At 38.5% G+C, this 239,027-nt stretch overlaps 3 long non-coding RNA genes across 6 annotated transcripts; 2 read left to right on the forward strand and 1 right to left on the reverse strand.

Moving 5' to 3' along the window:
* Positions 1 to 52,278: 52,278 nt before the first annotated feature.
* LOC140642123 (uncharacterized) lies at positions 52,279 to 159,414 on the forward strand. 3 transcript variants are annotated; one of them, XR_012038674.1, is made up of 5 exons: positions 52,279 to 52,387; positions 54,470 to 54,564; positions 150,754 to 150,799; positions 153,519 to 153,702; positions 159,126 to 159,414. It is a non-coding gene; the product is annotated as an uncharacterized lncRNA (long non-coding RNA). The 3 variants fall into 3 exon arrangements; XR_012038676.1 differs by lacking the exon at positions 159,126 to 159,414 and adding an exon at positions 153,926 to 154,102; XR_012038675.1 differs by lacking the exons at positions 150,754 to 150,799; positions 153,519 to 153,702; positions 159,126 to 159,414 and adding an exon at positions 56,704 to 56,859.
* Positions 127,544 to 175,622, reverse strand: LOC140642122 (uncharacterized). 2 transcript variants are annotated; one of them, XR_012038673.1, is made up of 6 exons: positions 175,423 to 175,622; positions 171,877 to 171,994; positions 171,416 to 171,536; positions 155,780 to 156,023; positions 153,688 to 153,831; positions 127,544 to 127,717 (listed from the first exon to the last, which is right to left on the reverse strand). It is a non-coding gene; the product is annotated as an uncharacterized lncRNA (long non-coding RNA). The 2 variants fall into 2 exon arrangements; XR_012038672.1 differs by having other exon boundaries at positions 127,544 to 127,756.
* Positions 175,623 to 175,721: 99 nt separating this feature from the next.
* LOC140642439 (uncharacterized) lies at positions 175,722 to 183,904 on the forward strand. Its single transcript, XR_012038861.1, has 2 exons — positions 175,722 to 175,873; positions 183,427 to 183,904. It is a non-coding gene; the product is annotated as an uncharacterized lncRNA (long non-coding RNA).
* The last annotated feature ends 55,123 nt before the right edge of the window (positions 183,905 to 239,027 follow it).

Below are 239,027 nucleotides of genomic sequence, written 5' to 3' on the forward strand. Positions count from 1 at the left end.
AGCTGAATTGTGTTATAACACTAAGCGAGAAGAAAAGAGCCCCAAATAAGTGAAATTCTAGGCAAGAATATCATGATTCTAATGCAAATCTAAATCAGAAATGTGTTCAATAGCGATGCGCTTGGACACTGAGCTGTCCTCCTTAGTCATAGCTGTTGAACATGGTGAATGAAGGGTTTGGTTGCTACAGTTCAGCTTTCTGAGATTTTCCTTCCACATCTTGTGTCATCTTGGTGGGGTCAGGATGTGCTATATCGGTTTGACAGCCGTGTTTTCTGAGGCTTTAGAAATACAGCCACTGGACAAATCATTTTGCAAATCCCTCACTCACTACCATCACAGCTTGGAAGAGGGGTGTCTCATTTAGGGCGCATGTTGGGTTCCACCTGTCATGGAGTCAATGCTGTGAACATATCGATACTCAATAGTAGTCTCTAATCCTTTCACTTGGGGACTTAATTGTCCTTTTATTTATTTATTTTTAAATATTTTATTTATTTATGACAGATACAGAGAGAGAGAGAGAGAGAGAGAGAGAGAGGCAGAGGCAGAGACACAGGCAGAGGGAGAAGCAGGCTCCATGCACCGGGAGCCCGATGTGGGATTCGATCCTGGGTCTCCAGGATCACGCCCTGGGCCAAGGGCAGGCGCCAAACCGCTGCGCCACCCAGGGATCCCTAATTGTCTTTTTAGAAAATTGTTTTAATTGCCTTCAAATCTTTTAGGAGGTTGTGATGGTATGAATTAAAAACAAAGAAGGTATGGCCTCATATGAATTAGGATAAAAGCAAATAATCTCACAGCTAAAAATGCAATTTGAGTTGAGAAAACCTACATCTTTTATTACTCCAGTAGATTCTTTTTAGAAATTCTATGCCCTCATCCCAGTCTTTTCAAAGAAAGGGATGGAGAAGTTCTCCAGAAATCAATTTTGGAGGAATGCTTACTCTGGAGATGATAGTGTTGGACATAGGAAGAAATGTGTTGGGGAGACGTGTAAATTTGGTCCATAAGAAGTTGGTCAAAGTGTCTTGAGTTTTAGGCAATTAAAGGCTGTATGTACTTAGTCAATAGAGTCTAGAACAGCATTGGTTAGATCCTTGGGTTTCAACAAGCTCGCCTTTGAGCTCCATTGTTAGTGGAACCTCTCAGACACTGGAACCACCTCTCGAGGAAATAGAAAAATGTTCTCACTACATACACTGTGATTTCCCCTACCCTTCTCACTTGCAGAACTTCTCAGTCAGTACAATTCCTTCATTCTGCAGTAAGATACAAACTCAGTTGGCATCCCATTGAAGCACATAGTGATTCAACCCAGCCAAATTTCTGGGCCAGTTACCTCTTGAGACCAACTAGTCATTGAATAGTTTTGTAGGACATTACTGATGAGACACATGTGAGATTTAGCAGAAGCAGGAAGGAGAATTATATGTATAGGGGATATCTGGACTCTGAGAAAATTTACCATTAAGCCTATTGAATTATCTATAAAATATCTGAACAAGAGAAAACATACTCAGAAAAAAATAAAATACTCGGTTTCAACAATCTCACTTTATGGGAATCTCTGGCAATGATTTTGTAATACTATCCAGAGGGAGAATAAAAAGGTAATTGGAACATTTGTCCAGCATGTTTAATCAAAATATTTTAAAATTAATATTTAATTAAATTAATTTAAATTAATTGGGATTTATAAGCCATGAAACTTCATTGACAGTCTCACTGTTTGTGGAACTGTCAAAAGTGTGTTTTAAAACTATAGGAATTATAAGAAATTCTATTCCGTGCAATGCCCAAGGGAAAAAGTAAAAAAAAAAATGTTTTTCTAATTGTATTCACTAAATTATATTTCCTAACAGACAAGAACTTCCATTTTGATTAGACATCAATGAGAATCAAACTCTGCTTATAATTTAACCTGTTTTATGGTTGGAGGAATTTTCCACAGATTAGCTTCTGGTTTTGTACATTTTTACCCTTATGTCTTCCTCATTATGCACATATTTCTAGGGGCAGGTATGATAGGACTCATTCATATTAAGGTATGTCCTGTGTTCCAGCACCTTGTATCATGATGCGAGTTCATACAGTAGACAATAGGAATATTTCTGAGATGGTTTGCCATAACGTAATTATATACCTAATTGACTGCAAACCACATCAATGAATCCCTAAACAAACAAACCAACCAACCAACCAACAAACCAACCAACCAACCAACCAACCAACCAACCAACCAACCAACAAACAAACACATAGCATTCTTCCTTTAGTCAGATCCCCAAATGCCCCAGGCCATTTGAATACCACTTGACATGAGGGAAAGTGTGATGGCACTCAAGTCATACTGGAAAGAGAGAATGGTCTTAACCAAAGGTGGTTAAAATATCTTACTTTTGCAAATTTCCCAGAAATGTAGGACTATGTGAACATGTTCTTGGGCTTCTCCTAGGTCCTCAGAAAAGACCTGTGAACAGCCTGAAGTGTAAACCTCATTAGATTTACAGTCAATCTACTTGATGGGAAGCACCCATTTTTATTTTGGACTTGCTGACTTGAAAGTGCCAGTGGAATGTCCATGGGGAGGTGTTTAGCTGGCATTTGGTAATGGGAGAAAAAACAGATGTTGGATAGATATATATACTTAAGGGATTAAGGAGAGAAAGAAGAACTTCAGAAGGAAGTCAAGAAGAATGAGTCGAAGAGGTAGGAAATCAATCAAGATAGTGTAATCTAGAAAAAAGCCCGGAATTTAGCTAATATGTGTATTAATTTCCTATTGCTGCTATAACACATTAAAATAGCACAAGGTTATTATCTTAAAATTTGAGAGATCGGAAGTCTGAAATGGGTCTCACTGGTCTAAAATTAAGGTGTTGGCAAGACTGCGGTCCTTTCTGAGGGTTCCAGAAGGGAGTTCATTTTCTTGCCTTTTTTAAGACTTCTTTCTAGTATGCTTGGATTAAACTCAGAATTTCTTACGGAAGTCTGAAAGATCTCCACATGACCTGATTCCTTAAATTCTTTTTCTTCTCTTTTCATTTCTCTTGCTTTCTCACGCTGCCATCCTAGCTTCCTTTCTGCTCCTCAAGGGTGCGGATCTCTTTCCCACCTTAGGCCCTGGACCCTTAATGTGGCTGCATGGCCTCAGCCTCTCTAGGCCTTTCGGAGAGACCTCACTGACCTCCCTTGCTTGTTATCTTTGGTCCCTGTGTCCTGTGCTCCACCTCTCCTCCATCCGTGAGGCCTGCCATTGCAGCCTTTTGAACAAATCCTCTCCAATCCATGGCTCCTTGGCTACCCTTACCACCGCCAACTGTTAGTTTGACCTATGGCCATTTCTCATCCATACCAAGAATTTCCAGCCTTCTCTAGAAGACTGGCAGAAAGCCAGCTGTCTCTTTTCGTAACACCAAACAGGAAGAATTTCAGGCTGAGATACTAGGTTCACCTTCCTCACCCTGGCTGCCACCTGGTGCTCCTACAGGAGCAGAGCTGCTCTGAACAATCCCCTTCCCAGCAGAGAGGGGATGGGGATGCAGATTGTACGTATTCAAGTTTGTTGGGTTTTCCTATCCTGGGTTGTGCGGGGGAGAGGCTGTTCTGGGGGCTTTCGTATCAAATATACCTGATTTCAAAATCTAGCTTTACCGCATATAAGCTGTGTGTACTACAGTGGTTTCGATTCCAGGTGTCTCAGTGTTCTCATAAAATAAATGGGGACAATCTCTCCTTTGGGGATAGTGTAAGTGCTAAGCAGAGTGCCTGGCCCATTCTGGACACTCCGTGAATGCTAATTCCTTCTTTTTTGTTTTTCTCGGATTAGGCCTAGGAGACAGGGCTGTAAACCTCTGAAAGTGATCCCAGGCGTTTTTGAACCATGACCATAATGGGCACGAGGACTGCTGCAAGCAGTAACTAAATTCAATCCACATGCCCTGTAAAACAGGGATGGGAAAACCGAGTTTGGGAATTTTAAAAAAACTCAAGGACATGACACATGCTGTTTCTTGTTTGCACGGTTGCATTGCGTTTGTTTCTCCATCTCCAAGAATCCTATTCTTTTCGAGCTGTAAGAGCCCATACAGAACATTCTGTGGCATAGTAGAAACAACATCATGTGTGGGGTCAGAAGATAAGGATTCGAGGCCTGGATTTGTAGCACACTAACCGGAGGTCTCTTCGTGCTGGCTCTTCGTGGTGCTGATGAGCCTCAGGTGGGGAGGGGGGGTGATCCAGGGGCTCCCCAAGAGAGTGCCTGAGAGGGAATGTCAATAGGGGATTATGGTTTTTACCAACCATCAGTTATGGTTCTGTTTAATGTTTCTAGACTCACTTAAAAAAAAATAACAATGGGGGGGAGGCTGTTGTCGGTGTCAGAGGTGAGGAGGTGTACCTGGAGGAGCCAAGGGGTCTCCAACAAAGATAGGAGCTATGGAGGCCTTGTGATAGAGCCACCTCCCTCGGTCGTCTCAAGAAAACATCAATGAAACCCCATCACTCTGCAGTAATTTTGGAAATTGATTTTCATACTTCCAGATGTCGTGGTGTAAGCCCTTGGCCACTAGGGCAGTCTCTAGTAAATTCAGGGCTATTCCCATGAAATTCAACATGTGGATAACTTGAATGGTAAATTAAATAATCTTTAGGAAAATGCCTTAGAAATGAATGTGGTAATCGGCTGTTAAGTTGCTTATTCTTTGCTTCAACACTTTGACTTTGGAGGTGAGAAACCTGAAGCTCAGAAAGCTCATGCGATATGGATGTAGGTATTTTAACCAATTTCATAGAGATTTTTGTGAGAACCAAATGGGGCTTAAGGCACTTGGCTTAGGACGTGGCTTAGTAAGAACTCAGTAAAGGGTACGAGTCAGTATTACTGTCGTGATGCTGTTGCTGTTGACGTTGCTGGTGGTGGTCGAAGACCCGCATGGGAGATACTCCAGTCTGGTGTGCTTTTACAATTAAAATGCAGTGTTTGTTTTCTAAGCCATTGTTGATCTTATTGTATCATAAATCCTGAAAAGGTGAATTTGATGGAGTAGATTTTGATAAGACAGATCTGAAGCAAGCTTATGCACTATTTAAAAGGCAAATCAAACAACACTCTTGATCTAACTAAAGCTATTAGCTCAACAAAAGTGAGAATGGTCAACTGGAATTTATATTATAAATGAGATACTTTCTGCAAATACCCATCAAACTCCATTATTCTTAGTGCCCTGACTGTTCCAGGCCCAACAGAGACCTTTAGTCAGGATTTTGGTGAGATGCTGTCCATTCATGTTTGCTCATTTTTCATTCAGGAAATCTTTACCGAGCACCTTTTATGTGATAGGCACATTTCTAGCTAACATTCACTGAGCACTTCTTTTGTCTTGCACTATTTTGTAGGGGAATGTAGAAGGAGAACCTCCTGGAAAAGAAAGCACAGTGCTGTTTACAAAGCATACATATGAAAGGCCATGTAAACAATGACAAAAGATCCTGTCACCAAGGGGAAAAGGAGAGATATTGGAAGGAGGCAGAGTCAAGAAGTGTTCAAGATTGTTAATCCCCAAAGTCTTCCTGAAGGAGGAGGAAGCTATAGGGTGATGCCTTGCAGGTGGTAATGAGCATGAAACGGAGAGGGAAGGAGGGATTTCCAAAACAGGGGTGTTCCAGGGCATAGTGGCTAGCAGCTATGTGACCTTTCTTTTTTCCTTTCTCTTTTCTTTCTTTCTTTCTTTCTTTCTTTCTTTCTTTCTTTCTTTCTTTCTTTCTTTCTTTCTTTCCTTTCTTTCTTCTTTCTTTCTTCTTTCTTTCCTTTCTTTCTTCTTTCTTTCTTTCTTTCTTTCTTTCTTTCTTTCTTTCTTTCTTTCTTTTCTTTCTTCTTCTTTCTTTTTCTTTCTTTCTCTTTCTTTCCTTCACTGCAGGATTTTTTTTCCTTAGAAATGTGGCCTCAGTAACATATCACCCAATTTGCATGCCTCTGCACCTTTTCTCTAATCTCTTATGCTTTCGTGAAGAAACTCTTCCATGCCAAGAGTCTACTAAAGAGAAGCTCCCTGCATTCAGTGTTGGTTATTTCTAACACTATTCATCAACAATCTAGGGCCTTGTGAAAAAATGGCTTCCTAGAATATCAAGTTGCCTTGGAATTGGGCCCCCATCACTGTCCTCTTCAGTTACGTATTCCATGAGTCTTCTGTATTATAAATGCTGGGTTAGTTGGCTGCAGAGGCTGAGAATTTCCACATATTATCTGTATTCAAGTAGGCCATATAAAATGATAAAATAACCACCACTTTCTGACTTTTTCCACCGTAAGTAGTGTTTCCTGTTAATAAACTCTGTATTATTAGAATCACAAATCGTGTGCTTTTTTATGTCTGGCTTTATTGTGCAGTGTAATGGTTTTGAGATTCACCTATGTTGATGTGTATACCAATATTTCTTTCTCTTCATTGTTGTTTAGTATTCCATTATCTGAACATTCAACAATTTATTTGTCCATTCAACTGTTGGTGAACATCTAGGTTGTTTCCAGATTTGTCCTGTTATGAGCTGAGTTGTTATAGGCATTCTTGTTCATGTCTTTTAGTGGACTGGCACACATTTCTCTGAGCATGTAACCAGGAGTAAAATTTTGGGAGTTCTGCTTAATTCAGATCTCTGCAGATACTTGGCATTGTCAGTGTTTCTACTTTTAGCCATTCTTGTGAGTGTGTAGTGATAAGCCAGCTCTTGAGACTGATATTGGGTTTGATTTTAAAGGACAGCCTGAAACAGGGTAGCACAAGGCTCTACCTTCTTATTCCCACTAATTTTAGCCATAGGAAAATTTCTCTTAATCCTAGGCCTGGGTGGGGAGAGAGGGGCTAGTGGTGACAAAGAGCTGAGTCCTTTCTGTCTGGTTCACTACAACCCCTGATTCCAGCTGGAGTCTAGTTTCTGTATTTTATTTTCTGTTTGCAAACTTGGCAATTCACTGGGCTGACACAGAGCTCTATTCTCTTACTTGTAGAGTGAAAAACTTGGCATAGCCACTCCCCAAAGTCCTGTCCAGCCCTGATGATCTCTGCTTTTTCTCACACCCTTCTGTATATATTCCTTGCACATTTTGAAATCTCTGTTGGATTTCAAAATAAGGACCTAAATTCCTTCCCATCTTTCTTCATTCACACTGCTTAGTTCCCTTTCCCAAACTTCTTGTTATCTTCCTTATTTTTGATGCAATTCTCTCTTTTATTAGTTATGTAAATTGGCATCCTTTTTAAAACTTAGTCTTTCCTTCCATATTTTTGGTCCAAATGTCCTACCTTTTCTCAGCTGTGTCAGGCACCTACTCTTCTATGTTACTGAGATATTTTCCTGCTCATCCTTAGTGACCATTTTGGTGACTCCAAAAGTCTATTTTAAGTACTCCTCCTATATGGTATTTCTGCAACATTGATACCATTCCTTCTTAAATTCCCTCTCCTTTGGAGTCCATAAAAGGATTGCCTTCCTTCTTTCCCTTTTTTTCTTCCTACCTTCTTTCCTTCCTTCCTTGCATCTTGTGCCTGATTGTTATCAACTCAGTGTCATCCTGGTCTCCTTCCAAACTCTTCTGCATCTCAGGAGCTAAATTAAATTGCTGAATTCTCCTTCCAAGAGGATTCTGGGTTGGCTTCTGCCAAAAAAGAAGTACTGCATAAAATTTGGAAGACAGAAGAAAGGAAAAGCTGTTTTTCTCTGGTGGCAGCTGCAGGCATGGAGAAGTCAACAGTCATGAGATTTACAGCAGCTTCAGAGAGCTCCTGCAAATTGCCCGCTTTGGTGTTGTAGCCAGGGCTGATTATCAGTAGGAGATTTCCTAGGATTCCTATCCATGCAAATTTCCTAAAGGCCAGCTGTAATTTTCCTTTCACCTTGGTACCTTCAAATAGCTGAGGAAATCCCTAATTACTAGTATTATGCTGCAACTTGAGATAAATTTCTCTGAATTCACTATGCTAGGCTAGGTCTTAGAATAAATATGGATGGCTTGACATAGCAAGTTTATTTTTTAGTCATGTCTATGGAGGCGGTGGTAGTAGAGATTGGATCAGGGCATGAGGGGTTCTGTTTCAAAGAGCCATTTGGGGAGTTAAGTCGATGGAGGGTCTGACATCTTCAGGATGGCTCATGTAGCCTTGGGCATTGGTATCCGGCTGAGAGACAAGGAAATCAGGGGAAGCAAGGTGATTTTATGCATCAGCCTTAGATCCACTTCCTCTCATATTCCATTAGCCAATCACGAGAGCCAACCTAATTGGAAGAGGGGATGGAAAATTTGGAACAACTATCAGTCATAGTTCCTTTTACTTGGTCTAAGCCTTGGATGTTGGTGTTTCTTAGAGTTCTGAAACTAGATCTTTTTTTTTTTTTTTTTTTTTTCCTGTCCACTCACCTGAAAGAGATCTTACCTATTCTCTGTTTCTGGTTTCTCCCTCACCTGGAATGTCCTTTCATTTTTTATTCTTCTGATGGGTGCCCTTCAAGATACACATGGTATCTCCTTTTTGAAACTATCTCTGAGTATCTGCTGGCATCTCTTCAGCTCCTTTTTACACATAAATATAAAACACAAACATAGGTATACAATGCAAACCCGATGACAGTGCATACAGTTGTTGGTTAGACATACTCATTTGTTTACCTGTTTTCTTTTCCTGTCTGTGTAAGTGCTTTGAGGACAAGAAAAAAAGTCATATAGTTTGAGTCCCCTGCACTAACTTTTCAAAATGTAGTAAGTCTTATTAAATAATGTTGAAATAAACGGATACATTTGGCTACGTAAATATGGACAAATTTGAGTAAGTGAACAGTAGTCCTAGTCATGCCCTCAAAGAATATGATACAAATATTCCTAAATATTTAAGTAAATAATATAAATTAAAATAAAAATAAGATAAAATAAAATCTGTATTTTGGTAGTGGCATGCCCACAGTCAGTATTTGCTACATATACATGCAGTAAATTGATTAGAATAATCAATGCTGGGATGCCTGGGTGGCTCAGTGGTTGAGTGTCTGTCTTCCCCTCAGGGAGTGATCCTGGGATCGGGGATTGATCAAGTTCCACATCGGGCTTCTAGCGGGAAGCCTGCTTCTCCCTCTGCCTGTGTCTCTGCCTCTCTCTCGCTCTCTCTCTCTCTCTCTGTCTCTCATGAATAAATAAATAAAATCTTTTTAAAAAAGAATAATTAATGCTTTAATAAGGACTTTATATGCATATGCTAAAATAACTACTCCTTGATTTTTTTTCTACAATTTGCAAGATTTTTGTAGGTACTTTTGTGCAGTTGGCTTTCATTAAAATAGGTCATTGACAAGATACACATTCAATTAGATCTTCCCGGTTCATAGATTTCCTGCCATATCCATCTGCCCTCACGTGGATCCCATCTCCTTACATTCTGTTCTCTTTTCTCCTCCTCCAATCATTCCGCCAGCCATCTCTCCTCCCCTAATTTATCACCATCTTTATTGAGCTTGCAGAGTTGTGACACCAAGAAGAGAGAAAGAAACAGAGGAAATCCATGAAGAGACAGATATTTTTCTATAAATTTTGATTCTTGAGCATTCCTCTCTACCTCAGGCTGTGATTTTTAACAGATTTTTACAAGCATTGGTTTTATTTAGGCAAGACATCGTGAAGAAATATAATTGTGACATAAACAATGTCTATAATTTGTCTAGGGGCCATTATCTTTCTTCTGAATTAGTACTAGATCAATACCCTAGTAAGTTGTCAGGGGCATTGCATTGAACTGATGTCTTTGTAAACAAATAAACTAACATTTTATCTAGTTTCACTAGGTACTCTGCTTGGCAATGGGAGAGGGAGTGTACGAAGAGATAAAAGTAAGTTCTTTGTCCTTAAATAATTTGCCATATATATTTGAGATGTTGATAATTTATGCTTAGGAAAAATTCATAGAATAAAGTTCTGCTTTAGGGCTCAATTTCAGATCAAATACTTTCTTTTTCATCTTCATTACTTCTCTGGCTTTAATTGCATCTCATCATGAGATTTTTTTTATTCCTATACTTCTGTTTGCATATTACTCAATAATTCTACAAATATTTATAGAGCATCTACTACACATGGGTCATTAATAGCTTTTAGGAACATAGCAAAGTCCTGGCTCTCGAAGAACTTGTATTACTCCGAGAGACAGACAATAGACAAACTAGCTTAGTATACTCAGTAAGTGCCATCAGGAAAAAATAAAACAGGTTAAAATGACAGAGGCCTGGGGGATACTTTAGTGAGACTAGTCAATGAGATTATTACTGAAAAGGTGACATTTGAGTAGAGACATGACTGAGGTAGGAATTAACCAGGAAGAGAACCACTAAAGAGCATTCTATAGGTAGAAGGAACAGTAAGGGCAAAGGGCCTGGGGTAGAAATGAGCCTGATACATTTATGGAACAAGCAGAAGGCCCATGTGACCAAAGCTATGATAACAAAACTAACTTATATGTGCATAACTTTTTAGTTCATCTAATCTTGTCGCATTTCACCTTTTTATTTGTACCTCATCATAGTATAGTCATCATTTCCAATTTACAGATGAGGAAACTGAAACTCAAAGCTTAACCAATGACCTGTCCAAAGAGATAGAACTTGGCTTTGAACACTGGTCTTCAGACTCCAAATCAAGTACTCTTTCTATATTTCAGATAATGCTAGCATGAGTGTCTATTTGGCACTGGGGTGCCCTTAGGATACTGGGAATTCTATAACATTATTTCTGAAGTAAAGAGGGCACAGAACAATCAGTAGCCACCATGAAGTGTCATAGTAGAATCATAAAGTGGGATTTGGGGGCAGAGCATAGGCCTTTGTTTCCTATTTCAGAATCTCTTTGGATGGTGGGATAATCTCTGGGACATCATCTTGTCAAAGGAAGAAGCCTCCCATGGGCGAGGACAGATTGCCAAAGCAGATTTAGGGAGTAGGGCTCCAGTACTCATTTATATGGGTACGTGGTGTGCATCTAGCCTGGAAAAGAAGTTCAGCAAAGTCACCTTGATAGACTTTGATGCTCACAGGATGTTCAAAGAACTTTAGAACCGGATGAGTCCTTAGAAATCATTGGATCTGCACCCCATCCCCATTTCTTTGTAATTTAAATAAAGCCAAAATGTAGGTGATAACACACGTAGATGAAGGTGGACCTGGCATATCACTGCATTCATTCCTTCATAAAACATTTGTTGAGCACTTACTGTCACTGTGATGGGTGCTGGAGATGAACAGGACAAAATATAATCCATCCACTTAGAAAGGCTGGGACCTAGAGGAAAACCAAAGATATGAGCATACAATTACCACACAATACAACTGTCTTGGAGGGGACACTTAGAAAACACTTTAGAGCAATGACACTTTAGAAAAATGACAGGGAGGAGCTGTGCCCCCATTCTGTATTGTCTGGTTGAGAAAGAGAATTTCGCATCCCGAGTTCTAGTGGAGAAAGTATTCATTTGATAGAAAATTCCTTTATTGACCTTTCTCAAGTGACTTATCGCAGGAGTTGAATAATTCCTGGGAAATTTTGGGATGGCCATATGTATGTCATGAGAGTAGTGTTCAATCATTAGTGAAAGCAAATTCAAAGAATGGGGGCTTATTGCGATAAGACCACAAAAATTAGCTACCAATGAATACTTTAAGAATTTCCACTTTTTCATTATACTTAGGAATAAAATAGACATGTGTCTGCTTAGAGTGGCTGAGATGCTAAGGGTTGGACAGATGATTTTGAGATTTTTAATTCTAGCTATATGAATTTTATCATTGTCTGTGGTTAACTCTTACCTTCCAAAATATAGGATGTATTTCCTAACGTTATTTTATTAAGCATGATCAAGACTTATGCTTATTAGATAGTATTTGTCTTCAGTTTTACACGATTCTTTCTAAATATCTCCCTCTAGTCTGGGACTCACATACTACACACTTCAGAGGATGGGAATTCCAGTACTCTGTGTTTGTTGTCTCAATGCTGATAGTCACTCTGTAAGCTCCTTAAAGCTTTGCCTCCGGCTGTATATCCTCTCAACTCCTGCCTCATTCTCTCATTTTTTACCTTCTCTGTAGTTTTTCAATTTGACTCCCTGGGTGGTTATCTGAGTAACTCCCTGGACCCTATAATGTCAAGACACGGATTCTGTGTCAGCCTGTCTTGGGACATGGTCCCAACTTCCAACCAGAAGCTGCCTCCACCATGAATATCAGGCAGTCCAGCCAGTCCTGGTCATCCCTATCAGGTTAGACAGTTTCCAATTTTTCCATCACACAAAATTCACTCATGGGGAACCCACAGAACAAAGGAAAACGAGTAAGGTAACTTTTAGTACAACACTATCTAGAGACTCTGGAAATAGAGACACAACCATTATCATAAATCTCACAGCAACTAGGTGGGCTGCCCTCACTGTGTCCTAACAACTGACCACTGTTTTGAAATGAAAAATGTTCTCATTCATTTGGGGAATATAAATAATAGTGAAAGGGAAAATAAGGGAAGGGAGAAGAAATGTGTGGGAAATATCAGAAAGGGAGACAGAACGTAAAGACTGCTAACTCTGGGAAACGAACTAGGGGTGGTAGAAGGGGAGGAGGGCGGGGGGTGGGAGTGAATGTGTGACGGGCACTGGGTATTATTCTGTATGTTAGTAAATTGAACACCAATAAAAAAAAAAAAATGATCTCCAAGCTGAGAGATGTCTCAGATGAATACTTGTATAGTTGATCTTTATTATGGGTGGGCTTCATATTTGTGCATTCAACCTTCTTGCTGAAGTTTATTTGTAACTCCAAAATCAATACTCTGTGCTGCTTTTGTGGTCATTCACATACATGTGCAGAGCAGTGAAGAATTTGAGTTGTTTGATGCATAAATTCCCAGATGATGTCAAACAAGGTATTCCTCTGTCTTCTTGTTTCAACTTTCACATTGTAAACAACTGTCCTTTTTGAGGTCTATTTGGTGCACTCCCCACGTCCCATTTTTGTGCTTATTTTTTTGGTAATTACAGTGTTTAAAATGCTCTCTGAGCTGAAGTGCTGGCTAGTAGTTCTGAAGTGCAGCAAAGCTGTGTTGTGTCCTAACAGAGAAAATATGTGTGTTAGGTAAGCTTCATTCAGGCATAAGTTATAGTCCAGCTGGCCGTGAGTCTGATGATAGTGAATCACCGGTATATATTAAAGTATCTTTAAACAAACACACACATAAGATAGGGGTTTGTATGGCTCAGTTGACGAAATTGTGAGCCGAGTCTTGTAAGAACCTAACCCTGTATTTCCCCCAGAAGCAATGAGTCAATATTCACTGATTCAGTGTTTGTGGCAAATTTATGAATGTAACTACAAGGAATAATGAGAATCAACTGAATATTTTTTTATTAGCACCTAAAAGGAGTCCCTCATTAACCTATCACTATCACATAAAGATAGGAGAAGAAAAATCTGAAATTTGTGCAATCTTCTTTAAAAAATAATAGAAATACAACTCTTCATGAGTTAAAGTAATTTTTTACAGCTAATAGAACCTATTCATCTTATTGAAATTTATTTTCTATAACTCTTTGCAAAGGAATGTTAAATTCCAAGGCAAGGAAACAAAGAAAGGCCGCCTCCTAATCAGCCCCTGCATTTGTGGAGAACAAGGCTATTCCACTTACCACCGAGCTCTGTGAGACATTCATAATTCATAGAAGGGGCCATCTGAAAGCATTTCCTATAATTGTCACAAAATTCCGTCAGTTCCTGCAGTGATGAGAAAAAGTACAGTCTTGTGAATATGATTAAGGTGCACTGGAATCTAAGAAAACCATCAGTAGCCACTCCAGCTCTCTTCACGCTCTTGGAATGTAGTCTCTAGAAGAAAGTCAGTTCTGACAGATGATTTCATGGCATTTTACTCAGGTTGGGATGTATTTTAGAAGCAGTGTATCAAAACCTTGACCTTTGCTTTATTTTTTCTTTATTGTTGATTTAGAAGATTAGAAGCACTCCAAAACCTTTTTCTAAATGTCTTCCCAAATATGCAGCAAAAAGAATTCAGAAAGGATTTGACACACATTGTAGAAGCACAAATCAGTGAAGGGGAGGATACTTGCAAATTGCTTTCTCCTTTATAATTTCGTCTCATTAAGGAAAGAAGGGGCAGGTGGGTGTGCTGGCAGTTACAGAGCAGGAATTGCATTTACTTTCTAGAGCAGTGAAGATCTTGTGGTAAAAGACCTTCTGAGAAAACCATGCAGGTTTTTTATTATGCATAAAAATCCTTCTCTGCTGGATTTTTTTTTCAGTTTACAGAAAATGCATAAACCCAAATTAGAAACTGCTTAGCTTTTAAATTTTATTGACTGCTTAGGCTTGGTGTAAAAAAAAAATGGAGAGATCACACAATAAAATTTTTATTCCCTTGGTGGATTGAGATGAACATGTGAAGTAGATTTATGTAATATAGTCACTTAGTCACTAACAACCAATGTATTTAATAGACCAAGGATGAAGGCATGTGGTCTAGGAGTTCCAAGGACTAATGAGTAATACTTGTGGTAATATTTGCATAATCATATTGCTAATAAACCCTGCTTTCTAAATACAGACCTCTTGTGTTTCAACTCAGAGGTCTTCAGATAATGCAGGGGGTAAGCATAATGATTTCAGGATATGCAATAATTACAATGATAATGAGTATTTGCAGTCATTTTATATGTCATGTTATTTCATCTTTATTACAGCCCTGTGGAGGTATCAGTAAACAAGTATTTATTCAATGCTTCCTTTGAACTCTTAATTAAAAATTTTTATTGTGGTAAAACATGCATAACATAAAACTTACTATGTTAGCCATTTTGAGTGTCTGTCTCAGGAGCTTCAAGCATATTCACAATATTTGCAACCATTACCACTATCCGGTTCCAGAATGTTTTCATTTTTCTGTTGGGGAGGAGGAACTTTCTCTGCCCTTGAAGGTCCTTCTGGCTGGCCTAAGAATCAAATTGACATGGGATAGATTAACAGGGGAAGGTCAAACCTAATTTCATATATACAGGGAATCTACACAGACATGAAATTCCAAACACGGGCAAACTGAGGTATGCCATCTTGAACCAAGGAGAGGGGGCGGGGTCTGTGACTTCAAAGGGAAGGAATGCAATTCACAAGAAGATGAAAAAGAACAAATATTCTGTAAACAAATGTTTGCTGGGCCACTCAGAAGCAATGGGACACGGAGGACTTGGATCAAATAAGCCTTGGTAAGTTGCTCCCTGAGTACAGCCGCTAGTTCATCATATAATGTAGTTATCTACGGTGGTAGCTCTCTTCCTGTAGCGTGTTTTCTATCTGAACTCTTCTAGGCAGTTGAGAGGGGGTTAAAGAGTTTTTCCTGAATCTGCTGGGCTTTGGTTGCTTTAACTTCAAATAATCTTCATGCCAAAGAGACCCATCTTGGGAAGCCCTGCCCCTGGTCCCTGCAATTCCATCTTGGAATGGAACTTGGTACCAATTAACACTAACTTCCCATTTCCTCCTCCCCCAAAGCCCCAGGAAGCTCTATATATCTCCCATCTCTGTGAGTTTGCCCACATTAGGGATTTCATGTAAGTGGAATCATACAATATGTGCCCTTTTGTGATTGGCTTATTTCACTTAGAATAATGTCTTCAGGGTTTATCCATGGTGTAGCATGTAATGGAATTTCATTCCTTTTCAAGGCTGAATAAATAATTAGTTTTTCAAGACCTAGTAATTGGCCAGACACTGTTCTAGACCTGGGGTTCTTACTGGGAAATGCGTGGGTTTGCTTCTCCCCAGTGGTCTCCATACTCCATCAGCTCTCTCATTTTGCCTTAACTCCTGGCTCCAAGATCCATCACAATGCCTTTGGCTGCTTTAAGCCCAAACTGCAAACTTGGAACTCAATGGGAAAGGATTTTTTTAAACTAATCTTGACACTCAATGGGAGGCTTGAACTCACAACTCCAAGATCAAGAGTTGCGTGCTCTACCAACTGAGCCAGCCAGGCACCTCCAAACTTTAAGCTCAAATTACTACTCTTTGGGTAATGTTATAAATATGTGATTATTAGTAATCTATGCTAATCACTAAAAATTAGGCCACTCAACAGTGTTATCAGTATAGTATAATAATGACATTCTTAAACCAGGGCTTCTGAGGGGATGTTTAATGGTATACCAAAGGAAGTGCCATGGTGCTGCACACAGGAGACAGCCGCTTTTAACTTCTAGCCATGTCAGGTGGTGACTTCTGCCTACTAGAATAAATGAAACTTCTCTTTTTTCCTAGAATGAGAGAAAGCACTAAAGCAAACCAAAAATCTTATCCCCATGATTAACAAAGCACGCAACTGACATTTCTAAGAACATATTGGAAGGAGGAATCTCCATGGAATCCAAAGATAAATGAAATATTTGAACAAATTCATAAAAAGACATTAAAAACTGAGGACTAGATACAAGGAAGCAACCATCCTAATACATGTCATGGAAAATATAAGAGTATCAGTATAATTGGGATAATATAAAGACAAAAATATCCCAGTAGCACCAGAAGAGAATTTTCTTCACCTTACTAGCCAATTTTTCAAACAGCTTCCCAGTATATAGGAGCTAGTATTTTATTTCAGAACACAACTATAATATTTGCAGCCTGTCATACTAGGTTGTATTAAGAACATAGTAAATGTATTTTAATTCCATAGTATTGGCTCAGTAATTCTCTACATGTGTTTTGTTGTGTTAAGAAAGCCCCAAATTAATGAGCTCCTCTTGGTCAGCTGGTAGCTCTCTAACTCGAACATATATCAGAATGACCTAGAAGACTTGTCAGAACTAGATTGCTGACCCTGAATGGGGTGAACTGGATTGCTGAGCCTGAAATGGGTGGCCTCAGTTTCTGATTCAGTAGGTCTGGTGTGGTGCCTGAGATTTGAACTTCTGACAAGTTCCCAGGTGATGCTAATGCTCCTTGTCTGGGGACCACATTTTAAGAACTCTAGGTATGTCTATGGATACTGAGGTCAAATGACTTAAAGTTCAGTTGAGATTCTGATATGTATTTTTCAAAACTGCTCATCCTTTTTGTTCTCATTGTTACCATTGAGATTCAAGCCACCAACCGTCTCTGCCCAACTGCAACTGTCTTTAAATTAATCCCACACTTTCTATCTTGCTCCCTTACAATTTTTCCTTTCCAAAGCTGCTATGATCATATATGGTTTTTTAAAACCTAAATCAGATTATCCTACTCTTTTCTTTAAAGCTCATCACTTTTCATAGAGCTGACTCTGTCCCATCCAGTCCCCTTCCCATGGCTATCCAGGGCTTGTGTGAACTGGTCCATACCCAGCTTTCCATTCCTGTCCCTTCATCTGCCCCTCTCCCTCTCATTCACTAGGCTCTAAGCACACTGACATCCTTCCAGCTGCTTCAAACACACCAAAATTTCCTCCCTCTGGACTTTGTAACCCACCCTGCCCTTTGCTGCCATAACCTCTCCCCATCTGCTCTTGATTGGCTGTTTTTTTCAATTCTACCAGGTATCAAAACTTAAATGTCATCTTCTCAGAGACACCTTTTCTCATCATCCACACTTAAAATAGGTCCCTCCATTTATCCTGTGTCTTAGTATATTCTATTATTTTCCTTCTTGACCCTCACCTCAATTTGTCATTGCCTAAGTAGGCAGGCAAATAAATTCTTCATTTACTTGTTTGCCATGATTACATTCTAAGCTGCTTGAGAATGTGACCACATCAGCACAGTGCCTGGGGGATAGCAGGAGATCGTGAGGGGACAGGAGTAGGCAAGCTATTATTGAGTGTGATGTTATTTTCTGGGTTCATCTATAGCTTTTAGAGTAAGGAGTCTGTCATTTGGAGCCTTTGCTACTTCAATTAATGCTACTTGATGCCTTTGCTCTGAGTCACAGCCAATCCACGTTTGATTGCTGAAATTTTAGTGGCCTGTTCTGGCACAGTTAGTGGCTAAAGCAAAAAATTTGGCATCACTGCTCCTCTTATACCCCTGTCCTATTCCAAAGAGTTTCCTGAGAGGGTTGCCCAAGAAGCTGAGGAAATCAAGAGATGTTTTTCTTTCTTCCTTTTTTTTTTTTAAGATTTTATTTATTTATTTATTTTTGAGAGAGAGAGAGAGAGAGAGAGAGAGAGAGAAAGGCAGAGACACAGGCAGAGGGAGAAGCAGACTCCATGCAGGGAGCCCGACATGGGACTCGATCCTGGGACTCCAGGATCACACCCTGGGCCAAAGGCGGGCTCTAAACCACTGAGCCACCCAGGGATCCCCTCAAGAGATGCTTCGATTAAATATTTAACCAGAATGTGCCTAGATTAAGGGAAGAGATGATCTGTTGACACTCCACATACAGTACATCACAGACTACATTTAGAGATTGTATTTAGTTTGGAGTACCACGTTTTTATTTTTTTATTTTTTTAATTTATTTTTTATTGGTGTTCAATTTATTAACATACAGAATAACCCCCAGTGCCCGTCACCCATTCACTCCCACACCCCGCCCTCCTCCCCTTCTACCACCCCTAGTTCGTTTCCCAGAGTTAGCAGTCTTTACTTTCTGTCTCCCTTTCTGATATTTCCCACACATTTCTTTTCCCTTCCCTTATATTCCCTTAAAAGGGGAATGTTGGAGTTGTTCAGTAGAGGGCAGCCAGTAAGTCCAGAATTTGGGAAGCTGGTTGCAGGAAGAGCAATAAATGAACTGGGACGAAATCTACAGAGGGAGAAGTTGCAATTCTGCAAAAGAATGAAACTTGCTCTGATTTGTCCCAGGGGAAATGACAAACTTCAGACAAAAGTTACAGGGGAGCAGATTTTGGTTCAAAATAGGGAGAATTTCCCAAAAATAGAGCTCTTAAAAAATAGAATGAATTTATTATGTTATTAATCTAATAAACGTGAGAGAGTCAGCCCCCTTCTTACTGGAAGTATCTGGGCAGAAATACTGAGGAGGGTGGGAAAAAGGAGGGAATTAACTTTTTCTGTGAACTAGTCACTTTACTTATATAATTAAATATAGGAAACATGTTTTCTTGGCTGCAGATGGCTGTAAACTCTTCTAAACGCCTGCTATCTTTCTGGGTGAGGGGATTTTTTGAGAAGCCTTTGGGTGGTGTTGAGATGCGATCATGCTGGAGAAGCAGTAGATGGTTGTAGTTCAACTGCTTAAACTTTTGCTTTCTTTCTTTCTTTTTTTTTCTGAATTCCATTTATAAACTAAGAAGAGAGCTCAATATTTCAAATAACGGAGAAGGATGGGGGAACTTGTTAGAGCAATTTTTGGAGGGAAGAAAAAATGTGAGGTGAGGTGGCTGTCAGGGAAAAAGCTTTCAGATAATGAAGATGCTTAATAGGGGATCCGATGACATTTATGTTGTGGAGTGCCCTGTACAAAATATTTTTTCTTTATATTCCTACATCATATTTAAAATATACATTTCTTTATTAGTGAGCTGTGGCTTTGTTTATGTCTTTTGCAAACCAATGAGTGCTGAAAGTGGCCCTAAAATTGGTTCAGAGCAAACATGGTGGACCACAGGAAAATAACACATCTGTGTGGCACATCTCAATTAATCTTCATGGCAACAGGATGCAACAGGCATCATTGACTTCATTTACAGAGGAAAATAAGGCAATGAGAAGGTAAGTCATTTTTTCTAGGTCATTAGGTGATTTGTTTGATTTTTTACTATACCAGAGGCAATTTGAAAGGAATTCTTGCTTTCGATGTAATGTTAGACCAGATTACTTCCAATACCCTTTTTATCTTTTAAAATTTCATGAAGCAGGAAGGAGTGTAATGAGGGTCACCTCATCTCTCTGGCAGTGTAAGAACAAAGAGTTGTAGTAGTGATGTAAATAATGGTTATGAGATTGTTGTTTCCTGTGGCTGGGCTAGGTGCTACAGGTAGGGCTGGCTTCATGGGTGTGTGACCAGTGCAGTCACACAGAGTCTTGTCCTCATAAGAAACTCCACACTTTGTTTAAAGCTCTATGGTTGTTGCCATCTCGAAATTATTATTAATTATTAATTTTTAATAATTTTGCAAGAGGATCCCTGCATTTTCATTCGCATTGAGTCTTTCAAATTGTGTAGCTGGTTCTGGCTATAGATGAAGGGGTTTTAAACACCTGGTACCAACATATCATATAAAGAATCTAATAATGTTTTAGAAGCCACAGAATCCTGGTTTTGGAAGAGATCTTAGGAGATCACTCAATTTTGTAGATTCCATTGCTCTTTGTATATCAGAATCACCGGAAGAGCTTTTGAGAAATATGTATATCTGGATCCCAACCCCAGAGACTTCATACTTAATTGGTTTATGGTTGGGGACATTATATTTTTAAAAGAGCTTTCTAGATGATTCTAAGAATGTCTTACCTAATTCATTGGTATCTAGTGTTATACAGTGAAGCTTAACCTGTTTTATTTTATTTATTAATTCAGTAAATATCTACTAGAGTTCTACTACGCACAGAACATTGTAATAAATTTTATAGGAGATAGAAAAATGAATAAACACCAAGGCCATGGTCCTAAAAATTCTAATTAAATATAAGGAATTTTCAAATTGATTTGACCATCTGGTCATCCTCCTGATTCTCTAGGGATGTCTCTGGTCTCCCTTCTCTCTCTTTCCATACTGGGTCTTTAGCATCATTGCACAACTTCCTCCCCCTAGAGGCTCTGAAGGCTTTAAACAGTGTAACATATATATTTTTTTCTCATGAAAATACTCGCCCCAATGTAATCCCAGGGTCCCTGCTTTTTAGGCAGTATTATTTCACTAGAAGAATTGGCATATGCATTTATAAAACCCATTGTTGGAAGAAATTTATTCATTTTTTACAATAAACAGCCACAATGTTTATAGTTATTCTTTAGAGTAAAACCCATACATTCCTGTATTATGGGATCTCATCATCATCCCCACCTGGGTTGTAATTTAAATTTTAGATGTTTTGTACAGTCTTATTTTTCTTGATCTGAAACTAGGAGAGCAGGTGCTCTAATCACGCAAGTGTACCACGGAGGGGCAGCAGAGTCCTTATTTTAATCTCAGAAAGAGGCGTTTATTGTCGATATGTTTTAGAAAATGAGAGATAAAGAATTCATTCTTTTTCTTTTTAAATAAAAATGTAATTAATTTATTTGAGAGTAACGAGGAGAAAGGGCAGAGGCAGAGAGAGAATCTCAAGCAGAATCCACGCCAAGCATAGAGCCTGATGTGTGGCTCAACACAGGGCTTGCTCTCACGACCCTGAGATCATGACCTGAACTGAAATCAAAATTCATTTGTTTAACCAACTGAGCCACCCCCAGGGCCCCAGGAATTCATTCTTAATGTTTCTCTTGCTTTTATATTTTCTTGGCTGCAGGGCCATGAAAGGCTCTCATTGATGCCAAAGCCAATGGCAAATCAGTTTAAGTCTTCCCAACCCCAAGTTTACTGGAGACCCATACAGCAGTTTGGGAGCAGTTACCGTCCCTTCCTGCTCTCCTGCTCTCCTGCTCTCCTGCTTCATCCACAAGTCCTGTGGTAGAAGTTTAGTCTTTTATTCTTGTTTTATTTATATGGAGGATCAGTTAGAGCTGAGTATGAAAGAGACTGTTCCTTTACCCTTGGTCCATCAAAGAGCGTTTACTGTTTATGGCCTTTGAAAGAAGAGTGTGCAGGTGAATGCTCACTTTTCTCAGTCACCACCTCCTATACACTTAGGTATCTTTTTACATGGTCTGTGCTATACCTGATGGTAGGAAAAAATCTCTTTCCCTACATGACCCTCCAGCCACGGCTGTCTACCTTTGCTAACCCGATTTTTAGGCACTTATTTTTGGAAAATGAAGACAAAATTATGAATAGAAAAGTAGACAAGTGAGCAAAGAAGAAAAGAATTCGCAACTAATTATTGAAGCCTTGAAGACACAGCCTGTCTTTAGATCCTTTTAGGCAATTTTCCAGAAATGTTCACATGGAAATGCTTCCCGATGGCAACCTGGCTTTTCCTAACCACCTAGAACACTACATCTCGCAGCCACTCCCTGCGCTTAATGAGGATCTGAGGTTGAAGTTTCCTTCGCTCAAGGGTGAGGCCTTCCAATTCCATCCTGGCCTTCTCATCGGCCACAGCCAAGAGGATGATTCACTTTGGTTTATTTATTTGAGATACGCGCCTCACTGGTGTGAGCATTAGCCTTTGTCAGAGACAATATAGTCGTCACTCATTTGAAGAAAGACTGTTCTTCCTCTTAAAGTAACTCTAATCTTACCACTGCTTAATTGTAAATCCTAGTTTTAGTGCGTGGCCCTGGCTTAAATTACAAGAGGTTGTATTAGCTCTAAGCGACTCTTCCAATGCCACGCAGATGGGAAACGTCAACTTTTGGTTCTAAATTTCCCTCGTAAAAGAGGAATGTTCTAGTTTTTCTTGCCACACGTGTGCCTCTGATTCAGAGAACAAGTGTATGGTGGGAAGAGACCATGTTTACAAAGGTCCTCTGTGTGGCCCATGAACCTTATGGACACGCTGGTAACACACACCAGTGCACGTCCCTGCGTTGCTAGCAACATGGTCTGCATTAAGAATCCCAGGAGTGGCCTCCAGGATTCAAGAGTGGAAGCCCTTGCTGTGTGTGGAATGCAGAGGGCGTTCATCCCGGCCAGGCGAAGCTTGTACACACCTACTGGACGAACGACACACACTGAACTATTTTAAAAGTAGATTTTCTGTTGAACTATGATAAGCCTGGAGCTGATACTGTTTATTTATTTTTTAATATTTATTTATTTATCTATTTATTTATTTATTTTTACCGGATACTCTTTATTTTTATTTTATTTTATTTTATTTTATTTTATTTTATTTTATTTTATTATTTTATTTATTTATTTTTTTACCTGATACTCTTTAAATGAGCATCCAGAACGTATTTCATGCCAAACTTCTCTGGAGCATGCATGAAAGTGAGAAAGGCTGTTAGGTTAGCAAGAGCATCAAACGGACTGAATAATCCCTTCTCTCTCTCTCTCTCTCTCTCTCTGTGGCGGTTCTGTTTTGAGTCTGCTCAAGTCGAATAATTACTCAGTGTTGCTCTGAATTGTGTCTGAGCATGTCTCTTCATGTTAGCTTTGCCCTATCTTCTGTAAGCTTTCCCTAGCTTCTCTGGTTTATTGGGGGAGGGGGAGAATTAGTGCACTACCCAGGGGCTCTAGAAGCAATGGGAAAAGAATAGGGAGGTGGGGATGAATGGAGTCCTGAGGAGGCCCCCAGGAAATCAACCTGAAAAGTGCTATTGGGCCCCAAAGCAGATGCTTCTAGTCTCTAGCAGGCATCTAGTGACATAACCTCTACCCCACCTGCTTTCCTACCACAAGTGCCAAATAATTAGTGTAGCCCCTTGTCTTCTGTAAAGAAGTATTTTGCTTAATATATGTAAATTATAATGCCTCCATATTTTTTGGACACCAATGCAAAATATTGAAAGCAAACAAACAGAGCTTTCTTGAAAGAGAAACATACAAAAATAAAAAACAAAGAAGACAATTTAGACAATCTGAGCCTTCTCGGTAGAGTATTCACCACGGTAGACGATGTTATGTGGAATGAAGATAGGGCTGGATTTTAATAAAAGCTACCATTAAATTCGTGCTCAGCTGGTGGCGCGGAGTCCTGTGTCCTTGTTACAACAGTTCCCTTAGGAAGGTACATTATTCGAGTTATACATCCTCTACTGGGTCGAATGCAGCCCCCTCTTAAAACTCATATCCATCTTGTAGCTGAGAATGTGATTATTTAGAAATTGCTCTTTGTAGATATAATCAAACTAAAATGAGGTCACACTGAATTAGAGTGGCCCTTAATCCAGTGACTTGTGTCCTTAGAAGACGGATACTTGGACACAGAAACAAAGAAGAGAATGTCACGTGAAGACAAGAGGCAGACGTTGGGGGTGATGTGTCTCTAAGCCAAGGAACACCAGAGATGCGGGCAACATCAGAAGCATGACCCTACAAACACCTCGACTTCAGACTTCTGACCTTCAGAACTCTAAGCAAATGCCTTCCTGTTGCTATAAGCCCCCAGTTTGTGGTGTTTTATTTTGGCAGCCTCAGGAAAGTAATGCACAGATGAAGAGACCTGGTTCTGAAGGTCCCATTAAAGCTCCTGGCACCGGGGCCACGGCAAGCTGGCCGCTCACCTGGCCTTTCACCCGGCAAGGGAAGCCACCCGTCGGGCCATGTGGGGTCAGTCATGGGAAAGGACTGGATTCATAATCGCTTGACTCGGTTTTGTCCATCTGAACAGACCCATAGGATTCAGGACAGATCAAGAGTGAAAAGTATAAGGATGGTCATAAACCGCAGCGGCAAAATTTATGTACCTGTTTATTTTTATTCTCACTCTATCCCCCAAAAGATTTAGAGTTCCTTTCAAAGATGCAAACAATAGAGCAAGATAAAGTAAATTCAAAAAATAGAAGGATGAACCAGAGGGAAGGAAAACACGAGTAGGAAGCAGCAGCAATAAACTTAGATGACACTGTGCCCTTCCTCTACTTCCCCAACCCCGACCCGCTGGGAAAACCGACCCTCTCAACACGAACAAGAAACTCCAGGAGGAGATAACGCCAACTTTGATTTTTCTCTAATTTGCGTAAATTCGATGAAAATTTCAGGCTGTTGCTTCACGTAGAAATGAGCTCTAATTATCCTTCTGATTTTCATATCATTTTCAATAAGTCAGTGTCGCTACCGCAGCTGCTGAACCAGAAAGCAGGGAAAGAAATCGCGCATTTTCTGCGCCCTCCGCATCCTTTTCAACATGCTTCTGAAATGGTTTAGAACCACTGTCTTTGGGGCTTTGGTCTGCGTGGAGAAAAGGGAGAGGATGTGGGGTGGGGTAGCACCCCTCTGTCTCTGAGTCCTCAAACCCACATGCAGATTCACTACCGGAGAAGAGACAAGGCCGCTGACCGAGGCCGGGGCGGTTGTTTCATGGACACGCAGCCTTTCCCGCGCGTGTCACCTTTTCTGGTCACCCCTGGCCGCGTAGGAAGAGTTTGTCCTGCTCTGTGCAAGGAAGTAGCAGGATGAACAAACCCTGGCCCTCCCCAGAGCTGGGCTCCAGAATAATCTGGTTGCTCCGCAGGAGGCATCACCTGCGAGCAGCCCCCAGGCCGCCATGGGGGCACCCACACCGCGTGCGTCACCTCGGGGTAAGCTGCCAAGATGCAAACCTCTAAGCATGTTTCCAACACCAAGTATACGAGCGTGTCTTTTTCTTTTTAAAATTCGTTCCAAAGGAAATCCTAAGCACGTGGCTGTACGTGTTCTTGGAAGAAAATGAACTCTTCATTTGGGGAGCAGTTGAGGCAGGAAGGTGGGGACGCTCGCTCCGGCTAAGCCTGCTTGTTGCCTGGCGGCCAGGAAGGAGCCCGCACGGGCCGCCCCAGTTCGTGTTTCTAAAGCGGCTCGTGGAGGTTCGAAACCGCCTTCCCTCCCCGGGTGCCCCCTGGGCTCGGCCCTTCCCCGCCGGTGTTAATTAAACAGCCTGCGCCCCTCCCCCCACGGGGACCGCCCTCCGCGAGGGCTGGAAGGCGCGGGGCGACGCACGCGGGTGGCGGGACCGGCCGCGCAGCTCCTGTAGATGGCAGTGTGGCTCTGCGGCCCGCGCGCATCGGGGCCGCGGGGAGGGCGCATCGGGGCCGCGGGGAGGGCGCACCGGGGCCGCGGGGAGCGCGCATCGGGGCCGCGGGGAGCGCGCATCGGGGCCGCGGGGAGGGCGCATCGGGGCCGCGGGGAGCGCGCATCGGGGCCGCGGGGAGGGCGCATCGGGGCCGCGGGGAGCGCGCATCGGGGCCGCGGGGAGGGCGCATCGGGGCCGCGGGGAGCGCGCATCGGGGCCGCGGGGAGGGCGCATCGGGGCCGCGGGGAGGGCGCACCGGGGCCGCGGGGAGCGCGCATCCGGGCCGCGGGGAGCGCGCATCGGGGCCGCGGGGAGCGCGCACCGGGGCCGCGGGGAGGGCGCACCGGGGCCGCGGGGAGCGCGCATCGGGGCCGCGGGGAGCGCGCACCGGGGCCGCGGGGAGCGCGCACCGGGGCCGCGGGGAGGGCGCACCGGGGCCGCGGGGAGCGCGCATCGGGGCCGCGGGGAGGGCGCATCGGGGCCGCGGGGAGCGCGCATCGGGGCCGCGGGGAGCGCGCATCGGGGCCGCGGGGAGGGCGCACCGGGGCCGCGGGGAGCGCGCATCGGGGCCGCGGGGAGGGCGCACCGGGGCCGCGTGGAGCGCGCACCGGGGCCGCGGGGAGCGCGCACCGGGGCCGCGGGGAGCGCGCGCTCGGCCGCCACTAGCAATTTCACTAAGCTGCTGGCTCGCTGCTCGATTGCACACTCGCGCTTTAAATCAATCTTTTGTGAACTCAGCAAAAGTAGACTGTTCCTTTATACATCCCAAATTGTCCTTTTGGTGAAGTGGGTTTTTATTTTCCGTTTTTTGTTTGTTTGTTTGTTTGTTTTTGACTTTTGGAGTTATTTGGAGGAGGAGACCTGACTTCAACCTTCTTCGTCCTGAGCTGTGAACGCAATTAGTTTAGCTGCTGAGTACTCTTCAGGAGAGAATGGAAATCACCTAAATTGAGATGATCATAAACTGAATTTATCACACAAGTCAGCACAGCACAATCCAAAATAAAGGTCTTTCTGCATAAACCTTATAACCAGATTTCCATAAGTCTTTTTCTCGTGTTCTGTTTGTTTTCCTTCTTTCCTTTTTTCTTAAACCTTTTATTAAAAATTGTCCTCCACTACGCTCAGAAGACCTGGGTGACTAGAATTTGAAAAGCAGTCTGGCAATCACAGATTTAGGGAATTTATGGTGAAATGAAAGTATGATGTCAATTATTTTCCTAATTATTTTGACCTTTAAAGCTGGCTCCGGGTTATATTCTACTGCGGAGTAAAGATATTTCTGAAGGAATGTGTGGGTTGGACTCTCTTTTCAGGCTGACTTTTCCTCCCCCAATGCCCCAAACATTCCTCACTCTTCCAGCAAGTAGCTTGCATTTACAGTGCTACTTTCATATATTTGTAATATATTTGCCACACTAACAAAGCTAGGTTCCAGTGAATTGGAATATCCCTTGTCACTGTGACTAGGGCCTTCTTCCTGTAACTGACCCTATATCCACAAAATGTATATAAATCAAGAAATGGCAGGTTTAACACTGATCTCCCGCCCAGGCCCCTCCATGTTTCTGTGCCTTGTTCGTGTCCCTCAATCGCCCAGAGCTTCTCTAGTCCCCTTCCTACTGTCCTGGGAAGTGGGAGGGATAGGGTCACCTCATTTGCAATGGGACAGGGTGTCCTTCTTATAGGATCCTCACCTCCTGGCAGCCAACAGTCTTCACCATGCATCAGGGTGAGCTGGCCCTGGGACATGGAGAGCGAGTCCCTCACCCCCAACACACACAGTTGGAAGCTAGACCTGCCTCCCTCTTCCCACCTGACAGCAGAGTGTGCAGGACATAGGGGCCCCACTCTCATGGGCGGGACCCCAACCCTCTCCTGCTCCAGCCCCATCCCAGTCCCCAGCCCCTGAACCATGATTTTACCCTCCCTTCTATCCCCAGGCACACTGACAGATTTAGTTTTGAGTAATTGTACGGTTTCGTTTCTTAGTTTTTGTTTTGTTGTTTTGTTGTTCGTTTTGCTGTGGGAGAAGACTTGCTTGTCTGAGTTTCACTGGTTTAATGGTCTGGGCTTATTCTGGAAAGAAACAAAAACAAAGCAAACAAACAGAGAAAAGAAATGGCAAGTTTAGGTATGTATGAATGCTGCATAGGAATTTGTTGTCACAGTTGGTATGGAAGATAGAAGTTTTATACGCAGGATTCTGTGTGCAATAGGCAATCGATTCACTTTGCCGAGTAAATGAAATCCTCAATGGAAGTGAAAATGAGGAATAGACCAGAGGAAGAAGAGACGTTGACTAGCTATTGAAAAGCTTGGGAAAATATCAGAAAGATTTAAGAGAACTGGGACTTCAGAGATCTGGAGACCACAGTACCCAGAAAGGAGGTAACCAGTGGTGCTGGGCTTATGCTCTTAGGTCTGGGGATAGGGCTAAAGAGGAGATTCAAGAACCTGGAAGGTGACGGAAGGGCATGTCAATATGCATTAGAGGAGATTAAGCAAGACCTGATGGTGCCACATTGAGTGGTAAAAGAAAGATGAGGGCATCTGGAGATTATGGAGACCATCAAAGGACACAATTACACAGCTGACAAATGAGGCCGAGAGGGGACATGGTTGAGGGATGTAAGCATGAGGAATAGTCTGTAACTCATCGATTAGGTATCTTAGCTGGTCTGTTTTGGTAAAGTCCGTGCTTTCTTTTCAAGACTTCAGATGAAGGTGTATTTGTGTGAGTAAGAGCCTATAAGAGGGAAGAGTGCATTCTTTACTCCGCAATAAAGAAAAAAGAAAAGAAGAAGCAATCAATCCTCATTTGCTTTGGTCAACTAAGAGAAATGATACCTTCTGTGAGCCAAAGGCCCGATTAAATTGGCACCAGTCTAGAATTATGAATCGAGAAGTTAATTAGAAATTGTCAAGGTCTCTCCCAAATGATGATGAAAGATGGGACAGTCATTGATGGTGAAAGCATGACCCCAGTAGAAAACAAGCGCCCCTCAACCGTAGTGCAAGACAACTGGATGTAGCTAATTTAACACTGCCATTTTGAAAGGGGAACATTTTGGTGTCAGGACAGTTTAATAAACTTGTTTTTTTTTTTTTTTTAATGATGTTCTTTAACATTTAAGTTTTTATTTTACTGTATTTTTTAAGATTTTATTTATTTATTCATGAGAGACAGAGAGGCAGAGGCAGAGGCAGAAGGAGAAGCAGGCTCCAAGCAGGGAGCCCAATGTGGGACTCGATCCCAGGACCCCAAGATCACACCCTGAGCCAAAGGCAGATGCTCAAACACTAAGCCACCCAGGTGCCCCAACATTTAAATTTTTAAATTACTAAGCAATGGGGTCAATTGAGATTCTCACCCTAACTGATCATCTCACTCAACATTTCCCTCAGGCTCAGAGACTAGGTGAGGCTTCAGAATGGAGTAGGGCTCAGGCATTGGGTGAGACTCATTATGGAGTGGGAGGTAGGGCAGGGGGAGGTGAAGGGTAGAGTGGGAGAAAGGAATTAGTTGAGTTTCAGGGATGCGGTAAGTGTAAGAAATATTCTTTGCAATCGGAGATCAAGGGATATCAAAATGGCCGACTCAAAGGCCCTGTGGTTGAATGCCCCGCTCTGATGCTGGCAGATGTTAGATGTTGACCATAATGAGAGAGGTTACGTCGTACCAGGTCGTTCTACACCTAAGTTCTAACTTTCTTGATCAGTAACTTAGGTTTGCATTTCTCTAACATTTTATGTGATAGGAGTTTTTCATCCTTTTCCTCTCCCTCCTCCCTCTTCCTCTTTGCTTTCTTCCTCCTTCTTCCTCCCTCCTTTTTCTCCTTCTTTTCCTTCTTTCCTCCCTCCCTCCATTCTTTCCTACCCTGCTTTTTTTCTTTTCCTTCCTCCCTCCATTTCTTCCTTCACCCTCTCTCTCTTCTTTCCTTCCTTCCTTTGTTCCATCCTATCTTTCCTTCTTTTTCTCTTTTTTCTTCCTTCTTCTCTCCCTCATTCTCTCCTCTTTTTCCTTTCTTTCTACTCTCCATTCAACAATTATCTTTTTAAAAAGATTTTATTTATTTATTCATGACAGACACAGAGAAAGAGAGAGGCAGAGACACAGGCAGAGGGAGAAGCAGGCTCCACGCAGGGAGCCTGATGTGGGACTCGATCCCGGGTCTCCAGGATCTTGCCCCGGGCTGAAGGCGGCGCTAAACCACTGGGCCACCAGGGCTGCCTGTCCATTCAACAATTATTAATCATACACTATGTGCTAGGCCCTTTGCCAAGCACCCAAGAATAATTTATATCCTTGGAGAAGTACCAAATGGTGCAGATTTTTTTTTTTTTAGATGAGCCAAAGAGTTCTTTTCCAACTCCTATACCTTGTTTATTTCACACATTAGGAAAAGTTATTTAAAAGGTGATAATCGTTTAGTATCTCCACAAAGTTTTTCCACTTGTATTAATGGAAAAATGCTATTTATATTTTTGAATTATAATTATACCCGGGGACTTACGTTATTTTCTTACGCTCTCTCATTTGTGTGCTCCCAAGGTTTCAACAGAGGTGAGAAAGGCTAAAATAATAAGAAAGTCTCAGGAGAGATAAGTCATTTTTGAGGAGCCTTGTGCTTTAAACTGGTGCCTTAGTGTAGGATGACAGGCTTTCAGGAGTACACACTTGCTCAAAATTAAGTAAAAACAAGTTCATCCCACTATAGTTCTAGAAGCCTATCTGCTCCACAATCTGAATATCACATAGCTCAAACACTACAGTGAATCCCCAGACATTTTGTGGCTATTACAATGTTTGTAGACGAATATCTGACTGGTTCTCACTTTTTTGTTAGGTGGTCCTTTGATCATTTTTACCAAAATCCGTTGTCTGCTTTATTTTTCAGTGAAGACCTGGAGTGAGATATGCTCTACAAAGGTACTAATTCAACCAAATTGCTTTGAAACCATGTCTTTCTGGCAATGATAATAACCACCACCCATATCGTGGCATATGGAACCCTTTCACATGTATTAATTCCCTTAATACTTAAAGCAGCCCTGTGAGATGGGTATCATTACAGGCATTTTTACAGATTATTTAACTAACCCAACCTAATAGGAAAACAAAGGTGCTGGACCCTGACCATAGATCTACTCTAAGTCAAGGCAGTATTTTCAAATGGAATTTCTGCCCTTTGCCAGCTTGAATTTTGCTGGCTCCAGGATGAATGCTACTGTGTCTATCAGTCCATTGAATGCATTACAGATACAGCCATGGGTTCATGCGGTGTCCTCTTCACTCCTGTCCTAGATCCATCTCCATCCTGCCAGCTCCCTGGGCCAGGGCCCTGGCAGTTACTCTGAGTTCCTGCCTCTAAGCTCCTCCATTGCTTCCCTAGTTGCCCTAAAACTTGAAGACTATTTTAAGACCTGCCATGTCATTATTTTTGTTATTTTATGTATATGATGATGAACACCCATACATCCTAAAGATGATCCACAAGAATGGAAACTCAATAAATTTAACAGAACAGCACTGTATTTGGGAGGCAAGGGTCAAAATTTGATGACTAGATATTAAAATGTTCCTACTTCCTCTCCTCGTGGTTAATTTCAGTATTTCTTAGTAATCACTTTCAGTGGCTCCACAAAACCATATAAGACTTACTCAATTTAATTGCCTGCCATTAAGAGGATTCCATAAATACTGAGATGAGACCTAGGCCAAGGAACTATTTTAGCTACGTTCACAGCACACTAATTAACCATTTTGTCTGGGAAAAGCTCTCCATTCTAAGGCATACTCATAAAATAGCTTTTAAGAAAAATTTAATGAAAACTTTTGTGTCGAGGCTTTGGCACACATGGGTACCCATATCTATTAAAGATCAGTTTAGTCTTAAATATAACAAGTAATGAAGGTTAGAATCAATTTTTCCCTAAACTGACATATTTGACATCTTTAGGTACATCATAAAGTAAATTTTGCCGTGTGATCCCAATCACTTGTTCATTTATTACACATTTATTAGGCACTTAGGAGATCCAGGGTTCTGGGCTATGCCACAGAGATATGAAGATGAACCAGACTATCCCTTCCCTCTAGGAGTTCATAGTCTAATTGGGAAGAGATGGACTACTAGGGAACAAACAAATATGCCATCATCCATTGATACATGAACTAGATAGAACAGACTCTGATGGGGTGCTTCATAGTAACCTTCACCTGGGAGGACTATTCTTCACGGATCTCTCTGCATGTCTTGTTAGCAGAAGTGTGGGCAGCATTTTGGGTTGGATGATCTTTTCAAGGATGTTTGTATAGAGAACAGCCTTAGAGGTTGAGTTCTGTATGAGCAGAGAGCAGATGTGCCTGCTTACCAGTAGACTAATACAAGACTGGGATTCTTTAGCCGTGATGCAAACCTACAGCCTGCGTAATACCCTCCTCGATTGTTCCATATTGCGCTGCCGCCTGGAGCACTGATGGACACAGAAAGCTCAAGCTGCTCGTGGTGCTGTGAGTTATACAAAGTTTCTTGTCTCTGACCCGGGCATCTCATAGCTTCCGCCAGCATCTGCCAAACTGGCTGGCTGAGTTGCTATCTGACAAGCAGGGGAAAATCTGACCTTTTATAATTTTTGGCACTCTACCCCCTGAATTTGGGATGCATTGAAATATGGTAATTTTTCAAGAGTACCTGCTAAGAACTATATCTTCCAACCTTTCATTTATACTTCATTTTTGGTCTGGAATGATTGTGTTTTCATCATTGTTGATAAGAAGTGAAAAGTTTGGGCCACTGAACTTACCCAAATGGCCTCCGTGCCCTTTTCCTGGAGAGCTGGGCTGCAAAACAAACATTTGGAGAGGGAAATTCAATCACGTTATAATGAAATAACTGCAATGTTCTCATTTGCTAATGTTCCCATTCATTTGTAATTTAGTCTACAGTGCCATGAAAAATATCTGCCTTTATTTTACTCTGAGGTAGATAATGACAAATTAAATAAAATGTGAGCTTCCTAAAACAAACAAGGAAACAAAACAACAAACTATTGCTTTCACCCTATTATTACTGCATAATTCAGGAAAATAAAATTGACTTTTAAAAACGAAGAGTAGAGCGTCTGGATTGGTGAACACGTGGAAGTGCCACAGAAGACGTGGAAGCTCTAAACCCCTTTGCACATACACAGAACTTGCATCTCTTCCACTTGACTGTTCCTGAGTTATATCCTTTTATAATAAGCCAGCATTCTAGTAAGAAAAAAAAAAAGCAACAGTAATAGTCTGATATCTGATTCTAGAAATCAGTGCTCAATGACCTCTTAGCTTTAGTTCTCAATTTGAAACCTACAGAGAATATTGGTCCTTTCATTACTAAGTTTTTAGCCAACATCAGAGGTTGTGTAGAGTTTCAGAATGATCTCAGGTAAAACAGGAGAAGATATATAGAATTTTGCACTTTAATGAAAATTAAGGTCTTTAGCTTTCTTTCTTTCTTTTTTTTTTAAGATTTTATTTATTTATTCATGAGAGACACAGAGAGAGAGAGAGAAAGGCAGAGACACAGGCAGAGGGAGAAGCAGGCTCCATGCAGGGAGCCCGACATGGGACTGGATCCCAGGTCTCCAGGATCACACCCTGGGCTGAAGGCGGCGCTAAACCATTGAGCCACCCGGGGCCACCCGGTCTTTAGCTTTCTTAAGGTAAAAAAAATGCGGTTTAAATACATGCTTCGAAATAGCAGGCTGACTACAACAGGCAGATAAGACCAGTCACAACATTTGTTTGATATAGCCATCAAAGCAATACAATGCGTGAGTCCTAGTAAACTCAACAACTTCAGATGAGCAAAGAGCAGAGATAAGAATGTATTAGTGAAAGCAGAGGACCCCAACATTGATTGATAATTTTTGCATGTCCCATGGATAGAATTGGAAATGGCCAAGATCCCAGTCTTGGCATTTTCAAACAGCACTGCTGATTCTGTGATTTTCTGAGGAAGCTTCATAATCAGTTTAGCTGGGGATTTAGCCACACTTCTCTAGTTTCCTGTCATGAAGAACTTGTTTCCAAATGCAGCGAACTGGAAGAGACAAAATGAGAACCTCAGCGATTCCATTTGTGTGTCTATCCCAAAAGCCTTGACCAGAAGAGGAGGCCAAGGATCACTTGATGCCTTTCCCCAGGGCCACCTTCATCTAGGCTGGAGTTTTATCATCTTTTGGGTGGCCTGAAAGATGAATTCAAGAGAAAGAAAGTTCTCATTTCAGCCTACAGAAGAGGAGCCTCAAATCACTCATCCTTTTCCTCCATTCTGTCTTGAACTCTAAAACTTGACGAATTGAAATGGAGGATGCTTTTCTTTCTGGAGAATCTGTATAATTGGCTCTAATCCCGCCAGGCATAAGGGAAGAGATAAAGTAGAGAAAAGCAACACAAAGCAAACCAAAAGGAAAGAGTAAGAATGTAAGCTAGAGTAAGGTAGAGCCAGAGAGGGAGAGAGAGAGAAAGAGAGAGATACATCTCAAAAAAGGTAGAGATTGCTGCTCACTTCACTGAAAACTTCACTAGCACTTGGCACCATAACGCAGTTATTGTTCTTGTCTTATATGAGACAACTGATTGTTTTTTGCATTTGTACTATATATAAATCTTGAGTTCCTCTTAAAAGAAATTATTTAATCCAATGACTTAATCCAACCCCTCCTGAGGCAATCACAGTCTAAGGTGTCTTCCACACATACTTTAAGAAACTACTGCTCTAACCCAACATTGCTTTTGTATATTCATTTAGGTTAAATAAATGAACAGTTCATATTCTCAAAGAACTTCATAAATATCTTTTGCTTGTTTTCTCTAGAAGTCTCCAAAAGTTATCAAGATGCTATCTTAATTAAATTACCCTGGGGCAAAATATCACCTTTATTCTATAACTAATTAACTCCCTCAACTTCCCATACTTGACTATTAAGTTAATCCCTTGTTCTTATGGAGAAATTAAAGCCCCACACCCCACCAAATGAATCTCTTCTTCCTGTTACCCTTAAGAAATTGGTCACTCAAGGTATATACAGAATGACTTTCTCTTCCATTTTCTTTCTTTTTTTATTCTTCTTTTGTGGTAATTTAAAAAATATTTTTTATTTAAATTCAGTTAATTAACATATAATGTATTACTAGTTTCAGAGGTAGAGTTCAAAGATTCATCATCTGTTTATAACATCCAGTGCTCATTACATCACATGCCCTGCTTAATGTCTATCACTCTGTTACCCGAACCCCAAACACCCCTCCCCTCCAGCAACTCTCAGTTTGTTTCCTATGGTTATGAGTCTCTTATGGTTTGTCTCACTCACTGATTACATCTTGTTTTATTTTTTCCCTCTCTTCCCTCTGTTTTGCTTCTTAAATTCCACATATGAATGAGATCATATGATAATTGTCTTTCTCTGATTTATTTCACTTAGCATAATACCCTCTAGTGCCATCCATGTTGTTGCAAATGGCAAGATTTTATTTTTTTGATGGCTGTGTAATATTCCATTGTATATACATACCACATCTTCTTTATCCATTCATCTGTTATTGAACATCTGGGCTCTTTCCATAGTTTGGCTATTGTGGACATTTCTGGGGTGCAGATGCCCCTTCGGATCACTACATTTGTATTTTGGGGGTATATACCTAGTAATGCAGTTGTTGAAGGAAGCCCGACATGGGACTGGATCCCTGGCCTCCAGGATCATGACCTGGACTGAAGGTGGTGCTAAATTGCTGAGCCACCCAGGCTGTCCAAGGGTAGCTCTATTTTTAACTTTTTGAGGAACTTCCATACCGTTTTCCAGAGTGCACCAGCATGCATGCCCACCAATAGTGTAAGAGAGTTACCCTATCTCCACATCCTTGCTAATATTCATTGATTCCTGACTTGATAATTTGAGCCATTCTGACTGGTGTGAGGTGGTATCTCATTGTGGTTTTGATTTGTATTTCCCTGATGCCGAGAGATGCTGAACATGTTTTCATGTGTCTGTTGGCCATGTGTATGTCTTCTTTGGAGACATGTCTGTTCTTGTCTTCTGCCCATTTCTTGACTGGATTATTTATTCCTTGGGTGTTGAGTTTGATAAGTTCTTTATAGATCTTGGATACTCACCTTTTACCTGATGAAACATTTGCAAATATCTTCTCCCATTCTTTTGGTTTTGTCAACTGTTTCCTTTACTGTGCAAAAGCTTTTTATCTTGATTAAGTCCCAATAACTCATTTTTGCCTTTGTTTCTCTTTTTCTTATTCTTTTCAAAATCAGCCACAGGGACTTCATTCAGCAGCCTGGTTAGAATCTAACTCACTTTTGGCAGCTTCTGCCTTGTACATCCATGGGAGTTTCTGTGATTCCTTCTCAATTTCCAAAAGTGGATTAATTTTTTTCTCATTCTTTCCTATGCACAATTTTCCCAAAGTTCCACAAGGGCAACAGGATACATAGGAATGCATCAATGCAAGGTCCTTACCTGGAACATTTGGGAAACATGTGACCATGCAACAGCCTGTAATATTAACATTAATTTCTATATACCATAGCATTTCCCAAGAAAAGTTTGTTTTTCTAAGATTCATTACATGTTGCGTTCTAGACTGTGGTTCTCAACCCTGTTAGTCACACATTAAAATTACCCAAGGATATTTTTTTAAAGATTTGCTACCCAAGCCTCACCCCAAACCAGGTAAATATCTGAGAAGGGGATCCAGATATTGACAGTTTTTGAGAGGACTGAAAAATCACTGGTGGAAACACAATCTAAATCTGCTTCCAGCTGTATATTATGACACGGATTAAACTATCTACAGAAATGGGATAGAATAATCAAGAAAAGGGAGAAGCAGATGGAGGACTCATGATTTCACCTCTCCTAGGGTCTCATAAATCCATGCCAATTACCCAGGATCTGCCACCTGCTACCTCAGAAATGAAAACTTACTTGGAATAAGCTTCCTAAGGAAAGGTTCATTGTACACTAAGCGTTTCAGATCCCAGGAGGGAAAATAGACCTTTAAGAGTCCTGAGTGTCAAAGGTGTTGGGTACAGGGAAGGCCAGATTGGTCTATGCAGTCAGATCCCTGTGTTTGTTCTCTCACAATATTCTCTTTCAGAGAAGGAGAAAATGAGAAGTAAAACCAAATGAGGTGGGATTCAGTATTAAGTGAAATATGTTAATGAGGGATATTTGTTAGGGGAACAAAATATTAAAATTCTTCCTTACTTAAAACAATGGTTTCCATGCTTAATGAAAACTGTCTTAGTGTCCTAACATCAAAATGAAATAAACACAAGCATACAAAGATATTCACCTTGGAACATCATGCCTTCCGCAAGAGTAGTGACATTATTATCAACTATTTTATGTAGGTTTAGAAATAGGATCTTGTAGAGAATGTTAGTGGGATTCATTTCCCTGATGTGCAGGGAAAAGGCAAATGTGAGGACCCTCCTCAGATTGTTTCTGTTTCTCTGTGCCAGACCCATGTTCATCAGAGTTTATGCACGATTCCAAGGGTCTTACTGGGACTTTGTCAACATAATCCTTCCATCAGTTCGAAACTTCTGATGCTTGCAGAGAAGAAGAGGTAAAACAATGATTTCTCACCCTTTACTTTCAAGACAAATGGCTCAGCAGCTGCAAAATTCATTCCTGTGCAACTGTATGCCTGTGATACTCTTGATTGGCTTGGTAGGTTTATCTGCTGACAGACCATAATTGAGAAACCATTGATTAATTGATCTGTTACTAGCTTGTGAGGCTCTATATAGCAATGAAGAATATGTCGTATGCAGATCAGCAATTAGTTATTTTTATTTAAGGGCTGCTCAGATGAAATAAGTGTCTAGGCAGGATCATCACTGATCTGTGGCCAAGAAAGACATGTTCACACTGCATGCTGCAGATTTAGAAATGGTTTAAAATGTTTATTCTAGAAGTTTAGAAAGTATCTTTGCCCAGTAAGGCTGTGACCTGGGTAAGATGCAGATCATAATAACAACTTACATTTGTGCAAATCTTTGCAGTTCACAAATCATTTTCTTATGCATTATCCCGTGTGACCCTCACAACAAATCTGAGAGGCAGGCCAGACAGGTGTTATTATTCCCCAAGGGGATAATACTCTCACCTATGGCTAGGAGAGAGTCTGTACCGCTGCCGCCCCAAGTCATTTGCCTTATGTTAGTTTGTAGCATATGTAGAGCAAAAGAGAGTTTGAAAGTATTTAGTGAATCCTGGCTGGTCAAACATATTTAGGGTATTAATCACCACAACAAGTGATATCATACTTATCAACAATTTCTTAGTATGAAATGTTCTGAAATAGAATCTTCTATTATAATAACATGACGTTATTTGAATGTGCTAAAGGGTCTTATCTCCTGCAACTTAATTATGAAGTATAAGAAAAGCTTAAGATAAAACCCATTATTTAGAGTTACTAAAGCTTTTCCCACTGTATTTACAAAACCCATGGAAAAAAGACATTGCTAATTTTTTTGTTTTATTATTTTATTTTATTTTTGTTTGGACAAAATTAGGACATTGTTAGGACATTGACCTAGAACCAGCACAAAATTAGTGTAGATTCTTGACACTCGGGGAAACAGACGTTGAATATAGAATATTAACACACAACAACACTCATACTATACAATACAATAAAAAAAGAATCAATGAGTATTGTGTCTTAAATTTCATATATCAGTAAAATCATATGACGTTTGTCTTTCTCTGGCTGGCTTATTTTACTTAGCATTATATTGTCGAGGCCTAATCATGCTGTTGCAAATGGCAAGATCTCATTCTTTTCTATGGCTGATGAACAAAGAAAAAAGAGACAAACAAGCAAACAAAAAACCAGATTCTTAAATATAGAGACAAACTGATAGTTATCAGAAGGGTGGGGAGAGGGAATTAAGAGTACAATTATCATGATGAGCCCTGAGTAATGTATAGATTTTCTGAACCATTGTATTGTACACCTGAAGCTAATATTGTGCTGTATGTTAATCACACTTCAATTAAAAAGAAAAAAAAAAAGAATTACTGAGTACTTTTCATGGGCCTAGGAGTATGCTGAGTGCTGTGGGGGATTAAAACAAGTTCCCCACCCACAGAATCTATGATCTAGTTGGATGTAATAATCCATGCAGATCCCATCCCATAGTGAGAAGCGAAGGGGAGGGAGCATGTGGATCAATAATTGCTGCTAATATTAAAAATTATAACAAGCAGAAGACTTTTTTTCGGTCCCATTTTCTGGTCTAATGTGTCAGAGCACCATAGTCTGAACAAAAGCTGTGTCAATAGAAATCTGCACTAAGAAAGCAATATTTTTATCCTTTTTAATGTCAGTCTGCAAGCCAAAGTGACAACTGATAACTGTTCAATGAAAGGTCAGAAAACAAGCATGAAGCTGGATTTGTTTAGGGCTTATCTTATCTTCTTCTTCTTTTTTTTTTTTTTTGGATAAACAAAACTGTTTCCCTAAGTTGCATAACCTGAGGCTCTTCACATCTTACTAAACTGCATAGAGTTGAAGATGATCATAATGATTTTTTTTTCTTCATGCCCTTCCCACTGATATGGCTACATAGTTTTCAAAGACAAGCACAATTTCCAAAGAAGGGTGAATTTCATTTCCATTAGAGAGTAAGTAGTTTTGCTTTTTGCAGAAATTGAAAAACATTAGTAATAGAGGTAGTTCAGAAATAAGAATGATTGCCTTTGAAGGGGAAGAAGACAAAAGAATTCCTGGTAAGAAAGGGAGGCTTGACATGATGGTGATGTCCGGGCTGCCCAGGGAGTCAAGGATAACTAGAAGTGTAATTATAGTTTTGGTTCTCCTGGGAACAATTAAGGGATTAGTAGTCCAAGGAGGACAAAGAGACACTGTCAATAGAGTAATAAAAGTCTTTCTTCAGTTTCCACAGATGTTGATAAAAGGCTCCCCCAAAAGACAAAATTTTGATCTAAACCCTAGGACCTCCTTTCCACCCACCCGTTTACCTTCAGGTATGGCTAAGTTTCCTGCTCTTCTTTCCATCTTTCTTCAGGATGTTTATGGGTGCTTTCCTGATTCTGCTTCTGTCTCCATTTGTCTTGAATGAGGCTTCACAGACAGGAACCAGATGGCCAAAGGTGCACAACAGTTCCATGGTACAATTGGGTGCTTTGGGGTGCAGCTGGGGAGACCTGGTCAGAGGCATGGCAAAAATGCCATGTGAGAACAACAGAGCATGGCTCCTACCTATCTGGTAGAAATTCCCTGGTAGGGCTGATGGAGGCTAGACCTGTGCTGATGGAGCACAGACCTGACATTTAGTATTGAAAACCAGTGGAGAGGTTAGGTCTCCCAGTAATGGCCAAGTAGCTTGCATTAAACTAACTCTCCTGCTGACAACTGTTACAGACTCTCTTTGCATAGAGACTAGATAGATAGATAGATAGATAACCTCCAAAAGTGAGCAAGAACTAGAGGGGTTCAACCCCTGAATAAAGAAAACTACATTGAGTGAGATCCACGTATATAAGGCTCTTCTCCTGAAGGCACTTCTTCCTGTCCTCATGAGGCTTATGCGAAAGTCACAATCTTCTTGACTTAAGGAATTAGAAGGCAAACCTTTGGATGCTGAGGTGGCTGGAAACTGAAATAAAATATCCCTGAAGAGAAGGAGCCAAACAATCTTGAAAAACTACCCTATTAGATTTCAGTACTTTCTATAAAACCACAGCACTTAAGACAGTAGAAGCAGCAGCAGAGAGAGATAGAAATGGAACCGAAGAGTCCAGAGAAAGACACAAACATATATGGTTAATTGATTTTTTTTTCCCAGTAAGTGTGCTGGAAGAACTAGGTAAACATACGGGAAAAAATGAACCTTGATCTCTACATCATACTATGCACAAAAGCAAGTTTGAGATGAATTGTAGATCTAAACATACATTCTAAAACTATAAAACATCTAGAAGAAAACATATCAGAATACCTTTTGACCAAGGAATGGGCAAAGATAGATTATTTACGGTATAGACTCATGGGTATTTATTTTACTCAGTGATTTATAATTTATTATATGAACATTCAGTTTGATGCTCAGTTATTAGATTCGAGGGATCCCCTCGAACCGGATCCTCTATTTTGGTATTTCCCCATTATTCTTTGAGCGCATCTTTATATTCTAAGATGGAAAGATGTTCCAGGCTTATTTGTCCTTTCTTTCTCCAAGCTCTAGAATCAGGTATTTCTCCAGGAGCTCTGGTTCCTTTTAGTGGGTAAGGGTATAGGTCTAGGCCTTTACTTTGCCCAGATGAACAGATTCCATATTTGATTTTATGATAAGAACGACACCAATATCCATTGAAGATACTCACTGGACATGTTCACCATTCTCCTACAGTATCCTTTCTAAGTTCACTCAGAATATGAATCTTGCCCTTGAAGGAGTTTAGTTTCACTAGAGAGACAAAACAAGCATATCTAAAACAAGAGAGAATTATAAAAGAAATATATTTGCATGCTCAATGTACAACCTCTAGTCGCCATGGGATTCTAGGAAAGGGAAACATTGTAGGGTTTCCAGTGGTCAAAGAATGACAACTTTAGGAATGATGGGCATCGAGTAATCGCAGGCTGAAGGAAATGTGGTGCCCTGTGGAGAAAGTGAGGAGAAATTGATGAATGATTGATGCAGAAAGTTGGACAGGGTGATGAGAATAATTTTATTTTAATGGCAAGATGTAAGAATGTCCTGTTAGACAGCCAGCTTACTCTACTCTATCAGCCTGCCCCCCTTCCAGATAGAAGGCTGACCGGAGAGAAGAGTGGTCAGCTGCCCATCCATTTTCAGCAGAACATGTTGTTTAACTAGAACTCAGGCACACTAAAAAGAATATAGAGAAATTCCCACTTGTTATCCTTCCAAGGACAACTCCATGGCTTCCAGTATAGGAACGGAATACCCAGAACCGGGCATTTATTTTCTTGAGGTCAATAATAGATCCCCCAAATCTCTTCAAACATGCTCTACAATCAAGTTAGAAATAATTTGACAATAACTTCTCCTTCAGATCTAGGTCTGGTAATTTTCCTTCATTTCTTTTTGGCTTAGGGTTTTCTAGCTTCCCCAAAGGGAAGGGACACAGATACCACAAAATCTTTCAAAGGCTTAGATTGAAGTCAGGAGACTCAGGCTTGCAGATGAACTACATTTGGAAAAGAGACAGGACAAATAGGAAGGCCCTCTTATAGCACCAGCTTTAGGAAATGCCAAAGGACAGGCTTTCTAGATTCTAGTGATAGCAATGTCACTATTGACATGAAAACCAAAAGTTAATCTGGAATAGGACCCTACAACAACCCACACTTAGTGACTATTGCATGAACTAGGCATTATGCTAATGCTTTGCAGGTAGCTTTTCATCAATCTTCATAGCAACTCTGCAAGTTGTACAAGTACAGAAACCAAGGCTCAAAGCAATTGTCATAGACTGGGTTCCCCTAGGAAGAGAGTCTGTGCTCTGAGTACAGAAGGTGTAGAGAGGAGTGCTGAACAGCACCTGTAAAGGAGTGAGGGGAGCACAGCTGGGCAGAGGAAAACATCGGATTGGCATGATGTGCCTGAAGCCTGAGCAAGTCCCCCCAGGAGCTCTGGCCTGAGGACTACCTTCCAGAGCCCTTCCATTTCTAGATCAGGAGCTGGTCCTTTGAAATCCCGCATGGCCCAGTGACTGGATAGAAGCTACTGCAAGATGAGGCATCTCCTTTTGGCTGACAGCAATTCTGGATCTGTCATCAGGACACAGATCAGAAGGTAAGAGAACTTGTGCCTCAGTGTCGAAGGGGAGATCTAGATGCCACAGCCCTCCACTTACCGTGACCCATCCCTAGGATCTACTTGTTTAATACAGTAAGGTCCTCTCCTTGAGGAACAATTTCAAAATTCTGATTACTCTTGTTTCCTTATGAAACTGAAAAGGAAAATGTTAGGGGCTCTAGCTCAGCTCCTTGCTACTGTAGCTGTCCAGAAATTGCAACAAAAACTCATCTCTTCCTTCCTCTACCACCCATTTTAGGTCTCCCTCATCCTTGGTGAACACTGCTGCCATTTTATGTGGCTTAACTGGCAGATGGACTCAGACTCTCATCCCTGGAGGTTCTGAACCCCTGGTCACCATACTTCCTCAGGTTGTAGCTGCTTTATTTCTCCATTTTCCATCCAAATTGAGTAGGGGAGTACCAAGAGATGCCTAGTGGGTTACCTGGGTGCCAACTGTGTTCTTCCCTGCCCCGTTGTATAAAAGCAGTCCTGCTTTATTGTGATCAAGGTTATTGACTTTGCCAATTTTATGGCATTTTTCCTTGCCTACTGGTATCCTGGCACAAAGGACTCAATAAAACTGGGGTGGGGAGCCATAACTTAAAGGTAAATAGATTCTAACCATGTCCTCTGGTTAGAGATATTCTGTTTTGGGGACCTAGAACTTCTAGAGACCCAGAGCCTACTGATGGAGGGTTAGGAAGCACACATTCCCAGGTAGGTCACTAAGAATGGTGACGAGAAGCCCCTACCACTCCCATCCCTTGTTTCTTTGACCTATGTCTTAGAGAATAATTGCATCCTGGAGGATGCTCACCATCCTTACAAAGCATCATCTCCAAGGCGATGTGTCAGCAGTCTCTTCCAAAGCCTTCCATTGCTCTGTCAGGCCTGAGGCTGCAGTAAAGTGAGTCTTCTCTTCTGTTAGTGATGTTATGTCACATCCTATGTCAGCAAAATAAATATTATATAAGCCCTTTATAATAGTGCTTGGCCAAGTTCTGTGGGCAGAAAAGACAAACCCAGACTCTGATATAGACTCCCAGACTCTGTCTGGGAGCATAGAAGGGGGTCTTACTCCCTCAGTGAAGGCAGTAGGAGTCATGATAAGAGGAAGCATAACGGGGGTGACGGCAAGGCTGAGTTCCTGCAACGGTAGCAGGTCCTGAGGGGAAATCTGAGGTAAATGCAGCATAGGCAAGGGTAGCCCATGAGCTGCCTCACTCGGGCCAGTAGCTGGCAGATAGCAAGGCCACTGCAGCAGGTGAAGGTAAAGGGTTCCACAGAGAACATGGAGTTTGGAGTAATCATGAGAGTTTCCCTATCAGGGAAAAAGGGGGACCCCATCATTCCTCTCCAGTCAGAAACAAGGCTGTTTTTGTTAGTGTTGTTACTGTTTTTATGAGTCACATCACTTGATTGTTCTCTTCTGTTTTCTCTGTCTTTTTCTGTATGGCATAGGCTACACAAGGTCAGGGTCTCCTTCATGTGTAGCCTTGATGGTGCTGGTGGTGGGGCAGGCTAATGGGAGAGCAGGATCCTTGGTGTGGTTTGGATCTGGGGTGTGGATTCAAAGCAACTTTGGCCATTTTACTTGTGCTTCAGTTTCAGAGTTTGAAAAACTCTCACAGAAATCAATCAGATGGTATTTGGTGATGTTGAAAGGTCTGATTCTAACACAAATATTTTCAGAAGGAACATGGGAAATGTCAAAAATTGTCAGCTCAGTGAATATCTTTTGGTGATAATGCTTTTCAGCAGTAAATTTCCACTGCTTCTCTTGCTTATTGTCAGTTGAACAAAGCGCTTGCATGCTTTGCTGGTTTCTAACTAATGAGTTGGTTTTGCTCTTTTTAAAACAGTAATATATAATATAGAGTATCTATTGAGCCAATAAACCTTTAATCAGAACTGTCTTAATGACAAACAGCACAGCATCACATGAAGTAAGGTTAAAGGTTCTTAAATTGAATCATATTTCTGGTTTTGAATTTTTCCACAGGCATACAAGAATGATAAAAAGGATCATGTCATATTTGTTGTGCCTGAGGAAGTACAAAGGTATTTGTTCCACACTTCCTTCTCTTTAGAATTTTAAAGTGAAATGGTCAAAAACATTTAAAAAAAATACACTTAAATGTACAATTTTCAATACTGGCAATGGCAAGTTCCAAATGCAACTCTTTTTAAACTCTCGTCATTAAATTGGTTCTTGACTATTTTTATGGCTTGAAGATAATTTTGGTATTTTTATAACAAGTACACTAGGTGTCTTGTCTAAGAGTTTTACCTAGAACATGTATAGTATTCTATTTTCTCAAATATGTGATATTTGTTAAGCCTAATAGCCTGTCTTCTCCAGTCTGTCTTCATTTTATGGGAAGATTTAATTTCTTGTAGGACTTTAAAAGCTTGTTGGATCTAGTGGTATTCTACTGTCACAAGCCACCCAGAGATTTCATATTTTGCATGTTACTTACCTTAAGTCTCACTATCAAAACTCTATGTTGTCACTCCTGCCCCCTTACTGGCACTCTACTTGGTCCCTTTCAGACAGATGTTCTTCTAATAGTCCTTACATGTCTAAACCAGTTCAATGACACACTTCCTACATATTGGGAAATTTGGGAAAGTCATAATAGCACATCAGTTAAACTGAATAGAGATCTCATGATCACCCCTTCATTCCTTTCTTAGTTCACAAAGTTTCTTCAGATCTCATGATGACCAACTGACTAGTCTCTTCTCCCATCCTTGAGTTCTTGTACTTGCTACTGTAAGAACTAGCTTTCTCCAGCAAAGTTCTAGCCAGAAATCTTTTTTTTTTCTAACCAGAAATCTTTAATGGTGCTGAGAAAAATTTTTAAATATTGTTGTATTTTTAAATGTATTTTCATATTGTTTGCATCATATTTCCTGGTAGAAGGCTAATCAGGACACCAGAAATATGAAGAGGAGATAGCCTGAGCATTTCTTAGCTCAATATATTCTAGTTTTATCTGTTCTTCTAATGAAGTAGAATCCCAGATATTTAAGGGTATGCTCAACAGTTTACAAGCTTTCCAAAGAGAATTTATGCCAATCTTTGATAAGGTAGTTTAAAAAAATCCACAATAGGAGGCCCCATAAGAAACTATATTCAAGTGCTGTCCTAGAGCAGAACAACATGTAAAGAAGTGCACCTTTTTTGAAGAATGGAAACAATTTTTGAATCTCTGTGGTGGACATGCCTCAAGTAAGTAAATAAAGCTAATAAAAGTAAGTGATTTAAGGGCCAAAAGTCAACTTTCCTTGGCTAAGATCAAAGAAATCTCTAGTGGTGATGAAGGAGAAATTGGTAAATTTAGTGTCAGGTAGTCTGCCTGTCCTTGGAGCTAGAGGTGCTTCACTGAGAGGATCAGGGATAGAAGGCCTGAGTGGGCCAAGATCATTTCAGAGCTGAAGTATAGCTTGACATAGGGGCCAAGGGTAAAGTCGGAAGAAAATTGAGGTAAATCCTACCAGAGACAGATCTCCAGAAATGCGACCTTATTTGCAAGTAGAGTCTTTGCAGATGTAATTGATTAAGATGAGATTATGCTAGATTGGAATAGGCCTTAAACCCAATGACAAGTGTTGCTACAGAAAGCCATGTGAACACACAGAGACAGAGACACACAGGGAAGAAGGTCATGTAATGACAGGGGCAGAGGTTGGAGTGATGCATCAACAAGCCAAAGAATGCTAATGGTTGCCAGAGATCACCAAAAGCTAGGAGGAGGGAAAGAAGGACTTTGCCCTAGAGCTTTCAAGAGAGTATGGCCTTGCTGATTTTGGACTTTTGGCCTCTTGAATTGTGAAAGAATAAATCTCTTTTCTGGGTTTAAAAAAATTGTGGTAAAAAACCACATGTAACATTAGATTTACCCTCAACACATTTTTAAATGTACAGTACAATATTGTGAACTGTAAGCACAATGTTGTACATCAGATTTCTAGAACTTCTTCATCTTGCATGACTGAAATGCTGTCCTCGTTGAACAGCAACATCCCAGTCTCCCTCCTTCCAGCTTCTGGCAACTACCTTTTAAATTTCTTTTCTTTCTTTTCTTTCTTTCTTTCTTTCTTTCTTTCTTTGTTTCTTTCTTTCTTTCTTTGTTTCTTTGTTTCTTTCTTCTTTCTTTTCTTCTTTCTTCTTTCTTTCTTTTTCTTTCTTTCTTTTTCCTTCTTTCTCTTTCTTGGTTTTATTTATTTGACAGAGAGAGAAAGTACAAGTAGGCAGAGTGGCGAGCAGAGGGAGAAGGAGAAACAGGCTCCTCATTGAGCAGGGAGCTGGATATGGGACTCGATCCCAGGACCCTGGGATCATGACCTGAGCTGAAGGCAGATGCTTAACTAACTGAGGGACCCAGGTGCCCCACCTTTTCTACTTTCTGTTTCTAGGAGTTTGAATGCTTTAGATCCTATTAGTGGAGTTGTAAAGTAGCTATCTTTCTGTGACTAGCTTATTTTACTTCTCAAGTTCTCAAGTTTCATCTATGATGTAGCATAGGACAGGATTTCCTCTTTTTAAATAGATGAATAAAAAAAATAAATAGATGAATAAAAGTCCATTGTATGTATATACTACATTTTATTTATCCATTAATTCATCAATAGACATTTAGGTTTTTTCCATCTCTTGGCTATTGTGAATAATGATGCAATGAAAATGGAAGTGCAAATATCTCTTTAAGATCCAGATTTCAATTATTTTGGATATATGTCCATGAGTGGGATTGCCAGATCATACGTTAGTTCTACTTGTAATTTTTTTGAGGAACTGTTTTCCATAGTGACTATACCATTTTGCATTCCCACCAACAACGTATGAGGGTTCCAGTTTTCCCCCATTTTATCCAATCCTTATCTCTCTTTTTCTTAAAGTAAGCTCCATACCCAGTGTGGAACCCAACATAGATCTGAAACTCACGACCTTGAGGTCAAGACCTGAGATGAGATCAAAAGTTGGACACTGACCGAGCCACGCTTCTGGTCTTTTTTATAATAGCTGTCTTAACAGATGTGAGATGATATCTCATTGCTGGTTTTTTTAAAAGATTTTTTTTATTTGTTTGTTTGTTTGTTTATTTATTTATTTATTTATTTATTTATTTATTTGACAGAGAGAACGAGAGAGCACAAGCAGGGAGAGCAGCAAGCAGAGGGAGAGGGAGAAGCAGGCTCCCGCTGAGCAGGGAGCCTGATGTGGGACTCGATCCGAGGACCCTGAGATCATGACCTAAACCGAAGGCAGACACTTAGATGACTGAGCCACCCAGATGCCCCTCACTGTGGTTTTGATTTGCATTTCCCTAATGACTAGAGACGGTGAGCATTTTTTCATTAGCTACTTTCATGCCTTCTTTGAAGAAATGTATATTCAAGTTTTTTTGGCCTGTTTTTATATTGGATTGTTTCTTTTGCTACTGAGTTGTAGAAATTCCTTATATTTTGGATATTAGTCCCTTATCAGACGTATGGTTTGCAAATATCTTCTCCCATTCTGCAAGTTGCCTATCTTTGTTATTGTAAGCCCTGCAGTTTGTGGTAATCTGTTGTAGCAGCCTTAGGAAACAAATCAGTATAGAATATAATCCCAATTATGAAAAATGGCTCTGTAGAAAAAAATACATGAAGAAAACACATCAAATTATTAATAGGACTTATCCTTGGGTGTGGAAATAAAGGCAATATGTATTTTCTGCTTTGTAATCTTTTGTATCTTCCAAGTTATACCAAAAGAGAATTCATTACATTTTGGAGAAAATAATATCTGTTTTAAAATTAAAACCTCATAAAAATATTCAGAAGTATTTTATAGGGATCCCTGGGTGGCTCAGTGGTTTAGCGCCACCTTCAGCACAGGGCGTGATCCTGGAGACCCGGGATTGAGTCCCATGTTGGGCTCCCTGTATGGAGCCTGATTCTTCCTCTATCTGTGTCTCTGCCTCTCTCTCTCTCTCTCTCTCTCTCTCTCTCTCTCTTATGAATAAATAAATAAAATCTTTAAAAAAAAGTATTTTGTAAATCTTTTAGTGAATAATTATTAAGTATTTTTTATGTTCTTGGCATAGCTCTAAATGCTGGAGGTAAGACAGAGTTGCTATCCTCATCTTATTTGCATTCATGTATGAGGAAAGAGACAATACACAGGGAATAAATCAATAAAATAATTTCCTGGACACATAGGAAGTAGAAGATAAATGGGAGAATGTAACAGAGAGGGTTTAGGATGGTCAAAGAAGCCCTCTGTGAGTCAGTGGTGAAAGGGGGGGAGCAATGTGAAGTTCTGGAGAAGGGGTGTTTGAAACAGAAGGAACAGCAAGTGCAAAGGCCCTGAGACAGGCAGAATCTGGTATGTTTGAGGGACAGAAAGAGGCCTGTATGGCGGGAGTGGAGTGGTTAACAGGGAGTAGGGAAGGAGACAAGGAAGGGCAGGTGGTGTGGGGATGTAGGCTCTGCAGTCAAGGCCTGGGTGCACAGTCCTGGTGAGGAGTCGGGGCAGTAGCATCGCAGCAACGGGAAGGCTATTTGAGGGTTTTATCACGGGATTGTTTTGGATTGCTATTTACATGGAAATCTCACGCTAGCCATTGTGTGGAGGGTGCACTTTGTGTATGTCTTTTTGTGTAAGGGTTTCAAAAATGAAGGTTAGCCTAGACAGTTTAAACAGAAAAGGAATGTACTCAAGCCCAGGGAGCTCACGGATGCTCTGGGAAGGCCAGAGAATTAGAGAGGGAGGCTGCACAACCAGACCAGTCTGCAGTGACATCGCTGGCCGTCCCAGTAGGGACCCTCCTGGGCCTCAGGGGACTGCAGGTCCCACAGCCTGTACTTGGCTGCTGCCCCTGGGTCTTATGAAAACATATCTAGCTCTGTGCTTTTTTTTTTTTTTTTTAAGATTTATTTATTTATTTATTTATTTATTTATTTATTTATTTATTATAGACAGAGAGAGAGAGAGAGAGAGAGAGAGAGAGGCAGAGACACAGGAGGAGGGAGAAGCAGGCTCCACGCAGGGAGCCGGACGCGGGACTCAATCCCGGGATTCCAGGATCACGCCCTGGGCCAAAGGCAGGCGCTAAACCACTGAGCCACCCGGGGATCCCCCTAGCTCTGAGCTTTAAAATTAATAAAAATGTATATTCAGATCTGAGGCAAACCACTGGCACAGTTTGAGATTTCGTCTGCTAGCTCAGAAACCTAGAGGAGACTTACTGTTAGTTCTTCTTTGAAAAGATTGCTTCGGTTATTCTCTTACACCCTTGCAGATGTCCGCATTTCCCATCAACTTTATTTTTGAAATATGTTATTTTTCAGACTGCCCGCCTTTTACTTAAATGAGTGACATTTAGGGGTGGGGAAAGGGATATTTTTTTTCTTCTGCATTTATTCTCTTTAATAGAAACAGTCATACAAAACATAAACTTTGATTTTAAGAAACCTCTACAAGCAATCTGATATGATCTATTTACGGTAAGTTTGGCCAATCCAGAATCTCAAGGTGGATAAAGTGCTGGGTTTATAAAAGTGCTTAACTGAGGTACCAACTAATACAAATAACTGTACATGTGAAACAAAGGTAGGAAGGTATAGTGTTTGTATATCCTATATAGAAGTGTGCTGACCTTTTTTCTCTCTCTCACACACACACACACTCACGCACGCAAATACATATATGTCACTCATATATGTACGTACATATCACCTAGAATTTCTTGCTTGGTGCAGTGGAAAGACTGTGAATTTTGGAGCCTGGTTCCAATGCTTCCTCTGCCATCTACACCTCGCCTACCATGGCCTTGAACATACCCTTTCACTTCTTAAAACTTTGCTCAATTAACTGTTATTCTTAACCTCAAGAGATCGTCTAAAGGTGAATTGGATCATGAACTTAAAAGTACTTTTGAGTTGAAATTTCTTTCTCTAGCAAACTCTGAGTCCTTGGTAGTCCTATTCTTGGTTTCTACTGACAAGGACAAGAGTCATGCCAGAGCCAGTGTAGTGTTGCTGCCCTTCTGCATAAAATCACCTTTCCTGTGAGTCCTAGAACTTACTGTTGGAGATTTCTTAGTGTGCACTGAGCTTAACATCATTTCCAGGCTCCCTTGTGGCATTTTTCTGTGGGCTCTGTGTATCATGAAACTGGTTTTTGTCTGGGATTATGAAAGGTAACTGACTCTCCACTCCCTTTCCCCCCATTTTCCACACTGATAGACTGATAAGATATTACTCTTTTGCAAGGCTCAATTAGAAGCAATCTATCAGGCCAGGAAGAAGCCTTTACTTATGAATCACAAAAGAGAGAGAAGGGTGCTCAGGGACAAGTGTTGAGAACCTGGAAAGAACAAAGTTAGAGGCCACAGTTATTTTTTGCTATTCACTCTGAAGTTACCCAGATTAGCTGGGTAGGTGAATATTTAATGTCACCACATCATATATGTAATTTGTACTGTCTGCTTTTAATCTTTATACAGTTTTATAATCTTAATAACTTTTTAATTAAAAATAAATGAACTGAATACTCCAACAGAACATATTAAATGCAGACTATCAGGCTGGAAGCCCAAGCTCAGCTGGAGAGAAAAACAAAACTAAAATATTCTAAAAATACATGACTGAGGTATCTGTCCCCTCCTGCTCAGAGATCATAGCATTTCAGTGACTAAGACCTACAAATACTACTGGCAGGTTCCAACTCACAGACAGTATGACATCTCAGCCTTCCTCTGTAACTCAGGGAATGGGAGTGCCTTTAATGTATGGGCAAGGATGCTCCCACCTCTCTTTGACCATTACTCTCCCAGGACTTACTGGCTTGCAGCTCTACTCTGTCCTAACCAATCCTTTAAGGGAGCTGACTCAGATGCACACTTCCCCCCGATAACCAGGAGGTGCTCAAATCCCATGCCCTTTTTTGACCAAATTCATAGTATATAAATGAGTCCATATAAATGAGCAATGCCCTGTACCTCATAGTGAAGTTTACATTCTAAAAATGCTGTTAGTTTCAAATACATGCCTAAGGGAATTTTAAAATAGAATTAGAGAGCAAGTACACAATCAAAACAGTGTGGGTAGAGAGAGTTGGATTCATGACCCAAATGTTCTAGATTTTCTGGGGGCAGCTCTGGTTTCAAATACGTCATACTATTGTTCTTAGAATGTTTTAATAATTTTTAATTTGTTTGAAATACAGGAGCATTTAGCTGCAATACATATATGCTATAGTCTTTAAAGACTACATTTTAAAATTAAACTATTGTAAGTTTTAATTGTATGTAGTTTGGGACCACAGTTTTGGAGAAAACACATAATTTTGCCATCTCATTGACAATGGAGTTTGGATTTTTTTAACAGTCCGCCTTCCATTATATCTCTGGATTCGGATTCTACTAAAATTGTTTAGCACTGAGGAAAAAATGCCCAATAAATTAAGGTTTCAAACAAAGCTAAATTTCTTGCTTCCCTAGTAAGGAGTCTCTCTACTAGTCTGCTACAAGGTCAATGAGTGTCTCCAAGCAGAAATTAAAAGGACACAAAGGGAGGAATCACACCAAATACATCAGGCAAGATTCTGAGTTCCGAGTTCTGATTGCCTCCTGTGGCAGAGACAGCACTTCTTGGCAAGCGGTCACTTTCAGGTTTCACATGGCTGCTGGGAGATGAGATTTCCAACCAGCTGAGGACGAGTTGTGTAAGATTCCAGTGAGTCTAAGGTCACTTGCTTGATATGCTTGTGTGCTCATGTTTGAAGCTTAGCATAAGATTATGCCAAAATGGGGCACCGGGTGGCTCAGTTGGTTGAGCATCTGCCTTCAACTCAAGTCTTAATCCCAGGGTTCTGGGATCGAACCCCGCTTCTTGGGCTCCCCGCTCAGGGAACCTGCTTCTCCCTCTGCCCCTTCTCCTGTGCACTCACTCACTCACTCACTCACTCACTCACAAATAAATAAATAAATAAAGTCTTTAAAAAAAGATTATGCTGAAATAAGATGTCATTATGACAGACAACATTAGGAAAACCAGAGCTTTCAGACTTTGAATTAAACAGTACTAGAGTGATGTACTCATTTATTTAACTTATTCACTATTTTTATATAAGTATTTGTAGAGTCCCTACTATGTGCTTTTCAGTGCTTCTGCTAGGGATAATATATACACTCAATGAAATATAAGCTAAATATCACATGAGATCAAATTTCCCATTCTAAAACCTCTGAAAAATCTAGTGTTTTCTACAGAGTTGGCATTTGCTGGTATCTCAGAACTAACTGAAACTTGTAGCTTAATATCTATATCGATATGACCTTACTATTCAACTCTCTGCATTAACCTGACTTTATCTTTCAAGGAAATTCTCACCCAGTAGGATGTCTGTTTCATGAACTTTCCAAAACTATTTTATTTTATTTTAAAAAATATTTTATTTATTTGTTCATGAAAGAGAGAGGCAGAGACATAGGCAGAGGGAGAAGCAGGCTCCTCACAGGGAGCCCTATGTAGGACTTGATCCCAGGATCTCGGGATCACACCCTGAGCCAAAAGCAGATGCTCAACTGCTGAGCCACCTGGGCATCCCAACCCTTTTATTTTAATAGTAGACTATCAAAGTAGTTTTCATCGGGTACATAGCCTCCTTCTGTGAACAATAGATCATTTACCTGGGTTTATTAAAAGTTCACTCTTTATGGCTCCCTTTGAAACCCTCTCTTCATTGTGTCTGCCAATCCTAAAGTATTATAATCATTAACTCTATCCAGTTCTACTCTCACATTGAAGGACCCACCTTAAACCAGACCCTTATAAATATCTTCTCTTTGTACTCTCTCTTTCAAGACGCTGCTAATACTCTGTAAGGCAATGATCTCCTTTATTACAATGAGCAATAAATGTGGCTTTGCTTGATCCATAAATTTTTTGGTGATCTTTTCAGGAAGTCAGCAACCTACAGAGCTTGCATTCTCAAGGTCGCTGTGGCTTCAATTTCTTGGTCTCATTGAACTTGTATCATCATCTATTTTCTTTTCTTGTTTCTGCTTTTCACTGACCAAGACACAAAACTGAATGCTTTCCTTGTTTTCCAAAATCCCCAACCAACAACTACAACCCAAACAAAACCCATTCTTACAAAGTGTGAATGTGTTGACCACAACTTAAAAAGTTGGTGACGTAAAGGGAGAATATTAATTAGCAATAACAACATAAAACTGAATATTAGACATTCTTGTTCTTCAGTCTCCCACCCTCTAGACAATGCTACTCAAAGTGCGGTCTGTTATTAGTCCACTATGAGGTAAGTACAGAAATTGAGAGTAATCATTTACAAACAACTGATCAATGATGACTGAACATTATAACTCTCTTTTAAAAAAACAAGCAAATAATAAAAAGCTGCTCTTTCACCACAGATATGTTGAGGGCCATTTTCTAGACTCTCAGGTTTTCAGTTTAGTAGGAGTTCCCCCCACCTTTAAAGTCTCCACAAAAACCTAATTCTTCTCATTGCATTATGTTGAGTGACCTATTTTCCATTCCTCTGCTTGGAGTACACATTTGAATATGTGGAGATACACTTAGGGCATCCTACTAAATAGTGAGATGTGTACACTAGTTTCTACTGAGTAACAACACAAAAGCACTGGAAGAGGTCTTGCTATTTCAATCGTATCTTTTCTCCATCCTACAAAAATCAAAAGTCCTTTTTGTCCACTAGAACCATGTCACTTTTCTTAATGAGTAAAGGTTGGAGCTGTCAGCTTTCTCTTTAAATAATATCTTTTGTCTCAGTCCTTCATAATGTGTTTGACATTGTCCTGGACGATAAGGAACCCATCATTTTGTGAAGAAGTAGCCATGTAAAAGTATCACTGCAACACTGCAAGGTAAGTGCAGAGAGTGCCTGAGGGGTGCTAAGGGCGGAAGACTAAGTGTGCCTGGGGATTCAGGGGATCCACTGTTTGATATCACTGAATGAATGTTGAGTAAGTGAACTAGAGTTAATGAAAGTTATAGTGCAGATATGTCATGGATCTATGGTACGATTCATGCTATTTCCCTCTTTAGATAATCATAGTTTACCTTCCAATAGTGTCAGTATGCAATATACAGAGATTGTATTGAGAATGAAGTAATTGAGGAGGTCTGTGGTTATGGAACCTAAATAGCACTTAATTGAATCTCTAACAGATGGAGAATAATTAAATCATTTACTATCTTTTCACCTTGAGTTAACTCATAGGTAAACCTCAAGTGATCAAATGGTTTTATCCAGGCTCCTGGTAAAGATTTAATATTTTCATCTGCTTCAACTCTATTATTTCCTGGCTCAATTTAATGATTAACATGGCATAAAAGTAACAATTTCTTGATTATTAAAATCCTATTTGCTGCAGATTACAAATAGAATCTATTCCGAAGCCATTACTAAATAAATAGTCAGTAATAATAAAGTTACATTGAGCAATCGAAAACTGTAACAAGTTTATCAGAGAATTTTAATTCAAAACATAATAACAGAAATAAGCAAATGCAACCACTAATGTTTTTCTCATTAAAACAAATTTTGATGTTGAATAATACATCAAATAGCTCACTTTACCTGTAACAGTCTGTGGCATTTTTTTCTACATCCCATGAGCAAAGCAAGACACTTGTGAATAGAAGATCCAGGAGATCCGACCATGGTGGTCCTGAAATGGCTTAGTCAGCTCAGTTAAGACTATCAACATCTCCCCAGTGTCTAACTACAGGGCTGACCCTTACCTTGTGTTTCTGACCAGTAACAATGAGAGTTATGCACTTATGAGAGTAAGTGCAAAATATTTAACCATGAATCAGCATCTTCAAGCTATTCCCGTGGAACTGGCCCTTCCCATAGAAGAAACATATGGTGATGATGATATCCAGTGGAATCGTTATTCATTATCTCACATTAAAGTATATCTTTGTTTCTAAAATTATCCATTTTATTGTAGAAAGATTATGAATGCAAAGAGAAAGAAAAAAAGAGAAGGAAAGATGAAAGAAAGAAAAAAAGAAAGAAAGAGAAAGAAAGAAAAGAAAGAAAGAAAAGAAAAAAGAAAGAAAGAGAAAGAAAGGAAGGGAAAGAAGATAAGTAGGAAGGAAGGAAATGAATAAGATGGTCACAGTCAATGCTTTGGTGTTCATACTTTTTTTTTTTTTTAGAAGGATGTATGGTCAAAGCATGCAATAATCAACACTTTTAGGTCAAATAGCCTTACAGTTGTCTGGTAATTCCCAGAAATGAAATTCTTGACTCAAAAAGTATACACATTTTAAAAGCTCTTGGTATATATTGCCAAGTCCATCTCTAGAAAAGTGGTTTTAATTTGTATTCTTACCAGCAGAATTAGTGTTACTTTTCCCTGCACCTTCCTCAACATACTTTTCTATCACCATTTAAATTCCAGATTTGTTAGTTTTGAATGCTTAAGAAGTAAAATTATTATGTAGACAATTATGATATATAGCCTAATACATAGGCCACCAATATCGCCCACCCTCTTTAAAATGGCAAAGAAGTGTTTTGGGTTCGCTAAGAAATGCATTTCTCTACTTCCTTCTAGGACTTGTTTCATATATTTATGGGTCATTTTGTTTTTCTCCTTTGATAAATTTGTTCATATTTGCCCCCAATAAGTTGTTTGTATTTTTCCCACCAATTCATGATTTTTTTATGTGTTAAGTATACTAATTTTTTGTTAATTAAATGCAGGTAGATACTTCCTTCCAGTTTGTTGCTTATCTTTTCCTTTATGTCATCTTTAATGAAAAAGTTCTTGACTTTAATTAGTATATTTACAAACCTTTTCTTTTGTGTTTTATTTATTTCATTGCTGCATGGTTGATAACTGCTTTGAGAATTACACTGAAAATGCTCATATCCACAACAGTAAATCTACTCCTATGGGTATATTCTGGAGAAATTCTTGGATTTCTGTAGCTGTTGAACTAAATGTATATAAATGTTTATAAGTCAAATTTTTTTTTTTATCGGTAAGGAATGACCTGGGGCAATCCAAATGTTTATCAAGAAAGGAATGGATTTTCAAAAATTGTGAGGTTGTTCAGTGGAGTACCAGGCAGCCATGAAGAAAATGAATTGCAATTATTTTCTGGTTCTCTATGGTTGTACAATAAACCATCTCAAAATTTAATGGCTTAAAGCAAAAATGGCCTGTTATTTTTTATAATTCTTTGGGTTGGTCAGACTGTTCATCAGCTAATTTTGTCTGGGCTCACTCATAAGCTGGCAGGCCTCTGGAGACTGCATTCAGATGCCATAGCTGGGACAGATGGACCTTTCTTTCCACATACCTGAATTTCTTCCAGGACAGTGATCTCAAAGAAGTGTTAAGAGGGGGAGAGTAGGAGTGCCAGCTCTAAAAGTTGCATGGCATTAGTTCTGCCTTGTTCTATTGGCTAAAACAGTTACTAGACAATCCCAGATTTGAGGAATGAAGAAATGGGCTTCCTCTCTGGATGGGAGGCATAGCAAATAGAAATGAACAAAAAAGAGCATGATTCATTGGGCGGCCATTATTTTGTTTATAATAATCTTTGAGTATCTTATTATCATGCTGTTCTTATCCTTTCAACTCTGTCCAAATTTTCCATAAGCACTAGATATAGCTATCTCAAAATTCAAGAGATTGTTTATTTTTTTAATATGGATTCTCTGAGTTTTTGGAGGATAGCTCCCAATAATTTCCCAAGTGCTGGCACTCTGGTAAAATTATAACCTGCAATTCATATCTGCCTGGCTTATTTTCTAAGATCTCAATAATCCCTGTGATAGTTAATCTAATGTGTCAACTTGGTGAGGCTATGGGTATCCAGATAGTTTAAACACACCTGCGTAATGAGGTTTTTTTTGATGGTATTAATATTTAAATAAGTAGACTTGAGTAAAGCAGATTACGCTTAATAATGTGGTGGGCCTCATCCAATCACTTGAAGGATTTAAGAAAAAAAAATCTGACCTCCCTGGAAGAAGAGGGAACTCTGCTGGCTGATGGCCTCTAGACTCAACTAACACCTCAACTCTTTCCAGGGTTCTTATTGGTTCTATTTCTCTGGGGAACCTTAACTAACATACGTTCCTTAGAGAAATGGCATTCTTATTCTAGTTAATCTCCTTGTCTTTTTTTTTTTTATTCCTCCTCTGCTCCTGTTCTGACAGTATGAGTGATGCAGATTTTTCCAAAGTTCTAGCTCCCCTTTGTCTCCTTTAGAAATTTTGACTTCTAGAGAAACTTTTCAGACACATACCCATCTAATTTCCTTTTTGAACTTTGAGTCTGCAATAATTGTATGAGTTTCTTTCTTTACAACAACCTCAAAAGGGTGGCCTATTCTCTTTCTAAAGGGGATCTTATTCCATTTTGTTTGTATATTAATAAATTGACCATTTTTCTGTGGGAGAAGATATAATTTGTTTCTTGGATTCTAAATATAGCTAGAAAGAACTTTTCCTGAATTATCTGACAAAACTTCTTGAGAGGTCTGCCTGGAATGTAGGTACTATCATGGAGGTGAAGCAGTCATTATAGGATCAGAAATGGCAGGAAGATAGAATTAACCTGGATTCTTAGCAGCATTGTTGGACTTCGTATCGCCTACCCCATATTTTTTGTTATCTGGCAATAATAAGTGTTTTCCAGCTAAACCACTTTAGTTTGGCTTTTCTCTGGAAGGCAGTCTAATAAAATCCTAGCTAATATAAAAAGTATTTCAGAATGTAGTGAAACAAATAAATGAACAAAGCAAAAACATTTGTTAACCAAACATTTCTGTGGTCTTTTTAACTTTTATATTTTTGAAACCTTTTTAATTATTCACAGGATTTCATGTCTATTGTGTTTTTTGATCTTTATAACAGTCCTGGGAAGAAAAATAGTTTTTATTATTCTCAGTGTATGGATGGGGAGGAGTATAAGGCCCAGGAAAACCATAATTCATGATTTTTAAAAAATCTGGCATGTTATTATGCAGAGATCAGAATCCTGGCTTCTCAACAATTTATTTACTATAGCCTCTGGCACATGCTAGGTGCTCAATAAATAAATGAACTAATGGTGTGTATAAAACATTTAGTTCAGAACCTGGCATATACTATGTGTTGAATAAATGGAATTTAATAACAATAATAATAGCCACATGTTAGCTTCTTGCCTGGGGACTTATTGAAGCCTATGAATTAAATTGTTCTTCAGAACAGACCTAGAGCCAGCTTCTCATGCATAAGTAGCACCTAAAAAGGCATCCTTAATGCCAAGTAATAACAGAAATGAATTTATTCATGATTCCAAAGGGAGGCCTAAACAGCTGTATGAAGCTTAAATAAATTTCAAAGATAGGTCCCTTTGATTTCAGAATATTTATCAATGAAAACTGTTTAATTAATTAATTCCCCTTCCCCATAAATGTTTAAGAAATGATTGTCAGAATATAAAATGGAAGTGACTTTGGCTGGTTGGCCAGTTGATGGGATTTCTGTGCTAAAAGACAAAAACCATGGATCTGATTTCCTTATAGTAATGTCTGTTTTAAAAGAACTATCATTTATCATGTAAGCCACTCTGCACTCATACTACTTCTGCAAGGCAGCTGCTATGCTTTTTGATGGACAAGGTAACTTAGACCCCATGACTACGGTGAACAGTTCCTCCTCTGAACAAGTGACCACCAAGGTGATAAGAAAGAAGACATTGGCTCAGTGAAAAGTCCACCCTTGGTCCTGGAGAAGCAGTTCTTGACTCATGCTCCATTCTGCTTTTGACTCTGTCGAGGTATCTCAGTATAGGAAAGATGAGGCCTTTATGGTATTTGCTGGAGAAAGTGTTGGTCAGAGAGTAGACCAGGTGTAGGCTCCATACACCGAAAGCATTAAGCAGACATTACAACAATCAACTACAGAACGTGCAGCGTAGGTGTTTCAGGCAATTTTTTTTAATCAGTTTTCATTCAAAACTGACTCCTCCCTGACTTTGCCATCAACTTTGACTACCTTTCATTGATAAAGAAGTAGAAAATAATGCAATTACTTAGGAAAACCTAGCCAAGAAATAATCTAGGAAATTACAGCTGCATAGCCTGCCTTCCAGAGTTTTTCTTAATATCAACAACGTCTTACATTGGTAATGTGCTTTACAATAGACCTCTTTTTTGCAAGGAGATGGATATATAATGGGAAAAAAACATGAATGAAATATTGGCCATGATAAAGATCTACATTCAGTATAGCTCTCCCCTTGATTAGCTGAATTATGTCAAGTTAATCAGTTAAGTTCTAAATCCCCTGTATCTATACATTAATATTAATAAAAGTAATAAAACACCTTATTCAGCTGTTAGAATGTCAAAAACAGATGTCATGTGCGTAAGCCATTTGTAAGTTATAAAATATGGCAAATTGTTCATGTTTATCATCTCATTTTATCCTCACAGCACCTCTGTAAGGCAGTTAGGGTAGAAATCATATATAAGCTCACTGGCCCTCAGCCACACAGCTGTGAAAAACTCATTCACTTACCCAAGGAAACAAAGATGTGAAGAATGCCACAGAAATTTCCGTGATACAGAAACTCAGTCATTGTGGCACAGACTCAAACTCATAATCACAGTCCCATGACACGGCCAGTCAGATACAGTAACATGGCGAAGTTTTCTCAAAATTGACACTGTCCCCCTTCTCAATATCACAGACAATATACACATGCACACTTGTCTTGTAAGTGAGGGAATTGAGGTTAGATAATTTACATAATTCACCTAAGGCGATATTAAATGACAGACCTAAGATTTGAAATAAGGACATCTTCTCCAAAGACTTGAGCATTTGCTGCATCACCAGCCTAATATCAGAAAGGGAGTTCCATGTATCCCAATACCAAGCAGTGTTCTCATGTATTAGGAGTCATCATGTCCTTTGTTGACCAGAGTTTATAACGTAAGCTTCTTGCCACAGCTACTCCCAACTCTCTCTAAAATACTTTGGATAGTAAGGAGTCTGATGACAACAGAGTTTCAGAGCTTAAAGATGATCTTTATAACTCCCTCATATTAAAGAAGAATTTAGAGGACCAATGGACTTTCCCAGGTTGCTCAGCTGATCTATGACAGCACTAGACCAGATCTAGGTCTTGGACACACCACCCTGGACTCCTTTCACTCCCTCTCCTCGGCTGTGAACCATCCTTAGAGTCTTGGCTGTTGGGCACAGTGAGGTGGGCCATGTCCATGATGGGCATGACGGGGGAGTCTTCTACAGCACAGTATGCATGTTGAATGACAGGTGGAAACAAAGGGATATTATTTAGACCCTGAAGTCATGGCATAAGTGTCCATTGTGAAGTATTGGTTTGGCTTTTCTGTAATAAGAGAAGGAATAAAAAGAGCCAAGAGGAAAAACCATTTTGTGGCCAAGGTAATAATTCACATCATTCGACATTTAAATGATTAATGCAATATTTAAAAGAGAAATTGTCTTGCATGAGGTGATCTATTGGCTAAATAGGCTCTATGACATTTTGAAGAAACAAAAAGTAGTAATTATCACACAAGGGGTTTTCATGGGAGCCCAGAAGAAACCAGGCTGAGACAGGAAAGCAACATTAGCAACCTTAGAGCTTGTTACCACAGCAGGACAGACCAGGAGATTTTATTTTCTTCTGTGTCCTACGATCCAAACTCATTGGCCTGAGACTCACTGCAGATTTATGGGTGGCCCCCTGAAAGATGTTATGCAGGTCCAGCCCAGCTGAGCCCCTTTAGTACACTTACCTTTATGGGAAGAGTTGAATTTCTGGCTGGTCTCTTTGATTCCAAGTTGCATGCACTGGGCTGTTTTCCCCGGAAAAAGTGGAACTGGCCATTTTTTCTTTCATTACAGAGAAAAGAGAAAGGCCAGGATGTGGTCAAAGGGGGATAACAGCATTTATCCCTGGTTATGGGATTAGGGCTGAAAGGTGACGATGATCATCCTTAAGTCAGATGCTTCTTTGTGAGGAGCAGACAGGAGACCAGGGTGAGCTGAACTTCTGCCCTAGGCTGACTGTGGGTGCACCAAAGGCAATTAGGAAAAATGCAAGGTCATTTTTGTGGATAAAGTGCTATTTATAACATTTGAGAACATTAAACTGAAGTGGAGCACAAATCCTGCATTTCAGGAAATTAAGGCCCAGGGAAGAGAAATAACCCCCAGATTCTGGGTGGTTAGTAAGTAGCAGATTGTGGAGACCCAGGTGTCTCCCTCCCAGCCTAGGGCTTTTCTGTAATTTCACACAGAGATTTGAAGTTTCTTAAGGGAAGAAACCTCGTCTTTCCTTCCTTCTCTCCTCCCATCCCTTCCCCCTTTCCCCTTATCTTCTATTTATCTGATATTTATCCAGAATTTACTGTTCTTAGGCACTGTTTTAAGTCCTGAAGGCATTGGGCTTTATACAAAATTTCTTTCTTTCTCTTTCTTTCTTTTCTTTCTTTCTTTTCTTTCTTTCTTTCTTTCTTTCTTTCTTTCTTTCTTTCTTTCTTTCTTTTTCTTTCTTCTTTCTTTCTTTTTCCTTCTTTTTTATCCTTTCATTTTCATAGCCCTAGTGCCCAGTATGTGGTAACTACCCATAAGTGTTGACTGAAAAAATAAGGTTTATATATAAGAAGAAAAAAGTAAATTATTTCTTTTGAATGAAGCAATGAATTTTTTGGTCCAGCCAAATTAAATTCTATTGGACAATAAACTGAATTAAATTAAATCACTATAGGTAATCTGCATTTAGAATAATAGAGAAAAACTGAATTTATCATTTTGAAAGAATTTGTTCATTGATATTTAGAGGAAATAATTACTTTTCAAAAAGGTTTTGAAGATGTAGTGTCACATCTTTATAAAGTATCAGTGTTTCTAATAGGGCTTCAAGGGGGCATTAGCTTGTTGGACACATTTTAACTAAACTAGTGTTGCAACAAGAAAGGCAGCTGGTGAAAAATTTAGAAATAATTTTTAATCTATAATTACAGTTGATGCTTCCTGAATTTATCATGTAATTCCACAGTATGGAGGAGTTTAAAAGAGAAAGGTTCAGCGTCTGCTTAAAATTTCAGGACAAATGATGCAGGGAGATTAATTCATAATTTGGATTAGGGTGATATTATTTTTGCCAGAATTTGCAGCCAATGTGGATGACTTTGGTGTGGAGCTGTCTCACTTGAAGATGTGAAGTAAACCCAAAGTATTACTGCCAGTACTATTTTCATATTTCAGATTAATGTGATCTTGGCAGTTTCCAAATAATAATGATACTTGTTTCTTTGACTTAACTAATCCCTTGCATTCTCTCTACGTCTTCCCAATGCCATCACACTCGGCTCTTTCATTTTCTGTCTTGAGTTTGCGGAAAGTATTTTCCCTTTTCATCAGAGGCACATTTCTCAGTAGTAATTTTAACTTTGATGAAAAACCATGTGATGGAATGAATAACCAAATAGCCTCCTCACTGAACCAGGCTCAGTTTAAATAATTTAGTTAAAGCAATTTAATTTTGGGGAAAATGATCCAGAAGTAATTGATAAAAAGAATAGGTCAAAGAATAAATAATTGAAGTTGTAAATTGATTTTCTCCCTACCTATTGACAACATTGATTTATTACGGTTGAGGTTTTGTGAACATCGTGTCTTCAAGTGCAATAGTTTGTGCTTTTTACAGTAATTTTGTACATTTTTAGATTTTTAAATTTTTACCTATTTTGTTGCTAATCCATTTCCCAGTGATTATTCCTATTTCTCATTATTTTCTAACAGGTAGAGATGACCTAAATTCACAATAGGAAATTGGTTAAATAAAACTACGTCTAAAGGCATGTCTATATGATGCAATACTATGTGGCCATTAAAAAGAATACTTCAGAAATATGTATCGTGACATTTCATGATCTGTTGCTAGGCCTAAAAATCAGTTTATAAGGTTTTTTACAGTATGATTCTATTGAGAATAGCATATGAATAATATGCTATAACAAATATAATATATACGACACATAACATATAATTTAGCAAAGAATCTATAATAGACTTACCATGATGTTAATAAAATAGCCATTTCTGAGAGTGAAATTATGGACGTAAATGCTTTTCTGCTTGTCTATATTTCTAACTTTTCTATGGTGAACAATGTATTATGATAACCAAATAAACAAATATTTAAAATCTTAAAAGGAATGTAAATTTTTTTCAGTTTGATTTTTGTTCTTTAAAATCTGTATTTTTCTATTATTTATATTCCCCACATGGGGCGGGGGGTGGGGTGGGAGTGATTGGGTGACGGGCACTGGGGGTTATTCTGTATGTTGGTAAATTGAACACCAATAAAAAAAATGAAAAAAATCTGTATTTTTCAAACTATTTTACCGATTTTGATTAATTACGAGTGTTTATAAAAATGTGAAAATTGGTTGAAAACTGTTTTTTCCTCTCATTGGTTTAAATTCTATAATTTCTTTGCTCTGAGAAAATGGCATTAATTGGGGCACGGTACATTGAGTCTGCTTCCAACATTTTTTGTTGTTGTTACAAAGGGTTCAGAAGAGACACAAAAAAGTAAGAATTTTTTAAAAGAAAAAAAGTAAGGGAAACTGGGAAATTGCTTAAGTAACACATAAAAATTTGCCAGAACTTCCCCCACAGTGTACCAGAAGTACCAGAAAAACAGTGACTCAGAAGACTCATTTTTTAACCAAATAGTTGCTTTGGCTAATTTGTCTTTGACTATTCTGGTTTTGTACCCTTCCATCTGAGCATTCAAATTGTCCATTTAGTTTGTTTTCTACTAATAGAATCTTCTAGCAGTTGAGGGGCATCTCATCTACTCATTGCATCACTTATTCCTATGAGAACCAGCTACTTGGAATACTGTAGCAACTTGTTAGTTCTTAGGTCTCCTTTAAACCCAAACACCAATAGAAACACTGATGATATTCATGACTGACACGAATATTTAGAGGTATGTTGGAAAAGTCTGAAACATAGTGCTTGACATATGTCTTAGTTTTATCTAAGAGAGAGATATCTACACATGCTTAGCCATAGAACTATAGTTGTGTAATAGACTTTACACTTACTTGCTTTAGACATGTGATTCAATCTTTCTTATCAGCAACATAATGATAATAACGATAATAAATACAATCATATCATAGGACTGTTATAAGGATTAAGTGAGATAGAATAAGTGTGATGGGTAGAATAATGGCCCCATGAAGATATCTACATCCTAATTGCTGAAACCTGTGAACATGTATAGAGGAATTAACATTGCAGATAGAATTAATCTTGTAAATGAGATAACCGTGAGATAAAGAGATTATCCTGGATTATCTGGATGCACTCACTGTAGTCTTAAAGAACCTTAAACAGGGAAGAGGAGATTAGAAAAGTCACAGTCCAAGTGTTACAATATGAGAAAGACAAAATTGGACACTGCTAGTTTTGACGGTGAAAGAGGGCCATGAACCAAGGGATACAGACAACCTCTAGAAGCTGGAAAAGTCAAGAACATGGATTTTCCCCTAGAACCTCTAGAAAAGAGCATGACTTTGATGACACCTTGATTTTAGTGCAGTGAGACCCATTTCAGGCTTCTTCCTTTACAACAATAGGATAATAAATTTATGTTGTTTTAAGCTACTTTGTGTTAATTTGGTAAAACAACCATTGGAAACCAATATAGACGTTGGTATCTGAAAGTGTGATGCTACTGAAATAAATTACCAAAAATATGGATATGGCTTGGGAATCAAGCAATGGGCAACAACTGTAAGAAGTTTGATAAAAACAGCATGATAAGAAGAGTCTAGATTGCCTTGGATGGACTGAGTAGAAATATGGATGTCAATGACTCTGCTAGTGAAAGGAACCAGGGCCTGATGATTTTGGAAGTTCTCAGCCTATCCTTATTGCAAATGATGCTAAATTAGGGATTTCAATGTCAGAAAAGCAGGCTTTGAAAAGAAGGCCAAGGGTATGGCTGGACAGACAACCTTTTGCTAATGCCGCAGGAGGATCAGAAAGTCAGAATTTCAGTCACACAGAAGGCTCTTTGAAGAAATTAGGTATGTGACTCATGTATTCCTCAGCCACTCAGCAGAAGCCAGAAATAGAGATGGCATTATCCAGGAAAGATCTTTGGAGCAGCCTGTAGTCTAATGGAGTGAATACTCCTGGGGGAGACTCACAGGGTTCTTAAGAAATTTTTCTCTTCTAGCCTTCAGTGAAAAGAAAAGGAAGTATGAAATAAAGGAAGGCTCTTGGACTTCCAACATTCTACAAGCAAGAAATAGGCTGATAAAACTACTCAGCTGAATTAAATCCAACAATAAGAATTATTCACCATGATCAGGTGGGATTTATCACAGATATGAAAGTTTGGTTCAACGTGTGAAGATCAATTACTATAATCCATCACATAGAGAGGCTAAAACAGAAAAATCACATGATTATATCAATGATGCAGAAAAAACTTTGACAAAAGTCATACCCATTTTTTATAAAAACTCTCAGGAAGCTACAAATATGGGAGAATTTCCTCAACTTGTTAAAGGATATCTATTAGCGCCCCCTTCACCAAAACCCAACAGCTACCATCATACTTAGTGGCAAGAAACTTAAAAGTTTTCCCACTAAGATCAGGTATAAGGCAAAGATGTCCCTTCTTTCCACTCCTTTTCAACATCATACTAGAAGTTCTAGCTAATACAATAAGACCAAAAAATTAAATAAGTAAAAGATATACAGATTGGGAAGTAAGAAACAGAACTGTCTTTGTTTGCAGATGACAGGATTGTCTACATATACAATCCAAAAGAATTGATGAAAACAACTCCTGGAACTAATAAGTGATTATAGCAAGGTTGCAGGATACAAGGTTAATATACAAAAGTCATTTGCTTTGCTGTATACCAGCAATGAAAATAAATTTAATTTGAAATTAAAAGCATGATATAATTTGCTTTAGCACCTTCAAAATGCAATATTTAGGTATAAATCTAACAAAATATGTAGGAGATCTACATGAGGAAAACTACAAAATTCTGATGAGTGAAATCAAGGAAGAACTAAATAAATAGAGATAAATTGCATGTGCATGAATAGAAGGTCTCAATATTGTCAAGATGTCAGTTCTTTCCTATCTGATCTATAGATTACTGCAATCCCAATCCAAATTGCAGCAAGTTATTTTGTAGATATCAACAAATTGATCATAAAATTAATACAGAAAGGCAAAAGACTCAGAAGAACCAACTCAATATTAAAGAACAAAGTTGGCCTGACACTACTTGGCTTTAAGACTTAATTAAAAAGCTACAATAATCAGGGTAGTGTGGCACTGGAGAAAGAATAGACAAATAGATCAATGGAACAGAACAGAGAGCCCAGATATAGATCCACATAAATATGATCAACTAATCTTTGACAAAGAAGCAGAGACAATACAATGGAGCAAAAATGGTCTTTTCAACAAGTACTTCTGGAAAACTGGACATTCACACAGATCTTACACACTTCACAAAAATTAACTCAAAATGGATCATAGACCTGAATATAAAATGCAATACTGTAAAACTCCTACAGGATTACAGGAGAAAACCTAGAAAACCCTGGGTATGGCAATGACTTTTTAGAGACAATACCAAATGTACAATCAGTGAAGGAAATACTTGATAAGCTAGACTTCATCAAAATTTAAAAACTTCTCTGGGAAAGACAATGTCAAGAGAATGAGAAGACAAGCCACAGACTGGGAGAAAATATTAGGGGAAGATACACTTAATAAAGGACTATTATTCAGAATATACAAAGAACTCTTAAAATTCAACAATAAGAAAATAAATAAGTCAATTAAAAATGAGCCAAAGACACCTTAACAGATACCTTAATAGACACCTTAACAAAAAAGATAAACAGATGGCAAATAAACATATGAAAAGATGCTCCACATCATATGTTATCAAGGAAGAGCAAATTAAAACAACGAGATGTCACTATATACCTATTAGAATGGGCAAAATCCAGAAAACTGACCACACCTAATAATGGTGAGGATGTGGGTCAACAGGAACCCTCATTCATTGCTAGTAAAAATGCAAAGTGGTACAGCCACTTTGAAAGACCATTCGACGGATTCTTACAAAACTAAGCATATTCTTACCATATGATCAAAATTGTGTTTCTTGTATTTACCCAGAGGAATTGAGAATTTGTGTCCACACATAAATCTGCATATTTTAGATGCTTGTAGCAGCTTATTTATATTTGCCAAAACTTGGAAGCAACCAAGATGTGCTTCAGTAGGTGAATGGATAAATAAACTGTGGTACATCCAGACAATGGGATATTTTCCAGCAGTAAAAAGAAACAATCCGTCAAGCCATGAAACAACATGGAGCAGCCTTAACTGAATACTATTAAGTGCAATAAGCCAATCTTAAAAGGCTCCGTACTCTAGGATTCCAAATGTGTGACAGTTTGAAAAGGCAAAACTTGGAGACAGGAAAAGGTTCAGTAGTTGTCAGGAGCTGGAGGGAGCAGAGAGATGAATAGGCTGAGCACAAAGGATTTTTAGGGCAATGAAAATACTCTATGATATCATGATGATAGACACATGTCATTCTACATTTGTCCAAACCCATAGTATTATGACATCAAGAATGAACTGTAATGTGAAATTACAGACTTTGGGTGAATATAATGTGTTAATATAGGTTCACTAATTGTAACAGATTTCCTGCTCTGGTGGGGGATGTTGATAGCGGGTAGGGGTGGGGAGCATGCATGTTTGGGGGCAGAGAGTATGTGGGAAATCTATGTACCTTCCTGTTGATCTTGCTATGAACTTGAAACTGCTTTAAAAAAAGTCTTAAAAAGAAAAATCTGATTAACTGCCTACATATGCTACCTTTCATGAAAAAAGAAAGATGGCTCCTATGGTTCAGCCTTAATCTTAGGAGGTGGAGTCTCCAGCCACAGAGGATTAGTCCCAGGCCTTGAAACCAAATGGAGTTTGCGTGGATGGCTTTTGGAAGTTCTTGGGACTGGTGACTTCTAAAACCTTCTATTTTCTCTGTACTTTGGGCAAGCAGAGTGATAAACATCCTAATTCCCTTATCATTGAGTTTCATAGTTACCAAAATATAGCTAAAGATCCAGAGTAATACTGACACAGAGTTGAGTGGCTAGAGAATTCCAGAAGATAATTCATATCTATGGTAAAAGAAGCCTGGGCAGCTGGACCAGCCTCCATACCTGTGCAAGACTATGGACTTCTGGGTAGAAATGGATCACCCTGACGCAACAGGAGCAAATGGCCATCTCTTAGGGCAAGCAAAGTCAGCAGATAGGGAAATCAAACTTCTGTCTTTGATGGTAGCAGTGGTGGCAAGTTTTGGAGCACGTAAGATTTGGGTGAATAGCTGTAAATTTTCTGATCTCAAGAAACTGCATCTGGATCAGGCCTTACTGGCAATGCAGAAGTTGCAAAAATGGAGTTTTTGCACACAAGGCAGTACTTCTGATATTGTTGGCTATTGCAGGTGATAGAGATGCCTAGAGAAAGCTGGAGGCCTCCCCGCCACTCTGGATAGAGACCTACTCTGGGTTTGTTATTGTGGAGTGACATTGTTTTTTCTCCAAATGAGTTTGGTTGAACATGACAGCTCCCACATTATCACCTCATCCTTTAATTTTCAACATCATTGTCTTGTGAAAAGAGCAAATTTGCATTATTTTACTGAGACGTTGTTGAGTTGTTGACATTTTAAAGATTTTAAACAGTGAAGACAACAATGTAATATCTTATTAAAATAAGTTGGTCTTTTATTTATATTGCTTCATTAAGTTTCCACGTAATATTTCATATCCCATTTTTAAAGCTATTTCTCTATGGCTTTCCAGAAGGATTGAGGACTCTATTAGAGATCACAGCTTCAGGTCACAGTCACTTCCCCCCTCACGTGATATTGTTGAGAAGCTGTTTTCTGTTTTACACTGAATGACAGAAGGCAATCTATAGCACTAGAGGCTTCTGCAGCTACTTGGTTTTCAATATTACATTCCTTTCTTTTGCATCACAATCATTTATTTCTGGCTGTAATCCAGATTTGTCCAATGACCAAATAATATGCTTTTCTATCTATGTCCTTTTTTCCCAAAGTTTTGTGCCTATTTCTTTTATTGCATTATGATCCTGGGTTAGGACTAATTCCGACTTTATTTCTCAGGCATCTGTGGTGTGTGTTGGTGACTGTATTTGCATAAAGTGCCACAGGAAGAGGCTTTTGTGGGAGATTTTGTGAGCTTTCTATCAGTTCTCCTTTTCTCATCACTGTGCTGTGAAATAGGGTGATAGTGTATTATAGACAATTGCAGAGGGCACCTTGGAGAAATGGGGGAATAAACCCAAGCCACCAGACAGCCAGTAAATATATACCTTGCTTCAGGCAAGAGTTTGTGATAAGAGCTGAGATATTATGACAATAATAATAGTATGATAAAACACCTACCCTAGCATTTATTGAGTGACTTTTTAAAATATTATTTATTTATTTATTTATTTATTTATTTAATTGAGTGACTTCTAAAAACTTTACATGTATTATCTCATTTAATCCTCCGATTAACCTTGTAAATATTATTAGTATAAATCCCTTTTTGAAAATGATGAGACCAAAGTCCAAGGAAGTTATGGGATCTGCCCCAGGTCACTCAGTGAGTAATATTGTAGGCAAGATTCAAATCTAGCCAGGATGATTCACATATGACCTCGTCCTGCTACTAATGATAACTCCTTCTATTCATGAGGCAGCTGCAAGAGTAGAGTCAGTTGGGGCTAAAACAGATAGCTGCCTTTTATCCTCGTAAATTCCAGAGTCTGTAGGCACAAACCAGAATGGAGGTCTTAAGGTCTGCATGGGCACAAGGAAATGGGGACATCATTCTGCAGTAAGCAACCTGAGCCAGACGTGAGGTAGGCTTACCAAGAGTGCTGACAAGTGAATTATTTCTAACACTTGGGGAGAGAGAAGAAACCCTGGGTTTTTCTACTGACTGCTCATGTCTCCTTTATGGGGAGAATGACAAGCAACTTCCAGGATTAAAACAGTGGCTACTTATATTCTGGTGGAAGTAAGAGGATCATAATGAGTGGAAGGTCCCAAACCCTTCAACAATCTGATGAGATTTATGAGACCTTCCTCAGTAACATGGATGCATATGGTCATACCAATTTCACCCCTAAATTTAAGCTATAGAGATTAAAATATAAAAATATGAGTTTGGAGTTGAGCTCATATTAAGTAAAAATAATCTATCTGGGTCTTTGAATCTTCAGTGTTGGGTGGCAATGTGTCTTAAGGAAGAAAGGAAGCATCATTCTTGACATTGGATAGGTAGCACCATGCCATCTGTGGTAGGAAGAATCTGATGGCCTACAAAGATTCTTGGTACCCGATATGCATACATTTTCTTGAAATTATTCAGTCAAATGGTAATCTAGGGACTCCTGTGAAGGGATTTTTGCAAATGTAATTAAGGTCACAAAACAGTTGATTTTAAGGTAGGGAGATTATCTGGGTGGGTCTTACTTAATCACATGAATCCTTTAAAAGAAAGTCTTCAGCTGGTCAGAGAAGAGGAAGTCAGATTCTCAAAGTGTGAGAAGGATTTGAGGTACCGCCTCTGCTTTGACAATGGAGGAGGCCACAGGGCGGCGGGGAATCTGGGTGGTCTCCAGGGGCTGAAAGTAGCCTCTGGGCAATGGTCAGCAAGGAAACAGGGATCTCAGTCCTATAGCTGCAAGGAGATGAGTTCTACCAACAACAATTATCTGGGAAGCAGATTTTTTTGGAGCTTCCATGTTAAGAACTCAGCTCAGCCAACACCGGGTGACACCATCAGCAGAGATCTCATGCTGTGCAACACTTCTGATCTACAGAATTGTGAGCTAATAAATGGATATTGTTTTAAGCTGCTAAACTTGTGGTAATTTGTTACACAAAATAGAAAACTAATATACCATCTCCCCAAGATTTCACGGGAGATCCAGAAAGGACAAAGTTTTCTCACTGCAACAAATGCACAAAGAGAGAAAACTAATATTTTCTTTGCTTTGTGTACATGCATGCTAGATAGGACCTTTGGAATTTTTTTCTTCCCTATGCTGGAAGAACTAGGTTTAAAATAGCTGGCATGAATTCTTAAGATAAGCCTATGGTACTCACAGAATAAACTTTAGCATTGTTAACCAAGTGTAGAGATTTTATAGCCACATCCACAGGCTTGGATGTGAATCGCAGCAAATAGATTATAGTTGTCTCCCTGTTTCGATTTACCATGGCTAAGCCATTGAACTCTCTTGGCTCTATGTACTCATACGGCAAGTGAGGGGTTTGGTTTAATGATTCCATCCCTGGTACTTCATCTAGAGTTAATGTCCTCACATTACAGATTTCCAGAATAAACAGACCTATAGTTTTATTTCTTTTTAAAGATTTATTTATTTATTTAAGGGGTGGGGAGAGGCAGAGGGAGAGAGAGTAGTATCTTAAGCGGACTCTGTTGAGCGTGGAGCCCAAGGCAGGATTCGATCTTATGACCCTGAGATCATGACCAGAGTGGAAACTGAAACCAAGAGTTGGATTCCTAACTGACAGAGCCACCCAGTTGCCCCATGGACCCACAATTTTTAAATAGCCCGTGATGTTCAATGAAAATTTAACTTGTGATTTCTAAGGAGTTAATGGCCATCCTAAACTATGTCACGCCCTTGTAACTTGTGCTTTCATTCTCACTGGCATTTGGGAATGCATCTCTCCCCTCCCCCACTTTCCGTAGGCTCTCCATCAAAGGAAGCAGTAAACTTCCTTCCACCCTAGTAACATTTCACAGACTGTGTCATGGAGACCAATAGCTGGCATGACTACAGCCCGCAAATCCATCTAGAGTGTGTGTGGTACTTTTTATAATAGGTGGAAAAGCTGTTCTCTCCCGAACAAGAGAAGAATTTTATGAGAGACCCTACACTCCATCCCAACCCCTTTCCTTATCAAATTTAATAAAAAATTAGAATCAATACATAAATTAATTAAAGCAAAAAACTTATCAGGTTATCTTGGGATGGTAACACCTTTATTCCTGCAAGGAGCCCGACATGCAAGCAGGTATATTGCACAGAAATGCTAAGCCCTTAATCAATACAACAAAGTATTTCCAGACTCCCCAGACTGATAAAATCGAGCAATCAATTATCCTGTAATATAGGTCTGGTGTAAGCAGGATTAAAAATATTATTGAAAGCAGTCCTACCTCTTGATTAACGGTTGCTGGAAGTTCTCAGATTTAATTCTTCACACTTTACTTTCACTCAAAGTTGGAAACCAAATACCCCAAACTGTTGAATCTACTGATCACATTTCACAAAGGCAAGAGAGTTCCCAAGTATAAAAAGGCAAATGATCCGCCACCTGTAATGAAAAAACAATAAAGCCGCCTTTCTCACTAATTCTATTCCTAACAGTCCAAGCTGCTCAAGTAGAGAATCATGTTGTTCTTGAAGCAATAATGAATTTGAAAACATCTCATGCTCCAGAAATCTGTTTCCAGAATTATTATAAACTTTTGCATTCTCCAAACAAAGCCTCATTAGTTCCTCTATTGGCTTGCTTCTGGTCACACTTTTCTGGAGCTATTTAAAGTGCACAGTGAAGCATTTAAATATTTTATATAAATAAAAGAAGAACGAGTTGTGTCAAAGAGCTTTACTCCTTGGCAGTGCTAAATGCCTACGACAGCTTGGTTAGCCACTGAAAAATCACTCTAATGATATACTCACTAGAAATGTTCCCAGTAGCCTCAGAAAAAAACATCCAGCTGGAAAAAACTCTATGTCCAGCCCCATTACAAAAGCAGGGAGAATTTGCAGCCAAAAGATGCTTGTAAAACTGAGTGAGAAAGTCTACAGGAAGCGCGCAGAGATGAGAGAAGTGTCCTGTGTGCAAAGTAGGATAAACCCAGAGAAACCCAGAGACATTGATCCAAAGGGGGAGCAGATTCTGTGTTCTGATTTATTTCTTCATTCAACAAACACATCAAATGCTTACTATTTATTGGCCATTGCAGTAGGGCAAGGGTTAGAAGTTGAAGAAGACCCAGGCCTTGGGTGACTGTGTGGCGGGCACTGAGGTGGGCACTGACGGGATGAGCACTGGGTGTTATTCTGTACGTTGGCAAATTGAACACCAATAAAAAATAAATTTATAAAAAAAAAAAAAACAAAAAAAAAGACCCAGGCCTTGGAAATTTTGCATTGTAATGTTAGAGAAAACCCCCGGTTTGGGGTGGGGAAGAGGAATAAAAGGATAAAAGGCAAAGAACCGAAACCAGGATTTGGGTCCTGCCAAGGGAACAGCAGTAGGAGTATCATTTTTGCATGCGTCTCACTGTGGGACAAATTTTATTTTATTTTTATTTTTTTATTTTTATTTTTTTTTGTGGGACAAATTTTAAAAGTTGAATAGTACATAGAAAAATGAAACACCGGTTCTGGTATCATTTTTTAATTGGGATCTTTTGGCTTCAGAAGAGTGCACAGTAAGCTGATTGGACAAAGCTCAGCGGTGAGAAAAGGCCAAACTGGGCAGCACATGGTCAGTGAGCGGAGTGAATTAGTATGATTCAATCTCCGTGGAGATAAGAAGTTTGGCCAAGATCTGATCCTTTGGTTTTCATACCTGGGCTCTGACAGTTCATTCATGGAGACCTACTACTTAAACTAAGTCACTTTAAGCAACCATTCAAAATACTTACATAATCAGATTGACTCTGTCTCTAGCGAAGAGAAGGCTGCCAGCTGCACTGACAGCTCTTGAACCCGGAGAGCTCACTTGTGGCAGAGATCTCTAGAAGCTGGCTCTGAGCAACCCTTCACATTTGCCCTTTGATTAACGAAAGGTAAAATGGCAGGTGTCTCCCTACTAGATTGTTTGAGAGCTACTGACTAATTTTGGTTGGATTCTTTAGCAGGAAAGGGAAAGAAAGGGCCTGGAAGCAGAAGAAAGAGAAAAGAAATGCAAAGATGGAGAACAAAGAGAGACCATTTAGTAGCAAATTTATTTCTTGTTTATTTTAATACATGATTGGTAGGCCCTCAAGCTCGAGATTACTTTGATTTGGTTTTATATCATCCCTATTCCATCCTCATGCCAAATAAGAGATTTTATTCAACAGTCGATGAGATTTTTGTTTTGTTTTGTTTTCTTAAAATCTGGCTTCTCTGATAAACTCTGGGCAAATCTCAACAGGCTACCTCATATGTGTAATATTAGATGTGGTTTGGTTTAATAGTATGATTTAAGTGAGTCATGAGACTTTCATCAACTTTTAATACCAATAAAATAATTGGACAGGCTCCTTTACCTGTCTGAGCCTCAGTTTCCTAGGAAGGCTGGCTTTGATGATCACTCACAGTTCTGGAATTGTATCATTTTCATTTCTGGGCAACTGAGCATCACTGATATCCTGTGTCTTTTATATCAATTATGAGTCTTTGTTTTGTTACAGTAATTCTTGCAGGTCCTAACAACATATTTTGTTGCCACAATACAATATCGAAAAAAAAAAACCCACATAATTCTGGGTAGATTAAGAGTATTTATTTATCATAAAGCTAATTTGAAGTTATTATCTGGTTTAGGCCTGTAAGTTTTACTTGGCCCAGGTGAATTTAGAAGGTGGTGGGAAAATATTTTTCCTGCCGTTTGCACAGGTATGCTTTGATATGACCCATCAAATCTCCCCTGAACTGAGGCCTGCTTTGTTCAAAATTTGTACCACTTGTAGTCTGATATCCTAAGCCCCCAAACAAAAGTAAAGATAGAAAGCATGCTCAGGCAAAGGACTTGAGACCTAGTGAGCAGGAATGTGAAAAATAGCATGCCAAGGACAAATTCAAATGTAAGCATTTGGAGGATTAGCATCCCAGGGAAAAGCTTTTTCATATTCTCCATTTTTGACTAATCAAAATAAATCTTTAAAATTATACTGCGGCTGAGAATTCATTTTCTTTTTCTTTAGAGAAAAACAGAAAGAAAAATCAAAAGCATATAGAGGCAGATCTATAGCTACAGTGACAGTTATGAATAAGTAGCACACACGATCCTTCAGGGTGGATTCCAGGAACTCAGTACAGTTCAGGAAGATCTTGAGCTCACAATTAATTATTTAGAAAATGCTCTCCTAGCTGCTAAGTAAACACATAATGTTCTCTGGCAGGGGAATTTGTTTGAATTCTCAGCCTTGAAGCTAAGCAGTCAGGCAGGGCTGCTGCATGCATTTCTAACTGCAAAAGAAAGTGATTCTAAGAGAGGTGTCCTCCCCCTTCCACCCCCACCTCGCAACCCTTCTGCTTTGCAGCATGAACCTGCTCTAAGGATCTTAGCCTAAGGAATAGGAGGATGGTTGGGTCTCTGAGGTTGATGGGAAAAGTAGTGATTAAAAAGCATTGATTAGCAATTTTAAGTGAAATGAAAATGGGAGATGTAAAAATGACACATTAACTGAAATTTCTCACCTTTTCTCAAAGGAAACTCATTATTAAGGTGAACACTGCTAAGCATTTGCAGATGCTCTCCCTGAGATTGTACTAGGTTGCAAAATGGAGTCAGGTGTGCTGACGGGGGATGATGGTGGCGATTTGAGCAATAACCAAAGTCAGTCATAGAGGGTATATGAGGTCAATACAATGAAGAGTGGCAGGGAGGGAGTCATGTAGTCACATAATAAATGTCTGTATGACATGCACACTTACAACAATACTAGAAAATAGTGCAACAGAGCTATGAGAAAGGAGCAGATAAGGTGGTAATGAAGCATAGAAGTGAAAAATGTTATTTTGTGTGGGAGAACCAAGGGAAAGTTTCTGAAGGATGACCTTGAAGGAAGAGGCGAAGGATGTGGTAGGCCAAGGTGGGGACCATGCATTCCAGGTGGAAGGTACAATAGAATAGAAGCAAAGACACCAGAGGAGTAGGTCTGACTAATGGGGAATGATTTGGTGTAGCTAAAACAGAGCATGAAAGGGGAAACGATAGGAAATTGAACGGGAAGGGGTATTTGCGGCCAGATTGTTAAAAGTTTAAATGCTAAGATTTTGAGCTTTATTCCAGAAGCAACAGAAGGAGAGGAACACAATTAGAACTGCCTAAGTGTGGAAGATGGACTGGAGAATGAGAAGAAGCTGAGAACTGCTATAAGGCAATGGTGTGGGTTAGAGTTCATGTCAACCACAAGAGAAGGAGTTAGAAGAAAGAGATGGTATCTAAGAAGCATCATGGAACCAAAGTGCATTGGATCTGGTGGTGCATCCATATGAGAATAAGGGACAGGAATGAGTGGTCATGGGTGTGGCCTTCTTAAGCCTAGGCATGTAGAGAGACAGCAATGCCAGGAGCAGAGCTTGAGAACACAGCAAAAGAAAGAGGATGGTGGGGGATAGAAGGCCTGAGGATAAAGAGTGCTGTTTTGGATGTACTCCGTAGAGAAAACAGAGAAACATGCCTCCCAAAATGTCTTGTTCATATAAATGTAGACCTAGAAGCCACCGTGGAGTATGACCAGGAGAGGAATTAGAGGCATCCCTTACAAAGATGATAATTGGTGTGATGATTCAAATAACAACAGGTTAACTAAGGGAGATGGGAAGAGGAATGAGGGCTACCCTCTCTCGGAGCTGACAGCGTGTAGGGAGTGGGGAGAGACAGGAAGACATACATGCAGAAAGACAAGGTGGGTGACTAGGAGGGGACAAGGAGCCAAAGGTCCAACCTTCTAAAAGCCAAGGGAGGAGAGGGTTTCAAGGAGGACTGATTTGGTCATCAGGGTTCAAAGGCTGCCGAGAAGCCAGGGAGGAAAGGACAGAATTGAGGTCCTAAAGTGGCATTAGTGATCATCAAAAGGATGGTGTCTCTGATGGGACAGGAGGTGGAAGAGTGGGCAGAGAGTTCAGCAGTGGGAACAGCATGAGTAGTGATTAAAACACGTTCCCTACAAGCAGAGAAAATAGATTGGGCATCACAATGCCATGGTGAAGGACAAGAGCTTGAAAAAAGGCAAACGCCTATTTAAAATGTACCTTTTGTATTCTTATTTCAACCCTGGAAATCCACTTAATCTCATATAATCTAAAGTAAACTAAACCAATAAACAAAACATTAGTTTAGTTAAACATATTTGAGTCTCATTCAGCACACATTGTACAACCAAATACACCTACAGAGGTGCAGCAGTCCCACGGCTAATATTTGTTGAATTTCGAGGGTTACCTTTAGAGATTAGAGTAAGAAGTAGAATTAATATTCTACAAATATTACTTGAATCCGTACTACTTCCCGGATTAGAGTGAGACCAAACAGTCCACCTCCGCCTTTGTAGACCTCGCAGTTGCCCCACAGATACGGAGGGAGTGCCAAAACTTTACATATCAGAACCACTCTGTGAACACAATGCTGCAGGGCTGAGATGTGAAGTCTCAAGCTCTGAGTTTAGTGTCTAGCGATACTATTGACCCGCTGCTGACTCTGGGACAGCTATCCAGTCCCCACTATTCCTTTCACTTTCTCTACTAACTGAGTCCTTTAGTCCCTGCCAGGTATCTTATCAAGGACTATACACAGCTTCGCTTAACCCTCCCAACAAACTGGAGAAGAAGGCAAACAAGCCTCGTCTCACAGATGGAAACTGAAGTTAATTGCATCTAACTCCAAATAAGATATGTGGGATGATCTCTCTCTCTGCTTTCCCATCTAAAACCAGACCCCTTTCCCAACACTTCTGGTACATGTTCCCCGCAATTTGTCTAGTCTTGATCAGTGTCTACTTGTCTTGTTGATAGTCTTTCTTCTCCACTACAATGGAAGCTGTCATTGAGAAGCTACTTTTACTGATTTGTACATGCTGTATCCTCAGTCTGTAAATTGAGGATATTTACATTATCAATAGATATTTGGCAAGTATTTGTTTTTTCAAAAGTTGCATTGAACATATGAATTCATTTCATATGGATATAAGACATAAGTGACTATATTTGAATAGATACATAGGTGTGTGGACATGTGTGAGTATGTATAACTGAATACAGGTGTGTGTTGGATACAGCATTCACACAAAATAAGGCTAGGTTCTCAAGTTTGTTGATTTCCTGTGAAGGGTAGAGCTGAAAATTTAAAAGCGGAATCACCAATACCCTGAATATTGTTCCACCAGAACTCCTCCATGGCTAAACTGCTTTGTCAACAAACTGGGTGGTTCCTTTCTTATTATTTTCCTCCTAAGTCCATGGAGGGTTGACATTTGGGAAGCCTGGCTCTTTCTTCCAGCCCAGGTAAGCCCCTGGCTGCCTACCAGCTGTTTTGTGTCTATCATCCTTAATCACTTCAGTGCCTTTTGTCACGAGATCTTTCTATGATCTGAGAAGCCAAAATAATCCCACCTGAGTCATTTGTAGGCCTTAAAAATGACAAACTTTTAAAACTGGATGATATTTGTATTTAGTCCAAGTGAAAGAAGGGAATAGAGAGAAGAGGGCCATCGACATTTTATGGAGGAAGAAACTCAAACCCAAAGGACTGAGTGGTTTGTTCAAGGTCACAGCGTGACCACAGCGTGAGTGGTGGAGCAGAGGCCAGCATCTAATTCTTAGATTTACATTCCTCTGAGTGTGGTATCACTGTCCCTCAGCCTACCGCATTTATTTTGTAGTGAGCCATGATAGAGGCCGTGTACACCAGAGCAGTGAGAGCGGAGCCACACATCTCCTTCCCCAGAAACTATACTCAGCGTCTCAGCATTAAGCCACCACAGCTTTGAACCGTGTCTGTGAGCATCTGTGCTTTATCTAGATTTATTTTGTGCATCTGTTAGCAAGATGTGTGCTAGGGTATCAGAAAAGCCTACAAAAGTTTTTGGAGGGGCCTGGGAATGCTCAAAAAAATTTTCCATATTAAGTATTGGTAATTGCTTTACTTTGTACCTTTTCAGCTTACAAAAGGCTTCATATCAATGCTCTACTACTGGATAGTGGGAAAACCCATATTATGATTTAAATGGTCTGGTGTGGGGTCTGGGTATTGGTAATTTTTAAAATCCACACGGATAATTCTGATATGCATCCAGGATTGAGAACGACTGAAGTACACCCTGTCCTTTCTCAGTATGCTACCTAGATGTAGTCATTTCTAGACCATTAAAATAATATATTCAACTTATTTGTCTCTACTATTTCAAGAAAAAGGCAAGCCCTCAATTTAGCATCTGTGGGTTATAACTATGTTTTCCAAAGTATGATTGGTTCAGGCTGATTATACAGACCAGGATAAACGTCAGATTCATTTTCAATTGAGAGAGTGTTTGGTTGTTATTCTCATGGCAACTGGGTTTTATTTATTTATTTTTCTCTTGGAGAATTCTAGGGGAAAATATGACAACCAAAAAGGTGAGAAAAAAGGAACAAGATGATGATAGCAACTGGGTATTTGTGAGAGGCTTGTATAGAGGGGCAATAATACTCAGAAAAAGAGAAAAAAAACCCATTGGAATATATGGCAAGGGTCCTCACCAACCTTCCTCCTCCGAGATGGATCCCTTTGTAGTGCTACATGAGCATGGTAACTGTGGAACATTAAGGAGAACCTCCCCGCCCCATAGAGGAAGGATCTGAAACCAAAGGTTGTAGGAATGTCGCATAAGCAAGAAGGCTTTGGGCCAGAATCAGGAAGCAGCACCATTACAGGGCTTTTAGAGCAAGATCCGGATTGAGAGAAATGATATTTAAGTACTGAGCTTCCCCAGGAATTCTATGTTTGCCTTTAGTTTATAAGGATTATTTAGTATTTTCCTCAACTAGTGTAGTAAGCACAATTTCTAAATTGGCTGATTTAACATACTGTAGTTCTGGTTTTGTTCCATTGAGTCCATCATTGACCTCTTACCTCATAGGCTGACTTTTGTTTTGTCCTGACCCCATCCCCTCAGCGTATTGAGCCTTTAGCTTTAGTTTCTTTCCTTGTCACATTTTCATCTCTTCTAGGAAAGTAATAGAAAGTTACCTAATTTGCCTCATTATTTGAGACCATGCCCAACCTTCTCACATGCCAAGGTTTTTGAGGAATGCCTTGCAAAGCAGAATGTGGACAGTTGCAGATATCAGCATTTAAAGACAGCACTAAAAAAAAAAAAAAAAAAAGACAGCACTGAGGAGGGACCCACCATAAACTGAACTCAGATCTGATGGTGCAGTATTTTGTGTTAAACTAGAGCATCTTTCCACTGTTCTGCAGTAAGTGAATAGACTCTGGGAAGTTGCTTTCCCACTTTTAGGTCTCTAGAGTGCCAAAGAGTACATGAAGGCAAACATGCTTCTATCAAACGCTCCTTGCCCCCATCAGAGCTATTCATGAGGCTTTCCAAGCTCTCATCTTACTCCCAGGGATCAACCAAATCCTGGGAGGCTCTGGGTCGATGTGTCACTCTGCCAACTTGAGGTAACAAAAGCATCAGTCATCAGAAGGGTATTTTCTGTGAGTCAACATCAGCTCTCCCAGGATACTGAACTTTCAATATTGACATCTGCTCCTAGAACAGACCCTTAGGAAAAGTTATTTTGATGATATCACGGAAATGCTGATAACTGGAAGCCTGAGGTAAAAACGTGCATTTCCTAATCTAGGCTAAAAAGGCCACAAAACAACGTCAATTGCTTGTTGCCTTGAGTCTTGAATATGACCTTCACTTGACCTGTTACCAAACTGGTGTCTCCTCCCTTTGCAGCCAGATTCCCAGAGAATTGACCTGAGTGTGCTTTTCTTTTTCCTTCAGAGCATCGTGTCTTGTCCTCATTTAATTTGACTTTTGGTCCATTATTCGAAAATCCCATTTTAGGAAATAGGAACCACTCTGTGCTGCTTTTAGCCTAGGTCAGTGTTTTGCACATGATAGGAATTTGATGAATGTTTTAATTCAACAAATGTGTTGGTTGATTCATCACATTGCCAGAGGCTGCTCTTGACCTTCTTATCAATACATTCTTTGCTGACTCTCTCAGATGCTATTGGCTTTCCTCATATTCTTGAAACTGTCTTTGCCTCTTTCGGATATGGAGCAAAAAAGATCACCAGATTTTGAAGCCAAATGACTTTAGTTGAATTCTTGATCTAGTCCTTGCAATCTCTGTGACTTCGGTGAATCACCATCTTTCTCATCACACTCCTTTCTTCTACAAATCTGTTTCTTCTTGAGAGAATGGGGTAGGATCAAATGGACCCATGCTAAAGTACTTTGTAAACTAATCAATGCATATGTACATTTTAAATTTAGTTGACCCTTTCTCACTGTACCCACCTCACTGTGATGTGGGGAGGATAAAGTTAATGATACGTACGTATGAAAGTACCTAGCACAGAGGAGGCCTGGATGATGAGAAAGGATGGGTCATGCATCCATAGGGAGAAACACTCCAAGCAGGGGGCACAGCTAATACAATGAAGCTATGGAAGGAAAGAGTTTGCATGTACCAGGAGACTAAAAGGGTTGATACAGCTTAAGTACAGGGAGCAGGGCAGGAGTGATATATGATTATATGGAAAAATAAGCAGAGGAAAGATCACATAGAAATGGTAGAAATTTAGATTTTCTTCTTCTTCTTCTTTTTTTTTTTTTTTTTTAAGAGATTTGTTTATTTGAGAGAGAGAACTGGGTGAGGAGAGACAGAAGAAGAGGGGCTTTGGGAAGGGAGAGGGACAAGCAGACTTGGGCTGAACAGGGCTCCCTGAGGGGGTCCAGGTGGGGCTTGAGGTTGGGCTCAACTCAGGATCCCAAGATCAAACCTGAATGGAAACCAAGAGTAGGATGCTCCACCTAGGTGCCCCTGGATTTTATTAAAAGTGCAATGGTGTCATTTAAAGCTTTTGAGTAAGGGAGTGGAATGTTCTCCTTTACATTTTTAAAAATATTACAATGGCTCCTATGTGGGGAGCAGACATTGGTGAGGTGGGGCCAGCATAGAAGCAGGAAGATGAGTTAGGTAGTGGTGCAGTCACCCAGAGACTAACAGAAGGGAACTTCTCTTAGGGAGGTGATCATGAGAAGACACATGGGGGGAATGTGTTGAGGACGAATAAGCAATCAAAATATAAATGCTTTTACTGACATTGAATGCTCCTTATAATTTTACTACAACGTTCTCTTCTAACTTGAGCTGACACTTCCCTTCTATATGCTCTTTGTGCTATCCAGACTATGTACAGTTATGCCCCTTTGTACATTCTTGCACCCATGCCTTGCTCACATCTCCTCAGTAAAATCTCCTCTTAATATAAGCAACCTTTAGACAGTCTGATTATAAGCATGCCCTCATAATGCATGCTTATTTTATAAATTATATACATAATATGATTAATTCATATTTTTAATATGAAAAGTGAATACACATGAAGATGAATGTTCTAATGATTTCTCTCTCCACTCTGACAAATATCTTGTGAACCTCATTGTCCACTCCTTGAAGGTAAGCACATCATACCTGGTCTTGGCTGTCAATTTCTACTAAGTCTTTAAGGTTTGACTCAAGATGCTTTTTCTATGAGATTTTTCGCAACCACTTGTTCTTTTGCTCTGAAGTGCTACAAACACTTGGATTCTAACACTTTAATTAGGTTCAGCATTTATCATTCACTATTGTCGTGCTTCTGTCATGTTCCATCTTTCTTCACCTGGACCGTAGGCTTCTTGAGGACACCAACTAATGTCTTATACTTGCTTTAAGGCACATTAATATTTGTTGGCTGGAGGAAGAATCTAATGATACAAAGTTTTTCAGTCAGGGGCACCAGGAGTCATTCATTAATTCAAAAAAAATTACCACTGAGTGTCTAATTATAGATCAAGTGTTCAAGTTCCTGGTATTAAGGAGAGACAGGACCAGCAAGTTCTCATCTGTCATAGAACTGACATTCAAGGAGGCTGACAGAAAATAAATTGACAAATAGTTGTCAAAGATCCTTTAAAATGAACAGTGGTTGTTTCTATGGAGAAAACCAGGTAGCAGGGATGTGAGTTCAGGTTAATTTGATGAATGAAGCCCTCTGAGGAAGTATGATTTTCTATATGATGGGAAGACTCAGAAGAGTCCAGCTTCACTGAAGCGAGTTAAAAGATGCTTGTCATTCCAGGCTTATGGTTTACCTGCCATCATCGATTTAGCTCTAGTTCTACCTCCATAGTCATTAAGATTATTTGAAATTCCTTTGCCATAGTGACCAATTCTAATTTTGAAAGTCTAGCCAGTAATTTATAAGTAAGTATTATAAGTCAGTAAGCCTAATGCTAGCTGCTATAACAACCAAATCCCAAATCCTCAGTGGCTAAACACAATAGAATCTGATTTCTTATTTGTGTGATTTCTTATTTCTTATTTCTTATCGGATTTTGTTGTTAACACTTGACCTTTTGAAATCCAGACTCCTTCCATCTTCTGGCTCCATATTCCTCTAGGACCTCAGAGTTCTCCACATTCAACCTGAGGATGGGGACAGAAAGGGAAGAATCACCCACAGGAAGATTTTGTGGTTCTACAATGAAAGTGGTGATATGCACATTTTAGAACAAGGCTATGCCTCAAAGCAAAGGTGGCTGGGAAAGGTAGCCTCAGTGTGGTCCTAGAAGAAGAGGAAATAGGTTTTGTGAAAACTTGTCAGCTTCTGCCCCAGTCAGCTTCTCCAGAGTTCCTTTTTCTAAGATCTGAAAATTCCCAAATTTATTGATCATCATAGAGCCAGAAGAAGTGCATATGATAAAACAAACTTTTGAATTAATCTCCAGTGACTTTACCCTTGATGATGACTTTACCCTTGATGATTATTTTCTCTCACTTACTTTAAAATAAGTGAAATAAGAGAAATAAGCTACTTATTTTATCTTGCTATTTTATCATGCATCCCATTTATCCTCCCAAACTGGCCCATTTTCACAAATCTAAACAATAAATCAAGATTCGATCCTGAATTACACATGCAATACTTCAATGCAAAACTTTTTGCCACAAGTAGAAATTCACAGTTTATGCTTTCCAGCTCATTAAACTCAATGCCTCAAAATGACCTGAAACAGGCACCCTCTTTTTCAGAGAAGGAAACAGTTGGCTCTACTAGCTGCTAGAATGACTAACAATAAAATGTGTAAATTTATTCTATGATAAGCTCCTTGCTGTATGGCGCTACATTAATCTTTGTTGCTCTCTTTACTTGTTACATGTAATTTGAAAAATCAGGTTTAATTATTTTGACTTGACTTCTTTATCATTTCTTTTGGTTTGGGTGCAATGGGACAAATGGCTCATAGTTTGGGAAACTTCAATTCCTTAACTTTTTCTTTATCTGTTTTGCTCATAGTCACAATGGCTTTTGCATACTGGGCACTCTTTATACTTTCTGGAACCTCTGAAAATAAATGATGATGCATTAAGCTCCCCAATTATCCCTGGACTGAGGGAGAGAGGGGATAATTTTACTAATTTTATTAGGATTAAATATGAAACTCAGAAAAGTTAGAGGAAAATATATACAAATGTGTCAGTTCTTATTTAAGCAGCTGGGATGGGTGTAGCTGTGATGCAGCCTGGAAGGACAGTAAAAGGAATCCACCCTGAGGACTGACCTTAGCCAGAGCTGGATGCCACTGAAGTAACTTAACATCAAAGAAGTGGGGTAGGAAACCAAACTGTGGCCAGAGAAATGCAGCAAAGTATGAATTCAGAGAGGAGAAGGGTTGATTAGTAGTGCAGGAGGCGCAAGATAGGAATGGAAGCTCTTATAAACACTGGTTGAGTAAAGCAGTTGAGAATTAATTCTCAACTTCTTCTTCTCATCTTCCCTCCTTCCCAGCCACTCTAGGAACCTTGTTTGAGCTCCCAGAAAATTCTGAGTTCTTTATAAAGCCTCCTTCTCTGCATAGCACAATAGAAGTGCAACAGACAGGGCAAGAGTTTCCTCTCATATCATTCTACAACAAGTCCAAGAGATGACTCTCCTATTACTTATGTATACGTAATGTAATAAAATATTCATTTATAGTCATTCCACCTAATTTATTCAGCTATTCCTGATGTAACCTCTGTTTTATATCTTCTGTGTGTCGGGGCAGGTATATAAAAATGAAGTAATATAGCATCAGGGGCTTATAGACAAACATATAAATGAACAATTAAAATACAATTCAATAACTCTAGTTCGAGATGCCTAAGAAAATCCATTTGCCTTTTCTCTTTCCGTGATCCTACTGAAATGATAGAAAAAATAAATAAAAGGAAGGATAAACCCATAGTGAAATTAGAAACCCAAAAAAGGCAGAGCCACTGCATACCATTGGGCAGTAAAAAAAAAAAAAAAAAAAAACCTCACAAACTTGTTTTTGGCAGTCCTTGGAAAGGGCACCATTAGCAGGCCTGGAATGCTAAAGAATTTCTGGAAGACACATAGCAGATGGACTTGGATTGATAGAGTGTCTGTGGCCCATAAAAATGAAATTGGATGCCATTCAAGAGTGAATTTTCCCAGCTGAATTCAAGAAAAATTCCTAAATCAGAGATTTAAGCTTGTAAGCAGAAATAAGCCAAAGGATGGTCAGGGTGGTGATTATGAAAAGGCCTATGGCCAACTGCTCCCATCTCCATGGGAGAGGCTGAATCAGCATTTGCTGCAGTTGAGTGATGCAGGAACAGTTTTTTAAACAAATGAGGAAATTGATTAATGAGAAAACCCAGCATGGGTATTGATTCCAGGGAAAGAAATGGAACAAAGCAATGGATAAGTAACTCCTAGGATCAGAGGCAAGCTCTATCTTTGCTCACATTTCCTGATCTCCTGCAGTCGAATTTTTTTATGATTAGCAACCTCGTTATTGCTAAGGTACAAAAATGATTGCCTCTTCTGCTGAGATATGGAAGATATGTCTAAGATATCCAACATCTGTCTAATTATAGTAAAAGGAGTAAAGAGAAATGAGCAAGGAAAAGAAATAGAAGAATTTTCTGATATGAACAAAGACTTGACAGAGAAGGTAGAAAATTAAAACAAATGGAAAAAGAGATACACCTAAGAATGAGATTATGAAACTTCTGAACAAAAATTAAAAGAAAATCCTATAAGTAAAGGGAAAGAAAAACTTGCTTATGAAAACAAGAATCAAACTAATAGCAGAATGTTCAGTTGTTACACAGGATGTTAAAAAATAATGAGACAATGTCTGCAAAATTTTGAAGGAAAATTTGTTTTCTTTTTGAGAGAGAGAAAGTACATGCAAGTGGGGAGCAGGGGGTAGGGGCAGAGGGAGAGGGAGATGGAGGGTCTTAAGCAGGCTCTACACCCAGCGTGGAGCCTGATGCTTGATGTGGGGTTGGACCTCACAATCCTGACATGAGCTGAGCGGAAATCAAGAGTCAGACACTCAACCACCTGAAGTGCCCCTGAAGGAAAATGTATTTGGACTGAGGGCCCTCTAGCCACTAACTTATCATTCAAGTATGACGGCAAAAAGTAAACCTTCAAAGCCCATCACTCATGTCTTTGCCCTCCTTCCCTCTCTTCTTGCTGTTCTCTCTCTCCCTCCCTGCTTCTTTCCCACCCATTCATCTAGACTAAAAGAAGATATCAAAATCTGAAGTGTTTTTCTCTGGGGAGAGATATTATAAGATATATTAGATTTTCTTTTGTGTTTCTGCATTTTCTCCCTCCCTCTTTTTTCTAACTATTCACTACTATTGCTGCCACTTCTATTACACAAGCACAACCACCAATTGTTAAATATATTTAGTTGCCAGGTTCTGGTCTATACTGTTTACATATGTCTCAAATGATCCTTACAATGACCCTATAGGGAATATGAAACTCAAGTATATTATCTATAAAGTTGAAATAGTAATAATTTATTATTTAACCCCCTACTCAACCCAAAGATCCTTTCTCCAATACTCTTCTTGCTGCCTTAGTCTCTCAAAGGACAACTTATTCTTTATATCTTTATATCTTCTGTGTGTCGGGGCAGGTATATAAAATGAAGTAATATAGCATCAGGGGCTTATAGACAAACATATAAATGAACAATTAAAATACAATTCAATAACTCTTTGATGGAATTTTTGGGCTACTCTGCTGCAGTTTATTATGTGGTCTGGGTTCTTGTTAACATCTTCCAACAAGATGATAAAGATCATGTTGATGTTGATTTTCAGATTTATGAGAGAACTTGATGAACAGAAGTCAAAAAAAATAATTTTATTTCAGAAAATAAAAATAAATGGATACTTCAGGCACAACAATTTCACACAAAGAGAGGAATAAATGTGGAAGGAGTAATCAGGGAAAGGAATTGGAGAAAAGGATTGCAAATAGGTTTAAGTCCTTAGATTTATTTTCCAAGAGGAGTGTAGGATTAGAGGGAACAGTAAAATTGAGGTCAATTGGGAAGATAGGACCAGCGATAGGATACCTTTTTTCTATTTCATGTTCCAGAAAGCATAGGCCAGGCTAAGCCCCTTAGCAAGCTTTGAAAATGCCCATGTCCAAGGAAGTGATGAGAGAAATTTCTAGGTTTAGGAAAATGTCTGCATTTCTTCAGTTTTAGCCAAAAATGACAAATGGCAAAAGGGCAAAAGCAATGAATAAAGAAAGAGTAAATCATCTTTGTGTTAAAGGAGGTGTTTTGTTTTGTTTTTCATTTTTCCGCTCAGGTAAGTTTGTCAGTAAATTCTTTCTGATAAGTATGCTGTTAATCTACAACAATTTGTACTAGGGAAAAATGCATTTTTGAAAATTTGAAAATTTACACCATGGTTTTAAGGAGATACATAAGAAAGCATACTGGCTTATTTTTTGTGTTCTTCCAAGAAAAATTGGCCCAAACTGCCCTATGTGAAGTCTACTCAGCTCAGTGAAATGCAGCTCAATCCTTCCAGATGCTCAAGTCAAAAATTTCAGGGTCTCCCTGACTTCAACTGATGGGCAAGGTGTATTGGAACTGCTTTTAAAATTAACCCCAAGTCTGGCCTCTGGGCATGACTTCAACCACCATCAGCTTGGCTCAGGCCACCATCCTCCCTCTGTTGCCTGACCTCTCGTGTTTGCCTCTTCTCTGTGTCCACTCTTGTCACCCCGTGCTGTATTCTCAACACAGCAGTCAGAGCGATGCCAGAGCACATCATGCCTCTCCTCAAAGCCCTGCAAGGGCTTCCCCTCTTACCCAGAGTAGAAGCCAGCATGTCCTTCCAAGGCCTGTGGGGTCCCACATAATCTGACCCTCCTTTACTCTTGTTCACTCCACTCTAGCTACTACCTTCCTTGGGGTTCCAGGAACACTTTGGTCCAGTCTGGGGCCTTTCTGCGAGGTGTTTCCTTTGCCTAGAACATTCCTCCTGCAGATAACCACGTGGCTTGTTCTCAGTCTTCCTTCAAGGGACTGCTGAAGCGTCACCTGCCAACCATCCTGTTTAAAAGAGCGATGCCATCCCAGCCTTCTCTGTTCCTTGACCTACTTTATTTTTCCTGACAGTTCTGATCACTTTCTAATATACTGTATACTTTGTTTTATTTATTTATTTTCCATCCCATTTCCATTTTCCATTTTAAAAGTAAAATATACATTTTTGTTGTTGTTGTTGTTGTTGATTGGTTTCCATCTGTTTTGTTTCTATACCTCTGGGATAGCTCCTGGCACATAGTAGGTGTTCAAAAAATCTTTTTGGAATAAATATTATTTTGAAATAACACATGTTTATGAAAAGTACATTTTGCAAAGCCAACAGCATGTTTCTTTGGTCTCCTTTGGTTAAAAAAAAATAGGCGCATTATGAGATAGGATGGTAAGATTTGTCACAGTTCTCAGGATAATAAGCTATGACTAGCTTTTTCATTAATTAGATCCTGGAGGAACATCATTAAACATTAAAAAATAAAGTTTGCTTTTCTCACGGACTTTAAAAAATTTTTTAATTATATATTTCATAAACAATGCCCCCCAATACAAGGAAGTTAACTGAAATGACCTTTTTATAGCCAGGGAAAAAATCACAATGGCATGCAATATTCTTTGGTATAGACTTTTAATTGCATTTTGATTTTCAAATAAGTGTCAGTTTTAAATAGGTATAAAATGGAATATGAGAGCCTAAGGAATCTGGCAAAGAGTGAATTTCAAGGGATGTGAAACCTGAGTTCAAAATCAGAAGTCGCGTGATTCCACTCGAATGTTTTCTGGACTCCTTTGTGGCTGGTCCAAAAGCTGGGATTCCAAGAGTTTTAGGGGTTCTGCTCCAGGGAAGCTCATGGTCAGCAGATGCAGACTTGGGTTTCTCTTCTTAGCAGTGTGGGCCTGAGCAAGCTTGTAGAACATCAGACCTAGTCATTTGGCGAGAATTCCAGAGGGTCTTTTTCCAAAGATGTCTCTGAGATTTTTTTTTTTTTACCTCTAGAAGAATTTCAGTGAGGGCATCTGGGTGTCTGTTGGTTAAGCGTCTGCCTTTGGCTCAGGTCATGATCCCAGGGTCCTGGGATGGTCCCACATCTGGGCTCTCTGCTCAGCGGGGAGCCTGCTTCTCCCTCTCCCTCTACCTGCTTGTGCTCTCTCTCTCTCTCTCTCTGTCAAATAAATAAATAAAATCTTAAAAAAAAGGAAGTTTCCAGTGTTATTTGTAAAATGTAAAAAAAAAGATTGCTTAATTTCTAATTCTTATTTCAAATACATAGGTAGGAAGTGACTCAAGTAGGGGATTCTCCATAAAGTCCATGATTTATCCTTTTTACTGTACCTCATCAGTCAGATGCCTAGTGATTTTCCAGGTCTCACAATAACTTTCTCTTCTTCTGGGGAGCGTTTCCCATTTTCCCCAAGACTGGCTTTGGTGCCTTCCTCAGGGCCTCCACTGTATCCTACTTCCCACATCAGAGCACACCCGTTATAACTGGCTTCTCGTTACCTTTGTTCCCCCTGGAAGACTGTGAGTGGCTCTGAAGGCAGGGAGGGAGTTAGCGTTGCTTCTGGTTGGATCCAGAGTACCTGGCACACTGTCTAGCAGACTAGGTTATTCAAAGCATACAAGTAGAGTATGTTAAAAAGAAATGTCTTTCTAAATGGATTAGCTCATCCAGATAATAGTTGGAAATGGGGAAAAGAGATCCCCAAATAATAGACCACAAACCACTTAAGATTTTAAAAGTGATATTTAAAATTTTAGTTTTTGTTGATCAAGAGGACTAGAGTCTTATGGCAGTTCTTCTTCCATTTCCTTGTCCTTAACACTTGGAATCAATCCCAAAAGGAATTTAATGTAAAAAGAAGATCCTTGGCTTAATATTATTAGACAGAAAATGGAATCAAAGTGATTTGTTTTGGGGTTCCTTGTTTATCGCTACTGCCCATTGCTGATAAGAGACACGTACCAGGTGTCGCTGAGAGTTTGATTTCACCTACATATATCCTTTCCCGAATGCATTTAAGTTGTTCTCATCTTTTCCCCTTTTAGCTTTGTGCTTTTAGTTTCCAGTGACTTAAATGAACTTTTATGCAAAAGCAGAAAAAAAAAGGAGCAAGAATACAAAGAAATGTGTCCCTTGTGTGCGATTGATTCTCAGCAGTTTGTTATTAAATCTTTAAATAATTAAATACAAGAGAAAACATTAAAGTGACATTAAAAAGCCAACCATATGTTGAAAATATAAATGGAGAGGAGGGGAGTGGAGATGGCCATAGAATTAAAACTGCTCTTCATTAACCTTGCTCCATGGTTGCCTGTGCTCATCATTTCTATGCATGGCCTGTGTGCAAGATCCTCTGAGGTGGGGAGTGGGGGTAACTGAGCTTCAGAAAGGGAAACTGTCTGACAGTTTGCCAAGAGGAAAGGTCAGTGAGTAAGGAGATACAAGCAAAGCCATGAGTGTGGGAATGAGGAGTGGGTCATCAAAGGGTCCTTCAGACAAGTTGTTCTGTTTATTTTTTATAATCTGGGATGTTCTCCAAATAGAAAACTTCCTTCTAGAGCACAAGCCTGAATTGTAAGGTGATAAGTCAGCAGTGATAAGGGTACAGAGTTCTGCTGTAGGTGACATGTGGGCATGGGCTTATTAAATACTGGTTAGAAAACTGGACCGTATATATATGGAGTGGAAAGCAGGAGGAAGCCAAGGTTCCGGACACGGAAAGTGAGCAGAATAGCACACAGTTACAACTGTGCTGTGGATTTAATTGGGTTCCCCAATATCTATATGGTGAAGTCCAAAGCCACAATGCCTTGGAAATAAGGTCATTGCAGATGTAATTAGTTAAGATGTAAGGCACTTGCCCAATATCACACTGCTAATAAATGATGGAGCTGTTATCAGGTCTATCAAACCAAACCAAGCTAGGAAAAGCAAACTTTGGTATTATCTTGTTATGGCTGCTGTGGTTATCTGGCTCCAACTTCTCACTTTAATCTTGGCTTCAACAAACCAGTCAGAGATAATTTCATTAGACACTGCACTGCTTATTTTTTTTAAAACAAAAATAGGCACAGATATTTTAAATTGTGAGATTTGTAATTCTCTGTTTAAATATCATTTGCTTAACTCTTCCCACTCCTCCTTTGGGTCTTGCTTACCCAAATGGCTGTGAGTTCCTCTGAGGTCAGAAATTAAGTCACACATACTAGGAGCTTGATAATTAAGTTTTTAGGAAAAAAACAATGTTAAGTTAGATCTCTTTGATTCCTCTCCTCTCCACATCTTTCTCCCAAAAGAAAACCTGCCTTTAACTTGGAATAATTCCTTACTTGTGTTATTCTCTAATACCTCATATCCAATGTATCAACAATCCTTTGGCTCTATCTTAAAAATATATCCACCATGACCTCCCTAGTACAAATTGTCATAAAGTCTTGCCTCATTACTACAAAATGCTTCTAACTGGTCTCTCTGCTTGCATCCCTGCTCTCTTAATGATTGGCCCTTTAAAGAGAGAATTCCCTTTAAAAAGAAAGACAGTGGCTCAGCAGTTGAGTGGTTGAGCGTCTACCTTTGGCTCAGGGCATGATTCCAGAGTCCTGGGATCAAGTCCCACATCAGGCTCCCTGCAGGGAGCCCACTTTCCCCTTTGCCTATGTCTCTGCCTCCTCTCTGTGTCTTTCATAAATAAATAAATAAAATCTTAAAATAAAATACAATTTAAAAAATAAAAAAATAAAAAGAAAGACAGGTCTTGTTTCTCCTCTCTTGGAAGTTCTCCGATACCTTTTCCTCATACCCAAGACATATTGAGTTCATACCTTGAGTGCTTCCTGTCCCTTTACCACTGGACTGTTTCTATGACCACTATGATTCTCAGTCGCTGGGCTCCAGCCACACCAAACCACCATCCTGTTCCTTGAGGACACGGAGAACACTCCCTTCTTAGGACCTTTGCACTGTCCTTTCTGTTTGGAATGCTGCTTCTCCAGATGTTCCCATGGCTTTGTCCCTTGTTTCTTTCAGAGGTCTGGCCAAATGTCACTGTATCAGAGATCCCTTCTCTGCTCACCCTATATACAGTAGTGTACGCTCCCACCAAAATCAGGTTCTACCGTCTACATTGCTTCATTTTGGTTCATATAATTTATCTTAATTCTTATCTGTCTGCACTACCATGTAAACTTCATGAGGACTTTGCTTTGTTTGCTTCTTTATCTCCAACATCTAGAACATTGCCTATCACACAGGTGTTGGAAGATATTTGTTGACTGATTGAGTGAATGAAGGAAGGAAGGAAGGAAGGGAGGACAGAAGGAAGAGTTCAGTAGTTGTAAGATTGTTGCCTTATCTCTGTGAATATCAGAGTGAAGCCATTGTCTTATATGTGGGTAGCATTTCAGAGCATTTACATGTATAGTAACTCAAAAAATTCTCAGAAGGTCTATGAAAAATTTTTTTTTTTGGTCTATGAAAATTTGTAGGACGCATGTTCACTCTGAAATAAGAGGATTATACACAGGTGAAGTGACTTAGCCTGGGTCACTAAGTTAATAATCAACTTGTCAGGTTTGAAAGCAGGACCTGCTCTTCAATCTGAGAGTCTTTTCACTAAGCTACATACCCTGGAAATTCCTGCCAAGTCTGGTAGCTACTTCACTATCTTGATGTACCATGCTCACTTCATATATCTCCTGGCTAGTCGAGGTACGGAGTGCAAGTTGAGGACATAGCCCATTGTGAGGATTTGGCTTGGGCCACCAGAGTTTGCAATCTTGCCAACAACGGGAGTATAATGTAGTTAGGACTATTCTTAAAGAGACACCTGTTCTCAGAAAGGCTTATGTGACTTTGAACGCTTTTGAGTGTGCCGTCTCTGAAGGAATTATCTGAATCTGTTTAGATTGATTTAGAATTCTCCTTGAGTCATGAGATTTTGGGTGGGAAAGAAACAAGAAAAGGAAAAAAATTTATTGTTAGTTATCCTGAAGGATATAGGAGGTTAATAAAGTGGCAAGAGGTGGCCTTCTATGCTTTCAAGAAACTTCCACAGAGCCAGCCAAAAAGATGGGCTCATTATGCAGGAAAAAGATCCAATAGGTGGAAGAAAAAGTCAACTTACTGTGAGAAGACAGGGAAAGGACACTAAGGTGTGCTGATTTTCTGTTTGCCATCAGGCACAGTGCTGGTACCCCAACGGTGACACAGCAGAGATGGGAACCAGTAGAAGAAGCTGGAACAGACAGAAGGGAAGCATGTGTGTCTCAAGGCCCCACTGGAAGTCCAACCCTTATTTTCTCTTGAGCTTGTGGGTTTGCTACACGCATTGACGTTGACATTTCTTCTTGCCTGTTTGTTTCCTTCTCTTAATTAGCCAATAAGCATGCATCAAGCATGTTCAGCAGTGTGTAAGAGCGATGGAGGCTACACAATATATATAAGTTGTATGCCCTGCCCTCGAGACGCTTACAATTACGCTAGTGTAACTAGATACTGCCAGAGAGATTGGAGAAGGAAAGTTGGCAGTGTATGTTGAATTGTGTTTCTCTGGACTTCTTTTGAAGCCTTATCACTTGGATACTCCCATGGATAAGCTCCATAGATTTATTTTTTATTTCTTCATTTATTTTTAAATTGTATTTATTTGGGAGAGAGAATGAGAGAGAGAGAGAGAGAGAGCACAGAAGGAGAGAGAGAAGCAGACTCCCCACTGAGCACAGAGCCTGATGTGGGGCTCAATGTAGGGCTGGATCCTAGGACCCTGAGATCATGCATGACCTGAGCCAAAGGCAAACACTTAACCACCTGAGCCACCCAGGCGCCCCAAGCCCCCTAGGTTGATAAGGTATCCTTTCGGGATCAGATCCAGCCTCTGTACATTCCAGTGATAAGAAACCAGACTTTATTCAACATTCACCTATGAGCGAGCATTTATTGTCTATTATTTGCCCAACACAGTACTGGGCATGGAAGTACCGTGTAGGGAGAAGCTTTTCCTGAACAGGAGAGTTTCCCCAGGTTTTTGCTGCCTCCATTCCTTGGTTGTCACTGGGAATCCTGCCTTTTAGCCTTTTAGTAAACACAGGAGACCAGTCACTGGATACCCACAGAACAACATTTCATTTTCCTCAGGGGTATAACCACTTGACAACCAGCCTGGGAGCCAGGAAACAGACCTGTCCAGCAGCCTGCATGCAGCAGAGAAATTTATTACTATTTCCTATTTCTTCCACAGGAAAAAAAGAGCTATCGCCTGTATTTTGACATTTTAAGAAGACTTACAGGAGTTATGTCACATCGAATGAGCTGACGTTATGACACGCTGACACTAATGTTCGACAAAGCACATTTATTGCAGAATTTAGAGGCTAGTCACATACCTCCAAGGCTTTTTTATTACTATGATTTCTTCTTGGGTCTGCCTATCTTGAGGTTTCAAGAAAGGAAACTCTTCAGCTTTATTCCTGAGAATTAAGCTGACATGGGCACGTTGTGCATAGTCTCTTATCGCAGTTCACCAACGAGGCTGATAAATCATACATGGGCTTGTAATTATTTCAGTACTTTCCTCTGAAGGATAATTCAAAGTATTCCAACTTCTTATTCAGGAATTAAGGATATTTTGGGAAAACACATTTATATTTTGCCTGTTTTGCTCTGCTTTGGTATCCATAAAGCATATTTTCTATTGCAGAGAACAATCTGCGGTAGTTGAAATGCCTAATGTCAATCAATGTTGAGCATCAACTCTGTGCTCATCCCTGTGGAGGAATTCAATTCAGTCCAATAACACTTTGATGAACACCAGCCATGTGTACAGCCCTATGGCAGATGCTGCAGGGCACAATAGATGAATTTACAGTTTCAGAGAGGACACAGGACATGCACACAAATAATATATACAAAGTTGGTGTCATAAGGAAAGCATAAATCAAGTGTGGTTAACAGTTCAAAGGCATAATCAGCTAAAATGTAAGCTCCATAAGGCTCTTTTTCGTGAGGCTTTGTATCCCCAATGCCTTCCTCACCACTAGGCACATGATTGCTTCTCAGTAAGTACTTGACTGAATGAAGATTCCATCTGAGGGTGAAGGTGGAGGAGGAAGGCTAAGAGAAGCTCTGATGTGAAGGTTTGTCGGTAACTGATGGAGGTAGGATGAGAGTATTCCACGTGGAGGGCAAGGTATTTGTTAAATCACGGAGGCCCCAAGATCTGTGGAACATCTTGGCAGGGTTTGGCTGGGGTAAATGGTACATAATGAGGCAGTGATGGAAAGAAAAGTAGGTAATTGTTGGTGATTATAGCATAAATAATATATAATATTATATAATATATAAATTTGATTATCACCAAATTATGGTGATTTTATATGTCAGATTGGGGATTTTGAATTTAATTGATAGGCATCAGTGGAATATTAAAGTATTTTGGGCAGGAGCTTGGCATGATCTGAACCATAAAACTGATGCAGTGGTGACATGGAAAATGTAGCTCCCAAACTTAAATGTGCATTAGGTTTAGCTAGGAAGCTTTTTATTCAGACAGATTTCTATACCCCACACACGCTGAATGAATTGGTAAGTCCATCATCTGTATTTATACCAAGTTCTCAAGGTAATAGATAACCAAGTAGTTCATAGAATTCAAGATTACATGTGTCAGACACTTGGATGGCTCAGCAGTTGAGCATCTGTCTTTGGTTCAGGGCATGATCCCGGAGTCCCAGGATCGAGTCCCACACGGGGCTTCCTGCATGGAGCCTGGTTCTCCCTTCTGATGATGTCTGTGCCCCTCTCTCTCTCTGTGTCTCTCATAAATAAATAAATAAATCTTAAAAAAATCTTTAAAAAAAGATTACATGTGTCTGGGGTCAATGCTTTTGGGAGAGATGGGGGAAAAGATTGCAGGCTCATGTGGGTCAGTCTACAAGAAAAGATCACAGGAATGAGAGTTCTGAGATCAGGAGAGTCCACAGAGCCCTGTAGCAGAAGGATGGGGGCCAACCTTGAGTCAGGCACCAAGGAAATAATTACTGAGAGGAGAATTTGAACCTGAGTATCTGCAGATGTAGGTCTAGTAACATGAGCAGGAGTCAGGACTAGCAAGCAGAGGTGTGACAAATGGCTGTGGAGCTCAGATAACCACTCTTCTTGTCTACGCCTACCAGGAGAGCCCTAGGGAAGATCTTCTCAGCAAGCAATCGAATACATCAATCATTATTTCCCCATATCAGAACTTTCATTTGTATCTGGCACTTGAGTGGAGATTTTGTGTGAAACTCATATGTCCTCAGATAGAGAATCAATAAGAGGTGTTGGTAAGTGTCCTCGAATCCACTGGCTTTTTTTTTTCTAACTTGAGAATACTGCAATAATAACACTGTGAGAAGACTTAGCCTTATTTCAAGGGCCATTCAAGACTGCAGAATTAACAGCAGCACTCTTCTAAAGTCAAAGCATGAATTTCTACCTGTAATAAAAGAAACTTGAAACACAACTAGAAAAATAAAAGGCTTCAAGGATTCATTAACTCTTTGAAATGCCATTCTAAGCAGTATGTTTAAAAGTCCATTGTAGAGAAAGGTGTAAAAATTGGGGTGGAGACTACATATGAAAATTTTTATTTTATTTCATTTTATTTCCTTTAAAAGAACAAAGATTTATTTAGGCACTGATGGCCAAGTAGTTTGGTCTTGAAAAGAAGGACTTGGGTAGCACAAAATAATGGAAAGAACAATGCACAGGGAATAGAAGAACCGAATGATATTATAAATAACAACAATAGTAATAGCAGTGATGCTACACTTAATTTAGTGATCTCTGCTTACCAGGTCCTGGGCTAAGTGCTTTATACACAGCATCTCATGTAATCCTCATAATGACCCTGTGAAGTTGGTATGATTATTATCTTCATTTCACAGAGGAAAATTGTGGTTCAGAGATGGTTAGATAGCTTGCTTATGCTCAAATGACTCTTAAATGGAAAGTGGGAGCACAACCTGAATCTAAATGCATGCCGCTAACCAATGCTTCCCGACTTTACCAGTGATCAGCTCTTGCTCTACCTAAAGGACTTACTGAGTCCTCATAAAAACCCTGGGAGGCAGGTACTATTATTTTTTTATTCCCATTTTATAGGTGGGGTTGCTGAGGCCCAGGAAATTTGAAACTTCCCAAAGTCATGCCACTAGCAAGTAGAGAAGCTGCCATTGGAATCAGATACTCTACTTCAGAGTCTGCCTCCCAGTCTAGTGACACATATATAAAACAAAACAAACAAACAAACAAAAAAAACAAACAAAAAACACGTATTTTTTAAAGTGATGCTGCCAGGCTCTCACTTTATTCTTGTCCTCTTCAATATTTTCACTAATGTTGTGTTAAAGTGTTGATATCATAAATCTGTAGAAATGTAGCAATTGCATTGGATAATCAGTTTGGGATTTAAGTAAAAAAGAAGAAGCAGGACAGACTGAATCTAACACAAGGATGCACAAAAGGGATAAATATCAGATCTTCCTCATGGATCAAGAACCACAGCTACCCGACGTGGTGACATGGTGCAAGGAGAGAGAAGGGGATCTTTCTATAGGTAATGATAGGGAGTTTTAGGTGACAATAAGCACAATGTGAGTCAAAGGTGGTGAATAGCACTTTGCTCCCAACCTCTCAGCAATATGAATCAAACCGAATGCCAACTTAGGGCGGTAATAGTACCCTTTTGCTTGTAGCTGATCAGAAGAAATCTGGAGTGCTGCATTTTGTTCTAGACACCAAAGCTTAGCATGTTAGAAAGACGAAGAGACTTAAAATCATGTTATAGAAGAGTTGTTGAAAAACTGAGACTGTTTAGCCAGGAGGAGAAAAGACACAGGAGGAGAAAAAAAAAATGCTTTCATGTGTTTGCTGGACTTTCAAGGAGGAAAAGTTATCTTTTGTTCTATCTACTTCTCTATTTCTCACACTGTTCTAATCAAAATAAAAATATGAGTAGGAAGTTAAATTCAGCTTACTAAGAGAGGAAGATCTTTCTAGAAGTTGGAGCTTTGGAAAGGTGAAACTGGTTGCTCATGTGAGGTTTTTACATAACTCAGACACCCGTTAGAATCATGTAAAAGTCATTCTAACACTTCAGACACTCAGGCCTCAACTCCAGGGAGGTGTGGGGAGGGAATGTTGTATTTTTAAAAAGTTACTCAGGTGATCCCGATGTTTATCTAGGACTGAGAACCACTCACTTGATAAGGATGATACTGAGTATTTATGGGCGCTAACTATGTACCATGTACATGCTCTACGTGTACAATCTCATTTACAATCTCCTTTCATCTTATAAAAATTTGTAATGTAATGATTATGATCTCATTTTACTGACGGATAAGCTGAACCAAATTTAATGATTTGCCCAAGGTCTTCTAGGCCAGTAGGTATAACAGAGTTGCCAGGGTGATGGAGGTTCTTGGTAGGTAGAGCTCCAGACTCAAACCCAGTAGATGAACAGGCTGGAAAGTTAGTTATCTCCATGCTGCCTTGAGATTGCAACAATAAATTGGAGTAAGGAAAATTTAAGGGGAATTTCAAAATGAAAATTTTGTGAAATTGTTACCAACTGAGACTTCTAACATGCAATAGATCTTTAGGTTAGAGCTTAGGAATATAATGGAGTTTATAAGGATATGTAAACTTCTGGAACCAGAAAAAAAGTAGATTTTATGAAGACGAAGGAGAATCAGATTATAATCAGAATAGATGTATGAAAAGGCAAATATTCCAGACCAATAAAATGATTTCACTATAGAAAGAATTCCACAAAAGGAGAAATAAGACTTGAGAGATACAGTTGAGGGGGAAAGTCCAGAAAAAAATAGAAAAGTCTCTAAAGTTTTCATTACTCGGGTAAAAATGATTTTCTGAAATAGTTCTAAGAAGACCTGTTTCCTGAAGAGAGCAAGAGTGGAGATGATCTTCTTTCTGATGTGGCTGGCTCAAGGAACAAATGATTATAGCTTGTGCTCAGTCTCTCTCTCTTTTCATCTCTGTTGTGGGCTTCAATCTTTGTCAGTTTATTTCAGGATTTGACATGTGACATAAATCCTGATGGTAGCAATATTAGGTTCACATACTCTGGTGTTGTTACTTGAAAAGCTAGAGAGATTTTTCCCTTGTGAGTATCGGTGGAAAAAATCTAGGGAAGACTTTTTATTGGCTGAGCATGAGTCATGTGCTCATCTTTAAGCCAATCAGTGTGTCCAGGGGATGGATGCTATAATTGTCTCAAGGGAGAATACATTTCCAGAAATAGAGTCAGGAGATGGGGCCTATTACCAAAATACTGGGAGGATAGGAGGAGTTACTGGACAAAGACAAGGGCCATTCAAAATAGCAAACACTGTGTTTAACAGTGGGCCGTGGGCAGCCCGGGTTGCTCAGTGGTTTAGTGCGGCCTTCAGTCCGGGGTGTGATCCTGGGGTCCTGGGATAAGTCCCATGTCGGGCTCCCTGAAGGGAGCCTGCTTCTCCCTCTGCCTGTGTCTCTGCCTCTCTCTCCCTCTCTCTGTGTCTCTCATGAATAAATAAATAAAATCTTTAAAAAACAAACAAACAAACAAAACAGTGAGCCATTAGAGGTTGTCCAGTTAGAGTTAAGAAAAAGGCACAGATTTAACAGCACTATTAAACCCTGGCAGCTCACTTCCTGGCAGCACTATTTAACATCATTCTGGAAGTTTTATTCAATTGGCTAAGATAAATAACACAAAAGAGAAATGTGAGAGTAATGTAAATGTAAGTATTGGAACAGGAGAGACAAATACAATTTTTAAAAGATTAATAAAGGGGGATATAAATAAAAAATATCGAATAATGTCAACAAGGCATACTATTTACAACTATTAAATAGTATAAGAATGACTTCTAGAATAGGTTCTTCTGTATGATGAGCGATATTTCAAGTTGGTATAAGATGATGAATTATTCAATAAATGGTTTTGGACCAATTCAGTAAATGGGTTTTCTCCAACTGGAAAGAGAAAAATATATTGTTATTTCATATCTTATGCAAAAATATTTTAAAACTGTGATTTTCATTGAAGAAAATATACATTTGTTAAAAATTTAGGGATGAATAAAAAGGAAAATCACAAACCCCAAAACCATAAAAGAAAAAAAGATTGAAAATTTAAAACTTCTGTACAAGGAGTGATATTAGAGCAAAACATTAAGAAGAAACTGGGATAAAATGTGTATAAATTATACTTCTCCAAATAATATTCTTTTTTCCCCAAACAATATTCTAAACATGTTATAAATCAATTTGAAAAACACAAATGACCAATTTTTTAAAATGCGCAAGAAGTAAGAACAGGAAATTCACAGAGATAATAAAAAAGACAATCATAATGAAAAAATTCAAAGATTAATATAATTTTATAGTGATAAGAGCTGAAGGTGATTCTCTCTTACCATTGGGGGAGGTAGAATTTGGTACAATTCTTTGAGAGATAATTTAGCAATATCTCTCAACATTTAAAATGTGCTTACTCTTTCACCGAGCAATTCCATTTTAGATATCTATACTTGTAAGTGTAAAGGTGCAAAGAAGGTGTTTGGAGTATTTTTTGTTGGAGCAAGCATTTAGAGATAATGTAAATGTCTATTAATAGATAAAGCAAATGTTCATGAATAGGGACTAGATAAAAGCAATTATAGTATCTCCACTTCATGCACTACCATGAATATTTTAAAAGGAATAAAGTTGATCTTATGGACTGATATTAAAAGTGTTGATGATATATTATTCAGTGGTAATGTGATTTGCAAAGTATGTGTAGCATCATCCAATATTTGGTTAGAAATAGAAAACCTATAGATATAGGATATGGATATAGATATATCTATATTCTTGCAAGCACATGCCATGAGGTTTTGTTACAGGCACAGAAATCTTTAGTGGTGTTTTTGCCAGACAATGAGAATGGGATATAGTTTTATTTTCTTTTTTCAATGTACATGAAAGTATTTTTTGAAAAAATGAAAAACTAATACTTTTTCTTAATATAAGAGTTTGAAAAATAAAATTGATTTCAAGTTTTATTTGATTGCTTCCTTTGATGTGCATAACAATAAATGCTTTAAATTAATTGAAAACTTTACATATAATGTAGCATTTTCACATGTGTTAAAACAGTGATACCAGGAGATGTGCTTTGAGGATATAGATGACAGAAAAGATTTGAGGCACAGATCTTTATCAGAATGTTTAAATCTCAGTGAAGCTGGTAGGAATATTTAGCTCCACAGGCAGAAAGGAATTCATAGAACTATTATATTCTAACCTGTTTTATCCACTAGAGACTGTCATGTAAATGTCTGACAGAGCTACGCATATGAGAAGTTACACAACATCAGTATTCATTAAGATGGGTCATTCAGTACAAAGTGAGCTCATTTCACCAATATAAATTTGCAGGGATCGAATGAAGGGAAATCAAAGATGAAGGGAAATCCAAAGTGTGACCTTGAGCCATCGCCTGTGGGTATCGTCTTGTTTCATCAATGTCAAGGAAAGCAGAGATAACTTTTAAGTTATCTTGGAGCATCAGAGCATGCAAACTACCTTAAGGTTCTCTCCCCCGATGAGAAATCAAACTAATACATACCTGCCTATTTCATATAGACGCATAATCTCTCATCTCACACTAATGACAGGAGGACCCAACGTGGGTCACAAAATCTCAAGCTCGGAAAGCATGCGAAAGAAAATGACAAGCAAGAGTCAACCAAAACATGTTACAAGATTGTGCTAATTGACTTGGACAGAATGTCTTCAGAGTATGTTACTAGGGTGTCACTGTTGTATCCAAAGGGAGAATGGTGCATTGAGTGAACAAAGTGCAGTGATTTGCACTTATCTCTGCCCCATCTAAGTACTTGGGCCTCCCTGGATACTGGGGTTAAGAAGGTTAATAACGAAGTTTCCCTAAGTGGCAAGCGAGGCAGGTAAGGAAAGTTAAAATAGGTATCAGATTACATATCTGGCATTTTTCTGGATTCTTCTCATTTTCTGTGACCCTCTATAAGTGCTGCATTTATATCTCATGCATCCTTCTCTTATTACTCTTCTCTTCCTTTTCTTTTTCTTTCTCTTCTCTTTTTTCGTTTCCTCTCCTTTTCTCTGCTTGATTTCTTGATTTCTTTGTTTCTCTTCCTTTCTGTTGTCTGTCTTTTTTTTTATTATTATTATTGAAACATACTCCTTTGTTTCCAATAGCCAACAACTGTCTTTTTCTTGTGGCCTGCCCTCAGATTACCACAATAGTCATGGAAAACTCTATGTGCCCTCAGGTGGCTGTAATTCAATGAGTGCTGGGCTATGAAAGCCCATCTTTCTTGTTTTTGTCATGTCAGAGGCAGACCTCACAGTCCACCATCTGTAGAATCAGTCTGACGCTATCTTTGAGACGGCACCCTTCTTTCTTCTCCTTCATGTTCTTTCCCCCATTCCCTTCCATGGATTTTGGGAACTTCCTTAATCAATTACTTGAGCAAGATTTTTTATCTTGGGACTGTTTCTCTTAGAACACAGCTTCTACTGTTAAAAAGTTAAATTGGCAAGTAATGAAATGTAACTTTAAAAAATATTTTAAAAAACACTTTAAGTACATTTTTCAATCACCAAAAATTCCTTTGCCAGATGATACATCTATATTTTTAGTTGAAAAATATATTGCCACCAGAGCTACAGGTAAAGTTTAAAACAACTATGAAAGATCATATTTTGAATCTAACCAGGATGGAGCTTAATGGTGGAAATACCTTCTCACTCCACTTCCCTCTCCCTTGCCCATCTGTAGTAAATTAGAAGAAATCCAATTCTCCAAATTTTATTTTCTCCTATTCACACAATAGGATTTTATTTGTGATTTCCTCAGGGATTCAACTTCTTTTGTTGAGGTCAGTGACCATTCATCTTAATCTCCTTTATACATTTTTGGTAGTGTCCCGTAGTAACTGAGGTGCAAAAAATATGAACACAAGGTAAGATCTCTGCAGATTACCCAAAGGTTTAGGAACATTTAGTAGACTTCAACCCATAAAAGAAGAAGTAAACTTAAAGTTTCCAACTGGAAGTGGTGAAATAAAGGACTTTCTAGGTAACCATCTACATGGATAATCTAAGCCTTCTGGTAAACCAAGATGTCTTTTCATATGGTATTGCATGCATCTTGCACAACAAGGTTAGTGTCTGGTCCTGAAATCTTTTGTATATGTTTTTCTGGAGGCTCATATTTTATAGTTCTGTGTCCAATAATATTAGATTCCTCAGTTCATCCCTTCCTTGCCTTCCACATAAAGGCATTCTGACTAAACAGGGTGTCTTGCTTAGAGGGGCATTTAATCACTCTGACATTTGGAAGACTAACTTCTAGTCCTCTTGCAGTGTCCTTTCCAGACAGGCACTTATGTGACTATGTTTCTTTTGAAAAGTGAGCAGAGAAAGCCTTGGTGCTTCTATGAAAGTGGCCATTGGGAAGTAATGGATCTGGGCCATGAGATGAAATGCCAATGAAACTGTGTCCACTTTTGAAAACCCCCATCCCATTTTATGACTTTCTAGTCTGTCTTATATGGAATGATCTCTTTACTTGGCAAGCTGTTATGCATCCTGAGAGACCTTGTCCCAGCATCTTTTCCTCTGCAATGCTTTCTTTGATTCCTCTGAACAAAGCTTGTTTTTTTGACCTCTAGCTCTCTTGTCATATCATACATGATACCCTTATTATAAGCAATCATGATAGATACAATTTAACACCTCCAGATTGTCATACAATGACTGATATGTAGAATGTACTTAGGAAGCATTTATTAAAGGATGAATGGATGAATGAGCAGATGAACAGATGTACAAAGGAGCAGATAATTAAGTCATTGATGGTCATAGAGAATAAAAGATAAACAAATGCATGGGCAGAAAATATGTACTCAAAGAGATTAGGTGTCTTTTAAGCTGGGTTGATTAGAGACAATTTTATGGAGGAGGTTGGATTTAAATTGGGCCTCAAAGGATGAGTGAAATTTGGTAGTCTAGTGATCGATAATATTATTCATGAAAGTGCTTTCAGAAGCATAGAAAGTGTCATAAGCTGCAAATATTTCATTAATACTTATTATAGTACATTGAATCTACTGAACTACTTGTAATTGATACTCCAGAGAATATTTATAATGAAAAAGAAGAAAAAGGAAACCTTAAAACACAGCAGAAGTAAATTAAAAATTGCGGTAGATGGTAAATCTACCTAAAGCACCTTTTTAATATTAATACATTTATATACTAATAAACATCTTCAGGAGGAAAAAAACTGTCCTAAATAGTTTTTCTTAATTTTATTTTTTGAGAAGACAATTATTTGAGTTTGCAGTTTTTGGTCTGTAATAATATTTGCATTGTGGCCTACTCAGAGCCAGAAATTAATTGTAAGGGATCTGGTTGGAATCTAAAAAATGTGACACTTTCAAATGCCACGTGGCTCTTCCATCGTTTCTCTGTCTTTATTTGTGAAATAATTTTGTGATGCTTCATTCGTAAAACTCAGGATTAGGCTATAATGTTCTAGAGAGGCGAGAAAGACACATCACTCGCAATAGTGCCCATATGTTCTAATTGGCATTTATAAGCACATATTTAGAAAAAAGATATCAGAAACAGACATCATCAGAGATAAAGGCCTGATTCAGATTAGAGCAGGAGTCTGGTTAATTTTGTATTTATCTGGAAGCTTGACTTCGAAAGCTCAAAGCTGTCAGGCTTAACTAACTGCCATTTTATTACCATTTTCACAAAACATTTATCCGCATATATGATAGAGCTGCCATGTGGTTTTAGAATAAGGTGATGTGATCGGGGGTAGTCATTGTAGTGTAAATGGTGGGCTGAGAGTACTATTGCACACTTCTCAGTTAGTCTTTAAAAGCACGGCCTAAGTTTGCAGAACACTGTTTATGTGGCTTCAGCTGGGTAATCCATCTTCTGGTTTCCATGACCAAAGCAAGGAGTCCTGAGGGATAGCTTCCAACATATTTAAATAATTCTAGTACTGAAAAACATCTTGCAATGAACCTTAGGATGGAAATGACTGAGCAGTCATTAAGTGGGCAGAAACTGGGTTGGCTTATCAAATCGTTAATTTTGGGTTTTATGTTTGAAATGCCATTTAGAAAGGCCACCTTGCATTTTACTATATAGTCTAAAATTTACTAGACATGTCAAGGGGAAAATGAGGGTCATTTGAAAAATCAGAACGTTTACCTTTATATGTACTCTACCGTAGGTGTGGGTCTGTTACTCAAAACAAAGCAGTCAATCATTTTGGCCTTGATATGGTAGAGGGTAACTTGTAAAAGATTGCTTTTGAACACTGCCAATCAGCTACCTGAATGATGTTTTTTTTTTTTTTTTTAAGATACCGATTATTTCTCATTAACTGTGTTCTGAGTGCTATACCAAATGTTTTACATAGATGATCTCATTCAATCCTCTCTATAGATGAGTAAGCTCAGGCTTCCGTAATCTGCCCAACATCATGTGGCTGGTAAGTGGGGATAATGGGATATGAGTGCAGGCAAATTGGTTCTAGAATTTATGCTCACATATACCTTGTATTTATTTACCCTTTAAAAACATTAAAAACTTAACCCCTAATGGTGAAAATTGGTAGATATTTGACTGAGGAGAAAGTTTGCGGGTCAGTCTTTTGGCACTCATAGTGTTGGGACATCTGGTGTTCAAAGATATGTTCCTAACTTTATAGTCTTAGCAACTGGTTCACATCAGCCAAGCTCAAGAGAGCTGAGTTTTTTTCACATCAAAAAACTTTTAAATAGTTTCTTGTGGGTGGTTATTTCTCTCCTATGGCAAGAATAAGCAGCGGTTAATAGTATAGGTATCAGGGATTGGGTTTAAATTAAGGTCCACCACGTACTAGCTGTGTAACCTTACACAATTTTCTAAGCCTTGGTTTCTCCATTTATAAAATGAAGATAATAGCCCCATTTGATCAAATTGTCATGACTTACTTCATAGAAAGTGTTTTTTATGGGGCTAGAGTTATAGTCAATCTTCAAAAGGAATAGTTACTATTAATGAAGATTATGGGAACATGATCTATTTCTGTCTTTCTACTATCTGGAAAATCATATGAGTAATTAGTAGGTAGTTTAATAAATAGCAAATCTGATAAAAGATTTTCTATTTTATGGGATATTCTTTTCTTTTATGGGATATTCTATGGAATATTTTATTTAAGTTTGGAAAAGTATTCTCTTCCATTACTGAGATTACTGTGTTAGGCACCAAAATACTCACATCTGCCAGAATCAGCTTTTATGCTTTAACAGTGCTGGATAAACATCAATGCATTCGTAAGCTTTAACTCTACTTTTACAGAATTGCTGTTGAAGCAAACTTCCTTATGAAAGGAATACTGTCTTTCTTCAGATCTTAGATGTCATCTATAGTAAAATGGCACCATGGATTGAAGAATGGTTTTAGAAGAAAAAAAGAAGTGAGGTAGTAAGTGTACACTATAAAAAAAAAGCTAATGGAAACTAGTTTACACTTACCTATACTATTATATACTACTTTTCCCCTAAATCTCGTAAACTATGAGTTTTGACCTTCACATTCATTCTAAAATTTCCTTTAAAGCGCTTTAGGCCATCAGCAGTTAGGTATAACGTCATGGTAAAACATTGTTTTCTACAACACTTGTTCATGATCTTTACCTCTTTAGCACTTTTGGAATTTACAAATAATTTCAAGCCATATTTAAAACATGCGAGGCTTATGCTACATTTTCTATTGGATTTAATGCATAGTTTGATTTTTTTCTTTATTTGAATTAACTACCTCTAAAAAGTTTTTTTTTTTTTCATTCATGAGAGACAGAGAGAGAGGCAGAGACATAGGCAGAGGGAGAATTAGGCTCCCCATAGGGAGCCCAATTCTTCCTTGATCCCCGACTCCAGGATCATGCTCTGAGTCAAAAGCAGCTGCTCAACCCAGGTGCCCCTAACTACCCCTAAAATTAAATAGCTTTTTTGTTTGTTTGTTTTAAATAGCTTCTTTTAAAACTCAGCCAGAGCTTTCATCTAAAAGGTATTTGATTCTTTGGATTGCATAACTGTCTTACGCAAAACCCTCCTAGATTTGGAAATCCTATGATCCAGTTCAGGGATTAACAAATGATACTTTGTAGGCCAAAACTGACCCCCAAATTGTTTTTGTCAATAAAATTTTATTGAAACACAATCATGCTTTGGGTGTGCAGATAATACTGACTATATCTTTGGTCCTCCACCTTATTCATGTTTGCTCAATGACCTTTCTTGGGGCTCCATGTTCCAGGTTTGGAGATTAACATATAGCTACCTTAGAAATGCCCGCCAAGGTCAGGATAGGGGAAAGCTTGTTTTGGCCTCCCATGAATCTGTTAGAGATGACAAAGTCTTTCCCCTTCCTGCTGCACAGGTGGTGTCACAAAGATCTAATTAAAGGTTAGCTGTCAAGTAGGTGCACGCAAGCCCTACGATCTCATTACCATGCCCTTCTGTGCATCCCCTTGCTCTATAAAATCTGTGGACTAAAGTCTAGACTTTGCAGAGAATAACTTTGTAGCTGAATGTTCGTTTGCCTGATTCCCACTCCGTCTACTTTGCCCCCATCAGTAAATCACCCTGAATAAAACTCTGTGTAAACTGTATAGAGTTGCCTGCTTTGTTTTCTGATATCAAAGTGCCTTCTCTGTTTCGGGGATACATTACTGTCCCTCTCCCACCTTCTGACACATGCCCATTTGTTTATATATAGTCTATGGCTATTTTTATTTTTATTTTTTTATAATAAATTTATTTATTTTTTATTTTTTAAATTTTTGTTTATTTATGATAGTCACACAAAGAGAGAGAGAGATGCAGAGACACAGGCAGAAGGAGAAGCAGGCTCCAGCACTGGGAGCCCGACGTGGGATTCGATCCTGGGTCTCTAGGATCGGGCCCTGGGCCAAAGGCAGGCCCTAAACCACTGCGCCACCCAGGGATCCCCTATAATAAATTTATTTTTTATTGGTGTTCAATTTGCCAACTTACAGAAAACACCCAGTGCTCATCCCGTCAAGTGCCCCCCTCAGTGCCCGTCACCCATTCACCCCCACCCCCTCCCTCCTCCCCTTCCACCACCCCTAGTTCATTTCCCAGAGTTAGGAGTCTTTATGTTCTGTCTCCCTTTCTGATATTTCCCACACATTTCTTCTCCCTTCCCTTCTATTCCCTTTCACTATTATTTATATTCCCCACATGAATGAGAACATATAATTTTGGTCCTTCTCCGACTGACTTACTTCACTCCGCATAATACCCTCCAGTTCCATCCACGTTGAAGCAAATGGTGGGTATTTGTAATTTCTAATGGCTGAGGAATATTCCATTGTATACATAAACCACATCTTTTTTATCCATTCATCTTTCGATGGACACCGAGGCTCCTTCCACAGTTTGGCTATTGTGGACATTGCTCCTATAAACATCGAGGTGCAGGTGTCCCGGCGTTTCATTGCATCTGTATCTTTGGGGTAAATCCCCAACAGTGCAATTGCTGGGTTGTAGGGAAGGTCCAATTTTAACTCTTTGAGGAACCTCCACACAGTTTTCCTGTGCACTGCACCATTTCATATTCCCACCAACAGTGTAAGAGGGTTCCCTTTTCTCCACATCCTCTTAAACATTTGTGGTTTCCTGCCTTGTTAATTTTCCCCATTCTCACTGGTGTGAGGTGGTATCTCATTGTGGTTTGGATTTGTGTTTCCCTGATGGCAAGTGATGCAGAGCATTTTCTCATGTGCGTGTTGGCCATGTCTATGTCTTCCTCTGTGAGATTTCTCTTCGTGTCTTCTGCCCATTTCATGATTGGATTGTTTTTTTCTTTGCTGTTGAGTTTCATATGTTCTTTATAGATCTTGGATACTAGCCCTTTATCTGATAGGTCATTTGCAAATATCTTCTCCCATTCTGTAGGTTGTCTTTTAGTTTTGTTGACTGTATCCTTTGCTGTGCAAAAGCTTCTTATCTTGATGAAGTCCCAATAGTTCATTTTGCTTTTGTTTCTTTTGCCTTCGTGGATGTATCTTGCAAGAAGTTACTGTGGCCGAGTTCAAAAAGGGTGTTGCCTGTGTTCTCCTCTAGGATTTTGATGGAATCTTGTCTCACATTTAGATCTTTCATCCATTTTGAGTTTATCTTTGTGAATGGTGAAAGAGAGTGGTCTAGTTTCATTCTTCTGCATGTGAATGTCCAGTTTTCCCAGCACCATTTATTGAAGAGACTGTCTTTCTTCCAGTGGATAGTCTTTCCTCCTTTATCGAATATTAGTTGACCAAAAAGCTCAGGGTCCACTTCTGGGTTCTCTATTCTGTTCCATTGATCTATGTGTCTGTTTTTGTGCCAGTACCACACTGTCTTGATGACCACAGCTTTGTAGTACAACCTGAAATCTGGCATTGTGATGCCCCCAGATATGGTTTTCTTTTTTAAAATTCCCCTTGCTATTCGGCGTCTTTTCTGATTCCACACAAATCTTAAAATAATTTGTTCTAACTCTCTGAAGAAAGTCCATGGTATTTTGATAGGGATTGCATTAAACGTGTAAATTGCCCTGGGTAACATTGACATTTTCACAATATTAATTCTGCCAATCCATGAGCATGGAATATTTTTCCATCTCTTTGTGTCTTCCTCAATTTCTTTCAGAAGTGTTCTATAGTTTTGAGGGTATAGATCCTTTACCTCTTTGGTTAGGTTTATTCCTAGGTATCTTATGCTTTTGGGTGCAATTGTAAATGAGATTGACTCCTTAATTTCTCTTTCTTCAGTCTCATTGTTAGTGAATAGAAATGCCACTGATTTCTGGGCATTGATTTTGTATCCTGCCACGCTACCAAATTGCTGTATGAGTTCTAGCAATCTTGGTGTGGAGGCTTTTGGGTTTTCTAGGTAGAGTATCATGTCATCGGCGAAGAGGGAGAGTTTGACTTCTTCTTTGCCAATTTGAATGCCTTTAATGTCTTTTTGTTGTCTGATTGCTGAGGCTAGGACTTCCAGTACTATGTTGAATAGCAGTGGTGAGAGTGGACATCCCTGTCTTGTTCTTGATCTTAGGGGAAAGGCTCCCAGTGCTTCCCCATTGAGAATGATATTTGCTGTGGGCTTTTCATAGATGGCTTTTAAGATGTTTAGGAATGTTCCTTCTATCCCTACACTCTGAAGAGTTTTGATCAGGAATGGATGCTGTATTTTGTCAAATGCTTTCTCTGCATCTAATGAGAGGATCATATGGTTCTTGGTTTTTCTCTTGCTGATATGATGAATCACATTGATTGTTTTACTAGTGTTGAATCAGCCTTGTGTCCCGAGGATAAATCCTACTTGGTCATGGTGAATAATTTTCTTAATGTGCTGTTGGATCCTATTGGCTAGTATCTTGTTGAGAATTTTTGCATCCATGTTCATCAGGGATATTGGTCTGTAATTCTCCTTTTTGGTGGGGTCTTTGTCTGGTTTTGGAATTAATAAAAACCGTTCAACACCTCAACATTTAATAGTTAAGCTTGCAAATTCCAAAGATAAAGAGAAGATCCTTAAAGCAGCAAGAGACAAGAAATCCCTGACTTTTATGGGGAGGAGTATTAGGGTAACATCAGACCTCTCCACAGAGACCTGGCAGGCCAGAAAGGGCTGGCAGGATATATTCAGAGTCCTCAATGAGAAGAACATGCAACCAAGAATACTTTTTTTTTTTTAATTTTTATTTATTTGTGATAGTCACAGAGAGAGAGAGAGAATGAGGCAGAGACACAGGCAGAGGGAGAAGCAGGCTCCATGCACCGGGAGCCCGATGTGGGATTCGATCCCGGGTCTCCAGGATCGCGCCCTGGGCCAAAGGCAGGCGCCAAACCGCTGCGCCACCCAGGGATCCCAACCAAGAATACTTTATCCAGCAAGGCTCTCATTCAGAATGGAAGGAGAGATAAAGAGTTTCCAAGACAGGCAGGAACTGAAAGAATATGTGACCTCCAAACCAGCTCTGCAAGAAATTTTAAGGGGGACTCTTAAAATTCCCCTTTAAGAAGAAGTCCAGTGTAACAATCCACAAAAACAAGGACAGAATAGATATCATGATGACACTAAACTCATATCTCTCAATAGTAACTCTGAACGTGAACGAGCTTAATGACCCCATCAAAAGGCGCAGGGTTTCAGACTGGATAAAAAAGCAGGACCCATCTATTTGCTGTCTACAAGAGACTCATTTTAGACAGGACACCTACAACCTGAAAATAAAAGGTTGGAGAACAATTTACCATTCAAATGGTCCTCAAAAGAAAGCAGGGGTAGCCATCCTTATATCAGATAAACTAAAATTTACCCTGAAGACTGTAGTGAGAAATGAAGAGGGACACTATCTCATACTTAAAGGTTCTATCCAACAAGAGGACTTAACAATCCTCAATATATATGCCCTGAATGTGGGAGCTGCCAAATATATAAATCAATTAATAACCAAAGTGAAGAAAGACTTAGATAATAATACACTTATACTTGGTGACTTCAATCTAGCACTTTCTATACTCGATAGGTCTTCTAAACATAACATTTCCAAAGAAACGAGAGCTTTAAATGATACACTGGACCAGATGGATTTCACAGATATCTACAGAACTTTACATCCAAACTCAACTGGATACACATTCTTCTCAAGTGCACATGGAACTTTCTCCAGAATAGACCACATATTGGGTCACAAATCGGGTCTGAACCGATACCAAAAGATTGGGATCGTCCCCTGAATATTCTCAGACCATAATGCCTTGAAATTAGAACTAAATCACAACAAGAAGTTTGGAAGGACTTCAAACACGTGGAGGTTAAGGACCATCCTGCTAAAAGATGAAAGGGTCAACCAGGAAATTAAGGAAGAATTAAAAAGATTCATGGAAACTAATGAGAATGAAGATACAACTGTTCAAAATCTTTGGAATGCAGCAAAAGCAGTCCTAAGGGGGAAATACATCGCAATACAAGCATCCATTCAAAAACTGGAAAGAACTCAAATACAAAAGCTAACCTTACACATAAAGGAGCTAGAGAAAAAACGGCAAATAGATCCTACACCCAGCAGAAGAAGAGAGTTAATAAAGATTTGAGCAGAACTCAACGAAATCGAGACCAGAAGAACTGTGGAACAGATCAACAGAACCAGGAGTTGGTTCTTTGAAAGAATTAATAAGATAGATAAACCATTAGCCAGCCTTATTAAAAAGAAGAGAGAGAAGACTCAAATTAATAAAATCATGAATGAGAAAGGAGAGATCACTACCAACACCAAGGAAATACAAACGATTTAAAAAACATATTATGAACAGCTATACGCCAATAAATTAGGCAATCTAGAAGAAATGGACGCATTCCTGGAAAGCCACAAACTACCAAAACTGGAACAGGAAGAAATAGAAAACCTGAACAGGCCAATAACCAGGGAGGAAATTGAAGCAGTCATCAAAAACCTCCCAAGACACGAGTCCAGGGCCAGATGGCTTCCCAGGGGAATTCTATCAAACGTTTAAAGAAGAAACCATACCTATTCTCCTAAAGCTGTTTGGAAAGATAGAAAGAGATGGAGTACTTCCAAATTCGTTCTATATGGCTATTTTTATACCCCAGTACCAGAGTTGAACAGTTACCACAAAGTCCATACAGCCCGCAAACCCTAAAATATTTACCACCTGGCTCTTTGTAAAAAAAGTTGTGGACCTCAAGAGATTCAGCAATTTCTAATGTCTAACACACATTAATTCTTTCTCATTACCTTCTCCTCCTCATTACCATCATCAACAACATAGCTAAGAGGTATTACTGTGCATCCATCACTATACTGAGCTCCCAACATGAGTCGTTGTACTTAATACTCATGGAACACCCTTCATTTCACAGGTGAGGAAATTGAGGCTAAGGATGTCATTTATCCAAGTACATACAGCTAGTAAGAGGAGACACCAGAATATATAGCTTTATAAACATGATAGGACAGAAGTAAATTAGAAAGGAAATATGCAGTGACTTAACAGATCTGGAACAGTTGGCCAAACAAGGGTATAAGTGGGGGGCCTGAGAGAAGATTAAGCAATGTTTCAAGCAAAGTCGAGCTCATCGGTGCAACAGGAGCACATACATCTCGAGCATCAACTATTTTCCTATGGAAGAATCCTTAGTTTCTTCACAGTTTCTGGTTACATCACACACCTCCATGAAATGTCAGCTCCATGAGAGTGGAGACTTCTGTTTTCCCCCCACGGTTTTATTCTGTGCGCCTAAAGGAGTAGACAGTCAAGAAACAATTGCTGACTAAATGAATGAACAAGTTTTCGACTGTGCAAACTGTGGGAAAAGGGAAGAAAAAGACATTATCTGTGGAACTTCCCTTGACTATCTGAATATTTTGGCAACTGTAAGTTACCAAATAAGTGTCAGGGGAAAGAACTCAAGAAGTAATAAGTTGAGGTTTCCACACGGTCCAGTTTTTTCAAAATCCTCCGTTTAAAAGCAGGTGCTGGGGGTTCATTTTGTTTCTGTTTATATCATTCAAGGACACTTGGTTACAAGTGAAAAGAGAAAAAAAAGTGCAAAGAGCTAGTAACATTTGGACAAGGATGGACATCTCTCACGTCTATTTCTGAAGGATGGTACCATTATCTTCTATCATAGACTGGCCTCTTAGGGGAGGGGACAAAGTGGCCAGGAGTCCCAGATTCATATTCTAGTCCTCCATAACCAGAGGATAAGAGCTTTTCTTGACTCCATAGCAAACACTTAACAAATAAACTTTTCCTTTATGTCACAGACCACAAATATCAGAGTTTTCCATGATCAGACATAACGTGGAAAGACAGATCTTAGGAATTTCATTTTTAAGAAGTTTGAGAAACAATTGGTTAACAGTGTGGTCATGAAAGCCAGACTGTGTAGGTTGAGATCTCACCACTTCCACCTGCACTTGCATGGCCTTGGGCAGGTTACTTAACTCTCTGTGCCTTAATTTCTTCATCTGTTAAAAATTTTGTTAATAAGAGAACCTAGTTTATTGGGTTTATTAGATTGTGTGAGAATTAAACCAGATAGATTGTGTAAAGACTGTGAAATGTTGCCTGGCACATAGTAAGTGCTGAATAAACATGAATTTTTATAATAAATTCGTTTGTTGTTGCCTAATTGAATATTATGCCATGGCAAGAGTCTGTGCTAATGAGACACTATCTTTTATAGACATGTTCAGGTATGAATTTTAAAATCAAATAAGCCAAAAAACAAGCAAACAAGCAAAACCCCCTGCAGAACCACCATCTGAACCTTATGTTTGCTAGAGGTGAAATATATACAGATGTGACAAGAGAAGATGTATTTTGAAATTGGCACAAAAGGAAGTCTATCTGGCTTTTCTAGTTAACAGGTTGATGGTTTCTTATTGGCAAAACGAGTAATTGTGGAATTGTTGCTTTTTAATCACAGTTTTTTTTTTTTTTTTAATCACAGTTTTAAAATTAGTTTAAAATGTATTTTAAACTTTGAATCAAAAGTTTGTGAATTCGCAGAATCCTTAAGTAATTTGGGTATTTTTAAAGATCGTGGTTGAAACCATTGGTCTAGATGGTCACAATCTTTCAATCAATTTCCTTTGTCTAACTGTAGCCTTTCAGTATTGTGTGTATTTAAGTGTGTGTCTCTGTGTGGCCATAATTATTCCTGGGCAACACTCTTTGGCTTATAGTGCTCCTTAGTGAAACCATATTCAAATTGGAAGAGCAGTTATTGAAGAGAAAATATTGTCTTTAATATATTAAAGACAAAAAAGTTTTGAGATTAGTCATTTAATCTATGAGGTCTAGAGACAGTCCTTGTATTTCTGGTGAAAGAACTGGAATTGACAGGCGACATTGAAATGATACCTCTTCACTGCAGATTTATTTATTTGACATGAATCAAAGACATAAGGATCCTCTTAAGAATTTTGATTGGCTGGCCCAGGATTTGAACTGAAAGTCTTGGCACTAAATAATCTTTGCAGGTGGAAAGATAGAACAATCTTTGCCTAAAATCAAAATGGGACTTTCCTCATTAATGAAACTTAATTTATAAAACTCAGTTAAAAATCCTGCTTACCAATTTGTATTATAAAGTCTCCCAACCCTAAAGTGTTTGTCAAGAAAAGTGTAGATATTTGCTTCTGAACGAGTTATTAGGAAATCTATCTAATGCATTGTCAATGAAGAATTACAATTAAAATTTAAAGCCATTTTGTTTTAAATTAATGAATTATTAAACTCAAAGCTTTGTCTTCATTTTGCATTGTCTCATGTGCATTAGAAAACCAACATAACTGCAGGTGGTTAGAACTATAGGTACTTATATTTTCAAAGGAAAAGAAAATAGTTTTTAAAATCAGATATACATGCACATATCCATTATATACCTAAAATGCCTACTGACTACGTGTGAGAAGATGGAGCACTTATTTAATAAATGTGAAAATGCACAATGGGTGATATAAAATGCATATAAAATTAAACCAAACAGGTGCATTAATCACTGCCACCAGGACAAATGGATTCAAGCAGCAAACATTTATTTAAATGACCTACAGCAGGAAGGAGGAGGATGGAAGAAGATAAAAAGCACTGGGAAAAGTTTATAGGTTTTTCACTCAAATACCTCAGGGGCCAAGGGAGAAACAATGGGAAGTAAGCACACTCGTGTGGCCTTCTTTCTGACAGAGATGGAGGGAAGGGGTGAGAAGGGTGGCCATCTTCTTAATGATCTAATTGTAAATCCATTTGTTTTAGATGGCTAATCGGTTTTTATTGTGTCAGTAGAGATGACTTGGATAATTGTTGGCCCTGTGGCTCTGGAGTGATCAGATGGCACATTATAAATTGGAAGGTAGCCAGGTCTTGCCCAATATAGAGTTGGTTAAAACCTTTGATGACATAAGTGTCTGATAAATAAAATATACCTCATCAGTAAAAGCTTAACTTGATAATTAGATAGGAAAGCAGGTTGTTTCATGTTTGAAATCCTACAAGCTCTGAGATCCTCAAGAGTTGAATCAAACTCAGGAACAAATTCTAGTCAGTTTAGGTAAAGTCTGGTTTCTTTGCATTCAAAGAATTACCTCTTAAAGAGGCTTAACAAAGAGGCCTATAGTCTGTCTGATATCTGGGTATTATCTGAAAAATGTGGCTTTGAAAAATTAGGTGAAATGAGTCATAAATGCATCATAAATTGTGGAATTCATTTTCTTTTGAAAGATATACAGATTCTAGAATTGAAGATGAAAAAAAATGTGGTAATCGTCCCTGCCTTTGGGTTTACAGAATAGTTTTATGATAGTCTGTGTCTCCCTCTCAGTCCCTTCCTTCTCATGGGACTTATATACCTAAGAAATGTTGAGGACCCCTAGCAGGACTGTAAAGTGACAGAGACCCTATTTAAACCAACAGTAAAAGAGGAACAACATGATGTCAGCTTTTACCTTCCTTAAAATAGCATATAAGATTCCCATAAATTATTTCCCCTCCCCACCTTAATCTCTTTATGCTGTCCCTGGATGGGGGCAGCTAAAGGGGGGGGACCCTTAAAAGTAAAATACAAATTGTTAGTCTGGATGGTGTCCATCACAGCCAAGAGCATACAGCCTTAGCAACCAATCCTGTCAAAACCCATCAGACTCACTATTTGACATCACAAGACGCTCACGTAGTTGCTCCACAATATATTCAGTGGAGTCTGGGTGAAGTGGGAAGCGGCAATATGTACATTTCTGAAAAGTACTATTTACCCTGCACCTCATTTGTCCCATGCTGATTCCGTACCTGGGACTGTCTGTTCCACCAGGACCATAGGAAGGAGGTGAGTGAATCTGTGACAGGTCCCCACTCTGGCTGCCAGCTGGTCCTCAGCGCTGCATGAGGGTCACGGACTCCCGACCAAAGGCCTCCCCATCACCCTTAGATATCCAAAGGGCCATTTTGCTAATGTCTTAATCCTACTGCCACATTCTTCATTCTCAATAGATCAACTCACTTCCTATTTATGTAATATGCCTTTTTATCATCTCGATTTTTCCTTTCCTGCCTTATCTTCTCCTTTCCCCCATTCTCCTTGCATTATTTGCTCTGCCATTGTTATGCTCCATCTCTCCCTTTTTAGTGACACATATGGCCTATCAACAGGAGGAGCTTTAGGAATATTACTTGAGTCAGAGGCTTTTGGAGAAGAGACTATGGATATCCTCTTATGACTTCTGAAGGTTCCCTTCACATTTTCCATGGCCTTTCACCGACCTGTAAGAGCCAAATGGGCACATATTGCTGCATTATTGGGCCCTCATGGTCTTGGAAGATCTCATGAACCCAAATAAGTCAAACAGTCTCTTCTCTTAGGTACAGGATCTCAGAACTAAAAATCTTCATCTGGCTGTAGAAATATGGACATTCATTCCCCTGTTTCACAGTAACAGAATGAAAGAGAATAATGTCCTGTACACAAGAAGGAGATTTTTCATTGGCAATAAAATAAGGAGCACCTGGCGTGGTTTTGAGGGAAGACATCTTTTGTCTGGTCAAGGATATCCAAGGGAGAATCCCAGAGACACGGGAGGCCAGGTAGGGGGCCTGAAAGCTCACTACCTGGCTGCAACTCACTCACAGGGGCAATGACCGGTGCTTGTAACCTGGTTATGGTTACGCTTCTGCTCATTAAAACAAAACCCTAAGGGAAAAGCTCTAACGTCCCATTTAGACGGTGGTTTCAGTTCAGGTGGACTTTCTGAATCTTGCTATCTATTGTCTGTCAATGGAAAACTCTCATAGAGATAGAGACTTCCTAGAGGGAGTGAACGAAATTGGTGCTCAGGGGTCCTTGACCCCTCTTCTGATCACCTCTACCTCCCATAGGTCAACAGGTCTTTTAAATTCTTTTTCTGTCAGCCCCTCCTGTCCACCCACTACAGAATCCTCCTTCTTGATCCATGTGACTTAGGTCCTTCCACACTGTTGAATGTATACCACCACCAGACTGGCTTTCTTTAACTAGTGGGCAGCGTCGGTCCATTATATGCCAGACATTGGAGTCCTCAGACAATTTTGTCTCATTTTAACATTTTTTACTTGGCTTCCACTTCTTCAATACTCAGACACTCTACTCTGAAAAATGATAATTTTCTACCTTTGCATATCCTTATATAACAGGAGACTGTGGGCTACTTGAGAGAAAGAAATCTATTTTACACAATTTTTTCAGCATTATCTTTACATGTCAAACAGGTTCTTAGCAAATGCATTGTAATTTTTGTTTATGATACATAGAAAACTTCTCTTTATTTGGTGAAGGAATTCGAGCTGTGAGAAATGGACTATCCCACTCCTCCCTAACCAGCATAAACTAGTGAAATAAAGAATCCCTAATACCAGGCACTTCAATAAAGAGAAGAGGGTGGCTGTGATGGGCAAAGAGAAGAAAACGAACACCACAGCTAGTGGGTATCTCTCACCTCTGCAGCCAAACCAGATGCTCTTGATACTAAGGCATTTCCCTTTGAGAAAGAAATGGTGGCCATAAAGAAAGCTAATGACTCCTCTGGATAATGATTGAATACAGTTGGGTCTAATTCATTAGTTATTTGAAGAAGAAAGTCAGAGGGACTGCATCAAGTGTCAGGGCAATTGCTGAACCAATAAGACGTGTATTACAGCAGCTCTACTCCTTGTCTGGGTACTTAGTCTGCTCTTTTTTTGTCCCCTAACTCTGCTTCTCACTGAACCATAGCCCTCACTATTACACTAGAACTATTACACTAGAACAATAATCAAACCCGTTGGCTTAATGATTATTTAATTGACTGTTTTGCCTGCTAACTATGATAGACTATATATATATATTTGGTGCCTCTTCATGCAAAAGGATTATACCTTCCCATTCTGTTAAGCTTGGGCAGCCATGTGACTTGTTTTTTGGCCAAGGAAATGTGAGCAGCAGTGACATGTGTCACTTCCAGAAACTTCCCAAGCCGCCACATTTGTCTGTTGTGTTCCCTTTCCCCTGACTCTCCAATCATGGGAGCCAGGATCAAATGAAGCCTTCATCAGTCCCAATCCCTGACTGACCACCACAAAGGGCTCTTTTGTCAAATACAATGAACATAGAGCATGAACAAAAAGAAACTGTTGTTTTTAAACCACTGAGATTTTCAGATTGTTTGTTACTGCAGATAACTTAGCCAATTCTGCTTGATACACTTATAGGGCAAAGATTAATAATAATAAAAGTCAGCATATTTATTTGTGGTCTGGTCTCAATGATAAGTATAGAATCACATCTGATGAATATGCTCCAAGTAATACATTTGGAATATAAAAATATACCCAATATGATATTTATTTCTCTACTAAGGTAAGATATTCATAAACTATATTCTTAAGGAGATTCACACAAACCAGCCTCCTTCTGCTGGTCTTCCTTCTTTTGATGTAAGATACTTATGAGCAAAACTCTAAGAAAACTCCCATCCTTTTACCAGCTTTTCTAAAGAATGAGTCCATATCCTATTATAGTTCTATTTTTCTAGTGCAGCCCCTGACACATAATAGAAAAGTGGTAAATGTACATTTAGTTAATGGATCTTTGTAGCAATAATACAGCACTTCACCCATAGCAGGTGGTAAATGAATATTTGTTGAGTATAGTTGAACTACTTTGGAATATAATTCTAAATTATTTTGAAATTTTAAGTATTTTGTACTATTATCATCAATCCAACACATAGAGAGCATTCTTTTCTTCTTCATCAAAATTTATAAATGTGTTATTCAATGTTTACATATATATTTGCATTTATTTATTGAAAATGAACTGCAATTCCATAACTATGAAATCCTACCTCATTTCTAGGTAGTGTGGCAAAGATTTTCAAATGTTAGATGACTTATGCCTCACCTGGGTGGGAGGGGGGGGAGGCTTTGTGTAACTGCACCCTCTTGGGTTTGACACTCAGAAAGTATGATTTTGTAGCTCTCAGCTAAAATTGCAATTTTAACCAGTGTCTTCAGGTGATCCAGTCAGGTCATCTGTTGACCGCTTTGAGAAATGTCTTACCTGAACAATGTTGCAAAAATTTTAACATGCATACCGATGACCCAGAGGCCCTGTTAAAAATGCAGATTCTGATTAGTAGTTCTGAGATCAGGCCTGAGAGTCAGCATTTTTTAACAAGCTTCTCATTGATGGTGGTGCTGTTGGATCTCAAGCCACCCTTGGAGTAGCAAGGAATTAAAAAAAAATACACATCATGTTTTCTTAAGTTTGTGGATCAAGATTTGGTCCTGTCATGTAATTATTTTGATTTGCAAAAATTAGTTTGTACACATCAGTTAACTCCTTAACTAGATTTCACACTGCCTGAGGCCAGGAAGTAGGCTAATTATACAATTTCTCTCTCCCCCCTTGACTTCCACCTCAGTGCTGAGCACTTGCTTAGCAGGCACTCAATAAGTATTGTTGATTGATTGATGAAACTGCTATAGAACAGCTGTAGAGCAACAGGATGTACATAATCATGGGCAGTAAAATACCATTTTTACATAATGGTTTTGGATCCATGTCAAAATGGATTTTTAGGGAAAATGAAAATTGACAACAAACATTAAAATCTTTGAAAAACACTTCTTACTCAATTTGGATAGTGTGATCAAACATGCCAATAAATCTGTTTCCACCCTTTATAAATGAAATGGATCACACAGAAACTCAATTTAATATTCTTTTTTTAAGACTTTATTTATTTATGATAGGCATAGAGAGAGAGAGAAAGAGAGAGAGGCAGAGACACAGGCAGAGGGAGAAGCAGGCTCCATGCAGGGAGCCCGATGTGGGACTGGATCCCAGGACTCCAGGATCGCGCCCTGGGCCGAAGACAGGCGCTAAACCGCTGTGCCACCCAGGGATCCCCTCAATTTAATATTCTAATTAAAAGTAAACTAAGACTTGAATGTCACTTGGGGTCGGTAGTTTTGCTATAATAGTGTTGCCTAAAAACTAGAAACTCATTATTATGTTAAAAGTGTATTCTTGCTGAGGAGACACAGTATAAGACAGTGGTCTTAGCTGTAAATTCTAACTTTAGCCATAATTTCATCAAGGTGAAAAATAATCCTGGAGAAATGCAACAGAAGGGGTTTCATATTCTTGTAGTTACGCTTATGTGCTTAACAGTTCTGGGCGAGACTGCTGGACTATACACTCATTCATGCATTCATTCATTCAGCCACCTATGTCTATGGTACACTTGCCATGCTGATGCTGTATCGGTGCTACACGCTGCTGTCTCTGAGCTAACCATCTAGTGCAAAATACAAGAGGACAGGCAATTATACTCCTGGTCAGTAATTGCTAAGATAGGAGAAATTCAACTTGATAGTCACATAAGAATGACCAGAGGCATCAGGAAAGGTTCAGGATGTGTCTCTGAACTGAAATTTGAAGAATTGGGAGAGAGCCAGAAACTAGACGAGTTGGGATGAGTGAGGGTAGGGGGTGGGGGTGGAGGGTTGGAGGGGGCACATGGGAAGAAATGCTTTTCCTGCCAGAAGAGCAGCATGTACGAAGGCCTGGCAGTGCTGGAGAGCTCCATGCATTTGGTGAGCTGGAACCGAATGGTGGAGCTCACCTGACTGCTGGGTGCAAGGTAGAGAAGGTAAAGATGGTGCTAGGTGCTCCCTGAAGCTGGATTATAAGGTTTATTTAAACTGTATTAAAGTTTGTGTTTCATCTTGAATACTGTGTTTTAGGCAGGAATAGCATGAATGGGTTTTTATTTTAGGAAGTTCACTCTTGCAGGCCCTTTAGACCTAGGTGGGGACTCTCCCACAGTCCTTGCATTCTGTCGTCTGCATTTGGGGCCACTTTCCCTACTAGCCTGGGACCTCCTATAAAGCAGGGCCGTGTCTTTTTCAGCTTGCTCTCAATCTTAGAGCAGGGCGCATAGCAGTAACAAATGGAACAGAAAAGTTTGCTTAACAAGTGAGGGTTTTTGGTCGCTTTCATTAAGGCATATTCTGCATGGGGGTACTAAATGAATTCTCACTGCCTGTGAAATGGAGGCTGGTGTCAAATAAAATTTGGGATTAGAAAATAGTAATAGATCTTTCCCATAGTCACAGGATGAAAGAATGTCATTTAATTTAAACCCTTCTTGTCTTCGGGGGAAAAATCACACTTGAAAGTTGCTGTAAACAATCTGGAGTAATCATGGTACAGCCGACTCAAAACACTGTCACACCCACCCTGCAAATCCAATTCAATTCTCCTTTTGTCTGGCCTAGCAGGAAATTAACCAGACAAGCCGTTGGGATTTGTTATAATAATACTTCTTAGCATTTATATGGTTCTTTCTGGTTTCAATGAACTTTACGCACATTAATTACTTAATCACAAAGGCCATTGTGAGGTGGAGAGGCAAATATAGTTATCCCCATTTCTCGGGTAAGGAAATTGAAAATGCAAAGGGGGTAGCAAGCTGTAGATTGGTCTGCCAGTCAGCAGTAAACTCAAGATTAACTCCCAGAAGGCCAGTACACAGTCCATTAGCCCAAATTGTCTCAAGACGAAGACTATTCCTGGAGTCCTGAAAGAGAAAGGGCTCTGCATTACCATAAGGGAAAGCAAATAGAGTAGTCCAAATTGTTCCCTCGTTTCTCCTTGTCCCTCTGAGCACAGAAACAATTTCATGGATCCTTGAGACAATTATTAACCTTGGGGCTGGATCCTGTGCATGAGTAACCTGTTCCCCAAGTATAAATGAATTTCTTTTTGCAGGGACCTTCCTTTGTGGAGGATACAAGGGTATAGACTCTTGCTCCTGAGCAAGAAACGGTGGTACCCTTGGGGCTCAGAAGCTTGGCCACTCATAGGATCTTGCCCCAGAGATTGTTTCTCTAAGCCAGTGGAATGCCTGGGTATTAGAAATTAGAAGTTGCCCGTCCTTCCTGTTCCTGTCCTCTTTTGACTGAGGATGTCCTGCTGCCTGATGTGGTTGGTAGCCTTGATCTCATGGGGGCTTTGGAGGAAAAGTCCATTTGGGGCTCCACCTCCTGGAAAGCTTGGAGCAACTAGTTGGATTAATTCATGTAGGTCACACATACAGCAATTGCTTCCAAGCATCTGGAAGACAAACAGGAGTTAAAAAGGCAGGCCCAAGGGGCGACCTGGAGCAAGATGTGGTAGAGATCCATGGGAGGCAAGATGGGGAGGGACGCTGGCTGCGTATCAGCTGCGCTAAACCCTGGAGCATGGTCTGATGGCAGAGAGAACCCTCCAGTCGGAGCAGACACTTCCCCGGGAGTCCTTGGGCTCTGCTAACTGAATACTTAGCATTTTCTATCCCTTGGGTGATTGGAAGATATTGGGAAATCCCCCCAAATTCATTTGACCTCTTTAGGTATTTGGAGTAGGGAACCATTAAAAGATTTTCTTTTTCTTTCTTTCTTTCTTTCTTTCTTTCTTTCTTTCTTTCTTTCTTTCTTTCTTTCTTTCTTTCTTTCTTTCTTTCTTTCTTTCTTTCTTTCTTTCTTTCTTTCTTTCTTTCTTTCTTTCTTTCTTTCTTTCTTCTTTCTTTCTTTTTCTTCTTCTTCTTCTTCTTCTTCTTCTTCTTCTTCTTCTTCTTCTTCTTCTTCTTCTTCTTCTTCTTCTTTTCATTATTTATTCTGAGATTTCTCTCCATTAGGAACACCTTCTCAGAGTCTCCCCGCCCCAACCCCTTCATGGCTCCACTGCTTCCTTTCTGTAAGCCTCTCCTGCCTCTGCTTTGCACACTTAATTTTCTTAATAAGAAAATGTCAGGCGTGTGATTGAGGGTGAGATGAGCCCAAGTCCCGAAGGAAATAGTGTATGGGACATTTTGGCCAAAGGAGTGAAAATATTCCTGCTTCCTTGGAGGAAATGAAAATATGAAGAACTATCGTTTGCTAAGTATCAGGCATTTTCAGGTCTTCACACACATTACTTCGTTTAATAATTACACCCAACTTTCAAAAAGGATTAGGAGATAAAATCCAGAATTTTTCATGTTTCAAAATAAATTTGTCTTCTAGAAATTGAAAATATGCCACTTCCTTTCTAGAACACATAGAAAAATCTGGTATTAGAAAGGACCTTAAAATCATCTGGTTTACTGCCCCCCTTCATTTCACAGGTAGAGAAATCAAGCCCACTGGTGGTAGAAAACCAAGACCACTTTTCTGACTCCTAGTCTAGGTAGCAGAGTGGGGACAAGAGATGTGGATTTAGAACTTGAGTTCCACCTCTGCCATTTGCTGGCACTCAGGGAATTGTTCAACCTTGCAAGGATGCCCCTGCACACAAAGGAATTCAACTCTATGCTCTCTGAGGGAGGTCACTTGCAACCCTGCAGACTCTCTTGTCATTTCTCTGCTAGATTACACTGCCTCTTATGATAGCAACATTTACATTTAGAAATTGTGCCTAAAACTAGAAATGTAAAGGACTATGCACTTGCCTGCACAAGTTTTTACTTTCTCTACCCACCCTAGTGTTTTCAGATTCTTATTAGAAATGAAAAGACTACGAAAAAAATGCCACGCAAAGCATATTATCCCAGAAGTTAAAACTGCAGGATCTCATAAAATAAAAACTACCTGGTCGTGTACCTTTGATGTACAGCTCATGTAAAATAAAAAGTTTTAGAGTATGGGACACTTCTGATTTTTGGCTTTAAAAATAAATACCAGGAATTCCTGCTGAAACAGGAAACTCTGGTTTTGAAGTATACAGAGACTGAAACTGTAGTCCAAAGCAGTACAATCAGGTCTTTTTTGAGCAGCTCCCAGGGCTGTTTTGGAAAGAGGAAGACCAGCAGGGAGAGCTTGGGCGAGAACCAGCCAGGCTTGCTGGTTGCTGTGCCCAGTTGACCGCACTTGCCTCCATGTGGCTCAGTAGTGGCTTGTGCGGGATTTCACTCCAGTGGTTAGTAGGAGGCCGGTGGATCTGAAGACAGTGGCAAGGCCTGCGCTCCAGCAAAGTGCTTGCCACTGCAGACAACTCTGTCTAGAGAATTTTAGCAAACGTATGGAGGTTGCTTATTTTCATTGCCTCTTAAGATTTTACACAATGGTAAAGTATGCCTCCATCGTCTATTTTGTTGCCAGTATTTTTTTAAAACCCAGTATATATACCTGAAACTACGTTAAATTAATGATTTATACTCAAATGCTGCACTGGATAGACCACATGATTAGTGACTAAAATGCCCTGCCATAAAATTCTTAGAATTCTTTTCGGAAGGTAGATTTGCTTTTAGACAGGAGATAAACACTACTGCATCAGAAAAGATAGTTCATTGGTGAACATATATATGTTTATTATATTGGGAATGTTGTGTTCTTTGATAATTTTCACTATGAAATATTTCAGGCGGTTTTAAGTGGTGGCACTAAAAATAAAGTAGTGGGCACTGAACAGATGGATTGAATTAAGAACGTGTTTAATGCCAAGTTCACTCATGTCTGAATGGTGAAAAGAGGTATTCATTTAAAAGTCTTGTTATTATTTAAAAAAAAAAACAGGGATTTTTTTCTTCTTTCTTTCCCTTTTGACAACAAAAGCCATTTTACTAACTGTGATATACATATTCTAAAGGATTACGAGAAAATGTAAAATAAACTCACTTTATATAGCACATAAGGAGTTGGAAAAAAATTAAATGACGAGTAAGTTTGAACAATGAACAATTTCTATTAAGTTTGAAATCTAATGAAGTGCTGTGAAAACTAATTTTGAGGCGTGCATGATGATTTTCAGAAGTAAATTTATTTAATCTTAACGAACTATGATTTCTACTTTCGGGAAAAACTATTTTGAAGACACAGTGAAGTATCTAAGCATCACGCGACTATTGCAAAATAAAAGACTGAGTTAACTGTAAATGAATCATAAACATATGTTTTAATTTTCCCTTAAAATATATATGCAGCTTTGTAAATTAAAATGTTTTTCATAAGCGTGATTTATATCAAGGCAGGCCCCAAATATTTGAAAAAACGGCTCAAGCTATTTGACAAACTTAGAATCGACTAAAAATTAAATCTATATTTACAGAGAAAAAGATGCACTGGCACGTTTATTTTCACAGAAAGACTTAATGTGGTCTCTGTGTTGCTCTAGTCAGAAGATTTTGGCTGTGATATTGTCTAAGCAAGTCACAGTGTCTCTGGCTGTCATGTTTGTTCCCCTGCACACCTGGTGGATGAGGCGATCTTTGGGTCTCTTTCAGCTGGAAATGTCCCAAATGCTGTAGAGCAAGTAAGATAACAACATATATGGAAGCAATCTGCAAAACATATAGCATGATATTACTGCTTAAAATTATATATTGTGTATTTCTCAGTCATATTTTAACTTTGTAAATTATGGAAATCAGTTCTGTATCTACCAGTACTTAGCATAGTGGAGATTACAAATAGCTAATTAACAAATGATTATTTAACAAATGAATGTATTCCCTTCGAAATCAAAGAATAATTGCACAACTATAACCCATATATAAATATTACATATAAACATCTCTCTATATGTTTATATGTAATTATATGTAATGCAACTGCTTTGCATCTAAAATGACTTCTGAGGGTATTATTTAATTAGGTGGAGAGGTACAAGCCAGTGAGTGAATTGAAGACCACCAGCACCCTAAAAACCCTATGTCTTGCTTTCTTCATTTTCTTGCTTTTGTTAGAATCTGTGTTGCCCTGGAAATAGCCCTATGGCTTGAGCTTGGCTCGTTCATTCCCTGCTTGGGAATAGAAGAGAAGTTACTCTTCTTCAAGTTTCTTTTCATATCATCACACCAGACTGTCACACCCCAGAGGGCATGCCATGCTCTTAAGCCTAGAGAATCTCTGTCAAGACTTTAGGAGACCAGCCAACATGGTTTCTAAGCATAAAATTAGTTTCTTATAAAATTGTCCATCCACAAACTATTAGTGTCAGAAATGTTCTACTTTGTCTCTGCAACTTCATGTCATCAAAAACAGGACCTTTTCCTAACTAACCTATCATTTTGAACTTGGGTCTGTCCACTCTTTGAGAGTATGATATGACTTTGGCAAGAAGAGGAAGACTTCCTTCTTTGGACAAAAATTGCCATTTAATGAGCCACTTTCTTCCTTGCTGGTTTCTTCCCTGACATCAATACCCATGAATGAAATTTCAGCCCCTGTTATCTATCCCTTTATTAGTACTGCCTGACCCATTTTCCCATGCCACACCTGTTAGCCTGAACTCTTTATTGAAGAACCAGTACAAACTCACTCCAGCTTTCTCTTGATCCCAAGTTCATGCGTTGCCTCAGTGTGACCAGCAATGTTCCACATATGCCCTACAACCATTACACTCTGTCAATAGATGCATCGCTGCATATAATACAGCAATATTTAAATCAAGAAACTGGATCATACAGATACAATCCTTTCAAAATTTTGCAAGAATTTAGCATCTTAGAACTCGAAAGATTCTAAAGGAGAGTCTAGTGCAGTGGTTTTTAATCTTCATTTCGCAAAGCCATAAATTTGCAGAAACGGATCACAGATTCTGTAATTGTTTGATTCAAAACAATTTTTAAGCTAAATTTTATGTATTTGTAAATTATTAAAAATAAAGAGCTCCCCAAATATGTCAGATACCTAAGTTTTAAACATATTGGAGACTACCAGTTTTGAAATTTCTCATCAACTGACTTTGTGATTAATGAATATCAAAAGTTTGAATGGGGTGCCTGGGTGGCTCAGTCAGTTGACTGAGTGACTGACTCTTGATTTCGGCTCAGGTCATGATCCTAGAGTTATGAGATCCAGCCCTGCATCAGGCTTCATGCTCAGTGCAGAGTCTGCTTGAGATTCTCTCTCTCTCTCTTTCTCTCTCCCTCCGCCTCTACCTCTTCCCCTGCTCTCATTCACACACACGCTCTCTCTCTAAATAAACAAATAAATCTTAAAAAAATAAGTATCAAAGGTTTATTCAAACCTTTGTGTATTAAATCACATCTATGCTAATAAAACGCCAGTCTTGTTTATAGATGGTTCACATAAATTTGCAAAAAAACTTCCGTTTTGAAAAACAGAAATCTTGAAAAAATTTAATCTAATCCATTTCCAAACCAAAATAAGAATCTTTTTTAAAAGATCCTTAATAGACATCATACCAGCCCCACTTGAAAATCAGAGGTGTGAACTCATCATTCTACAGCTCAGCCTATTTCATTGCTTCAAAGTTTACATGTGGAGTAGATATTTCTCTCCTGTACCTTCTCACCGTTGGTTCTGGTTCTATTTTTAGGGAAACTTAGAACTATTGTAAATCTTCTTTATTGACATATCTTCAAATATTTCCTATCATTTCCATACTTGGATATCAGTAATGTCCCAGATAAAGAAGAAAACTAAATGCTTGGTGAGTAGGTGGATGCATGATTAATTCGTAATGGAAAAAGCAGCAGAAAGAATGCTTGGAATTATAAAAAGTAGAATCAATTTTAAGAGATATGTCCCTTCTTGATGTTCATTACAGCATCACTCAAGGTAGCCAAAAAGTTGGACATAACATAATTTCCAATGGTATAAGGTTGTTTAAGTAAATTACAGTAGGGTCATACTGGAATATCATGTGCACTTAAAAATATACCAGGGGAAGGATAATGTCTTGGGGAAATGATCAAAATATTTTGTTGAGGAAAAATAAAAGCAGATGTATATTTTTATATTTTATACCTCATGTTTGTATATTTTAAATTAATCATATACACACACACATTGAGAAGACACTAGAAGGATTTTAACCAAACTACTGACAGAGTTTATCTGAGATGGTGAGGATGACAGGTGATTTTTATATCCTTCTTTTTGAATTTTTGCATTAAAATTTTTTTAAAAAGATTTATCTATTTATTCGAGAGAGAGGGAGCATGTATGAGACAGATAAAGAGTGAGAGAGAGAGGGCACAAGCAGAGGGAGGGGCAGAGGGAGAAGCAGACTCCCTGCTGAGCAGGGAGCCTGATGTGGGGCTCAATCCCAGGACTCTGGGATTATGACCCCAGCCGAAGGCAGATGCTTGACTGACTGAGCCACCCAGGTGCCCCCATTTAAAACACTTTTTTAAAACAAAAATGCATCTCTTTTATAATATAAACAAGGAATAAAGGAACATTTTCTCTTTCTCTCTCTCTCTCTCTCTCTTTTTTTTTTTTGAAAGGGATAAGAAAGGCTTAATTCCCCTCACAGTCAGAAATTACTGGTTTCCCCAATACTGCCATAGTTATTCAACGGCCAGTCAAATAAAGAAGCATTTGACTCTATAGATAACTCTGAAAGTCTTGAGTTTGGTGCAAACTGCAGATGCAAGTTTCATATTAAGCTGGCTGTGCCTATTAAAGATAAAAATCCCTTCCCCTGACACACATGGGCACCCTCCAATCCTGCCTCAGGTACCTGGCTGCGTTATTCCCACTGAGGATTCCACATGTTTAGCACGCATACTCCATAAACCATTCTTGGCTTCCAAAAGCATTTATTTCTTTTTGTAAACCTTGACACCCTAGGGAGGTCTCCACTGAGATACTCTGTATATCTGCACACTGGTCACTCATGAATTCAACTCGTGTTATTTATTACCACTGTGAGTTCAGACCAAACTGTAAATGTCAAATGTGCTCATTACCTCTGGTGGCCCAATGTACCCAGCGTACCAGCTGGAAGTCCTGCCTTCTGTGCCAGGCTCTCGCTGCAAGAGGGACTACACAAAAGATGGTTGAAACTGTGAAGCCCTGTTACGTGTTTGGCAGGCACATGATCCTCTAGGAGTATCTTACAATCACTCTGATATTGGGCCACAGTGTTGACAGCCCAACTGGGGCTGCATTTGGGTAACATACAAGCTTCTACTGGACTGATACAAACGAGCTCTAAAATGTCATACTATATAATCTCTCCCATTTATTAATAACCTCCCTGCAATTCTCTGCCTTCCAAACCCTGATCTACACAAAGGGCAAATGTTTCCAGCTGATTGTGATATCCAGGTCACTTAGCTGAAAGGAAACACAATGCAGCATCAAAGGGTGAATATAAAATTACTATAAAAGTGCTGAAAGGGAAAAATAATCATGAAAGTTGGTATAACACAGAGTAGTTAAACCAAATAGGCCTGGGCCATAAAAAATGTAAACATGTTAACACTATCCTTAAAAATATGACTTAAATCTTGATAGATCTGGAAAGAGCCAAAGTATATGTGTCTATGCCTTGGTTAAAAATCATGATGTAAAAATCAGGGACCCTACAATCTATAGTTGTTTAACCTTCAAGCCTATTGAATTAACAGTTGTGTGTGTGTGTTTGTTTGTTTGTTTGTTTTAAATCACTCGGTGGCTACCTATCAGAATTCTCAGGCACTTTTGCTCACTGTGAAGTCTTTACACCAATTAATTTTGATCAAGGTGTAAAATTTATTTTGGCTACAAGTGAGTATACACATTGCCATGGTGATGCTGTTGAATGAATGTGGGATTGAAAGGCTTATGTATCCAGCTGTAGAGGAGGGTACACATCAGTGGAATTGTAAGTAGGAGGCTCAGCATGTGGGCCAGCCAGGGCCAAATCTAGAGGACTTGTTTATTGGAATATTCTAGAAGAGAACTCAGCCTGTCCGGTACTTAAGAATGAGGTCAAGACAAGAAACAGTTCTGGTTACATAGGACCTCAGTGCAGTGCTGATGGCCCATCACAAGAGAGTGATGGGATAAATCATGGATATTTTCATAGAATGTGTGAGTCATTATTAATCTATTGTTATCTTGTCTTTGTTGATGAGATTTTGAAGGCTGCTTTTTAATTCGCTTGAGCGGTTTTCAAGAAATTCTAGCTTTGCGAATGTGCTACAAAGTGTATTACAGAGCTGTAGTCAGTAGAAGCTGGGCAGTGAGACTCTCATATCATGGCCCCTGGGCTCATGAATGGGTTGTCATTTGGTCTTGGGTACTGTCATGCTCTACAGAGGCTACTTGAGTGACTGGCACACCGCTGAAGCATAAACCTATTCCCCAGATAAAGATATAAACAAGTACTTCCTGCTATTTGTCACCTCTTCTTCACGAAACCCCTTCTACACACAGTCCAAACTAAAGAATCTCTGTATCTTCTTTTTAAGAAAAGCATTACAGAAAGAACGAGATCTTGTTATTTGCAACAATAGGATGAACTTACAGGGTATTATGCTAAGTGAAATAGACAAAGATAAATACCACATGATTTCACTTATATGTGAAATCTAACAGAACAAAAACATGAAAACTCCACTACTACCACCAACAATAAATGGAAATAGACCAAAATACAGAGAACAAACTGGTGGTTGCCAGAGGGTAGGGGCGTGAGGGGATGGATAAAATAAGTTAAAGGAATTAAGAGGTATAAATTTCTGGTTGTAAAATAAATAAGTCGCAGAGATGAAAATTACAGGATAGGGAATATAGTCAATAATATTGTAATTAATGTTGTATGGTGAGAGATAGTGACCACTCTAATTGTGGTGAGTACTGAGTACTGTATAGAGATGGGGAATCACTATGTGAAACTAATATAATGTTGTATGTAAACTACACTTCAATAACAAAAATTTTTAAAAAGTATTATAGGGATCCCTGGGTGGCGCAGCGGTTTGGCGCCTGCCTTTGGCCCAGGGCGCGATCCCGGAGACCCGGGATCGAATCCCACATCGGGTTCCTGGTGCATGGAGCCTGCTTCTCCCTCTGCCTGTGTCTCTGCCTCTCTCTCTCTCTCTCTGTGACTATCATAAATAAATAAAAATTAAAAAAAAAGTATTATTAAATCCACTTGTAAGGGCTCATTTACTGGACTCCATAAATTACAAAGACAAAAACCTAGTTTTTTTTATTTCTCTCCTTTTCATTTTTAATAGGTTTAAACAGATGTGATAAAACTCTTGAAATTGTACCTGAAAAAATACAGACTTCAATATGTCACTGGTCAACATGGTCCATGAATGTGTCCTCATGGGCTTCTTTACATTATTTAGGGCCAATACCTGTGTTTAGTGTATTCATTCTTCAGTAATGGAATTTAAGGAATGTGTCACAATCCAAAAGTCAATACTTTTCATCCTGTTCTCTTGAAATAGGATAAAAAATAAAGACCTCTCATATGTATCTGAAAGAGTTTGGAATTTTTATTTTATGATATCAAAATTCAAATATCTGCACTTTCACCTTATTTTCATTTCCCAAATCATCATCTCATCTTTTCTCCTTCTTCATACAACTGAACAGCCTTTAATCTTTGTCTCCCCTAGCACCCTGAAGACATCCTTGGATGACTTTTTCCCCCATTTATTGAAGCTATTGCTTTGAAAACATTGACTAAATCTGACATTTAAACTCCTCCAGTATGCTGTCTTATATATATTTTCTCTGCTGAGAGCCTAGAGGCTTATGTTAAAATATAGCTTGAGGTGTAAAAATTATTGCTAAGAAAAGCAAGTCATTTCTTTTTCTTTGCAAGAAACAGTTGGCCTAGATCTAAAAAGACTATGCAAAGTATTTTTTATCCCTAGCCATAATTTTGAACCAGTTTGCTATAAAGGACCCTTGGAGAGGGTGACCAATTAACCTCTCTTCTTAGGACAAAGGCCACGCTTCTGTAGCCTGGACAGTTGGTGATTTTGACTCAGGCCAAATTCTAATTGAATAGATTCCATTTGGGCAAGCTTTAAGTGTCCCTTATTAACAGTTCAGGGTTGTAGAGCACCATGAAAATACTACAGTTATAAGGGACCTTAGAGATTATCTAGTATGCCTGACTTTAGACGTGGGAAGAAGAGTACAGACGAGTTAAAGGGATGGCTTAAGGTCATGAAACACTTTTGGATAGAACCAACATTGAAATCCAGGCAGCTTCACTCCTCTTTTAGAGCTCATTCCATGAGACACCAACAGAAGGCCTCAGTGTCCTCACCCAGCGATTCGATTGTGGACATAGTATGTGGGTAGTTCAAGTAACAGACCCCTGGGTAACAGAGGCATCTTAGTGGAAGGAAGCTGGCAATGTGGGCACAGTAGGGTTCCTGGGAGAATAAAGGCTGATTTCCTTTCCCATGCAGCTTGGCTACAGTATCCACAAGCACCTTTAGTTCCTGGGAGATGATTCCTCTATAAAGGGCTGGAGATGGAAAGCTTAATGTGAGGCCGCGGTTTCTGGTTTTGTATGGAAGGACAGCAGGAGTTCCATCCTGGCAGCAAGCACAGGGACTGCTAGTCCCTGAGATTTCTGTTTTTGTATAACAGAGATGAAGGTGGAGAGTTGCCAAAAATAGCACTAATAGAGCAGAAATGGTAGCAGTAGCCACAGAGGACACAACTGAAGCACATAGGAGTTTAGCGGGTTTGTCAAAGTTATAGGGCAAAAGGAATTTGAACCTTGGCAGTCTAGTCCTGACGTCGGCACCCTTACTCTTAAGCCAACTTTCCAAAATAAAATGTCAGGAGAAGTGGGGAAACGGGAGACAAAAATGGAGGCAAAACTTCCAGAGAGTTAGAAGGGAAGAATGCAAGAGTTTCCCGAATTCCTCTGCAGACTCCAGAGGTCATGGGCTGGAGACTTTTTTTCTGTACATCGCCAGATAGTCAACACTTTCGGCTTTGTGGGCCGTATGGTCTCTGTCACACTACTTTTTTCATGCAAAAGTAGCCATAGGCAGCGCTTGAATGAATGGATATGGTTATTTTCCAAAAACTTTAGAGGAATAGGCACCAAAGAGGAATTTGCCAACCTCAGAAGTAGATCCTTGTGGCTTCAATGGTGAGAAATGGAGAAGACCTCAGGTTGTCTTCACGGCACAGGGCTGTTCTAAGGACTGAATGCGCCCATACGTGGAAAATGATCAAAGCAATCCCAGCATCTAAATGCTCAAGAAAATGGCTGCTCTTAGTTTTGCTGCTATTGTTGGTTCTATTGACATATAGGTTGGGGTGGTGGTGGCTGTATTCACCTAAGCTCCCAGAGGACGTTCCGACATTTTCAGGACAAGGTAGGAAAAAGCAGAAGCTACCAAAGCCCTTATTTCCTCTCTCCTTGGACCTCTTACTAGTACTTTTTCACATTCAAAAATGATCAAACCCAGGAGTGGGGGGAATGGGGAAAATAGGTGGTGGGAGTTAAGGAGGGTACTTGTCATGATGAGCACTGGGAGTTGTATAAAGTGTTGAATCACTATATTGTGCGCCTGAAACTAATAGATCGCTATATGTTAACTAACTGGAATTAAAGTAAAAACTTTTAAAAAATTACCAATAAACTCCATACCCACATCTATTTAATTTTGGTCTCAAGAAAATTTTCCCTGTTAAGCAGAGGTAAAACACAGTTTTTGAGGGGACATAGGAACCTGCCAGTACGCAAATCTCACTGACAACAATTTTGATAATTGGCTGCATTTCTGAAATATCTCCAGAGTTGGCATGTTAGATGTTAGGCCGAAATGGATTTGTTTAGAAAAGTTCATTCTTTTCAACATACAGTTGAAAACATACAGTCAACATACAGTTATTCTCTGTACTATTAAGTCATTCAATATAAGACATAGATCACCTAATGGACTAGCTCTCGTTGGTGTATTTGAAAGTATAACCTGAAAATTCATTAATTCAACAAACACAGTGAATATCATCTATAATGCTTGATGCTGTCCAGATTCTGGGGAGAAAACCATGAACAAAAGTAAAGAAATAAATATCTGACCTCACATAGTTTACATTCTGACCATATCAAAACTAATAATATGCTCCATAAAATACCTTAGTGAATATCTCAACAGAAGTTAAAGATTAATGGAAAGAATAGATAAAGATAAATGAGCCACTCTTGCTTTTTAAATATTTTCTTTTATTTTCCCTTCTTTCCTTTCCCTTTTATTCCTAACTTCCTCCCCTGACTCCTCCCTGTCCCTTCCCTCCTCCCTCCCTCTCCATTTCATTTCCCCCTCCTCTTTTTCCTCTCTTCCCTCTCTTCCTTCTTTCTCCTCTTTTTCATCTTCTTGTCTCCTTTTGTATCTTTTTTCTTTCTTTTTGAACTATTGCCCTTTTCTCAGTCAGCAGTCACAGTAGCTTACACATCTTTGTTTAAATTAACATTTTCCAAATTTCCTAATTTCCTATTAAGGAAACTACTTTTATTTTTATCAGAAGAGTTTCAAAAGTAGCTCCTTTCCTTTGTACTGTTTTAAAGTAGCAAGTTTACTCCAAGAACTTCTATCTTATTTTCTAATAGACTTCTCTTCCCAAAAAAGCTCTTTCTCCTTTCTGAGTGAAGTTGCTTAGATCAAAATTCACTATGTTTCTAGCTCAGTTGAATCCTCTTTTCTGAATGTGTGAACTTACTTAAAATTGTCAGAATCTCAAACTTGAAATTCTATGTATTACAATTTGTGTGTGTGTGTGTGAAGCCTGTAGATTGAAAATGCAAATATAGCAAGAACTATCTAATGTTTCTGGCCACCTTAATGAAGAATGAGTAGTTTCAACTGGTGCTTTAAGGTGAGGTCACTGTGGGATGACATGTTTTCTTAGTGGAATTCATGACATCTCGTTTCCTTAGAGGGCAGTCTACCAAGTCAGACAACCTGGGTTCAAATCTCAGATCTACCTATAACAAATGTGTGACCCTGAGCAATTCATTATAACTTTTGGAATCACAATGTCCTCATCCATAAATAGTCATGACACTTCCTATCCTGTGGTTTTGTGCTGAGATAGTGCCTGGGTGATACTTTGTTCTGTGTAGGGCATAAATGTTCAATAAATGAAAAATTTGTGGTAACAGTAGTATTTATATTTCATTCCACTCACAATGCCTGAAGCAATCCCACGATGTAAGTGACCCATAGTACCAAAGTGGATACGCCCTGATGAAATGGATCAAGAACACCACCATTGTCTTTACATACTTTTCTCCATTATTTCTTTCTTTGCAGCCTTTTTTAAAAATAAATTCTTATTTCAAAATTACTCTTCTATAGGACTAAGGATAAGATGTCACCAAAATGTATGTTTGAAAGAGGCAGAAATTAAAATCCCTTATTAGGTTTATCCTGGAGCCATTATGTGTTTATTTGGATATTTATCCCAGAGACTGATTGCCCCATGGCAAGGCTACATAGTAACCCAAATAATAGTTGTATATTTCACCCAAAACATCACGATATTTGTAAAGTCAAACCCCAAATTGGCTCTTTTGTCCAATTCCATTGTAAAGAACTACAGAATGAATGTCACAAATGAGTTAAATTTAACAGTCTACCATATGGAACCGATGTTTGGGTTGCCTCAAGATTAATATAAACACACCCTAATAAACCTTAGCGACTTTCTTGGTGTTTCCATAGAGGTCTAAGACCTTCATAGCAATGAACTGAATTCAGCTGAAACCCGAGTGACAATCTGGAAGAATTGGAAGACAAAGTAGCTCTATCTTCCTCTTCCTTAAATTTCCAGATGGGTAAGCTTAAAAGTAAAGGCCAGTTTTAAGCAGAACTACAGAAACCACTTATTTTTTTTTTAACAAAAGAAATAATATATTGTGGCCAAAAAGAATCTCCCTCTAGCAGTTTAATTACCATGTCTATATTGGCTGAGAATAAAATGTTTGGGGAACTGGGTCAATATTGCAATGGAAGCTGGTTAACCATGCCTCAGAAAATTTCAACATCTATGAAAATTCATCTGTCATTGCCCACATGAACCTAAACCACATTTCAGTTTGCTCAAAAATCCCTACAACTATTTTACATTTGGGGTAATGAGAGGCAATTTGGAAATATTTTTTATATCTGGCACAGAGCATCATTGATCTGGAAGATAAAATACATACAGGTTCCTGGTCCCAGGCAACCCGCATCGACACGCATGTTGTTTGGCCTAGTGCCCTGAACCAACTCCTCATCTATGGATGGGTCCTGAGGTGCAGAAAGGAAAAGTGACCTGTCAGCGATCATGACTGACAGTAGCACCAGGGTGGGATTCCAAACACTTCTTATTTACTACCATCATTTTTTATTTTTGTAAAAGCTTCTTTTGTAAAAGGAAACAAAACCCTATATTTAGTGTTTTGATATTTCCTTCTTAGATACATTGTTCACCATTTTTAAAATTGTGGTAAAAACACCTTGTGTGAGATCCAGCCTCTTGACAAATGTTTAAGTGTACAACATAGTGTGGTTAACTAAAGGTGTCAGGTTTATGGCAGATCTCAAGAACGTGTTCTCTTGTAAAAAGATGAAACTTCATGCTGAGGGGACACCTTCCTGCTTTCCCCTCCACTCAGCCCCTGATAACCACCATTCTACTTCCTGCTTCTATGACTGTTTTAGAGATCTCATGCAAGTAGTATCACATAGTGTTTGTACGTCTGTGACCGGCTTACTTCACTGAGCATGATGCCCTCCAGGTTCACCCAGGTTGTCACATGGGACAGAATGTCCATCTTTTTTAAGGCTGAATAATATTCCACAGTGTGATGCCATCACATTTTCTCTGTTTATCCATTAACAAGCACTTGGGTTGTTTCCATATCTTGGCTATTGTGAATGGTGCTGCAATGAACATGGGAGGGCAGTTAGCTCTTCAAGATACTGGTTTCATTTCCTTCTATCCATCCAGAAGTGGAGTTGTTGAATCATATAGTAGTTCTAGTTTTAATTTTTGGAGGAACCCTCATATGGCTTTCCGTCATGGCTGCACTGTTTTACATCCCTGTCCACAGTGACAGTGCACAAGGCTGCCTTTCCTCTGTCACCGTCCTCCCCGATCTTGGTGTTTCCATAGATGTCTAGATAGATAGATATCTACATAGCTGCAATGTTTCCATAGGGAAAACCCTAGATAGATGATAGATAGATAGATAGATAATCTAGATAGCTGCAATGAGCATGGGAGAGCAGTTAGCTCTTCAAGATACTGGTTTCATTTCCTTTTATCCATCCAGAAGTGGGGTTGTTGAATCATATAGTAGTTCTAGTTTTAATTTTTGGAGGAACCCTCATATGGCTTTCCGTCGTGGCTGCACTCTTTTACATCCCTGTCCACAGTGACAGTGCACAAGGCTCCCTTTCCTCTGTCACCGTCCACCCCAATATTGGTGTTTCCATGGATGTCTAAGACCTTCATAGCAATGAACTGAATTCAGCTGAAACCCGAGTGATAATCTGGAAGCAAGACAAAACCTGTTATCTTTTGGGTTTTCTTGATAATAGTCATCCTAGCAGGTGTGAGATGATATCTCACTGTAGTTTTGATTTGCGTTTCCCGATGATGAGTGATGCTAAGCGTCCTTCCACATACTCCTCTGCCATCAGATACATTCTTCCATTCCATAGGTTTACCTTTTCATTTTGCCGATTGTTCCTTTTGCTGTGCGAGACTCTTCCACCTAGCCAGTGGAGAATCCAGTGAATAAAAGAAGAAACAGAAAAAAAATCCCAAAATAAAATATTCATCAGGTGGGATATTTCATTTCCTTTCTTCTTTAGTAAACTAGAATCATAATGAGAGAAGTGTAAAAAGCCTGAGGTGCTCAATGCATTCTCTTTCTGGATGGCAAATTCACACAGGAAGATAAGCCACCAAGCAAGAAGTTGCTTGCTAGACATCACTTGAAACAAGGAAAGTAAGCTGGGAGGTCTGGAGGTTGGGGTCAGTAAATAATGATAGCCTGAGGCATCTCTTTGGATGGGCCAGACACTAGCAATTTTTCCTCTGAACAATACAGGAGAAAGCCCTGAGAGTAAGATAACTTGTTTTAACCAAAACAGCAGATACCAAATGCTCACTTTTTTAGAGCTCTTTATTGGATATTGTTACTACTGTTTTCCACCAGTTATGACCAGTGCTGCTACTACAGACTGTTACTAGTGATCAATTATTATAAACAGAGCGAAGAGCAGGCGTTATACATCTATTATTATATTTTATCTGTAGTTATAGTTATAACAACTGCAGGACAGGGTATTGCCTTCCTGGGGTTAAGTAAAATATGCAGCTTGGAGACAAGGTTAGCATAGTCTGGGATTTACCATCAGGGGAGGAGACCAAATTGACTCAGGAATCGGAAACACAAGCAGCTCTAAGTCAAGAGTCAGGCACACAGTTTGAGTGCAAGTATTGAGGGAGGGGGAGAGGATAAAAACAATTACCTTGGAAGTTGGTTTTTAACAGTATCATATTATCATTAGCAGTAAAGGAGCAATTATCACAGTTAATAAAATCACATTAAAACATATGACAGATAAAGAAAGCACAATGGGAGAAATTTAATGGACTACATTTCCTGCCAGATTTTATATTGGGTGTTGGATTATTTATAGGACATATGTTCTAGGAAAACAAATGTTTAAACTGGAAATGAGCAAATCTGAAGACATTTGCTTCTTTGAAGCATTGTGGTTTTACGTTATTCTGGTAATTTATATGCCCTAGAAAATATGCTGTTTCTTTTATTAAAGCATATATGGCTTTCTAAATATATTTTTATATAGCATTATTTTATTTTGTAAATAGAAATTTCCATTTTAATTTAAAAGTAAACCAATTTCATAATATTAGAGGTGTTGCATCGTCCCATAGCACCCTCTCTCTGCCAAGCTCAGCCCCTCCCTTCATGCCCCATCTACTTCCCTCTTGCAACCAGCCCTTCCTCTAGGCTGTGTCTTCTCCCCATGACACTCTGTCATCTGCTCCCTCACATCACTTTGGCTGTTGCCTCTGCTGTTTTGCTGCTGTTATGATTCACCTTTCCCCTACCTTCTGCTCTATATTGTACTGGAGAACCAAGTGATACTATGATTTAAACTATGTTTTGAGGTTGAGCTTGCCCAGAAGAAAGACCCAGGTTAGAAGCCCTGCTTGATTACTTATCAGCTATATGACATTGAGCAGTTAACTTCTCTGGATGGATAGATAGATAGATAGATAGATAGATAGATAGATAGATAGAGAGATGATAGGTAGAGATATAGGTATAGATATAGATCATGAGGCTAATAATGGCTGTCTTGCGGGACCATGGCGAGGATCAAATTAGAGAACATCATAGATTAGGAGAACCTCTCAAATTCAGAGAACATCATGCCCCCTACAGAGCAGGTGCTCCACAAACGGCAGCTGATAGAAACTGCCGAGGGAGAAGCCCTCCTGCCTGGAAGGCCAGAAAGGTCTTGCTTCTCACCTAGGGGCCCTGGGACCCCACATCTATCTACACTGGCAGCTTGCCCTGTGACCTTTTCCAGGTTATTATCATTTGCATCACAAATCTGCGATCCAGTGCTTCTCCGACCCAGTTTCTCCAACTTTGCATATCTCACGTGGGGCCTTCTAAGAAGAGATTTCAATTCCATTGTTTCTGTCATGGGATCCAGAAAGCTGTGTTTTTACAAGTGTTTCCAGTTCCAAGCCAGGATCAGGGACCACTAACTTTAAAAAGCACCACGACTCAGAGTCAGTGACTTCTCTGGTCACATTGTTTCGGGCTTGCTGACCACTGTGACACCACGCTGGTCTTCCTCATTGATCTTAAGGCTAGAAAAAATGTAGTCTTAAGACAGGTTTCTCTCTACTTACTCTTTGTTCTCTTGCTTCTGGACTTAGCACCCTACAAGGTGTTATTTACATTGACATTTTGGTTTAAGATGGGAGGAAAGAGTTTCTGGGTAGACTGCGTCTTGTGGCCTTCTCCCTGGTAATAAAAATTCTCCTTTCTCTACTCTAGGGTTCTCAAAGTGTGGGCCCAACTAGAAGTATTGGCATCACCTGGGAACTTTTTAGAAATGTAGGTACTACCCTAGACTTACTGAAACAAAAACTCTGGTGGTGGAACCCAGAAATCTGCATTTTTTGGTTCAACATCTCACTTGGAAGTAATTATAGTTTCACATGCACTTGTAAGAAACAATACGGAGATCCTCTGTGTCCTTTACTCAGTTTACCCAATGAAAACATCTTGCAAAGCTGTAGTACAATATCACAACCAGGATACTGACATTGATGCAGTGGGATACAGACATTTCTATCCCCACAAGTATCCTTTTATAGCCATATGAACTTCCCCTCGCCTTCACCTCTCCTTAAGTCCTGAAAGCCACTAATCTGTTCTCATTTCTATAATTTGTCATTTCCCAAGTGTTGTTGTATAAATGGAATCATACAGTATGTAATCTTTTGCAATTGTTTTTTTTTAGTCTCACTCAAATTTAATTCCCTGGAGGTTACTACTTCAGTAGTTTATTCCTTTTTATTGCTGAGAAGAGTCATGGTATGGAAGGATCACAGTTTACAATTTATGTGTGGTTACACTCACACATTAAGGACATATGGATCTCCTTTTTAGACTATTGCAAATAAAGCTAACATAAACACTTTCAGGTAGGTTTTAGTTAATGTAAGTCTTCTTTTATCTGAGATAAATACCTAGTAGTACATAACAACTGTACTTAAAGGGGAGTTGCATAATAGATTTTTTTAAAAAAAGATTTTATTTCTTTATTCATAAGAGACACACAGAGAGAGAGAGGAAGAAACATAGGCAGAGGGAGAAGTAGGCTCCCCACAGGCAGCCCGATGTGAGACTCAGTCCTGGGACTAGGATCACGCCCTGAGCCAAAGGCAGACGCTAAACCTCTGAGCCACCCAGGTGTCTCACATAATAGATTTTTAAAGGAATTTCTAAACTATTTTCCAGAGTGACTGTATGATTTTACATAACTTATCAAAGTCTTTGCATCATTTTAACAGTTTAACTAAAGTATAAAAATGTACCTTCCCATGTCCTTTTACCTCCTACTTACTGTCTTAAGTATTTCTTCTATGTGCATTTAGAATCACATCTATAATAATCTAGTGTTATAATTTTTGTTTCAACCATCAAACATAATTTTTAAAATCTGAGATGAAAAGAAAAGCCTACTGTGCTTATCCATAATTTTCTTTACCATGTTCTTTTTCTGTTCCCGATGTTCCAAAGTTCCTTCTTTTACTACTTTTGGTTTATTTAGAGAATTTCCTTTAGCTGTTCTTTGTAGATCTGCTTGAAACAAATTCTCTTTAGTTTTCCCTTGTCTGAGAATATCTTGATTTTCCTCTGAGTATAAGAGTCTGAGTTGATACTCTTTCCCCCAATAGTTGAAAAATATTGTGCTACTTCTGGATTCCATGGTTTCTGATGAGAAATTTGCAGTTATTTGAATTGTCTTACCCTCATAAATAAGATCTCATTTTTCCCTAGCTACTATCAAAATTTTTTCTTTGACCTTGGTTTTCAGAAGTGTAACTCATAGATTTCCTTGGGTTTATCTTGTTTGGAATTCTTGTCAAATTGGAGATGTTTTCAGCTATTATATCTTTGAGTACTTTTTAAGCTCTTTCTTGTTTCTCCTCTCCTTTGGGACTCCAACAATGCAAAAGTTAGATCTCTGTGTAGTTCCTTGGTTCCTGAGGCCTATTTGGTGGGGGAGGTGGGGACAGGAGCAGTGTCTCTTTATTGTTCAGACTGCATAATTTCTATCATCCTATCTTTTGGTTCACTGATTCTTTCACCAATCCTTTCCATTCAACTGCCGATCCCATCATTGAACTTTTAAATTTCAGCTACTGTATTTTCTGTTTCTAAAATTTCCATTTGGCTTTCTTTATATCTTTTATTATTTTGCTGAGTCTTTTTATTTCCTTTTTTTAAAAGATTTTATTTATTTATTCATGAGAGACACAGAGAGAAAGAGAGACAGAGACAAAGGCAGAGGAAGAAGCAGGCTCCATGCAGGGAGCTCAACATGGGACTCTATCCTGGGTCTCCAGGATCAGGCCCTGGGCTAAAGGTGGCACTAAACAGCCAGGCCACCGGGACTGCCCATAGTCTTTCTATTTCTTTACTGAGGCTTTTGATTTTATCATTTGTTATTATCTCAAGAGTATTCTTTATTACTCATTGATGCATTTTTGTGATACCTGCTTTAAAATCTTTGTCCAATAATTTCAACTTGCCCATCATCTTGAGGTTGGCATCCATTGATTATCTTTCTTTACATTTAGTTGAAGATTTTCCTGATTATAGGTATTATGAATAATTTTCAATTGAAATTTGGACTTTTTTTTATTATGTTAGGAGACTCTGGATCTTATATAAAACTTTTGACTTTCTTTGGCACTGCTCTGGCAGGGGAATGTGGGAAAATGTATTACTTTGTTAGTGCCAGATGAAAGTAAAAGTCCAGGTTTCCTCTTGGTCTCCACTGACAGGGGAATGATGGCTCTTAGTTGCAGGTGGAGATGGGAGTTTGAGCTCACATGGTATCCACTGATAACGTAGTGAGGATGGCCTCATTACCACCAAGTTATAGATAAAGGTTTTGACTCTCCATTAGGCCTCCTCTGATACCACCTCAGTGAGGAGAGAGAAGGGTGCCTCACTATTGTTAGGTGGTAACAGAAGTCCAGGGTCCCCACATTTCCAGCTCTCTGCTTAGCCTTCTTTAATGCCACCCCAGCAAGGGACTTGGGGCCTCACCAGGATGGAAGTCTAGGCTCCCCACTCAGCCTTTGCTCAGCCAGGTGAAGATATGGCCACAGTGTTCAGTGTTTTAGAGTAGAGCTTTTATTTTCTAAAAGTTTCTGTCTTGCTGGATGCCCCTTTCTGAGTCCTTCTGTTAAGGTGTTTTGGTTTGTTTGGTTGCTTTTTCTCATTGGTCTGAGACCAGATCAGCCATTTTCTGATTGCTTGTTTCTTTCACTCCAAGTCTGAGATATATGATGCAAAAAAGAAAACTCATGGAACTCATTGCATCCTTCCTTGGGTCTCAAGGTCCTAGTCAGTCTACCTTCTTCCCTCCACCCTGCAGAGCCTTCTTATGTCTGATATATGTATAAACAAACACACACATACACAGACACACACACTCACACTCACACACCTACCCACACAAATTGTCCAATGTTTTTTGTCACAATGAGTGGAAGGAATAGGGGAAAGTGTCTACTCCATCTTCTCAGAAGCAGAGTTCACCCAATCTGCATTTGACAAGCTCTCCAGGTGTTTGTGGTGTATGTTGAAGTGCTTAGGAACCTGTGCTATCTTTCTGTGGAGCAGAGGAATGAGTGTCTGGTGTTAATATGAAAAGTTTTGGGTCACTGTTACTATCTTAGGAGAAAAGCCTTTTCTTTATCCACAAATCCTTTTACAGTTCCCTGTTGTGCATGTGCCTTATATCATTTTAAATTCAAGGCTTTAGGATCATTTCAGAAGCCGTGTGGGCTTCAGGGCCCCAGGTTAGACTGGGAACACAGTCAAGAGTTACCTGTGAATGTGCCCCAGGCTAGCATTTGTGGTTCATATTGAACATGAGAAAACATGCAGAAAGTTTGGTACTGATTTGGATATAATTCAGAAATGTGACTGAGCCTTCTCAAAAAAAGCAGGGGATGTGACTGTCATTCCCACTGTGGGCGTATTTGCCCCGTGCTTCTTTCCTTCCCAGTGAGGGAAGATTGGGGAATTAGCAGCAGCTGGGAGTTCCACGGGGACGGCCGTCTAGTTGGAACAACATTACTGAAGATAAAAATGATATCTTTAAATTGGCCTTAATCATCCAGTCATTTAGAAGTTATTTTCTGATATTACTGGATCAATAAGATTGCCCTAAGGCAACATATTTTGTTTTTAAGATTATAACGTAATCATTATTATTGGAATTTTCTGAAGCAATACTATATATGAATATAGTCACATCATTGGATTTTTTTAGAGGTCAAAATTAATCATCACGACATTCCTTTGCTGTTGACATACTGTCATCATACCCCCTGAACAGATGAAGAAACTAAGGAAGTGAGTTAAAGAGATTTAGTTCTCAACAGTTGTTTGTTAAAGTTTACTGAAAACTATAGGCAGCATCTATTAAGCACTTATTGTGCATGGAGTGATGTTCGTAGGACTTTATATACATGTGCACATTGTTGGGTCTTTTAATTCTTAAGGCAATCTACTGTTACCATTATCATGATTCTTCAATATTGTCTCGTTTGTACCCATGGAATTTTGATTTATGTAGGTGACTGAGCAATAACACAGAGAGGTCAATGCCATTGAAAGAAGAGGTTATTACTTACATTTCCCAAGGGAAGGAGGCATGCCATGCCACACAGGGCTATGGGAGAAGCATCATAGTTGGTCAGGAAGCAGAAGCAGGAAGAAAGGAAAACCTGGGACAGACCCTTTACTGGGGTTTCCAGGGGCAAGGCAAGGCTGGGCAGAATTGGTAATTTGAGTAATTTCAGTAGGCTTTGGTTTATAGGGGTGAGCTCTCTCTAGTTGTCCGGTACATGGCCCTGGGGTGATTTAGGGCAGGGTAAATATTGACTTGGTGTGTGTTTGGGTAAAGAGGGAGGTTGGGGATATAGACTCAGTATTGGTTGGTTTGCTTATGAAAGGCATGCTCCAGAGCAGTGGTTTATTATCTTTAGGAATTAAGTAGCCCTGCGAAAGCGAGTCCCTCCTCAGGTCTATAAGGCCTCCAAAATGTCAAAACATCATTAGATACAGAAAAATTTAAAAACATGATTAACAACAGGGTGGACACTGAGGCATGGGAAGTTCAAAGGACTGGCCCATATCACACAGCTGGGGAGTGGCAGGCCTGAAGACGAATGAGCTCCAGCTGCCTCCGAAGATCCTGCGTAGATACAGCTTCAGGACTGTTTCCTGGTTCTTGTCATTATGCCACAAGCCTTTAATGATCTCAGGCACAGATGGCTGATGGGACGTGAAAGCAGAAGTGATTTTAAAGAATGCAAAGAGCAAAACACTTGAAACTTGACATTGGGAGACAAAGATAATGGAACTGGGATCGTTTAGCCAGGTGAAGAGAAAGGTGAGTGGCCATGTTGGTTTGTGAAGGATTGTGACACACTGGACTGTGAAGAGCTGGAATTTATCTCCATCACCATGAAGGACTCAGGACAGCAATGAAGAGTTTCCTGGGAACATTGATTATAAAACAGTGGTGGATTGCTGCTGCTTAAGTACATGAATCTCCTTCCCAGGATACAATCTCATCTCCCACTAGCCCTCTCATCTGTGCTTATCCACTATTCTTATTTCTCATAATTATTATAATAATTACCGTGTGGAGTGAAATAGAATCATATCTTCAAAACTCTTTATTTTATAATATTCTACCTTAAATAATTGTCTTCTCACATAATTATCTGTGAAGGGTTTGAATTTTAATCTACTATACTCCAGTGCAAGAAATATCGCACTATCATTTTAACCAGATCCCAAATCTCTAATTATCAAGATGGTGAGAAATTCATTACCAATCATAAGGGTATAGGACAGGGCCTGGTGGGGAAGGTGTCCTGGCCTATACTTCCAAGGTCATACACGAGAATAGGGGTTAAGATAGTTTCTGAAAAGTGGAAGGAGTTTCTTGTCTTCCATATGATGATTACAGATAAGTGTGTTACTCAAGTTTTCATAATCATTAAAAAGAGAGGACTGGGGGATCCCTGGGTGGCTCAGCAGTTTAGCGCTGGCCTTTGGCCCAGGGCGCAATCCTGGAGTCCCGGGATCGAGTCCCACCTTGGGCTCCTGGCATGGGGCCTGCTTCTCCCTCCTCCTGTGTCTCTGCCTCTCTCTGTCTATCAAAAATAAGTAAATAAATCTTAAAAAAAAAACTACCCCCTCTCAAAAATATTTAAAAAAAGAGAGAGGACTGTGCATCTCTATGCTTCCTTTAAATTTGAGTAGCTCTGTTATATCTGTGCCAAACTTGGGCACAGAAGTGATAGTGTTGGTGCCTGCTGCACAGCCTCCAAGGTGTACCATGTGGCTTGTAGAGGAGTCAGGGTCGATTCTGCTACTCCATCAAGTACTGACATCCTAATCCCAAGCTTGCAGAATCTTCCCTAACAAATGTATGGAAACTCTCTTCCAGTTTTCCAATCCTAAAGACTTTCTTTCCTCTTTATCCTCTCATTCATTTCCATAATTCAGGTTTTCAAGAACAAGTGAATAAGAGGGGTTGTCTTTGAATAAACTCATCTATGGTAAACCCAAAGGCCTTCACCATTTTAATGAGGGAAGGAAAAATACAGTGAGAACAAAATGTAAATTAGTATCTCAATAAACAACCCTGCCATCGTTCACATAGATTCAGAGAAAGGTTGGTTATGTCACATCGACAAGGTACGGCAAATGTATTCTTACTGAGACTTAAGCCTGACACTGCCATCTGCCATCATCTGCTGCCTCCAGTAAAGGGCTTTGTAACTGCTAGTGACCAGCTGGTCACTTCTCTCATTATTCAATGCAAATATGTTATACAAAGAAAGTATGACATGAAATAACATTTCAAAATATAATGCCACATTAGAAAAAAAATCCTAAATACCAACAGAATGCATTTTTTGGCCAGGGGACTAAAAACAGCTTGTTGGAACTCATTTTGTTTGTTATAACTAAGCCACTCTGGAATGATTTTTTCTTTTCCAATGTGTAATGGTTCATTTCATGCATGGAACAACTGTAATGAAAACAGCTCTTTACTAAGTCTTTGCCTTTTGGCTTTAAATTGCAATTAAAATAACATTACTCAGATCTTGATTGTTCTCCGTCTTTACCTCTGGTGCTTAGGTTGTGGCATTTATCTAAAATTCTTTGTCTCATATAGAAATGCGTGAGAAGCTGAGAAAATCAATTTTAATGAAAGCATGGATGGGAGAAACAGATAGTACTCCAAAAACTCAGAGATTGCAAGAAGCTTTTAAACAGAAGCAACAACCATCATGAATTGCATCAATAAAAGAATTAAAGACTTGGAAGGCAGCCAAGATATATAGTTGCAGGCAAGCGATGAAAGGGTGTTAATACATTTACATCCCATTATGGGGGACAGTCAAGGTTAGACATTATGGCCAAACAGAGATGTTCAGAAATAAAATAGATGGCTTCCACCCTGTTGGAAGTGGGGGTAGTGGGCAGTTGTGTTTTGTGGACTCTGGGACCACACAAGGATATGCAGGAGGAGGCAGCAGCTCACTCTTGACTCTCCAAAGCCATCTCCATCTGTGATTTTTCTTCCCCTTCACAAAAGACAAGCCACTGAAGCTACGACTTTTCAAACTATCCAGAAATCCATGTTCACAGCAGCAGAGCATGGGGGAGCGCCGGTTCTCTGACACCACTGTGATCCATCCAGATCCCCAAATCTGTTCTTTCCCGTTCTCCTCTTCACCCACTACTACTGCCCTTTACTTAGGTCCCCATCCTCTCTGGGTTTTCTATACTGTAACAGCTCTCAATCTCCTCTCCCTTTACGTCAGCTCATTCCCACTGCTGCAAGAATCGTACAACTTGGAGCGTCAGTCCCTTTTATGATTCCTGGTTGTCTACACAATGAAATCCAAGTTCTCCAGAATTTGTTTTTGTGTTATTCTCACTTTTTTCATCTTCTTTCTTTTGTATCTACATCTGATCCCATTTTATTCTGGGAACCCCACCAGTGTGTGCTGCTGGTAGGAAACAACATATTGCTTCTGTCCAATGGTTTTCAAAAAATTTTTTTTCTTTTTATGTGATCCTGGGTCTATTTTTGTTGCTTGCCAGCATGACTCTGATCTGCATACATAATTCCCTTCACGGTCCTTTACTTGCCTTTTTTCTTCAGCTTTATTTCTTGGCATTCCTAATTCTTGGGTTGAATCCCATTCTCCCAATCTACTTGGAGCCCACTGAGTGTCTTATGCTCTCTCTTTTCCAGGTATTTTACATGCTATCTCATCCTCCCTGAACATCCTTTTTCTCGTGCCTTCTTATACACTCTTCAGTTTAGATGTCAGCTCTTTCAGGGAGGTATTCAAACAATGGGCTCTCTCCTCTTGTAGGGTTGTACCTCTGTTGGCACCAAATTACCTGCTCACCTTTCCTTTGACTGTAAATTCTAAGAGGGTGTGGACTTTTCCCTTTAAAAAAAAAGATTTTATTTATTTATTCATGAGAGAGCCATAGAGAGAGGTAGAAACTAGACAGAGGGAGAAGCAGGCTTCCCGCAGGGATCCCAATGTGGGACTCGATCCCAGAACTCCAGGATCATGACCAGAGCCAAAGGCAGACACTCAACCACTGAGCCACCAAAGCATCCCAACTTTTCAGTTTTTAACAAGATTTTTATTTTATTTATTTGTAATTAATTAATATTTTCACGATTATTTCTCTTATACTTAGCTCTCCAAGATGGAACATGGGAAAATGGTCATTATTCCCTCGACAAGTAAGTTGTCAAGTTAATTTAGTTGTAGGTGACTTAGGAACATGTATATTTTCCCTTTTTTTCATATAAATATTACCAAATATTATTACATGGCAGGATGAAATTTTTTACACTTCAATTATTTATATATCATCTTTATAACTTGTCAGCTCTAAGTAATGCCTGTGCATTACTTTTATTTTATTTCATAATTTTTTATTGATGGCATTTATCCCATGGTTTAACATGTTAATTGTACTGTAATAAACATGGCTTTAATATTAAACTTTTCCTTATTATCCAAAGTCACCACAGTCCATTTCAGTAAATATAAAAATATATACTTAATACTTTGTACAATACTGGTTTTTGCTCCAAACAAAACTGGATCAGAAAAGCCAATAAATTCACTTTAAGAATCCCCAATTTTTTTTTTTAAAGATTTACAAATGGATTTAGGCAACTTTGAATAATGGGATTTACATAATAAAATCTGAGACAAGACTAAACAAAGAACAAATAAATTTTCTAACACAAAATTAAAATTTTAAGTTCACAGATTTATGTTATGCCAAAAAAGTACAGAAACAAAATTATATTTACACAAGATTCATAATAAAATAATGAAAAAGGCAAGACAGGTGATAGGAGAATGAAAATATAGAAATAGCATATAATTATTAAATAGAGAACGCACTAGATCTAATAAGTCCTTAGCATGGACCATTCTTTAATCAGGCTTCCTCTATCAGAAAATTTTAGTGCACAATACACCCAACTCACTCACATCACACATACACCAGCACAAACTCAGCATAGAGTTTATCTGCTTAAGAGTTCTCTTTAAATACATTCATTTTTATTAAACTATATTTATTTTAAAAACAACTTTATACCACTACTGTAAGTAAAAATCCCATTTTTTGCCACAAATAGAAGATTCAGATCAATAAAAATGTAAAGCAATATACAAACATTAAAGTTTTACATGAGAATATCAATATTTAGCAATGTACACATACTTTGAAATGTGTCTTGTGTTCAATCGCTGGTGTATGAGCCATACATTCAAGCCAATATTTTCTATTATAAAAACCATCTATAGTCTTGTTTTAAGCTGGTCTTTGCCCAGCATACCTCACAGGGTTGTTATGATAAACATGTGAGATCATACAAACTTAAGCTCTATACAAGGGTAAATAGTTATTAGTTTTATCCTATTTCTATTCGATAAGCAGGTGAAGGAATAAGACCACAAGGAAATCAGGATGGGGAGAAGGGATCATTTCATTTATAGAGTTGCCCATGAAGATGTAACTTGGTTTTACTTAGACTTCCAGAGAAGGCCAGAATTCAAGGCTATTAAGGGAAATTGTTTTTCATGTCACTTACTCATTATCAAAGTGAGTTTTTAGATTGTGAAGTTGAAAATATTTTATTTTAAGTTAATTAAAATTTCAGTCTCAGGGAGTGTGTTAGTTGGCAACAAAGGTTATTAGTACATTAACTCTACCACTAATATAAATTTTTATTTAAAAGCAAATATTCACACAAAGTAAAAGCACATAAAAATACACACCATACTTTTATAAAACAAATCCTAAATGATACTATTATAAAGAAGTTTCATTCTTAGTTTTCTTCCTCATGTGTTTAGTTTTGAATGCCCTTATTAAAAACATGAGGAGCAAAACACAAACACAAACAAAACCAAAAAGCATGAGGAACAACCACAAATTCACAAATCCAGACTAAGACCTGCAACGTTAGCAATGACTTACAACTGCCTGTGTGCTTCCCCTCATCTCATTCTCTCCCCCCTCCCTAGGGCTGGTTGCCATCTTGAATTTTGTGCTTATTATTCTCTTTACCAGCAGCTTTCTTCCTCATGGTTTTATGATACATCTTTGTCTAACAATGCATTACTTAGCTTTATTTCATTTGGAAAATTATGTGAAGGGCACCGAGCTGTACTTAGTCTTCTGAGAATTGCTTTTTGCACTCAATACTGTATTACATCACTAAGATTGCATATTGTTACATATAGTCACAGTTAATTATTTTTTATTACACACATGCACACATAAGTGTGTAATATAAGTAAATTACTTTATCCATTCTTCTGACTTGGGCATCTAAATTGTGTCCAATTTTATTGCCACTATAACTATGCTACTGTTGTTTGAGCAAACACAGGTGAATAATCTGAGAGCATACCCAACAGACTTTCCTAAACAGCATCAGAGAAACTTGTGATGAGAGCGGTAGTAATCTAAAAACCCACAGGGTTATCCTTTGGTGTTGTCACTACCTGTAATCATTAATATGAAGCAAGTAGTGACTTGTTACAAAATGTAGATCCTATATTAAGGAGATTAAAATAGTGAATCCTTAGTTACCCTCAAGAAGAAGGAAAATGGATATGCCATTATTTTCACAGTCTGCATTATAAAGGTTAATTATTCAAAATAAATAATAAATACCATATTCATTTGATTTTGGAAATAGTTTATAGAAAGCCTGGAGAATGCTATCAATTGGTAGCTCTTAAACTTTATTGCATATTAGAAATCACAAGGAGGAGGTTTCTAAAATTCTGATGCCTAGGCCATTCTGTAAACCAAATCAATCAGACGCTCTGGGAGATAAAGTTGCCTGGGAATTCCGATATATGACCAAGATTGGGAACCCCTGCCCTAAGCCATAGGATCTAATCTGTGTGTTAATCACTCATCCTTAGACTGGACATGTGCGGGCTGACTACTTTGAACCTGGGAGAAGGAAAGAGCACTCAGAAAACAATAGGAAAGAAACATAAGAAAAGAGAAGCAAAAATTTCAAATCCACAACCATTTAAACAGGAGTTCACAAACAAGATGGTTCACTGGAAACTGAGAAACCCCAATCACCTTGATTCTTAAGAGGTAGAAGGAGCTGCTCTACTTGAAATTTTGTTGAGTTTCTGTGTCTCTCTGTCTCTCTCCAAAGTATGTCTTCAAGTCTTCTTCCTCACTCCACCCTTCCCAGCCTTGGCAGGCAAGCCCTGGAAAGAACTGGTAAATGAATGACATCTTAAACTAAGGTTTTTGCATTGAAGTCTGTTTCTTTCTCAATCACTTTTCTGTTGTTTTTCTGTGTCCTTTCCAGGAAACATCACTCACTCTGATCACATAAAGAACTCTGTTAACGGGATCCCTGGGTGGCGCAGTGGTTTGGTGCCTGCCTTTGGCCCAGGGCGCGATCCTGGAGACCCGGGATCGAATCCCACGTCGGGCTCCCGGTGCGTAGAGCCTGCTTCTCCCTCTGCCTGTGTCTCTGCCTCTCTCTCTCTCTCTCTCTGTGTGTGACTATCATAAATAAATAAAAAAAATTAAAAAAAAAAAAAAGAACTCTGTTAGGAAACTAAGGCAGGATGTTTTCCCTTCCCTCGAGGGAGTTTAATCTGTCATTTTACCATTCAGTGTCTATTGAGTAAGCATTTGTTGAGCGACTGCTATGTACTGTGCACTCAGCGAGGTCGGGAGGCTGTGGAAATGAACAAGGCATAGTCCATGGTGGGGAAGACAGATTTCCAAACAAATAACATCTTAACAAAAATTAAATTCAAAATTAATTAACAAATATAATCTTTGAAATAATCATATATTTAGATGTTTTAAAACCTACAAAATGTCAAAGTAAAAAGTTTCCCTTATGCCATTGTCCAGTTCACAAACACCTTCCAGTGTAAGCAGTATTATTTGTTTCTTGTGTGTATTTACAGAGATTTTAGCACATATGCAGCTATAAATATAAACATATATTTATCACGGCTCCCTTTTTTTCATACACCGCAATCTTGCCATAGAAATACACGAAGACCTTCTTCATTATTTTATAGAGGTACATAGTTTTCATTGTATTAATATTTCATAATTAATTTTACCAACCTCATAGAGAGAAATATTCAAATTTTTCTCCAATATTTTTCTGTAACAAATAATGCTGCAATGAAGAGCTTTGTATGTATGCCATTTCATCATCTCATACATGTAAAATCTGATAAATTCCTAGCAATGGGATTGCTTAGTCGATGAACTTGACTTTTTAAAAAATTTATAATTATCCTGTGATGAAATATTTTAAGTATTTATTTATTTAATCTTTACACCCAACATGGGGTTTGAACACATGACCCCTAGATCAAGAGTCATGTTCTCTTTTGTCTGAGCTGGCCAGGTGTCCCTGAACTTTTACTTTTGATAGATATCACCAGCAGTATGCGGAGGTGCCTATGTCCTCACTTCATTGCCAACACAGTGTTAACTGAAATTTGACTTTTTGCTGATATAATGGGTGGTGATTTTTACTGATATGGTTTGATGTTAATTTACAACCCTTTTTATGAGGAAAATTGAATACCTCTTTATAGCACCAGTGTTCTTTAAGTGGGGGTAAAAGAAGCACTTAAGTTAAGTAGAACAGAAACAATAATTTATCATCTCTGCCCCTGGGATGCGGTAGCTCAATGTTACCAAGATCCTCAGCAGTTTGTATTGGATTCTTTTTCAAAATTCCTTGCCAAGTCATGGTGAAAGCATGGCAAGTACGTGGCTTTTTTGGTTTTTGTTTTTTCTTTTATATCTAATTCATTTTATTTGATCATTTAAAATACACCAAGGCCTCAGCTTCTGGATTGCTACCAATGTTTTCTATGAGTTTGATTTTCATTCAGCTTATTTGAATTCATGCTTGTCACCATTCAGATGTTTGGTGACATTTTTGCTACTTCCTTTTTTCATGTGGTTTTCTAAAGTTCAACCATGTTATTAAATGCTTAATTCTTAAACACACAACTACAAGAAAATTCTACCTTGTGAAGCATTTAGGGTTTGCAAAGTGACCTCAGGTCGATTATCTCATTTAAGGCACTCTACAGCTGTCATTTACTCTCAAGAAATTGCCTCTATTTTAACACAGAGAAATGAAATTATGCGCTGTCAGCCTCGCAGTTAGCCTCACCTGGGTCATGTTGGAATCCATATGCAAGAACTGGAACTCCAAATCCAGTACATCTTCTAACTAGACTTGAGAGAGTTGACTGTGACAAAATAATCTTTGGTTCTCCTTTGCCTCTGGGTCTGCCTCCTACATCCACAGAGAGGTCGTTAGCAGTCCGGTGAGCAAAAGCACTATCATATCAGGCTCTCGTTCCTCCAATTTCCCTCCCCAGACTTCACTTGCATTGACTTTTCTCTGGGTCCAGCTGTGAGAACACACGTTCTAGTCAGAATGACTTAAGAGACTTACTTCATAAGCAAGTCGGTGCACAATTGATTAGGAATATGTCTTAAAGCTTCCTCCTGACTCGGTCTTGCTATAAGATTTGTCACTACAATCAGGAGGACTGATTCACCTATCTTGTCAATTGGGATATTTGTTCTTTGGTCTAAACTAAATTAACACAGGCCAGAAAGAAACCTCTTATCCCATTGGTATCCATCATCACCATTCTTTGAAGTGCTTTTGAAAGAAGCAGTTGAATCAGAACATTTTATGAAATTGTCATCCGATTCCTTGGAGGGCCAGACCTAAACAGCACTTGCGAAAAGAGCTGGGACACATTTTTTTCCTCCACTTCAGAGTCTTTCATCTTCGGCACAGACAGCTGTGTGTGGTTTCCTTCTTTGTACAAGGGCACTCTATTTTATTTTGGTCTGAGCCTCCATGGCATCAACTGACAATTTCATAAAAGATTTTGATTCAACTGAATTAAATAGTGAACTACATCAGGGGCAGAGGGTGTGACCTGACCCCCATTAAGATTATTATTAGGCTTCATTACCATCTTATCTGGTAATATTAGTGATTTGCAGCAAGTCTCTTGGCCATATCCCTGTAGACATTTGAGAAGCAAATGCAGCTAAGGAGTGAGTTGAGTCTTGCTTTGTAATAAGTGAGCTGCCTTGTGTAAAGCCAAGAAAACACTTTGGGGATATAAGGTCACCTTCAAGTCAATGGCATAGGAGGTGATAAAGACACAGGAATGATTTTGGAGAAAGCATAGAAAGTGCAGTTATGGATAATTAGCTGGATAATGCTATAAATTCGATGCTTCCCAAGGAATTAACGCTCTGTTGCTATCAAATTCCATTCTTCCCAGGTTCAATTGCAGTTTCTGTTTTTCACCTTTTCCTCCACAACATTTATTTATTTACTCTGCCCCCACCTCTGTCTCCTTTCACTTCTGTAGCTCCAGAACTGAGCGAATATTCAATAAACATTTATCGAGTTAATCACTGAATGATACACCTTGACCTGGCTCTGGTTCCTCCCCTACCTCTTCCATGTGAGTGTCTTCTCTGTCCTATACTTTCTACCTTTTTGTTTCTGCTACTTTGGTTCTTCCCTTTCAACATTTAAAATTATTCGTGTGTCTCTCACTTTGGAAAAAAAAGTGGGAAATGGTTTTGTTAATCCAATACCCCCTGCAACTATCATCCTATCATTCTACTCCCTTTCCAGTCAAACTTCGTGAAATGCTTACCTTTACTCAGTGCCTTGCTTTCCTTTCTTTTTCTGCATTTTCCAGTTTCTGCACCTTACATTGCCCCCCGGGGACTGTAGGCCCCTTCCCAGTGCTTGCTCAATTTGTTCCTTTAGTAGCATTAACATCGTCAGCCGATCCTTCCTTGAAACACCCCTCTACATTCGCATCCCGACCCAGTGCTTTCCTACTTGTTCTGTTTCCTTTGCAAGCTTCTCTCTTTTGCCTGTTTCTTAAACACTGGTGTCCTCAAATATTGGTGTCCTTCAGAGGCACTCTATGTCTTCTCCCCATGCAGTTTCTCTGACTCTCCTGGCTTCCATGAGTGCCCCCTCAGAACTCTCCCCAGACCTACTTACAGAGCTGAATTGAAGTGCCACAAGGATCCACACCCAGATGCATCTCAGCACTTCACCCTCAAAATGCTCAGACTTTTATCATCTCTTCCAGAATTTTACTTCTCTTCCTATTTCCCAGTTTCAGGGAACAGTGCCCTCATCCTTCCGGTGATTCAGTGCTGACCAGAAAAACAGGCATCACCCATACCCTCCCCTTTGTCCTCACACCTCTAAGGAATCACAAGGTGCTTCTACTGAAACATTTAAAATGTTTCTTCTTCCAGTCCCCACTGGCCCTGCCAGGGTACAGGCCACCACCCTCTTCGCATCTGTTGCTAGGACTTTCTCCCAAGTGGACTGTCCAACCTCTACTCTTGCGGGCCTGCCGTCTGTTTCCATACGTGGCCAGATTGATCTTTCCAGAAGGCAGATTTGGCAACATCTCTCTTTACTTAGAGTCCTACATTTTCCTTTTTATTACATCAAAATACGTGAGCACGTCAGACTGGATCCTCCAGAAGTCTCACATACTGCGGCTCACTTCTGGTACTCTGCTTCACACCCTCATCTTCAGTTTCTGGGTTAGTTGTTTCTTCCTCTGAAGTCTTTCCTGACCAGCAGAGGCTGAATTTGTGTTTTTTCCACAGCATACTAATATCACATTTTTTAGTGAATTGTAATTAGTTTTTTACTTATAAATCCTCTCAAGTAATAATTTCCTTGAAGGCACAAGTTGCTTTTATCGTTCTTATCATTATGTCCCAAGGATATTTCTTGGCATAGGCTAGATACTCATTTAATATTTATAAGACAAAAAAGATGAGTCTGCCTAAATTACTTGACATAGATCCTACTGTTTAATAAAAGGTTGGAATAGAATACTATATATAAAATGATCAAGGTGGTCTTTCAATAAACTTTATTTCTTTTCCCTTTCTTATTTGGTTCCTAAGAAATATTTACTTAGAGCTGTGGACTGGGTTAATTTAGTCTTACAGTGATTTCAGTTTTTATACTAAAACCTATTGCCATTTAGAGCCAATAGAAGTATAGAACTTTATGGCTGCAATTGTCTTATCTATAGTTCAATGCTCCGTGAAAGTACTGCAATCATATTTCTAGAATAAATTGAAGTCTATTGAGAATGAACAGAATGTACTAGCCACAAGGTAGCTGTTCCATAGAGTGACACTTGGATTGGTTCTTGAATTTCCCAATTGGAAATTCAATCAATTATCAGATGACTTCACAAAAGAAAATAATAAGGATTGTTATTAGCCATGATAAAAATATCTCATGGATGGATGAGTCTATGCTATTTACTAAACACATGAACGCACATGTAGATTCCATTCAATTAGTACTTACGGAGAAGCAAGAGCCAGGGTCAGATAATGCAGCTATCAAAACCATAGCAAAGCATATAGAAAAATGCTGATGAGATAATACTTTTGTTCTTTTTTTCCTTCTTTAATATTTTCAGATTGATGATAAAAATGATGCATGCCTCACAAAAAAGGATAACATTTGGACAAGCCTTGATCATCGTGTTTGACCCTCACAACAATTTTCAAAGGACTGAACAGATATTATTTTTACTTTCAATATGAGGACCCTGAGGCAAAGTCTATTTATTTGTCTGTTTACTTATCTGTCATCTATTGAACATGTCCTAGATACCTTGACAGACACTGAGATGTGAAAACAAAAATGATTACCGCTTGTTCAATCACTTCTACTTTTAAGATTATCTCCTTCCCCGACCCTCATGTACCCCTGTCCCCATCCCCAGTTGTTTAGTTTATGCTATAGAGCTCTGGGTACCTGAGGTGGGCTGGAGGATGGAGGGAAAGGAAGAGAGAGGGGTGGGGAGAGCAAGAGGGAGGGAAGAGTAGAAGAGAAAGAATGGGGATGAAAATGCACAGCTCTCATAAAACAATGAGTAGCCTTGGGTCACTCACTGATTTTTCCCTTTCCAGTTCTCATCTGGACACATCCAGCCACATCTTCATTTCTTGTTGGTAAATGCCACAAAGTTCTGTATAGCCTTATAAACCACCCTCCCTCCATGCTTTCTGGGCTGGATATGGTTAATTAAGCAGAGCACATAAGAAGCTGTTCTGCTTCTATTTTTACCTCCTTGGATATGTCTTGTTGAATTGCAGAGTCTGTAAAGCCAAATTCTACATTTGTAGATTATTTTGCAGATAGTTCTGGATACCAACTAGATATTCTTATGCAAGATTAGGAGTCTGGTAGTGAGGTGGATGCTATCACCCTTCTGCTGTATCTGTTGGAAAAGAAGGTCTAGGGACATGAGTGTTGAGAAGCAATATGGTGTGGATTTTTGATCCCTGCATCAAATTACAGCTTTAATTTTTGTACTCTATGGTTCCACTGGCAGTCTCCTCATGTCAGCCCCTCTAACATTTCTCATGATTTTAGTGGCATTTAAATTCTGTATTAAATTCCTTTCTGTTTAAAATACCTAGAGAGGTTCCTATTTTCTCCACAGAACTGTGAAAAAATACAGAAACTTTTGCTTAAATTAATTTGAAGAATCTCTGTTCTTCTAACCAAATTTGTCCAGGCCAAGACAGGGAGGATATCAAGAAAATACCATGGAAGCAGAGAAAGTCTTAAAGAACATACATTTTAGTGACTTGCTTTGTTTCGTGCAACTTATAATGAGGAAGCCTGGGTTTAAATCCAGATCCTTTGACTCTGGATTCAGAGTCTTTTACTTATATTACCTATCACTTTTCCAAAGCAGTTAGAATATTAGTTCAGTACCTGGCAAAAAGTAGAAAATCAGCATATGTTTTTCCATTTGAATTGAAGTTACAACATCTCACAGGATATATTTTAAACATAAGCATAGGGATCACTATGTGAAAACCATTTCATTCTTTTTGGAAACAAGAAAATCCTCTATATTTAGAAAAGCAGAGTGGAAGTGGGAAAAGAGTAAGGAGGTAAGACTTTAAACATTAGAAAGCAGGTAATTTTTCCTAGTACAGTAAAAAATATGTTTTGATTAAAAAATAAAACAATTCTACTTCCAAAAATTTAAAATTCATGGACATGTCATTTATGAAAATTACTTTTGACTTTTAGTTTTTATTTAAATTTTTTCTCATACCATAGTCAATTGAATTATTCAGCAAAACTTCCATTATTTCAGAGCAATATAGCTTAACAGCTAGCATGGACCTAGTAAATGTTGTCTAAGGTCACTGGAATGATTACTGACTTGATAGAATTATGGAGAATTGCTTTATGTATCTATTTAACTTATAGAATTGCAATTACATCTGGTTGCTATTTTATGTAATCTGAAAGCCCTAAATATAAGACCTATGATAAATTTATACAACACTTGTAAACTACAAATTATGGATAGTTTAAGTAAGCTACTTTCAAAAATAATGTGACATGACATAGGTATGAACAAATAACTAGATAAAAAAAAGACTTATTTTACTCACAAGGGATAAACAAAGCATCTGTTTCAGGTTTCAAAAATAAGAGTTACCAGACCTGGGGAGTGGGAGCAAGTAGCATTCTAGTTATGCAGAACAGCACTGAGTAACAGAAAACCACTGTATACCAACAAAGTGTGACAGATAAGAAGAAGGTTATGTTTGTGTCACTATAGAGTGTGGATTATCAGGTGTAAAACAGAATGAGGCCAGGTCAAGTGGGTATAGAGAATGTGCTTGTGCCGTCTGGGTGGTGGGTGGTCACTGAGATATTAACAGGGGACTGTCACATGCAGATTTACAGTCACAGGGAAATCTGGTGGCAGTGTTAAAGATACATAAGGAGCTTAAAAAGGAGGTCTGTGTAATGAATCTGGTTACTGATAACGACAATAATGGTCCTGGAAGGGAAGGGCTGAATCTGAGAGAAATTTTAAAACAAAACAGGTCAGCTGTTATGAATAATTGTGGGGGTGTGAGTATGTAGTGTGTGTTAGGATGTCTGAATGAGAATTATTGTGTCCTAGGTTTCTGGCTTGGAAGACTGAAGGATGGTGACACCATAGATCTGAGAAGGAATGTGGGAGATGAACCTTAGTTTCTGGAAATGATGACAGATTCATTTTGAACATGTTGGATTTGAAATGACTTGGATGCCGGTTTACAGATTGTGGCTGAAGCTAGAAATTTGTTTTTAATCAATGGAAAAATACTGAAGAAGTTGATGGGCTCACCAGGTTAAAGTAATTTCATTCAGACCACAAAGATATTTTATAACAGGGGAACTGATATGGGTAAAGATCATAATGATTATTATACTTCTCCACCATTATTTTCTATCCTATTGCATTATACAAGAAAGAAATAGAGAAAATCTTAAATTAAGTAAGAGTTTTGTTTTTGTCCTTCCATCTATAAGATGTATATAGGTGTGTGTGTGTGTTTGTGTGTATTCAATGCTATACTGCTATTATATTGATCTTGATATCATTAGCATCAATCTGAAAACATACTTTAAAATATCTAAATCCACCAAATATTGTTCACCCATTATAGAGTTGAATATTTTTTGAATTCATTGTTTGATTAGAGCTTCATAATATAATAAAGCACGTGCCACAAATCCTTTAAACTCTATAGCTTTGTGATATGTGCCATAACTTTGTGATATTTGCCATCACTTAATCATGTTTGCAAGTTTAGTTCAGAAAAGAAATGGTTATTCTTTCCTGGGTATGTTATAACTGCAATTTGAATAAGATGATTACTAGTAAGTGAGTGATATGTCTACCTTTGACTGAACTGGATACACTGTGATTAATAATCTAAACTGGTATAATGAAAGAATATAGCAAACCATCTGTATGGGTGAGATGCTGGATTGACAATGGGATAAAATGAAAGTTAGCATATTAAGCAGTGTGATCAGCTCCACTATGTTCCTTACCAGAATGATGGCAAACAGGTTCCCATCTCTACTCCCAAGCCTTGGCAAGAGATATGAATACCCATCTCTGAGAAACAACTATCAGCTTTCCTAAAATACTGCACATTCTCACATCTAGGGTCCTCTAGTAAAAAAATTCAGTCATTAGGGGCACCTGGGTGGCTCAATAGTTAAGCTTCTGCCTTCAGTTCAGGTCATGGTCCCCAGTCCTGGGATTGAGCCTTGAGCAGGCTCCCTGCTTTTCTCTCTCTCTTTGTCCTTCTCCCCTGCTCATGCTCTCTAGCTCTCTCAAACAAATAAATAAAATCCTTAAAAAATTCAGTCATTATTCAATCTGCCTAGAGTGAAACCTACCAGTTAGTAAGCTGTATTCATACATATTTCTTTTTTTTCCATATTTCTTAATTAGCTTTTCAGAATGTCATCACTAAGAATGAATAGGCAGCCAAAGATCACCTAATATTTAAGGAAAGACTTTGACAATAAAAATGATACACTAAAAAAGTAAAGGTGTACTTAGAAAAAACAATTAAAAATATACGGAACATAAAATGTCAAAGAAACTAAAAATCAATATATTCAGAGAGATGGGAGAAGATATTGTAATAATTACACAAAAATATTGAATTATAAATTTCCAGATACCTGGTCATAAAGATCCTAAACTTTTTTTCAAAGAAAATAAATCATATACAAAGGATTAAGAATAAGAATAACATGAGACTTCTCACATACATCAGAAGCTATAAAACAATAGAGTCAATTATGAGTGAAAATTATTGGCAATATAGAGTTTTATACCAAGTCAAACTATCAAGCTAGTATAATGATAGAATAAAGATACTTTCAGAAAAACACCATCTCAAAAAACTGTCTCTTATGTACTTTTCTGAGAAGACTTCTGAAGGATGTGCTTTACCAAAACAAGAGAGCAAAGAGAAAGAGATGTATAGGATGCAAAAGAAGAGAAAGGCAAAGGAAATTTTCAGGACGAAAGTTGTTAATTGTACCTGGTGAGCAAGGAGTAAATATTAAAACAAAAATGATGGAGTTCCAGTATGGAATCTTCCTGGAAAAGAAATAAGAACCAATAAACCGTCTAATGGGTTTGACTGTCTGGAAATATTGTGTGCAAACACATGTATGAAGCTATTACATGGTATGGAAAAACAGCTATAAACTGTTTTTTATAAAGAAAATGCAAAAATACAGCAATATTAACTCTAGGAAGAGCAAAATGTTCAAGTAAGAAAATAAAATCAAAATACTCTACTTGGCACAAGACTCCACAAAATTCATATAGTCAGAATAAGAAAAGTACAGAATAGGAATTTTTAAAGCTCCATTACAAAAATGTCAAACAGATGCAGAATTAGAAAGAATGGTATAATAAATCTCCATGTACATTTTACCCAACTTCAACATTATCAATCCTTTGAAAATGATCACCTCTTTATTTTTTTTAAAAATATGTTATTTATTTTTATTCAAGAAAGACAGAGAGAGAGAGAGAGGCAGAGGAAGAAGCAGGCTCCATGCAAGGAGCCTGATGTAGGACTCGATCCCGGGGCTCCAGAATCACACCCTAGGCCGAAGGCAGGCACTAGACCACTGAACCACCCAGGGATTTCCCTATCACCTCTTTAAAAAATAATCACATTCCCATCATTCTATTCCCTCAAGTAAGCAATAATTTCTGAATGTCATTTGCTACCCACTCAACATAAACATTTCTCTAATTTTCCTATAGAACTTTTTATTTTTTAATATTTTTGTTTAGGTCAGGATCCAAATGATCATTCTTTGAACTTAGATTTCCTCTCCATGTCCTCTTTTTTTCTTTTAGCTTTTCTTTCCTTGCAATTTTTAAAAAATAGAAAACAGATTATTTTTTCCTGTAGAGTTATTCACAGTTTAAATGTTGCTAGTTGCATCTCATAGTATTCTTGAAGATACTTGAAATACATATAATATGTTTAAATCTGTGCATTCATAATGATCCCCTCATGGAGGTACATTACCTGTGAGATAATAACACTATAAAAAAGTCCAACTTGAATCTTATTAAGCCTAAAAAATCTACTTATAAATATGTAAAATAATACATGAGATATGTAAGGGAAAAAGGACTAGAATTTTAATTTAACCAAATGTTATGATGAAACCATATATGGAGAGTAGATAGGAACCATGGGAAAGGACTAAAAATCCTCTGTGGCTTGATTAAAAGCAAAAGATAACATCAAGCCATGCAAAGTAGGATACATATATTATTTAGAGGTATGGAGATAAACATTTACCATTAAAAGAGTTTCAAGGTGTTGCCCCTGGTGATTAGGTAAAGCAGGGAGAGGTCAGAGGTCAGAGAGAGTATCATGGTTTTTTGTTTGTTTGTTTTGTAGCATTATTTGATTTTTTAAACCACATACTACTTTGATGGAATAAGTTTAAAGTGAAAGAAATAAGGGACCAAAAAAAAAAAAATGGTAGAAACCTCTAAATTGAGTGTATTCCAAAATAGTGTGTCTCCTCTCAACACAGTTGACAGATATTACTCATCATTTATCCTGTATTCATTTAATGTATGTTGCTATTGTTGTTTAGTAGAAATTTTCTTTTTATTTCTAATGTTTCCATCTTTTGCGAGCAAGAAGGTTAGCCTCATGAGGTCACTCCATGACCCTGAACCCCTTCTTTCTCAAGATTGTCTGGGCTTGGATAATGAATTTCAGATTCATGCTATAAGCTATAAACAAACTTTTTTGTTTTCCTCCCCGGACTTGTTCCAAACCACTTCAGCCCCTTAGATACTCCAGAATAGAAGTGGAAATAAGCTCTTAACTCTCAGTACTGGGGGAGATTTTATTGAGAGAAGGTAGGTCCTTTGTATTCTTAACTCAGTACTTCACCTAGAACTGATTAGCTTGGGGATAGAGGGAGTGGGTGGAGAGTTCTCTAAACAAAGATCATATTTCATATTTGATCTCCTGGGCTAGCAGAAAAGCAAAATGGTCACAAAGGCACAAACTTTATTTTTAATATCATTTCCAATTATATCCTCATGAGAGTTTCTTTCCAGAATTAGCAGAGATCCTTGGAAATTAAGTTATTACTTTACGTTGATTCCTTTTCAATTAATTTGTGAGGCCCAGAATCACAGAGAGTACTCATCTGCATAAAGCCAAAATGACCACACAGTTTAATATCAGAGCAATTCCTAACCCTTTCAATTTTCGTATAGAGAGTCCCTCTTACTCTTTCTGAGCTATTTAAGCAGACAGAACAGTCCGTTTTATTTACATTAAACATGTATAAACAATCTGAAACTTGGGAAGTTGTAAAGAAATATAAGTTATTTTTTTTTTTATTTCTTCTCCAACACATATAATAGACACAGAAAGGAAAGATTGCACTTGGCTGTGTACTTTCCCCTACCCACGCAAAAGGTTCATAGAAACTTTAAGGCCATCCGTGTATTGGGAAAGGTGTTAAAGAGTAGATAATATTTTGATCATTTGCTGTTACTAATTTCATATTATCATATTACTTATATCAATTTTGTATGTCTTCCATCTTAAAAATATTGGTAGAAAAAGAAGTCTATTGCCCAAAATGGGGAAAAAGAAAATATGCAAGTCAGTTGTAGAAGATGTCATAAATTAATGAGTTAAATCAGTGGAAGTTTGATACAGAGCAGGATTTTTAGCAGACTGACTGTAAGAAAATTATTATGTTCACATAGCCAACAAAAAATGGTAATGGATGGAATGTTTTCAGTTGAAAATCTCCCTCTCTCTCCCTGTGGTCATCAGGTACGGTTCAAGTTTATTTTTATATATGTGGTTCCTGTTTACCAGTCATTTATGAACTTGAGCTATAATTGTCTTACAAACCAAATGTGAATTTTATTTTTGTAAATTTTATTGTGTTGGCAATCTGACTTTTTTTAAAGTTCAAAAAATGTTCTTGTTTTATTTGAAAGGCATTTACAGAACGTCTATGCTTCTCTGAAAATGTAACCCTGTTCCTGTCACTTGGCTTAATGTTCCACACATGTTTTCTTACTTAAACTTTGCCTCATTTGGCTGTGGGTTTTTTCTCTTTCTTTCTTTCTTTCTTTCTTTCTTTCTTTCTTTCTTTCTTTCTTTCATTCTTTTACGTAGGCTTTGAAACCATCTCTAATGGAAAAATGCAGCTGTGAGCAAGATTTCCTAAAATGTACATGGAATTAATTTTCTAGGCTTTTCATGCAAGGGCCCTGATGTATCAAAAAGGAGAGATTTTGCCAAAAGGAGTTTTAATGTATCTAAATGAAAGAGGGAAACAGCCAGAAAAGAGGTTAAAGAGGCAAGCAAAGCCCTAATGCAGCTAGGAAAGGAGAAAAAGCATGGAGAAACTAAGAGGAGGAACAGGAAAAAAAGGGGAATGGTGGACTGAGGAAAGAAAGAAAGTTAACAGCCTCTATGGGAGGAGGGAAGACAAAAGGGGAGGGAGCCCTGAAGACCGCAGGGGGCCTGGGGGTGACCTTGCCACAGGAGAGAAACCTTATCTCCAGGTTTCCATTAAGGCATTTGCTTTAACTAATCAGTGTCTCCACTCTGTCACCAAAAGCATTATTTTCCATCTGATCAGTGATTTTACTGTCTATAATTTAAGCAAATTAATTTCAGCTAAAAGGCACATTATTAAAAAATAACAATATTTTAAGCATCACCGCTGAGAATTTTTTTTCTTCATAAACGACCCTCCTGGCCACATATTGTGTTTTTATTGACACTAGAAGGTTAAAACCTGAAACTACAATGTTCGAGTTTACTAATGCACAGCTGGTGAGCTTTTCATGCCCAGGGGATTGTAAAAATATAAAGTCATGTGGCTGACTTCAGACCGTAAACATAAAGACTTTATTTTGTCGATTCTTTCTATCTCAGTTTTTTGCCTCTTATTTACTCTAAGCTCTCAAGATAAATAACAAAAATCCGAAAGTCACAGAAGAAACAAAATGTATTTTTAATATGCATGTGAGGGTTCAGTGATGTATTTTCCAGCATTGCTCCCGCGGAGAACATAAACTTTAAATGTACGTGTAGCACATTTTCCATAGTATAAAATATTTAACGTATTAATATAATACAAATAAATTAATAATTTGTAACTATGTGGGACTACAGGGTTCATTTATACAAGTTTATGATCACTTTACATATATTCTGCTGGTAGAGATGGTTTTACAAATGACCAAATTAGCCCAATTCCTTGGATGCCGTCTGAGCAAAGAAATTGCCTTATGTGAATGAATACTACATAATGGCTCCATGAGGCATTATTTCAATATTGAAGGATTGTTCATATGGAACAGAGAATAAAATGAGCAGTGTGACATGACCTGTTTAACGTTAGGCAAGCACAAAATATTAGATGTCCCAAATACTCCAAGTTATTTTTTTAAGCACCATAAAAACCTGAAGAGAAAAAGATGAGAAAAGTTTAAAATTTAACTGAAATACAGCAGTATATTAATGTCAAATGTAAGACCATGATTCTATTATCTATGCACTACAGTTGAAATATATCTTTAATAATCCTAATATAATTAAATTACCATAAGAAGTAATAATCTGCCACCATACACACTTCGAAAAAATGTAGAGATTCTGAAATTAGTTTAATGACTTTATATAAAATGATCAAGCTGGAAACAGAACATTGCCTCTTCATGTCTATACCACATTCTTCATGAAACTTGACTCTGCAGTTATTTTTTTGTGGGGTCAGGGTGTGTGTGTGTGTGTGTGTGTGTGTGTGTGTGTTTGACTAGTGTTTGGTTCAGTTGTTCAGTTTTTCTATGACAAACTAATTTATGTAGTCTTATCAAAATGTGCCACATTTGTGGCATGACTAAACCTCCTAAAGAATGTATCTGGGGGATCCCAAGTGGCTCAGCAATTTAGGCCTGCCTTCGGCCCAGGGCCAGATCCTGGGGACCCGAGATCGAGTCCTGCGTCGGGCTCCCGGCATGGAGCCTGCTTCTCCCTCCTGTGTCTCTGCTAATCTCTCTCTCTATATGTCTATCATGAATAAATAAATAAATAAATCTTTTAAAAAATTATAGTTATTATTTATCATTATTTATTTATATTATTTTTATTATAAATTACATTATGTTATTTATATTATTCATATTATGCATAAATGCTGACTTTTATCAAAAGTTTTTTAACAGTTATTAACAATATCATAGTCCTAATAGGATCACAATAAGTGATAGTAGGCAGCCTGGGTGGCTCAGTGGTTTAGCGCCGCCTTCAGCCCGGGGTGTGATCCTGGAGGCCTGGGATCGAGTCCCACATCAGGTTCCCAGCATGGAGCCTGCTTCTCCCTCTGCCTGTGTCTCTGCCTCTCTGTCTCTCTCTGTGTCTCTCATGAATAAATTAATAATTTTTTTTAAAAGAATGTATCTGGGGGGATGCCTGGGTGGTTCAGTCGGTTAAGTGTCTGACCCTTGGTTTGGCTCAGGTCATCATGATCTCAGGGTCATGGGAGTCTATGCTTAGCTGGGAGTCTGCTTGAGGATTCTCTCTCCCCTCTCCATCTGCCCCTTCCCCCCCACTCTCTCTCTCCCTCTCCTTAAAATAAATAAATTTTAAAAAGAGAGAGAATGATATCTGATATTATAGGAAGAATTTGTACTACAACCTTAGAAAACATCGATGCACTAAACACTATGCAGCGTCCTTTCAAATTTTTTTTTTACTTGGTAGAGATAGTGAGTATAAGGGCTATCACTTTGGGTCACTATGGTGTTTATGGCCCTCGGAATCATAGAACTGACTTGTTAGGCCCTCTGGATATCTTGAGATAATGTGAGCTAATGGAAAGAATTCTTGATTGAAAGAACACAGGCTTTTATTCTATCTCTGCAGTGTTGGTTAATTCGTTTTCTTAGGAAAAGCAAGAATAGGAATCTTTTTCTCCTTAAAAATAGTGGACCAATTAAGGAAAAAGAAAATAGGAAGAGCACAGTTTTTATTAGAACTGTTTTTAATTTTCACTAGCTCATGGCAAGATTGATGATAGCAAAATGCATCTTCTAATTGCGAAAGAAGGTATCTCCTATTAAATCAATATTTGAAGGCCTCCAACAATGGGATCCCCTCTGAGCACCTCTGAATTTCTTAGTTCTTATAATGTGACATCGTAACAACTTCATCCATTAGCTCATCCAATCATTCTTTTTCTAATTTGACTTGAAGTCCTTACAGCGGCCTACAAGATGGAACATCATCTGTCCCCTCCTGCCTCTCTGACCTCCTCTCCCCTCTGCTCACTCTGATCCTGGCCCATGAGGGTACTCACTGTTACTCTAGAGTGTGCTTAGCACTGACTTGATACCTTTGCCCTACCTCTCCTTTCTTCCTGGGATTTTCCCCCAAGTATCTACTAGACTCACTTTCTCACCTTCTCCAAGTCCTTGCTCAGATAGCACACTCTCAAGGGGGCCTATCCAGGCATCTGGAAACAGTTGACTGTTCTACCTCATTGTTTTTATTGTTTATTGCTTATTGTCTCCTCTTCCCTCTTCCTGCATGCAAACTGCATGAAAATGGGGATTTTTGTCTAGAACAATGTCTGGCCCATAGAAAGCACTTAAATATTTGTGGGATGATTGAAGTTAACTAATGAGTATCATATGTCTACTCTGTCTCAGGATTTGTGCTTAGCACTGGGAATAAAATGAGGAACATGACACAATCTCTAACCCACAAGAAATGGTATAATTCCCAGGACACTCACCACAGATTCTGATTCAGTAGCTTTGGGGGCAGCCTAGACATTTGCAATTTTGCCAGATATACCAGCAGTTTCAGATGTACCCTGTTCTCACTGGCAGGCAATGAAGTTGTCTTGTCATTGGATCTTGGACACCTAATACAATGGCTGAAACATGATGGGTGTTGAATAACTCTCCCTCAGTGATGAAAGGAACATTATGATAAATAAGATGTACTTTCTGCCTTCCAGAAACTCATAACATTGATGAAATTTTTACCTGGCAGTTGCTTTTTTTTTTCTTTCCCCCAAATCACTTCTAACATGATGAGAAATGAATGCTCTACGCACAGAACGGTTAAATGATAAAACAAGCAAGTGTGTGAATACGGAAATTCAGCAGAGAGAACACAGCGCAGAAATATTCCACTAAGAATTCCACTGCTCTGATCTGAAAGCCATAGTTTAAAATTAATATCAATGCTATATTTAGATATTATTTAAGAAGTCAATAAATGCAGTGCTTCCTGCATTGTGGAAAAAATGACTTTTTTGAAAACATTTCAGGTCCATGAGGGGGCTGGAGCAGCACTAGCTACACCGCAGATACAAGTGGTCAATGGACAGGCTATTATTACCGGATTCACAGTATATATAGATGTCAGTACTAGATTCACATCTCTCTGACATAAATGTGCAGGCGAGACAAATGCTTGGATTTTCACCAAATGGGAACTCCAATTTACCTTTTTATCACTTGACACCTGGGCCAGGAATTGTGTGGATTTGCTCTAAATGCACTTGAACTATAGTTTAGGTGGGGAATGTTTTTGTGTACCACCATGAAATTTTACTATAACACAACTTGTCATAGCAGAGCCTTCAGAACAAAGCCCGTGTTTATTATTGGCAGTAGGAGAAAAGCCTTATTACATAGCACAGATTCATTTATCATATGGTTGATGAACATCATATGCTGCCCAAATACCAAGGTCACACAAGAATTGCCTCATACGCTAGATCCTGAGACACATAGCCATTCTCAGACAAAAAGTTAAGATAGGTAGTACTCACTTTTGATGGACTCAGTTCTCTTCTTTTATGCATATCCTCCTTCTATTTTTCTATTCTTTTCTTCAGACATCAGTACTCTCATCACTCGCTCTTGCTCTCTCTTTTAATAGACCCCTATTTTCTGGAAAGAGACATATCAATAAGTTATACCCCCGTGTGAATTTGTCAGTAGGTTGCTATCCCAAGGATAACTTATCCTAAGTGAATTTGCCTCATAGGGTGTCTCCCCAGTTGTGAAGTTGGAGTAGTTTTCCCCAAGTTAAATGAATTTCAGTATCTGGGATTGGGAATGATACAGGTTTTAAAAAGTATGGAAGGGTGAATTATTGAACATCTATTGTGTGCCAGGGCCCATTTGGTATTTGTTATTCAATTTAGTCATCCTGAAGAATCCTGTCAGGTAATATTATGCCCGTTTTACAGATGGGAAAACTGAGACTTAATGAGGTTAATTTATTTACCCAAGTTTATGGGACTCAACCCAGTTCTTTCTGACTTCAGAAACTCATACGCTCCTGCCTTTCCATGTCCCACACAGGCCCAGGACATACAGATGTGGGTGGCATATTCTGATGAGAACTGGGAAAGAAAGCAAGAAGAAAGAAGAAAAGGGAAATAGTGAAATGCAGTACCTGACTGTGTGCATCCATTACTAAAGTTATAAGATCAAAGTTATTAGGTCATTTGGGAATACATTTCTTGATGAAGTTATCAAAGAGCATTTGGAATTTAAGGTGGAAAAATGAAAATTCACCATGTATTAATTTACTACTCCAAGTCTGGCCCTTTTGGTACACATCTCTAATCCCAATAATACAAGCTGCATCATTATCTTCATTTTGTCTTTTAAACTCACTGATTCCTTCTTTAGCCTTATCCACCTTACTCTTATTCCATGTATTGGAGATTTTATTTTAACTATTATATTTGGGAAAACTAATATTTCCCACTTATTCCTTTTTGTAGTCTCTTTTTTCACATTGCCTAATACCTCCTTTGTCTCCTTCGATACATTTATTGTGGTTATTTTAAAGTTTTGGTTGGTCTGTTCTAATACTTATGCTTCAGATGGTATATACTGTTAAGCTGTTGGATATCTTTTAGGTAATTATATCTTTTAAGTGTTGTGTTATTTCGGCCCATGAGTGCATGTACTTGAGGCTGTCAGCTACTCTAGTAGGTCAGATATATTTGGAAAAGCCAACAGACAGGGCCAAGAGTAAGTTCCAGGGTGAGAGTGTCAATCCGTAACTCTTACTTACTAAATAGTCTTTTAAGAAAAATGTTTGATTAAGGTAAAGCCTACCACTACACAAATATTAGAATGTCCAAAATTAAAAAAATTAAAACATGGCAATATCAATGCTGATGAAGATGCAGAGACTTGAACTTTTCACGTATTCCTTGAGGGAAAACCAATGGTAGAGCCACTTTGGAAGGTGGTTTGGCAGTTTCTTATCAAGTTAAAAATACACTTAACACTTGACCCAGCAATTCCCCTTTTAGTAGTTTACCCAAGAGAATTGAAAACTTATTTCAAATACGGCAGCCTGGGTGGCTCAGTGGTTTAGCGCTGCCTTCAGCCCAGGGCATGATCCTGGAGACCCAGGGTTGAGTCCCACATCGGGCTCCCTGCAGGGAACCTGTGCCTCTGCCCCTCTCTCTGTGTCTCTGCCTCTCTCTCTCTCTCTCATGAATAAATAAAACCTTAAAAAAATTTCAAATAAATGCATACATGCAAATATTTATAACAGCTTTGTTCATAATTATACCAAACTGGAAAAAACCAGATGTTCTCCAACCAGGGGATGGATAAACAGCCTGTGGTATATGAACAGAGTGGAATGCTACTCAGCAATACAAAGGAATATACTGATGATATAATACCATGAATTTCAAATGAATTATGCTGTGTGGAAGAAGCTGGACCCCAAAGACTACATACTGCATAATTACATGTCCATTTCATTCTTTTAAAAAAATGGTGGTTGCTGGGGGATTGAGGGTGGGAGAGGGGTAGACTACATAACGGTGGTATGAAGAAACTTTCAGATTAATGTCAAATCTCACTGAAATGTACACCAAAAAGTGAATTTTATTGCATGTAAGTCAAAAATAAATACATGTTTTTGGGCAGCCTGGGTGGCTCAGCAGTTGAGCCCCTCTGCCTTTGGCCCAGGGTGTGATCCTGGGGTCCCCGGGATCAAGTCCCACGTCCGGCTCCCTGCATGGAGCCGGCTTCTCCCTCTGCCTGTGTCTCTGCTTCTCTCTCTCTATGTCTCTCATGAATAAATAAATAAAACCTTTAAAAATAAGTAAATAAATAAATATATACATACATACATTAAAAAAAAAGCCAAATCTACTTTACTTGGATAATTACCATACTCACTTTCCAGATAATAAGAATGGAATTAAAAAATTCTTTGAAATATTTTGTTTTAAATTTAAGAAACATCTCTTGATTTTGCCACAAAGTCACACCTGAACTCTTTTCGTTGGATTTATTTTAAATGTTTAATAAGCACTAAAGTCTGAAATTTTTTTCAGTTTTATTATTTTTTATGTTGTGCCAAATCTGGTTTGTGTGTGTGTGTGTGTGTGTGTGTGTATTTTAAGATCACTTTGTTTTCTTAACAAGTTCCTTTTGAAGAGAAAGCTTTCAGTTCCATTAATAGATTCTTCCTTTTTCCCTCAGCTTATTAAACTTGATGGAGATGAATGAGTTCAAGTGCAGGTGGCCATAAAAAAAGGTCAATTCCCACCCACCTGGGGTTGGCTGGCCCTTTATTCAAAATTACGGGCAGAAAATGTTAAGGTGATCTCATGCTCATAAAGGTGGGCCAGCATTCTCTAACACAGGTGTTAAGAAAGAATTCAGACAATCAGAGAATTGTTGAAACCACATCTGTCCCCTTAAGTGTGCACAGCTGTCTGAACATATATTGAAACTCTCGGGCCTTTTTTTTGCAGTAACTTGCTTGAAATGATGGATAACAAACCACATTCTGAGTTTCTAGTTCTAATAAACACACTGAAGTGGCCATTCAAGTCCAGAACAGATCCTTCCCTCACCTCAATACCCAGGGCCTCACATAGCCCTTGGTAATTACTGGGTATCTAGTAAATAAATGAAGGGTGAATAAAATAAAACTTTCTAGGTCTTCTAAATATGTGACTTTTCCCAGATTCATCAGTTTTTATGTTTCTTCTGTAGTATGAAAATAATACCTGACATCACAGAACATGGAGAATAAAAAATAAGTTCATTACTAATATAAAAGTGTGCTGAAATAATACAGAAGTTTTAAAATATAAAATTGAATCTATGGTGGGAATTCTAACATTGTAACTGACTGAATCCTAGATTGTCGCATTCTCGGAGTCCTTCAGTTTATTGAAATATATTTTAATAAATTTTCAAAAAGGCATCTTTGCTTGGGATGTCAATGCACCCAACAGGTGATTCTTACAGGATCTGTTTACAGAACCATAACAGGTTTCAAATAAAATGAAATAGGCACCATCAATTCTTGCGCTCTTTCTTTCACAATACTCAAACTTCACTGGGTAATAGAATCCTTGTTTCAACTTGGGTGGGAGGTAGAGAAAGGGAGAAGAAAGAGGCAGACAAAGAACAATAAGTTAATTATTTATAAATGTCTAAGTCTAAGCATTTCTTCGTATGGTGACTATTTCTCAACATTCTGATCCACCCACTGTCTGTGCAGTAGTTGATTTTTTCCTTTTGAGGGTAAGTTAGCTGATTGCTTGAAATATCCCCAATTTCCCAGGCTTAAAAATAAAAAAAAATAAAAAATAACAAGTACAGTACATCTTGGGCTGAATCCACTTAAGAGCACGATGGCTGCCACGGCTATGAGACACTGTGTTATTCTCTTTGTCTTGGGCTAGTGTAGCTTGGAGGAGGAGGGAGCTGCATATTATTTACAATCTTCAAGCCATTGGTAAATGCTATCGCTTCTCTTTTGCTTGCATAATCTTACCTGGAAAATTAGAAAATCGAGAATTTAAATTTGTAGATTCAGCTGGGAATAACTGGGACTGGCAGTTAGAACACTGTCCTTCATGCGGAAGGGGGTGATAGTGATGATGATAGTGATAGAAATAAAAATCCTCATAGGAGCTCTCTTTCCTCAAGTCCTTTCTATCAGTCAGGTGTTCACTAACATAATACGTGCATTGTACAACTCATAACCAAAAGTTGCAAGAGTAGGGTATTTGAAGGAGCCCCCTCCCCTAAGCCCCGTGATGCTAGCTTTATGACCAGATGGCCATCGTTATCACCATAGCAACTCCAGGCAGTCTTCTCTCCTGCCCCACTATATTCAGCCAACCCATCTAAGCCTGATGTGCCAAGGGACCTATAACCCCCAAAGTTGAAGCAAAGTGGCACAGGAGCCTTCCTTGGGGAATGCTTCATGCTGTGGTGACCCTGTAAGTATGTGGGTAATACTTAGACTCTATAGTTACCCCAAATAGTCAGAACACCTTGTCAGGTAATTCATCTGAACTCGCTTACTCTTCAATCCTACTGATTCCCCACCCCTACCCCCTGCTCCCTCCCTACAGGTGGGGAAGCTCTCACAAGGAACCTAGCTGAGCACCACAGGTTGGTCATTAGATACAGACATTGTGCCCCCCTTCCTCTATCTCATCACTAGGGACACAGCCACAGTGGGGATCACTCAGTACAAGGGAGGCGCTGGCCCTAATGTCAAATCTCTCTGGCCCTACACCAAGTTTTCTTTCCAGTCCTTATTTGCAGCGTAAGCCCTGAAGAGACTGAAAGAAGACTGGAAAAGAGGAGAGTAGGAAGTCTAGGAAAGAAAAACTGTGGTAATTTAATATATTCTTTTAAAACTGTGTCTAAATGAGAAACTCATACTATTTTTTACGTGTGGTGCCCAATGAGCAGTAGGGCCCCCAGCACATGTTTGTTGAATGAATTATGCCGGTTCTAAATTACGCAGTAACCAGTCTTGAAGACTGGGCTTTCTGGATAGTTGCTTCTCTTGGTTGCCAATTTATAGACATTACTCTACCACTTAGTGTCTTTATTGGGTCTAAAAGAAACAGAAGCTGAATATCAGTTCAATTGTTAAACTAATGAAAAATACAGTCTTCTTGCACTATTTGTCACTTTGACTACTTTTGGGAGGGGGTGACACACAGATAATCAGAATTTTTGCTTCAAATTTTAATTTTCAGAATTGTACCTTACATTTGGTTTAAAAAGCATTTTTGAAAAAAAAAATAAAAAGCATTTTTGAGCCAGTGCTTCATATTATGATCTGGTACACAGAGATGAATAAGCTGTGTCCCCCCTTCTAGTGTGGGGAATAATCTGATATTTGGTGGACACAAGGGTTTGATGGCCATTTTGCCTAACTTCCATATTTATGAATTTCCTTTCTAAGTTCCTATTCTTTTAATTAGATCCAGATTGGATTTTTTTTAAAGACTTATTTATTTATTTGAGAGAGAGAAAGAGAGAGAGAGAGAGGGATGGGGAAAGGCAGAGAGAGGGGAAGAGAGAGAGTCCCAAGCTGACTCTGTTCTGAGTACAGAGCTGGTCATGGGACCCTGAGATCATGACCTGAACTAAAACCAAGAGTCGGATGCTCAACCCACTGAGCCACCCAGGCATCCCCCAAATTGGGATTAGTAATTGGACTTTCCATCTTTAATTTTGAGGGTAGAGTGATGTTTTAAGTGAAAATATGATTGCATTCCTTTTTAGTTAAGAACTTTCCAAGCCTAACCCTCCTTCAAACCCTCAAAGCTTCAGAGCAAACTCTCAAATAGATAACCTTCTCCTCTCCTAAAGAGCCTCTGTGTTGGCACCTGAGAAAATATATTGGTTACTTGTCAGCCTTTTCATTCAGACATTACCTTTTTTTTAAAGATTTTATTCATTTATTCATGAGAGACACATACAGAGAGGCAGAGACACAGGCAGAGGGAAAAGCAGGCTCCATGCAGGGAGCCCGATGCGGGACTCAATTCCAGGATCTCAGGGTCACGACCTGAGCCCAGGCAGATGCTCAACTGCTGAGCCACCCAGGGGTCCCCAGATATTAAAGAAGGAATCATATCTTTTATCTTGCATTCTCAGGACCTTACTGGCATATAGAAGATATTTAAAAAATGTTTGTTGAAAGAAAAGCAGAATGAATAAAGAAAATATAACACACTGTGGACTATGAAAAGTCAGCCAAAGCCAAATATGGTTTATGTGAGCAAGTAATGTTGGTACTTGCAAGTGGTAATCGATGAGGCAGGAGTATTGTGATTTTGGCAAGCTTTTTGGAAAATTACTTGCTAGGGGTGTAGGGCACTTTGAGAAGGCTGCTTTACATACTGAGTTGAAATAATAGTCATCAGGGAATAAATGAATAGTCTGCGGTTAGGCTGAGTATATTCACAGCCCATTAGAAAGGCATTGTAAGGCACATGTTGTGTTTATTTTCCTGTTAAATAAATCCAGTTATTTTGATGGCAAGAGTATTACTGGTAATTTTTAATAGGCTATGTCAAATATTTAGAGGTATTAGACAATAGCATAGCTACATTTACTTTGTTATAAGAACATACATACAACAAAATATGTACCATTATAGAGACCTTTCAACCATTTTTGTGCAGCTTTAGTTCATATATGAAACATTTTATCCATATGAAGTTTATCTTTAAAATATAATGTATTTAAAAATTTTTGTTTTAAAACTAAAGATCAAAAAATAGAATGTTACATAAATGGCATGACTTAGTTGCTTAGATTGTAACATTTTCAAATACTATTAAAACTCACTTATCTGTTACTGGATGATTATTTTCACAATTATTCTATCAGTGTAATTAAAAGATCAAAGTATAAATTTTTAGAAGGATACAAAAAAACAGCATAGAATAAAAACATTTGTACTTTTTTTTCTTTTGTCCTGCAGAAGCTTGGAGAAAACCTGTTGTTTGCAAGATAGTTGTAAAACCAGCAACTGGTTCTTAGTTATTCTGATTTTTTTTAAAAAATAAGCTCTATGCTCAGTGTGGGGCTGGAACTCATGACCCTGAGATCAAGAGTCACATTCTCTACTGACTGAGCTGGCCAGGCGCCCCATTCTGAAATTTTTTAGAGATTTTATTTATTTATTCATGAGAGACACAGAAAGAGAGGTAGAGACATAGGCAGAGGGAGAAGCAGCTTCCTGCCGGGAGCCTGATGCAGGACTCAATCCCTCAATCCCAGGACCCCAGGATCACGATCTGAGCCGAAGGCAGACGCTCAACTGCTGAGCCACCCAGGTGACCCCCATTTTGAATTTTTAGAAGAGATTCAGAGTGGAGTAGTTTGACCAACAAGAAACATCAATGCACTGAGGATCACAAAACAAAACAAAACAAAACAAAACCCCCAAAAAAGTAAATGAAAAGGGTAATATTTGAATGCCTCAATTAAAAGATCACCAAGAACCAGACACTTATTCTAAAGTAATGGCTCAAATAATGCCAAAATTTGCTATGTCTCAGCCATTTTCTTTAACTTTTTCCAAAAGAAAAATTCCAGAATATTTTATCAAATGTAACAGAAATTTATGATGAGTTTTCAGACTTCCTCCTCCCGGTAAAGATATTTAGTGGAAGTTTTTCAGTCCTGGAGACATTTGAGAAAGCTGCTGAAAGAAACAAAGACATACTATTGAAATTTCTAGATTTATAGTAAATTAGGATTTTTATGAAGCTCTGCCAAACTTATAATTATTTCCCATCCGTCACTATCTATTGTTCCAAAATCTCTCTTGTTAGTTCAGCAGTAGTCTTTTCAGGAATGAGAAAAAAGCCCAAGAAAAGTTCCTTTATTTTAACTTTATCATCTTCAGTATGGACGTATCCTTTCACTCGGAACATTTGTTCACTGTATGAAACATCATGAGTGTTGTTGGGACGAAGGAATTACAGGAGCTGGGCTCAGTTCCATTCCCTCTCTGAATAGGAGAGAAGCATCATCTACAAGAAGAAAAGATTAGTCTGTGCTCCTTGTCAACTGGGCCTCCAGGTAAATAAACTAATGATATTTTCCAAGAGGAGGAAGTCTGATCAGCAGGATGTCTCTGGCTAAAGGATTATTTATGATAAATGAACCCATAACCCACGAGGCATGACTCCCTAGAGAATTTCACCTAAGCTATATACCACATTCTGAAGTAGAACATGGAAATATAACTGTAATGTTCTTTGCAGTGTGAGGAACCCCACAAAGCCTCATGGGGACCTTGTCTATTGTTCTTATGTCCAATGAGGTAAAAAAGATGGACCCATGGAGACACGTGAGAGGCTCCAGACCTCTTTACTCCTTCTGAGTCTCGTCTCTTTCCTTAAAAGCTGTTAGTAAAGGTTGATACTGGGTAAAAAATCTCTCACTCTTTGAGAGTGGGACTGACAATCTATCTTTTGCATTAATTCAGCCATCACAAATAATTCCAACATATATATACATATATATATATATATATATATATATATATATATTTTTTTTTTTTTTTTTTTAAATAGCCACTGCTGTTTTTGCATTGATGTGATTTTCCAGAAGATGACTTTTGGAGACAAGAGATTATTTTCCCTTCAGAAGGAATAATATGTTTAATTTTAACTAGACATTCCTTTAAAATTGAGTTGTAATTTGAGAGTAACTCTATCAACTCCAAAAATTTCCTTTGTAGATGACATCCTCTCTGTGGCCACATTAAGGGAAGGTTTTGAATAGCTGAAAACAGAATTATGTCAAAAAGATGATGGAAGATGTCTCCCCATTTTTTGTCTCTTTATTCATTTCCACATGATGGGTTTTAACAATGACTTTTTACAAGTATTGTTGTCTCCCATTTTCCTAAATGACAGAAGTGTTCATATGTCTCAAGTTCAGAGATTTGAGAATTTAACTTCCAGTATGTTTTAAAGCTAATTATAACACTAGATGTTCCAGCTTTGTCTCAATATATGCAGGCTGCAATAAAAACAAAACAAATTTTTAATTTTGAATAAGCCAAGTCCTTAAATTTTTGCCATTTTGATAAAGATCTATAAAACCATGTTGTGTGTTGACCATATCTTCTGCTATTTTTTTTTCCTTCTGGTTGAACTGGAAATGTTCATCTTTAATCAAAAGAGGTTCACTTCCTCTCTTAAGCAAATTAATCCTTAAATCATCTGGAACCAGTACTGGCCAAGTAGCAATATTAGAATAAATTAAAATATCATTAACTGTCTCCTCTGCATCAAATTGTGGTCTTTAGGGGCACCTGGGTCGTTCAGTCGACCCAGCTCCAGTCATGATCTCAGGGTCCTGGGATTGAGCCCCATATAGGCCCCCGCCTCAGCGGCGAGTTTGCTTGTCCCTCTCCCTCTGCCCCTCACCCCTCCTCATGCCCTCTGTCTCTCAAATTAAAAAATAAAATCTTTTTTAAAAATGTGGTCTTTCCTAGTCTCTCTGTCTCTGTCTCTTTCTGTCTCTACATCAACTATATGTATATAGTTGATATATATACTATCATAACTAAATACAATTGACTGTCATTCTTTCCAACATTTTCTTTCTCTTCCTTGTTGTCAGTGCTTGTAGAACATGATTCCTTGTTCTCTTTTAATCCTGCTCTATCTGAATCTTTTATCATTTTTGTATAGGTCCTTTAAATAAATAAATTTGTATCTCTTAGAATTTTTTTAACTATACACAGTGTTGAAAGATACAGTGATGTTACAACAATGAATAGTATTTTCATTGGCATTTAGTGAAATATTAAAAAATTAAGTCCAAGGGGCATCTGAGTGGCTCAGTCAGTTAAGTGCCTGACTCTTGATTTCAGCTCAGGTCTTAATCTCAGGGTTGTGATTTCAAGCCCTGTGTTGGACTCCATGCTGGGTGTGTAGCCAACTTCAAAATAAAACAAAACAACAACAATTAAATCTGAGTTTTTATTTAACCTTATGAGTAATCATTATCTGAGTCTTTGCAGAAATCATTCTGGTGGGAGTATTTTTCTCCAGGTGTCATTTTTGGAGCTTTGAGGAAAAATTATTTATTCTTTTTAGTCTCACTTCATTACTGGAAAATGCTACAGAATGAAAGTCTAATAGTGGAAAGACTTTCCCAGCCAAGCTGGAATGCTCATTATGAAGCTGTGCATGTAGTACAGACACATTTTTAAAAGTTAATCTCAACCTTTGAAGTACTGTGTGATCTAATAGGAAATATGGATCCAAGAAAATCAGCTTATATTTTGCTCTCTGATGAATGAATTTGTCTTTTCTGAGTTATCTTTTTACTTGTTTGAAGTTTTAAATGAAATTAATCAAACGCAAAGCATACTTGCAAACATCTGGAATCAGACTTAAGCAACGAACAGTGAAACTCCGTTTTAGAGTGGCTCCATCAGGAAAAGCACGCAGACATTGAGAAGGCACCTATGCAACAACTAAGTGTAAGAAAATAAATATTTATGTGGAAAAATGAATGAAATGTGAAGAATAATGCCAGGAGAAATGACAATAAATGAGGATCGTTTGTGGTCAAAAGAAATAAGACAAGCAATGTTTGAATTCCTCAGTTGTTTTCACCAAGAACTGGACATTCATTCTAAATCAAGAGGTCAAATAAGATGAACATTCAGGGCAGCCCCGGTGGCTCAGTGGTTTAGAGCCCGTGTGCAGCCCAGGGCCTTATCCTGGAGTCCCAGGATCAAGTCCACGTCGGGCTCCCTGCATGGAGCCTGCTTCTCCCTCTGCCTGTGTCTCTGCCTCTCTCTCTCTGTGTCTCTCATAGATAAATAAAATAAATAAATAAAAATCTTAAAAAAAAAAGATGAACGTTCATGTGTTTCAGCCATTTTCTCTGATTTTTGCATAAAGGAAGTTCCAGAAGATTTTACCAAATATTATATACACGTATAATGAATGTTGTCATGAAGATAGAGGGGATTTTTCATGTGTGGAGATATTTGAAAGCTGATAAAAGAAACAAAGATGTGGATAGAATTGAAATTTTTAAAATACACGGTGGATGAGATTTTTATGAACCAATACTAACTTTCTTATTATAGTCAGGTAGTAGAGGGGGTGTAAAGGAAGGGAGGGAATGAATCCGAGAAATATATAGGAACTGGACTCAACAGCGCTTGGATATGAGGGACAAAGGAGGGCTCTCTTATGACTCTTCCTTTCTGACTTAGATGATTGAATGAATGTTAGAATCATTGTCTGTGAGAGTACGGAATATGTGGCAGGTCAAGGGCATGAAGGAGGTAGCCACTGAAGCAGAAGCATCTATGACACTTTTGAGTAGACCAGTGGGCTAAGAAGAGGGGCCTAAGATCCTGGAGTTAAGGAGAGAGGATTAGGTGACAGGTTTAGATGTTGGATTATCATGGAAAAGAGAGATGAAGCCACAGAAATGTATGAGTTCACTGAAAATGAGAATAGGGACATGCATGGGACCCTGAGTGAAGGCACTATTCATGGGGTGGGAGGAGCAAGTTATGCAAATAGAGATGATGTTCAATTAGATGCCAAAGGAAGGAGTAGCCAAAACTGATCAAGTGCTCCAGAGGGGACAGGGAAGTGACACTGAGGAGGTCACTGCAAAGCCGAATGGGGTATGAAGATGTAGGCCATCAAGAGGCCACAACTCTTTCAAGAACTTAGCTTCAAAGGGAAGGAGAGATTAATAATTAGAGTAAGAAACAGAGTTTTGGTCAGGGATAGGTTGATTTTACTTTCTGATTGTGAAAAAAAAATGTTTCTCATAAATAATTCAAAAAGGTCTATTAAAATGTGAAGGCCATTGATCAGTCCAACACCCCATATTCACAAATACTAGAAACCACACCTCTCCCTTTAGCTTTCAGTAGCTCTTTGAATTTCTAGGGTAACTTAATGAAAGAGGCAGAAAGAGGTTTGTTGAAAAGGAGTCTTTAACCTGGTATCTCTTCTCTCAGATCTCAGTTGGGCCTGACTCAAGAAAGCAGAACTTTTGCACAGTTTTCAAAAGTGCAAATAGTACAACACTTTCTCCACCACCTTTCAGTGACTGCCTCTCCCTATCACCCTGCAATCAGTGACAAGAGGGTCAGTCGGGAGCGTTGTCCGGCAGTCTTGTCTCAGCTCTGAATATCCAAGACTTCAGTCTGGATTTGCATTGGCATTTGTTTCCACCAGAGAGATAGAAGAAATAATAGGAACACCAAAAGCCCTTCGATGGGCAAAAACCACATACAGCTGACAAACAGAAACAAAAGGAACTTTCAATACAATAGAGCCTGAATTTGATTATGAGGAAACATTAAACCCAGACTGTGAAACATTCTTCAGAATAACCGAGAGATACTCTTCAAAAATGTCAAAGTCATGAAGGACAAGGAAAGACCCTGAAACTGTCCCAGATAAAGGCAGTAAATATACATGTCATATAACTGATCATATAGTCCGAGTTTTTCTTTAGCTTTAAGAAACATTATTGGGGCAAAAGTAGAGATATGAATAGGACTAGATGAGATAATAAAGATGTCTCGATGTTAATGTTCTGATTTTGATAATTATACTGTGATTATGTAAGAGATTATATTTAGGGTTTGTTGTGATCACTCTGCAGGGGAAGGATGGACCTTCACCCATAATTTGATTTTCACATTGAGATTTATGATTCCATACACATCTAACAAGGGTATGAAAAGGGTTATTACTTACACAATTGATGGGTCCTGGGACAACAGGGCAAGCCTCCCAAGCAGGTCAGAGGGAACGAAGGAAGAAGACTGGCTCAGGGTTTTCATTGTGGTTAGGGAGTGAGGCAGACTGACAGTTTCTCTGCACAGGTAGGGTCTTAAATGATTTGAATGTCCCCACAGCAGTTAAGGAAAGAGAAGAGAATCAGGCTTTCTGATCAGATTGCTCAGGGGGAGAAATTGGGGAGGGGGGGTTTAAAAGGCATCAGTAAATATCAGAAAATGGAGACAGACTCTTTATCACAATTATTTTTTTTCTTTATCACAATTATTTCTGCAACTTACTCTCAAATAAATCAGAAAAATACTACATATATGTATATATGGAGAGAAACAGCAAAATAAGGCAAATATAAAATGTGAACATTTGGGAAATTTGGATAAAGGCTATATATAGTTCTTTGTACTATTTCTGCAACCTTCTGTGTCTGAAATTATGTCAAAATAAAAAGTTATTTTTTCGAACTAAAGGAATACTAGGCCACTTAAAACTTTCTTCTTGAGAAGAAAATTTCAGATTCCTAGTAGAGAAGAAGCAGCAATGAGGCAAAAGAAGCTTTCTAGAAGTTTTTTCTTTTCTGAGTAAATTTCCAATCCCGTTTTAATGACAGCCCTCTTCGAGATTATAAATATGCCACAGCAGTAGACTTTGACTACATTTTCATATGTATTCTTTTCTTAAAAATTCAAATTCAAGTGTGTCAACACATAGTGTAGTATTGGTTTCAGGAGCAGAATTTAGTGATTCATCACTTACATATAAACCCAGGGCTCATACAACCGGTGCCCTCCTTAATGCCCATCAGCCATTTAACACATCCCTCCACTCACCACCCCTCCAGCAATCCCCACTTTGTTCTCTGTAGTTAAGATTCACTTATGGTTTGCCTCTCTCTCTGTTTTTTTTTTTTTAATCTTATTTTTCCCTCCCTTCTCCTGTGTTCATCACTTTTGTTTCTTAAATTCCACAAATGAGTGAAATCATATGGTAATTGTCTCTCTCTGATTGACTTATTTCACTCAATACAATACCCTCCAGTTCCATCCACATCTGAGCAAATGGTAGGTATCCATCCTTTCTGACAGCTGAGTAGTATTCCATTTATATGTACACCACATCTTCTTTACCCATTCACCTGTTGGTGAACATCTGGGGTCTTTCCATAGTTTGGCCATTGTGGACATTGCTGCTCTACACATTGGGTTGCAGGTGTGCTTTCAAATCAGCATTTTTGTATTCTTTGGATAAATACCTCATAGTGCAATTGCTGGGTTTATTTTTGACTTTTTGAGGAACCTCTATACTGTCTTCCAGAGTGACTGCACCAGTTTGCATTGCCATCAACAGTGTAAGAGGGATCCCCTTTCTCTACATCCTCACCAACATCTGTTGTTTTCTGCGTTATTAATTTTAGCCATTCTAACTGGTGTGAGGTGCTATCTTACTGTGGTTTTTTAAAAAAGATTTTATTTATTTATTCATGAGAGACAGAGAGAGAGAGAGAGGGAGACACAGGCAGAGGGAGAAGCAGGCTCCCCTCAGGGATCCCAATGTGGGACTCAATCCCTGAACTCCAGGATCATGCCCTGGGCCAAAAGCAGAGCTTAACCGCTGAGGCATCCAGGTGTTCTCCTCATTGTGGTTTTGATTTGTATTTTCCTGATGTTGAGCATCTTTCTGTGTGTCTGTTAGCCATATAGATGTTTTCTTTGGGAAAGTGTCTATTCATGCCTTCTATCCATTTTTAAACTCAGAAATGGACCCACACCTGAATGGTTAACTCATCTTCAACAAAGCAGGAAAGAATATCCAATGGAAAAAAGACAATCTCTTCAACAAATGGTGTTAGGAAAACTGGAAAGCTACAGGCAGAATGAAACAGCATCACTTTCTTATACCATATACAAAAATAAATTCAAACTGGATGAAAAATCTAAATGTAAGGCTTAAAATCATCAAAATCTTGGAGGAGAACACAGGCAGCAACCTTTTTGACCTTGGCCAAGCAACCTCTTACTAGCCACATCTCCGGAGGCCAGGGAAACAAAAGCAAAAATGAACTATTGGGACTTCATCAAGATTAATATCTTCTGCAAAGTGAAGGAAACAGTTAACAAAGCTAAAAGGCAACTGATGGAATTAATGGGAGAAAATATTTGCAAATGACATACTGGAGAAACGGTTAGAATCCAAAATCTATAAAGAACTTACCAACTCAACACCCCAAAAATACATTTTCATATATACTCTTTTAGATATTTTTCTATGCCACACACATTTCTAACAAATAAAATTGTATATCCTTTGACTCAAGAATTCCACTTATAGAAATTTATCGTAAGTAAAAACTGGAAGTATACAAACACATATTGCCAGTAGGCTTATCATAGCATTGCATATAATAGCAAAGGGAAATAACATAGGAAAGATGTGAAAGTCTTTACAAAAGAAATATAATGAGTTCCTCAGTCTCCATATGAGAAGTAGGGATTGCAATTAAAATACACGTGCATTTTTAGAATACAGCATGAATTGGAGAGTTCAATACTCAGTTTAATGGGAGTGAATGTAGTGATCATCAGTTGTGTTAATTTATCCAGCATCAATAATCTATTCTTTGGTTGACTGCACTTTCAGATTGTCTTTGAAAAACTATTTATCCACTGATGGATGTGGTCTTGGTGAGCATTTCTAGGCAGGTGCTGCCCACCACTGACCAAGAGGTGGGTGTGCTTCCCAAGCTAGACCTGTCTGTCTCCCCCTCTCTCTCTTTCTCTCTCTGTCTCTCTCTCTCTCTCACACACACACAAGTACAATATTCAGAGCACACTCATCCACTACAATGGCACCCTGAAAAGAATAGAACATCCATCTGTTTTCCTTCTTAGATCACTGGAGAGCATCTGGTTTGGGCTTAAAAATAATTTTAAAAAAAGATTGGCTCATCATCTTTTCTCTGATTTTGTGAGTTTTCTGTGTCTATGCAATAGCTCATTCACTCCTTCATTTTTACTTGCTAGTCACAGTCCATTTCTGTAGACTGCAACCAAGGAAAGCTAACAGATACAGAGACTAGACAAATGAATAAGTGAATGAACTAGCCACACCGAATACAGACACCTCAGAGATAACTAAAAAGTATGTGACATAATATAATGTATTCATAAGAGGCAAGCTGAAAGAATGAAGAGAGAACAAGTTAATTTCAAAATAATAAAATCTAGCTAACAATTTTTTCCCCAATCTCTTGACTTGATCAAGCTGCTTTAAAGGCCTTTGCTTTTTATGGAATTAGAATGAGATCCTCTGGCAGGAGCTCATTGGCAATTTAATTAGTAATTAGTAATCCCAAAGGTTAATGTGGAGTTGCTATTAATTTTATTTTAAGGCTGATATTCTTCTCTAAAGGACAAAACCAATGCATATTCAGATAGCAATCACTGGCTTAAATATTCTAAGTAAGTGAAATATTAAATAGCAATAGCATTAGAAAACTTGAAATAATGTTTGGATTCTCACATTTATTTTATTCATATTTTAGTTCCTTGGAGAAACATAAAGTGCTAATTTTTAAAGGTGCTAAAAACTTCTATAGTTACTAGATTTCCACTGTTCATTAGAGCACAATATTTAGTGTTTTGAGGAAGAATTGCAGACCTTACCCAATTCCACTTGAAGTCCACTCTTATTTAAAAAAATGAAGTCCACTCTTATCCATCTTATCATTTTTGCACTAATGTCATTTTTTCCGAGTGTTTAAATGGTTTTAGGGTAGATGACCTCCATTGAAAGATTTACCATTATATCTCAGTTTGCACTAGAGTCATAATTTTAGACAGAATGTCAGAGCAAAGAGTTTAGAGATAAAAAGTATAAGCCAAACACATTTGTGGCTAGTAAATTACTAGTTGGTTGCGTGGGCAGAATTATAGTATCTAAAATGCAACATATCCTCTAACTATTACACAATTCCTGGTTCAAAGTGTATGGGAAAGTGGAGACTTGTCCTGAACAGTGATGAATACTGGAGAGACCAGCATGCAGTGCTGCCCTTGTAGGCACCATCTGAGACAGGGATTAGGGAAAATGAATAACAACTGTCCATCCCAGAGCTTGTTTCTCTTTCCTCTTCCTGGGCCACTGGCAGAGGGATCTTGTTTGCATGGTCATGTTCCTTTCTCCACTGGATGCATTTCAACAGATCCTAGAGAAAAATGTCAAGGAGTACAGTCTCTGGCTGGCCTTTGCTCTGGGCTTCCACTGAGCATTCTCCTGAGAATGTAACCGTTGGGAAGATCAAAAGGCATGTAGATGATGACTCTGCTACCTAAAATATTTCTGTTACCACAACGCTCAAGCTGTTGACTGTAAAAGAAGATAGATACTTTCCTATTGCTTTGGAATAAGTAAACTTCCTTTTCTGCCTCAAATCATCCTGTACTGCCATATTTACATTGTGGGTTATGAGGTAGATTTTGAAAAAGGAATTACCCTGTGTGGTGTGGAAAAAGGATTTTTTAAGTTCAATTTTACAAGGTGTCTCTCTTGTATACGACATAGGTAATTCTAGTCATAATTTAATGCCTATATGCCATGGTGAGTGTCCAGCCACTTATCAGTTGTACGTGTGTGGCACATGCACGAAAAGCCACAGGCGGGATCCCTGGGTGGCTCAACGGGTTGGTGCCTGCCTTCAGCCCATGGCGTGATCCTGGAGACCCGGGATCGAGTCCCACGTCGGGTCAGGCTCCCTTCAGGGAGCCTGCTTCTCCCTCTGCCTGTGTCTCTGCCTCTCTCTCTAGGTCTCTAGTGAATAAATAAATAAATTTTTTTAAAAAAGAAAATCCATAAGCATAATACAGAATCAAAGAATTTCCAGACTTTCACTAAAAATGTCCTATGGGCATCATTTATTAAACCCTTGCTGTGAATTTATTACCTAATTTGATACTCATTTGATATTTACTTTCATCCTGCCCTCAGACTTGAGAGTGGCACATTTAAGTCCCCATGATCTATGGTTCAATTCAAGAGTCACTCTAGATATGCCGCTGTGGCTCAAAAGACTCCATATGCTGTGACTCCATAGTCAAGAGTCTACCCCTCATAGTTTTGTTTCTTTAATAGCACTAAAAGATGAAGGAAAAACTTCAGCTTGTGCTAACCTCTTCAAAAATTACCTGGCTAATATTTCAAAGTCCTACTCATATTTTCCCATATCCAAGAAATCAAAAGAAAATCACGAGCACTACAAACTTCTACTTAAAAAAAAATCAAGGACAAAAAATTTAGTGCCCTATTATACTAATTGCTCTATACATTCTTTAATTGGCACCCATGTTCACCAATTCATCTTTACCTTTACTGAAGCATATTCACTATTTGTTCTTATTTTTCATCTCATTTTTTTCATGCACTCAACAAATTGTTGAGTGCCTCCTATGTGCTTAGTATTGTTCTAGAGGCAGGAGATGGATAAATTAAAAAACATTAAAAATTACTGCCTTCATGTAGGTTACACATCTCATCTGCCACTTAGCTTAAGAATGTTTAGAAAAGTAAATTTTAATTAAGATCATTTTTTAAAATGTAGATGTCTTCCAATGATGATGAAGTTATAAAGTATCTGATAAAAGTTTGTCTGTAGATGATATTCAGAATTAACTTCTCACAAATGATATTCGTATATCTCATATACACACTCATACTTAATGTAAAACCATAGATGATCCTATTGCAATATAATCTATCAAAATGGAAAAGGTAATAAAATTGAGTAAGGAGATGTGTTTTGATATATATGTATATTGGGTGAAGGCGTTCACAAAGTGGGTTAGAGGTATAAGAGATGGATAGAAATATTTTTAAAATAGAATAAGGACTTGCACATGCTTTAGAGGTCAAGGTAACTTGTTTTGTTTGTTTTTTAAAAATTACATCCAAGTTCAGTCTATAACATACGACTCTCTCTTCTTCAGTACTTAAAATGCATTAGTCATTTTTTTTAAATTTTTATTTATTTATGATAGTCACACACAGAGAGAGAGAGAGAGAGGCAGAGACATAGGCAGAGGGAGAAGCAGGCTCCATGCACCGGGAGCCCGACGTGGGATTCGATCCCGGGTCTCCGGGATCGCGCCCTGGGCCAAAGGCAGGCGCTAAACCGCTGCGCCACCCAGGGATCCCCTCATTAGTCATTTTTTATCTCACTTCTGAAAAGAGAGGAAGACAAATGAAAGTGGGAAGGAATAAAATATAATATATAAAGGAACAATCTGGAGAACAGAGGAAGAAACACATGTATAATGATGCAGAGGGAGAGCGAAGGGGGGCAGAGGGGAATGGAAAAGAGATGATTCATTAAATTATGTGCAACTCCAGCCAAAAGTCATCATCATTAGCCAAAAAATTGAGGAGTGGGGAATAGTAGTGAGACTGAATTAAACAGCCTAGAATGGTACCTGAAACATAGTGGGTTCTCAACGCGTATAGGTTGAGTAAGAAAATACATTTTTCAATTATTTATTTATTGGCAAAATGTTCATTGAACATCTATTGTAGGCCAAGCATTGCTCTAGACAAAACATAAAAATTCTTGACTTCATGGGTTTTACATTCTAGTAAAAGGAAATAGACAATAAAATCTAAAAACTGTAGGTTAATTATAAAACATGTTAGATGGTTTTTAAGTTAAGACAGTAAAATAAAAAAGTTTGTAAGATGAATTTGTAATTTTTTAAGTAGGGACATCAGGAAAGCTTTTTAGAAGAATTTTATGAACTGTGACAGGAGATGCTGTAGGAGATGTCAAAGTGGGACCAGATTGTGGGGAAGTCACCTCTTGGTTTTACTCAATGAAATGGGCACCTTTGGAGGGTTTTGAGCAGAAACTATTTTTTTTTCTTTTTTCCTGTTTTTTTATTTTTTTTATTTTTACTTGCTTATGATAGTCAGAGAGAGAGAGGCAGAGACATAGGCAGAGGGAGAAGCAGGCTCCATGCACCGGGAGCCCGACGTGGGATTTGATCCCGGGTCTCCAGGATCGCGCCCTGGGCCAAAGGCAGGTGCCAAACCGCTGCGCCACCCAGGGATCCCGAAACTGTGTTTTAATAAGATCACTCTGGCTGCTGCATTGGGAATAAACATAAAGGGCTGGAAAAGGCAGAAGGAGAAAAATCACACATAAGGAGGCTTGTCAGGATGATAGCAGTGGAGGCAGTAAGAACTTGTCAGATCTTGGTTATATTTTCAAAGTAGAGATGATAGAATTTGCTGACATATTGGATATGGGATGCAGGAATAAGAATAACTCTAGGATTTTGGTCTATAAATGCAGTGTGGAGCTGCCACTGCCTGAGCAGATTTTGGTGGGCTGGAAATCAGGAGTTGTGTTTTGGACATGGTAAGTTTAAGATGCCATTAGGCATGTAAGTCCAGATGTGTAATAGGCAGTTGGATATGTACGTCAGGGGTTCTAGGGAGAGATCTGGGCTCAAGTTGTACATTTGTGAGTCATTAGTGATATTTAAGTCCTGAGATTGAATGAGATCTTCAAAGATTTGTGTTGATAGGAAAGAGGAGATCTGAGGTCTCCTCTTGGGACCCTCCAGCCTTAAGACACTGAAGTGATGAGGAAAAATAAGCACGGGAGGCAGAAAAAGAACAGCCAACGAGGTAGAGGAAAAATCCCAGAGACTGTGTTGCCCTCAAAGCCAAGTTCAGACATTTGGGGTTTGTGGGACTTGTAAACTTGGAGTTTATTCATTCTTCCAACATGAGCAGTTATTTTGTCTAGGTACTGTGCTAGCCACTGCTGACACAGGGACGAGTAAGACTTCATCCCTCGCCCCCTGTCAATAAGAAAAGGTATGAACACACAGTTTCAGCGCAATGGGAAACATCTTGCAATGGAAATATGCATAGACTGCTTTTCAAGGTCAGAGGAGGGCAGCTAAGTCACATGGGTGGACCTGAGATCTTGACTTGAGGGTAGATTAGATTCTAGCTAAATGAGGAAAATGGGAACTGGAATTCCTAAAAACAATTTCCTCTCTCTCTCTCTCTGGGATCATTTTCTCTTGTTTTATTTAGTTGATGATAATTTTCTTCTCTGAATTTTAATGTTTGACTTCTACTTTGAATATTTGATTCCATGCGAACCATTGACACAACCGTCTTTGGGATTCTTTTATACCTATGGCATGATTATTCTGACCAATATGTAGACCTGAAAACTATTTTCATGTTCTCTTTTCGACTTGGTTTGTGAAGATTTTTTTTTATTCATAAGAGACACACAGAGAGGCAGAGACACAAGCAGACTCCTTGTGGGAGTCTGGTGTGGGACTTGATCCCAGGACCCCGAGACCATGGCCTGAGCCAAAGGCAGCTGCTCAACCATTGAGCCACCCAGGTGCCCTCGACTTGGTTTTTGAAAATGCTTCCTCTTCTGAAACCCTCTTCAAGGCTAGCCCATTACTGTCATTCAAACAAAAAACAGTTCCAAGTGTAAAACATGTAGATCATCTCAAGAAATATGGTGACTTTGGTGAACATGTTAAGGGACTAAATTCCAAGTTTGGAAATGGAAACAATACCAGGGGAGAAAATATAAGCTTCCACAGTTTTCTTTTGTAAGATTCATTTTCTCAGGATCAATGATAAAATACTTGCCAGATCTGTACTTCAGATGTTGCATGATCCCTCTATTTTCCAGTTCGCTCAATTTTCACTTACTCTGATTTTCTTTTCCTTTTAAAAACACACTTTGCAGAGAAACCTCCCACCAATAGATGGCGTTTGGACTCTAGAAAAATATCAACTATCTCTTGACCCAGGAAACAGTATAGTTGGAGTCACTCAATTTCCTCATTTTAATAGAACTTGCCAAGACATTATCTAATATGTGACTGTCTTTTTTTTTTTTTATATCAGTCCGGTTAGCATCAGCGTATCTTGCAACAGAAATAAAATGAAGGGGTAAATAAATATTCTTGTATCAACCTGTCACATCAACTTTTCTCAGTGCTCTTCCAAACAACTTCATCTTCAACAGGCAAATGGGAAAAGAGTGACCTAACTCATGAGGTTAAAAATATGCCAGCTGTTTGAAGCTAATTTTATGGGAAGAAAATGAGATGGAAGAAATCTGCAAGTCAACTTTAGAAGAGAATATAACCTCCTGTGAAGCCTAAAGTTAGGCACAACCAACTTTGTTCATATATTGGATTTGTATTGAAATTCGTATGTAACAAAAACTTACTTGTGAAGTCTGTGTTATTTCGAGATTAAAGAAAAATAATGGTATTACAGAGAGCTACGACCGTGATATTTAGAAATGACCGCGATGACTGAAGAGAAAGACAAATGTGGCCGAGAATAGCAATTCATGTGGATATAAATTAGGTTAGTAAATCAAAGCTATTGGACGAGTGTTCTTTAAGCAATGCGACCATAAAAATATAATTTTACTCACTATAACATTTTACAGAGAACAACAAAATAGCGACGCTTAGCCAATCGACCTGTTGTTTAACAGAAATATTTTCCAGCACAGAGGAGGCAGTTGATTTATTGTAAAATCATTGAATAGATCAAGGAGCAGATTTTATTTTATTTTTTATTTTTTTATTTTTATTTTTTTAAGGACAGATTTTAAACCTCCTCCTACACACCAACATGTTGCTGTGAGTTAATTTACCAATCTCCATATTAACTAGGTGTTGGGAGATGCTTTTGAGATGGGAAATCACCTCTGGCTCTGGCTTTTGACAGGAGAGATTCCAATTCGTTTTGCTTTTCCAGAGGGGAAACCTGGTTACAAGAAGACTGAGCTACTTACATTTTCATATTGTATTATTATCATTACTGAATACACTATTTTAAACTTTCCAGACTGTAGCAAAAATTAATAACTGGAGACACAGCAACCTGGAGATGAGTTTAGATCAGTTCATGTCTCTGAAATGTAATTCTTCTGTATTGGTTAGGACTTCTGTGGTTGCATCTAATGAAGAAAACCCTAGGTAACCTAATCCAAAAGAGGAATTGATTAGAATTGTGACTTACATGTGACACCTTGGTGGCTCTACCTTTGGCTCAGGGCGTGATCTTGGAGTCCTGGAATCGAGTCCGGCATTGGGCTCCTCGCAGGGAGCCTGCTTTTCCCTCTACTTCTGTCTCTGCCTCTCTCTGCGTGTCTCTCATGAATAAATAAATAAAATCTTTTAAAAAAAGAAATCATGAGCTACGGGAACTACTTGTGGCACAAATATGGACCTGTCTCTTTTATTTTCCAATTAAGCCCTCAGGCCACTCCTGCCCCCATTAGTTAGGAAATCCAGTATCTCTCTCAGAAGGAATTCTCTGCTCTGCAAACTGAGCTTTCTCCATCCGAAGGGGTCAGACCTGTTCCCAAATGCCAAGTAGAGGGAAAGTTGAGGAGTCTGGCCCATCTTGCGTCATCACCCCAGTGTCACAACTGAAAAATGACAGCTTAGGTCAGTTGCCCCTCTGACAACCTTTGTGCCCTTGTGCTACCAGTGGTGAGTCAGCTCCCTCTGCACGTAGCAACATGCCTCCAAATTTGGGTCCTCCAGGTGAGACACTTATTTTTAAGTAATGCTCAACCATTGCTCCCAGGAAAAGTCACGTAATGGAATATATAGGTCTAGGGAAGCATCTGGCCTCAGCTTATGCTATGCCAGCATGTTGCGTCTTATGAACTCAAGGCATCGGAGCTGTTCCCTGGGCAATAGTACAGACCCTCCCTTCCATCTTGGTGACTTCTATTTGGTGGTCTTTGGCATCTTTTCTGCCAATAGGCCTCATGTGCAACCATTAAAATCCATCAAAAAGGTTCTACTTACTCAAAAGGCAAGGAACTGCAATCTCAATCTCTTTCTTCCGTGGGGCACCTGACCTCCTCGGCCTGCTTCCGGCCAATTCTTAGTTCTGCCATCTAGGAAGAGGTCCCTTGATTGGACCACAGGATATTTAATCTTTTTTTCCCAGGGCCTTAGATGTCTTGTCATCTTACAGTTTCATAGTTAAGATGCAGTAGTCAGTGTTTCGGAAAAAATGAGAAAAAAATCTACACCAAGTGACTACGTCTCACTAGACAAAGGAGTCATGGCTGGCAGCTTCTCTTATTTAGAAACAAACCAACAGACAAATATGTTGTGTTTCGTGTTTCTGTCTTTCCAGATACTCTTCTACCAAAGGGAAAGAGCATTGGTTTCTGGGGCCTAGAGTCAGAGATACAGCCAGGCCTCTAGTATGCCGGGAACCAGGCACTTATATGACATCAAAATGCTCTTTGCATTTTCCCCACCCTCTCTGTGGACCAGGTTTTTCTGTTCATTCTAGGAGACATGGCTACTGCCTTATGATTTTTTATATTTCTGGTTAAAAGATGAATCCCACCTTAGTCCCAGTAAGGGATTGTGATTAGTCCAAATTTGGTCAATTGCTCATCATTGTGGTCAAAGAGTCAAAGACACAGAGTATTAAATGGTTGCCAGTCATTAACATTTTAATTAAGGGACAGATTCAGTCCCTAGGGCTGTCACGTTCAACTGTTCAGGTGGTGCACTACACAAGAACATCACATAAAAACACCATGCACATCATAAATATCTTTTTTTATATTGTAACAATGTCAGTTTTGTTATTATAACTGTTGACTTCAAAGATGGGCTATTCCCATATTTATATTAACAACTTTTTGATAGTGATAGAGTCTTGCTCTACAAAAAATAAATATATTATGACAATTTTATGACCAATGGGAATAAAATGTGTTATCCTAAAACACAGTATATATTATATAATTATGTATACATATAATGCCATGCCCCATTAATTTGTGAAAGAGGAAAAGTTTAATAATTTAAAGATCTTATTGGTCTGACCAAATCTAAAATATGCTTTGATGTGAAATTAGATGCTGATGTTTTTACAGCTGATATAGTTAATGATCATAACATCTAATTTTTAAAATTCTCTATTAATACCGGTACATTGCTAAATTTGGCACTCTATATTTTAGTTCATTTAATTTGCCATTTACTTATTGTACCAGATAATATTACTGAGTTCTTGATTTAAATGTGAAATATTTCCATTATATGAGTCATTATATCATCAGCAGTATTGATGTGTCATTAATAATCTCCAAAGTAAATATTTCATACATACAAATTAGAGATTAGCATGTAATAAGCGGCAAAATAAATAACAGGTATTGATTATTTGTTGTTATGAAAAATTCACAAGCACAGAGGTTAATTCTTACAAAGTTTTGCAGCTTATTACATAAATATATTTGAAATTATTTTAAATGATAAAATGCTAAACTATTATTAGATATTCAAGAAAGTTTTTTTTTTTTAAATGGTGGCAATAAAAAACCAGCTATTATAAAAGAACACTATTTTAATCCTCAAATAAAATTTTGGAGAAAATAGAGAGAAAGGTAGAAAAAAATGAAAAGTGCTTCAGAGTTCGTAAAGTGAGCAGAATGTGGCCACAGTTAGGGTCCAGATGAAGCATGGGTAAATTTATTGTATGTCTCCATGAAAGCCATTACTATAGAATATCAAGAAAAAATAAGAATAGAAAATCACAAAGAGGGGCGCCTGGATGGCTCAGTCGGTTAAGCATCTGCCTTCAGCTCAGGTTATGATCCCAGGGTCCTGGGATTGAGCCCCGCATTGGGCTTTCTGCTCAGCGGGGAGCCTGCTTCTCCCTCTCCCTCTACCTGCTGCTCGCCCTGCTTGTGCTCTCTCTCTCTGTCAAATAAATAAATAAAATCTTAAAAAAAAAAAGAAAATCACAAAAAATATATTACACCAGGCATACTGTCTGCTGAACTAGGTACATAGCCTAGCTAAGTAAGAAATTTAGTTTTCCAAAACATAGTACTAATAAGATGTTTTCAGAAATTTATTACACATGAATTTTTCGAAATGGTAAAAAATCCATTACATTCTGTTTAGCTTATTATCTCTGATGATTATGTAATTTCTTTTTATATTAGGAACTCTTGGGGGATAGGAAAACCAACTAAAAATGGAGGATGATTGTGCAGTTATTGGCAGCATTTACAGCATTTTTGTAAGCACAAACAAAGTAAAATTTTCACCAAAAATAGTAGTGTTTTTAAACTGAAATCACCTTTATGGATACAATTATCAATGGCATGGTGGAGACATTATATACTAATGAATAAAACTATCGATGTGTTGTTTTGAATTCATAAAACATGATCCAGATTTTGGCAAGGTGCTCCCACCATCCAGAAAATCATTCAAGAAAATTTATGTGCACTATAATGGGGATTTTCATTTAGCAAATACCAAAGCCAAAATTTCAAAGCATTATAGCAGAGCTTTTATGCACAATACAGATACTGACAATAAATAATAGTGCACGTGGGGTGCCTGGGTGGCTCGGTCAAATGGCTGACCTTTGGTTTCAGCTCAGGTCATGATTTCAGGGTTGTGAGATCGAGCCTCACATCGGGCTCCACAGTAAGCACAGAGTCTGCTTTAGGTTCTCTCTCCTTCTCCCTCTACCCCTCCTCTCACTCATCCTGTCTCCCTCTAAAATAAATAAATGCAATCTTAAAAAAATAAAAGCGCACATTATTTAGAAGATGAAATATAAAAACAGATTCTGGAGAAGGATATTATATATATATATATATATATATATATATATACACATACACACATATATACATATATATAAAGAAAAATAGATAAACAAACACATTTAAAACGCCAGATTAAAGAAAATAAATCTTAGCCAAAAAAATTTTAGAAGCCTAGGATTCTAAATTCTTAATTTAAAAACATGGAAAACATAATGATTTGCTACAAAAGATCCTTGAAAAAACTTCTGAGCATTCTAAATGTTTTGTTCTGTAACAGAAAATGAAGCAGAAACCATTTTACTATGACTTAGGGTTATTTTTTTTAATATTATCCAAGGACTGTGTAATTTCTACTCTTTGGCTTTGATAAAATATTGGAATATTTTGAAAACACATTTAACAAACACAAATTTGAAACCATTGCAGAATCCACAATGAGAAATTCAAGTCATTTCCACTAGGCCATTAAAACTCAATTAGATGCAGTGTGTGCTCTTATAGAAACTGGTGGTGATATTAATAAAGATGTAAATTATAGAACCTCAAGTTTTTCTTTTTTGATGTTTATTTTCCAAGTAACATCTTGGCTCAGTGTTTTAAGTAAAATAATGCATAAACCAAAATTCAATATGTATAATATCCTTAAAAGAGTCAGGATGATTTAGAATTTTTTGAAAAATTAGAAGTGATAGTATTTACAAAGTGTTTATCATCGATGCCAGAAACAATGGTGAGCGTTACACTGATGCCAATTTCTCCAAAACAGGAAAATGAAGACTATTTTGACCTCAAACCCCATTATCGATTGTTTCATGATTTAAAACTAAATTTCAAAATCAATTTCTTTTTCAGAATTTTGTACATAACAATATCATTTTGTAAAAAAGATATGACCATAAAATTTTTCATGCCTCTTGATATTCTTATGACATTTAATTTGAAGAATTATGATGAAACTAATCAAGGAAAAATGACACTCAGAACAAGTGCTCTGCTGTGGTTTCTGCCTGACAGGACGGTAAAAATCTGATCAAACACAAAAGGATTAGGTCTGTAGGAAGAGGTCTTTGGATTAATCATCAAAGAATAACTCTGAGACAATGTGTTTAAAACACTCTGGATGTATTCATATAGAAGGAAGCCCTAGAACTAGAGCAGAACTCATGAGAGCAAAAGCCACAAGATTTCACTAGGAAAAGTGTTCGGTTGGTTTAAATAAAACCTTGGCATGTGAGTTCAGAATTTGTGGGTTGTAGTGGAGCTTGGTGTAGGCCAATTGTTGAACCTCAAATCCCTTTGTATATTTTTTAAGAACAATGCCACAAGAAAGACTGTTAAATCTAGTAACCATTTCTGTACAGAAATAGCACAAGTGAGCACTGAAACAGTCATAGTTTTGTTTCCTATGAAAGTAATACATATAATTATTTTATAGTAAATTACATTATATCTTATGACTCTATGTCCCTAATTATTATGATTCAAATTTTAATTTTCTATAATTTTATGCTTACTACTTTGATTTGTATAATTTATACTAAAGTCATTTTGTATTTGTATTACTTATATAGATATATTTAAATATACTAACTTTAAAATTCTTAAGTCCAAGAAGCCTTTTCTAATTCACATGTAAAGTACTATTTGGACTTTCAGTGATCCTGCTCATGAATCCTCCATAGAAAATAAACCTAAGAAAGTATTTAAGAATTTTCATGGAAACAACTTAAGTGTCCATTGATAGATGAATAGATAAAGGTGAGGTATATATCCACTATGGAATGTTAATCAGCCATAAAAAAGAATGGAATTTTGCCATTTGTTACATGGATGGGCTTTGAGGGCATTATAGAAAGTGAAATAAGTGAGGCAGAGAAAGATAAATACTATATGATGTCACTTGTATGTGGAACCTAAGAAACAAAACAAGCAAAACAAAACAAAAAAAGCTCATAGATACAGAAAACAGATTACTGGTTGTGGCAGGGGTGGGGGTTGTGAGTGTGGTGGGGGGTGCTTGGGGTGGGCAAAATAGATCAAGAGGGTCAAAGGTGCAAAGTTCCAGTTATGAAATAAATAAGTCACAGGAAGTAATGTACATCATGGTGACTACAGTTAATAATACTGTATTTCATTTTCATATTTGAAAGTTGCTAAGAGTAAATCTTAAAAGTCCTCATTACAAGAAAAACATTTTTTCAGCTGTGTGGGGTGAAGCATGGTAACTAGATGCTGATCATTCTCAATGTATACAAAGACCAAATCATTATGTTGTATACCTGAAACTAATATATGTCAATTATATGTCAATAATTAATGAAAAAGAATCTATCACTTTATATGTAAATGCTATATATACAAAACAAATACAAATTGTTTTCGGCAAAGTGATGAAAATAGGATTTAAAAAAAAAAGATTTTATTGATTTAATCATGAGACACACAGAGAGAGAGAGAGAGAGAGGCAGAGACACAGGCAGAGGGAGAAGCAGGCTCTGTGCAGGGAGCCTGATGTGGGTCTTGATCCCGGGACTCCGGGATCACTCCCTGGGCTGAAGGCAGATGTGCTTAACCACTGAGCCACCCAGGAATCTGGAAAATAGAATTTTCAACATCTTTCTAAAACTATGCTTTACCATGTCACTCTTCTTGGCCTCCAAGATCATATACAATATTATTTCAAATTACTTTTCTAAACATGAACTTTCACTTCACTACCCTAAATATACCTTAAGTAATTTGGCATTTATGTTTCATCCATCATCCAGAATCCCTTTGCCTCTTGCTGCTTGCCCACATCCTAACAGTCCTTTGGGACTCAACTCAAATGCCACCTTTTCCAACAAAGCCTCCCCAACCCCTTTACTCACAGGGAGCTCTCTCCTGATTCATAAAGCACCAATTCCAATCACCAGCCACCTGGCACCTGTATTGTTGGCTCTTACCTTGAGTTTAGCTCAGAACAAGCTCCTTGAAGGTAATTCTAAGAGTAAATGGTCCCAGAGAACTTCCTTAGATGATGGAACATTTTCTGTACCTGCGCTGTCCAATGTGGTTGCCACTGACCATGTTTCTCTATCAAACACTTGAAATGTAATTTATTTTATTTTAATTAATTTAAGACATAAATAGACATATGCAGCTAGGGATAAGGTGTAGCTCTAAATTGTATAGGAGTCCCACCCAATGGCTAAGGGAAGGGATCCCCACAACCTTAAGAAGAACTATTGCATAAATTCAAGATTAAATTTGATTTAGGAAGAGAAATCAGTCTTTACATGACATCCTTGAATTTTAAAGTCTACACAAAAAACATTCTTGCCCTTAGAATCTGCTTTGTTTCAAGTTTGCAAACATCTTCATACTTTTCAGCATTGTTGGAAGATGCAGTTGACCCTTTGAAATTGACTCATTTCCCGTCCAAAAGGTAAAGCCTAGTATTCGATGATGTCAGTTTTTCAATGCCATTGACTTCTATCAAACATTTTATGAAGTTGAAAAGTGTTTTTTCATCTGTCAGAATAAAACCTGAAAAGTCAGTATGATCTCATTCCAAAGATTTCATATGGCATGTCAAGGGTGTGTTATGTAATTTTCCCCATTGACTTATGTCATTAAAATGCAAGAAATCGTACAACTACTCGATGTTTTCTCTGAGGTAAATTGGGATTGCATTTGCATCAGCAGCAGTAGCTCTTGGATGCTGGGATACATTCTGGCAACGGGTGCATTAAGAATAGGGAGGTGGGAATGGTTCTGGTTTCTGCTTCCTTGCTGGTCTATGCTGCCTGTGATAAGCCAGCTGTGAGCAACACTCCTTTGCTACTTGTCCCTGCAACTGCCTTCATCCGGAGCCTATTCGTCACTTCCCCTCTCTGCTTGACAGATGTGGCTGCTCCAGCCCTCTGGTGATCTAAGCCTTCTTGTAGCCCTAATCTTTCAGAATACATGAAGCCAACAGCTTATCAGCAGCAGAGTTCCCACGGGACACCCATCTTTGCTGAAACTCTTAAGTTTATCAACAACCCCCACCCCCTGGCAGGACTTTACTCCTTCAAAGCAAAATGGGAGAAAGAGAGGAGAAAAAACAAAAAGAGAGAAAAGGAAGGAGGGAGAAAGAGACACAGCTTTCTTCGTTTTCCAGCGAATGCAGAGCAACAGCATAAGTGGGCCCCACACAGTCCTAGTGAGAATCAACAGGGGTGACTCATTAAGTCTCAGTATTCTTAAATTTTGTATAAGAGGAATTCACCGTGGGGGAAGGATTACTGTAGGCCTTTGTAATTGCTACGGATCTAACACAATGAACCACACATAGCAGTTGTCGAATATTGTGGATTAACCAGGAGGCAGGTATAGCATCTCCCTTCCCTATCAGCACTCACACATTCACAGGAACCCATAGCTCCATTTTTCTCTCTCAAACTGAATGGCTGTTTCAATAGAGTATTGTGCTAATAACGGAGTTTATAGTGCAGTTTATTTATTTTTTTTTTTTTTATTTTTATTTTTTTTTATTTTATTTTTTTTTTTTTTATAGTGCAGTTTAGAAGTAGTTTTAATCTTTTTGATTCAATGAACTGGAATGTATACCCAGGTAGCAATGTTGGTAAATGTGGGAAATGAAATAGTTCACATTGAGTGAGAGGAGAGGAAGGTGGGTACACCTGGAAATCACATCAGATCTCATTGCAACAAATGCCCAATTCTAGCTGAAAATGGCATGTTTATGCTCACCCACCACCAATTTGAAAAGCATAAGAAAATCAAGTCTCTCTAAATGGTTGATTTGAAAGGAGGCTGCAAAAATCTTAACAAACATTTTGTATTGAATAAAAGTTTCTTTCCCATGTAAATGCCCAAAAGCAGGTGGTGGTTTATTGAGATTTTCCAAGAGTTAATTTATATTGTCCCAGGTGTTCTCCTTTACCATATTTTTTTTAAATCTAAAGGCCTATAAAGAGATGGACAGTGATTTAATTTCTGTTTCTAACTCAATGTTTACAAAACTTTGTAGGGCACATTAACCCTTTTTTTCCTTGCCTCCACAAACCCACACACCTTCCCTCAGCAGAATTCCACAGAGAAGTCATGATACCAAGAAATTATTCTGAGGCCTAGTGGATTCCAGTTTACTAATACAGACAGGCAGACAGACAGAAACACACACACACACACACACACACACACACACACACACACCAGGAAGTCTAGATTACAATCTGCATTTGCATCATCTATAAAGTGTTTAAAGTGTTTGATAAGACAACAGAGCAATGAAGCTCTTTCTGCATCTCTGAAATCATCAGAGAATTAATTCTTAGTTTCCTTGATTACTTAGGAAAACTGTCCCACCATGGAGTTCTCTTCTATACTCATTCATTCACTGTCTTTGCTTCTGCCTCTGAGTTTCTTCCAGAAAGCAGGGCCTGAGACATTGTGTGCCGACAACTGCTTTTGGAAAGCAATCCTAGAAACAGAACAGGAAGACTGGAGAAAGGACAAAGCCAATCCAGGGGTGTGTTCTCAAGGGGTTCACTGCTGCAGACAACTGGATCCCACAAGGTCCTTCTCATGAGCCATAGAGAGTGTGCCTCAGAATTGTCTACTGGAGAAAGGGAACATTTACTTATTGATTTCCATCTTTCATTGGTTTAGGGCTTCCCTTTAGAGCATAAATTCTCTTATTCCACATATGGTCCGCATATTGAGACAGGTGTCCACAGGTGTCCCGGTCTTAGTGTTGGAGAAGCCCAGAAGCTGATGGCAAGTGACACAGGATGCAGCAGAAGTGGGTTGCTGTCAGGTTACCCCTGTGCAAAACTGGCTGCCACAGAAATGGCTGGAGTAGACGGTGGGCTAAAAGGTGTCTGATACCCTCATTTAGCAACTACTGAGAGGGACACTACAAAGAGACTATGGAGGAAATAAACACAGGCTATGACAATACCTGGTATTGTGGTAAGGGGCATAATGGGGGTAAGAGAGGAAACAACTAACCTTCAGTATAAGGTTGTGTCTGTTACACTTGCTCTTGGACCTTTGCTGTGTGAACTCAGAGTAATGGTGGGGTGGAGATCAGGGAGGAAAACAGACTCACAGAGACAGTGCCTGCTGACTCAAAGACAGTTCCAGTGGACGAGCCTTGAATAGATTTGCAAAGAAGGAGAATAGTGCCACGGCGGCAGGGCTGGGTTTAAATTGGTGATGGTGGACGTCCATCAAAAGATGAGTGGATAAAGAAGATGTGGTCTATGTATACAATGGAATATTATTCAGCCATTAGAAACGACAAATACCCACCATTTGCTTCAACGTGGATGGAACTGGAGGGTATTATGCTGAGTGAAGTAAGTCAGTCGGAGAAGGACAAACATTATATGTTCTCATTCATGTGGGGAATATAAATAATAGTGAAAGGGAATATAAGGGAAGGGAGAAGAAATGTGTGGGAAATATCAGAAAGGGAGACAGAACGTAAAGACTGCTAACTCTGGGAAATGAACTAGGGGTGGTAGAAGGGGAGGAGGGCGGGGGGTGGGGGTGAATGGGTGATGGGCACTGGGGGTTATTCTGTATGTTGGTAAATTGAACACCAATAAAAAATAAATTAAAAAAAATAAATTGGTGATGGGAGTCAGGGCAGGGGCTTGGGGACAGTCACATGAGATGCTAAGGAGGAAAGAAATGGGGAAAAGGGATTTTAGGAGATTTTGCTCCCTATGAATTGAAACCACATTTGGGGAAACTTTGGTAGAGATGTCATTTGTTTTTCCCAATTTTAGTTGCCCAACTCTTGTTTTCTCTCTTTTTCTTTGCAAAGCTGTCTAGTTATTGCTTGGAAGGGAGGCTTTATTCCCACCAGGTGCTGGGATGGCCCTCACCATCAGCTTTTTCAGGGACTGCCTCCATTCAGAGAGCCACCTTACCCAGCATGCCCCACAGTGGTCCATATCCAGTGGTTTGATCAGTGTAGGCATAAAGGTCTAGTCACATCACCCAACTGGGGATTATTCTAAGGGGTCATCCCAGATTTAATACTCTGTAAGGTTGATGGGGTCCTCAGCCGAGATGGCATCATAGCTCAGCTCCTTCCACTGTTCATAATGCCTTATTATAGCATAGTCGTATCAATACATGAAAACCATCAACTTACCCAAAACATAATTTGTCTTCCATCATTCTATCCCAAGATTTTCTAGTAACTGTTAATATCAGAGTAAAAGCAATCCAAATTTCTTGTTTTCCATCTTTTTCTTTTCTATTCAGAATCACCTTGTATCTGAATAGATCTCCTTTGTTTCCAGAATGGGCCCCGATTCCCATCAGTTCATCACTGTCCTGCCTCCTGCACATGCCATGCCCACTACTGTTCTGTGCTCTTTTACACATGGTTCTTTTTTCCCCAGTGCCTTTCCCTTCTCCCCAATTGGTTCTTCACTTTGTTGAAGTTTTGCTCATTCTCTGGTCCATTTCACATTCTATCTTCTCTGTGAATACTTGTCTGACGTCTACTCTCTTTGATTTTTCTTTCTGAAATTACCTAGCACCCATTCCCTGTGCTGTGCAATAGCCTTCCTCATTATGTTTTTGGCATTTAAATACTTATGTGCACATCTTGCTTACTCACCCTAGATGACAAAGCATTGGGGCAGTCCCCAAGGTTGGTTCTTCTTTATATGCACTACAGTGTCTCACTATACTATCAAGTAATATCATTTAAGAAGCACTTAGTCTTTGCCACCTACAATATTTACCACTTTCCATATGTCAACCAATTGAATTTTTACAAGTATATGCCATTATTGTCCTTGGCTTGCATTTGAGGAAACCGAATCTTAGAGAGATTGTGAGTCTGTTCAGATCACACAGCTGGAAACAGCAGAGCTCGATCTATTTCACTGCAATGTCTTGGTTTGGAGCCACTCTACCACATGCTTCCCATACATTCCCAAAAGTGTAATGGATTGACTGATGTAGATCTAAATTCCAAAGTGTGGGATTTGTTTGTGAGGGCCCAGAGGACAAGATGAAACTTCAGCCCCCCTAGGATACAGCCTTTGCTTTTCTCAGTGACGTGCTTAGTAGCACCAATGAGAAAACAGCTGTGAGCAATAATAGTAGCTAATTCATGACTTCTTGCGATCTCTTCTTTGTACTAAGTTTGGTATCGAGTCATTCCTTTGCTTCCCAAATATGATTTGGCCTCACTGCATGCATTTTAGTCATCATAAGGGACATCAAAATATCAGTCATGTAACCCTCAGAGAACTTATATTATAAATAAAGGCAACAGGGAACTTGTCGGCATCTGTGTTTTATGGAGCTAAGGTTTCCTAGAGAAGGCATGATGCTGGAATCATGACTCATGCATAGAGAAATCACAGATGTAATTAAATTCATCAAGGTTCTTTCACAGTTGCTGTTCTTGAGTATCAAACAGAGCCCCCCAGAGAAGAAAATGCAACAATCTGAAGAGAGTATTAAAAAGCACATTATGCTCAAATGACCATATATCTGTGTGCCACAGTGATCGTGGGGTTTGTGTCACCTCAGCCTACAAAACAGACCCTGTCCAGGTCTACATAATAGTTCAATACAGCCATGGATAGGGGAAAAAATCTTTGAGAGCTCTATGCTATCTTAAGATTTTATATCAATTCAGTTTCCTGCGTGTGTTTTGATTTTTTTAAAAAATTTAAGTTACGACCAAACCAAACCAAACAAACAGACCTCAAATGAAAGTCACGTTCAAGTCACTGTCTAATGGGAAATTCACTGTTCTACTGAATTGTGATTAATTTGGAAAAACAAAACTGAAGAATTGAAGGCAACACACACTGAATGTAAGATTCAATGTCATGCAAGCACTCTACCACAGTGTCACAGTATTTTTAGATATATATGGATTTTAGCAGCAGCATGGCTTTTTAAAAAATTCATTCTAGTCAGCCGTGCCAGCTATCAATGAGAAGAGAGTCCCAGAGTGTCACAATTAGGTAGTAAGGTGCAATATTTAAGGCCACTTCCGGTGGAAATTTTGATAATTGCATCCTTTTGCTATGAGGTCACATCTCTAATCCATATCAAGAATCGAAAGGGTACCAAAAAAAAAAAAAAAAAAAAAAAAAAATCGAAAGGGTACCTGATCCATTGGTAAGTCTCATTCTGTGTCTCACAAAATGATTCCTTAAAGAACTATTTTAGTGAAGAAATATGTCTGATATTATTGTCCTTTATCTCTAATACTGCAATTTTCATCACAGTTAAGTGAACTGAGATTTTCAAGTAACTTGAACTTCCCAATCAAGTCTTTTCATCTGAGTTTCCTGTTTCATTTACCTCCCCACGATCCTGGGAAAACATTTACAACGTTGCCTTGCAGTTGTTGATTGAGACTGTTACACCCTGGGGCGAAAATGCCACATAATCCAACTTTGTGAACAAATCTTTATCATTAAGATAAACAATGTATTCATATGTGCAAATTTTTGCCCTTTTTGTTGGTGTCATTTTGGCCAGGATCTTTCCTTCAGCTGCACCAGTGAACATGTCTACGGAGGTGCAAGTTTCCAAAATCATTTCTACTTTATTTCACCTTTGTCACAGAAGGTATCAGCAACTATTGGTTATTTTATGGTGTTAACCTCATCTCTTCTCTCAATTTACCATTTACCAATCCACTTAATGCAATAGCTCAGCCTCTTGATAGGATTCGGTAGCCAATTCTCACAGACACACATAGACACACACTCAGCCACACACACATTAGTAGAGAAATAGTTTCAATTCTATTATATATCAGGCATGTTCCAGGATGCTTCTGATAAAATACATATTAGCCCTCTCGTGGGCATCAAGGTCACGTGGCAAGAAAGATGATCCAGGTTGATAATAATAAAGATAGTTAATACTTAATTTTTATATGTTATTTTGTAACAATTTATCACTTATATCCATCATCTCAACTCCAAAAGAAGTGATCCATCTAAACCAACAAGATAACATGAATCATTTTTTAATTCTGATAAATGTGAATGGGAGCTCTTATCAATATCTGCTTCAGTTCCAGGGCTTTATATAAACATAAAACAAGATTCTCTGATGTCAACAAATATTTCTTGTTAGGCTGTGATGTGCTAAAGATACAGTAAACATAAGATAAATACAACCTCTGCCTTCAAAGAGAAGAAGCCTATAAGAAGACTACAGCATTTTTTTTTTATATATTGAAAATGGTCATTTCAACCTGATAATAGAAGTGTGCTTATAATGTTATAGAGTAAAGCAGTTGCTAACCATTGCTTAAGCTCACAGTCTACAGAATATTATAATATAATATAATATAATATAATATAATATAATATAATATATATAATATAGTCAGTCAAAAGGGACATTGCTAAATAAACTAGGACCTGTCCACACTATAGCCTACCACACAGCAAACAAATGTTGTAGATCTATATGTATTGATATAGAAAGGTCTCAAAGATGTCTTGTTAAATGACAAATAGAAGCTGCCAAAAATTCATAGAGTATGAGGTCATTTATGGAATCCAAAATTGTATTAAATAAATGTACAGAAAAAGTTTGATAAGAATGGTTATTTTGAAGAAAAGTAAATTAGGGGTAGTATAAGAGATCTAATTTGCCCTGATCATTTGAATTTTAAGAATGAAACATGGTTTCATATTTCTTGTATAATTAAAAATGCATTTTAGACATACTGTATTCCTAGATTGGAATACCCAATCCAACAAAGATATTAATTCTCCCCAAATTGATCTATGGGTTTAATGCAATTCCCATAAAATCCTAGAAAGTTTTTCTGTACTTTGTCAAGATTCTAAAATCTATATGAAAAGGTATATAGACCTTAGAGTAGCTAAAACCATCTTGACAAAGAAGAATAGAATGGGAATGAATCACTCTACTCTATATTCAGGCTTACTATAGAGCTACAGTAATGAAGACACTGTGACAGTGGTGGAGGGATAGACATATAGACCAATGGACGAGAATGGAGATCCCAGAAATAGACTCATATTAATATGTCCAACTAATGTTTGACAAAATTGAAAAAGCAATTCAATGGAGGAAAGAAGGATGCTTTTTTTTTTTTTTTTTTTTTTTAAAGTAGGCTCCATGCTGGGCATGGAGCCCAACACAGGGCTTGAACTCTCAACCCAGAGATTGAGACTTGAGCTGAGATCAAGAGTCAGATGCTTAACTGACCTACCCAGGATATTCTTTTCAGCAAATGGTGCTAGAACAATTGAGCATTAACAGGAAAAAAAAAAAAAAAACAGACTATCACATTTTATACAAAAATAAGATCAAGGTGGATGAAGGGCCTATATGTAAGCTCTATAACAATAACACTTTTAGAAAAAAAGCATAGAGAAAATTGTTACGGTCTAGGATAAGACAGAGTTCTCGGATTTGATACCAAAACATAATCCTTAGGAGAAAACAATTGAAAAATTGGACCTCATCAAAATTAAAACTGTTTTCTCTGTGAAATTCTGTGTGAAAGGATGAAAAGACAAACTACAGTTTTGAATAAAATATTTACAAACCACATATTTGATAAAGGAATAGTATCTAGAATACATAAAGAACTCTTAAAACTCAAATGTCAAAATTCTCAATCTTCAAAACGTACAATTCAACAAAGCCAAACTATGCAATTACAGAATGAGCAAAAGACATGGGTAGATATTTCACTGAAGAGAATAAACAGGTGTCAAATAAGCACATAAAACAATGTTAAGCATGATAAATCATCAGGGAACCGCAAAGTAAAACCATAGTGAGATTCTACTGATAACATCAACTGCTGGCAAGGATGCAGAGAAACTGGATCATTCATACATGACTGGTGAAAACATAAGATGGTACAACCACTGTGAAACAGTTTGTAAGTGTTTTTTTTTGTTTTTTTTTTGTAAATTAAACGCAACTCACATATGACCCAGCAATTTCACTCCTGCTCATTCATGCCAGGGAAATAGAGATTAATGTTTATACAAAGACTTGTATATGAATGTTCATAGCAGCTTTACTTATAAGCCCAAACTAGAAGCAGTCTGGATGTACTTCGATGGCTGAAAAGTTGAATCAACTGTGGTATACCCATCCTACAAAATATAGCAATAAAAAGGAATAAAACATTGATTTTTACAACGACTTGAATGCATCTCAATGGCATTATGCTGGGTGAAATAAGCAAATGTCAAAAGATTACATAGTGCATTGCTCCATTTATCTAGCTCTTTTGGAAATGAAAATGATTCAGAAATGGATAAATGAGTGGTTCCCAGAGTTTAGGGACAGTGAGAGAAGAAGCGAGGGTAGTGTGCTTGTAAATGGACAGCTAGGTATCCCTGGAGGTTATGAGACTGTTTAATGTCACGTGGTGCAAAGCTACATGTGATAAAAGTACATAGAACTAAATACACAAAGAGAGAGAGCAAGAGGGAGAGGACGACAGAGAGGAGCACAAGTAAAAGTGGGGAATTATGAATAAGCTGAGTGGATTTTATCAATGCCAGTATCCTGGTTGTAGTATTTGCTATAATTTTACAGAATTTCACTGTTGGAGGAAAGTGTACATAGGATCACTTTGTATTATTCACAACATATGTGAATCTACAAGTGTCTCAATAAAAATTTCAATTGAGATATATCTGAGGAAATAATGGAGGGGGCGGGAAGTGCTTTCTTTGCTTGAGCTACTGGCACTACCTCTATACAAAGGTGAACTGGCTATTTATTCATGTGGGTATCTTGGTTATGTTCTATATTCTCTGAAAGTATGTGCTCCTCGCAATCTACTCATTCAATTCTCGAAGTGCATATTTTCCAGTACAAAGCAAAATACCTTTACTGTAGGTTCTCACCAAAGAATATGATCTTAAACTCTCTGCTTCTTATGATACCTTTTTTACATCATATACTCTTTCCAGAATATGAAGAAAGTGTTGACCCTTGTCAGAAGAAATGACATGTTTGTGAATGCATGAACACACATGTGCATTAGGACATGATGGAAGGGACGCCACAGACACTGAGAAGTCCATCTATGGACTCTTTGTTAAGGATCCCTTTTCTATGTGCTCTGACTTTTATCTTTGGGGCGAACGAAATTGTCAGAAAGCTCCAAACTCCTACATCTGGGTAATAAGGTAGATTGCATGGGGGAATCATTCTTTCTCATCCACGTTTTCCTTGAATTTATGACAGATAATTAAAATAGGTGGAAACAATACCATCCCTGAATGCTGCTGAATGTAGGAGGATCGAGGAGAAATTGATCTGTAGTTCGATTTTCGACATACTGCCTTTGATAAGCTGCTTGGACATCCCAGCACAGGTGTTGAGAAGGCATCTGGATCTCAAGGGAGAGGCAGGGCTGGAGATGGAAAAGTGGAGGTTATCGATGCTTAGGTGGTATTGGAGGCTCTGAGATTACAGAAATCCCCTAGGACTAGAGCTGCGACAGAGGATGGAGTCCTGGGGGAAACAGCAGTCGAGCTCAGGAAGAGAGAGAGCCAGCAAAGAATTTCAAGAAATTCTTATTTCTTTATAGTGCAGATAGTTTCAGATCGACCTATGACTTTATACATTTCCCCTGGGAACTAAGTGGGGAAAAACCACGAAACAATCTTCCTCCCCTAAACCAATAACTCCTCAGAGGGGCAAGTCATGGAGTTGAGGACCGGATGCCAGGCAGTCGGGAGGTATATCTCCATTCCATCAGCACTCCCGGGAAGCATGCCCGTGGTCAGAGTCGAGGCCCAAGGCAGCAAGTAGCTCCAGCTTCAACTTGTCAGAGAGGGCCCCGATTATTCCAAGGGCAGAGCTTTGCCAACACATACTGATAATGAGGGCAATCTTGTCAGGTGAAAATGAGTGCTCTGCCCTCAGCTCATGTCTGATCCAAAAAAGACTAAGAAGAGAAAGTAAAATAAAAATATACTCTTCCACAGAAGCTCCCTTACTCTGGGTAAGATAGAACAATAGAAAGTTCAAACTTCCATTCCGTTTACTTCGAACACCTGTATAGGACAACCTTTGACACAGTCCTCAATGTTGCCACATGGTCAATCCTGTTTTTCTCTTATTTTGATATCTCTTAGCAGCATCTGGTCTTTGCTGGCATTTTTCCTCATTCTTAAATCACTTGTCTTCAGGGCTCCACAGCCTCCAGCTTCCCCACCTTGTACACTGGTTATGTGATGTCAGACTCCTTTGCTGGCTCTCTCTCCTCTTCCTGAGCTCGACTGCTGTTTCCCCCAGGACTCCATCCTCTGTCGCAGCTCTAGTCCTAGGGGATTTCTGTAATCTCAGAGCCTCCAATACCACCTAAGCATCGATAACCTCCACTTTTCCATCTCCAGCCCTGCCTCTCCCTTGAGATCCAGATGCCTTCTCAACACCTGTGCTGGGATGTCCAAGCAGCTTATCAAAGGCAGTATGTCGAAAATCGAACTACAGATCAATTTCTCCTCGATCCTCCTACACAGCCCCATCCTCATGGTCCAAAGCACTGTCATCTCTATTAGGTTCCTCTCAACCATCATCCTTCTTCAACTCTTACTCATCCCACCCTTGGCCAGTTGTTACCAAGGAGCCAGTGTAATTCTGGCAAATGTAAGTCAGATCCTGTTGACCTTGCAATGGTTTCCCACTGCCTTTAGAATAACATTGAAAGCCATTTCTTTGGCAAAAAGGCTCCCGCTCCCATGGCCTGGTCCCTGCCTACTGCCTCTGCTCCTGCTCTCCTTTAAACTGTTCCAACCCCACTGTCTTGCGGTCCCTGAACACACATCTTTATTCCCTCGTAAGGTCTATGTATTTGTCACTTTCTCTTCTTGGGATAGGTGTCCCTCCATCTTCACATGGCTGACTTCCCTCACTTTAAGTTCTTTTACAAAAAAAAAAAAAAAAATTTCTTTTTCCATTTTTTTTTTTTTTTTTAGGGAAGCTTACCCTATATTCTCCATCTATTTATTATTCAGCCTTTATTCTACTTTATTCATATTTCTCCACAGAACTTAGCTGCATATAAAGTTTGATATTTGTTTACTTATTCCTTCACAAGAATGTAAATTCCATAGGAGCAGCAGGGACTTCTTTGTTTTTTGTTTATTTTGTTTAAAGTTGTATCCTCGGCACCCAGAATAGTGCTATGTGTGTAGTTGTTGCTCTGTGAATATTGGCTGCATGAACAAATGAATGGAACGATCTATCTCAGCTTCCAGACACTGTCTAGGCCGCTTCTAGACACTATCTAGACTCTCTCTACAGAAATAAACAAAGAGAAGTCAGTAGACATTTATGTAATGTTTGTTAAAAGGAATTCAATCAGAAGAAACAAAAGTGTTTCTATGCAATAAAATTAAAAAATGAGGTAATGCATTTAATTCATATAATTATCAAAATATAGAAAATTAGGAGGGCATAAAAGGAAAAGATATTCAGAAAGGTATATTTCAGCTGTTGGGGTCTTCTGTGGCTCCATATGAGTTTTTGGAATTGTTTTTTCTATTTCTGTAAAAATGCCATTGGAATTTTGATAGACACTGTGTCAGATCTGTGGCTTGTTTCGGGTAGGATGGCTATTTTAACCATATTAATTCTTCTGATTTGTGAACATGAAACATCTTCCCTTGTATTTGTGTATTCTTCAATTTCTTTCATCAGTGTTTTATAGTTTTCAGTGTATAGCTCTTTCACTTCCTTGATTAGATTTATTCTTAATTATTTTTAAAATGCAATTGCAAATGGGATTATTTTCTCAATTTCTTTTCTTGGATAGTTTCTTGTTACTGTATAGAAACATAAGTGATTATAGTATGGTGATTATTCTTAATAATACTGTATTATACACTCAAAATTTGCTAAAAGAGTAATTTTTTAAAAGATTTTATTTATTTATTCATGAGAGACACAGAGAGGTGGAGACATAGGCAGAGGGAGAAGCAGGCTCCCTGCGAGGAGCCTGTTGTGAAATTCAATCCCAGGACCCCAGGACCATGACCTGAGACCGAGTCACCCAGGCATCCCTAAAAGAGTAGATCTTAAATGTTCTCAACTGTGTAAGGTGATGGGTATGTTAATGAACTTGACTGTCATTTCATAATGTGTATGCATATCAAGACATCACATTGTACACTGTAAATATGTACACTCTTTATTTGTCAAATATACCTTAATAAAGCTGAGGAGGTGCAAAAAAAACCACATCCTTAAAATTTTTTCCCTATTTTCCTGAAGATGTGATTTTTCACGAATCCTGACTTTCCAAGGGGGGCTATGATCAGCTGTCAACCTTAGTTAGGTCAAAAGCTTTTCCCCTTTCCTTGAACATAGGACATATGAACATAGAAGCTCTAAACTAACTGGATTCTCACATGCCCTCTGGCAAAACGAGCAGCTTCAGCACCATTATCTACTCTTTCAACTTGTGTTTCCACATTTTTTTTTTTTTTTTTTTTTGCAAATTTGGAGTGATGCACTCACTTTCCTTAAGGCTCATCCATTTATTTAAAAGGATAATAATAAGCTTTTTCCTGACGGCGTGTGTGTGTAATGGAGCAGAGGTGTTAGGATCTCTGAATATTACAGAATCAAAAATTGATATGTTATCTCTCTAATCAAATAAAATACAACAAGTATACTTTTAGAATGAACTAAATTAGCCCTTTGCTAAAAGATGGCGTAAAAGAAGACACACTTGCACCCTATTTAATGTTTGTTCCCAACAGAACTGCCTTCACTGACAAGTATTCTGATCCTTTGAGAGAGTCTTACTGCAGGATAAGGGGATTTATTGGACTGTAGGGAAGACTCACCCCAGATCCAGGAGCAGATGGAGGAATCAGACTTGGAAGAGCTCCAGAGTCTTGGTAGCAGCCCTGGCAAAGTGATTAACACTGTCTCTCAGATAGTGTCTCCCAGACATTGAATTAGCTCCAACCATTTTTGGTTGCTTTATGAATTTACGTATTTCAGAGAGGGAGCATCTAATTGGTTTACCTAAGTTAATTTGCTAATCCCTTGATGTGGCCAAGAGTGCTAACTGTCTCCAAGCATCCATTTCTCCTCTTCCTTTCTACAACAGAACCCCTTCTGGTGTCAGCTGGGCATAGGCTAACCAGCCAGGTGTGACCTTGAGTTGGGCCTGGTCAATGCAATGTGAACAGAAATGAGTTTTGCAACTTTCAGGTTCTCTTAAACATAAAGCCACTTTCCCTAGGACCCGCTTTCCCTAGGTCCACCTGCAGGAACATGGACATGTGGGAGGTGAGCCCTGACAGACCAGATGACAACAGTGGGGTAGGGGATAGCAGAAAACAGGGAAGGACTGAAACCCTGGAATGAGCAAAGCTGATTGCCAACCTAAAATGACTACTACTGGGAGGGAGAGAAATAAACTCCTGCCTCATTTATTTAGCAGCTTCTTTGTTACCTCTGCTTACACTTGCCTCGAACATGACTACACCCATCCTCGGGGGGATAAGACGCCAGGCTAGCTGATTGTCCTTAAAAAGAATTAGGATGCTAGAACCACTCTGAAAAGTGGAGTCAACCCTGGGAAGCCAAAGCAACAAATGTTCAGTTCAGCTTTCACAGGGTATCAAATATATTTTACAGCTTTTATAGAAACAGGCAATTTAAACTTATTACTGGGTTTGGTCTAAGAATATTCTGAGGATTTTGTCCAGTACATCACTCCCTATATTAAAGTGTTCCATAAAATACTTTATTTAGAGTCAAATGCTCAGAAAAGCTTTTGTTCCCCTGGGGTAGTGATCTGATTTTGATTTTGACAGAAAAGCTATGTGCATGAAAATGTTCTCCCCTTCATTTGGCACTAGGAAGCTGGGAGTCAAAATTACAGGTCAGATAATGTGTATTTTGCTCTTCACTGCCTGCAAAATATTGTCTTTTGTGGGTTTTGATCTCACTTTCTTATTTGCTTTTTATTTTCCAGATTTTGACTTTCAAACTTCTCTTTTATATTTTGGTATTTTTATTTTATGTGCCTTAATTGTCATCAGACTTAACTACCATATAAACTGGTAGACCATACATAAATGAGAAAGTAATTCAATAAACAGAATGGTCATGATTCTGAAAGATACATGTTCAACTTCTATTTTTCAGGGAACTCTTATCTGTGTTTTATCTACTCTGGCCAAGTTTCTATTCTCCTTTCGAAGTTTCTGTATGTTTTCTCCATTCTCCTTCCTGTCGCTCTCCCAACCAAGCCCTTACATCTTTAATTATGGCCACTAAGCCTTATATTTAGGGATGCAGTAGGATCCAGGTTTTATGGGACCTAAGCTTAGACAACACTGGGGGCCCTTTAAAAAAAAGATTTTATTTATTCAATCATGACACACACACACACACACACACACACACACACACACACACACACAGAGACACAGGCAGTGGGACATAGGTGCAGGGAGCCTGATGCCAGATTAGATCCCAGGATCATACCCTTAGTCAAAAGCAGACCTTCACCCACTGAGCCACCCAGGCGCCTATTGGGGGCCCTTTTTACTCAATGCACAGCTAGGAATTGAAGTGATTATTTACTTAGAATGAGAAATCATAACAATACATAAATTAAAAAAAAAGAGACTGACAAATATCACAGACACAATAAAATCTGGGGAAAAAAACTAATATTATTATTAAAGTGCCAGACATACTTGTATAATGCTCATTTTCCTACATTGTTTGATTGCATACTCATTATTAGGAATGACATTTCAACTTTTAGAGTAATTGCTAAATTGAGGAAATATCAATAACCAATAAATATCAACATATAAAACATGATTTCAGGGGATTTTTTTCTAATGTAGAGACTGATCTTAAATACTTTTGGGATCTTTGACGCTTCTTGAACAGTTTGCTCTTTAAACCCTCTTTGTAGTCATGTATTGTAATTTTTTTAAATCAGTGTCACTATTTCATGTTCAATCAACTTGAAATTAAATAATCTTCTAATGTGTTCATTAATTCATACATTTTCATTAATTCGATTAATAAACAGGCAAAGAGTCCCTGCTTTAATTTGAAATTTATATCTTCCTCTTAATGGATGATTGCTTTTGCTACTGTGGAAAAATTTTTGTTATAAATTGCTTCCTAATGTAAGAATAATTTCCAGTGACTTCATTATTCATCTTTATCACTTTTTTTTTCATCTTTATCACTTTCGTTTCATATTCCATTAATTCTGTGATTCTTTTCTTTTGGTGTTTTTAAACTTAAAGATAATACAAGAAGGACATCTCATGAATGTTTTAGTAATATGGAACTTCTCACTTATTTTATTAAACATTCCAAACTGTCTTTTCAAATTTTAGTTAACAGCGTTTTTTTTTTTTTTTTAGCTTATCAAATACACCCTTCCTATAATAAATGGTACTTTTTATAATATGATATTGGGCACGATGTAGTATATTTTTGACAGGAGAGAATGTCTTTTTGACTGGCATTTGATGAAAAATAAATGTTCAAGCTTAGAGTGTTATGTATCTAAAGATTGCAACATTTTCTCCCAGACTAGCATGTTACTCCTTACATTTCAGACCTGATTTTTCTACCATTGTCCCACACTCCCACGGCTGAGTGCTACTATTCCCTGTTCATATCACGATGTGGCCTCTGGCCATGCAGCCTGGTCCACAAAGCACTATAAGTCAACATGGCAGGGACTAGTAGAATTCTTGGAGGGTGTTCGTTCTCCAGAACAGCTGATAAAAGGTTGAAAATGATAGCAAGGTGTATTAATACATTCTACAAAATTCAAACTAAAGGTACCTCTGGCATAACTACCCTAACTCTGATCCCAGAGATGCCCGTGGTCACTCTAGTTCCACCTGACAAAGATGACAACAAAATTCAAGGTAAAGACAGACCACAGACTTAACTCAATGTGCCCAGTATTTGCAAACTTACCAACGCATATGGCCATGTAAATGCATTACTAGCATCCTTTCAGAAATGCCCCGAAACTTAAGCTTTAGTTGCTTCATGGCAAATCATCATTGGGTTGAATGTAGATTGAAACTTGCACAGAAAAAAAAAAAAAAAAGAAACTTGCACAGAGAAATAAACTGTATCTTAGAGGTCATGGACCTTTTTTGATAGGTCATTCTTTAAAAATTACTTTAAATACTACTTTTAGCAGTAATTATTTCAATAAGTATATGTTCTTGAATGGAAAAATTCAAGGTAAAGTTATCTTTAAAGATAACTTGCTGTTGATTTTTTTAAAAAGATTTTATTTATTTATTCATGAGAGACACACAGAAAGAGGCAGAGACATAGGCAAATGGAGAGGCAGGCTCCCTCTGAGGATCCTGATGTGGGAATAGATCCCAGGACCCCGGGATCATGACCTGAGCCAAAGGCATGGCTCAACCACTGAGCCACCCAGGTGCCCCACTTTCCCTTGATTTTGCAAGTAATACATGCAAATGATACAAAATTGCACTTTGAATCACAGAACCACTGCCAAAATTTTTGTATGTTTTCTTGCAGTATTTCGTGTATATTTTTAAATAGTTGATGTCTATAAACAGAATTGTACTGTTATTTAAAAATTGTATGCTATAAATTATATATCTATGTGAACTATCTGTATCTCTAATACTTCTAACTTCTTTCTTTTTCAAAGTATATATTTTCTAGCTCTGTCTGCTGAAAAGCCCTAGAAACAATAAAAACCCAATGAAAATGAACACACCTAGCAGACACTGATGTCTGAATTTCACAGCCTTTATTTCTTCACATAAGTTTTCTAGCTTTTCCTCTCTTCTCCTTCTAGGACCTTATAATGCAAGTGTTATTCTGCTTGAAGTTGACCCATAAGACCCTCACACTAACAGCACTTCTTAGAATTCTTGTTTTCTTTTTCTTTTTCTTTTTTTTTTTTTTGTGTATGTGTGTGTGTGTGTGTGTGCGCGCTCTATTTGTGTGAGTTCCACTGCCTTGTCTTCCAGGTCACTGATTAATTCTTCTACTTCATCTAGTCTGCTGTTGAACTGCTCTAGTGTATTTTTCGGTTCAGTTGTATTCTTCAGCTCTGTGACTTCTGTTTGGTACTTCCTTATGCTGTTGATCTCTTTGTTGTGATTCTCACTGTGTTTGCCCACTTTTCTCCAGACTCTGACCAAACAGTAGACACATAGATCAACAGAACAGAAAGTCCAGAAATAAACCCATATGTATATGGTCAATTAATTTATGACAAAGGAGTCAAGAACATGCAACGAGAAGGGGGACAGTCCCTTCAGTAAATAGTTTTGGGAAATCTGGACAGCCACATGCAAAAGAATGAAACTAGACCACTATCTAATACCATACCCCCAAATTAACTCAAATGCATTAAAGACTTGAATGTAAGACCTGAAATCATAAGATTTCTAGAAAATAACATAAACACCTTGATGTTGGTGTTCGCAAGGATCTTTTTGGATCCAACTTCAAAGGCAAGGGAAACAAAATAAAAAATAAACACATGGGACCATGCTAAACTAAAAAGCTCCTGAACAGTGAAGGAAACCATCAACAAAATGAAAAGGTAATCTATTGAATGGGAGAAGGTATCTGGAAATCATATATCCAATAGCAGTTAATACCCAAAGTAGATAACTCAAATAACTCAACAACAACAAAACACAATCTGGTTTTAAAATGAGCAGAGGATCTGAATAGACATTCTTTTTTCAAAGAAGACTTACAGATGGCCAACAGGCACATGAAAAAATGTTCTACATCATTAATTTTCAGGGACTATAAATTGATACAGCCAACATAGAAAACAGTATGGAGGTTCCTCAAAACAACTAAAACAGAATTACCATATGACTCAGCAATTCTGCTTCTGGGTGTTTGCTTTCCCAGAAAGGAAAATATTATTGCAAAAAGATATATGCATCCTTTGTTCATTGCAGCATTATTTATAATAGTCAAGACATGGAATCAACCTAGGTGTACATCAATGGATGCTGGATAAAGAAGATAGGGGATTTGTATACAATAGAATACTATCCAACCACAAAAAAGGAAATTTTTTCATTTGCAACAACACAGATGGATCTTGATGGTGTTATACTAAGCAAAATAAGTCAGGTGGAGAAAGACAAATGCTGTATGATTTCACTCGCATGTGAATTTAAAAAACAAAACAAACAAACTAAAACGAAACTTATAGAGAACAGATTGGTGGTTACCAGCGGGGAAGGGGGCTGAGGGATAGGCAAAATGGCTGAAGATCACCTGAATGGGGTGAAAGGCAACTAGACATGGTGACAATTGTTTTGCAGTATATACAAATGTTGAATTACAGTGTTGTACATCCAAAACTTAAATGATGTTATATACCAATTTTACCTAAAAAATAAATAAATTTATTTACTTCATAACTTAAAAATATATCCTTTATACCATTGGTTTAAGACACCATGAGATTGAATGTTTCTAAATGAGTTATTATTTTTATATACAAACATTACATTTTTACTGTATAATATTAAAGTAAAAATGAAATAAAAATCTTTTGAAATCTCCTTACTGAGAAGTAACAATTGCTAATATTTGGGTATAACATTTACATAAGCAGGAGAATACTGTATTAAAGTTTCTAAGCTGCTAGCATCTAGTCAATGATGATATTTCATCATATATGCACGATATGGAATTATTCTCCAAAAATCAATTTTAAAAACGTTTATCTAAAATTTTGAATTACTCTTACATATACATGACTTAATATCTAATAGACTAAAGATTATCTATCATGTCTGCTGTCGAATTTGTTTGACACATAGTTTAATTTGCTCAATTCATATTTTCTCATCTATTTCTCTTTGTCAACTATCACAAGAGCCTACAAATAAATTTAATAAGCATTTATTACATGCTTAGTATGTGCCATGTAGGAAGCACTGATAAATTAGGCTTTGTCCACAAAGAATGAGAATCTATTAAATAACATAGGTATATGAATTTAAGATGTGCAAAATGTGATATGTACTCTAATAGACATGTATGGAGACAATGAGCACAGAAGAGGGAGCATTTGACTTTTATTGGGAAAGTACAAAAAGAATATTTTAATTAGGAGGGCTACTTGTGCTCAATTTTGAAAGATGATCAAGGTTTGGAGTGGGAATCATAGTGAAATGCACTCAAAATGAAGCTGGGAGAGACATCAAAGACAGGATGGCATACACCCTCATGGTATGGGCAGCACAGTATGAGTTCATGACGAATGTAGTACGGTGAGTGGGGTGAGGGTGATGAAGCATAGAATAAGGGTCACGGGGCATTTATGAGAGGCAAGACTAAAAGGTAGGCACAGCCAGACAAAGCCTATAACATAAAAGCTTGAAGAAAACTTAGTATTGTTACAAATTCACACATAATACAGTAATGCACAAAAGCTAACTTCAAACTATTTTCTCAGGTATTCATCTATTTTTTTTGTTCCCCAACTTCAAAATTAAGACATTAGAGTATTTTACTTCTACTCCCTGGGAGGAAGGCAGGAATAGATTAAGAAACAAGATCAAGTAACCCGGACACAGATGATCCAATCAATACACGTACAAGATTGTCAGTGTTCTGTGGGGAGAGTTATGGAAGTTTCCCTGTTCGGTGCCAGCAACTAAGGAGCTATCGGAACCATTAAAGGCAAAGCAAGCTTGCACGAGCTCCGTTTGGGATCTCATGGCAGATTTTGGATGTCAGCTTTGTCATAAAACTGAATATTATTTCATTTGAAGTAAGAATTAAATTGCATCAAAGGGAAGAATTCATTCGTGAAGTCCACAATCAGAAAAGATTTCTTTTCTATTTTGTTGCTTCTACACCTTTTTGTTGGATAGTAGGGCTGGTCTCCTTATTTAGACCTGGTAAAACAGGGAGGACTCCCAGAGGCGCAACGGCACTGTGATCAACTTTGGCTTGTTATTCAAATTTCCAAAAGTTTAACTTCCTAGAACTATAATGAATCTCAGTGAATACCAGCATTTTTCCCTACCTCCATTTTTTGGAATTAGAGACGAGATGTTGGAAACTTAGAATTTTGCTTATTTGGTATGCCATTTTTTACATTTTCAATTTTAAAGAACTATCTTCCATCCCTCATTCTTTTGGAAAGAAACAAGAATATTTTTTGTTCCAGGTTGATGGAACGTTCAATTGTCAGTTCTTGCTTTGTCCTTTTTTCAGCTTATGAAAAATATCACTTCAAACAAATTGCACAGGTCATCCATTTAAATGACATAGAGATGTCTCATTTCCAGAGATGAAACTATATTCCTGCAAAAACTAAAGTACACGTTATGGGAAAAATGCAATGCAAACCTTCTTGGCATCAAGTACGTACGGAGAGGTGCAGCTCATACCTTGGTACTGCTCCACGTTTTTGGATTGGTATGATTATGTTGTCATGTAAACAATCCACACGGATTCCTCTTGCTCCAGCAATTGCAAAATAAATTGTTGTCAGACACTGGAAATCTTTTGATATGCCCTCTTAATATGAAAAACAATCAGAGATCACGTATCTCTGAAATAGCAACATGAGCAAGGTAAACTATGTGGAGAAAAACAAATGGAAAAATTCATTGCAAAACAATTTTTGGAGAACAAAGAAGTTGTCAACGACATGTGGTTATAAATATGTGTGAAATTTCTCCCTTATGGAAGTTTCATATGAGTTTCCAAAGTTCAAAAAGTTAAAGTATAGAAAATGATTTTTTAAAAAACTTTTAATGTAGTTTATTTTGCGGGCAAGATAGTGACAATCGTGAATAAACCAAAGACGATTGAAATTTTTTAAACTCTTCCTTTTGTGAACCTGGCAATCAAACAATACAGAAATATGTCAAATCTCCTGCATGAGATTCTAGAAGGCATCTATGCAACAATTAGAAATAAACATCAGATTGACTGACAGCTTTGTACAGTCACTCCAAAACTTTATTTGCTTCATAAAATACATTTGAAAGTCTGGGAAATCGTAACATTTTCAATACAGACAAGGATATTGGTGCAAGTGGCCTCTCCCTGTGACACGTGTGCACGTGCACACACACACTCAGGATGCTCTCCTTACCCTCCTTCATGCTGCTCTTCTACACAAGCCAGAGTCCGCTTTGCTCAACGCCATGGGCTGCATTCCAGAGCAAACCTCTCAGGACTGATGCATGAAAAAGAAAAACCCACCTGTCACTAGGATACCAAGCTTCTTATCTCCCAACATTTCAGAGTAAATTGAAAGCAAGAGCACTAATAAGGCAAGAAGGCACTTGGAAAGGCAAGCTGCTTCCATAGACATTTCATTATTCACTGGCTTAACCAACATTTCCCATATTAAATGCATTGGTAAACTCTCCCCCCAAAAAGCAGAAGAGGCCCTAAAACGTGGATTAGAAACGGTAGAAAAATTAGAAGAGCCGCAAGAAGTTTGTGTCATACCACAAAAGCAGAATGCACCACTGCCTGCTTTCCTTTTCATGGTGAGCTAAATGAGAAAAATGTTTGAGGATGTTCGAGAGCCTAGAAATAATTTTGTCCTTTGCATGTGCTCTGTTATTGTACCTCGCAGGGAGGACCTACCTGAATACTGTATGGACGTCGTTATTAAATTACCTTCCAGACTTTGTCTTCTCTGTCCTAAATAATACAATTTCCCTTAACATATTCCCATAGTTTCCATGTCTCAACCCTTTAATTATCTGCATCGCTTATTAAGACTTCTCTAGCCTTTCTGTGCCACCTTGACTTGCTGCATCAGAAACATTTGGTCATGTAGCCATCGATATTTAAACTTGTGCAAGTTGTACGGAGCTCTCATGGTGATTCTCATATGACAGACTGCTGTACGTGTAATTTCGATATTTTTTCCTTACTGTAGCATTTTGGTGAGGCAATGGGGAATCTCTGTATGATTAATTAGAACATCGGTATGATTTGATGCTCATAAGACTTCAGTTTTAACTGGTTATCTTGTCACTGAAGTAAGGCATTATTATAAGAATGTGAAAGCAATCCAAATACACATTTTCTGCAATGTTTCAAAGACAGTGATCACTGGCATTGAAAACACATCTCTGTCTTCTTTTCAGAGCAATGAGAAAACATGTCATTTATCCATAAGAGTGCATTCAGTCATCTTTGCCCAGCGGTCCTCTGTCCTCTCTATCCCCAGCCTTATGCTCTGGCTGCTACAGTACCAAGAGGCTGCAGCTAAAAGGACCTAAGACCAGGCCGTTTTTGTCAGCGAGTGTTTTGTGAAATTAGCGCACTGTACTTGTCATAGGGTTATTATAATGGAAACCTATTCTTCTGCAGTTTACTCCAGAGACCACAGATCATTTTCCCTGCCTGAAGACATGTTTTCAAGAAGAAAGCCAAGAGATGGTTGTTATGGAGGTGACATTGCTGACAAAGAAAAGCTAAAATACATGAAACAGAACCATAGTCAAGCTTACCTTGTTCCCGAAAGTGACAGCTACAATCATTAAAGAGATACTGTAATAAGAGAAAAGGAAAAAAAAATCCTTGACTTTTCCATACTCTTTATATTAGAACTTTTAAAAGATTGAGCTAAAGGACTTTGGATCCTATAGGCAAGGGTCTTTTAGGGGTTAGTGTCCTTTCTAGTGACTCTAACCACATTATAGTTGAGGAAAAAGCCCTTTGCTAGGATTCAGGCGATCTGTGTGTGAGCCCAGCTCTGCCATTAGCTGGCCATGTAACCCTGTAAACGCCACTGAATCATTAAAGGCTTTAGTTTTTTATTTGTAAAATGAAGGGAGTGGATCACCATTCCCATCACAGCAGAGAGATCTGTTTTGTTCTCTAGCTTGCTGGTTTCCACCCATTATTATGAGAACATATTGAGATTAGTTCACAAGGTAACTGAATACAACTATGTACCTAATTGAAAGGTACGTTCTGTGAGGCAAAATAGGGGTGCTTGTGCATTCGAGGGTTTCCCCATATAGAGGCTTTGGCCCAGACTTTGTAAACACCCTCCCAACCTGACTTAATAATGGAATGTCTTGACTGCTGCAAGTGAATGAGTGTTCACTATGCAAAATAAATGTATTTTCAGCTACTTTTAAGGGGGAAGATACTATCCTGGAGCATTTCCTCAGCAACCCTCCATGAATTGACCATTATTATATCTGTATTTAAAAAAAACAGACATAATTCTATTTCATAGAACAGATAAAATATGGACAACATTATCAAGCAAGAGCAGTTACCACAATCTGCATTCTTACACATGTCTCCCTCTGACACATGCTCAGATTGGTTGAACAAAACAGAACTGAATCATACCTTACCTTGGCACAGTCCACACACAGCACTGCTTGTGATTGCCACTAGCCGACCTCATACCAAAGGGTAGTCATAACTGATGCTATCATCTATAACCAATATAGATGGAGAGAAGTGAATCACTGTCACTAACTAATAATAATGTTAGAACCACTCAAAAGTGGTTTACAGACTGTAGACAGCTGAAATCAGGTTATGCAAAAAGGCATAAGAAGATAATTATGTAAGACTACAGCTTGTGCCTTATAAGTGCTTTTGGGTAGGGCTTTGCTTCCTTTACTCCTGTCTATGCTTGACAATTATCCTGGATGAATAATCAATAGGGTAATCATGAATTTATTTTAGTCTAGTCACCAAGGCAGCCTAATCTTTTTTTTTTTTTTTTTTTTACTTTAAATTAGTATTTTAGGGAATCCTTGGGTGGCTCAGCGGTTTAGCACCTGCCTTCCGCCCAGGGCGTGATCCTGGAGTCCCGGGATCGAGTCCCACATCAGGCTCCCTGCATGGAGCCTGCTTCTCCCTCTATCTGTGTCTCTGCCTCTCTCTGTGTCTCTCATGAATAAATAATAAAATCAAATCTTTAAAAAAAAATAAATTAGTATTTTATTTTTCTGATTATTAATACATTCTTAGAAATCACTTATATAATACAGAAATGAATGAAGAGTCCATCATAAGTCTATAATTAGAAGGAGGGTTAGGGATGAATTAAAACTCAGGAATGTCTGTCGCATGGTATTACTTATAAGCTATTGTGCCCAACAAAAAAGTGAAGCAGTTTTAGTTAAGAAAAATCTGAAACCATGAGGAGTATAATAGTACAAATGTCGTCATTCAAATGGCAAACCAGCATTTCTGAAATACGAAGGCAACCATGACAAGAGTGAGCCATAGGACATCAAATATCTGAAAGACAATCTTAGTTTTCCATTTTCTTTCCTAACAGAGAACACATTTAAATATGCCCTTTCATATGGTCAACAAAGTGGAGCGCAGCACAGCAAGACAGTCTCTCTAAGAATTCTGGAAGTAGGTGTAATAATAAGTAAAATTATTAGAACATAAATCAATCATACATGTGAAGAAAATGAAGACCTACCAAAAAATGGCTTTTGAAATATTTACGTTAGAGTAGTATGAATAACTTAAGGCCACAATGTTCTTGTCTTTTTTTTTTTTTTTTAATGATAATCACAGAGAGAGAGAGAGAGGCAGAGACACAGGCAGAGGGAGAAGCAGGCTCCATGCACCGGGAGCCCGACGTGGGATTCGATCCCGGGTCTCCAGGATCGCGCCCTGGGCCAAAGGCAGGCGCCAAACCGCTGCGCCACCCAGGGATCCCTAGTTCATTTTTTTAAATACTGTTTTTATTTATTTATTTTTAAAGATTTTCTTTATTTATTCATGAGAGATACAGAAAGAGAGAGAGACACACACACAGGGAGAGGGAGAAGCAGGCTCCCTGCAGGGACTCGATCCCGGGACTCGATGTGGGACTCGATGTGGGACTCGATCTCGGGACCCCAGGATCACACCCTGGGCCAAAGGCAGGCGCCAAACCGCTGCGCTACCCAGGGATCCCTTGTCTTATTTTTTTAAAAAAACACCCGTGTAAGTGGGGAATGAGAAAGGCCCTTCTTAATATAGAATAGAAATCTCTCTTAAACCAAAAGTAAATAGTATAATTAACCATGGAACACCAGAGACATTATTATTATGATCTATTAAAGAATAAAACAAAGATTAGGCTGCTGAGTTTGAAATAAGAATGTAAACATTGAATTCATGTCCATCTCAGCTTCTTTTATCTTCAATCAGTAATAATCAACATTAAGGAATTATTAGGCTCCGATGATGTGCCAGTAAATTGGTGAGATGTCAGAGATTTTAGTGATAAGCAAACACAGTTGCTCTATTTAGAGAGTTCTTTGTCTAGAGAGGAGATAGACAAGGATACAAATAATTTTAGATGGTTATGACAACCACTGTGATAAAGGTGAAGAATTGATGGCTGGGGAAGCATTTAAGAAGGGATCACATCACAAGAAAGGGTAGCCTCTAGACTAAGTCCTAACAAACAAGTAGGACTCAGGAGAGTAAACTGAAGACAGAGTGCAGATTATAAATAAAAGGAAAGGGATATGAAAAATGCTGACATGCAAGACAGAATGGTGTGTTTAAAGAACTGCAAATATTCGGGATAGTTTTCAAGAGAGTCGTTTAAACAGCCTCCAATAAGTCAGATCCCACTAATTTTGGAATTTTTAAAAAATATTTTATTTATTTATTTATTCATGAGAGACACATAGAGGGAGGCAGAGACACAGGCAGAGGGAGAAGGAAGCTCCTCACAGGGAATCCAATGTGGGACTCGACCCCTAGACCTCAGGATCACACCTGAGTAGATGCTCAACCACTGAGCCACCAATTTTGGATTTTGATGTGTTTTGAAGATCACCAAAATATCATATGATTGCATCCCTTATGGCTATGAGTGGGCATTAATTATTATTGCAAGAAAAATGTTTCTTGTCATTAGTTTGACTTGACTCCCAAACACAATGGAGATTTCATACATACCAATTCTTGCTTGTCCAATGTTTTAAATGATTCATTTACTAAAAAATAAATGCATATTCTCTGTGTTTATATGTAATATTTGCCCTCAGAACTCCAATTTATTGGCAGTTTTCTCAAAACCACAGAGTAACCACGTAGAATTGTTTTGGGAAACCTTACACAGTTCACTACTTATAGTAGAAGCATTTGATTAGGTCATGTCTGGAAGCCAGTCAGGGTTCACATCAAATTTGAAAGTCATCTTTATAAGGTTGTTAATTTCCCCCCATTTTTACATCTTTCAAACCTTTAATAATTCTCTGGAATTTTCTATGTGCTCTACTAGGATGAGACATTTTATCTACAAACAAGTTATCATGTTTTATTTCAGCAAGATATCATTATTTACCTTTAAAATGAGCTTTATCTTTCATTTGCAGACAGAAGTCAATTTTTAAGTGAATGTAGAGTTGTACTGTGGCCTCTACCAGAAATCTTGCAATCATTGAGTACTGACTTTAGAAACTAACCCCAGTACTCAGCACCCATGTCTAGAGTGCATTGAGCAATCAATAAATACATATTGAATAAATAAATGAATGTTGATGGATCTGTATTCACATCAATGACTAGATAGCCTCTGAAGGCCATTTTTTGCTCTAAATTTTTAAGATTATACAGAAAAAAATGTAAAGAAAATCCATATTTCCTTGGAAGTTTTCAGAAGACAAAGAAGACGAAGATGAAGGAGGAGGAGAAAGAGGGGGACAAGGAGGAGGAGGAAGGAAGGGAGTGGGAGGATAAAGGGAGGGAGAGGGAGAGAAGGGAAGAGAGGAAGGACAGAAGGTCTGCAGGGGGCAGATATAACACAGAATGTGGAGTCTTTTGTGATGGTCTGGAGTGTCCTGTGTAAAAGACTCAGTCAACACTGTTTAAATCATTACATCTGCTCCCTTGGACAATAATTTGATCCTTAACTGGTAGGTTAATGTTGAGATCTGTTTAATCCATTTGGAATATACATCCCAGGTAACACAAGGGTTCTGAACAGCTAGAGAGATTTTGAAGAGTCCAAAGCTGATTTATTTAGTTGGGCAATGTCATTTGCCTACTGCAGAAGAAGGTTGGGAAATTCATTTAAAAGGAAGGATTTCTTTTAATGAAATACAGTAGTCTGACAGTTTAATGAAAGTTGATATATGCCTCGAGAACTTTCACTTCCTTGGTATGTCCTTCCGGCACATTCACAGAATGCTGTTTTTTCCTAGACACACCATAAAACTCAGATCATGCCTATATTTAAACAGAGTTGCTGTTGTTCCACTGAGGCTTTACTCAGAGTTCAGGTGGGTGGCATGATGGGGTCATGGAACAGTTGAAATTCTAAACTGATACAACCAGAGGGAAAAGCTAATGATGTTACACTGGTGACATAAAGGCATCCATGAGCGTCGAATTAGGGTGGCTTCCGTTGTTCAAAACAATTTTGGAAATGACTTATCCTTCTAAAAAAATTGGGTTATCAAACTGTGCCCCATATATTGCAGCCACACAGAGGCACAAGAAGCAAGAAGGTGTAACAAATAAGGTAACTTTTGGGTTAGAGAGAGAGAGAGAAGGAAAGAGACAAAAACCCCATTTGGTCATTCATTCCTTCATTCACTCATTCATTTATACATCCATCAAATATGGAATGCTTACCATGTGCCCAGTGCTGTTCTACTCTCTTAGAGTAGCAGGTGAAGAAGACAAAATTTTGCCTACATTACACTCTTGTAGAAGATAGTAAAAATTAATGAATAAAAATAAAACAGAGGCCGTCAGAATATGACAAATGCTATAGAGAATAATTATTCAGAAAAGGAAAGGCAGAGATTGGGGAGTTGGCAGATATTAAGATTTTAATGTGATGGGTCTGGAAAGGCCTCCCTGAGAAGATTAATTTAAGCAAAACCTGAAGCAGGTGAGAGTGAGTAGTAAGGCTCTCTGGGAAGGAAAGAAATGCTGGCAGAGTGAGAAGGTCTTTTTTTATGCAACAAGAAATTGGGTTCACTACTTTATTTAGCATATTGAAGAAAAGCCAATGTTTTTAGAAATATATGTGATGAGGACTTGCAAGAGTAATCTTTGGGCGGCTTCAGATATTTCACACAGTTGGTAGGAAACATCCTACAGCAAGGAAATAACTGGTTGACAAAGACAAGCATGTACTTAAAAGAGCATGGAGCCCATGGATGATGCAGGCAGGTTCTTTTGAAAGATGATGTAGGGTAATTTCCTTCCGTTGCACCTGGGGCAGAGCGGCCTCGATGCATAGGTTACTACCAAAACCACTCACTCAAGAATCTGTCCGAGCAACATCTGTTGCTTGTTGTGTATCATCCAATGTACCAACCGCTTTCCAAGCACGGTCTCGTATCATCTTTACCTTAAATGTTCGGTAGGACTTTTATCTTCATTTCACAAAGTGTAAAATGAAGGCATAGAGGGGATCCCTGGGTGGCTCAGTGGTTTGGCACCTGCCTTTGGCCCAGCGTGTGATCCTGGAGACCCGGGATCGAGTCCCACATCGGGCTCCCGGCATGGAGCCTGCTTCTCCCTCTGCCCGAGTCTCTGCCTCTCTCTCTCTCTTACTCTCTCTATCATGAATAAATATTAAAAAAAATAAAATTAAGGCATAAAGAGATTAAATAATTAGCCTACAAAGCTGAGTTGCGGAGTCAACACTTGAACCCAGGCAGCTTAGTTATACGAAGAGAACAATGTATTCCTGTTTCACTATATAGAAAAATAACATAAAATTTGAACTCCTTTTGTTATCTTTTAAAAGATTTTATTTATTCATTATGAGAGACACACAGAGGCAGAGACACAGGCAGAGGGAGAAGCAGGCTCCCTGTGGGGAAGCCAATGCAAGGACTGGATCCCAGGACCCCAGGATCATGACCTGAGCCCAAGACAGATGCTCAACCATTGAGCCACCCAGATACCCCTCTTATGTTGTTTTTAATTAAATAATTTTTAACGAAACACACCAAGAGTAAGAATGTAAGCTATCTTCGGACATGACTAGGGACGTAAAAGCACAGCGGAAGCTGCAACTACCAGTTGCTCTCAAGACAAGCATTCTCTCCCACAGGAAGCTGTCCTGCCCGTGCTATTCCTCAGTGCACTTGAATGTGGGCATTAACCATCGGCCAGGAAACTGAATGGGCTAGAGGAAACCAAGAGGCCCCCCTTCCTTCTGCTGCAGAAGGCCAGCCTACAGGTAATTACACATAAAACACAAAGGACAATGGTCCCTGAGAAGGGGGACAGTAGGCTTTTGTCTAGGAATTTACTGTGAATTTGCTGAAAGTAAATTACAAACACCTGCTCTTTATTAGTATCACACCCCTTCAGCAAACTTCATCAGATTTTGCTTCCCACTCTAATCCTCTTTTATGCACCATTATTTCCTGAAAACCATTTGAGTAAAATCTGGAAACAACGTGGAGACTCCAGAAGTGAAAACACCATTTTCTCCTATCAGGTGTTTTAAAACCTGACATAGACTCTCTCTTTTTAAAAGAGAGATGTTAATCATATAAGGTAACTTTTTTCAAGAACTGTTTTCAAGTATTAATAAATGATCATTGGAATATTTTCTAGGAAAATATTCACATAGGAGCCCCTCTGTCACTGACAAAACAAGTGATAAAATATATATAATATTTTATGTTATAAAATAAAATAATATATATAACAAATATATTTTATATATACATATATTTTTTTCTTCTGAATTACCAAGCCAATTGCCTCTTATTTTTTAGCTTATTCTGCAAGATAAAGGCTTGGCATTTAGTTACCACAACATGTACACACTTATTGAAAGCAATTACTTGTAAGATGTTTGTCATTTGCTACTTCTCTTAACTAGTGAATCTTAATTATTTAGGTCAGCAAACTGGGTAGTTCCTCATGAGCACAGTATCCGTATCTATATCTCTATATATGAATATTCACTGGCAGTGACCTCAGAGAAAGTCACAGTTTTGAAAATGCTTTAACAGAGGCATCTCGTACCATTTCCAGAAAGCCAAGGCTTCTGAATAATGGGAATATCGCAGACAAAAGGATCCAACATTTTCAGACTGAAATTGCCTCTCTTTAGCGATAGGATGAAATCACTAAGTTACAGAGCCTTTACTTTCTTACTCAAATTGACCCTTTCTAACAACTTAATTAAGTGTATCAGTCTTGGGCTCTTCAGAGCCATCGCTGATTTCATGGACAGTAGCGTGAAGCTAAGTGGGCGCAATGTCTATGAAGCTGTCCCTTTGTAGGGAGAGCTCTCTCTGTTTTCCCTCAGACTAAGAAACCCCACATTACTATTCTTTAGCGACACATTTTAAAATGTTTACTTCTTTTTAATTGCTATTTACTCTTTTTTAAACAACTTTAATTCCAATAGACTTAGCCTGCAGTGTCATATTAGTTTCAGGTGTACAATACAGCGATTCCCTGCATCACCCAGTGCTCATCACCAGTGTGCTCCCCAATCTCCAGCACCTCGTTGGCCCATCCCTCCCGCCCCCCCTCTGGTAACCATCAGTTTGTTCTCTATAGTTAAGAACCTGTTTCTTGGTCTGTCTCTCTCTCTCTCTCTTTTCCTTTGCTCATTTGTTTTGTTTCTTAAATTCCACGCATGAGTGAAATCATATGGTATTTGTGTTTCTCTGATTGCCTTCGCTTAGCATTATAGTCTCTAGCTTCATCCGTGTCATTGCAAATCTACCTTGCTACTCTGTACCTTTGGACTTCATTATGTGTGCCATAACTATGTAATTTACTCTGGGCTCATCAGACTAAAGGATCCATCCTTCTGATGGCCTCTTTCATTTTGAAGATCTAAATTGTCGCGCTCCTGCTGCATGCTTCCAGATTGCCACATATGCTGTGATATTTGAACTTTTCTCTGTGTTCACACCCAAGACTCAGAGAATCTTTGTATTTTTCTTTGTATCTACTGGAATATTGAATGGTGGCATAGTGTTCACTTAATCTCTCATTGTTTATGGTCTTTCCCTTTATGATAAAAAAAGCATTTGACTGATGACCCTAGGACTTCTTTTTTCTCAGCAATGAGCTTTGACTTCTGATTAGAAGGCTTAATATTGACTCTTTCAAACTGCTTGATACTCCTCATCCCAGTTGAGGCTCATTAAGGGGCTTGGATGAGGTACGCTTCATTATGGATGGCAGCCCCCATGCCTATCTCTAACTTCAAGAAAGCTTCCACTAATATTTTCAACATTTAAGCCCAACCTTATCTTTTTGCTTTCTTCTTGTTTCATTTTGTTACCCTAGTCAACATTTCTTCAAGTTGGTAGAAATTCTGTTCAACTTGCTTTTGTTGGCTAAATATGTGGGCAGTTCTTTATCTTGTTCTTCAATTGTTCCCCATCCTTGAGTGGCTTAGAGATAATGCTGGCTGCCAGGACTGTCTAGTTATCGTTCCCCCATGAGGCTTAGAAGTCTACTACACAAAGGAAGCCCAGATTCAGCTACTCTTTACATCTCATTCACGTGCCAATATGGAAACTGTGTTTGCATTGAACTCCCAGAGAGCAGGTGCTATTATATTTACAAACACAGTACTCAAAACAGCAAGTTAATTTTTAACATTTTTATAGTGGGGGGTGGAGGGAGAGAATAAGAATTTTAAGCAGGCTTCATGCCCAGCATGAAGCCTGGCTCAGGGCTCAGTCTCACAACCCTGAGATCAGGACCTGAGCCAAACTCAAGAGTCAGATGCTTGGGGCACCTGGGTGGGTCAGTGGTTGAGTGTCTGCCTTTGGCTCGTGTTGTGATCCTGGGTTCCTGAGATCAAGTCTCACATTCTATTGTCTAGAATTAAGCATCTCCTAATTGCAAGGCAGCTGAATAATGTGGTCTAGCTGTGTGCCCACGAGCACAGGAAATGAGTTTGGTAAATGCTTAGGACTACCCGCCACCGATAGTACCACATAAATGTGGGTCTTATATCTTCCTTGTTTAAGCAATTGGGATACTCGTGGAAATGACTAGTGTCAAATGAACCCATGAAAATCTCAGGTTGGAATATGAAGAAATTGGTACCCATATTCACTCCCAAATTCACTGGGAGATTCACTCCCAGTATATTTAAAGAGATGTATTAGATGAGTTTGCTTCCTTGTTTCTTATTCTCAGCTTCTAACAAGGTTCTAACTTTTGGCCATTTCTCTCCATTACAACCAAATATCTGCAATAATACTTGGCATGTGGAAGCACTTTGACCTTCATTGTTTCCCACATCTCTCTGAAATTTGAGGGATAGGTATTGTTATCCCTGTGTAAAGGAACAATTAATCATTTAGATTGGCATCACGGAAACTATTAGATTCGAAATACAAATCTGGAACTTCAGTTTTCTGACATTCAGTTTAGGTCTTTTTTCTTAAATATGCCTTCTCTTTTCAGCATTTATACCATAAGAACAAGGGAAGTGAAAGGAAGCGAATACTAAGTTTGCTAGTCCATTATGCCCCTATTTTTTAGATCTAGTAGGTAGACATGAGGATTTGTACTGGCTTAATTAAGACTGGAGATTTAGTTGTAATTTTTTTCTACTTTACACAGCTCTATTTTGGTGGCTATAGTTCTATTTGACTGTCCGTTTCCCTCAAAACCTTCTAACCTACAAAAGGTAATTTTCAGAATCATCAAGGAAAAAAACCATTTTTAGTGTTTTGTTCAATTCAGTCGTAAGGACCCAAAGACTCTAAATAGTCTGGACCCGCACTCAAATTTAAGATCTACTTTACTTCTTTGAGGATTGCCCATTTATGGTTGGGAAGAGAAAACATAAGGTGTGTTCAAATATAACACTGCATAAAAGGTTTTTGAAAGGATTACAGTAAGTCTATCTGCTATCTCACATCAAAATTTCTCTAGATATAAAAGTATTATTTTTTAAATTTTTGTGGATTAAATACTCATCTTACAATTAAAGCCAGAAAGCAAATTGATTTTTATTGCGTGAAAGTAAAGATGCCTACCACCAATGGGGGAATGGGATTAAAAAGGAGATGGGGAGAAAATATCTCCAGGCCCACCCACTGGGAGAAGGGTTTCAGCTGGATCCAATAGTTATAGTCTAAAACCAATATGACAAGAAACAGAAAAAGGAATGAAAACTTGGGCTGCATTCCTGCCCACACACATACAACTGTAATGGAAAGAATCACCAAACTAATTGCCATCTGATAGTTTGCATGTTAAGGGAATCAGCAAATGCCTTCTTGCTTATATTTGGCTTGAATACTCTTTTCTAAGCCCACAATATAAAATTATGCACATATTAGTCAAAAAAATTGGGCTATTTGTATTCATGAAGAAATGCTAGAAGGTATGGAAATAAATAAAAGCAGTAAATAAACATCAATGGAAAGATTACATTTCTTTACTATTATTAAAATTATGTACTCTATATTAGAAAAGGAAAGTTATAATGCAGAAAATCTTTCTTAATCATTAGACCTGTCATATCTTTTTTTGTTTGTTTTTACTACTTTAAGCAAAAAAAAAAAAAAAAAAAAAAAAAGGCACCAGATTTATTGACTTATCTGTAGTAATAAATCTCATGTTTAAACACTGGTAATTGGTGTCTATAATGATGGATAATGTAATGGAATTTGTTTTATTAAATTGTAAATATAATTTTATTTGCTTTTTATTTCTTCCCCTAAAATATAGCATTGGGCCTTCCACATAACGAAAGCTCAATATATCATTGTTATAATCAATACAAATAATCATAAGAATAATAACAGTGGCTCCCTCTGATTATCATTTTCTTTTCAACTTAAATGGTTTTCAAGCCAAGTCATCATTTGGAGATTTGTATGCGTCAAGATATCATATCCAAAGTTATCAAACTCATTTGAATTCTATTAACACATCAAAAGTTTTATTTTAAAAAAAGTCTTAAATTTTAAAATATTTGCCTTAGGAATAAGGAAACAACTACAAATACAACTTTGCTATAAAAAAATATTTGGTATGTTATATATCCCCCGACTGTAACTTGTTTGAGATGGAAATGTAAAAGAAAAATGTCCCTTCAAGAACTGATGCTGAATGGCAATGGGAATGACAGAGTAAGAAGTTCTAAAAATCCTCTTTTCATAAAAGCAGTAAGAACTGTCTCCACCCGAAAAGGGTCCAAATTAACCTTTAAAGAAGTGTGGGAATGAATCGAAGACTTGCAACAATCTGGGGAACATTTATTTAGGAACAATGGCCACATCTCAGGAAGGTAAACCTTGTGACACTTACCTTGACCTAGTCCCACTCACCTTGCCCAGTTCTTTAAGGGTCTTAAACAACAGAGTTGCCTGGGTGGCTCAGTTGGTTAAGTGTCCAACTCTTGATTTTGGCTTAGGTCATGATCTCAGGGTCCTGGGATTGAGATCTCCATTGGGCTCCACGCTCAACATGGAGTCTGCTTATTCGTCTCTCTCTACTCCTCTTCCCCATTCAAACATATCCCCCTGCTCTCTCTTTCTCATAAATAAATAAATAATAAATAAATAAATAAATAAATAAATAAATAAATAAATAAATAAAATCTTTTTAAAAAAGAGAGTCTTAACCAACAACCCTGAAATCATGGTGAAAGGCAGCAGCCTAGGAGACCCTGGAGAGAAAAAGAGGGTTGGAGCTCTTCCAAGGCCTCCTTCCCAGATTACCATTCTTTGGGCTCTCTGGCACTTGCCTAAAAATCCTTTTCACCAAACTTGTCTTTATTTGAGCTGACTCAGAGCTGTCTCAGTGTCAACAGACTTTTTCTCTGGGGCGTTTGTCAGAAACAATCAGCAGCAGTTGTTCAGCCTCACGACTGCGAAGCAGTCAGGGATTGTAGGTTAGTCAAATAACAGGTGGAACAAAATATGTAAATAGAATGCCTGGGGAATGAAACGTTCAGAGGAAGATTTAAGAAGCTTTGACACATTCCTGAGAATCTAGAAAACAACATGTATGAGCTGAGCTGAGAAAACCCAAACACCTCACCTCTGGCTGACTTTGTGGCTCCGTGCAATCAGGAAGTGAAGACTAGGACAGAGTTGTCAACTGCCTGCCTGAGCATTTAAAGCAAGCCCAGAAACATACACTGAGCGATTCAGCAAAGTCAAGGAGACTTACTGGTTCCAGGCATTTAAAAAAAAAAATCTCAGCCCAGTCATCAGCTGACTACAGGCTAGTTGAGCAAAGATGTCAGTGACACTGTGTGTGTGTGCAGGATGTGAGTGTGTGTCAAGAAACCATATAGAATAAAAGGTGGCTTTCACATTAATTTGAAGGATGGATGACACCAGACATCTCTCACAGTATGATAACTGTTGGATTACTTCCAATGTGAAAGATTCTTTGGTGCTGTTTTTTTTAAAAAAAAAAAATCATCTGTGGGGATCAGTTTCCCATCATGTGACGTTCTCAAGAGACCAGGAGCTCGGCTACAGCCTTACCCTGATGCAGGGGAGCTAGCAACGCCGGGATGGTGCTACTGGAGAGTGAGCTGACCAAACTCTTCCAGAAGTGCTGGTTGTCGGGCAGCATGTTCATCACCCTACACGAGTATGGTGGTTGAACTAAACCCATTCCAAGGAAAGGTTCGGTAGAGGGCTTTGAGCCCTTAGACAACAAGTGTCTGTTAAGAGCTACTGAGGGGAAAAAGATCAGCACTGTGGTGAGCTCCAAAGAGGTAAACAAGTTTCAATGACTTACTCAAACCTACTGAGAGCTAACGTGGATGGACTGAAGAAGACGGATGAGAAGAGCAAGAGTAAGAGGAGCAAAGCAGCACAGTGAAGGGCACTACATATCCTGCTCTCACAGCTCACCACCGTTACTGTTTTTCCTTTGGTTTTTCCTTTTGACCACAAAGCTAGGTTTCTCATTCCCCTATGATAACTTTTCATGTGAGAGGAGGCTCATTTTGGATGGAACAAGGGCTGCAGGGTTTACAGGATAGTTGTAAGAAGCCAAATTTATCTTAGATTTGGTTGATTGGTTTGTGTTGCATGGTTATATATCCTGGGATCAGTCTCCATAGCCAACCATGTGAAGAACAATGGATCATTAAACCTGTATTTATCTGCAAAAAAACAAAACCAAAAACCAAAAAAACAGGAGCTCATGAAAAAAATGAGTGGCTAAGAGTAGTACCTGCTAAATTTTATACTGAATCACCTAGTTGTACTAGGAAAGTCTTTTTACATTTTGCTTTAATGAGTTCTTCTAAATAGTACTCTCTCCAGCAACGCTTGACTAATATATTAGTAGTAATTATTTCTATGCATTTCTACCCGCTCAGTACCCATTAAAAAAATTAGATAACAGGTTTTACTATGAGCCTACAATTGCTCTAAAAAGTCTTTATTTTTTAAAGATTATTTCAGAGAGAATGAGTGAAAGAGAGAGGACAGGAGTGGGGAGGAGGGACAGAAGGAGGAGCAGAGGGAGAGAATTTCAAGCAGACTCTCCACTGAACAGGGAGCCCAACTCGGGGCTCTATTCCAGGACCCTGAGATCATGACTTGAGCTGAAATCAAAAGCTGGACACTTAATTGAGCCATCCAGGTGTCCCTAAAAAAAAGTCTTAAAAAAACCCCCACTAAAACCAAACTTTTGCTCTAAGTTATTTTATAAGAAAATGTAAATTAAGTGTTTTTAGTTAGGTCAGTACCTATGCAATACTCTAAATAAGTGTAAGTCTGTTTTGCAATGTCTACAAAAAGATAGAGTTATTGCATTTAGGGAACCATCTGTTTTTTCTGAGTTCACAAGAGCATGTTCTCCTTCTTCAAATGTATAGTAGTTATCTTTTTTGCTGTATTTCAAATTAACCAGACTTAGCAAATTAAAAGAACAGTTTAACTAGTTCAGAGTTTCTCATGTGTTCATAACCAAGCTATCAGGCCTGCAATCATCACAAGGCTTAATTAGGACTGAAGACTTGCAACTTCACTCATAGGATTATTGGGGAGGGCTCTGGGAAAGACCTGTTAAGTGAATGGAAAGTTAAGGCACAGATGGGGAGAAAATATTTCAAAGGACATATCTGATAGGATATCCTATCACATAGGATAATGTGATAAAGGCACATTATCCAAAATATATAAAGAACTCTTGAAT

The sequence above is a fragment of the Canis lupus genome, chromosome 11 (assembly GCF_048164855.1).
Source record: "Canis lupus baileyi chromosome 11, mCanLup2.hap1, whole genome shotgun sequence".
Taxonomy (NCBI): Eukaryota; Metazoa; Chordata; class Mammalia; order Carnivora; family Canidae; genus Canis; species Canis lupus.